The sequence below is a fragment of the Asterias amurensis genome, chromosome 14 (genome assembly GCF_032118995.1).
Source record: "Asterias amurensis chromosome 14, ASM3211899v1".
NCBI classification, from domain to species: domain Eukaryota; kingdom Metazoa; phylum Echinodermata; class Asteroidea; order Forcipulatida; family Asteriidae; genus Asterias; species Asterias amurensis.
The window spans coordinates 13,514,761-13,793,929 of NC_092661.1; the positions used below are offsets into that span (position 1 = coordinate 13,514,761).

Consider the following 279,169-nt stretch of genomic DNA (forward strand, 5'->3'; position numbering starts at 1 on the left):
ATCTTTTTCAATGAAAAATCCTGTTACTAATGAAAAGTTATTTTGTAATTTACCAACAGCTCATGAATGTACCCCTCCCCTTTTGGCACCCCGGTGCATGCAAGCCATCCTGGTGCTTGCGCGAGTGTTCCCCGCCCGCAGGTGTCGACAGGCTGGTTGGTGAGTTGCCCTCTGAATGCACTTGAAGGTGTTTGGCTAATTGTGATGTGTCAACCTTCCCAATACTTGGCGGTCTGGATGAATCAGAGACCCACAGTTGACTGTAACATGGTAAGGATCTTTTGATCTATGATAATTAATTTTCTTTCCACAGAGGAGGATGTATTCATCTTCAACTCCGGGCATTGCACATGGAAGAAATGCCTTCAAGTCTACTCTGAACTCTACATTTCATGATTTGCATCATGGTGTTTTGATCCATGAGAATGGAATATCTACAAATGTACATTTTTGCCAAGTATTTCTGAGATGTTTGCCATACATAGGGATTTTAGTCACAATGTTGAAGCCAGCCAATCATTTTTTGAACGATCACAATCTAAACCACTCTCTGCTTTGTGTTAAAAAAGAAACAAGTTTTGTACGCAACTAATAGTCACTCTTTGAGGAAGCAAATATAAGTCCAAAGTCAATCAAATTAGGAAAATAAGTTCATCAGCACAAACAGTGAACAGCGGCTATAAAAGTAATTAAAGTAAAAAATAAAATTAAAATATAGTGAACGACGCAGACCAAAATAAACTACTTTAAAAAAAATTGAGCTTTGATGATAAAAAAAAATACATCAAATTTTCCCGGCAAAATGTCTGTAGAAGGAAAATCAAATTAAGTATTCAGCAAACAAGTTAACAAAGTATTCTCAAATTAGGATTGAAAAGGTTGCCATTTTACCAATAACACTTAGAAAATTATATTCTAGTTTAAAAATCATTCACTCCTGCTAAAATTCATACTTTCAAGTGAAAAAATGTTCAATCTGCCAAATTGAGGTTTGTTAAAAATTAGATCCTACTCAAATTTAAGAGGCAAATCCAAACTCAATGAAAACGAGCAACATCTAAAATGATGTTTCAAAATTTTGCAACAAACTTGAGTTTGTTTAAAATGATCTCTTACTGAAGAGACAAACATAGCTTCCAGGAACAAAAATATGTCCAAATGATCTTGAAAACAATATGAAATCCAATATCTAGAGATGAAGTCGATCAACGACTTTCAACAAACAAAATTGATGATACATTATGTATTAAAGGATGTAATGAAAGCAAAACTGCATTGAATGTCATTTTCAAATCTAGGCTATTTCACTAATTTCAGCAAGGCAAAAAAAAAAATGATGGAGAACTTAAAGTGAGTTCAATTCTGCACTGCAGTAAAAAAAAACTGTCTCGTTAATAATCACCATGACAATAATCACAGATTGAGAAAGGCACCAGTCTATTGGAGACTTGAGCCTCAATGTGATTCAAAAAAAAAAAATTATCAGAAAAATCAAAGTGGCTTATTTTGGATAATAATCCATTTACAGTGGCTTAGTAGACCATTTTAACTTGTAACTCCAAAGAATAGTCAGTATTTGAGCTGAAATGTAATAATTCAGAAGAAGTATTTTTAAAGTAAAAATACTTGAGATGTACAAATGTATGTGCCAGATCTACATATACAATCATGGTAGTTCCTGGCCAAACTGTAAAATCATGATAGTTCCTGGTCAAATTGCTAAATCATGGTAGTTCCTTGCCACATTGTGAAATAGTGGCTCTTGGCCAAACTGTGGAACTGATCCCAACACCGGGGAAACATGGGGTGCCAAACTCTTTAAACTACTCTTAGAAGGATGGCCTGGGGTGATAAAGGATAGCACCAAACTTTAAACTAGGGCTGCACATTGGACGATGTGGTGGGTCCCTCAGTCTCGACGGTAAAACTGTGGTGTCGACACAGGGGTCCCAGTCCTGTTAGATAGGTCCATGGTAACTTTAATTGAAGTAGGAATTCATGTACTGTAACTATACATCCTCAGCCATGCACTGATAGTCTTCAATCAAAGGCAATACCAAGCATGTTAGGGTTGAATATCAATCAAGGCATTGACCAAGGTCTTAGGGTTTGAAATGGAGACAGGTTGTCTTCAGACCTGTGTGTTTCCATAGAAATGAGAAACACTATGATATTTACTCTGTGCCTGCAATGAATATTTATATACAATTGATTCAGTTCCTGTCAAAATCCCGGAACTTGGTCATTGCAGTGACCACTCAACAAACCAAGATGGCCACTGGTCATGTTATTAAGATAGAGACTCGTGCAGAAAATAGACATGTAGCACGGTGAACATTCAGGAAAATCTTTTGCTGATGACACATGATATGAAATCCCTGAAATATCCCTGATGGGTACAGTGAAGCTATCATGAGGCAGGCAAAGCCCAACTCGATACCCTCATTAGTGGGTTACAAAAATAATGCAGGCACAGTTCACCTAGGTACCCTTACTGGGTTAAGATACATTTCAGTTGCAGTTGAAGTCATACAGACACTACCCTCAATGATACCCATATCCTGGGTAGAGAGGGACTTTATCACTGACTATACTGCTATATCTAGCCCAGTAGCTACTGTCAAGATCTACCTAGGACACAAACTTCACCAAATGAAGCAATGTATCATGAGGCTTTATGTCAAAAGCGTTACGTTTCAGTATATTAGCATCCAGAAGCCTGTACATGAATGTACATGTAAAGACATTTTTCAATGTAACTCCTTAGAATGTAACGGAAAAACCTCATATGCAGGTTTCTTTGTTTGAATGGTCAATGCCTTGATTGAAAATCGCTTATTCTAGGCACCCTTAAATCTTTTTTCAGGCTTGGGGTGTTCAGTATTGACAAGTCTGAACCAATAATACAACCAGCGGTTCTCTCGCTGCTACCAATCAGCCAGTAATGGTTTTGAAGAAACCAGTAACCTTAAAACACTTTTTTTTTTTGTGGCAAATTTAGAGAACGGATAGGAATTTTTAAAAGTACCCACTCATTATACGATTGACCAAAGCAATTAATGCAGTCAATCATACAATTAGTTTAGAAACAGTGTTCATTACCAATCTTGTTGGTAATATTGAACTTTCTTACATAACCCCAAGCCTGGTTTGTCCTTAAACTGATAGTAGGGTTGCACTTTAGTATAATTTCAGTCCTGAAAGTTCTTCACCATTGAATGAGAATTAGTAGACCTTCCCATTTGTCCACAATGAGGTATAATATCGCAGCAATCTGTTCGGTTACATGTAAGGTTTGGGTAACCTTCGAGTTTAAGGAAAATACACATGTATGTGGAGTCTCAGAAATCCACCACTGCCTTCTCTGACCATGATGTGATGCTCTAGGTGACTTCACTCCTGGCTCTAGAGCCGATCAATTATACAAATTGTAAAAGTAGCAATCACATGTAAGTTGTTGCCTTCCAGATGGCATTTATAATGTACAAGCAAATGGTAATGTGATGTTCTAAATACCCCAAACCCTGGATGAACTGACCACAACCAGTCTAGGGAAACAAGCACTGAAGATATAGATCAATATCAGACAGTTTTGCTCATTGGTTAGAACACGACTATCAGTAAAGCACAATATATTCGGGACTTTAAACAATGTGAAGAACTTTCAGGACATTTTCTTACTCAACCTTGCTTGGTATTGCCAAACCTCGTTCCCAACAACTAGTCCAAAATGGACAAGTTGACACATAAACTTCAAGTGTAACTGTCCACTATTACAGCCCACTAGGCAATTTGATTTTAGTGTGCCCTCTATGAACCCACCTACCAAAAATTAGCAAAATCAGTTGGTTTGCCACCAGTAGTTGCTACCTACTAAAGTAAAGTGATTTAGAGATGCCATCACTTGCCCCCTTTTGTGTAATATAATAGACACTCACTAAAGGTACACCCATAACCGCCCCCTACTGGAGAAATAGATGTACATGAAGCACTCACTTTGAGTACCTATTAATTCCCTTCTTCATTTACCTCCAACTTACCCCCCTATTGGGGACAGTTTCTATCGCTACCCCTTGTTGGGCAGTGTGACGTACCACAAATATCCACCAAATAGCCCCCTCCTGGGCAAAGTGATATTATACAGTGTCAACACCAGCCCACATTGATCCACACACTACACCCACCACCAGCCCCTATATGGGCAAATGAATTTATAGGTGACAGAGTGAACCCTAAAAGGGTATTTCTGATTTGCCTCCTTCACCTAAATTGGGTTACCAACAACGCCCTACCACTAGCCCCTATCGGGCAACCAACACCACCTCCCAAAAGCCCCTGTTGGGCAACAAATAACACCACCACTAGCCCATTTTTGTGCAACCAAAGCAACATCACCTACATGTACCAGTAGCCCCTGTAGGGCAGTCTACAATGCACCACTTGCCCCCGTTGGGCAAACATTTGTATGGCAGAGTTTTGCACACTGTACCAACTCTAGTAAACTGTCCCCCCTCCCCCAAAAAAACAAGAAGAAACAAAAACAAAACAATACCATCTGCCCCTATTTGACTAAAGTGATTGATCAGCAAAAGCAATCACTACTATCAATATTCTCGACCACTCCATTAGTTCATGTCATAGTGAGATACTGTGGGATGGATTACCATGGGAACGAGGTAATTAACATTGACCTATCGCCATTCTCAACTAGGCCATATCTAGGACAAATAAGTGATAGCAAGTTGAAAACAAGCAATCTCAGGAAGTAGATGCAAATGAAGCAGTATGTGTACAGCAGGCATTTGATGAACATGTACCTGTTCATAAGAGAACATAAATAAAGAAACACATATTGGATATGTATGAGTTTCATCATGTGTTGTCTACATATACTGCTAGAAAAGTAGTAAGAAAAGAAAATTGCTCATAAGGCCTAATTGTATTTTGGGAGGCCATACAATGAATAATATGAGCACATGACTGAGCATCGTGTTTGGTCTACATGTAGGACAAGTACATCTCATTGTCACTGGGTGCTAAATAAGGCTCATTGTACGTCAAGTATGTACAAGAAGAAGTTTACATACATCTTGTATGAGATGCTATCACTTACCAGTATTGTAGAACAGGTTAATCATACAATGTGCTAAATGCATTGTAATTGGCTATCATAATATGAATGGCGGTAGGTCAAACGTGTTTGATTGAAGACTATCAATAAGCTCCATGTATTTTAGGGCTGTATACACCACTGGTTTAAGTTGAGTAGTGAAACTAAAGTAGGAAACCATATCATCAAATGTTGCAAGAGAATAAGGAAAAACTGTTGCGTCACAGTTGGAAAGAAAAACCTAAGCTGTAAAACTTCAATGGAAAACAACATGCATTCTCAGCCATTAGAACAGGTGTGCAACTTTTGTTAAATCTAAAGAAATGCATTGAAACTAGGAACACCATTCTGTAAAAGTGTCAGAGTAAAAAAGTCTACTGGCCACAAACAATGAGCAAATAGCATTTAAACACAAGTAGGTTCTAACATTGAATTTGATCACTGGATTTTAGGTTCCACTTCATATTGTCGGTGACACTTTGAAAGATTAGTCACACAGACATAAACAAATGTTGAAGGATGATTTTAATCAGTACATTAGAAAGATGATAGTTCACAAAGTTTAATAATAATCTGATAGAAGAGCTGGACAAAATACTGGCTGTGAAAAGAAACTGTAGTGATATTTCAACTCACACTCTATTGTGAGTGTAAGTTCACAGGTGGTAATTTATGCCAAATACTTGGATGTAATTACCCATAGGATTCCAGCTCTGTCACTACTTATTATTTTAAACCAGTGGTGTATACAGTCTATCCAATATCCATGCATACAACTAGCTCTAGGATTAAGGCCTCGCTACTATGATTTTGAATAACAGAGATGTAGGCTCAGACCTTTTTAGGCACAGGTCTTATTAGACTGCCCAATAAACCAAGAAGGTATGTATACCTTACAAAGAAGGTACAAGGAATATTCCATGAGCTGTACATAATAATCATAGGAGGGTAGATACATACATACCATGCTGGGTGATAGTAAATATCGCTCATTTGTTCATCAGTTACACTCATTCTTGGCTCCTTGGTACTAATATGCAGAAGGTCCATCTTGTATGAGGTTTTGTAGTTTAGTAATAGATCAGCAAGGATTTCAAATGATCTGATGTAGGATGCATAGAATTCTGTGACTCTTATCACAGTCTGGGATTAGAAGAAAGATATTAATGTTCCTACATTTATTGACCTATTGGTTACATCTTGGGGTAACAAATACTTTGTAACAGTCAGTGTGAACAACCATTCTGTGGTTGTCTTTTTAAGGTAGACAAAAAGATAGATGGATAGTTGTAGGGCCTACTTTTACTTTTGATCACAACTTCTATAGTAACTGCTGATCAGTTTCAGCCAAAAATCAGATTTTGTAACATTTGCCGGACGAATGCAGTAGACATTTCAACAGTAATTTAGTTTACTAAATGAAGTGAGAATTTGTAACCACAAACATGAACTTAGTTTTTCATTTCATTTCATTTTATAAGCATCACAATTCGTGGCACACAGGCAAAATTAATGTTATTTCCAATAGTTAAATAGCATTAAATAGACATGAACTTAGTTTTTCATTTCATTTCATTTTATAAGCATCACAATTCGTGGCACACAGGCCAAATTAATGTTATTTCCAATAGTTAAATAGCAATAAATAGAACAAACATAGAAATGGAAATAACATCAGGAATTATAGCTACAATAACACAGCAGGCATAGCTACCATACCAGACAGTGTCTACTCTAATACCAGGCATATTAGGCTACACTAAGAGCAGGCCATAGTTGTCCAGCTTGTACAATATGTACAAAATTATAGTTCAAAATGAGCAGTTGTATGCATGTGAGACTCTTGCAGGCCCTGGGAAAGCCCACACTGTTGTTTAAGGATTCACTTCACCAAAGCTGAAGTGAAGAGCCATCTTTATTCTAGTTGCAATCAGTTTGCTCAATAGAATTTTGTTTAGTGTTAAACACTTGTTTGTTTTAACTAAGGTAATTTAAGACTAAAAAGGCAATATGCTTTTAGAATGACCCCTTCACCTCTTTAACTTCAAGTTGAGTTGACAGAGCAGTCAGGAATAGTTTTATTTGGTCAAATAAAACTGCTGTCATCGATGATAAAGTGAAGTAAAATAAACCACTTAGCCATCAATAGTTTAGTTTAAAATTTACCCACTCAGCAGATACACATTTAGTTCTAATAATGTAGATGTAACCTTGAATGCTTTTAAGATGAACTCGTCATTTCTTTCTTTAACTTCAAGTCAAGATGAAATCGCAATCAGAATCAGTTGATTTTGATTGGTCAGTATGAAACTCTCCTTCATTAGTGTAGAGGAATAATATGTTTGATTGATCAGAAAGCACAGTAGATTGAGATGTGAACTCTGGAAAGCTACGGTCCTTTAACATTTCAAGGACCATTTTTAATTTAGACTAGAGAATACAAACTATGAAATAGTTAGGTTATGATTAAGAGCAAACTTATTGGTAGAGTTGGCAGTAAAAACCAAGTAAAAACCATCTTTGAATATTTCCCAGGGCCTGCTTATCATAGGTTTACATGTGAGCTTTGAAAGGTGCATGGCATCATACTTGAGGATGTAAAGTAACAAGTACAGTGCATGAATTCGTAAAAACTTTAATTAATTTTACTGTGGACGTAAAAGATGCAGGACTGGCAAACCCTGTGTCGCCAAAGGCACCATTAGTTTCCCTTGATACTGAGGGGCTGATTTAGAAGGGGCGGGTCCATGATTTCAAAAAGAGGAGGTGAAATTGGCCTGAGGTCCTGTCATGAAGGGGGGGGGAGGGGGTCGGGGGAATTAGGATTTGTCACACAAATGATTGTGTCTTAAATGCACTTCGTATTTAGACTGGTGAGATAAAAAATTTGAATATGGACAAGTTTAAGTACAGTAGTTTAGCACTCAAGGCAACCCCAAACCTCATAGATATAATCATGAAATGAGACGGAAAATTAATAGCTTTAGAAAAAAATTATCAAAATGTTTCAGCAACGTTTTGATGCACAATGCAGCAAGACACCTGTTTGGTAGCATGTGTCATGTCATAGATAGTTTAGTGTTGGTAGTCATCAACGCGCTGTTAACGCGTTGAGATGACTCAAACAGTATTTCCAAGTACTACACAAGACCAAAGAAATCATTGGTTATACTGTAGTCTAATCAATAAGGAAAGCATCATGCATGTTTCAGAAAATAGTACTCAAACTGCTTCGGGTAGGGGCCCTTCTGAATAATCTTAAAAGCTTGTAAGGGATCAACTGTAAGATTGTGTGACAAAATAAATTTATCACCCCCCCCCCCCCCAAACAAAACCAAAACGTTGAAAAAAAAAACAGGCAATTGTAACATAGGAATAGAGGGAATTGACATGACAGGGCCTACTGGCAAAAATGTAGGGACAAAATAGAAGGGAGGTCCAACTCAAAGGGACCTCCCATGGATCCGTCATTATAAATCTTTCCACCACATCGTCAAAAATTGAGCCACAAACCGAGTATGGTGCTAACAAACAGATACCCCGGGTATGCTACTCAAAACAGTGCAAGGAAACCAAAGAAAAAAACTAAAACCCAAGACAACATGTGCTAAGAATGAGTTATGACGTCATATAACATCATTAAGATGCACAAGTAAAACGATGAGACAAAATTTAGTCTACACTTAGATCAAGGTAAACTACAGTTTGTTTTAAGAATAATAAAAAATTAATAATAGTGGCCTCTTAAACAGCGCTCAGGTCCGTCAGGCATGACGCTCATGGCGCTGTACAAGCAAAAGTTATACAAACACAAATACTCCAGTACTTTTTATAAAAAAAGTTAACTAGAGTGTTTACATGTCTTTGCAGTTTGAACTTTGTCTTTGAAGTTCTAACTCATATCCGAACCTAAGCAAATAGACTCTTGTTAGTCAGTTTGAAGTGTAGTAACACCAGAAGTTGTGGATGCTCTACTCGCAAAAAATTTTCAGAAGGGAACCATGTCAGTTTATGGACTTAACTTGTTTAGTGTTTAGTGAAGTACTTTGGACTCATGTGAGAACCTTGCATTGTTTTGAGTAGCAGGAGAGTTTGGCACCCTTGAAAATGAGGAAAAGAAAATTTGTATCGAAGTTACAAGTTAAAATTTAACCAACAGCCACTCGAGTCTAAATGGTGAACAAATAGCCTGCTTGAAATCAGTGAAATAGAGTAAAAAATACACCATCAATTGCATAAAATTAATCAATTTAAATCACTTGGACAATGGAACCTTGTACTCGACACAAAATGCCTCAAATGTAGGATGCAGGAATTACTGCTGTTCAAATCTTTATACTTGACAAAATGTTTCAACTTAAGGTAGAAATGGCAACCAAATCAATTAGAAACTCCACTCCAAATAAAAGCGTAAAAAGCGTCAGAAACTACTCGCTACTCAAATAGAGCTCTCAAAAGGGTTAACAAAGTACAAGTTACATTCAACTTATTGAATTTAATAGTTGATTTGAGATGTACTGGATGTTGACATCCTTGACGATGTGTTTGGTCATATCTGTCTCTCTCTACACTATTAATAGATAGATAGTGGGGCCATTGCGCTCAAATCCTCTTCCAGTTTATTTCAGAAACATCAAAAAGCTTATTCATAAAAACACTTCAAGTGCAATAGTACTTTAAATATAATCACCTCATTGTCTTTTATTTACACACATTAAAAATCAATTCACTGTTTGTGCTGATGAACTTTGACCTAGGCTAAATGCATTAGTTACTCAACAACTTACTTAAATATTATTTACTCGAGTAGGAAATCATTTAAACACTAACGTTGGGTACATCAGCGTCTTGGTTGCTTGTCTTAGCAAATTCTACCTAGATATTTCATCTAAAAAACCAAGGAACACATTAAATAAATGAACACATTAAATAAATGCAGAGAGATGGTTTTTTTAGTGACGTTGGCAAATATGATCAGTGCGGTTGAAACGAAAAGTGACGTTAAATCTTAGCATGGCAAACTATTAAAGAAAACTGGCAAAAATCTGTACATTTGTTTGATATTTTATTTGATAGGATCAAAAACCAGGATGCAAATTATGCAAATGTAAGTTCGGAATAGACATTGAAGGTATTATTTCCATATGTAATGTCAGGAGTCGTAGATAGATACATCTGACTCAGTGTTAAGTTAATTAATTATTATAATTCATTAGATCCTTCCCTTGTTTATGGTCAACAGATGGGGCTTTGGCCACACAGACTAATATATATTGGGGACAATTGAACACTGAGCTAAGTCTATCACTGAATGGTGTTGAAAGAGGCACTCTCTGACATAGTCTGTTGACACCTGTGGGCGGGGAACACTTGTGTGAAAACCAGGGGGGGCTTGCATGCACTGGGGTGCTGTTCATTTTTTTAATAAAGGTCAAAGGTCAAAGGTCAAAGGTCAAATTTAAATTTTTCTATGAATATTCATGAACACATATGAACTGATGTGAATAAATAACAAGAGACATGAACTCTGGTGTATACTTAGTCTTTATTTCAGACTCTGTTGCCCTCTAAGTGGTACTGCCCTCTATGTCCTTACCCTCCCCATATATAAAGTCCCTAGGCCCCCCATAATGCATCTGCTTTCTATTTCAATACAAGTTGCAGCACTATTTTATATGTGGACGTAAAGGGAAGGTACTATTTTTTTAAGGAGCTTAAGTTGTCTAACAAATTTCATAGAAATTGTAACAGTTTCTTTGTGACCTTTTTAACAAATCTCTTTTAGAGATAAAAAACATAAGTTTTTCTTACGTTATAATGCTCAAATAGAGAAAACTTTCGACAAAGTTGTGCGACTCTTTCAGTGATGAAAAACACAAGTTTTTCTTGCGCCAAAATGCTTAAAAAGCATAACAAATTTGGTTGAAGCAATTGAGATGAAAAACACAAGTTTTTCTTGCGTTTTTAAATGATCAAACTGTTTGAAGTTGGTAGAAACTATGCAACTCTTTTAGAGATGAAAACACAAGTTCTTTTGCGCCAAAATGCTCAAAAAGCATAAAAATGTTGGTTGAAACTGTTGGACAACTTTTAGAGAGGAAAAACACAAGTTTTTCTTGCGTTTTAAATGCTCAAACAGTTTGAAGTTTAGTAAAAACTGAGCAACTCTTTTAAAGATGAAAAGCACAAGTTTTTTCTTGCGCCAAAATGCTCAAAAAGCAGAACAAATTTGGTTAAAACTGTTAGACAACTTTTAGAGATGAAAAATCAAGTATATTTTTGTTTGTGAGAAAAGACACATGCTGGTTTTTCATGTGTTACAAAAAGATGTCGTCCAACAACTCTTTGTAGTTTTAGCAGAAAAATGTTTCCTTTAATTCAGGTTAGTGAATTTTGTGACCTTTTTGGTCATAATTTCTAACATTGTACCTTCCCTTGCACTCACCGTTCACATATATAACAGAAGTGTTTTAGACCTTTATCACGCCATCTTGTTGGGCAAAGCAACTTGTTTTTTGTATTAAAAAAAAGTTTTTACAACTGTATTTATAAATGATGCTAAAACTTGGCATTTATTCTTTGTTCAGCTGAGGCGATTTGGCAGTTTCATCATCTGTGTACAAACAGATGGGTGAAAAGCACTGATACTTGCGATTTCACCGAGAGGTAAAAACTCTCTTTTGAGTATATGTGGTTCTGATGGAACCGCTTGACTCAACATTTTGGACACTGGTGATGCCTAGCAACTGAAACAACTGACTGATTGAAATTAAACTGTCAGGTCATTGCTCGAGTGATTTGATTTGGCATTGATTCAATATACGTGTGCATTGATTTGATGCTTCAGAAATGCCTTCTGATTAAAAACTTACTTATCTTTATTGAGGTTGCTTTGCCCTTAAGAAAATAACCTTATTAATTTTGTTGACATGATATTGAACTTTCTGTTCAATGCTAAGGTGATCTGATTTGGCACTGTTTCAGATTACACAGTTTAATTGTGCCGTGTATTTGAAAACAACTTGGCCTCAGAAAGGTTGACTTTATCAACAGCAAGTGCAGTCTCTACATGCCATTGGCAATGCTGCTCTGTCTACCACAATTGTGATTAGAAACGGCCAGTAATTTTGATTTGCCACAGATGTAAGTTTTGATAGCAATATCGCTGTAACAGCACAAGCAACATTTCCATGCTATCGCATAATGTTAATGGTTCTTTCATGACAGATCAACCAAGTGTACTAAAAAAAAACAATAGTAAATACAAGATGGCGTTTGCGTGATAAAGGTCAGTGCTGCAACAAGATTGAAATAGAAAGCAGATGCTTCCCAACACATAACAGACAACAAAATAAACACAGCAGACACATTTTTATTACATTATAAAAACTTTGTACACTGGCACATCATATTAAACTTTGGTACACACACTGTTTCTTTAAAGTTTTTCTTTCTTTCAAATAAAATTCAAATGATATGTGTATTAAAGTCTTTTAAGTAAACTGATTTGAGAATTGTTTTTTATATGCATGCTTTCACAATTTTTGTCTTCAAGTTTTCATCGGTTTTCATCTTTGGACAGTGTGTGTACCTTCAGTTCATATAATAAAACTTATGTTTTTCAGAAAACAAGGTGTTTTAATCAGCTGAACCATTTTCGTAGGGACAGCACATTAGTATTATTTGGTAGGTTTTGACGCAGTCACAGTCAGTGGAGGTTTACAGTGACAGTCAGTGGAGGTTGACAGTGAAGATTGCAAATGCTGCGATCTGAGCTTGTTAATTCTGAAATATCTTAACATTTCAATTAGATGCATCTTTTGAAGAATGCTTTTCATCACTCATTATATTGTAATCAATGAGATGAATTATACAGTACAGTCAAGCTTGAGTACAGTATATAATCAAGTTAGGCACATGTCGATACAAGACAATGCTCATGGTGTTGACGCTTGATTCAAATGTTGCTCTCACATTATCACATCATGATCTGTGGGCATGTACATGTATTTTGCACAGCTATAGTGCTCTGTTGTTTCTTGTAAAACTGTTGGTCATTTTGTCCATAAGTGTTTTGGACTCACGCAACATTCTTTTACTTGAGAGTTGCTCACAACTGCTGTGCTACGCTTGGTATTCAAGTTCATCAATGTTGTCTACCGGATAAGTTCACCACACTATATCTACACAGTGTATCCATGTTAAGGCTCATTATGGTAATATTCTAGTTTAAATATGATGTGCCAGTGTACATTTTCATGATAAAAATTAACATTTCTAAAGTTAAGTTCAAAATTTTAAGCAACTATATATCTAAACCATACAAACTGGGTTCAAATTCAATTTCAGGTCTTTCCTATAGTTTAGGTAAAGCCAAAGTGCAGCACTGTTACATTGGAGTGTATAAAGAGGCTTTAATATTCAGCAGAGAGTATTGCTAGAGCAAGAGGACAAGTTAGCTTAATTGCTCCTTTGGTTGGAACAATGCACTTAACATGTTGAATGTCAAGTTTTGATCATTCTTTATGAATGTGTTGCAAAGGTTGCAAGATTGTATCTGCCCTTGGTTTCGAGATCTGTAAATGTTCACACTCATGTGTGTCTCTGTTAAGTAGGTCATGAATGCTTATTTATTCTTCAAAGCTGGCATATGCTGGTTTTACTGAGGGACTTAGAATAATATACATTTTGGAAACAAACAGTTGGTGCTGCACTTTGGCTTTACAACCAGGCACATGGTGAGAGTGTTATAAGCCTTTACCCCAAACAAGTTTCACAAGTTTGCTATCAAGTTCCTTGTTCATATTCAAGAGAATATGACTGTAATTGTTAAAGATTTTATTTCGCTTTGTATTATAAATTCTGTTTGGCCAGAACAGAAATTACAACAAGATATTACATAAGTCATTGGAGACTGTTGTAGTTTTTGTTAGTTACAACTACATGTAGGTTGTAGTCAACATCTCAGACAGATCAATTGCCGTAATACTTCCTTGATTTTCAGTAAGTGGATATAAATACTTGTGAATTCTTACTAAAAATGTAGCTGGGTTTTAGCATCAACATAACCTTAAAATCTAAGGCCTTTCCTACCATGTGCCTGGCATTATGGAATTGACATTTAATCATTACCCTCTTTGAGGATGAATCAGAACCAACTAACAGCAAATCCATGGCAAAATGGGGATCAGACAACCAGAACTCTGTAAGTGTCAAAACTTGTTGGTGTCACATAATCAACAATGTATAACACTGTTAGATACAAGGCAATCTCAATGGCCGCTGTGGGTAGGTACGAATCCCACCAGAGTAACATGCATGTGATTTTGTTCACAGAACTTGGGAAAGTACTGAGTATACAGTGCTAACACACATCAGGTATATGGGTAAAACCAAAATGAATACTGTTGGATATTCTCAGGGCTTGACAGCTGATAAGCTGGAGAGTCAAATATTGAGAATCAAAATGAGGTACAATTCATTGAACAGTGTTAACTGAAATCACTTTTTTTTAAACTGAGATGTGTAATGAATCTGAGTGTCCCCCAATTGCCATGGATTTGCTCTTTCGTATGAAAAACTCTCACAATGTCTTGTTGTTTCGTGTAGAATAGAGGAGGTCGTTTTGCAGACTTCACTGAAGATCCAGACGAGTGAGATGAGACATCGATGATCAAGGTTTGATCCATCCACAGCTGATCCATCTCATCTATACCAATAGCTCACTGCAAACAATATAAACTAAAAGAGTTAGACTTTCATGTTGATTCAATAAATGAAAGGCAGGGTACAGGATGAGGTCATGAAGGCTATTTTTGTTGTAACAATTCGCTTCAGAAGTTCAGAAACTTCAATCGAATGCCCTTAACTTCTAGTATGAAAGTAGCACAATTATATGTTTCTCAACAATATCCACTATCCACTAGTTATCCACTATCTCTTCTCATAGTTCTGCAAGATTGGTTGCTAAAGTTTTAGTTGTTGGAAATAGTCACTGGTGAAATAAGCGTTTCAACTTCTTTGCATTTCATTGACTCTTTTACCAGCAATCAGGCAAATGTTTCATTCAGGTGATGTAATTATACATGCTTTAGTTTGTTTGAATGTCACAATCCTGTACCCTGCCATGGCCAATTTAAACCGTTGCGATAAATAACTTAATAACTAATTTCTATATAGGCTTAAGTTCTAAAATCATATCAAGCATACATTGACCAGAGTACATGTAATTAATTAAATTGAGGCAAATCCTCAGTGTTTGGAACTTCTAAATACTCCATAAGATAGAGCTTGGGAAGTCGACTTTTTTTAACACATTTGATCATGGAATTTGAAAACAGTTTTGTAGGTATATTCTATTAAATCTTCTAATTGCAGTCTTCCTTTATACGTACATTGTACATGTTTTAGTTTGTTTGAGTATCACATTCCTGTACCCTGCCCTGGTTAATTTGCACCAATGCAATAATTATATCAATACCATAATAACTAGTGCCTCTAGGTTTAAATTCTAAAACCATCAATATTCATTCAGACTGACCAGATTATTTGACCAAAGTATACAATGTAAGACCAAGTGGTTTGAATTTCTAAAAACTCCATCAGATGGACCTTGGGAAAGTTTGGGTCTTGTAGCACCTTTGATCATGTTAGCGAATGCCATTAAATTCATTGATACTATCAGGGTGCAGGGGCTAATTCACCCCTGGAACACCAAAAGAGACTCAAAAATGAGTTTAATATTGCTCCAGGAACACTCGCCGCGAGCAATGACAGTTTATTTTTAGGTTTGTACAATGGTTCTTAATATTTTATATGTGGCTGCGATCGTGATCGCAATCGTTCATAAAAACGTATTGCACGCACATAACTAAATGGTACTCTGTGTAGTAAGTATTAACCGGCCCAACATCGATCGATATCGTCCGCCAGTCATCAATGCACACAACACATAGTGTTATGTGCAATACAATAGAGCGGGTCCAAAGTCCAAACCTAACCAATATTCCGCACGCTGTGATTGGCCAGTATGTAATTACCATATTCATAAGAAGCTTGGCTAGACTCCAACTCAGTAAATGTTCACGAGTCGGCATGTAAAAAATTGCCGTACGATACGGGCACACGCCAGCAGTACTATACACAGCTGTTGATGAAGTAGATGTTGTGGAATAACACAAATATTTCATCGCCAAAGAAGTTCTATAAAACCGATCCTCAAATCAAAATCCATGAAAAAGGTTTTTTAAAGAACAAAGTTTTATAAATGACAGAAGTTAGGGGATAAGATATGGAGCCCCGAAATTAAAAACTTGAAACCATCTAATTGCAGTCTTCCATTATAACATGTTTTGAGTTTAACAATCCTTGGCTAATTTGAACCATTGCAACATATCAATAACAAACACAGGATTCGATGAATTCTAATATCATAATAATAAAGCTGACTAGATTATTTGACAAAGTTGAGGCAATTCTTTGTGTGTGTTTTTATCATCTAAAAAAACTTGAACTGATGGAGTTTGGGAAAGTGGGCAGGAAATGAGGACAGATGGCATCATCAAAACAACAAGCTAAATTTATCTGTATTAAATTCCATTGTAGGCAGATGTGATTTTAAGTTTTTAAACACAAACTGAACAGTTTTTATATTGTGAAAAAAGTGTCTCTATGAAAAAAAGTGGCATACATGTACACATAAGATCAACAATCAGTCACTAGAAAAGAAGACAGAACTGTTTCAGTGGGAGCGAGGAGAAATTCAAGATAATAAAAGGAGAAAGAGGAACTGGCAATCCAAGCTTTGTAATTCTAAAGGATACTAAAGTTGAAATATTAGATTTGGTCTATGATGGAGCTGAAAGGCAAGAAGTGTTCCATCAAAGAAAATTATATTCATTTCCAATGTAGGTGAGTTGAATTCTGTGATTGAAAGTGATAAAAATATTCCCAAAACAAAACTAATATTGTTTCATATTGTGAGGACAAAATAAGTGCCTATAGATGTTTACTGGCATGACTTATCACATACATGTAAGACTTTTCATAAGATGACTCAAGTGGCATGTGATATATCGTGAATAAAATAAATCAATATCGCCCAAGCTTAATACACATTAAGATCAACATTCAAGAAAAAGGAAATTGTTTCAGTGGAGAGAGAAGAAATTCTAGACATTTCAAAATGGAATGGCAATCCAAGTTTTAAGGATACTTAAGTTGGTTATTGGTGTATGGATCTGAAAGGCAAGGAGTGTTCAATAAATGATGTTGATTTCTGTAATTCAAAGTGATAGAATAGATCACATTTTTAGATCAACATTCAGTGATCATGAAAAGGATCATGTTTCAGCGTGACAGAGAGAGGAAATTCAAGATATTTCAAAAGAGACTGGCAATCAAAACTGTGTTATTTTAAGGATACTGAGATAAAATTTGGTCTTTGAAACTGAAAGGCAAAGAGTGTTCCATCAAAGGAAATTATTAAAGTATTTAAAGAAAAACCTGTGAATTATTGCAATGTTTTCTTTTCAATATAAAACAGTTACAAATTTCCCCAAGTGCATTGTTATAAGACCTATCACCATAGTTCTATCATGGATATGACAATCAACATAATGATTCAATTCATTCATTTAAAATTGCATTTCAAATTTGATTTCTTCAGAACCGAGTAATTTGGGGACAAACCAAACCAATCCAAACGAATTACTTCAATTTCAAGAAAATTAACACTTTGTCTATCAATATTCTTATTCAGTCTACCTGTAAATCCAACGTTAGGGCATATAATTCTTAAACATTTCTTTTAAAGGGAATGTACTCCCATAGATGTGATGTGCACAAAGATGCACAAAGATAAATGAGTTTCATTGAAAAAACTCATGTTTCCTGTGGGTTGTGCAGAAAACTGTCATTTTTAAAACTTCAAGCAAATATTTCCCACCATGGTTACAACAGAATTTAAGAAAGTTTAAATCAAGGCTTAAATTGGTGGAATCTGGAGTTGGATTTTGTTTTTATGCACTAAAAGTAGATTCCCTTTAACAGAAAGCAATTTCTTAACACTTTCATGCACCATTTATTTTAGTGATAATTTGATCATATGGACTTATCAATTGTTTGTCCATTATTTGCAATTGCAAACAGCAACCCTCCGATCCTCTCTTTATTCTAAAAACTGTGTGGCCGTGAGATCTACTAATTTCTGAAGAGATTAAAACCTGTCCCTCGCAAACGGTCGGTGCATGAAAGAGTTTTCAAAATTTAACAATAATTTTAATTGCTACCCAGTCACATGCATTCATTATGATTACAATATTTCTGGATGGATGGATGGAACACAATGCAGTCTTTGGTGTGAAGCTGAGCCATTCTTCATTCAATAGTTCTGCTCAAAGTGCTAAATGGGATTCCACTCATAGGAACCATCCATTCCAATTGCAGTCTCACACTCTGACGGGTTGCGGTTATTGAGATAGAAGCTCTGTTAAGCTCAGTTAATAAAGTTTGTTGCGAATCCATCCATTCACAGAATTGAGGATCTCCTCTGCTTGTTATAACAGCTTTTGATCATGTTTGCGAAAACCGTTAAATTCTTTGATATCAACACATTGCAATCTGGAGAGTCTCCTTCGGTAAATGGCCAAAAATTCTCTTGATGTTTCATAACCATTGAATCACAGCATTCAAAGTCTTACTTTCTGAAGGGTTGTTGTTATATTGTAACCATTTCTGTTGATATACTTTGCTGGGAACCAATTCATTTGAAATATTAACAATCTCCTTGTTTTTTAGCAGTTTGCGATGAGGTTAGCAAATGTGTTTCAATTCCTTGCCATCAACAGTTTGCAGCCTGAAGGTTCTCCTTTGGTAATTGATTAAACTTCCCTCAGTAGAAGTGAATATTATTCCTTTCATCCAGCATCAAGTGCAATGTTAGGTAGCTATTAGGTATCCTGTCGCTGATGCCAACAGTTGTTAGCAAGGGATACATAAACCCTCCATGGGTTATATCTTTCTGTGCACCAAACTGATGCGGTCATTGTAAATACTTCAGCATCATTGGCAAGTCTTTCCTGGGTTGGAACAGTTTCAGAGGTTGTGTCAGATTTCTCATTTTTGAACGTGATCCGTGGCCCGTCTGAGTAGTTGCATCCGATAGCAATTTAATGTGTAATCACAGTTGTTAATCTGCCATGAGATTAGTAGTTACGTAGCTCTGTAACCAATCCATCATTATAGTCTTTAACGCTTAGTGATGAGCTTGTCAAGATACCCGTAACCCTGGGTAGGGCCCAACCAGGTGGAACCACCGAGGGAAAGTGGACCTGTAACATTGCGTGGGCAGGAGCGTCAATCCTGAAGTAGCTCCTGCTACCCGCTACCCTTACAAAGTCCCTAAAGTTACATGTGACCGGGATAGCACTAAAAAATCATTAATAATCTGCGTGTTAAATAATTGTCTACATTCTTACAAAGAACCATAATTTGTGCTTGAGATTGTTCATTTGATCTAAAAATCTGTTCAACTGTCTGTCTCTTAGACAAAATATAACATGTATAAGACAAAAAATAAAACTGATATGTAAAACAATTTTGTTGTAAGGGAATCTTAAAGATTTTGTTCAAGTAGAACAAGAGTTGTAAATAAATTTGACCTGAGGACTGTAGTTGAACACTATTTTATCCTGATTTTCAGACACCACTTTGTGGCAAAACTATCTCGACCTTCATTTGCAAAAAATGGTTATTATTACATTTCTAAAAAGTATTTAACTCTTTCAGTGCCAAGGTTGTATACATGTATGATATTATGCTTTATGTACATGTATTTCGAAAGCACCATTATCGTACATGATTGTTCAATCTAATTTTTGTAGCCTTGTTCGAAAAGTGTCTTCAGTCTATCATGTACAGCTCATGATAAACATGTTAATCACTTAAGGGCAGCATCAATCAAGAAATACTATTGACTTTGGGATGTACCAAGGCACTGTTAATTAGCAAGATACATTTTGAGGGCACTGAAAGAGTTGGTAGTAAAAACTTCTTAACTTAGTGGTTTGTCTTTTGTGGCATGTGCAGTACAGTGAAAACAGTTCACTGAGATAACGTTATTAGTTATCTCATTATTCACAAAAATTCTACATTTCATTTATCATTTATTTTCATTTTCCCTTCCCTGAAAAACTGGTTGCAAACCAAGAGGAATGTGTCCGTTGCTCCTTCATTTGAACATCTCCTTTTAATTTTTAAGATCAAGTGTGTTTGGAAAAACAGAAACATTTCTGATTAAGAAAACAATTAATCTATGGAATTTAAGGTGATAGTTATCAAACAATATGCAGTGTGAATCATGCGACGAGATACCACTCTGGATGGAGAAAACTAATCAAGATCTATTAGTAAAAGTAACTGTGCAAAACCTTCATGGGTTTTAGACACACAGACAGACATCGTAGAGCAGTAAGGAGTCAGACTAAATATTCCAATGGCCATCACCACAAGAATCTAAGTCCAATAATACTGATCATCCGTAAGCTTCTCTCCACCCAGAGGTAAAATGGGTACCTGTGAGAGGGCAGAGATGGTTTATGTGAATGCTAAGCTTTGAGCGCGGTAACTCACAGCACCAGCTGTATACACTGTACTCCTCAGGGAGCTAATGAGATGGTTTAAGGAATGAAATATACATGTATAGCCTAGTGACCAGGGGTATAGTGTCAAGTGCTTTGATATGCCCTTCGGGCTGTGATAAAGCACTATATAAAAATGTACTATTATTATTACCATATCTTGTAAATTACTCTGCTTTTTCATGTAGTCTACATGTACTTGAATCTAAGAATGAACTAATTATTTTTATGACCTTCACCACAAAAATCTAAGTCCAGTTAAAGATTTTTCCTCATTACATTTTTGTTTGTAGACTACTTGCAGCCAGGCGTCGTCATATTCTCTGAGCCCAGTTACTGACTACACATGTATTTCATTGAGGATATTATTAGCTCTTTGCCGTAAAGAGTCTTATCCTCATATCTCCTTTAGTAGTTTTCAGTTAGAGGTTACACTCATTACCCTGAAGACCTTTGACACAAGTATCTGAGATCAGTACTGACTATTTCTTATATCTATTCTTGATGTAAACCATAGTTGTATGATAACTATCACCGAAAATAAATTGTTTTCAACTATTATAACTCATAAGGTGTACATTATGTAGATGTATCACATGCTCAGTGATATTAATTATTCACTGATTGTAGCAACCAACTTTCTCATTTTATAATTTATGTTCATTTCGAACTACATAATTATTTCCTGGTAATTTACGTTGAAATATATGATGCTTTTGATTTATGAAATTTGACTTTTGATAAAAATTGAAACAAGTTAAATTGGCTCTTTGAAATTCATAGTGAATCAAAATCCATAATCAAACCATACTACACGTAGTTTTAATTTAGTTAAAGTTGAAATCATGTTAAATTCCCGCCATAATATTCCTTATCAGTTTGTTTACACTGTACTGGACAAGCCACAAAAGAAAAATCTCAAACAGGAAACTTAAACCATGGGTAAACTATTATTTTTTGCATGACAAGATCTGTTTATCCTAAACATTGAAGTTACTGCTAACCACAACTTTCAGAACAAATTGTTTCACTGTATTCAACCAGATTTATATCCTAAACATTGAAGTCATTGCTAACAACAACTTTCAGAATAATTCTCTGAACTGTAATCAACAAGATATGACCTTGATCTTCAAAAACTGTCCGACTTGTTCTAATATTTTTCAGCAAGTTGTCCAATCACTTAAACCATTCAACTGTGATAGTTGTCTTCAGTTCGACAACTAGCTAATTGTATACATGTGTGTACTATATGTATGTAGATGAAACGCAGCAGTCCAGCACATTGGACGCTAGCTCTTACGTTTCTGATCAGCAGTATGGGTTCGAGTCCAGGTCTTGACACTTGTGTCAGTCTTTAAATGTGTACACTTATCTTGTTATCGAAGACCGGCATATTATAGTTCATCGTTTATTTCATCTATGAAAGCGAACATTTAAACTGTCAAAACGGTATAGGAAGGTTTTGGAAGACTTGAAATGAGAAACTTTAATGTTTAATGTTACAACTGTTTCTTCAATTGTTTTCACAGCCTTACCAAAGGTTAAAGTTTCCATTGAGAGACTTAGAAGAATGCCATCACACAAACAATTCAAAGTGGGTGTTATAATAAACACAAGGTAGTGAACAATCAATTGTTTGGAATCACAAACAAAAGATATTTTTACAAAAATGTTAATTACCTGAAGTTGTTTCATATATTGAAAACCGTTTTATTTCTTATTTTTTAGAATTAACAAGACTGTTGTTTCTTTTGGCCAATTAAGGTATTCCATTTGTTTGTGTGTTGACATTCAACAACTATTTATTTAAAGTTACTGAATTAGTTTTAGCACTGACTGGCAGTAAAACAAGCTAGGTCCCAAGTGAAAGTTTTAGTTTATTGTTTTGATCTAATTACTAAATGGAATTGGTATCTGAGGGTATCCCTCAAAAGCCCATTCTGGAAATGTTGTACAATAACAATAATCAATGTTTATGTTGCTTAGTTTCAAATATCACTTCTTGGGGTTGAAGCAAATATTCAGCAACATTACTGCTTAGCTAGAATTCATGGTGATATCAGTTTGTTTGGAATAGTCCATTTTCTGTCAAAGCAATAGCATTGAGGCTCCTCAACGTTTGGTATTGTATTTAAACTACATGAGGTACATACTAAGAATTGACAACTAAAGACATGGTAGAATGATGTTCAGGTTATTAATTAAAATCCTAAACTTTAAAAAAAAAATTGTAAAAAGTTAAAAACAATTTTTTTGGAAGGAGTGTTCATACTTGTATTTTTTCTTAAAACTGATTTTTGTATACTTGTTAACCTTCAGGACATACATGTATCATGGAGGTAGGACATTGCCTGTCTCACTTTCCTTCACAAGAAAGGTAAATGAGATTCAACTGAAAAACATTCATGCAGCCAGTACTGATCACTTGAAATATGAACTTTAAGATTTTGGATAAGAAAACTTTGTTTATTGTATTTTAACAAGCACCCAAACTACCATGTCCTTAGCTTACCTCTAAATACCTAATAGAGGACCAAAGTTAGACTGAATAATGATTTGACTATAGACACATATTAGAATAAATTTAATGTCAACTACACCTGGACATGTAGGAAAGCCTAAAGAAGTAACTCCGAGGATTGGTTCAGTTTGTCTAAACAACAAATAATTTGGGGTCAAATTTGTGCTAAATGTGATAAATCCTTGACCAAGGTAAATGAATAATCAAAGTCATCACTCTGAATATTATTTTGTCCCAAACTTTTTCATTCGGAATTCCATAGACCCTTGATAAATGCTGAGCATGTAACCTTGTTGAGGCATAAAAGATATTACCGTCCCCCTCCCCAGCAACAATTGAAAATTAATTCACTCTTACTTTGTGTTTTCTGTTATATTTTTCCCTAAATAAGGTTCCAAGATAATATTATCTTGAAAAGGTGGTTATTTCCAGCTATTTCGAACAATAATTCTTAAAAAAGGAGACTGCCTTTTGTCCTATTGCAGAGTTTGCTGATTAAAAACAAATTATTATCAGGGCCTGTATTACTGAAATTGAATTATTACATCTGAAGCGGGTGTACGTGAAAGTTACCGTTAAGAAACAATTTGGTGCTGTGGAAATACATGCACTCGATTAACAAGACAATTTGTCTTAGGTGGATGTTTCAGAATATTGGGTAGAGCATTATAGAAACACAGGCGTTGGTGAAGTTAAAGCAAATAACTGCCTCAACAATTTGAAAGATCTACATGTAGAAGGAAGTGAAGAAAAGGTAATATTGAGGAAAAAGTATATCTAGAGTTCCTCAACATTCTAAGAAATTGGAAAGACGAATTCATATCACAGGTTATTGAGTAGAATTAATGTCAAAATTCTCAAAGATCAGGAGAGAAGAAAGTTAAATAGACAAGCATTGCCAATGCCATGGAAACGTGTGTGGTCACAAACAAAGAGTGCAGTGACTTACTTAACAACAATGCTGTTTGTAGCAATACATGTACCTTAGGACATGACTCAATTTTAAAAGGAAGGTGAAGAAAATAGTTTTTGAGACATTGAGTTTAGCAAGTACATTTCTTGAATGAAAGGTTTCATAGATAATTTATGATCTTCAAATCATTCACTCACAGTTGTCTTATGAAAAAACTGTTATCATTTCAGACTACATGTAGGTTTATTTGAATGTTTTGCATCACATGGAGGTATATTATTGTCAGCTGATTCTGATTGTGCAAACAGTAATGATCGAGCGCTGAATATTACTTTCGCTCAAAATGTTTTTGTTTTTTTTCAATACTATATTCAACTTATAACATGAAATTAATGTCATTGTTTATGTTTGTTCAATTTCATTAAGGGGGGGGGACTTAAGTTCCTAACAGAAAAAGAGAAAACAAACAGGTAGAGAAACAGAGAAATGGACAGCTTTGTGTGATCTTATGTATTTCAATGACCTCTGTACTTGGAAGTGGTCAGAGATTTTCTATAACCAATATGAGTTCATAACCAGAACTTCTTGAAATCGAGTAAAACTGATGTTGTTTAACATCTATTATAATGTTGTTGTATTTTCTTTGAACAATTCCCATACTAAAGTTCCAATTAACAGAACACCTACAACCAAAATGAAAACATGTGCGGTCACATAAGAGTGCTAAGACTTGTATTATATAAAATGCTTTAACATAACCCTAGGACATGACTCCCTTCAAAAGAGAAATTTAAAAAAAAATTTCCAGAGAGACTTGAGTTTAATTGCATTTATAGAGACACTTGCATTTTAGCGCTATTCATCATGATCATGGCATTGAAAAGTTTCATAGATAGTTCATGGACACACACATTTCTAATTCCAGAGCATTGAAAAAACATATTTCATGAACTTAAATCTGTTGTATTATCCTCACCCACAGCTGCCTCATATGATTGTTGTTATGTATACCTACAATGTAGCTAAATGATGATTGCTGCAACTAGTAAGCTACATTGCAACAGTGACTGTCAGGTTGTTTAAATGCCACTTTCCTTTCAAAATTTTCTCTTTTGAGGATTGCTCTGCCCTGAACTTAATAGAAAAATAGAAAACTGTCCGATTGAAATCCAAGTACCTGATTACAGCCAATCATGTACATGTGTACTCGACTCTTAGTATCTCGTACAGATACAAAATTAAATCTTTCTAAATGTAAATGGTTTGAAGATACCGAAAATAACACTTTTCATGGACAATTTTAGTACATTCTGAGCAAAAATGTCAAATCCATCCTCAATTCCAATTGAACAAAACCAATATCACATTTTCAACTAGGTCATTTAATATGACAAGGGGTGGTAACATTGTCACACAGACTGGATAGGCAGTTGTTGATTTAAAAGGCATTCCTTAAATTACATAATTTTCACTTTGTTTGGGTGGGGGGGGGGTCGAAATCGCAATCATTAACCAACTTGCCTCAACTTTGATCAATACTAATTCTCACTCAACTGAGTAATTCCCACCAAACTAGTCGGGGGTTCCCCTTAAGTTTTTGATTCACTCACCCACTGGACGAGTCAACCTTAATTTTTGGGAAGCATGAAAGTTTTTTCACTAGCCTATTTGTGACATTGCAACACTTTTGAGGACTAAAAAAAAAGGCCCACAAACAGGTGGAGTTCACATACATTTGTGACAATCATATTCCCTAATTTCTGCCATTTAATAATGTTTTTCATCAATAAAAAATATTTTCAAATACTCCTGATTATAGGATCGGTTGAACATGGAGGTTAGAACTTCTTTTGCAATGAAATGTTGGATTGATCGATCGGTCAACGACGACGACCATTATTCGGACAAAACTGTGCGACGAAAGCAATGTTTTTATGAGTATGTAGTTATAATTTGGCACAAAATTTAACTGGAACAGGGTTGACATTAAACTCCAATTGCATTTTTCAAACCTTGGTAATTTGAGTTGTGTGTTTCCCTACTCGCTGATGCATTGTTGTATGGAACATGGAGGACAGAGCCAGACTACGTACATGTATGTGCATGCGCGTTTCCCCACTCACTTATACATGTACATGTTGTTTTACGGAACATGGAGGAAAAAGCCAGACTAATTATGTGCATGCATGTTTTTATGTTTACAAAAATGAAAGATAGCGATTGTGATTTGATGAGGCCACATTTAAAATCAAGCAAATTTAATATCAAGACTTTTCAAACCATTTTACAAACCTAAAACTAACCTCTCTTTGGGATTTGTCTCGCCCACCGCTATTACTTACAATAATTGGGGACTGGACGACCGCTGATTTTAAACAGTTTTATGTGTGCTTCAGGTTCATGCCACATTTTCGAAGTAATGTTATGATTGATGCTTCCGACCTAGACCATGACTCTAACCAGTAATTAAAACAACAATTTGCTTACTAACCATAAAAGGCATGCATAACATTCAAGATGTTTCTATTAGACTTGATACAACTACATGTATGTAACTCCTTTGATTGAACTTTTAAGCATACATGTACTTAGACCATGACTCCAATCAGTCTATTGAACATTCATCTTCCTTCCAACCATTATAAAGGGTACCATTAATACCAAGGTGTTTCTAGACTTGTAACAACAAACTCCTTTGAATGAAATGAAATGACTGTTTTTCTAATTATATTACAGTATTGTTTGAGTACTGTAAACTACTCTCTAAGAAACTCACCCAATACCAGACTCAAGGTAGAAAGCTGGCTGCAATGTAATCAGGTTATTTGACATAAAATAAAATCAATTTTGATCCTTCCATCCATAGAATTATTTCATATTCTTGGGACTGGACACTTTGATTAATTATTCACTTGGTAACAATCATCAGATAGTTGTTGATAGTTTTTATACAATTGTTGCATGCTGTGAAGGGATCCACGGTGTCTTGTACACCCAAGGGGGCAAATAGCAAACAAACCCTCACAATATGTTACCATGGTTTAACAGTAATATTGTGAGCAATGGCTCCCTCTGAATTAATGTAGTTTTTGAGAAAGGGGTAAGTTCTCACTCAAATAATATGAATTTGAAAACACACAAATTTTGGCATCTGAAAACACACAAATTTGAGCAACAAGGGTGTTTTCTTTCATTATTCTCTTGTATCTTCGATGACAAATTGGGGGGTCAAAAATTCCACAGATTCATGATAATAATGCATTTAATGGAATGCACCAAGTGACAACACTTGACAACATCACCTAGGGTGTACAGTGCCTTTAATGTAGACTCTTCTCATCACATACTGATTATACACTGACGAAGTAAGTCATAATAATTTGGAAATCCTTATCTGATGGTCTTGAATGTAATGCTTAGAAACCTAGATAACTTCTTTGAAAGATTATCAGTGACTGTTTGTTTTAAGGTGTCACCTTTTGGCGACATTTCCAAGAACGCAGTCAAAATCTTTGTGATTAGACAGTTGCACCTTATTCCATCCAAATACTATAAACTCTTATATTTGTTAAGGGTGATTTGACCTTGTAGTACATTTTGTGGTTATCTTTCGTTTGAAAGTCCTTTCGATACCACCAGATGGCTTAGCTTCAGTTCAAAACAGATCCATTTTATACCATTGTTTCTTGTTACACCTTCACTGATTATAAATGTTGGAACAACAAATCCAGACTCACCTATTATCACTCAGGCTGAAGATTAAGGCAATGCAAGCAGCCTTTGATGACATCACACAGGGCCGAAATTTTGATGTGATCATTTATCAGTGTCCTGGTTTTCTGCTCTTTGTTAACAGGAACTGCTCGATAATTGTCCAAAGCTGTCCAGAATCACCAGGCTACTACTGTATGACATCGATGAGTAATGAAGTGCTTCCCTTCAAACAGCTCATCAGGCTCACTGCTAGAATTAATCAAAACGATTACTGATTATATGATTCGTAGAACAAAAAAACGAAAGCATGCTCGATTTAACAGCAAATTTGTTTCTCAAGACACAAGACAAGACAGTTTGCAATGCAAAATGCAACCCCAGGTGTTAAGTCGATATGTTAAAGTAACTCAATGCCCACCTGTTCCCCCAAATTACCCCACCAGCAGCCACAAAACGTCTCTTGAAACGGGCCTGATGAAAATGCATCATAGCCCAAACAAAATTGTTTTTATTGTGCAAGACCAAAACAAGCATTTGCATCAAATTTAAGTGATCGTAGGCGGTAGGCACAAACTCTTAAATTTGACAAGTAACCGGAAGCTGAGGTCAAGTTTTATTCTCGTTTTGTCTTTGTTATTTTGTTGATTTGATTGTACTTTCTTATGTTTTGTTAATTAGTATTACATTTCCAACAACAATATAATTTTCATGGTCACAAAAAAACGCTTAACTAAAGTAATTGACGAAACAAAATCACCCCAAAATAAAACTCCATAGGGACCATGGTCCCAAAAGTTCGGATACGCGCAAGATTTTTGCGAGACTTGCAGTCTATTGCAGTGAGCTGAGTAGGATGTATTTGGGTACCCGCAATAAATTGCTCTGGTGGGAGGTGAATCATGGATTGTTTTATATATTGATGTATGTGAGGTATTTTAAGGAAACTCACCTGTTGAAAAAATTGACATTCATTCACTGTTAACTTGCTGTCTTCAAATGTAGTGGCAATATAAAACTGTGTCCATTCCACTCATCTTGAATTCTCAGTTGTTGAGTTAAATTCTGAGATCAGAGTGCCGGTTCCAGTCTTGCTTATCGTGTCCTTCAGCAGGACACTTAACCCTTTTTGTTTCCGTCAGTTGGGATAATAGCAATAGTTACATCCATGTGCAGTCACAACCCTGCTCAATTTACTCCAACTACAAATGTTACAAGGACAGTTTAATTCTTCAGTAGATGCAGATCTGGCCGGGATGAGTATCCACAAGATATCACATATAAGCATTATCTTTTTAGCCTCCTGACCACGCAGTGATTCCATCTGGAATGACAAGAGAAACAATATACGAGATGATTTGTGTTTTTTACCCATACACCGATGTGTGTTAGCACTGTATACTCAGTACTTTCCCCGAGTCCTGTGAAAAAATGACAGGCATGTTACTCGGGTGGGATTCGAACCCACGTCCCTTGCAATTTTAGAGCAGTGTCTTACCAACTAGACTACCGAGGTAACAAGGTTCTAGATCATGGGTTCATAATATGGCATAAAAACTGTAAGGTTTAATTGCGATTCAGAACCGCAATGCGTTATGGGTATAGACAGATATGGGGCATTTGCTTTCGCGGTGTATGTTGTCATGCACATCAGTATATCTCTTCGTTGGTTCAACAGCGCCCTCTCTTGATATTTTGCTATGCACGATAAACCTTATGAACATGAAGTATATATTTTAGCATTCAATTGATACTATGAGCAGCTGGGTGGGGCACATAATTAAAAAACACCTACAGTAAATAAAAGCAGGCTATTGGGTAGCATTAATCAAGGTTGTCTACTAGTGCTAGTCCATTGTAGGCCTACCAGTATAGTTATCTCTGCATTAATTCATGGATAATAGACACTTTTGCCCACAGCCACTTCAGATCAGAATCAGACACTTTTTGTACACAAACAGTCCCAGATTATGGCATAAAGTACTCTTCAGGCTAGTTAATCATATTCTTTTTTCTTTTTTTTAGAGGGCAAAAAAATCAGTCGCAGGTTTTTTGAGCAACTTTTTCAGCAGATTTTTTAGCAATTTTTAGGCAGATATTTAGACAGATTTTTAAGCAGGTTTCTATGCAGGTGTCTAAGCAAAAAAGAAGAAGCAGAATTTAAGGCAGATTACTTAGCAGATTGCTAAGCAGAATTCTATGGAGGTTTTTGAACAGATTGCTCTGTAAGCAGATATGACTAGAGTGGGATTCGAACCAATGACCTTCGGATTAACGTGCCGGCGCTCTACCAACTGAGCTATCTAGCCCTATATTGGCAGTGTCCCTATTTAGTCAATATCTTTGTTCGTCAGTGGCGGCTATTTCATGTGGAAAATAGCGCCCTCAGTTTGCCAAAGCTGGAGACCTGTGTTCAAACCAAATTAGGGGGAAATCATCACCGGCGTCAAGGGGTCATTAGAATAGATAAGCCAATTTCGACTCTCGGCTGAAAAAGCCTTGCGACCAGGTGCATATTTGAGCTGAGTTATTTATTACTAAATGCAAACTTTGAGAGTAATGGTTATTAACCAGTATCTATGATGTCTATTTGACCATAAAAAGGTAATAGTTGAAATATTGAGATTATCCTTTATTGGCTGTTTAGGCAAAAAACCTTGCTATAAGCAAGGCTATGAAATGAAAAATGTGCTAGATGCGCCCAATATGCACAAAATCGACCGTTATCGCAGCTCTATGAAATTGGGCCCTATGCTTAAACAGAGTGCTTAAGCAGAAATGGGGTTTTAAGGACCCTTTTTGCTTGCTTGCCGCTATAAGCAAGTAAAAGTGCTTAACCAAGGCTGTAAAATGAAAAATTTGCTAGGTTCGCCCGTTAAGCACAAAATCGACCGTTAAGCAGCTCTATGAAATTGGGCCCAGGGGCCAATTTCATAGAGCTGCTTAAGCAAAAAATTTGCTTAAGCACGAAAATAGCATGCTTATTTTACACATGTTACTGGCCAAAATGTCATGCCATATACATTGCTTATGACTAGTATTTAGCTGTTGTTTACTTAGCATAACAATTGAGTGGAGTCTTGGCCGGTAATCTGATTTTACTAAGCAATGAATTTTTTGCTAAAGCAAATTATTTTGCCTTAGCAGATTGCTAAGCAGATTGCTAAACAGATTGCTGGGCAGATTTTCAAGCAGATTGCTTTAGCAGGTTTTTAGCAGATGGACTATGGGTACCTTGCTTGCTTTTGGATGCGCATGTGCACACAAGCACTGATTCGACTCGCAGAAAGGATGATGTGAATTATGGATCTATAAGGCAGATGGGGCCGCGGTGTACTCAGGCACTGTATGTCTAGCCCACATTGTTGAGCTGTTAATGGCTCCGCTTTTAACATCGGTCTCATCACTGTCGACCCATTACCAGCTCAACAGAGCAGGTCGTTGGTTCGAATCCCACTCTAGTCAATTCTTTGTTCAACCCCAAAAATCATTTACAAATTTACCCGGTCAGTTTCCCTTGTGGTTTATATTGATATCTGAAACAAAAAGTCGCTTCCCCTAAAGGTGATCCCCTAGCTGCCGCTTCTGACTGGCACCCCCGAACAAAGATATTGACAAAATAGGGACACCGCCAATATAGGGTTAGATAGCTCAGTATGTAGAGCGCCGGCACTTTAATCCGGAGGTCGTTGGTTCGAATCCCACTCTAGTCAATTCTTTGTTCAACCATGTCAACCCCAAAAATCAACTTATATTTTTCTTAGCAAAAAAATATACACTCTATGGGCTATATAGCCATGGATTACAACAACACGTCAGACCAAAATCGACACAAACTGTGCTTTAATCAAGCTTATCAACTAAAACGTCGTCAGGCGGGTACCATTTATTTTGTATGCGCCATGCTTGCCATTTTACTCACTCATCATTGTCACGCGACTGTCGACCGACTCGAGTCGAGTGGGGCCAACAACACGCGAAATATTTGGCCTTGATAGTCAACATTTACCTGGAAACCTTGGCTCAACTATAGCTAGAGTACATCATGTTTCCAGGTTTAATTGCCAAAATTAACGAACTGTGAAAGGGAATTTATGTTCTTACCTTTGAACTGTGCTGCACAGCCGCCATTTTATTTTACAAAAAAGGGCGTGTTTTAGGGTTGTGTGACGACACTCGAATTGTCAATCTAATTTGCATATCGCGACTCGCCCGATGATACACTGTTTACGGTGATTTTATGTAAATGAATTGGTTGCCATTATGGAGGACGGAAAGTGGACATCTGCTTTTCCGGTATCAGCAATGCAGAAAGGCAGATTTTATGGTTGTTTTACATGAATTTTTCTCCTTTTCTACTTTTCTGCTACCAGAAAAGCAGATTGAACGTTTAGTGAAAATGCTTTTTCAACGTTTCTACTTTTCTGTTACCAGAAAAGCAGGTTTTACCTTTTCTCCTAATGCTAGCGGACGAAAAGCGGCCATTTGCATGTCTGCTACCAGAATAGTAGAAAAGCAGATTTAACGTTTTGTGAAAATGCCATTTTCTATTTCTTTGCTTTTCTGTCACCTGAAAAGCAGATTTTACTCTGGCGGACGAAAAGTGACCATTCGCTTTTCTGATATCAGAATATTAGAAAAGCAGATTTAACGTTTTGTGAAAATTCAATTTTCTATTTCTCTGCTTTTCCTCCACCTGAAAAGCAGATTTTACCCGTGCGGCCGAAAAGTGGCCATCTCCTTTTCTCCTTTCAGATACCGGAAAATCATATCTTACCTAGGCAGGTGGCCGAAAAGTGGCCATTTGCTTTTTTCGTTCAAAGGACCGCCCGTGAATGTTTCAGTTTATTGAACAAGTCCAAACGTGTTTCATTTGACTCGGGAAACTGTATGACTGACCATGGATGGACTGACCGTGTTTTTTGTAAGGAAAGAATCCTTAAAGGAACACGTTGCCTTGGATCGGTCGAGTTGGTCTTTGAAGAGCGTTTGTAACCGTTTTTTATAAAATGCATATGGGTAGAAAGATGTTGTAAAAGTAGAATATAATGATCCACACAAACATGCCTCAAAATTGCATGATTTTCCTTTTACCTCGTCGACTAACACGTCGGCCATTTATGTTGACCCCCATAAATGGCCGACCATGTCAGTTCGCACAGTAGAAGGAAAACCACGCAATTTCGAGGCAAACTTGTGTAGATCATTGTATTCTACTTTTAAAACATCTTTCCAACCATATGCATTTTATAAAAAACGGTTACAAACGCTTTTGTTTTGACCAACTCGTCCGATCCAAGGCAACGTGTTCCTTTAATTGAAGTATATTTTGGATGGTAGCCGTAAAACCTCTCCAGAGTATTTCCTTTGAGATGCCGCACCGCCTGCGCGGTCATCACAAAAGTAGGCCATACTTCTTCCAGTATATCGACTGACTGACGTGATTGGTTCCCCAACACAAACACAAACACAGTTCGGCGTCGTGCATTGTGCGCATTTTATGGTTCACGTTCACTGGCCGTCCTTTGAAAGCGAAAGAGTAAATGGTCACTTTTCGGCCACCTACTGCCTAGGTAAAATTTGGTTTTCCAGTCGGTATCTGAAAGAAGAAAATGAGATGGCCCCTTTTAGAAAACTGCATTTTCACAAAGTGTTTTGCCTGGGTGGATTACTATTTCGCCCGGACGGATTACTATTTCGCCCGGGCGGATTACTATTTCGCTCGGGCAAATAACTATTTCGCCCGGGCGGATTACTTATTCGCCCGGGCGGATTATTATTTAGCCCAGGCGGATTACTATTTCGCCCGGGCGAAATAGTAATCCGCCCGGGCGGATTACTATTTCGCCCGAGCGGATTACTATTTCGCCCGGGCGGATTACTACTTCGCCCGGGCGGATTACGTTACCGTGTGTGAAGGGAAACGCGAAATCATACATGTAGCCCCGTGTAAACAGACCCGGAGATGAGAACATTATGACCCCCCAAAAAATCCGTTTTGATGGAAGATAATGTGCATCTATGAATGTTTTTTTTTTTGGGGGGGGAGGGGGAAACAAGCACAGTAAATAATAAAAAACCGGGACGCACTCAACACGTTCAAAAAGCTAGAGGTTGATTATTTTGGAGTTGATGTTGCACCAACGATGGCTAAAGGTCGGCATTGTTGGATGGAAGCCGCTGTTGGCGATATGTTGGTGACTGATCTTACGCCAACGTTGGTTGCAGGTCGGTAAGCCACTATTGGCGATATGTTAGCCGTCAATTTCGAGTCATTGTTGGTTGTGGGTAGGAAGCCAACATTGGCAACGGTCGGCATTGTTGGATGGAAGCCAGTAGTAGGGACTTTTCGTTTTCGACGATGGATGGTCCTGCGACGGTTGTTAACGTTGTCGTTTTCAGCACAACGAATATTCATCCCAAGTACTGTCGTAGAAATTGAGGGACGACCGTCCTCAAAGCCGACGCATGCGCAGATGACGCCAAATGTCATCTTTACCGTCGCAGAACCATCCGTCGTCGAAAACGAAAAGTCCCTAATGGCGATATGTTGGCGACTGATATTACGCCAACTTAGGCAGCAGGTCGGTGACTTACTGTTGGTATTATGTTGAACGTCGATGTTGAGCCATTGTTGGATTTGGGTCGGAAGCCAACATTGGCAGTAGGTTTGAAGATGATGTTGCATCAACGATGGCTAATGGTCGGCATTGTTGGTCAAAAGCCAATATTGGCGACTGATATTACGCCAACGTTGGATGCAGGTCGGTGACTTACTGTTGGTATTATGTTGGCCGTCGATGTTGAGCTATTGTTGGTTGTGGGTCGGAAGCCAACATTGGCAGTCAGTTTGAAAATAATGTTGCACCAAAGATGGCTAAAGGTCGGCATTGTTGGTTGGAAGTCAACATTGTGATCATGTTGCTAACGTTGCTGGCTTACATTGACGCGACATTGGAGGCCATTAGTGGCCCAACGTCGGTGACCGATGATAGCTTATTTTGTGTTGTGATGTTCGCCATTCTTCACTGTAGAACTGAACCTTTTTTCTAATACCTATAATAACAGACATCCAATAAAAAATCAAATAAAATTCATAAAAAAAGTATCAATCGTCTTGTTCTCTCTGAATTGTCTCGACTACGGACATGACGGAAGCTGTAAGTGGTTTCTAAGCTACAATCCCGGTCATATCATAGACGTCATAGACGCCTGACCAACCAAAACGCAATATGCTAATGAGCGGACACTTATTGCCAGCGGACAGTTTTTGTCATGACACCGGTCATCTCGTTAGGCCCCTTTCAATGTTGGTTTTCATTGTTTCACGGTCCTACCCCTAGTGATGGTTTATTAGTTTTTTCAACTTTGGGTTCAAATTGGACAAAAATGTCTGACTTATTGTGTTTTTCTTAGTGTTCGGCCAAAATTTGAAAGTAGACTGAATCCTTCTGTTTTTCTGAATTTTTGGTTCAATTTGGATAAAAAAGCTGGACTTATCCCCCTCTTGATTGTTTAAAATTGTAGACATTGGACAAAAAAGTTGGCCTAACCCTTGTGTTTTTCTTTAATTCGGCCCACACTGTTGCTGGACTTACCTCTTGTGATTTTTCAATTATGGGTTCAAATTTCACTAAACACTTTCTGCAAATTTTCAATTGAATGAATACATCCAATACAGACAAAAACTATCTTTTCTTTTGGTTTGCAAATGGCTTTCCATAGTTTTCCAAACTCGGGCTGTGACGTGTCAAAAACCATAAAGAACAACTGACTCTTTGCTTTAACCCACGCAGTTAGAGTCGCAAGCTAGATTGGTTCCATGTAGAAGTATGTACACTTGGTTCAGTGAAGCTACGGGGGACTAGACCAAAATTCGGCAGGAACTTCCGGCGGGTAATAATTCATTTTTGTGTATATTAAAGTGTGCACATTTTGTTGGCTGACGATAAATGCATTAATTTGATATTAATTGGGATGGCGTCATGAATGATGCAAAGCTTAATGACTTTTAAGTTAAGTTTACTAAGAAGGAACATTGTGTAAAATGAGATTCAAATTTATTGGGTACATCCTTCCAAAGGATTTCACACACAAAACACAATCTCCCCGTACTCATTGTGTTGTAGCTGAAAATGAAGTTATTGTGTTGTTCTCTCTAAATAAATCATAACACACTTGACTCGAGTAATGTAAGACGGGTCGACCGGACGTTCTAGAAAACCGTAGGGCCTATACATGTACTTCACCGTTGTTAGTACACAAATGCCACATACACCATGCATAACCAAGGGAAGTCGGACCAAGGCCTTCTTACGTGGCGGAACATCAACGTGTAAATAAAATTGTAAGTAATGAATTGAATGGTTATTGGGCATAACTGTTTGCTTTTGCTTCTATCTAAAACAAATTCTAAGTCTAAGCATGGAGGAAGAACTAAATTACTAACTAAGTAGACTCAGTAACTGGGGCGCTGTACTCCTTTTTTCGAAAATTTGACATTCTACATACGTCAAACCTAGTTCGAACTGGAACTGCACGATACACAACAGGACTTGTTGATACCGTTGGGTCAAACAAAGCATATTTGCTTTTCGAGGTATCAATGAGGTTTCTTCATTGATTCGCTGACTAAGTCGAATTAGTTCGACCGAGAATGTCAATACTTCGAAAAAAGGAGTACAGCGCCCCAGTTACTGGGTCTATTAACTAAGGAAGTTTAGTTGCAACTATTCTTCTAACTAAGAAAGTTAGCCTGAGGTCTTTCAACAACAATTACAAAGTGTAGAATCATGGAGCCTCCATTGGAGCATTCTTCCTCTTGGAGGAAACAAGACGTTCTTAACTCTAGGACAGGTGAGGACGGGACGGTCCAGCAGCGGATTGGAGCAAGCCCGAATAAAAACTGCTTACAATTGTGTTAGCTAAATAAATAAGCCTTTTTTTAAATAAATAAAATAAGGAGAATAGACGAGAAATTGTAGATTCGTGGACATGGTGGACAGAATGGATGTACTTGCGGTACGAGCCGACGTAGGCAAGTACATGTATGATGTAGTATAGGGCTCCTACTAGTATAGTATTGATTTGTACGTAGTCACGACTGTACACTTTTTAGAGACTATAAACTATTCCCCCCAAACTTTGTACTTTTTCAAAAATCAAACTATGGTCAAACCATGGAGGTAGAGATACCTCCATGGTCAAACCATAGGATTACTCTATAGATGTACATGTACAGTGTATGGTCAAACGTCAAACCATGGAGGTAGAATTTAATTCTACCTCCATTGAAGGTAAATTCTATCTCCATGGTCATAAAGTACAATGTTTTGTTTTCAATAAAGTTTTTACTAAAACTAAATTAATTATAAAAAAAACAAATTTTAACTTGGAAAGTGTTTTCAGCACATTCCATTGACCATGTTATTTTTCAATTTAGAAAGACAGTAATTTTCAAGTTAAACTATCACTTTAGTTTGTATTGTAACGAATCTGTAAAGTAGATGTTAAATTTGCAAATTTTGCTAAATTTGCAAATTTAACATCTTTTATATTGTTGCGGTACCCGCTGCCAAAACATAGGATTCGAACTGCCTCTAGCTACCGGGGAACCACGGCAGTCTAGTTGGTAAGACACTGCTCTGGAATTGCAAGGGTCGTGGGTTCGAATCCCACCCGAGTAACATGCCTGTGATATTTTTTCACAGGACTCGGGAAAGTACTGAGTATACAGTGCTAGCCCACCTTGCCTGTATGGTTTTAATAGAGGTCGTTCACACGCCGTACTAAAGTTGGTCTAAGTCCACTTAGACCGGTTCGGGTTCAACTTTTGTGCGTGTGAACGCAAATAAAGTTAGACCGGATCGGGTTTAAACCCCAAAACTTAAACCGTCCAGCGAGGCGGTCTAAGTCTAAACCGGTTCGGGTTTATCTTTTAACACTGCGTGTGGACAGAATGACATCCGGTTTTAACTCACAACGGACGACCCATTGTGTGGTTCAATGCACACGCCCGGGACCCGGAGTGCTTGTATACGGTTTCTGTTGCCTCTGATGCTGAAAAGCACCGAGTATTTATATTACTTTCTTGCCGCTTACCGAGTTGGCGAAACCCTCTCGATCGGTGTATGCAGTTTAACACAGGCCCACGCCCATGATTTATTAAATTCTGAAACAAAATTATATTTTCTAAGATTTTTTTGTTGAGTGTCCTATAATAAATTGAAACTGTTTTTCATGCGTATACTACGAGCGCAGCGAAGAAGCATATTTTTTAATGCTTCTCACATGTACAGCGCTGCCATCCCATAGTGATCACTCTCTGATATCCCATAGTTATCCATCACCGATCCCGTGGATGTGCCTTTCTATTGCTGTCACCGTTACTAGCGTGCTGTACTTTCAATCTAGGAGAATGAACTGCAGTGGGCGCGAGGCTGTGTGTAGGAGAAAATTCCCTACACCAGCAATATCACCACGTTGTTGTTGGGAAGTTGGGAAAATACTGCAAAGTACATGTATTTACGTAACTTGCACGTGTGTAGTTGTCACGTTGACCAGCTTTTGAGAGATCGCAACTTCCAATCGATTGAAGTACAAACTAAAAGTATTTAAATCGGAAACAGTGGTATAAAACAAAACACAAAAATGAAAAGTGTTCTGTTTCATGGAATATGGACAATATTTTGGTGAGTTTTCTCGGCGGTTTGTATCAATATTTTGTTTGTTTAAAAAAAAAAAATTCGAGTCGTGTTCATGTTTGTTTTAAGTGCCCGTGTACTCCCAACCGTAAAACTGTTGCTGCGTTCGATTGAGCCATTTGTATCCAATAATTATGCCCTGATGATCATCCATGGCATGGGGCACTCAGTATCTCGGCATACTCGGTGCGTGAATCTGATGAATAAAACCGGATGTTAGAGCATTGGGGTCGCGTCTACTTTGACCTCTTAAAACCGAAGATAAACCGGATCGGGTTTAACTCTGTGCTGTCTGAACGCAAGGGGGTTTTATTTTTACGACCACCCCCCGCTGCTCGTAAAAGTTAGACCGGTTCGGGTCTAAGTTAGTACGCTGTCTGAACATACCCACAGTATTGGTCCTTCACACATATTTGCAGTGTATGGTTTTAATAGTATTGGTCCTTCACACATATTTGCAGCGTATTATCACCAGTGGATGTAGCTCCAAGGTATTTGTGCATACATGTATTGTGTGTATACTTTACAAGTTCTTTCAACAAACAGTTAGGCCTGTATCCCTGTTTTGTTAATCCCTTACATTGTGTGTGTTTAACAGATTTAAGGCTGTGCACAGCCACAAATGGGACCACCATCCATTGGGGGGGGGGGGGGGAAAGCTTTGAAGTGGCAGGATTAGGAAGCAAGAGGTGTATTTAAAGAAAACAAATCTTACAAGTAACAGGTAAGCAGTATAGAGCATCCAGAGCTCTGCAGAGCTGGCTCTAGCCGTACTCGCAACAGTTTTAAATGTAAAAATGTTGCAAACTCATGTCATGTAGGCCTACAAAGAACTTTGTTTGGCAAGTTTCTCAATAAAATACAAACATTTTTGGCATCAAAAACACCTGGCAAAAACACGCAGTCAGTTTACTTTGTAATGACAAATTTTGAACTGTATTTTTTAATTCTTTATAACAGAACAACATGGAAGAAAGCTCTTTGATCAACCAAGCGTGCAGGTGAGATCGTGAGGGTTAGATGTCTGAAATTATTCATGGAAATCTGAAGTTAAACCAAGATGGAGGCAGAAGAGAACTCGTTTATGTCGAGATTGCCGAGACGGAGAGCCGTGCTGGTGACACTTGTCGCCATTGCGGCGACATTAACTCTCTTTTTTGTCAACATGACCGGACAATGGGTAGGCCAGAGTGTCACTCAGCTGGCGAAAGGACCGGGGAGGAACAGAAATCACTTCGGTGCCGCCTTCGATGAAATGAGAACTCATGACAAGAAAAACAACAAGGGAGGTTTAAATTGGCCATCTAAAGACCCGAGGCCGGGTAGTAAAAGTGAGTGCTGCATTTTCTATATTCTTTTAATGCTAACCAGGGCTTAATTTCATAACGCCTGTAGTAAGCACAAACAAACATGCTGAGCACAGAAAAGTATTGCCCAACAGAAACAATGTACCAGCCAAAATTACATTTCGTTTCCATTGCTGTTACTGGTGCCCTACTTGATTTTTGCTTAGCAAAGAAATTGGTCTCGGGATATTTTTCTACTAAACAGAAATTGGGCCCTGCTAACTGGCCAACTGCCCTGCTTTTTGGGGCTGTTTAGCAGAATTTATTGCTCGACAAATTTCTTTGCTTTCAAGATGTCAAGCAAGATTGATTGGGGCACCAGTCTCCACAACCAATGGTAACTTGTTTCTGTGCTTATAAATTTTGTCTGTGCTTCGTAAGTTTTTTTGCTTATACAGACTTTATGAAATGGGGCCCTAGACTCTCCTTTAGGCAAAGCTAGCATACACGCCTGAATTGCGTACAGGTATGCGCAAATGTTGGCCAATACAAATCTCTGTTTTTGCATGAAGGCCGGGTCAGTGATTTGGTTAGAAGGGGACAGGGCAAAACTATGCCGGAACCCATTGTTTAGTAAATTCGGTAGGCCGACGTCGGTTGTCACTGGTGGATGAAACCAGATGATAAAATTTAGGTCCTAATAGTTGAGTTTAAAAGCAAACAGATAAGTGAACCAAGGTGATACTTACATGTACATGTAGACATGTTAAAAACATGTCCACATTACTGACTTCTTATTTCTACCTCCATGGTATAACCATACATGTAACTCCTGGTCCAGGAAACGTTCACAAAAAAAGCAACTGCAACTGTCCTGTGATCATACTTCAAGTTATAAGAAGTTTGCATAATGCATAATGGACAAATTTTCTCAAAATGCTAAACAAATCCACTTATAAACCTATAGAAAAAGCTTCATAATAAAGAACATTATTAGAGATGTTAAAGCCATTGGACCCTTTCGGTAAACAGTGTTGCCCAAGGCCCACACTTTGTGTACCACAACTTCTATATCAAATAACAAACCTGTGAAAATTTAGGCTCAATTGGTCATCGGAGTCGTGAGAAAACAACGGAAAAACCCACCCTTGTTTCCGCGCGTTTTGCCGTGTCATGACATGTGTTTAAAATAAATCCGTAATTCTCGTTAACGAGAATTTATATTGTTTTGCTGTTTTCTCAAAAAGTAAAGCATTTCATGGAATAATATTTCAAGAGAAGTCTTTCACCATTGCCTTCTGTAAACCCTGTAAGTTATTTGTAAATCTGTAAACTTCTATTTTGTTTTCTGAACCGAAAGGGTCCAATGGCTTTAAAGGCAGTGGACACTATTGGTAATTACTCAAAATAATTATTAGCGTTAAACCTTTCTTGGTTACAAGTAATGGGGAGAGGTTGATGGTATAAAACATTGTGAGAAATGGCTCCCTCTGAAGTGCCATAGTTTTCGAGAAAGAAGTAATTTTCCACAAATTTGATTTCGAGACCTCAAGTTTAGAACTTGAGGTCTCGAAATCAGTTATCTAAACGCACACAACTTCGTGTGACAAGGGTATTTTTTCTTTCATTAATATCTCGCAACTTCGATGACCGATTGAGCTCAAATTTTCACAGGTTTGTTATTTTATGCGTATGTTGAGATACACCAACTGTGAAGACTAGTCTTTGGCAATTACCAATAGTGTCCACTGTCTTTAAATTTGCATCGGGGATAAAGAATATTAATTTGGATTTTTACCCATACACCGATGTGTGTTAGAACTGTATACTCAGCGCTGTACATTAGGGCCCATTCATAATAGCCAATATTAAAATATTTCGATTTGTTTTCGAAATTGTTTTGACCAACCCACCCACCTCAAATTTTGATTTTTGAACATTGATTTACTTCACAATATACTCTGTAAACTATTGAACAAAGTAATGCCTCAAATGATGAAGGTTTATCAGGTCAAAGGACTCCAACATCCAGCATCGAGATTTGTTTAACATTGACTATGAATGGCCCCTTAAGAACATTATTATTGATGTCACGTAAAATCTATGAAACCATGTGCAGTGTTTTTTTTGTCTTTTTTAAATATTTATTTTGTTTCTCTAACAACCCAGAATGGCAGCATGATAAGGACCTGTTTTTGGAAGGAGCAGAGAAAAAAGCAAACAATCTCGTTAGTTCAGCGTCATCTTTCATTGGAGACTTCCCAGAGAGTCCAGATACAGGCGCACCAGACTTTGCCACTGCATGGCGCCAGACTATTAAAACAAACTACCATGCTGCTGTGGACAAGACAGGTACCGTGATACAAGGAGCCAAACTAGGTGGCCCGACCAAATTGCCACATTCAGACAAAACGGGTCATATACTTCAGGCCACCATACGGAGTGAAATGAAAAAACTAGCTCAAGAAACGAGCAGTAACCGGACGAGGTCAAAAAGGAATCTTTATGAATGGAATGACAGGGATCGTTTAGCCTACAAAAATCTTCCGCTGCGAAATGAGACGGACACCAACCCATGGGAGGTAAATTGTTTATCTGTTTTTGATTCAATAATAATTCACCAGATACCATTCGGAGTGTTTGTTGGCTCAGTAGACCCCCGCATAAAACGCAAAACACTAGACAGACGCTGAGCTCACGGTCACGTTTTTTAGCACAAAGAACAGCTTATGTTCAATCATTTCCCTCTTTTGACCCCAGTGAGGGCTTTGTAATGAACAACAGTATTACAGGCCTGAGTGTATGTTTATTTTTGAAAGGGCAAGGGCACCAAGGCATTTTATCCTTTGAAAGGGCACCAAGATAATGATATTGTGCCTGGAGGCAATCCCTTTGCTGCCTCCTTGAAGTATCAGGCCTTAGTGTACGTCTTCTACGTGTTGTCTTTATGAAGCAATCATGGAAATGGAAGTGTAAGATACAACATTCATAAATACCTAAGACAGTTTATCCATTCTGATTGGTCAAGAGGGCATCACGTGGGGGTGTTTAAATGGATGGTATAACACCAGAAAAAATGTGTTTAAACATGGGCGTGACATGCAAGCTTGCACGTGCTTATAAGACAGTTTATTCATTCCTATTGGTCGAGAGCAACGGGTGGATCACCTGAGCCACATCAGGTGATACGTGCGATGCGCACGTCAATCTCATTATAATAATAAGTTTTCACCAGAGGGCCTTACCATTTCATAGCTGGAGGGGTGTTTTGTTGAAAGAAATCATTAAACAACTATATTTTTGGGTTTTTTTTTTTTTTTTTTTACTTTTGGACCAAACAATTTTGATGTTTTTTGACCGAACGGTATTATGAATGGGAATTAAAATGTGCTTAGCTGATATTAAATACTCTATTTAAAACCGGTTGCAGTCTGGATGCTTATAATTACTAACAATTTTTTAACGATTATCAAATTGTTTCTTCCAACAGATGAAGAAGGCTATTATTTTCAATCGGGTCGGGAAATGCGGCAGTCGCTCCGTCATTGATCTTATGCGTAAACTATCGTCAACGAATGATTTCAACTTCATCTCCTCTATTGTATACAACGAGACTGATATAGGCCCAGCAAGGCAGGTAAACATGTGCAATAATGGTCTTATTGGGAAATAACAGTTAATATCGATTTTGATTAACCTTATGGCACCTTTCTCAAAACTGGAATGATGGCCAGTGTGACAAAAGATTCTGTCTTCCCAGGAGATTTTTTTTATTTTTGTGTGATAACAAATTCGATACTTTGCCTGTAATCCCAAGATATTTCAAAATTCCTTGTTTTTTTTTCACTGTGCAGAAACATATAGCTACAACTTTGGACCAAGTGAGGACTCCCTATCTCTTCCAAAGACATCTTCACTTCTTCAATTTTTCTCAGTAAGTTATTCACACCAGTTTCAGACAGGTGCTCCTAGCCAAATAGATCATAGCCTGAGCGACTCTAGGTCGACACAAATAAATGTTGGTTTCAGACAGGCGAACGTAACCTAACATTTACATTAGGTTCTGCTCATGACAAGAACGATGTCTGAAAGCAAGGGTCATTGCAACAGTTGATCTTTCGGCTTTCAGCACGTCCAGTCGCTCCTAACTGTTTCAGTTGTTGAACTTTTCATTTACTTTAGATACGGGTTTTGGCAGTTGGAGCACGTTTTATTAATTTCTTTGAATTTTTTTCATGTTGTTCTTGAAAAGGCACAGTAGTTTTCCTGTAAGGGGAACTTCTTTGAAGAGAATTTAAATTTTGCATTGGAACTTTGCAAAGGCCGCCTCAGCAAAAGCACATGGCACCATGGTAATTGCATTAGGTGTCGTTGGTTACTATGAGGCCTGCCACGCTCCTATAATAATATACATGTATTGACCATCGCATCGTAAATGTTGTATTTTAGTTTGTATAGTGTGAGTTTGTCATGTTACAAATGTAGAAAGATAGATAAATGGTTTATTAAAAAACTGTCCTCGCAGCACAATGGCTGAATTACAACAATTTTACATAAATTTTAAAAATTGAAATTAAATAGGAGGCAAATTGGTAATAAAAAATAGAAAAATATGTGGAGTACGATGTAGTTAAGCCATTCCACTAAATTAACACATTGAAAATTGCACATTGAAATTAAATTAAATTTACTCAAAAATGGTGTGATAATAGAACAAAACAGCAGACAAGAATGGAAAATGTATAGACAATCATGCCAAATAGCCCAAACAGCTGGTTGGGAAGTTATCTATTATCATTTGTTAGGCAACCTTATTTCTCATTTAGATTGGTTGCAGTCATGAATTCTATTTCATAGTGTATGTATAGGAATTCATGACCCATTTACGCTTGAGGAAATGGCATGGTCGGCTGGCTGTTGCTATTTGCTTTTACAAAATTGAATAGGTCTTGTGGCCTAATGAAGTTGAATGATTTTATTTGACCAATGCATACTAAACTTGTGAAATTTAATTGCTCTTAACTGTTAAATGTTTATTCAACAAAGCATACATTTTCAAACAAAATTGAATGGACCTAGTGTTGAAATGATGAATTTTTGTTGAAATTGGTCGGGAAAACCTACATTTAGTAAATCTCAAGTCAAACTCAACCTTTTGTTTTTGAACTGGGCAGGTTTGGTGCAAGAGAGCCATTGTACATTAACATCATCAGAGACCCACTGGCACGCATGGTGTCGGCCTACTACTTCAAGAGGTTCGGAGATGGGAAAAGTAACCAGAACTTCAAAGGAACTGAGGAGGAGAAAAACAGAGTAAGGAACGTTTCAAAAAGAATTCTCTAGATTTTGAAATAGTGTTTATAATAAGAATTGGACATGTGAAGGGCGTCACTCTGTCAGAAAGACACGAGAAATTACCTAATAGACACGTAAACGTGCCGTTTGTCAATTAATTCAACCTCCTTCCCATTGAGCGATAGTTGCGCAATCGCCCGCCGTGTACATGTCTTGCCTGGTACGTGGGGGTGTGTGTACGGTTGCCCACTGCTGACTGTTGCATGAGGCTCGTGAATAATGCCAGAGACCGGGCTCCAAAAATATTGTAAAACATTCGTGTAGTTTGACCTCTGACCTCTGTCATTTCCAGTATAGATATGCAGTCACTGTACGTGCATTGTATCTAATGGGAATCACTAGATCTAGCGGCAGCGACGGATAAAGACAGGGGCCCAGTCTAGATTGCAGCAAGAATGATCAGCAAGAATGCTTGGGGTAGGAGGTTGAACACAATTAACCCACGTTCAGTTTTTATGGTTTATAAACCATGATTTGTGCACATTTTCTATGGTTTATAAACCATGATTTGTGGGTGCACATTTTTTTATGGTTTATAAACCATGATTTGTAAACTATATTGTTGCCTCAATTTTCATGGTTTATAAACCATGAATTTTGTGCTTCAGTTTTCATGGTTTACAAACCATGTTTTTACAATGCCTCCGATTTCATATAAACCATGAGTTCCAATTTTCAATTTTCATGGTTTATAAACCATGATTTGTAAACCACGTTTTTCATGCTACGATTTTTATGGTTTATAAACCATGATTTGTAAACCATGATTTTCATGTTTCAATTTTCATGGTTTATAAACCATGTTTTTTAAATGCCTCAATTTTTATGGTTTATAAACCATAATTTTTAAACCATGATTTTCGTGCTCCCATTTTTATGGTTTATAAACCATGATTTTCATGCTTCAATTTTTATGGTTTATAAACCATGTTGTTAAGATGACCCAATTTTCATGGTTTATAAACCATGATTTGTAAACCATGAATTTGATGCTTAATTTTTCTGGTTTATAAACCATGTTTTAAAGATGCGTAAAGTTTCCATGGTTTATGAACCATGATTTACAAATGTTTGTTGCATGTTCATGGTTTGTAAACCATAAACTTACACACATCAAATACTACTGGTATGTAAACCATAAAAAGGATTTGGCAACACTTTCTATGGTTTACATCTAATTGCTATAAACCATGGTAAAAACATGCCTTAAAAGTGCCAAACAATTAATTGACAGACGGCGCCCCACATCTACTAGGCTGAGGATCAATGGAAGAGCTTACCAGAGTTTGATTATTTATAAGGTTTCCTCACAGGCATGACAGGCAGCCTTTGTTGACATGCAGGACTGGAATTTATAAGGTTTCCTCACAGCTCACAGGCAGCTTTTGTTGACATAAGCAGGACTGGAACTTATAAGGTTTCCTCACATCTCACAGGCAGCCTTTGTTGACATTATAAGCAGGACTTAAACTCATCTTTGAGATGGGAAGGCCCTTCGTTTGTAAAATCATGGGAAACAATGAGTGTGCAATAAGGCTAAGGCCACAGAGGCCATTGCCTCTGAGTAATTCCAGGACTGCGCTACTGTCCATCATTTACTTGATTTACTTTTTCTCAATTGATTGTTTCTCAATTCTAAACATGATTGTTTCTGTGACAGATTTTATTTCAGAGCTCTGGAATTTTGCTTTTCTTATTTACAATTCAATCTCTTTCCAAATCTCTTTTTTCCTTTTTCAGATTAACAAAATAACAACATTACTCGCCTTTATTGAGTTTAGATATAACACATTATTGTAATACTTATTTATTTTTTCCTGTTTAAATCTGATTCTCTTTTAGTTTTCCCCTCAGAAAATCAGTTATTGTACCAATTGAAATGTTTATATTTTTTTTTCCATGGGTCAAATATCATAGGAGTACTGTATTTTTGTTTGAAATTTTTGTTTGGTGAACCATTGCTTTATGTGCATTACATAAATATGTGTTTTTCATCATCATCATCATCATGGTAACGTCTGTGCGTGTTCAGCGCATGGGCGTTGGTAAATCATTTTTTATTTTATTTTTCAAAATCTGTTGTATTTGAGTCACCAATCGTAGATTCTGACCAATTTGTTTGTAAAATCTCTTGTAATTTTTGATATTGTTTGACCAATGTTGACTTGCATTCCAAGGATTTTGTTTTTATATACACATATGTACATTATAACAATAACCATTGAAAAATGCATTTTTGTCATTGGTTTGACTGTGCATTTATTTTGATTGCATTCTTGCATTCTAACCAAACTGTATACTGCCCTCTGTTGTTACATTTTATCTCAAAATTTCTTTATCTTAGGCCTACTCCTTATGAATGTTATCTTTGCTAGGACTGTAGTTATATTAATTTTTTTTTTTTTTTACCCAGACACCAATATGTGTTAGCACTGTATACTCAGTACTTTCCCGAGTCCTGTGAAAAAATATCACAGGCATGTTACTCGGGTGACTGTAGTTGAGTGCTTCACTACCATGTAATTATTGTAATTACATTTGTACCATGTGGTCTACATGTTCTTGTATGTAGCTTGTACTGAAGTCAAAACCCCTGTACTCCTAAGAGTCATTTTGTAGTATTCTCATCTGAATTTGGCTTCAACGTAATCAGGCTTAGACTTAAGCCATGCCCTTTCTGCACAGGCTCTCAAAAAACTACAATCTGAGAGTGTTTTTAAAAAGTACCGTGAATACTCCACCATGTAACTCCTTTATACTGCCCTCTCTTGTCGTAGTCTGTCACAGATTGCATCTTACAGTCTCACTTTGAGTGTTCAGCCAGGAGGACACATTATATCATCCCATTCTTCTGTGGGCAGGCAAGGAGATGCAGGTGAGATTCTGATATTTTCAAACCAACATCGTGGTTTAGAGGTTAAGAGCACCAGATTTAAGCTCTGATGTGTCTGATCGGCACAGTGTGGGTTTGAGTCCCCGGTTGTGACACTGATGTCCTTGAGCATCGATTGCTTCGTAAGGCTTCTGGAGGATGATACCCAAGCCCACATCAGTGTTGACTGTAAAGGGGGCTATGGCCCTGGAAAAAAGGGGGCAACGGCCCATGTATAATAATTGATTTGTAGTCCACACCTTGAAGTGGCCTTCAGGCCTTAGTGTGTCTGGCAATTTGCAAAAAAAGAAAATGATACTGACGATGCTCCCTCAATGTCCTATCACAATGATATTATCGTGATATAGTCCTGGCTTAGTTAGCAGCATAATTTGGGTTTGAATCCAGGTCATGACACTTATGCCCTTGAGCAAGGCACTTTCCATAATTGCTTTGTAAAAAGTTGGGAAGGTAGTGCAGTCTGCTCTACTAACCATGCTCCTAGTGGATGATACCCATGCCTACATCCTTACGGACTGTGAATGGGGTAACCCTGTTTTAGCCCCAGGATGGGGTGGCATTGTGTCCCTTGTTGACAGTTGATTTGGTTGACAGCTCAAATCAGTAAAACTAGCCCTGGCGTTGAAGTTACCGCACACAGGCTTGTGAATAGGCAATCTGTCATAATTTTTTTGGTTTTTTTTGTATTGTCCAATCTCTTAATTTTTGTTTTACAAACTTTTCTCCCTTCCTTTTATCCTCTCTTCTTACCTACTTTGCTGATCTTTTCACCTTGCTTTCCCCTTTCTCACCCCCCCCCCTCAACCCTCACCATTTCCTCCATATCTTTTTGCTGGTGCCTTCTCCCCCCTCCTGGTACACACAGATATCCGTCTCAGTGGTCGCTGGACCAAGCCAAAGAGAACGTAGAGCAACATTTTATCGCAGTTGGCGTGCTGGAAGATTTGGAGAACTCATTCAGGGTATTCGAGAAGCTACTGCCGAGATACTTCACTGGGTCGTTGAAACTATTTAAGGAACCAGGTAAGCCGAAAGCAAAAACTTGCGTAGCACCTTTTGTGATACTTTACTTGTAGGCCTATAGTGTGTCAACTGTTCAGTACATGTAAACTAGAAGCCCTGTGCCCAATTTCATGAAGCCTGTTAGCACAAAAACTTGCTTAGCACAGGAAAATCTTGCTTAGCAGAGAAAAGTTACGAGCCAAAATTCCATAAAAGAGCAATCTTGTGACTGGTGCCCCACTTAATATTTGACAGACTCTGATCACAAATGTCATACAAATGATGTCTGATTCAGATTTGACTCGACCAATAATCATGGTTAATTATTAACACTTGAGCCTAAACGGGTTCACTAATATGTGCTTACATGTATGAGGGATGCTATTTAACGTATGAGCTATAAATTCATGGTGACGAGTAATAAATCTCCACTTCTTCTACTGTCCTACATGTAGCACAAAGTGAATTATCACAAAGTTGGTGCAATTCGGGCTTATGCCTGGTGTATACATAACATAAGCAGTCCCACAACTGTGTAACTTGTTTCTGAATTGGCAACCTTGACATTGAAATAAGGAAGCCTGTTCAATATCTTGGATGATTTACCATGTTTACAAGTCTCTTGACTGCACACCGCTGGCAATGCAGAAATTGTAAAGGGGGGCCAAGGGAGCTGAACAAAAAACAAGGTGACCTGTCCTCTATGTGCAAGCGACTTGTTGAACTCTTATCATGTCGTCTTCATATAGAAGTATTCCTGCGCTATTTGGGGAGGCGAATAGGCACAATAGAATGCACTGTTTATTATTATTTATATTGCTCTTAATGAAATCGAGGATGACCTCATTAGTGCACTTAGTCACTGTAGCTTGCAAGCCTGAGGAAAGCTGTAAACAAGGGTGATATGTATGTGAAAAAAGAAACACCTTGGGTTAACCCCTACTCTTTCACAATAAAAGTGTTCTGGTCTCTTTCACATGCACTACGAAGCCTGGTTCAAATGTATATTATATGTACATTATTTAACTTCAGGGCTCAAATTTAAAACTTGACTGCATGCCCGAAGCCAGTACTATGAGTCCGGCAGTCTTGTGTTTGTGTTCAAATGTTGACTTTAATTTTGTTGTTTTTTGAAGAATACTTTACTCACAATAACATGAGATAATTCTTATCTTGTACACGAAATTCTGGGCAAGTAGATATTTTGAGTTAGCCCTGCGATTTTGTGTTTTTTCCCCCAAGCCCTGAATGTCTTTTGACAACAAAAGACAGTGTCTGCTACATGTGGCATCATAATGGCTCCTCTTTGGGCCAGGTTGCCTACTGTACAACACAAACCTCAGTGGGCCTTTGTTTTAATACACTTTCCATAAAACTGTCATATGCAAAATTAGCTCAACGTTGTCCAGTTACAATGCAGATGTTCCAAGAAAAGTTAGGACCATGGTTTTTTGTTTAATTCTCAAGGTGTTCCTTGAGATTGGTCTTATAACTGGCCTTAGGAGAATTCCCGCCTTGTGTGTTTGGTCAAGTCTCTCTTTTTTACACGTAGATGAGTGCCATATTGATCTCTGTTGTTCATTGCGTGGCACCAGCAAACTATAAAGGCACCTGGTTTTTAAGTACAGTCGGCCGTAAGTTCAAATGGCCCCTCGAGTCCTTTACAATACACAGGTTGACTCTAGAAGGCCGTTATCCACTTATACATCTATCAGTGCCTGGTTAATACAAATATATTTACCCAATGGACACATATTTCACTGAACCAATTGTAGTTTGTATCCAAGGGAAGGAGGAGGGAAGGGTCTGTAGGCTCGGGTGATTTATAACCTATGTACCCTTTACAGTACCCTACGTACCCTTTACAGTAGCTGGATTCGAAGGGGAGCACAGTGGTGAATTCCCTGAACCCAAACTACATCTGTGTGTCATTTTCTTTTGATGTTAGCCAGTCCGGCAGGTATAATTCTCACAATTCCTTTGGTGGACAAAGTGTACTCGGGACTTGTATTAATACTAGTCACTAGTCTGCAGGCCCCAGTGATTTTAGCTTCAGGCCAGTAAACTTCTGACTGTACAAGTCCGGCAGTCTTGTGTTCTTGAATAAAAACACCTCACAGCTTTAAACTGATTCGAATACAATTTTTCTTTTTAAGTACAGTTTGAACCATAAGAAGCTTTCAACAAATATTCTTATGAGGCTTTTCCCCCTAAAACAGCTTAAATGTTAAACTGTGTAGATGGTGTTCTGCTCTTTTTGATTTCAATCTTGTGTCAAATTCTCTGTGCTTACAAACCCTGCAGTCTTGTGGGTGCCCCCCCCCCCAAATTCGAGCCTCTTTGCTCTATTTCCATTTCCCTCTATCCTTTGCGTAGCCCCATGCTTGATCAGTCCATGGTGTCCGACCAATTTCATTCATTTCCTTTGCAATAGTTCTTCCCTAATTTGTTTTTGACTTTCCAATTTTCTCTTGTTGTTGTTGTTCTTCTTTCATTTGATCTCTGGGCCAAGGTGAAGTTTGAGGGTAATTAGATTTGTAATTTAGTTACTTCAAGCCACTCGATGGTGTCCTCGCCAAGGACTATTTATTGTAAGTCCCTGCTCGCCTTTTTGCGGTCTGACTGAAGTCGGGGCAGTCACGAATGTCATGAACGATGTGGTTAATGGTTTGTGGGCTGCCACACTGTCACAAAACATGACAAGTTTAAGCTGGGAGCTGTTAATACAAATAAATGTCCTGATTAAGAAGTGACTTAGCGGCGAAATTTGGCTTGTGCGCATGCGTACTCCACGTTACAAGGCTAGCGCAGAAATTCGGCGCTTGCACATAAGCGGGGACTTGTGATCGTAAGCGCAGAATTCGGCGGTAAGCAGAGCCATGAAATTGGGCCCAGGTAACTGTTAAACCAATTGCTCTAAAACTTACATGCTGGTTTGGCCTATTCTAGCCTGCATGTTGCTTCATTCATAAAAGCACAAAGCCACTTAGGCTGTTTTTTTCTTTAAAAAAATGCACCTCTATGAGGAAATTGTAGATTACTAATGGAACATTTCAAAGGGCAAGTAGACCATTGCCTTCATGAAGCATCAGGCCTGCTTTTTGAACCGTCCGAGAAAACATCAAAACATTTGAACACTGCACGTGGGTACGGAGATCTGGAACAAGTTCTACTTTTTTTCCAAACCGAAACAGGATGTTATTTTTAACTTTGCTCCGCCCCAAAAGAATCATGGGACAAAAATTATGAGCCATCAATATCTTTATCATCACCAAAGTAAGCTTTGCATTATTTTTTGTCTTTTTCAAATTACTGAGTGCCGCTTTATCTGATCTTCGGAGTGTCGACTACCACCTCGTAGATAAATCATGGACGCTTTTTGATTAGTCTCATGTATCTCCATTCATCATTGGTGTGTTCTGAAGGTGACAATGTTGGATAAGGGCATCCTGAGCTTGTTAACCGTTTCCATTGATGAGGAAGTACGTACTTGGGTTGAGTGTTACCCCGTCAATGTTAGCCGTCAACCTGAGAGGAAACGTTGTTCGCTGTTATAGTTTAAATGTCAGTAACCCTTACCATGCATACATGCATTGCACCAGCCACACAATGCCATGGCTATGTGTGCTATATATTGTGCACCTACATTGAGAGTGGTTTGCAGTAAAACCATGTGAATTTCTCTTTTAGAGTAAGGTTGGTTGTTCAGAGTTGTTAACTCTCCATGATTCTGCAGAGCTGAAAATAAACCAATCTTTCTATGTTGTGATGAACAAATTTGAAAATCTCCCTGATTGTGGAAAGGCTTCAGGTCTGAAGTCTTTAAATGTTGTTTGAATGAGAAAATACCTCTTTCTCAAAAACTAAGTTACTTCAGAGGGAGTCGTTTATCACAGTGTTTTACACTATCAACAGCTCTCCATTGCTCGTTACCGAGTAAGTTTTTGTGCTAACATCTATTTTGAGTAGTTACCAATAGTGTCCAGTGCTTTTAAGAGTCAAATCAACAGGTGTCTTGTGTTACATGTAGTTTCATTTATTTAATAGAATCCAGTCACCAACGGTCAAGGGGTCCTTTTAGAAGGCAACTGTCATATCATATGGTTCAGGCAACTGTCATGAACATGGCCAATGATTACTAGCTTACCTTAAAGGGAAGGTATACATTTGGAAACTACTCTTAAAATTAATGACAATAACAACCTTTGCCTGCAGCAGCTTTCGAAAGTATAAAGCACTTTGAGAAACACTTCACTTTTGAAGTGATGTCTTTATGTCGAAGGATATTATAAGACGTACCAGCGCGAGTGGAATACTGAAAAATATAGTGCTTCTGCGGCCGAGTTGGATATGGGACGCAGACGCGCTATATTTTTTTGTATTTCACGAGCGCTTCCAGTCTCACTTGCAACGTGCAAAGTTTAAAATTTCAGAGCGTTACTTCACGCGCACAAAGTTTAGAATGTAATTTTTGCACTGTCCGTATACGGAGCGTGACAAAATGACATTTCACAATACGCACTGTGTAATAAAAACAGAGGAAGTAGGATATAAAACAGAGGTCGTAGCATATATGTTTTCATCCCCCTAGTAGTTTGAGCTTCTGATTGGTGGATTAGCGCGTACTGGAAGATAAAAGTTTTTATACCCCAAAACTTGAATCTGAGAAATGTTACTGCAGTATTGTTTATCAGATTGTGTATTCCTTTTACTCCTTTATTCCTTTTAGGGATTACTCTTCCTGCATGGGCATACATGTAACCAGGCCAGATTGTTGGCGATGTCTCAAAAACGGCGATCATCTTTGAAATGAAATGTTTGCATGTTTTATTGTAATGTACATCTACATTTATATAGGATCAAAACAATCAAACGATTCAAAAAACTGAACTTATACTTTGCCTTTAAGGATGACTACATCAAAACTGACCTCTCCACATCACACTGGACTTCACTAATTAGTCCCTTGTTCACCAGTCACAAATCACTAATGGCCCCTCGTTCATGAGATGGAGTAAAAATGTCACGTGTGCAGGGCTTTCTTAAAGGAGTGAGTTGTCATCATTTATACATGTATTGGCAATTCATCCAGTAGTGATTCAGATTAAGACATTTTGCTCAGCTATCCCACCTGTGGATCTGAGCCCCACTGACCTTTCCAGGGACTCTACATCGATGACTTGGATAATTAAAGTCTTGTAGCGTGATTTCCCTATCCAAAAGAATAATCGCGTTCCGTATAAACCCCTCTTTCTTGACAAGGGGGTAAATGTCAAAGAGAATTTGAGGATTCATCACAGCTGTGAGTCTTCCTGATTCAGCATGGTGTTCCTCAGGGATCTAGACTTGGTCCGCATCATTTGTCAAACTGCAACCAGCTCCTGCTGTATTCTCTGTGCCTTAATTCTTGGTATCATTAAACACTTTGCAGGTCTTGTGAAAGTAGCCCACTGGGCTAGTTAACTATTTGTTTTAGTTGCCCCGAGAAGAAGTTTTGGTAGTTTTAACATTATTTTGCTTTTAGCAAGGACGTTGATGTGAGTAAAATACAGTGCCTCAGCACTTCAGTTTAGGGTAAACCAAAATATTATTATTATTGTTGGGGTTGAACAAAGAAAAGCTGAATAGAGCAGGATTTGAACCTGCGACCCCGGATTGGCAGGCCTGTGCTCTACCAACTGAGCTATCTAGTCTTAATGTTAGCAGTCTCCCTACTTTATCCAAATCTTTGTTTGAGGTGCTGGTCGTCAGCAGAACTGTTGTGTAGCAAGGGGTGATTGGTTTCACAAAGAGTAAAAACTTGTTTTATCTTGGCTTAGGACTAGCCTTAAGTGTGTAGTAACCATTAAAGAGTCCTAGGACTATCTTTGTGAAGTCAACACGTGTCATGGCCGAGCGGTTATGAGCACCGGATTCAATCTCTGGTGTTTGATCAGCAGAGTTTGGGTTCGAGTCCCTGTCGTGACACTTGCTACGTAAAATTGGGAAGGTAATGCTTTCTGCTCTACCAGCCAGGTTTCGGATTGATGATACCCAAGCCTACATTTATATGGACTGTAAAGGGGGTAACCCTATTTCAGCCCTACATGTAGGAGTAGGTGGCAACGGCCTCTGGAATAAAATAATTGTAGCCCACACCTTGAAGTGGCCTTCAGGCCTTGTGTGTCTGGCGACTTGCTTTAAAAATGAAATTTAAAAAACTCCAGGGATCACACTTGAGTATTAGATACAACCTGGGAAGCAGCAGCCAAGGGATCACCTTACGTGGATGTGACTTTAAAATGTTATTATGAAATTACTAATTACTGTATCAATTGTTGTTCCTTAAACAGACAAGGACCAAGTGATCAGAAACTCCTCCACGGTGACCAAGAAGAAGGAGAAGCCGTCCCCAGAAGCTGAGGCCGTGATGAAGGGCAGGATGCATTACGAGTACGAGTTCTACTTCTTCGTCAAGGCTCGATTAGAGAAACTCAAGATAAAGTACGGCATTGAGGACGTCAGGTGAAAACTCCCGGTCAGTTGGCCCGTTGGTCATTCGGCCCGCTGGTCACTCCATCAAAATCTGCCAATATCATCCGTTAGTTTGGACCAAATTGTTTTCTTTTATATTGTATTTATAACTGTGATTGGTGCTTCTCTGAAACCACCAACTTGTGTGAATTTGTTAACATTTTATGAAGGTACCTGTTGTGCTTAAAGGTATTAGACTTTTTTTTTTTTTAATTAAAAGGGACTCAAAACAGTATATCTTGACAGGGTATTTCCACGTTCATCTCCGACTTAAATCGGGTGCAACAACAATCAAAATGTTGAATTTGTAAGTTATCAAATGGTATTTTTCAAATGGTACTTTTACAGTTTTTCACAGACATTTTGTTGTAACAATTAGTACTGTTAGTGTTATGAAGTTTAAAATCTGGGTTTTTCCGATTGAAACTCATGTTATGTTTTTTATCGCTGACATTCAATTCTGTTTTTTGTTTGCTTTTGTTTCCATTTTTAAAATATCCGTGAAAGAAAACTTCATAACATGGTGTCCTTATTCGTAACTGGTTCTCTGTAGGTTTCTCTGGATCTCTTTACATATATTTACATATAGTTGCATATATTTGCATATTCTTGCCAAGCTTGACTTTTGGAATAACTTTATAAAAAAATCCATCCTTTTTAATTTATGTAAAAATTATAAACGTAGACGCTTGGAGAACACCTGTCACACTTAACACAGGTGCCAACGTCCCAGTTTTACAATTGATCAGGGCAGTGGGCGGCTGCTCAGTCTGGGCAGGTGGCCACTATTTGGAGGGCTTCATCTAATTGGTTCCGACATCCACCGTGCACAGGTGCCGCTTTGTCCATACTGATGAGAGGTTGGACGGGTCTGCTGGGGGGTAGTGACATGGCCCCCAGTCCGTCGCGATGTCACTTGGGGGCCTTGTACTATCCTTGGGGGTCAACTGAGTCAAAGTCCTGTGATGGGAACAGTTGAAGGTGATTTATCGCTTCTTGGTACCTCTGTCTTGATTTCGTTGTTACCCTCTTAGACAGTACGCCTTCTCTGGTGTCATGTTTTCAGTAGTCCTCCCGAGGCGGATTTCACAAAGAGCTACGTTTGAGTGTAATTGTGTATCCATCTTAACTGCTCAGCAAAGTGTTTTTACAATGCATCTTGATAGGAATTCTAGTCCTTTGTGAAATCAAGGCAAGGTGTCAGTCATGTTTTAGTAGTCTTCCTGATGTCATACTCCATGAGTATGAGGCATGTGGTATTTTACTTTTGTGGTACATTTCCATATAGGTTATTAACCAGCAAACCTCCTAGTGTCAAGTTTCAGTAGCCTGGGGCGTATCATTTGGGGTACCGGTATGGTACAATGTATTTCCATTTAGGCTACTACTAGATGGTCCTCCTGTTGTCATGTTTCAGTAGCCTGGGGCATATCATTTGGGGTACCGGTATGGTACAATGTATTTCCATTTAGGCTACTACTAGATGGTCCTCCTGTTGTCATGTTTCAGAAGTTTGAGGCATACATGTATCATGTGTGGCCTATGTAAGCTACATGTACTAGCCAGCAAGCCTACTGGTGTCATGTTTCAGAAGTTTGAGGCATACATGTATCATGTGTGGCCTATGTAAGCTACATGTACTAGCCAGCAAGCCTACTGGTGTCATGTTTCAGAAGTTTGAGGCATACATGTATCATGTGTGGCCTATGTAAGCTACATGTACTAGCCAGCAAGCCTACTGGTGTCATGTTTCAGAAGTTTGAGGCATACATGTATCATGTGTGGCCTATGTAAGCTACATGTACTAGCCAGCAAGCCTACTGGTGTCATGTTTCAGAAGTTTGAGGCATACATGTATCATGTGTGGCCTATGTAAGCTACATGTACTAGCCAGCAAGCCTACTGGTGTCATGTTTCAGAAGTTTGAGGCATACATGTATCATGTGTGGCCTATGTAAGCTACATGTACTAGCCAGCAAGCCTACTGGTGTCATGTTTCAGAAGTTTGAGGCATACATGTATCATGTGTGGCCTATGTAAGCTACATGTACTAGCCAGCAAGCCTACTGGTGTCATGTTTCAGTAGCCTGAGACATCAGTGGTACATACATGTACATACATGTGTAGACTACAAGACAGCGAGCCTCCTATAGTTTCCACTACTGGAACTTTGTTTCAGTAGTTTTAACTTTGTTTCAGTAGTTAAGTGTATATCATGTGTGGTAATGTACTTGTGTGGTATTCATAATAATAATATAATAAGACTTGTAATGCGCACATATCCACCCTGCTGGGTGTTCAAAACCAAAAACAAAACAAAAGACTACTAGACAGAATCTCCTGGTACATGTATCATGTTTCAGTAGTTTGAGGCAAATCATGTGTGGTATTATACCTGTGTGGTATATTTTCATGAAGGCAGCATACCTCCTGGTGTCATGTTTAAAAAAGTAAAGGCTGATCATGGGCGGTACTTGTTTGACTGGATCGCTGTTGTGGTTTCCTTGAAGCCTCCTACTAGAAAGATAGCCTTTCGCTGGCTTGATCCATTTATCAGAGGCTAATCATTAATGTGAACCTAACTGTAACATTGTTATAATCACCCTAGTAATGTAGCCTCCGGGAAAATTAGTTTTCATGGACCATTAGTCAGAGGCACATCAATGTAAGTCCTACTAGTAAGTCCCTCTTTAATAAGAGGCTGGATATGGGCATTACTGTACCACTGTCTTAGTTTCCTTGCAGCCTGATACTAGATAGGTACGTACAAGAGCCTCCTGGTCTCTTGATCCATAAGTAGAGGCAAACCATGATTGGTATATGTAATATGAGCCTCAGTGTAGTCACTCTTGGATGGTTGGTCACCTCCTACATCATGGTTAGTAGTTAGTTTAGAGGCACATCGTGCTTGGGATCCTCTTTACTGTACCGATGCGTTGGTTGCCTTAGTAGCCTCCTACAAGAGAGATGCTAATCCTGATTTTTCTACCCGCTGTCTTATCCCAGAGTGTTATTTTTCACTTAATCATGAATGGTTCATGAGTCAAGAGCCCCATCATGTTTCCACTGTATCATAGTCAGGATTTCCATGTAGCCTCCTACTAGAGAGGTAGCCTCCTGGGCCCAATTTCATAGAGCTGCTTAAGCACAAAATTCTGTTTAAGCAAAATAAAATAATCCATGCTTAGTAAAATCAGATTACAAAGACTCCACTCAATTGTTATGCTAAGTAAACTGCAACTAAATACCAGTCACCAAGCACTGTATATGTTATGAAATTTTGACTGGTAACATGTGTAAAATAAGCAAGCTATTTTCGTGCTTAACAAATTTTTTGCTTAAGCAGGTCTATGAATTTGGCTTTTGGTGTCCTGATACTTAAGTGAGATACGTGTAGCCCAAATTGCAGCGGGACCAAGCCATGTTAACACAAATTTCCCACCTTCATACATATATTATTTGGCTCACCATCTTTTCAAATGATGGCAACAGTGTACCTTGCCATTAAATAAGTTAATCAGAATAATATTTTTTAATCCAATAACCATCACCAATAACCTCCCCCTTTATACCCCCTCCTGAAATGCACTTTCAGCAACAAAAACTCATGCCATTTGGTGTTACAAATCAATCGTCATGACTATTATCACACCACAGATGGTTCTGCCAGCCACCATCAACTTCTCCCCTTCCTATCTTTGTGGCGCTGCTCAATGTGTGAGTCAATTTCCAATTTTGTTGTAACTCATGTCGTTGCCAATTTGTTTAGAGTCAACTTTTTATTATTTCAGACGATTTTAACTCATGCCTAGAGGGGCAGTTGGTCTTCTGGGAGAGGAATTTGTTTTCATTGAAAACGATTTTTAACTGTGTATTATATACACATTGTTGGAAATATTTAGAAGCTGTAAACTAGGGTAGACTTGAGTTATTGTAGCAGTATATTTTAAGAATTTGTTGTCGGTTATTTTTATCTGAAATGAGGTTTTCTTGATGTCTGGACATTATTTGTTTTATCTACAAAGAAATCTTAAAGTCTGGACATTACTTTGTTATCTTCAAAGGAACTCAGCCATTTATTTCTCACATCTTAATACAAACTGGGGATGTGAATCTGTTAACATTATCCAACATCCTGTCGAGTTATGGCATCTGTCAGGGGCAATATCAGAGGAAAGTTGAGATATATTTCAGCGACAAGTCAGATCCCAAACTTGATAAAAAGGATACAGACACTTTGTGTCTACATGCAGCAAAGTGATAATACCAATGTTGATCTTGTGAAGTGTAATGGTTTAGTTGTGGGTACATTTTTATGCTATTTGTGTGGGAATCTAACCCATGACTCCCGAATTCTAGAGCAGGGCCTGGTTTCACCGCTCTACTTAAAGCCGAAATCAGCACTTGTGATCACCATTTTCCGCTTACTGGGCAAGCAAGAAACTGTGCAAGCGCCATATTTCTGCACTAGCTGTAAAAGCGTGACTCAGAAAGTATATTTGTTATCACACATTGGAGTTAGGGTAAAACCAGACAATGTAGTTGACCCATTATGCAATTTTGATATTATTTATTATGGGTCCACCGTGTTTTTGTTTTGTATAACAATTTGAAAACCAATAGTAGAACGATACTGTTACATGTTTTAATATAACGCTTCTTAAACCTATATACTTTTTATTGCCATTAATTTTAAAAGTGATTCCTAAAGAAATGTCTTCACTTTCCCTTTAAACAATGTTAAAACACTGTTGTTTCCGAGTCCTGCTGGGGATTGGTGGGATTGGAACCCATGACCCTTGCATTCTAAACCCAGATATCCTGATTTCTGACCATTACTTGAACACCAAACATGCTCAGTATTGAGAGGCCTAATCCTGAAGTAGGTACGGGTCCAGGGCCCAATTTCATGGCTCTGCTTACCGTAAGCACAGAATTGTGCTTACGGCAAGCGTATTTCACGCGTTAGCGGCGAATTTTGGCTTCTGCGCGTGTGTACTTCACATTACTGGGTATTCTACGCTTACAAGGCTAGTGCAGAAATTCGGCGCTTGCACGTAGGCGGGGAATCGTGTTCGTAAGCACAGAATTCGGCGGTAAGCAGAGCCATGAAATTGGGCCCAGGTAGGTGGCAGCAGACTTACCAGATAATATCCATTGTTCTTGGTTATGTGCGCAAGCTCAGAACTTAAATGAACAATGGAAATTTACATACTAGTGTGCTACCACCTGGGAAACATTACATTGCATTGTGATAAACAAAATATGACTTCCCTTTTTTTACCTTTACACCGATGTATTATATATAATTTTTTTATGAATAATTATCTACATAACAGAACCTATTGTAAATTGATGTTTGATCAACTTAGTTTTGCATGAGTTGAGTTTGTTCTAATAAAAATGTTTTTAATTTTAATACTTTAGAGATTTGTGGTTTTCTTTTTGTTTGGGTAAACCACCATCCATGAATATCAATGTCATAATAGCGAGCAGTTGATTGGAAGGTGGAAGGGATGGATCAGAGCCATATATTGGGAGAGTTACGACACATTGCGATTAGAAGCCATTTTGTTCCCCATGAACTGCATGGGCGAATACGGGATGCCAGACTAGTCTACCCATTGGGTTGTGCTGCATTTGGAGACATGGTGTCCAGCAACCACGAACCAACGAAAACGAGTCCCTCCATGTCGCAACTCTCTCAATACACAGCTCTGGGATGGATACAGGGAAGGTGCCCCCAAAGGTTGTTGATGTCCATGCCCCTCCCACTTCTTCTTTTCCCCCACTTCAAATCTACACTGAAACAAATGGGGTGTTGAAATTGACACCATGGGTGTTGTCACATATAGATACCTAAGAGAGAATCAAAATAAACATAGGGTGTTTAAAATAAATAAATAACACCAGTGTCATTTTGCTGGCAGAAATAGGTGTTATTTTAACACCCTATGGTGTGAATTATCATTTTTAAAATTCATGCTTTTTTATTTTCCTGTATTTTATAAACATGTATGTTTTTTCTTGGAGGGGTCTGGGAGGGCACATCGCTTTGATGACAGTTTTTAAAACTTTTGCCTTACCCTGGACGGTCCCTGCCAACAAAGAATTATGTCCGAATATTTAAAATAAAAAAGAAATAACTCGTTTGTTTTTGCAGTGCACACTTTTGGGATTAAAGATTACCAGAACAAATAACAAATATATTGCATGTTATAAACTGTTGTTTAGTACAGTTTCAATGTTTTTATGCATATTGTTTCTATTGACACCTTTTAGGTCAGATATCCTTATAAAAGAATTTAATTACACAAACAGTCAAAGACATCGAGAGAGCGCTGAAATGGGCTTGTTTAAGAATAATGTAAATGGAACTTTATATACAGTTTCTATTAGCCAGAAGTTTCCCTATAAAACGTTTTACCCCTTTGTGCCACTCCACTATGATTTTACCCTGGATAGTTTATTATTATATTTGCTTGCCATTTTTACACGCATATTTTGTATTGTCTTATCTCCTTGTCGGATTGTCTTTTTAAACAGAATATTAAACGACATAATTAGAGATTGCTGAAAGGGGTTGGTTTAACAAAAATTCAGATGGAAGCAAGTTTTATTTGGCCAGAAGTGGCCAGAAATACTTAGCTATGGTGTGCCACTTTGTACCCCCCCCCCCCCCCCACCCCTTTAATATTTTACCATAGTTTATGTTATGGATCACGATTGGTTTTAGTGAATGTTGAGAGAGTATGAAATGATTTAGTTCATTTTAGAAGCTCTCTTGCCTTATATGCTGCAGCAATAACTGGTTTTTAATTACCAAGAGAATCAGTTTCCCCGAAAAAATGGTATCGTCTGAAAATGGTGAAATGTTTCAGAAAATGCACTTTCGGTCTTGGCTCAAGAGAGCTCTTACTCAATTAAAACATTAAAAATTGTGACATGTGGTCTCTCTTTGGAAACCCATAAGCTAGAGAAGGATTGAATGAACGTACGTAATTATTTCCCAAGCCAATTTGACAAGCCTTTGTGGGCTGCCAGAAGAGCCGGAAAAAAATCAATCACATCTTCCTCCATGAAGATCAATTATTATATCTCAATCTTCGTAATTTGGCCTGTCACTCTTCTTACGTTTAAATGTCAGAGCCCAGTAACATAGAGCTGCTTTAGCACACTAACAACTCTCTGCTAAGCAGAAATGAGCCGAATACCAATCACAAAGGGTACATGTGACATGGTAGTTTGGATGGTAACCTTATTCTGGTAAGCATAATTTTGTTGTGCTTAGCATCTTCTTGTCTTCTTTGGGCCCAGTCTTGTGAAACTGTGTATGACGTACATGTTGATCCGTTTGATTGATGGTGATAATGCAGTTGCTTTGCTACAAAATTAATACGGGGAAAATAAATTAATTAAACAAGTGACCGATTGACGCATGCGTGGCCCTATGATCGATTATTTAAAAAGGGATAATACTTCATCGTCAGTGTCAGCTGTGGATAAATGGACAGATCAAATAATCAACCTATAATGATCGATCAGAAGAACTTTGTACACAGTTTGCCATATGGGGGGGGGGCACCGAATCTTCGGGGGGGGGGCAGAATCTACTGCCAACCCCTTCAGTTTTGCGAAACTGCGAACTTATTTCCCCCCTCCCCATTATGATGACATTTTCCTTGATCAATGACTTGGATTAACTTCCTGGTGATTCTTTCAGCGACTGCGATCCTCCAATCGATTGCAGCGGTTGACGTCTGGACGTGTGACCTGATAATGAACATGTCAAAACCTCTAAAACCGAACTTTTTCGTTTGTTGATAAATTGAAGGGGGATGTACGGGAAACGGGGGTGCTGTTCTAGTTCGTTTCCATGACATGGGTCACACCACTGTGATAAGTTTAGCAAAACTGTGGACGTGTGACTTGACAATGAACCTGTCAAAACCTATTTACGAACGTTTTCGTGTAATGAATTGAAATGGGGGGGGGGGGTTACGGGAAAAGGGGATGCTGTCCTAGTTAGTTTCCTGACATAGGTCACCCTTTTAGTAAAACTGTTGTTTCAAATCTACTTCCCTTGATGTTGTCGGCCTTTAAGACCTCGTGATGACGTGTCTGTCCAATCTCTGCGTACTACAGGCATTGTCACCTTGTTTGAAAGAATAGAGCGCATTAAAAACAAGATCAAAGCGCTTCACAGAAACCTAGAACCAAAACAGAAGCTAAACAGAAATAGAACCAACTTAAGACCCTGACATCACCTGTACTTGAAACGGGGATTAAACTTAATACCAATTTGATAATTTATTATTTTCCTTGTGAGTAATTCCTTTCTAGCGTGCAGTCACCTTTGCAATTATGCGTCACCATTATTCGGAGTCTGAAATTCGGAGAAAATAATTGGCTTTTCAACTTGAAATGTCAACTGCAACGATGTGTCAAATAGATCCAAGATGTATTCAGAATCTTTCCGATGCTCTCTTTTGCAACCCACTTTTTCTCTAAAGAGCACCGACGTGTAGCACATGTCGACGAATTTTTTGCTTTAGGGCAACGGGTGCACCGAAAAAAAAACATGACTTTGTTTTGCCTCTATGAGTTTTTTTTTACTGGGGTTGGATTGCATGCTATAATACTTTCTTTATATCGGTTACAAGTTTTGTGTGTAATTTCGCCCAAAACAAGTCCTATGAGCCGCTCTTGGTGTGGGGCTACAAGAATAAAATAACTTGGGAGCGGTAGGTGGTAGGAATAAAAGTGATATTTATCTCAAAACAGTATATTGTAGAACGTAGGGAAACATGCACAAGGCATGTAGTTCGAAAGAGATGCAGTACGTGAAATAAACAGTCTGTTTATTTCACGTACTGCATCTCTTGTTAAAAAAAAACCAATTATACTAAATGAAAATGAACCACTTTATACACAAATGACGTGTGCAAGTTTATTTGTGCACTGCTGATGTTAAATACAAAATTCAGCCAGTAGTTTTATTGAGTTGTCAACTGATTTACTGTGCATTACCTTCGTTTAAGGTAAGTTTAATAATAATACTGGAGATTTTCCAATCTTTCATTGGGTACTATCCGGGAGAGAGCTGTACAGAACCTTCGTTATGTCGCGGTGCTAATGAAGGACTTCTGCCAGGTTATGTCCACAGTACCAGGAAGCACCCGATAAAACCATTAGTCCCAGGTGTGCTGAGTTTGAAAACTATCTGTTGTCATTTATACATTTTGCTGTGACGCAAATTCCATGTCCTATTGGTGAAGATGGTCTATATCATTTTTGACACTTGTCCTTGTTTTTGAGCTGCACTTATAGACGATGTGACCTATGTTTACATTCAAACCCCCCTCTGTTGAAAAAAAACACTGTATACGTCATATTTCGCCGGGCAAAACGACACGTAGTCATGGTAGGATTGCTTACACTTTCTAGCTGGCTGCCAAAACACAAAGGTTTTGCCCGGCGGTATGCGCGCGAATCATGCAATGGTTTTCGAGTGACGTCAGTGGTCACATCGTTTATAGAGCAAAATTAAAATGCAACTGTCTACAAGATTATCATGGTGTTTGTTTGTATCTTATAATTTTGTCATTAGTTGGTTGATTTGACTTTAGGATATTTATGTGGGTTCCTACATGTTTTTAACCATTCTGAGTATACGTAAAATATGTATGTAATAACATTTTTAATCAAATTGACTTCACTTATCTAAAAAAGGTTGCCAAAAAGGGGCATCTATATGCCAGGATTGTTGTTGCATGGAACACTTTGACAAGGATTTGATACTAATATGAAAACGTCCCAAACATTACAGAACACATCCAACCATACTGTTATAATATTAAACAGAAATCCATCCTATAGAAAGTACAGTCAAGCATTGTACATACAGGAAAAGTGACGCCACACAACGGATAAAGATGTAAAAGTCTTGTGTCGATTTAGCCGATTGGTGACGTTATCTTAATACCAGGCCGCCCTTTTGGGTGCGGCTTGATAAAACAAACTTTGGCCTTCAGGCCCCCCCCCCCCCTTTTATCAAAGGCCACGCACGTGCACCAACGTTGCCTCGGGCATTTCAAATATTAACGCCGGAGAATGAAATACCCTTTTACATCTTTTGGGCAGGATACACTCTCTATTCGCTCCACATGTGCTGCATTTTCCCCGCAACTGTCCGATTTCCCCCTATTTATGAAGTTCCCTTCATCACTTGTGACACGTGATTCCGTGTCGGGAAAGTCACATAATGCCCCCAGTTAGTGATTCATGCTGTTTTGAAAACTTTTTTCCCCTTCTCTCTAATGGTATGCTATGAATACACTCATGTAACAGGTGTTTGGCTGGCTCATGATTGGTCGTCCGGTTGAATGCATGCGCACTGAGCAGGCTCAAAAAGGGTCATGTGATGTTTTCGGAAACGGTTTATAGCCGGCAGACGGCTGTTTGAGCAACGGAAGCTTTTTACGATCGCGACTTGAGATATTTTGTTATTTAAAAAAAGGTAGGCCTATCTTCTATCCAGACTTCACTGGTGTATAGGCCGTTTAATTTGTTGTATGCAGGGGTGAGAATATACAGATTTTGTTTCCGATTTCAGACTTTTTACTCATGTCAAGTCTGCATGATAAGAATATGATGTTAGTTTGTTCAGATCATAAGTAATTTATGTTCTTTGATTTACTGTCGAGTGCTGCTGAGGATACTGTTCATAAAGATCCTTGAAATATAATAACTCATGTCGTTGTAATTATCAAAAGGTGGTCATTCCACCAGTTCAACATACCCTCTAATTATTGGGATCCTGGTATCAGACCTTTTCGTCAGCACGTGCCTCTCACCCCCTGTGGCTTATAAAGGTAAATGTTCATAACACAGGTTTTTAAAATGTGGCAAAACCAGGGGCACAATTTCATAACGGAACACGTTGCCTTGGATGGGACGAGTTGGCCTTCAAATTAAGCGTTTGAAACCGTTTATTACAGTTATGGAATACATATAATGGTTAGAAAGATATACAAGTACCACTCGACATTGCAAGGTTTTACATACGTTGCGAACTAACACGTCGGCCATTTTATGGAGTCAATATTTTTGACTCCACATTCAAATAATTGACCGACAGTGTTTCCTCGCGACGTATAAGGAAAACCGTGCAATTTCTACTTTTAAAATGGTTTCAAACGCTTTTCATAGACCAACTGGACCGATCCAATGCAACGTGTTCCTTTAATACCAGACTAAGGAGTACCAGCCAATACCAAGTCACATCATGGAGGAAGACTGGTATCTTGCTAATTTTTGCTAAGAAGCACAACATTTGTAAGTTGTATGCTTAAAAGCAGCCTTTTGAAATTGGGCCTTGCATGTTACTTTCCTGTCTAGAAGTCGTACGTGGTTTCTCAGTGTTTCTCCTGTTTTCAGGATTTTCTCAAAATGTTCCGGACCCTTCCAATTTGCTTAAAAGAAGTTGTGTAGTCACCAGAGGGAAAAATAATATATCAAACAGTCCGTATTTTGTATTTCTGGTGACACGGAGTCTGCAAACCTCATGCATTGTAACCACAGAGTCATTAAACCTCCTGATATCTGGTATCTTCCGGATCTAGATTAAGGGGGAACCCTGGACCAAATCACACAGGGCTAGTTCTGTCTCTGTCCCAAGGGGAGAATACACAAACGAGGAACAATTAGTGTGTGACATTTGTACTTGCAGCACCGATGACTTAGCATAAAATGCAGTCAGATTGGCTTTGCATGGTATCTTGCCTTGCCTTCCACCTCTGGAACCCCGGTTCAAATCCCACCGGGGGCACAGCACTATGAGGATTGGGTTCTCAGTCCCTATACCTGACTGCGTGTTTTTGGCCCTGTAATAATTCTCTGGGGTTTTCCTCTCACATCTAGAACTAAAACTTCCTTCCTTGTCTCCATAATGGGTTATTGACTAAAGCGATTAAGTTTGCTTTTCTGTGAGTCCCTGGCTTCACAACCAGAATTAACAAATGAAAACGAAAACAGAATATTACATGGTTAATTTGACTTCATAATGGATAAGAAAATTAAGGTGACTGTGTGTGTTGAGAGGAGTAAATAGAAGTGGCATTTCAGGTAAAAGGTTTACCTTAAAAACGTCCGTGCTATCTAATGCACGCCCCCGAGATCTGCTTTCTCAATATCGATGCTCTAAAAACTCTGACTGACTCGGAAACTGGTCAAAATATGAGATGTTAACTCGAATCCTGTTTGTTTTGACAAATTTATTGGTCAGTGTGACACACATTCCGAGTCACACTGATCCAGAAATTGGTCAGGAGTTTTCAGAGGGCACAATATCTCAGAATATAGTTATGAAAGGACCATGAATTTACAACAATTCCTATTGTAACTTTGGCGTGAGTCTGCACCCAGACTGGGTGTGATAGAAAACCCCATACAAAGGAAACGGAACTTCCTACAACGTGATGAAGAAACATTCGCAGATGGGCGTTAGACTGGGTTCCAATCAGTCGCCCCAATTTTGAAAGTAAAAAAGTGCTCGTATTATGAAATCACACGAGATTGCAGGCATTCCAAAGGGAATCTGTTGTTGCAAATGAAATAAAGATGGCGACCAGATAAGGTATCTGTCTAGGGTAATAAGGAGGAAATCGTGAAATTTATTGCGCAAACAAAATTACGAATGTCAGGTCTAATTTGCGATCCTCGAGAGAGTGACCATAAGGTTGAGTAAACTCTCAAGCCCAGTTTCTAAGAAGCGTTTAGCAACAAATGTTTCCTTACCTACTCATCAATTAGCTTAGCGAAAACTGCTAGGATACCATGGATCGTTTTACAAAGAGTTAGAACTAGGACTAATCCTAAGATTAGGATATATACAAAAAACGTATGGCTAGTCCTAAGCTAGGACGGGAAACTCGTCCCGACTCGAGATGAGACTAGTATTAACTCTTTGTGAAATCCACCCCAGGGCCCGGTTTCATAGAGCTGCTAAAGTCATGGCTAAAGGTAGCTAAGCACAACATTATGCTTACCAAAACAAGGTTACCAGCTAAATCACCATGTTACATGTACAATATGTTACTGGTGTCCTAGCTGCTTGTGTTTGCTTAGCAGAATATTGTTAAGCATCTTTCTCTGCTTAAGCAGCTCTATGAAATTTGGCACAGTTGCTAGCTGATTCTAGTACTGTTAGTGCACATACTCATTGCTGGTAACATTTGCTCTTATAAGTATGATCATGTTGAGCTTATAGTAACTTTTTTTAGATGGGTATTATGATTACAGACTCTTCCTTATTGGGGAAACAGTTATAATTAGTTAAGCCTCAAGCTGTCTGTGTTTACGTATCGTGTTCTGTGTAACCCAGGTTTTATACCATGACCGGTTATTGTTAATTTTAATATTTAAAAGGGGGAAAGGCCTCAAACTACACGCGACTTTTTGGGCCAATAGACTCCCCTGCCCCCCCCCCCGCCCCCCGCTAGTGCATAGGCCTACCCTTTTTCTGAATGAAACCACAATGGGAAAATTCATACGAGAAAACCTATATATAAAAAGTTTTTTTTTTTTTTTTTTTTTTTTTTTTTTACAGATCTAGCATTGAAAAGATTTAATTCAAAGGGAGAAAAACCCGAACTTAATTGACATATTTCGACCAATTTTTCTCAATGCCGGAATGGCGATTTTGTGCAAATGGTATCCAAGTCTGTTATGCTTGTTTAGAAGTAAGGCAATTAAAATTAACATCGAACACAGTATTCGAAATGCCAACCTGTTGTACTACATGCCTTAATTGCTCACGGATACTATGATCTTACTGCACGTCGTCTGATCGTGGTGATGGGGATGTTATGTCTGTTTGGGTTTTTGTGATGCCTCGGGTATGTACAGACCCAGGACGTGATCCACTTTATTTGGTGTTTCATTGATAAAGTTCAACGGTAATTGCCCTTTTGGGTTTTGGGTTCATACGAGGGGATTCTGTATAGTTCAAAAAGAACTTCACTGAGAGTAATTAGGAGCACCTGTTTGGTTTCGGTTTCATGGCAGCGTTTTCAGCAATCTGTACATCATATCACTGTGGCATGTGGTGGCTGGATGAGCGGTCTATGTATTCAGCAGCAGAGTGTGGGTTCGAGCCCCGATTGTAGCACTTGTGTCCTTGAGCAAGATACCACAAATGCTAAACTTACTTCACCATAACCGATGTGTCCTTTGGATGTGAAGCCGTATGGGACATTGTACTAGTTTTTGACGTGTCGTAGCCGTGCGGTCTAGTTCTCTGGACCCAAGCTCTGGTGTTGTCAGCAGCAGTGTGCGGGTTCGATACCCGGTCATGACTCGTGTACCCTTGTGCAAGGCACTCAACAATAATTGCAAGTTCGTAAAAAGTTTGAGGGAATGCATTCTGCTCTATCAGCCTAGCTCATAGTAGATGATACATGCATGCCTACACCCTTGCGGACTTTGAAGGGGGTATAACCCTTTTCAGTCCTAGGAGTGGGCGGGAACCTACCCCTGGTGGCGGTTGATTTGGGGAGTGGGCCCAAATCGGTTTAGTTTAGCCTTTTACTTTAATAGTGGCCTTGTGAGGCCATAGGTGATCTCTCATAAAAAAAACGTTAACAAAAAAACTGCCGAATTCGGGCACGGTTCTTATATGCCTAGGAATGCATGGTCACTCGTCATGCCCCATTAGGAATCCAAATCAAACCACTTGGGCTGCTTCGGGCCTTATACGTAGACATATAAGGCCCGCACCTTTCCCGGTGACCATGGACATGTTCTGTGATGGTCTGAGTACCTGATTGGGGAAATAACTATAATTGGGCAAGCACCATGCTGTCTACATTATTTTGCGTGTCATAATTTTATGACGCCCCACGGGTTTTCCCTGAAAAAGGGACACAGTAATTTATCAAAATAGCTTTCTAATGACGGTGGAGGATTCTGTATTTCGTGTCCAGGGGAAAAGCTTCAAACCAAATGTCGCTTATGGTCAGGGGATCTTTCGATAAACCTAACCATACTGCTTGATGACAAATTGTGGTTCAAAGTTTATTTGGTACAGAATGTTTTGTGACAATGCACGGAAAACTTGGTTCTTTGTTCTCTGACACTTGCTGTGAAGTTTCATATCTGATTCTACATGTGTTTAACAAAAGATGTAGAGCCACGCCTTGTATAAAAATAGGTCCAACCCCTGAAGCCCTCTAGTTGGCATTTTGATACAATGGCGTTATACTTATTGTTGATTATCGCCGAAGTACATAAAGCCCCTACCGTAATTGGGTGTGTCTTGGGCGGCCCAAGTCGTTTATGCTTACTTAAGATGGAGACGCACCCTTGTGACGTTGTCGATTTTATTTATTCGTTGAAACGGGAAGACTTCATTTTGACTCAAGATAAATCTTTCAGGAGTATTTCCTTTTGTAATACAGGAATGATGAGCGATTAGCACAAAATGGTAGTTTACAACGCATACTCTTGGAATAACAGGAGCATTAAGGTCACGCCCAATTGATAATCCTGGCCCAACGCCCCTGGATGACGAAATGCCCCACAATTAATGCGTTGCAATACTTAATGATCGCTCGTATGGGTGCGTCTGACCACAATCCATAGTTGGGAAAGGGCGATAATTGGGCAAGTTCCGAGCCGTCTCCGGGTATCCTAAACTTTTGAGGCTTCCGCGGTGAATGTTTCAAATGCCAGTCTTAATTTAAAAATCTATGACGTTCATGGTTTACTTGGTAATTCTTATTTGGGAACAAGGTGTCTTAATACCAACGGACGTTTGGGTTTATGGGCTGGTCTGTTACCGTTATTGGGTTGTCTTTAAGCATACAAGTATGGCTTTGATTTTTGGTAGTATTTGGCGATTTGGCGCGCATGGTCCCAACCTAGACACCGTGCAGGACACCTGAAATTTTGCAGAAATGCAACCCCCCCCCCAAAAAAAAAAAAAAAAAAATAATAATAATAATAATAATAATAATAATAATAATAATAATAATAATAATAATAATAATAATAATAATAATAATAATAATAATAATAATAATAATAATAATAATAATAATAATAATAATAATAATAATAATAATAATAATAATAATAATAATAATAATAATAATAATAATAATAATAATAATAAATAAATAAATAAATAAATAAATAAATAAATAAATAAATAAATAAATAAATAAATAAATAAATAAATAAATAAATAAATAAATAAATAAATAAATAAATAAATAAATAAATAAATAAATAAATAAATAAATAAATAAATAAATAAATAAATAAATAAATAAATAAATAAATAAATAAATAAATAAATAAATAAATAAATAAATAAATAAATAAATAAATAAATAAATAAATAAATAAATAAATAAATAAATAAATAAATAAATAAATAAATAAATAAATAAATAAATAAATAAATAAATAAATAAATAAATAAATAAATAAATAAATAAATAAATAAATAAATAAATAAATAAATAAATAAATAAATAAATAAATAAATAAATAAATAAATAAATAAATAAATAAATAAATAAATAAATAAATAAATAAATAAATAAATAAATAAATAAATAAATAAATAAATAAATAAATAAATAAATAAATAAATAAATAAATAAATAAATAAATAAATAAATAAATAAATAAATAAATAAATAAATAAATAAATAAATAAATAAATAAATAAATAAATAAATAAATAAATAAATAAATAAATAAATAAATAAATAAATAAATAAATAAATAAATAAATAAATAAATAAATAAATAAATAAATAAATAAATAAATAAATAAATAAATAAATAAATAAATAAATAAATAAATAAATAAATAAATTTTATTGAGGACGTGTGACATAGCTACATCGAGCTCCAGGAAATTGACAGAAATTTCACCTTCTGAACATAAAGAAAATGAAGAGGACACTACTGGAGAGAAAGAAGATAATGAGCCCCAAAACACAGAACCGCCAGCTGAAGATGAAACACACAGCTCCAAAGCAAAGAAAGGAGAAGAAAAGAAAGGTATGGATCAAACAGAGAACACAGAACAGCACCCACCAAAAGAAGCCGCCTCTAAACCTAAGCTATCATTCAAAGAAGTAGTTGCAGGAACAACCAGCAAGAAAACTCCCACAAAACCACAAGGATTTTGGGACGAAGCCATGAACAGCCAAGCAGTTAGAAAGTTGTCGCGGAAAAGGAAATCCACTGAAGCTTCAACAGCATCATCTAAAGTAGCTCGTGATGAGTCAACACCAACAGATATGGAAACTTTGGCAGCCGAAAACCCAGTTGATGAGACACCAGAGAACATGCACGATCAGGAACATACGGATGAAAGATCCGACGATACATATTCGGAAGGATCGATCGACGAGGATAGTGGAAGACTCGTTGATCCAGATTATCACAGTGAAGACCCAGAAGATCTAGGCGGAGAATTCACTCTCTACACACGCGGGGGAGTCCGTCGACGAAGGAAAAAGCGAACATCATGGGAAAGGAAATCAACAACGAATAACTCTCAACAAACAACAAGTAAAACCAGTGACACTGATCAACCGGGTCCATCAAGCTACCCAACTACCAACAAGCCTAGTAAGAACAACGAAAGCCAACCCAAACAACGAGTTCAACAAAGCCAGAAAGGGAGAGGAAGAGGGAAGCCAAAGTAACTTTTACCTTCATTATGGCTGGTGAGATGAAGACATTAATGTACAACATCATCATTGGTATGTTCATATTGTCTATTGCCTCCATAAATGTTAATGGCTTGAGGAATAACCTAAAACGTAATGTGATCTTTGAATTTTTAAGTCGTAACAAGTTTAGCCTAATTTTTCTTCAAGAAACTCACAGTGAAGAAAATGACGAACTCGTTTGGAGTAAAGAGTGGCAAGGAAATATGCATTTTAGTCATGGCAATCGCCAATCCAGGGGGGTTGCTATTCTCACTTCAGAAAAATCTGGTCTCTGCATTGATAATATTTCTAGGGATAAGGAAGGGAGATGGATAAAGGGTCAAACTAAATGGAACAATCTTGACATTCCAGTTGCCTCTGTTTATGCTCCAAACAATTCGTACGATAGGGCTTATTTTTTTGATGACATGTCTGATTGGATAATTAGCGATTCTTCTATTATTGGTGGAGATTTCAATTGTAATATTGATAATGTAAAAATCAAAGATGGCAGTAAAACTATTCTTAAAAATGTCATTAACGAGAAAGATTTATGTGACGTCTGGCGCACTATTCATCCTGATAAAGCAGGATACACACATTACCACAAAGCTAGTAAGCAGGCGACTAGAATTGACTATTTGTTTTTATCGTCCAATCTTCTGAGTAATGTTTTAGACGTGCGTGTTAATCCACATGGTAATTCTGATCACTCTATAGTTTGTATGAAATTACATGATCCCGGTAATGTGCATGGCCAAGGAAGGTGGATATGTAATAATAGTCTTTTAAATGACAATGACTGTAAATATCGCATAGAAACCTTTTTACAATTCTGGACTTCTCAAAAATACAACTACAAGTCTCTGTTGGATTGGTGGGAAAGTGGTAAATTCAGAATAAAAGAAATTCTCCAAGATTACGGCAAAGAAAAAGCGCACCTTCAAAAACAAAAAATTAATGATCTTAAGAAAAAATACAACAGGCTCTTGGAGAATCCAGACTCCAGTGCTGATGCCATTAAAGACATTGAAGCTCAAATAAAAGCCTACGAAATTGAAGAATGGTCCAAGGCAAAAATTAGAGTTCGGAATACCATTAAAGAGGAAGGTGAAAAAGCCTCTAAATTCTTTCTGAATCTTGAAAAACAGCAAGTCCAGAATAGTAAAATTGATAGGTTGGTTAATGCCGAAGGGAAATTTATCGATCAACCTCACTCTATGCTTGATCATGCTAATGATTTTTACTCTGACTTGTATAAAGAGGAAGACATCTCTGATGATCATTTAAATGATATTATCTCTAAAATAAGTAGAAAACAAATTCCTCATGATATTCATTGTAATCTTGAAAAAGCAATTACGGCTGATGAAGTCAAGTTAGCGCTATTTCAAATGAATAAAAATAAGTCTCCTGGCTTAGACGGGCTTACGGTTGAGTTTTATCAGACATTTTGGAACACAATCGCTTCTGATGTCTTAAAAGTCTATAATTGCTGTTTCAAGAATGGTATTTTATGTAGATCAATGAACTCTGCGTTAATTAGACTTATTTATAAAAACAGAGGTGAAAGAACTAATTTAAAAAATTGGCGTCCTATCAGCTTGCTCACTGTCGATTATAAGATCCTATCCAAGGTCATCACTAATAGAATGAAGCTTATTATGCCCCTTCTTGTAGGTGAAGAACAAACTTGTGGAGTTGTAGGAAGAAATATTCATGATAATCTTATGGTTCTGCGAGATACCATTGACTATGTAGAATTAGATAATTCGGAGGCTGCTCTCATAAGTATAGATCAAGAGAAGGCGTTTGACAGAATTAGCTGGAAATATTTGTTCACTGTTTTGACAAAAATGGGAATTCCTTCGAATTTAATTAAATGGATTAAATTATTGTACAGCAATCCCAATTGTAACATTATTGTAAATAATTTTATTGGTTCACCAGTTAAGGTTTCTCGAGGGATTAGGCAAGGATGTCCTTTATCCCCTCTCCTTTATTCTATCTGTGCGGAAGGGTTAGCGAGTTTGGCTAGAACTGATTGTGATTTAAAAGGCATTGTTACCCCGGGAGGTGAAAGTAGTATTAGATTAATTCAACACGCTGATGACATCACTTTCTTTGTTGGTGACAACAAGGAGTTCGTTACTATTAATAACATACTTAGTACCTATTGTAAGGGAAGCGGGTCTAAACTCAATGTAGACAAGTCCAAAGGCATGTGGCTTGGGAAGTGGACGGGTAGAGTCGACAAACCTTGTAACTTCCAATGGTGTGATAAGCTTAAAATCCTTGGGATCATATTTGGGAATGATGTCGTACCAAATGACAACTGGGGTCCGAGAATTACAAAAATCCGTAGTACTTTAGATAAATGGTCTAAACGTAATCTCACCTATCATGGCAAGTCTGTTATTGTAAACATTTTGATTGGGCCATGTATTAATTACCTTGGCAGCGTGTTAACCTGTCCCGAGGAAACCGTGAAAAAGATGAATAGTATGATCTGGAATTTCTTCTGGGATGGTAAAATCGAAAAAATTAAGAGGGCTACCATCATTGGTCCAAAAGACTCGGGTGGAATGGGTCTTGTTGACATTAACTGCAAATTAATGAGCCTCAAATTAAACTGGCTAGCTCGCTACCCCTTATCTCAAGGGAAATGGAAATATTTTTTTGACTATTGGATTAATCAAGCTAGCGCCAATGATCACTTGGGATGGTATATATTTGCCAATCAGAAAAAAGCTTTGAAAACCACGTCCTTTTATATTGATGTGATCAATGCCTTTGATAAAGCAGGAGGTATTATGGATTGTAAACATTCTAGTGTCTTAGAAACAAGAGAAATGCCTTTGTGGAATAATGTTAGCGTCACCAAGGACAACGTCACCTTTGGTAGTACCTTGCTTAAATCTTTCGGTATTAACAGGATAAAACATATTGTGAAACAGGGTAAACTGATCTCTTTTAAAGAAATTGCTGAAATGTGTGCATTACGTAATATTAATGCCGGTAGAATGCTAGGTCGCCTTAAGCATCATGTGGATTACAACCTAGTTGAAGAAAAAAGAGAAGGTCCAGCTACTCCTTTATGTAATTGGTTAGTCATCAAAGATTATAACGGAGAGGAGTCTGCTCCGATGTATTTAACTAAAGCCAAGACCAACTACGGCAACCTGATTAGGAAAAAAAGTGTCGTTCCTAGAGTTCAACCAATTTGGCAAAATATATTCAGTATTAGTCAAGATCTTGATTGGTCTGCGATATGGATCAGCGATTTTAAGAACTACTTAATGGATCCTGATGATAAACAATTTATGTACAAACTTAGACACAGAATTTTACCTACTAAAGATGTTTTGCTTAAAATTGGTATTGTTACAGAAGAATCGTGTCCGCTATGTAATGTAGAAAGAGAAACTCATGAGCATATTTTCATTTACTGTTCACACACGATGGATGCTTGGATTTTTGTAGAAAGATTGCTTAGCAAATATACAGGTAACAAACATTTTTATTTAAACGACTCTAACAGAATTCTTGGATATGCTCTAAAACCGGTTCAGGCCATCGTTGTTGCTAAATTGCTTAGGCTGATCTGGAATATTCGATGCAAAAAGGTGTTTAATAGTTATTCAAGACCAGCAGAAATCGACATCATCTCACAGTTAAAGTTATCTTTGAAATATTTTCTTCGAATGGAAAAGAACAGGTTAAAACCAGAATCATTCGAAAATTGCTATACGAGGAACAATGCTTTGTGTTTCACCACTAAGGACGAAGTCAGTTTTAATTACTAATTGCCTGTTTTATCAAGGGCCAAGTTATTTTCCTTTGTCCCATATGTATTATGTTTTTCTAATTTTTGTTTTTGTTGTTGTCAGTATTGTTTTTTTCCCGAACCACGTGATTCCCGAGTCACGCTAAATTGTAGATATTTGTATATATAATAGAGGTATTCATTTAACTATTTAATTATTTTGTTTATTGTTATTATTATTGTTATTTTCTGAGCTTCTGTTACTTACTGTGCCTGTTATATATTAGAAGTATTTACTGGAGTGTCTTTTGATAGTGTTTTTATTTGATGTATGCCTTTGCTGATGAATGTTGAATAAACGGAGTAATATAACTCCACATCAAGAGAAAAAAAAAAAAAAATAAATAAATAAATAAATAAATAAATAAATAAATAAATAAATAAATAAATAAATAAATAAATAAATAAATAAATAAATAAATAAATAAATAAATAAATAAATAAATAAATAAATAAATAAATAAATAAATAAATAAATAAATAAAATAAAAAGTCAAAATTACGTACAAATTTCCTTTTTAAACCACTCCCCGGCTTATCATGCCCCATGTTGACCATCTCGAATATTTTCTGACCGGTATTGTTTGTTGTGCTGCCTATTATTGATTAATAGTGGTGGGACTGGTAGTTCATTTAAGAAAATATAACATCGTGGAACCAGCATTTCTGGTTGACATAGCAAGCACTCTAATCAAGTTCACCTATGAAACACCTATGGTTTCATTACCACAGATGTATAATTTAAAAAAATAACCGTTTCAATTAGTCACACTTTGAAAAACGTTACTCAATGACAATCAGGTGTCCCCATCATGCCCCACTATGGTTAAAAAGTAACCACACTGTTCGAAGAATGAGACCGCTCCATGAACCTCAAGTTGAAGTTCAAGGGGTGAGGGTCTTTATTGAACTACTCATACGGATTGTTATTAGAGTTATACCAATCTGCCTGCTCGAATCGGAAATACAAACTAAAGCTCAAGTGACATGTGGTAACTCATTAAGCCCCGACGGCCTAGAAAGATCGTCACTAAGGCCGCTTTAAATATACGAATCTTTGCATGTGTTGCATTTAAATGCATGGACACTATTGGAAATTACTCAAAATAATTATTAGCATAAAACCTTTCTTCATTAGTAATGGGGAGAGGTTGGTAGAAACGGCTCCTTCTGAAGTGGAGTAGTTTTTCGAGAAAAAAAATTAATTTTCCACGAATTTGATTTCGAGACTTCAGATTTAGAATTTGAGGTCTCGAAATCAACCATCTGGGATGAAAGCACACAACTGCGTGTTTTTTCTTTCATTATTATCTCGCAACCTCGATGACCGATTTTGCTTTAATTTTCACAGGTTTGGTATTTTATGCATATGTTGAGATACAGCAAATGAAAAGACTGGTTTTTGACAATTACCAATAGTGTCCAGTGTCTTCAAATGTACGAATCTTTGCACGTGTTGCATTTATAGGCATGGACACTATTGGTAATTATTCAAAATAATTGTCAGCATAAAAACTTACTTGGTAACGTGGTAACGAGTAATAGGGAGCTGGTGATATACACGAAACATTGTGAGAAACAGCTCCCTCTGGAGTAACGAAGTTTTTGAAAAGAAGTAATTTCTCAATCCAATAATAAAATACTTCATCTGAAGCCTTTTTAGTATTATGCTTCTGAAAGCACACATTTGTGAAACATGGGTGGATTTCTTTCGATATTCTCTTGCAACTTCGATGACCAATTGAGTGCAAACTTTCAGAGGTTTGTTATTTGATGCATATTTTAGGATACACCTAGCGGTACTGCAGCTGGTCTTTGACAATAACAAAAGTTGTTCAGTGCCTTTAAAATAGACACGCTAGGACTGGACAACGGGAGTGTGACTCACAATGAGGTATTCTTTGCAATGGAAATTTAATTTGCCACCAAGGCTACGTGAACCAATTGTGAAGTGTCACTTGATGTGAAAAAAGCTAGGCCTTAATTTGTTCATATAGATGGGAAAAGTATATGTATAAAGAAGTATAGCAAAATGATTATGCTATTGACTGTATAGTGTTAAAATGCTATAGTTTCGTATACTTTGCTCAAGTTCCGGGTCCCGGTTTGGCTCCGGGATCAGTTCCGGGATCGGCTCCGGGATCTGCTCCGGGCGTTCGGCACGGTGCTCAACACAGGTGCTTTCAGATGCCCAAAAGACGCTTTAGGCAAGGGTAGTCTTTAAATAGTTGAGTGAGAAATTACCTCTTTCTCAAAAAACACGCTACTTTAGAGGGAGCGGTTTCTCGCAATGTTTTATACCGCAACCGCTCTCCATTGCTCATTACCAAGTAAGTTTTTATTCTGACAATTATTAAATAATTACCCATTTAAGTGCATCATGGTCAGATGACTAGGTGTAACCGGAATCCTGTCACACTGATAGGAAACAACATTATGGGGCGAACACCGTATATATGAATATTTCTCTATCTTCTCATAAGATGGCAACTGTTGACTAACTGCCATCTCAATTGGAACGGACTTTATCATCAAATCGCTACCTTCTAAAACAAATTATAAAGGGACCGTCCGTCATTGCCAATTAGTCCTAGTTAATTGCCAATGGTGTGTAATATGCAGTCAGCTTAAATGTCGTTAGTCTTTGCTCGATGCTGTTTTGGGGGGTTGGGAGAGTGCGGGTTAGGTCATTTCAGGAAGTGAAATTGGGAGAAACCCTCGAGGGAAGTTTATGTAGTGAGCTCATGGTTCGTTGGTACTGTTGACCATGGACTGTTTCCCCCCTGAGGTGATGAACCTTTAATCACTGAAAAACTTGAGAGAAATAATGGACATCACACTTACTTGGTAATAAATACTGAAGAGCTTTTGGTAGTATAAACTCTTGCAAGAAACATATTCGTTTGAAGCAGTTTGGCTTTAGAAAAAGGGGGTAATTAAAAAATCCTTAACTGATATTCCAGTAGACCTATTATGTGCGAGGTATGCGAGACTAGGCCTATAACTTATTTGCCGTGAAAACAAAATACATTTTAAATGCCTATTGATCTATTATTCAGTTTTTTTAGCATTTATCTTGCGTTTTGCAGAAGAAGGATAATTAGTAAAAAATTTCAGTTTCCATGTTTCCATGACAAATTGAACCGGAACCTTTGTCCCAGGGGGCCTGACACAATTTCTTGGTGAAATTTAGTCAGATGGGATTTTAACCAGATTCTATGTTATTTTGACCCATTTATTGGTAATATTGACACATATTCCGGGTAATAAGCCTAATCCTGTTCCGGAAATAAATCAGACCCCACGAGACCCGGATCTGTGTCAGTTCTGACCCGGAAGCTGATGTGTATAAAATGGGCAGGAAACTATAATTCGATTAACAAAAAATATTATTTACTATGTGACAAACAATCATGCCGATTTCACTCGTATAGTCATTCATGTTTAGTTTAGTTTCAACTGAAAATAGTGTCATGTTAATTTGTTACCGGTATATGAAACACTTTGAGGGTGCTCCGATGGATCTTAAAGGCAGTGGACACTATTGGTAATTACTCAAAATAAATATTAGCATAAAACCTTTCTTGGTGACGAGTAATGGGGAGAGGTTGATGGTATAAAACATTGTGAGAAACGGCTCTCTCTGAAGTGCCATAGTTTTCGAGAAAGAAATAATTTTTCACAAATTTGATTTCGAGACCTCAAGTTTAGAACTTGAGGTCTCGAAATCAACCATCTAAACGCACACAACTTCGTGTGACAAGGGTGTTTTTTTCCTTCCATTATTATCTCGCAAGTTCAATGACTGATTGAGTTCAAATTTTCACAGGTTTGTAATTTTATGCATATGTTGAGATACACCAACTGTGAAGGCTAGTCTTTGACAATTACCAATAGTGTCCACTGCCTTTAACTTGGCATCACCTAGTTCACTCCTGCTCGGAGGCTTCCCCACAGCCGGAACTACGGTGTGTGTGTGTGGGGGGGGGGGGGGGGGCACAAGGGTGCACCATTTTACCTAAGGGGACATTTCTGCCCCCTCCCTTTACCACCCCACCCCGAAAAGGTAGTTTCCATTTGCATTTCACTCTAACAAGCCCCGTTCAGTGCTCTCCAATTAACTAAACTTGTGTATGCAATTTAAAAAACAAAAAAACATTACAATTATTACACTGAGCTCGTAAAGTTTTAATTTGACTCTGGAAAATTTATTCCCCAGAGTCAAAATAAGTGCAGATTGAGGGCATGTCGATGTTAAGACATTTCTAAGTTGTCACCAGATCTGCCTGTCCCGCATGCATGCGGTATAGGTGTTTCAATACGCTGTCACAAACGAGCGAGCAGTGTTCGAAACGTCAAGACCACACCGGCTCTTCTCAGAGCCAACACTCCCTGAAAAGATATTTACACATGTTTGCACTCGCAAGTTTACTATTGAATTATAGTTTTATCCTAGTTCTGAAACTATCAAACAGTATTAACATTAAAATTTTCTCCTGACGATGACTTATAGAGCAAGCTAGTCGAATCGTTTAGACCTGTCCAATTAAGAACTCACCCCACGGTAGTGAAGTTAATAACGAGAAGTCCCCTCGACCCAAGCAAAAGTATAGAAGTCCCGCCGATTTCCATACCTTCCGCACAGGTAGTAGTTAATAAGCAGGACAGTTCTTTTTCAGAACTGAGAGGAACTCGAATTCCGAAAAATTTACTCCGCGGTAGTAGTAAAAACAACCATCTAATACCCAGCAAATAGATGTGCACATGGTGTTACCGTAAACCAAAAATACAAAATTAAAACACCATTAACAGAAACTTTGATCCGGCAATCGCATGCATTTAATGATATCTTTGAATGATAAGAAAGCATTAAGAATCTTTCATTTGCGACGTCATAACAGCTGAGCTTTTAAGTGCAGTTCCTCAAAAAACATTACCTACACCCAGCAAGTAGATACACATGGCGCTACCGCGAACCAAACATACAACATTAATACACACCAATAACATCAACTTTGATACGGCTATCGCAGGCCTATTAATATTTGAATGGAAATGATTAAAGAAATTGGACACTATTGGTAATTGTCAAAGACCAGTCTTTTTACCTGGTGTATCTCAACATAATGCATAAAATAAAAAACCTGTGAAAATTTGAGCTCAATCGGTCGTCGAAGTTGCGAGATAATAATGAAAGAAAAAAATAACCTTGTCACACGAAGTTGTGTGCTTTCAGATGCTTGATTTCGAGACCTCAACATTCTAAATCTGATGTCTCGAAATCAAATTCGTGAACAAATTACTTGTTTCTCAAAAACTACGTTACTTCAGAGGGAGCCGTTTCTCAAAATGTTTTATACTATCAAACTCTCCCCGTTACTCATTACCAAGTATGTTTTTATGCTAATAATTATTTTGAGTAATTACCAAAAGTGTCCACTACCTTTGAGAAAAGCATTTAAGACTCTTTCATCTGAAGACGTCATTACAGTTGAGCTTTTAAGCGCAGTTCCTTTTGGAAGTGGGCTAATTGAGTTAAAGGAAAGGTCTCGATAAGGGAAGTTAACAACTTAGGTATTTTTCCTTTGGGACATGTACCTATAATCATTGCCAATAGCGTCTGGTATGTACGTGCTAAGGGCTTTTTAAGTTTTAATTCGTACACGTGTTCTTTCTTGATTTTTGAAAGTGACGTCCTTCGGTTTGTTTGGGGAATTCGGAATTAAAAATAATATATAATCCATGAGATTATAAATTAAAATCATATTATTGTTATTACCTCCTATCGTTTACCATTTTGTCCATGTGTCGATGGGGTTTGCGAATTTTTATCCTGGCGTGATTGCCTAGTTCGGATACGATCTCAGTGGAAATATCATAATGGGCGTGACGTATGATGAGTTGTTTGAATCTGTTTTTTTTAAACACGTATAGCCTTTACTTAACGGATACACTTAAAGGTATAACACAGTGCACAATCATGGAGTGCATGTTCGGTCGTAACAGGTTGCATTAAACACAAATGTTTTTCCTATTCGCTGTTTTTGCAGTTTTATTTTCCTATAATGTTGTCGATGGGTTTGTACATTTGTTCACCTGAACTAATTTATATTGGTGCAGCGGCGTCATTGCCTAGTTCAGATAAGATCAAAGTGGAAGTATCATAAATCGCGAAATGGGCGTTGGCGTATGACGATAAGACGTTAAATTAAACACCACCTCCCAACATATCTATTCAATATTCTCTCTCCAAGCGAGACGCGTTGGTTTTCATCTCCAGCTCGCACCTTTGAACGGTTTCCTCTCACTCTTACTCCTCACACCTGTACCGTGTTTGTACCGTGAACACAATGTTGTTGATAATCTTTACCGTACATAAACTGTGTTTACAGCTCCTCGAAACATTTGCGTAGCTTTCTCCTTGTGGGGTTCCTTAGTGCGGGCTGCGTTGACGCAAGCTTGTTTATAAAACCCAGGTGCTATGGTACCGTTATGTGAGAACCCGCTAACATCCGTGAAACGCATAAAGCAGACATACAATACGGAAGTGCCATGTTAATGTACCGCAATGTTGCAAACGTAAACGTGTAAATGTGAGATCAGATTATATGTGAAATAAAACGTAAAACGGATAATGCATAATCAGTTGTAATCGCTTAAACGCTCACTTGGGGGTACTGTTTTCAGTAGGTGTTATTTTCACAAAGTTTTGAAATGGATGTTATAGGTTTCCAATTCTCAAATTAAGAGGCATTGCTTTCTTTTTTTTCTTTTTTAACCACCTCCTTGCATATATATGACTTTCAACCCTTAAGGCTGGCATTTGACAAAAACATCAGCACGTGTGTTCGGTCTCACCTTACAGGTATGGTCATGTGACCTTTACAGCCCTTTCCCGATCCTAATAAAGCTGTCATGATGGGAAGATCACATCTTGAATCATTAAGTTAAAGTCGTACTTCATCTTGCAAGACAATTTACGCCAATTTTATCGAAATAGATGACGTCAGTGTTTACGACAAGGGGTTAAAATCGCAGATGAATTGTGTTTGAGACGTTGTGCCCCAAATGTCGCTAAATAATATTATTTTTATAATAAGTTTTCATTTTAGGTTATTTGTTGTATTATTGAACTTTCAACAACGTGAACTTTGCATCTTTAACAACCATACTTGCGCCAGCAGGAACATCCTATATACCTAGTAATGCAAACAGATGACACGTGGCTGTTAACGGTTCCCCTTAACGGGGAAGGAAAACGGTTTGGACAGTGATGAGCGGTGAATGTGTCAAACTCTCATCCGGAAGTAGCTGTGGGGTCCCAACGGTATAAACAAAACACATCCCATTCAGCAGGCATGAACCGGATTGTGATGCAGTCTTTAAAGACAAATCTAACGACCATTTAACTGGAATTGGTCTATACAAATACACATGACTGTGGCAACTCACGTCTATTGAACTTTAGTCTTGCTGGATGAATTGTACAATAAGAGTTCGGAGTTCAGGATCAGTCATAATCAGGGCATCAATTTTCACCTGCCGTTTTTGCTCTCACGATTTCCCCAATTAATTCGAGAAATATTGCATTAACTTTTGATATCCTGATCTTATATTGCACCTGGATGGAGAAGGAAGATGCGGGGACTGCTCGAGTCAAAAGAAGGGGGTGCCTGCACCGGCTACCTCGGGGGGAACTTGATGGGATTTAAAGGTAGGCTCTGTGTCCTTCCGAAGGTCAGGTAGTTTGGGATTTGCTTAAGTGAGGGTTTCTCGCTATACCCAGAGCAGGTGATGAGCTGTTTACAAACAAACCATTGGCTAAATGTGGCATGCTGTTGTGAAAGGAAGCAAATAAACAAATTAGAAAAAAAGAAAAGAATAAAGAAGTTGTGTGTGTGGGGATGGTTTAGGTTAGGGAATGTTTTTTATTTCTTTTAGATCTTCTTTGAACTGATAGGTTGCTTTTATATTGTCACGTGTGTTGCATTTCCCTCTACGAATGTTTTGCGTACAGGATGACATTATATTACACAAAACCCCTTTAATAGACCTCAATAGAGCAGAGGATCCCTTATCGCTTCAGGTTGATATGCTGAAACGATAATTATTATTTCAAGCTCAATACACAACTTGATTATCTACGCGGTGCAGATGACAAAGTGGGCGGCCGTTGCACTGTATGGAACCGCAGCAAAGCAGTGACCTTGGGTACCGATTTAGCTCTGAACTTCAAGCAAAGTAAACTCAGATAAATGAAATATTGGGGAATCTAACTTAAAAGGGAAGTCATTAGAGGATCTAGGAAGGGGTTCCATTTCCCCTCCTTTTTTTTTTGCTTTGAATGATTAACTGACGTACTGCCTGTACATGGTTTGTATGTATGGTGACTCCCCATCATGGCGTTGTTGTTTCCCCCTCTGATTTCTAACGAGCCCCCAGTGGACGCTTTACTGCCCAAGACTGCCATAAATTTACATGCTTACGTTCACGGGGGCTAACTTAACAAACTTTCGGTTAATGCGACCTGAATCTCTTTGATCTGTCTGACCTTCAACTATAAGATGTTTTGGGTCGTTTTGATCTGACGACAGCAATGGCTTTTTTCTACAGTTCTGTCTGTGGTTGTGTCGTTCCTTAATCCTAACTTGTCTGCGATTGTTTTTGATCGTTCACAGTGACCCAATGCGCAGTGACCCCAGGTTGACTTTTTGAACAGTCAGAGTTGTTAATATCTAGATGACCTGACATATTGACGTCGTCATACGCTGCCATCCTAGAGGTCAAAAGATGATGAAACAATTCCAACGCACGGCTAGGTGTACGGGCGGCTTACAGTCAGGACGATCCAATGAGCATTCTTTTAACCTCCATCCGGGGGCGCCCTTTACTCAATTGACGTCTTGTGCAACAAAGTCTATTGTATTTTAAACTTAAAATTCATTTTAACCTCTGTAAAACATGAATGGATAAACGCAATGGGAGACTCTCAGGACGCTTGGTGGCAGCAGACTTACCAGGTAAAATCCATTGTTCTTGGTAATGTGCGCATGCTCAGAACTACGTAAACAATGGACATTTACCTGGTAAGTCTGCTGCCACCTAGCGCTCAAAGTCTCTCGGTTTTTTTTAATGGCTTCGAATCGATCCTGCCGTGTAACCAAATTCCCTATCCGTGCGTACACCGTGTCTTTAAACATGAGTGTGAGTAACCAACACGGGAAAGCATTTTCTTATAACATGATACAACAAGACCAAACCGGATCGTACGAGACAACTCGTATAAACATGATGGAGTAATGAGAAGGGTATAGAAGGGGGAGTTACAAGACGATGCCTTTGGGCACCAGTAACCTAACCTAAGTCAGAGGAAATCCATGATTCAATTATCTCGTCGTATCCTATCATCACATGACCAAGCAAAATCAGATCCATTAGGTTTCCCATCTGAAGCCTTCCGATTCCGGTGGAACTTTGATTCTGGTGAGGTTTCTTTCCCCCCATATGCCAACGATCTGTTAAAAAAAAAAAAAAAAAAAAATTACTCTAAAAGTTGTCTCATTTCGCCAACGGTTATAAAGAGGGTTCCTTCCTCTCATTTTGTCCATTCCCAACGGATTTCACTTTCGATGATACTCATTGATCACTATTTATCATTTGTTGGTCGTACAGCGTTGATTGTAATCTTTCCTAAAGACCACATCTTAAAATAGGCGTGTGGAAGTCTCGTTGCCGAGCAGTTCAAAGCCCCGGACTCGAGCTATGATTTGTGATCGGCAGAGAGTGTGTTCCCAGTCACAGTAGTGGCACTTGTGCCCTCGACAAGAATGTGCCCTTGTGCCCTTGAGGATTGTGCCCTCTTCTGCCCTTGAGCATTATTGTTTTGTCCTTCGAATGGGACATTAAACCGTAGGACCCGTGTACTAGGATTTGTTCGTGAACGTAAAAAAGAACCCTGAACACTAGCCCTATATAGGACTCTTTCTCTGTAATTTGTCGCCCCAGAAATGGACCCTGATATTCAGGACGTCACTGTAGTATAATACGAAAGTGTAAGGCCGCCAGGGCTACCTGAACACCTACAATCGTGGAAAAGTAAGGGTTTACCCCGGTGCTTTTGGTTCCCATAAGCAAACACCATTGTTTACAGGTTTCCTCATCGTGCAAGCTACTTCCAGTGATTGAGTTCATTTAGGAGGTGTTCTTGATTTACCTGACAGAAAATAAATAATAATATGGAAGACTAGTATTTCGAATTTGAGAGTGGACGTTTTTGTACGAGAGATGCAAGCCTGATGACTGGTATGATTTGGTTTTGTTTATTATACCAAACCAGTTAAAGCTCCTTCGAAATGCTCTTACTGTGCAATTTACAATGCCTAAGAGAAAATATGTATTCATTTGAGATCCATAATTGGGCATCGTGGGGATCCATAATTGGGCATCGTAAGAGATCAATAATTGGGCAACGTATGAAAGGTCTGACGTCATGCCCATCGTACCTGACTTATACATAGCACTACCGGCCTAACGTACAATTGTCTATATTACCAAGTTTTACAGACCACCCGATTCAAAGGTCAAAACACAAAACCAATGTGACTATGTGGATTGGAGCTCGTGATCCCACTGCATTACCGTATAACCCGAGGTTCGTCGAGCAAGTGTTCCCAAGGATTAATGTGGTACGATAGAAATCAGGGTGTGGTCCGTAAGTAGACCCTGACCATACGCTGCCCACAAGAGGAGCAGACCTTGCAAAGGAAACTGATTTTTTTTTAAAGGGGGAATTAATATCCAAGGCGATACAATGAAATACAAACAATGAGACGAGTTTTTCACGAAAATAGTTTATTCACAGACTTCTATATTTCACACTGGTCGCTTAAAGACACTATGGACACTATTGGTAATTGCCCAAGACTAGTCTTTATACTTGGTGTATATCAACATTTGCATAAAATAACAAACCTTTGACAATTTGAGCTCATACGGTCGTCGAAGTTGCGAGATATTAATGAAAGAAAAAAACCTTGCTGCACCATGGTCACACGAAGTTGTGTGCTTATAGATGCTTGATTTCGAGACCTCAAATTCTAAATCTGAGGTCTCGAAATCAAATTCGTGGAAAATTACTTCTTTCTCGAAAACTACGTCACTTCAGTGGGAGCTGTTTCTCACAATGTTTTATACTATCAACCTCTCCCCATTACTCGTAATCAAGAAAGGTTTTATAATAATAATGATTATTATTTTGAGTAATTACCAATAGTGTCCACTGCCTTTAACGACACTTGAATTTGTTTCGTTACTAGTATAACCAAGCATGCATTGCGGACTCCATCGTCATCATTATCAAGCTTGCCATTATTGTTACCGTTATCTATGCGTAATAAACCTGTTAACATACTTCTGCTCAATCGTTTGAAATTATAAAACATTTTCTGAAAATGGTCTATCATGCTTCTCTCAAAGTTTGTCTACCCTCAGCCACTAGCAAGTGTTAAACTATATACAGTAATAAATTACATCAAATTAAACTTCCATAATAGCTACAGATAATGAATGGTACACTATACAATTCTGCCATGTATTGATACGATTGCATTCCGTACAAACTGCGGGTGAGGCTTTCAACAGACTTTTAAAATTATCCAGACAAAATCTTCAAATTTCTAAAGTGATGCTCATGTTATACAGTCAGAAAAACAATGAGATAATTCGTCTGCTTAAGATAAGTTATTGTGTACGTGCAAGATAAGTTATCGTGTACATACACGATAAGTTATCATGTACGTACATAATAAGTTTGGATTTATCGTGTATGTACACAATAAGTTATCGTGTATGTACATGATTTTGTATTGTTTTTGTAGTTTTGTATTGTGTACGTACATAATAAGTTTGCATGTGTCGTGTACGACATTATAAGTTTGTATGTATCGTGTACGTACATGATAAGTTATCGTGTATGTACATGATAAGTTTGGAATTATTGTGTACATACACGATAAGTTTTTAGACAAGTTTGGTTTTCTTGTATACGTACATGATAAGTTATCGTGTACGTACACGGTAAGTTAAGATGTATTGTGTACGTACACAATAAAGTATCGTGTGCGTACACGATAAGTTTAGATTTATCGTGTACGTACATAATAATTTATCGTGTACATACACGATAAATTTAGATTTATCGTATATGTACATTATAATTTATCGTGTATGTACACAATAAGTTTAGATTTATCGTGTACGTACATAATAATTTATCGTGTACGTACAACACGATAAGGGAGGGGGGAAAAATATTCATGTGGCGTCAATACGCTTCCGTAATTACGTATACGACTATAATGGCCTTGTAGTTCTGAGCAGACGAATTGATCTCTAATGCTATTCAAGGACAACCGCAATTATTCTAGTTTGTTTTCATTCATGCATGTATAGAGGATTCTTGTTTGAGATGAAATCGACGTCTTATGTCCATCATCAGGAAAGACTAAACGGCCACGATCTGACATTTCAGACGCTGTTATTTCATTAACCCCCACACCCTCTGTAATCGAGACGCATCTCTCTCTCTTTATCGTGGGCGTCTACACGTCGACGCCCAACAGCAACCAGAACCTTAAGTCCAGATATTAGACTAGAATGGAAACTGTTAATAGATTAAAACCCATGTATTTATGCCATAAATTTAAAATAAACTTATGAGACTCGTCTATGCAGACGACTATGTGAGTCATATATGGATGACATTTTGGGAGAAATTCCCTGGGTACTTTTAATGTCCTGGATTTCAAACTAGGATTTGAAACTTTGCACGGTGGAAGAAAATAACTAAGAGAGGGTTGCGGTATAACACCATGTGAACAACTTTTTTGAGAGTGTTGGTTCTGGAAAGATCCGGTGGTTAACGACTCAACGTTTCGATTAGTGTGCTCATGTCGTCTTCAGGAGATCGTCTTCCATCTATTTAACATGGTGTTACCGCAAACCTCTCTTAATGGTTGTCAAACTGAAACATCTCACAAAAATACAATACTCAAGCCGTGTCCATCTTTGCCTAGTTCTTTGTAGGCACACAATGATAATTAATGTTCTAGTTGCCATTTTTGTCAAGAGGCACCAGACTACCTCAATAACACAGCCTCGATTTGGTTGCATTGACTTAAATAGAAGATAGACAAGATGGCGTTGTGACTGTAATAGGTCCACTAAGCAAAATGGGAGATCTTTGTCAAGCTGTCAGGTAGCAGACTTACCAGGTTAAGTTCTGGGAAAGGTGATCACTCTCAGATCAACGGAAACAATGAGGAAATACCTGATAAATCTGCTGCCACCTAGCGTTCAAAAGTCTCCAATTCAATTTGTTCGTGTTTATGAAATACAAACACGTCACATAAAACTTATTGTCGTATGACGATGCCTTGTGTGTTTTTCAGGATAATTGATGACACAAGATTATCATTGTTTTGACCACCTCTGTTCAATAACTCTTTCTTATTTGTGTGTTTTCTTACAATCATGGTTTCAAATGATGTACGTTCTGGATGTACGTTTCTTATGGAGCACCCTACAGTATTAATAACTCCCCCATATGGAACCCCACCCCCCCCCCCTTTTCATTGTCTCCAAAAGGTACCGGAAAAAGGCACACTTTTTTCATAGGTGGGCGGGGTTCGAGGGAAAAGGCAGTAGCCTACGTAGTGGTTATTGTTGATTTGTTTCGTCTAGTTAAACTTTTTACTTAAAGGCAGTGGACACTTTTGGTAATTGTCAAAGACTAGCCTTCACAGTTGGTGTATCTCAACATAAGCATTAATAACAAACCTGTGCAAATTTGAGCTCAATCGGTCATCGAACTTGCGAGATAATAATGAAAGAAAAAACACCCTTGTCACACGAAGTTGTGTGCGTTTAGATGGTTGATTTCGAGACCTCAAGTTCTAAACTTGAGGTCTCGAAATCAAATTCGTGGAAAATTACTTCTTTCTCCAAAACTATGGCACTTCAGAGGGAGCTGTTTCTCACAATGTTTTATACCACCAACCTCTCCCCATTACTTGTCACCAAGAAAGGTTTTATGCTAATAATTATTTTGAGTAATTACCAATAGTGTACAGTGTCTTTAAGAGTGGTTTAGTTTTCAGATTCAATGTTGTGTAGAGCACCTCATTTCGTATCAGTCCATTTTTTATTGCTCCAAAACAGACGTTGAAATATAAATATACACAGGCTTATAACATACAAATTTATTAAACAATATTGCAACACTGTCTGTTATCTAATGATACAAAAGAAATATCACACACTGATCTTAAAACTATCTACACGGTAACGTTTTTCCAAGATGCAAATGTAAAATACAACAAATTCAAACATTCCTTTTGGATCATTCTTTTGTCATTTTCTGTGTCTATGCACTTATTACCTTTTCCATATATTTTGTACAGGAATGTCCTTATGGAGCATCCTATAGTCTTGGGAATTCCCCTATATGAACCCCCTTTCATTGTCACCATAATGGGTGCGCTCGTTTAGCTTCCCCGGGTCGACCCCTGTCTGCCCCGGTACGTTCGAATAGCTTTGGCGTAATTCCAGGGGCTCACCCGGGTCAGCCCCCAGTGCCCTGCTTGTGGAGTGGGTCACTTGGGGGTGACCCGAGGTGCATGGCGTCACCACGAGAGGGCGAGTGTGATCGTTCGATTAGCTGTTGTCAGGGGCTCACCCGAGTGAGCACTGCGGGGTCGACCCAGGGGAAGCTTATCGAACGCACCCTATGTACCAAAAATATAGGCACATTGTTTTCATAGGTGGGCGGGGCTGGAGGGGAAAGATAGTACGTATAACAATGGTAATTCTTGATTTGTCAAGATTATCTAAATCCCATTGTACAAACAAACAACCAGGGTCCAATTTCATAGTGCTGCTTCAGCAGAAAATACTGCTTGGCAAATATCTTTGCAAAGCAAAAAAATAGTCGGGCACCAGCCACAACAATGCAAACGTAATGTAATTTGGGCTGGTGACCTGTTTCTGCTAAGCAATACTATTCTGTGCTTAGCACAAGTCTTTGTGCTTACAGGCTTTATGAAATTGGGCTTAAATCACCTATTCTTGAGATTGAGCAAAAAAATGGGGCTACGTCGTTAGTCATCTGTCTAGCAACGAGTCAACTGGCCTATGTGTCTCAGCACTTAAGTTGCGTGTTCTATTTATGTCCCCATATGATGTTGTTACACTTGCACCTATACCCTCGTTCTCTAATTGTTTACATCCGCACGAGGAGTCATGCGAGCTTACTGTGAACAGAAAGAGGATGCGACTCGAGTGTCAAAATAGATGTTCTGTGTAGGAGCATCAAGCCTTCAAAACAATCATAGCAAGTAGTTTCTGTGTCCTCAACGTAAATTTAAATAAATAACTTCCCAGGGAGCAACATGGTGACACAAATTGATGTGCGTGCGGGTTCTTTCTGCAAATCGGGCCTCGGTGCGAAGACAAATTTCAAAAAAAACGTAAATATGGACCAGTGGCACTTCACAGTCCGCCATCTCATGGAGTCGAATATTTGGTTCCAAAAAGTAGCGGACCATGTTCTGTCATTAATTCACATAAAACCACATTTTTTGTTTTATAAATGTACGCTGTAAATGAAATGTAATCAGAAAAGTGACTTGTCATACCCTAACTCCAAAAAGCTCGAGGTTTACATTCAACCCGGTCCTGGGTCCTGGGTCCTGACCAGTTTCTGGGTCAGCCGAAATCTGTGTCAAAAATGACCTAGATATGAGTCAAAGTGACGTAAAATCTGAGTTTAACTCATTTTTGTAACCACATTCTTGCACAGTCTGACCCAGAAATGGGTCAAGTTTCAAGCGTGACCCCGAATCCGGGTCAAATCTGACCCATATTATTTTAGAGTGTACGTAAACGCACAGAATAAACAAACAAACCATTGCTTAAAAAATACAAGGCAACCCTTTTGATTGAATAGTTTTTTTGTTTTTTTTTGCACGGGTAATTACCAATAGTGTTCAAAAGCCTGACCCTAATAAACTAAACCATGGTCTTAAAGCGCTTGGCAAACATATGTAATTCAAATTTCCCTTCAAGATACTGCAAGGGAAGTATTTTCATATTTTAATCATTTGAAGGACATGATTTTGGTGCACAGTATTTAAAAAAAAGCAAGTCAGCTGTCACTTCAAATCTGCATCAATTCATTATGACAAACCAAATATAACACACCAGAAGTGGACCTGTCGAAATGACAAAAAAATCGGAATGATTCTTAATCTATACTGAAGGCGGTTCTACATCCGCAATGACCAATTTCTAACCGAACGTGAATTCCATGCACAGAAAGCGAGACTGATGAATGGTGACTGACTGTGAAATCGATAGCCGCATATTATTTTTTAACTTAAATATTCTCTTCGTTTACGTAGACGGCCATGTTATTTACGGTTATGTGCATGGAAGCGGCCATCTTGATTACGGTTACTGGCCTTGAAGCGGCCATCTTGATTACGGTTAATGGCCATCTTGATTACGGTTACTGGCCTTGAAGCGGTCTTCTCGATTACGGTTATTGGCCTTGAGGCGGCCATCTTGTTTGTGGTTATTTTCGTTAAAGCGGCCATCTTGTTTAAGGTTATTTGGGTTGAAGCGGCCATCTTGTTTATGGTTATTGCCGTTGAATCGGCCATCGTGTTTATGGTTATTTGCCTTGAAGCGGCCATCTTGACTATGGTTATTGGCGTTGAAGCGGCCATCTTGTTTATGGTTATTGGCGTTGAAGCAGCCATATTGACGGTATGGTTACTGTGGCGTTGAAGCGGCCATCTTGTTAATGGTTATTTGCATGGACGCGGCCATCTTGAGTACGGTTATTGGCATTAAAGCGGCCATCTCGTGTATGGTTGTTGCTTAAAAGCGGCCATTAAAGGCCTGCGTTAACATGATCATCTTGTGCACGGTTGTTTGCCTAAAAACGTCAATCTCGTTTACGATTATTTGCTTTAACACGACGATCTTTTTTACGGTTGTTGGCATTTGGGCGGCCATCTTGTTTCATCCCATTTGGATCATTGTGAAGTCTGGCACCTTTCTGGGTAATTGCACAATGGTACCCTGGGAAGATGCACAACTTTGATAAAGATCTACAATGACACCACAGTCACTCTGAAACAACCACTGTGTCCGAAGAGGCACCCGGAGGACATGCATTGTGCGGATGTGACAGAACCATCTGGGTCAGACTCAGGGAGTGACCCTGACAAAACTGACACGCATTCTTCATGACCTATTTCTCATTGTGTTTTGTTTCTTTTCTTTTTTCCCCCTCTCGGCACAATTTTCTCCCGGAACTTGCTTCCGGCCCTAAGCTGTGATTCAGGGCTTCCTTACAACCTCATTTAGTAATGTCAGTTTTTATGAAGGACGCAAAACACGAGCGTAAAAGTCTAATATGACAGATCTGTCTGAACCTCATTTCTTAAAACGAAATTTTACACGCACGACTAAATTGTTCATTACTTTCACCGCTTGTGGTACTACCATAGATAGAACTGTTGAACGTTGAGCCTGTTAACATCTTATGGACACACGCTGCCATGTTGTTTCACCATGTTTGCCATAAAACCCTTGCACTGCATAGGCTACCATTTTGAGATAATTATAGTTGACATATACCTCAAAATGGTGTAAATCTGTCTGTACACACTTCGAACCAAACGGTGCACACGTATCCTGTTGTGTCCGCCATTAGCTCAAAATGATTACTTGCTCATAATATGTCAGACAATATTACAACGCGATCCAGTTTACACGTCACGCAAAACTTTCAACCATTGGTACACGTCTTTTTTTCCCTGGGTCAATGGCATTTTTTAGCTTTTGACGTCAGATGCATCTGTATATCGTGACATGCGTTGCATGGCAAGTCTTGCCTTAGGGCTACTACGTAATTTTTAGATTGACCAATACACACAAACTTAGAAAATCCACAAAACATTTTTGTTATGCCCGCATGTTACGTGATATCAGTTTACCCAACACAAGCGTCACGTGGTATTACTGGAACAAGACGAGCAAGTTCAAGTAGAGACCATTTTGTCAACCCCTGGTCAACATTCCATGGTTATGTACGCAGAGTACCAGGCAAAAATCACCCAATGGTCGACTTTGGTTCCTCGCACGAACTTGACTAAAGTTGTTGGTATGCATAATGATAACTTTTTCAAAAGGCCATACAAATATTGCAGAGCCGGTTATATAAATTTATAAATAGCTCTAATATTTTGACGACTGCGATTGCCTGTACGTCAATTCCAACGTGGCCCCTATCTAGTCAAACAAACCGACGCCATAGTCAACCAGTTGCTGGTTAAAATAGTTCCTTCTCTCTAAACTCAATTTGAGGCACCACGACTTTGGTGACTCACTAAAGAGGTTCAAAAATAGCCGTCAAGGACGACGTTGTAATCCTGTGTTTCATGTTTGTGGTTACAACAAATGACATTATAACTTGCGGGCAAAGTATCGAATAACAGCCAGAACACAAAAACAAAGTAATCATGTGGTTTTGCTAAAACTAAATAACCATCGAACTAATAGGTTGACAAGTTGGGTGAACCATTCTAGAATAAGCGCGTGTCTTACATCATAAATAATTGTTAAAGACCAGTATCCGCACTATGTGTGACCCGGCAGATTACTTGAAGTCAAAACACGTGAAAGTATAAGCTTAACCGATCATCGTGGTCGAGAGTAAACAGTGAACAGAAACATCAATTATTTTTACTGATCACGGACTTGAACGATCAAAGTTAAATGCTTCACTTGTTTCTCAACAGCTTTAGAGCAAATCAGGGACAAAATAGATTTTAAAATACGTTTCCATCACGACCATATTGATACCAAGTTAATTGTACATCTGTGAACAGTACATCTGTGAAATTGTATTTCAAAATTGATGGTTTTTTTTAGCAAACACTTTAACTTGTGTATTTTGATCTGGTCGCAGAAAGCCATTGACATTATGTTATGATGTATGTGTTTCCAGAAGATAGCAAACCAACTATTAAAGACAGTGGACACTATTGGTAATTGTCAAAGACTAGTCCTCTCACTTGGTGTATCTCAACATATTCATAAATTAACAAACCTGTGAAAATTTGAGCTAAATTGGTCGTCGAAGTTGCGAGATAATGATGAAAGAAAAAACACCCTTGTCATACGAAGTTGTGTGCGTTTATAGATGGTTGATTTCGATACCTCAAATTCTAAATCTGAGGTCTCGAAATCAAATTCTTGGAAAATTACTTCTTTCTCGAAAACTACGTCACTTCAGAGGGAGCCGTTTCTCACAATGTTTTATACCATCATCCTATCCCCATTACTCGTTACCAAGAAAGGTTTTGTGCTAAAGAATTATTTTGAGTAATTACCAATAGTGTCCACTGCCTTTAAACACAAGTTTTTGAATTTCTTTTACATGATAAATCGATGTTTTGGGAAGTCGTCGTCCAGTTTTCAAACACATCGATAATCTGTGATAACATTTATGGAATTGACATATTTTGAAATAATATTGAAAACACAGAATAACTGTTAATTATGTTAATTTATTATGAGCTGATTTCGATTGTTGCAAATCAAAATAAACAAAATTGACATTTTGGGGATCTGGACAAAAAGTGTTTTCCCTCTGTTAACTGTACTAAATACTGGATTATGGTCGTAAAAATAAATAGTCCTAAAAATTATTTAAAAAAAAACTCACAGAGTTGACTCACTGAAATAAAGAATTGCCTCCTTCATTTACAATGTTTTAACTTGTCAAACAAGGTCTTATTGGCCTTGTTGGGGAACTTAGTGAGTCAACTGCGTGAGCTTTTTGACAATGAAGTTGATGAAGTTATGATACTAAACCATTGTAACGTAAATTTCGTGTCCCGTCTCTTTCCCCCGTTTGGGTTCTGCCTCTCCACTCTCGGAGTTGACAGAAGAGAACACCCAACTACCAGGCACCTTCAGATCTGCCTTGGTGCCCAGAATGGTCTTAATATCAGTCAAACTTTCCGGGCGTGCATAAATCACATCATCAGGCGGTTTATCCGGTAGTGGTTTCGGCGGTAGTTCAGTATTTAAATCTCCTGAAGTGGACCTGTACGTCAGGAGAGTCGGTATTGTCGACTGCTTGCCGAAGGAGGCCGCCGCCAGCGTGAGGTCCTTGTCGCCGCGCACCGTCGCTTTGGTCTGGTTCCGACAGCAGCACTGGCACAGGACGGCGAATGCGATGATGAGGATGATAAGACTCATCCCCGCCTCGCACAGAGCAACGATGATCAGTGGGCTCATCACGAACGGTTTGACTTCCGTGTCTGTGGTCGCCGTTGCGTTCGTGACGGCAATTTCTTTGGTTGTTATAAAATGTGTTGGTGTTGTTGCATTGATGTGACTGCTGAGGGTTACATTTACTGTCGTTGGCGCCAAAGTATGTCCCTGTGATTTGCCAGGAGTGGGGTGGATCACTTGCACAGGCTTGAACGATGGGCGAAGTCTTCCGCTGCTAACCCTCCCTCTCAGCGCGCGCCAGGCCATCTGCCCGATTACAGGTTTCGGTGCCACCCGGTCTCGGTTCCCACCTGCCGTATCATGATGCCGCTGTCCCGGCCCATCAGACCGGCTCTTGTTGTTGCCATCTGTGGGTGAATCCCCCGATGTAAATGGCTGCTCCACCACCCGCATCTCAAGATCCACCACGTACTCGGCAAAGCGACAGGAAACAACTAAGCCATCGTCCTGGGGTGTCACCTGTGAAATGTTTATCTTAATCCCGTCAGAGCTTATGGTGAATCGAGACGGGTTTAGTTCGGAGTTATAGACCCAAGTGGGTCTCAGAGGCGCGGCGGCACCGTGTCCCTGCTTCTCCTGAACCGGGCAGACAAGCTGCCCGTCCGTGCTTGATACCAAACTCACCACAAAACGCGTCCGGTTTTTTACTATGGGGTCGACTATAAATGGTCCCATTGAGCAGCTTCGTGTGGCATGCCCTCCTGGGCTCCTCTCGTCCCTAAATCCAATCAGACATGTTAGTTTACCCGTTTCTAATTCCGGCACGTCCATCCAATGCTTGAGATTGTAGAGTTCCGTATTTTCCGCCGTGCCCTCAATCAGCACCGTTCCATTCCAACTGCGTAATTCTACTCTGGTACTTTGCTGGTTGTTGTGAACCAGGCAGCCAAATGAGGCTTGTTCGCCCTGGCGAGCTGCCTGGGCCATCTGACTCGCCGTGGGCTGGACGCAGCGAACGGACGGCGTCAGGACCTCCACGACGGCGAGTGTCGCCGCACGCGATCGCAACCAACGCCTCTGGTTCAACTCCCAGAACTCCACCACGTAGCAGTGGTACACGCCAGCGTCCTCGGCTTGTACATTGTGGATGAAGAGATTGAAATACAGACCGTTGCCCGACTGGCTGTCGTCTTCTACCGTGATTCGCGTCATCTTATCGGGGTCATTCGTGAGCACCGATCGGCCGCTGGTCTGGAACGTTGTCTCCTTCATCCATGCGACAACTTGGTTCTCAGCCAGAGACGACACCTCGCACTCCAGCCTAGCCGTGCGTCCCGAAAGTACAGTTACGTCCTTTGGCTCCACTAGAAACTGAGGGAGGCTGGAACCCGACTGGGCGATTGAACAGGTGACGAAGCCCGCCAAAAAGCAGCAGACGATATATAAAAAGCACTCCATTGTTGTAATAGTCCAATACTGGCAGATGCTAACTGTCTCTTAAAAGTGTTCATTCCAGTCACACCTGTTCCATGCAAATGCTGGCAAGCGCTTCTCCAAAATCCAAAATCTAACCGTGTGTTTACGAGAATGTGTTGTTATTGTAATGTTACTGGATGGTCCTCACACAATGAGCTCAGACTTCCCACTGCAAACGCGTCTTTTCCAATGGTGACTACAAACTCAACTGACAACGCATGACACCCGAGTATGCCATGTCGAACTACATCACCGCGATAAGCAACGTAGGCGTGGTGGAACGGTTTTAAGAGTGTACATCACATATAGAATAGAGAAGTCTTCAGAGATGAAACTTCCTTGGGATAAGTGAAATCCAGATTCGCATACATAAACTTCCGCTTAGTGAGGGAGAGAGAGAGAGAGAGAGGGACAGAAAAACACTGCACTCCTCTGTATTGACTTGTCTGTGTGTATGTGACGAGTTGCTATGCGAGGTAGGCCCTACTTGACGCACGACCGGACCATCATCTGACAGCACGTGGCTTACCGAGCGCAGTTAGGGGGCTTATGCTCTGCGCCGTCTCACTAAGGAACGAATTGATGAGAAATTTCCCGGTGACTTATAAACTGTTCTTTTCTTTCTAAACTTCTTCTGAGTTGAGGTTCCTCCTATCGAAGCGCCTGAAACGTTCTCAGTTATTATGAGTGACAGGCTCCAGCTAGTAGCGCCCGGCGACTGTTTCATGTACCATACAAGTCGGGCAGTGATGAAAGTATTCATATTTCAGTATGGAGCTTTTCTGTTCATTTGACTGAGTTATAATAACAACCATCATAGTGCCAAAAACTGCCAAAAAAGGACGCGCAATGCGCATTACATATACATCACAGAGTTAAACAAACGGCTAAGAAACCTGCAGATATAAAGTTTTAAAAAAACTTTTAAAAAACACTTATGTAAAGAGAAACAGGAACTTCATAAACCCCAAACATAAAACTGCTACAAACTTTAAAGGCGCACTAAGAAGGAGGAATGTGAGAAAGAACCAACCTGTCAATGAACAATGTTACTAAGGTTGTAAAGACTGAATCCAAAATGAGCGGCTACGGCTCTGGCTGAAGCTCGATTGTCATGTGATCATGCACTGAAGCATTATGAGACTCATATCAACACCCTTAGCAACATAAACAGCCGCAGCCAGCAGTTCAAAAGGCCGCAGTCCATATTTAGAATTAGAATTCGGCTTCGAGATATCAATTATAAAAACAGCAGAGAGAAACTTTCAAACTGACATTCTATACAGCATGTTTTTATATTTACGTGTAACACCGTGATTGGTAATGATTTATACATTGAACAGTTGCCAGGGTTTGTGGCGCCCTTAACCCTCATTATTATTCATGATTTATTCAGGAGTAAGTATGCGGGTGTCAAAAGGTTCGTAGGAACAAACATTTGGCGCCAGGGGGCAAGGTTGGAGGACGTTCCCCCTTCACGCAAGTTTGTCTTTGAAGATCTAAGCATTGTTTTGGAGATATTAGTACCAGACATGCAATTCGTCTTTTTTAATCTGGTACCCTGCCTCCTTGCCCACCCAATCACACGTCCGTGCGGCACCTAAATGTAACCCGAGCCCTAAATGTAGCCTAGGGTTTGGGGCTACATTTAGGTCAGGCTACATTTAGGGCTCGGGCTACACTTAGGTGCCGCACACACGTCACTGAAACAACATCCCAACACTATAGTTTGTATTTTGATTTACCCCAAACTATTCACAACTGTTAAGATAAAATATGAAATCTTAATGGAATTAATGGCGGAATCTTTCATCCGTAGTTAAACCCTTTTCAGTAAGTTCAAGTTTGATAATAATAAAATAGATCACTAAACCAGCATCCTTTGTTAAAAAATACCCAATGTTAATAACGTTATAAAGTAATTGTTCTCACAAACGACAATTTCATCTGTGGGCCGGGAAAGGGAACCAGTAACTAGATCTAATAAATGTACATGTTTGCATCTTTCACCCTTTTCAGTCTATGATTTCACAGAATTCTGGCCATGTTTAAAGGTAAGGTCATATCTTTGTCAATACTCGAAAAATGAATTACCATAAAACGTCGTTGATGAGTAGCATTGCAGCTGTTGATAATATGAAGTATTTTTTTAAAGAATTCCCTAAACATTTTTGCACAAAAAAACTCATTTGAAACTGAGAAACGAAACTTGCATGACGGTTTCGGTTTGTACCCAAGTCTGGATGTTACTTTGACAATCACCTTCCTTTAAAATAGTGTTCTACGCATTCATCAGCGAATAGTGCACATGACCCGTATAGGCTCATCAATTTTAAGTGTGTTCTGAAGAGATACGGTCATCTGATATCAAAAAATAGGCGTTTTTTACAGATGCATAATTACGCTCAGGAAAGCGGAATTTGGCTGAAAATAACTGACTGTTATAGCAGATGGTTTTTTTGTATAGGAATGTATTATGACTCAACGGAGTTTTTTTTATTGATGAATGATTATACAGGCAGTAATGGGGATACCCGAAATGATGTTTCATGAATAGGCTGGTACAGCATTGAACTTTGATTTGAGAGCCGGTGTTGATTAATTTGCAGTTCTGGAATTTTGAAAGAAAAATCAAAAACCTTTTGACCTGATGTACAGTAATGTAATCGATGGCTGGTATAAGCATGATTGTGTGTAAATCTTTTTTTAGTTATATTTGGTTATAAAAAGACCCGGTTGTTGAACCAACATGCACTTCTCATCAAAATTTACATGGTGCTACCGCTAACCTCATCTAATTATTCTACCGACATGCAAAAGAAATCTAACTTATAGAGAGATTCACACATGGAGTTGTATACTTCAAACCTCATCTGATTATATTTAATCAGACAAAGTTTCAAATCCTACTGAAAACTATATTACTACGTCAATGTCACTAAATTCCACATAAAAGTTACAGATGAAAACAGGAAAACAATGTCTTACTGAAAACCGAACTTCCTATCTAGGAAATAGATGAGGACGAATTCACTTGATGTTAGCCCAAGTAATATAAACAATTGTGATGGATTTGATTGGAAAATTCATTTGAAATAAAGAAATTACTTTGAAATCAATATTGATTCTCAGATAATTAACCGTGAACTTGGAATGAACGCGTTGCTGATGAGATGCGTCATATTGTCTAATTTTGTTTTGCTATTTTAACAGTTTGTTTGATTGAATTTGTTTTGTGAGCAAACCGAACAGCTTTGTCTTAACTACTATAAGCATTAGTAACGTACATGTAAATAGCTTTATGAAGTATCCTGTACTGTTCAAGAACTTTACTCCTTTTCGGAAACGAAACGACTTCGCAAGTTCTACTTCTTATTATTATTTAAAGGGAAGTTTCATTATTGGTAATTGTCAAAGACCAGTGTTCTCACTGGTGTATCTCAACATAGGCATAAAATAACAAACCTGTGAAAATTTGGGCTCAATAATTGATCATTGGAGTTGTGAGAAAACGATGAAAGATAGGAATAAAAGATTTCTAGCTGGAAGTCTTTTATTATTTTAGTGAGAAATTACCTCTATTTCAAAATCTATGCTACTTCAGAGGGAGCTGTTTCTCACAATGTTTTATACTATCAACAGTTCTCAAATGCTTGTTACCAAACGTGTACCTTCCCTTTAATTTTAATTTTAAGCCAACTTTAATTAATGTATTCCTCCAATTACTCAAACTACTTCAAGCTATAGGCCATACAAACCAAATAACATTTCAAGTACAGTAATTTAAAGGGGAAAAAGCAGGCTATTGATGGGAGATAAAAACATGTTTCAAGACTCCGTGCATCGGCGGCCATCTTTTGGCGTCACCAAATGGAAACAAACACGTGTGTACGCGCGCTGCGCACGACTCTCAGCCAATGATAGCTCTCCATTGACCTCTGGTAGGATGGGGACTATATTTCGGGCTTGTGACGTCACATGCAAGGGGGTCTCTATTATGAGAGTAGTATTTTAGTCAACCTCGAGTTTGGGTGTGTCACTTCGTGTTACTAATTCATCCCCCGAAAATTTATTGCCCACGATATTGGGGAACGAGGTCAGAAGGGTGAGGGATTTGTGCCAAGGACAATAAGACCTTTGTTCTTTGCCAGTCTTGTGATGGGAAGGGATGTGACAAACAGGAATCGATTGTTTAGCACTGCCTTGGAAGTTTTCGTTAACGTTATATTAAAACAAACCTTTGGAACAAGTACAGTACAGCACAGTACATAATATATCAGTACTAGTGCACATGGAGTGTACACTTTGGTCATAAGAGGTCCGTCTACATAGTTCGAGAAGTGCTAAGTTTGTTTTTGCCCAGATATCATCAAAATCCAGGAATCAACAACAAATTATCTCATGTACACAAATGTACAGACCATTAGTGAAATATGACGTCATCGGAAATTTTTGGATTTGACAAAATTGCACCAGCAGCGAAAGCACTTTTGGTGCTTTTGGTTGGTGCTTTTGGAGTCTTGTTGAGAAACAAACTGGGCTTTGGAACACGATGGTATTTTTGTATTCCTTTATTGTTGGTGTAACTGCGGTATTTTGGGGCCCGTCACCTAATACCAATGGCATTTACCGCAGTTTTAAGATGAGATTAGGGTCATGTAATTTTCCCAACTTTCGTAAGCAATCTATCTTTTGGGACAATGAGTGCATCACAATACTGAATTTTACCTTGTAGCCTCTCTTTAAATAGTGGATCTTTAAGTAGTGGATTTATTTACGCCTTGGGCGAGACGGACAATACTTAAAAGCCATGCTTTATGTAGCACATAGCAAAATTGATGATTGCATAAACAAGACACCGTGCCTTCATTTTATTAACAGCATGTTGCTGTTCATTATAATTATGTTTGTTAATAGAGTAAAACCATTTCTGTATGGAGTGATTATCTATTTCCTGTTTTCTACATAGTTATAAGATTGAAAGTCACATGGGTCCCCCTTTCTCTTTAACGACCCTTTTCCTTGACCCGTGACTTCCAAAAGCAATTTCTAATTAGCTTGCAATCTTCCTTTAATTAGACGCTTTACCAGGTTTGTGTTACCGGTCATTAAGTATGCATTAACTCATTAAGCTCACCTGCTCATTCTATTGGTCAGAGAAGTGGCATGTTAATGAGGTAATACTCGTTACGTCATGCTTAAAGCTGCAGGTATTAAAGTGGTAGTCTGGGATAATCAACGAGGGTTTGGGGGATTTGGACGTCTTTGAAGCAGAATTTTTGCAAGAAGGAATGGCTGGTAAGGTTGCTCTTTTCTCGAAGTCCCTCTCACCGAAGCACTATGTGGATTGGGTTTTCAGTCTCTACTGCGTTGGTTTTCCCTGGAATATATTTCTCTGCATGGGGTTTTCCTCCCACATCTAAAACTGAAACTTCTTCATTGTCTTCTTGTCATTGGTTGACTCTAACAAGAACGTTGAGATAACATACAAATCCAAATGGATGTCAATGATTTGGATGAGGGGTGGAAATGGCGAAAAAATGTCCCTATAGTTACTACATAGATCCAGTTTGGACTTCTGTCAAGAATTGTATCCGTGGAACTTATTTATGGTCACAGACAATGGTCAGATTTGACTCGGATCCGGTCCCGCTAGACCTGAGCCATTTATGGCTGTGTGTTTTATGGCATTCCATGATCCTGTACAATCAATGAGCACACAACAACCACGAACCATCTAAAAAAAAAAATCAAATCGTTTGTGTTACGGTTTTGGTTGTTCCAGTCAAGCTGACTAAAACAACGATAACCAGTTCTCGTCTTGTCTGGGTGCCACACTGGGTTTTGTCTCGTGTTAAATGAAATTGTGTGGAAATTTTGTTGTATTGTTGTATTATGCAAACATTGTTCTAGAGAATGGTATTCCCTATTGAACTTTATCATCAATGAGGTTTCAGGTTGCAACTGTAAATTAATTTTTCCTTTTTTATAATTACACATCCTGTACTTTGACTCCAAAACACAGATGTTAAACAAAATATGAGACCAAATTAGATTAAAACTTGACACTTAGGTTTTCAGGTATAATCACTATGCCATGCTTTCTGTTAGTGCGAAATAAAATAACGTTGACCTGTCATGAATTTATGGAGGTCTAATTAGTTTGACTTCCCCATATACTTTGGGGGAAATCAGTTGCCATTTTCCCTTAAATAAAGTAAACAGTGAACTGATGTTATGCATTTCACCCTGTTCGATGACACACGTGTATTATAGCAAACCAAAGTTTGCAATCGTTCTGTTTATAGACTCTACTTTAAATGTATTTGTGCTAGCTAACACTAATAATTTCGTTCACTCGCAAACTTTGAGCGGACAAAATTATTTTTAGAGTTACACACCGTGGGCCTATAGTTTGTTTGTTTGTTTGTTTGTTTGTTTGATTGTTTGTTTGTTTGTTTGTTTGTTTGTTTGTTTGTTTGTTTAGATGATCTACCCACCAAGGGAACTCGGTAAACTCCCACAAGGGGATATAAACACCAAGCTTGAGAGCACGAAATTATTTCGAGCGCACAAACGGAAGCGTATTGCCGCCACATGAATATTTGTACGTACTATCGTGTACGTACACAATAAATCCAAATTTATTGTGTACGTACACAATAAGTCCAAACAACTTATCGTGTACGTACATGATAAATCCAATCTTACTTATCGTGTACGTACACGAACAACTCGAACTTATCGTGTATGTACACGATAACTTATCGTGTACGTACACAATAACTTATTGTGTACGTACACAATAAATCTAAAATAAAAAAAATTAAGGCTAGTCCTAAGTTAGGACGAGTAATAGGACGAGTAACTCGTCCTAGTTGAGATAAGACTAGGCTTGAAAGCTCAAAGATGTATCTTGCCGAATCGTGCTCTCAAATCTCATAGCTTTAAAGGCGGCTCGTGCTATGAACCAACACAAGATTCAAATCATCTTGAGTTTATTACAGAGTCTTGAGATTTCCTCACAGCCGTTTCCAAGATACGTTTCCTATCACAGGGATTTCCGCTTCACATTCACATAATCTCAATCTAGGATCTTCTCCAAATATGCAAAAAGAGGGTTCCCGGTTTTTCATAAACTAAAGGAACGGTTTGTCATCAGCATAAATAAATAGGGCATACGATTACGGCAAAATGACAGAATTAGGAACTGGATATTAAGAATAGGCAAAGCTACTTGATCATGGATTGTATATTAAAAATCATATTATTCAATCTCTCGTGTGTGATGTTTGATTTCAGTTTTATTAAATGTTTTGAGCAGTGGCGCAAGGAAATGGGGCACAGGGACACGTGAGCACCAATCTACCCCCCCCCCTTAAATTTTACCATACTTTCGGCGTTGGTTTTGAGGGGAAATTGCCTCTTTTTAGGGAGGCCGCGCACGTTCAGTAACTGGATGAGAAAACGGCTTTTCAGTTTTTACCTGTTTTTTGTGGGGTTTTTTTCGATTGTGTACTTACTGCGCGGTCGAAACGGCATGCTAACCTTCTTGTGCTTAACTGCACAAAAATTAAAGGCGTAACAATACAAATCCATTGTGAAAGCGCAATATGGCCGCCTAATTTTCTTGTAAACCTGTGAAATACGTTGGACCCTGGTAGTTGCAAGATTATTTTGTTAAAAGAATTCAGATGGTTTGTTGTCAACAATTCTTTAAAACTGTCACATACTGATCCTTAACGGTAAATAGCCGTCGTGTCTGTCTTGGAAATCAGTTTGTGTCTATATTGCTCGGGCCGGTGTTTCATGACGCATTTCACCATGTGTTTTAATCCTGCAGTCAGTTTGGAACACTTTCCATTCGGTGTACTTTCCCCCAATCGCTGCATTTCCTTAACCTGAAAACCAGGTTTTGTGATCAGAATAGATAAAAAACACCTTTATCTTAAGCCTGTTGAGAGTGGACAATGGGATTAATCGTCCTTTCTAACTCATTAATGCCGCCATTTTTAACGCGAAATTGAACCCGACGTCTGAAAAGACATAATCGTGTTGAATTCCACAAGGATGCCATACCACTGGACCTTCTAATTTCAATCCAAGATGGCACGGGTTAGGGAATTAATAGTATAGAACAGATTCTAAAGTTATACGAATAATCCTGCGAAAGCGAAGGCGAAGCGAATGTCACAAATTCGCAACGAATAATTCGCAGCAGGGCAATCTGACTCTGGGCAACTCACTTGCGAATATTGCTCGTCAAATTTACGTCGAATTCGCATCGCATTCGCATTCGCAGGAAGCATGAACCTGGCTTTAGTCAGTATAGTTTCGTACAACAAAAGTTGTTTTAATACTCTGCTATGTATTTGGTCAAATTATAGTCTCAAACCATATACATTTTTTTTTTGCACGAGATAGGCCTGACCCATTTTGGGGTCAGCCTGACCCACTTTGGGGTCAGGCTGACTCAGAAAGTGGGAAAATGTGGGTATTTTAAGTCGGATTCTTTATTAGTTTAAACCATTCCTGGACAACTTTGAAAATACGTATTTTGCATGAGTGTGACAGTGACTGCTCTAATTCCGAGCCAATAGTTCAGACAATCCATGTTCCGAGAACCCCTTGTTCCGAAAATAAACTGTGATTTATTCGCTCTAGGGTTAGAGTTGGAGCATGATGGGGGCTTATGGATTAGGAAAATACACTAAGGTTGTCACACAGGGCGTCGAATAAGGTGTGTCGAAACATAGGAGTGTAACTGGGCTTAAACAATCATTCACAAAAACCACACGGACCAAACTCGCTTAATTATTGTTTAACCCCAACCTCCGAAGAAAAAAACAAAACACGATCCCTCTTATTATCGCGCAAACGCTATAAATAGCTGTCTGGCTTGCAGTTAGGCTATGATATATCATAACGGATGTTTGCTTCCACGCGAACATTACCGTAGCTATGAAAACATAACTCTTGATTAATTACTCTCCTTTCTTCAATTATATTTTAACTTGATAGCCCAACGCCGCTGGCGCACTCGGCATATGGACGTTTCTGATAACTCTATGCACAAGGGTAAAGAAGTCATGCGACTGGCCGGGAAATAGTGTTACTGTATGTAAAAAATAATGTCAGGGTTGTGGAATACGCCATCTTCGGGCGTAAGTCTGTCCGAGGATAGGGGTTCCCAAGTTTTTGCGGTGGCACATTTGGGGTCGAGGTTCAAATCAACCATTGGGGAAAGGAAAGCATTTCAGTTGCAATGATCTCCCCACCCTCTTAAAAACAGGCTTAAACAAGGAAACAAACATTAATGGCTTAATTTTGTAGTCATCCTTACATGACGTCACAGGCACAAACAGCGCCCTCGGAGAGGTTAAAGGCCGAGAAAGTTGTGCGTTTCGCGTAAAAGCGTCGGATTTTCCATAGGTTGACCTCAGTGGTGGTGGCAGCTTCAAGTACATTGGAATGGTAATTATTTTCGTTCAGTAATGATCATTATCAGTGACTGATGACCATTGTGATTGAGATGATTCGTTTTGATTCTCCTCATCGAGTCATGAGTAATAATGTACTTTGTCCATGAGCCAAAACCGTCCAGTATTTCCATTGGTGTGTGTTTGTTTGTTTGTTTGTTTGTTTGTTTGTTTGTTTGTTTGTTTGTTTGTTTGTTTGTTTGTTTGTTTGTTTGTTTGTTTGTTTGTTTGTTTGTTTGTTTGTTTGTTTGTTTGTTTGTTTGTTTGTTTGTTTGTTTGTTTGTTTGTTTGTTTGTTTGTTTGTTTGTTTGTTTGTTTGTTTGTTTGTTTGTTTGTTTGTTTGTTTGTTTGTTTGTTTGTTTGTTTGTTTGTTTGTTTGTTTGTTTGTTTGTTTGTTTGTTTGTTTGTTTGTTTGTTTGTTTGTTTGTTTGTTTGTTTGTTTGTTTGTTTGTTTGTTTGTTTGTTTGTTTGTTTGTTTGTTTGTTTGTTTGTTTGTTTGTTTGTTTGTTTGTTTGTTTGTTTGTTTGTTTGTTTGTTTGTTTGTTTGTTTGTTTGTTTGTTTGTTTGTTTGTTTGTTTGTTTGTTTGTTTGTTTGTTTGTTTGTTTGTTTGTTTGTTTGTTTGTTTGTTTGTTTGTTTGTTTGTTTGTTTGTTTGTTTGTTTGTTTGTTTGTTTGTTTGTTTGTTTGTTTGTTTGTTTCCTGCATTCTTCTACATGCCAAAAAACGCCAATATCGTGCACCAGAATCCACCTCGTGACGTCACGACCAATATCATTTTATCAGTCTGTGTCTGTCCAACCTGTTTGTTCGTCCGTCTGTTCATGTTCCCGTTAATGTTCTGTTTGTATGCCCGTCAATCATCTCACTATGCCCAGGCGTCTAGAAGATACCTGGCTTATTATAAAGGTTTTGGTCTTGTAAAAGCTGCTTTATTATTTTCTTGTTGTGTATTGTCTACAAAATTAATTTCATGAACTATGGAACATAATGCGAGTTTCGAAATGACTAAACTAAAATCAACAATATTGATGGCTGGTATAGGACAGAATTCGAAGGGAAAAAAAATTTACTTTAAAAAGAAACGGAAAAAACATAGGTTTGTGTGTAACTTTATCTCCTGCAAAAAAACGTCATAAGGGGAAAACATGATTGTTTCCATGTTGTATTCAGTGCAAATTATCATGTCTGCCACCGTATACAGACGGTAGTGAATGAAACATGAATTGTTTGCTGTTTGTAAATTCCTTTATCCGTTGACCACTGAACCGCTAAAATATGATTTTATGCGATCCTTCCTCGTCTGAAAGGAGGCAAATTATCATGATAATTATTAAATTATCATGGTAATTTTGTTGCCTAGGGTGGGTAAAAGAATCAAGATGCAAGCCTATAGTGACTGACTTGTTATGGCAGCTGCAATAGGTCCCTAGATTCAAAATGGCCGCCACGCTTCGCCACATGGATTTTATATACTCTGGTACTTTTTTCCCCGATTTTTCTAGGGTTTTGTTTTCATGCATTCAAATCAAGGGATCAGAGAAGTGGCTATAGCACTGCTGCTCTGAAAAGTCAAAACAAGGGAAGATTATAAAGAAATGTTCAGTTCTAGATCAGAGATGAAAGGCTTTTGATTGTTTGTTTCTTGTTTTAATTATGATCATGAAATAGGGGCCTACTCTTTCTATTAAAAATTGTCTCATCTTCGAAAACGGTATGATAAACCAATCTCATTATCGAAAATCATTCCGGCAAAGAATTTGAAGCAAGTTGAAAGAAACTGTTTTTGAGGAAATAGTAATTCATTTGTGTTGAACAAAGAAAAGCATTTCAACCTGGAATTATTTCGAAATTTACCCAGTCAGTTTCCCTGGATTATTACTTGAGTTGTAAATTAACACTCAAAATGCTGTATGGCTTTGATTTCAGGCCAGACTTTCATGAAAAATGTCTCAATTCGTTGCCAACGTAGAACATCCGCAAGGGTATGGGCTTCTCTCCAAAACTAACAAGTCTCTTTGGGACATGATCTCCGCCCAAAGAACTTTCCTCCGATGGGATCAATATCATATGGAGGAAACCTAAAAATCCACATGTCACTCATCCATTGAAGACATTCGAATGAAATAAAGAAGAATCATACAGCATAATGTTGTCATATTTCTTTGGTAAACATAACCATCCCCCTGTCACGGGATGGCATTTGGGGAACAAGTCAGCGGATACCATACATTTACTACCCCGGCCCCTAGCTCATGTTTAACGGTACATCTCACACACAGGCATCCGCTGCCAATTTCCCCCGAAGACCGGGAGCATCAAACCAGACCATCAATTGCAATGGGTCTCTCTGTTGTTTAGTCTGGTTGCAAGAGGGGGAGCTTGCAAGGTGCTATTTTTCCCGTTGGATGAAGGGCAGAGGAAGAATGTTTTGGGGGGATTTCCTTCCCCGTGGGACCTCACCTGTCTGGTGAATTTATTAATAAAGTAAAAAATAATCAAAATAATAATCATAAGGTGACCTGAATAAATGAAGTGGATTCATCCTTCTATACTTGATGAGTGATATTTCTGTCTGATCGAATCTTCATCCCCCCCCCCGAAAAAAATCTTACTTCGATGTTGTCATTGATTGTCCGATTTCAAGCACAAAGATTCATCATATTGCCTAAGATTACACACTTAAAGGGAAGGTACATATTTGGTAATTACTCAAAACAAATATTAACTTAAAAACTGACTTGGTAACGAGCATTGGAGAGCTGTTGGTAGTATAAAACATTGTGGGAAACGACTCCCTCTGAAGTAACGTAGTTTTTGAGAAAGATGTAAATTCTCACTAAAATAATAAAAGCCTTCTAGCTAGATGTCTTTTATTCCTATCTGAAAGCACACAATTTTGTCCAACAAGTGTGTTTTTTTCTTTCATCATTTTCTCGCAACTTTGATGACCGATTGAGCCCAAATGTTCACAGGTTTGTTATTTTATGCTTATATGTTGGGATACACCAAGTGAGAACATTGGTGTTTGACAATTACCAAACGTGTACAGTGCCTTTAAGGCACCAAGTAAGGTTTTATGCTAATAATTATTTGGAATAATTACTCACTAGTAGTGGGCCCGGACCCATGCCGTAAAGGTTTCACATTTCGCATGCTCACGTTTTAACAGATTTGCCCCCTAAAATTTGTGTAATAGATCCGCACCTGAAGATGATGTTAACCCAAAAGGTTCTACTGCTGCTCACATTTTAAAGGCTTTATGTCCTGTTTCTTCATTCATTGTGCCTCTTTGCCTAAGATTGCACGCTCCATCTTTATTTGCCACCCCCCCCCCCCAAAAAAAAAAAAAAAAAAAATGTATTGTCTGGATCCACCCTTGACGATGCTGGTGATTATTGGAATGAAACGCCGTCTGGGCATCAGAAATAATATGGATACGAAGCTAATTGAGTTGTTTTGGGGTACAACAACCAATATCAACAAATTGCCGTTTTTTAAATTGGTTTATTCGTTCGAATAAGCCGTTCGAGCTTGGAACATACATTTAGTGCAGTATTTACAGAAAACTATTTATTAGCATTATTTTTGTCGTTAAATGTTTGTGCTTTATCGAAAATGGCAAGGGGTATTTTGGGTGTCTACGGCCTCTAATTTCCATGACGCCCATGTTCACACGGTACCGGTGCAGATTCATAGTAGACACACACAAAAGTGTATACATTTTAAATAAAAACAACATTTACATAACCATTGTGCACAAATCTCACGGATGCAGCAGCAGACGTTCGAAGCACATAACGTGACGGATTTGTTGTTGCCTCCTGCTGCCAATTCCCGATGTGTTTTCTTGGATGTTATCCAAAACACGTATTACTAAACAAATTCCCCATGACTCAAGCTTGGTCGGATGTAAATTGTACATGAATGGTCATGATTTATAATTTCCTTTGAGGTTCTTTAATTTCCGAAAACGGGGAGTGTTTATAAATCTTCAGAAAACATCTGAAATAATGTTTATTTTGAGCAACTCTCCATCACTCAAAAAAAAAAAAATGATGGCACGGAGATTGCAACTCTGAGAAGGGTTTTATTTATTTTGCTTATGTCTTACTCGAATATGTTGAACATACCGGTTTGAAATGGATTGTGGTAGGGTCTTAAAGGTAAAACCACAACCAAATGTTAGAGGAATATTTTGTTGTTGGAATCATTCTACTTTGTATTCTACTTTAAGAACATCTTTTGAACCATTTTTAGTTTTGATTTTGGGGGTTGAACAAAGAATTGACTAGAGTGGGATTCGAACAAACTCTTTTTAAAGTGTCCTTTTGCTTAGCTCTTAAGATTGTAATGTGTCCCTGTAATTATTTGAGCCACCGTTATTTTTTCTTATCCTTTTTGGTTAGTTAAAAAAAGTACACCGTTGGTTTTGGACGAATACATTATAATTATTCCTCTTAATCACGCAAAACGTTCAATGTTCAAGGTTTGGTCAAAACCAAGATATTGTGTTTGCTATAAGGGTTTTGTACACACTGCACATTGTACAATTATGTTGAATGCTCGTTAAAGGCACTGGACACTATTGGTAATTGTCAAAGACCAGTCTTCTCACTTGGTGTATCTCAACATACATAAAATAACAATTCGGTGAAAGTTTGAGCTCAATCGGTCGTCGAAGTTGCAAGATAATAATGCAAGAAGAAAACACCCTTGTCACACGAAGTTGTGTACATTTAGATGGTTGATTTCGAGACCTCAGGTTCTAAATCTGAGGTCTCGAAATCAAATTCATGTAAAATTACTTCTTTCTCGAAAACTATGGCACTTCAGAGGGAGCCGTTTCTCACAATGTTTTATACCATCAACCTCTCCCCATATACTCGTCACCAAGAAAGGTTTTATGCAAATAATTATTTTGAGTAATTACCAATAGTGTCCACTGCCTTTAAAAAATGCGCAATGCCTACTGGGCTCGATTTCACAAAGCACTAAGATTCATCTGAAGACGAGTTGTGAATATTGCCATAGTGATTCCTACTGTGATTTCACATTTTGCTTAGCTATTAAGATTGATACACAATCTTACGATCAATCTCAGCTCTTTGTGACTGTCCAGCCCAGCTGGTCGGCCAATTGAAATGGGGGCGAATCAAAGCATTATTGATAGCGATACAGTGCACGACATCAATTCAAATGTAATTCATTTACATTAGAGCAGAGACTCAACTGAACTCGTTTTAACCTTGAATCAAGTTTGGGTCGAATTCGACTGTGGGTGGGGGATCTCAACTCACTCCAGTTCAGCAAAGATGATGAGAGGTAATATATCCACAAGCTCACATCAGCTCAAGTCTTAAAACAAACCATAACAATTGTACTGTACAGTTAATGAACCGACCAACATCAACAACTTCCGGCTTAAAATTGGACCGGATCCCAGGTCCCGTGAGACCAGACCCATTCGGGGCCAAGCTGACTCAGATTATGTGTCAAAATTAACCCGGAAATGGGTCAAACTGTCGCAGCAGAACTTAAGATCGAACGCTAGGTGGCAGCAGACTTATAAGGTAATTTGTTTCCGTCGCGTTGTTCTGAGCATCACGAACCCAACTAAATTACAGTTTGTGTTTTCAACTACTTTCCGGGTCAGCCTGACTCAGAAAAGGGTCAGTCCCCTAGGACCATATTCGGGTCAAATTCCCCGGGAGTTTTTGGAGGAGGTTCGCTTGCTGTTCTGTGTCTCGTTCCAAACAAGCACCGTTGCAAAATGAGGCACTCTTATAGCCGTCTCGACGCATCATCTTCTCTCACCACTGACAGTGCCAAGACATCTATAACAATAATATTGTCACAACATTTACGTAGCCTCTAGTCATTTACCTCGAACAAAACTTCAGTTGCTGGTTTACATAAGCCTGCGGGTTCAAGCCTTCGAGGTTTTTCAGTAGGGCGTGTTTCTGTGTGTTGTCTATGAAGGCCCTTTGGTGAATACGTCATCGCTGCAAGAATGAAGACATCACGACGACAATGATGCCCATGGGGGGTCGCTAGCTGCAAACTATTAAACAGTAATCCCTTTTTTGTTTCAATCTGTTATATCGAAAATGTTCTTACTTTACAAAAAGGAAAAAGGGAATAAATCACCCTGTCATCTATAAAGAGATTCCTCAAACAACAAGGGTGAGGTGAGGCTGTGAAACACGATACGTGCTTTCTTATTTTGAGGAAACGTTTTGTGTTCTGCTGGAGGTTCCGTGACCGCTAGGCTAAAAGTCCCGGAGTGCCCGGAGGGGGCGCTGTGGGGTAGCCCTGGAACCGGGGGTGTTCCTTGACCTGCGCTGACTACCAATGCCTGTTTGATGTCTCGTAAGACATTGAGCAGGTCATGTAGTGTTATGGTATCCATCACAGGTCAGGAATAAATGAAGCTTTAATATGAACAATATAAATTTACACAGGGCTTTGTTTTCAGGTCGATTCAAAAGGTGATTCTAATTTAAGTGACCCGGTCAGTTTGTCAAAGAGATCCCCCCCCCCCCCCCCGTGGACATGGGGTTCTAGTTTAAATTGAAACTGCCTTTTCCTCTCTCCCCCACGTGATGGGGGAAGGATCGTTTATACGTCTTACGAAACTATATACTGATTTCCTCTAAACCTAGCAGACACACGTTTATATTTGGCGAATAGGCAGTATGGCCTATCTTGTCATGAAAGGTCACTAAACAAAACGTCTTATTCTGATAACATAACTTTCGCATTAACTTTTACAAACAGCACCTGCCCATAAATTTGTTTCTAAAAGATCGGACAAGAACGTATCAGGGTGTCCAACTCGTCCTGTATAAAAACGGGTGGTGCTGGGGAGGCAGGTCCCTCGTGCCCCGCCCGCCCGGGGCATACGTGAAGGCTTGAAACTAAAATACATTTCATATGTTTGTGTACACTGTTGAAAGGTCAGTGGTTCTTATAAGCATAAGGTACGAATTAATACTCGAAACACAAAAGTGGTGGAAGGGGGGAGTGACCTTTACGCAACGGAAGGCGCACTGTGACTTTGCTCATGTTGCGGATATCCTGAATTATGGTTCAAGTTGTTCCAAAAGTGGGTGGAGGGTTCCCGAACGACAGATTGATAGTAGCCTTGTCGAAACTACGGCTTGTTTGCTTGGACTATGGATAAGGCTTGCGATACCTGCTTGAAGCGCGGTGCACATAGTGCACGTTTCACAATAACTGATTGGAGCCTGAAGCCGGAGCTCACTGCCTCGACCGTTGGTTTCGAAGGCACGTGATTATGATTCCCTATCGAATGTTGGCTCCGGACGCGTCATTTGTTTTCACTTTGCAAGCTGTAATAATATACCCACATAGTCATGAAAATTCTGCTGTGCATGTTGTAGTCATGGGTCCAGACATTAATTGTATCTCATACAAAAATTCTTGAAGAATGATATTTCTTATGACACAAAAAGGTGCCAAGTGCGGCAAAGACTCAAAATGGGAACTGCACAGTGTTAAAATGTCTGCACTTAGGCGGTTGAAAGTGCATGAGGCTCGATCGTGCTCGGTCGGAAGTAAATTCCTTGGTTTTAAAACTGGCGCCCAAAAGACCACTTCTTGATTTGAGTGAAATTGCCTTCGAGTCATAACGAAATTTAAGGTTTGCTATGCATAATCAGGGCCTAATTTCATCGAGCTGTTTATAAATAAGCACAAGAATAAGCAAACAATATGCTATTCCAAAATAATGTTTCCAGCCAAACTACCATGTCACTAAAAAAATTGTCCAGATTGTGACTGGCATCCTGCCATTTATTGCTAAAAAGCAGCGATTTTTTGAAGCAGTATTTTGTGCTGTGAAATTTGGTCACGGCCTCGGGCAACTGTAATTTCAGACCCGGCCTTTTTGATGAGTGATGTTGACACGTAGTAAAAAAAAAATACACAGCAAAAAAAAAAGGGGGGAAAAAAAACTACGAGATATGCCCTTTGTTTATTAATTTTTTAGTTTGACTGTACGCACTAACAATAGAGAGAGAGAAACCTTAGAGGAAATTGCCTGAAGCAGAATTCCAGAAGGCTCTCTGTTTAACTTTGCTGATTTGTAAAGCAATTTTAAAACTTCCGATGTCGAGCGCCTCTAGACCAAAAGGTCATCACTCTCTCTCAAAAGGTTCAACACAAAAAGTTAATAATATTTTTTAGCGATAACCTTTTTTTTAATTTGATTACGTTTTGTTTGGTGTGTGTTCTTGCATGTCACCGTGTTGCAGTGGTTAGACTGCGGGACTTGCAGTTGCAGGTTGTGTGTTCACATCCTACCAAGCTAACCACTGATTTAAAGGCAGTGGACAGTGGATAAATGATTATCAGCATAAAACCTCACTTTGTAACGAGTAATAGGGAGAGGTTGACAGTATAAAACATTGTGAGAAACGGCTTCCTATGAAGTGCCATAGTTTTCGAGAAAGAAGTAATTTTCCACGAATTCGATTTCGAGACCTCAGATTTAGAACTTGAGGTCTCGAAATTAACCATCTAAACGCACACAACTTCGTGTGACAAAGGTGCTTTCTTCTTTCATTATTATCTCGCAATTTTGATGAACGATTGAGCTCAATTTTTCACTGGTTACTTATTTTATGTTGAGATACACCAACTGTGAAGGCTAGTCTTTGACAATTACCAATAGTGTCCACTGCCTTTAAATCAACGACGTCAAATCCTTCATTCCCGTAAGCCTTTTATCTCAACTGACCCTCAACACTCTAAAAACTCACCGGTCAGAAGTCTGACCCGGAACCGGATCCCTTGTGCCTGGCCCATTTCTTGGTCAATTTGACCCGGAATCTGCGTCAAACTGATCCAGAATTGTGTCAAGACGCAGAGTCTGAGTTTAAATCCCCTTTTTGTAAAACTACTTTCCGTGTCATTTAGCACGAGTCCCAAAGCTGGTTTTGGACCCCAAGTCCGCGGGTCATCTTATCCTACTCGTGAGTTTTTATAGTGAAAGGATTATAAATGTTGGTGCTCTCCCATCCAGTGACGCTGTGTCTGTTGACTTGTGGTGAATTGAAATATGTATTGTATTAATACGATTTCAATTATTGTAACTGTGCTGTACTATTTCCACCGTTGTTATTATAAACATGGTGTTTATGGGAAATTGTTTAACCAAGAGATGTGACCCTTTAAGACCAATTTGGTCTGTATGTGAACGAAAATGTTTTCGAGATTTAGGATATTTTTGCAGATCCTTGGGTAGCAATAACTAGTTTTCGGAAGTCATGAAGTTATAGTGAAAGGATAATAAATGTTGGTGCTCTCCCATCCAGTGACGCTATGTCTGTTGACTTGTGGTGAATTGAAATATGTATTGTATTAATACGATTTCAATTATTGTAACTGTGCTGTACTATTTCCACCGTTGTTATTATAAACATGGTGTTTATGGGAAATTGTTTAACCAAGAGATGTGACCCTTTCAGACCAATTTGGTCTGTATGTGAACGAAAATGTTTTCGAGATTTAGGATATTTTTGCAGATCCTTGGGTAGCAATAACTAGTTTTCGGAAGTCATGTAAGCTTCCTCGTCAGTTGCATGTAAGTTTGATTCAATGAATCGGGTAATCTCTTGTTTACATCTTGAGAAAGATGTAGGGAGCAACCATTATGGTGGGGTTTATGACATAGCCGTGGGTATGTTTGTATTTTTGAATAGATAACCAAGGCATGTACCGTCTGTTGGATAGTATTCAAAGTAGAGCAATCAAATCCTCAAGTGTTTCTTGTAATTCGGGGGCGGGATCGTCAATGTTGCTTTCGGACTCAGTTGTGTCCGGTGGCAGTTTGGCTCTGATGATCTAAAAACTCACCGGTCAGAAGTCTGACCCGGAACCGGATCCCTTGTGCCTGGCCCAATTCTTGGTCAATTTGACCCGGAATCTGCGTCAAACTGATCCAGAATTGGGTCAAGACGCAGAGTCTGAGTTTAAATCCCCTTTTTGTAAAACTACTTTCCGTGTCATTTAGCTCGAGTCCCAAAGCTGGTTTTGGACCCCAAGTCCGCGGGTCATCTTATCCTACTCGTGAGTTTTTATAGTGAAAGGATCATGACCTTTTTTATAAGGGCACACAGTCCAATCATACAGTGCTCATCATTAGACTGCCTGGGGTGCTCAAGATAGTGACTATCCTGGCCTTGGGTATCCTTGATGAACACCGTCTAAGAACGTCTCCAGACACCTCGTGGTACAACGTTTTAATTTTGGAAAACAGTGTGTTGCGGATGTACTATGCTGGCAACGAATTGAGACATTTTTCACGAAACGTATGGCCTGATCACATTTTGACGAAGAACTAAAAGGGAATACTTGGTGCAAATGTTTTTTTTTTTTTTCTAGAAAGGTGCATTTTAAGGCATTGTTATGAAACCGAGACTGAGAGGACAAATTCGACCCCATCTTCGATAAAGGATCCAGTGCACCATGGAACACCAGGGAGCACAGACGATGAGGGCAGCATTGTGGGCTTATATAGGCAGAGCCGTGCTGAGAATCGTTTTATCTTTCTTTTTGTGCCACACGCTGCAGTTATTGAATTATCATCTTCCCTCAATACTGCCCGCCGACAATAGTTACTTGCGGGTAGAAAATACAAAATAAAGCGGCGACACCATTAATTGGATACAACAATTTGTAGATAGGCCACGCCTAGTCCATACCTCTGTAGGCCTTTGTAGTCGAAGCTTAATTTTACCCGCAGGGAAATATTTGGGTGCGGGGGGGGGGGGGGGGGTTATAGCCCGTCCCCATGGGATATTAAACGGAACCAGTCTTGCATTCTGCCTTTAAAGTATCTGTTTTCTTATATGATTCTCAATTAAGTAAGTGAGTTAGCTGCACCTGTAAGCTAGGCCTATCTAAAAAGAAGATGATGAAAAACATCAATGGTCATGGCATGCATCATCGAGTGACCCACTCCCCCCCCCCCCCCACCCTCCCCTTCCTAACACCCCTATATTTTTCGGTAGTTCGACACCAAAAAAATGAGGCTGGTGTTTCTGCCAATCTGTTTTTTTTTTCTCGTAAATTAGTTCTTTGTTTTCAATTAGCTCTCTCTCTCTCTTATTATGTATAGAAAAAAATTCACACTCAAACACCACCGACCTAATGGACTCATGAGGGCGCCTTGACGAAAGACTATTGTGTTTTTTTCCAGCCGTCCGAGTGGTGCAGTGTCAACAATGTCAGAAGCTCTACTTCCTTAGCGCAAAACAGACCCATTTTACAAGGCCCCGTGAACCCAGAACCCCGGGGTCAGACAGCTAGCGGTTCGAAGGAGCTTCCTGTGATTGGTAAAACGGAAATATGAAATCATCTACAGACGAGGAAGGACAGCAAAGCGGCTCAACAAAGAACGATACTGAAAACAACATGGCGGCCACCATAGCTTCATTACAGCGGGAGCACATGGAGTATAGAAACACTTCGAAGGACGAGGCAAAGGGGGAGGGGTGTTCCTCCTCCAGGCCTGGGGTAGCTGAGGCAGGGAGGAGGCCCTCATCGGGTGATATTCCGTACGAGGACTTACCGAAAGCACTTATTGCCACAAATGTACCTGATGCAGTTTTCTTGGATGCACAGAAAAAGGTTAGAAAATATTAAAATATTGATTTTTTATTTTTAGTAAAAAAAAAAACATTTTTTTTTTTGGGGGGGGGGCCAATTTGCTATTTTTTTTTTAGCATTGTTAAATAATGTATTAATAATAATATTTTTAATAAAATAAAGGGAAAGATTGATGTCTCCTGCAACAACCTTGTCACTAATTTTTGATAACTTTCCGTAGGGCGCCACCACCTTTTCACTCATTTTTACAAAAAGGGATATCTCATTGAGGTAAATTAGATACAACATGTACAATATTATTTCATATCGAATGAAAAAGTGGTGGCGCCATACGGAAACTTTTCCCTAATTTTTACCATCTATCTAATCTAAATTAAACTAAATTATTGAAAATAAATTGTTAGGCCTACCATCTAATCTATTTTTTGAGTAAACTAAAAATTATAGAAAATAATTGTTATGGAAAATAATTTTTATTATTATTTCATACATATTCATATCATTAATCATAACAAACAAAAAAATATTGGTAGGATACAAAACTTTTTCCACTCACTGATTGAAGTGCTGACAACAAACCAGTACTGGTATGCTACTTAGTAGGGCATTGTCATTGCAACACAACTGCAACTGGTCGTTCCTCATTTTGTTCAGGGTGACTTTTTTATTTATGATATTTGTTGCACTTTGGTTGTCATGGTTGTGTTTTGGCTAGCACTATTATCAGTGATTTGACGATTGCAAATTACTTAAAACTGGTGGTTGTAATAAATGATTTGCAGTGGAGGCTGCCCATCCTTTGCCAACCGGCTGGTTGACAAAACTTCAGTTGTTGTGATGATGGTTTAATTGATTGATTGTATTGGTTTTTCAGCCTTCCTGTAAAAAGCAAGGTTTTTCAATTCAATAATACATTTATTTCCATACTCTCATAAAGGAATAACAACAGTATGGAGTAAAGCAAAACATATCTCTAAGTAAGAGTAAACATAAATAAATAAATAGAGTACGGGGCCGTTTTGGTACGCATGAGCTTGTAAAAAACAGCGAGACAGTCAAGAAAACAAGACAACCAGACAGACAGACAATACAATTGTACAACAGACAAATGACGTTTTCATCTGGGTACAAATTCATTTAATACCAAAAAAGGGATGTTTAAAAATGTACATATGTACCCCTTGACTCTGAGCCTTTGGCCGTATCTGATTTGGTGGCCATAGCTAAAGCTACACCTGTTGGTAAAAGTAATACCTCAGATGAGTAGGTTTCACGAATTCGGAGACTACTTTGTGGCAGTAAAATAAAAATCAAGACAAGTTCTCAAATAACTTATTCGACACAGCAAAGCACTGTGTTGGTTTTTGCTGCAAACTGATTTCTCACCATGTAATGCCTCAAAAACACAAATTCATTTTATATTCTTTTTAGTTTCAACAATTATTCTTTTTATTCTTTTTAGTTTCAACAATTTGTATTACCACATAATATTTTCCCATCGCCGCAACAATAGCTGTAGCTGTGGCCTCTGATTTGGATTATGGCCTTTTTCCCATTGAATGTATCAATCACCTTGTTAACAATTTGAATCTTACCCTTCCTCAAACCCTGCAGAAATCCTTTGAAGACCTCTTCTGTGCGTTTGGTGAGAACGTCCACTTTGTCTACCTGTCCAGCTTCAGGAGGGTCCGGATCGGCTACGAGACTCCGGAGCAGGTGGTTCGAGCAAGAATAGGAATGCACAAGAAAGAAATATACGGCACAACTCTCAGTTTATACTTCTTACAGGTTTGTGAACAAATGAGGTTAAAAGGGGATGGGGGTGGGGGATTTTGTGGCTTGTTCTGTCTTATTAGTTCATGTGGGTAACAGTGGCAGTAAGCCACTAAATTGCAAGTGCACTTGTGAGTAAGATTTGGGTAATGTTTGGTAAAATTACTTGCTTGTTTGGTTACAAGTTACATGTTGGTGAGGTTTGCAGTAACACCATGTGTGTAAATCTCTTTTGACAATTGTTGGTACTGAGAAGAACCGGTGGTTTTCTGAACCAACTCTACTCAAAACAGATTTACACATTCATGACATGGTACATGTGGGCCTTTCACCGCAAACCTCACCTAATTATACTCCCACCATACAAAGTTTTAAATCCTACTTAGTCAAAAGTTCATTTGAATTCATCAGACTGTAGGGAAAGTTGCTATGTCACATGGTTCGGGGCAAGCCCTGTACAGGAACCCCCAGTTGGGCAAACTGAGATTCCTTGGCTTCTTAAATCTTAACCAGAATAAATGAAATGAAATAAAATAATGTTATCTTGTGTTTCCAACAGCCCGTCAAACTATCCAACAGTTCATCACTGGAGCCGCCCATACCAACCAAGCAGCACCTTCTGTCTCCACCAGCATCACCGCCGGTCGGCTGGGAGCCAAAGCAAGAATCTGAACCAGTCATTGACTACGATGTCCTGGCAGCATTGGCTAGTCTAGCACCAGGTGAGCCTTCCTTTTTATAAGTCTGTAGATTCTTTCCTGAGATCTTGTCTTGCTATTTATTCTACTGACGCAGAGTAGATTTCTGAAATTGGGAGACTACTCCGTGGCAAGTAAATAAATAGCAAGACAGGTTCTTAAAGGAACACGTTGCCTTGGACATGTTGGATCGGACGAGTTGGTCTATGAAAAGCGTTTGAAACCGTTTGTTATGAAATGCATATGGTTAGAAAGATGGTTTAAAAGTAGAATATAATGATCCACACAAGTATCACTCAAAATTGCACGGTTTTCATTTTACGTCGCAAACTAACACGGTCGGCCATTATGGGAGTCAAATAAATGGCCGACCGTGTTTGTCGACGAGGTAAAACAAAAACCATGCAATTTCGAGGCATATTTGTGTAGATCATTGTATTCTACTTTGACAACATCTTTCTAACCATATCGATTTTGTAACAAACGGTTACAGGACGCTTTTCAAAGACCAACTCGTCCGATCCAAGGCAACGTGTTCCTTTAAAGAACAAAATCTACACAGCAAAGTAGATGAAAAAATACAAGGTGTTACTGCAAACTGAATATCTGTACATTGATTGATTGATACCTGACACCATGTACATGTAGTGCTTAAAATCACAGGTCCATTTCACATACTGATAATTTAATGCTTTGTTTTGACAATCTACATAAATGTATTTCGTTTTGTTTATACTATTACAGGTTTAAAAATGTTTTATTTACCACATAATCTTTTCCTTTTATTAATTTCAGGTGCATCAATCAAAGTGTTTATTTGTTGTTGTTTTCAAATTTGACAGTGATTTATTTCACTCTCTTACTATGTTTTATGCTTTCTTTTGGCACTGATAAATGTATTTCTGTGACCCTATATCATAATAGCATTTATTATGGTTGAAAAGTTTGACTGTGTTTTGATCGTTTCCACTGCATTTGTACTTTGATTTCTCCACAGGTTTTGGGAAAGCATTGTACATGTATAATACAGTGTGTTTTATCTCATTACATGTACATTGTATGGCCAAATTAAATTTACTCTGTTTTTTCCTTGCTGCATTAACATGGCTAACCCTTCTGTTGGAAAAAAAAATCAGTTGTGCAGCGAATTGTTATAGGCAATGTGTTCTTGTGTACACAGAGTTGTGGGAACTTACACCCAATGGAACAAAGGTCCACACAACGTTTTTTTATTGTAAAACTGGGTCTCCACAAGGGGATTGTTTAGAGTAAGGGAATAATAGAACGACTGTCGACAATAGCAAGTCCTCACAACTCTGTGTGCAAAAGTATGTGTGCGTTTTCATACTACAACAATTGTTGTAAAAATTACTTTGTATTAACCTTCAGTTAGGTAGTCTGAGTAGGCCTTGTTAACTTTACCTGAGGCTGGGTTTGAATTTCTGTTCTTTCATGTATAGTATGAAATAATTTTATGCTAATTACCATTTATATCTTTTGGTGATTTAAAACTTTAAAAATATGTGTACTTTTTAGTAGTACTGGTTTTTTTTTTAAATGTTGTTTTCAATCTTTCATAATAGGCCTACTGTATGTATCAATGTACACCTAAGTTGTACAAAGAAACTAAATGAACAACACTCTCTTTGCAGCTGTTGTATTAGACAAACTCAAGCACTGTTTATTCATCATTGACACAGCGACTAGGCCTATATAAATAATAAATAAATAAATAATAATGACATAACTGCTATATCAGTTGTTTTCAAACTGTTGTTCATAAAATAGACACAAATAATGTGTATCCATGATTGTGGATTTGCTCAGAACATCTTGTGATCAATCAATATCTGACAGTTGACAACCACCCCCCCCCCCCCCTGGCACCCAAACCTTTGTAATATATCCAGTACATTTCTCTATACCGTTACCACTTCAGGTGAAGCTCATGAACTCCATGCTGCGGACGACAACAAACCCGGAATCTTTGTCCTCCCCTGTGAGGATCCGCCCCCAAAGGGAGCAGCAGCCAGAGGGCCAAAGATGAAAATACAACATACCAGAAGACCAGAGCCAAGTTAATCACTCAAAAAAAATATTCTGAAATAATGTGCGTTTTTAATTTTAACGATAGTAATATTTATTCATTATTTAACTAAATGTTGAATCAGGTATTCACTTATTGTCATATTGGAGAGAGATCCAATGTCTGCCCTGTGTATTTCCCCTGTTTGAGGCACCCTGTAACTTGGTCCGAGGCTAACTGAAGATAATCAGGGGCCAATTTCATAGAGCTGCTAAGCACAAAAATTTGCTTAGCATGAAATTTTTCCGTTGATAAAAACAGGATTACCAACCAAATTTCCACGTGATTTTCAGGATAAGCAAACAACAGCTGAAAACCAGTAACAAGCAATATGTAACATATGAAAACTTGGTTGGTAGTCATGTTTTTAATCAAGGAAGAAATTTCATGCTAAGCAAATTTTTGTGCTTAGCAGCTCTATGAAATTGGGCCCTGAGCACACTGGTTGAAATGTTGAGTTGTCACAACTCTGGTTCTATACTGAACCAATTGTGGTGTTGTCACTTGTGTTGATGCCACGTAGGGGTCATCAGGCCTGGAATTTCATCTTTGATAGGGCAAGGACATCTGAAAGTCTTTGGAAAACTTTTAAAGGGGCACCAAATTCAAGACCGTGGCCTTCTGAAATTCCAGGCCTGGGTCGTGGTATGCAGGGATTGAATTGACCTACATGTATATCACCTTCTGTTAACCCTGATAGATACATGTATACGTATAACTTTGGATTTGTTTTCACTAGTCGTGTGTACTGGGACTATTGTGTAATGTTTTTTATCCTTAAATTGAGAGTGACTGAGCGTACCCACTTTGCTTGTACAGACTCCAGTGTTCATCAGAAGTCTATACGAAGAGCAGTGGCAAACTTCCTTGTAATACAAAGAAGTTTTAAAAGTTAAAATGTACAACAAGTGTATGCTAGCCTCGGAGCCAATAGTGGAAGTCATTCATTTTATGTTACCAGTCCACAGATTGCGTTTTCAGAAACGTATAATGTACTGTTTCTTCTGATGGAAGCACCCAATTGTACCCATTCAGAAGCCGGCAATGTAGTATCCCTTTTGATGGTACCACCCAGTTGTACCCACAAAGAAGCCAGCAATGTAGTACCCCTTCTGATGTTAGTACCCAGTTGTACCCATTTAGAAGCCAGCAATGTATTACTCCTTCTGAGGGTAGCACCCATTTGTACCCATTCAAAAGCTGGCAATGTACATTTGTAGTATCCCCTCTAATGGTAGTACCCAATTTTACGCATTTATAAGCCTGCAAAGTAGTATCCCTCTAAGGTAGTATCCACTCCATCGTTTTAATATATCAAAAGTCTACACATATACATATTGGTAGCACTTGATTCAGAAGGCAGCAGTGTATGTACAAAAAACAACAACAATGATTTAGAAGCCTATGCGCCCATTTGTACGCATCATTCATAAGCCTAAATGTTTGTACCCATTCAGAAGCCTACTATATGCTTCATTTATCTCTTCTGTCTGTAGCACCCATGCCTACCCTTCCAGAATCCTTCAATGTATACAAGATCCCCTCCGATTAGCACCCAGTTGTGTCCCTCAGAAGCTTAAAGGGACACGTTGCCTTGGATCGGACGAGTTGGCAGTATAAATAGCATGTGTAGCCGTTTGTTATAAAATGCATATGGTTGGAAAGATGTTTTAAAAGTAAGAATACAATGATCCACACAAATTTGCCTCGAAATTGCGTGGTTTTCCTTTTGCTTTGCGAACTAACGCGGTCGGCCATTATGGGAGTAAAAAATATGGCCGAACGTGTTAGTAGATGAGGTAAAAGGAAAACCACGCAATTTCGAGGCATATTTGTGTAGATCATTGTATTCTACTTTTAAACATCTTTCCAACCATATGCATTTTATAGCAAACGGTTACAAACGCTTTTCAAAGACCAACTCGACCGGTCCAAGGCAATGTGTTCCCTTAAAACATACCTTTTTTTATGATACATGTAGTACACACTACATGTACCCGATTGCACCCATTTGGAATCCTACAATGCACTATCCCCTCTGATGGTTGCACCCAACTGTACCTTTCAGAAGACTAAAACATTGTATTCTTTCTGATGCTAGCACCCAGTTCAAGTACCCTATCTGAGGCTAACAATGTACAATATGATACATGTACATGTACCTCCAGAAGCCTAAAACATTGTGTACCTTCTGATGATACATTAGCACCCATTTGTACCGTTTAAGAAGCATACAATGTTTTACCTCCTCTGGTGGTAAGACCTGATTGTACCTGCACTGACTGATGTCTACGAATCTGTCTCTCTTCTGGTAATAGCACCCAATTGTACCACTTCAGATTCCTGCAATAACTACCTTCTTGTATCCTAATTGGAGAATCCAACATGCACATAATGCGGTAGCATGGTCTTTTTGTCACAAAATGTTGTCACAAAATGTTTTAAATATATATACTACCTATGTTCTAAGTGATAGTAACTGGTGACCTTAATATGTTTGTTCTCGGGTCATCTAGAAAAAACACCTTTATTTTACCTATTTTACTTTATTTAACTGTCACAGGACAGCAGAACTTTAAAATTAGGCAACCAAAATTTAACATTTCTTGACAATCTTCACTGTGCAAGAATTTTCAAACCTACGGGTTGCAGTGCTAGTCACTTTTGAGGGTTTCAGTGACTGAAAGATACAATCAAGAAATTACTCTAAAACTGATCAAGGACAACAAATATTTTGTGTCACAACTGCAAAATCATGTCCCTGCATTCAAAATATTTTGGCGCGTATTCTTTTGAAAAATTTCACAAATATTTAAAGGGTTTTCTGTGCATACAGGAACCAGTAAGAACTCACTTCCAGTCAGTTTCCGTGGAACTGTCAATTTTACCGTCCAATGTCATTAACAAGTATGATTGTTAATAAGCCATTTTGTAATAAATAAAAAATTGCTTTCTTCAAGCATTGCTATTCAGTCAATTTTGTAAGAAATCCAAAATCTTCTCCATCATCAATCTTTGACTATGTACCATAACACTGGTGAAGTGAGGGTAGGCTTGCTTATTCAAATGCATTTTTTTATTTATTCTTGTTTTGTGTAATGCAAATATTTCTTGTTGAAAATTTTGTTGAGCATGAGTGAGATATTAACTATTGGTGCAAGTTGTCGATCACTTTGTTCGATTAGCAATCGTTCACATGACTTCACATTTACCAACATCCCTTGTTTTTAAAGGGACAGGTAGGTTAAAGGTCACGATTGTTCATTCACTAAAGACTTCTACTTGCAGCACTTTCTGTGAATGAGAATATGATATTGCCATATTTTAGCAAGGGTCCTCGGTTATGTGATCCTTTTTACACTTCACATCATGCTTATTTTAACATGGTCTGAATAATGGAAACAATGTGTGGTGAAGAGGTTTTCAACTTGTGGTTTAAACCCAACGAAGCCTGGTTCTTGATAATTTTACTGAGACAAAGTCGAGGTAAATCATGAAGAACCAGGCCTCGGCGGGTTTAAACCACTAGTTGAAAACCAATTCAACACACTTTGATTCCCATTCATATAATTGTTCAATGATTTCTTTCAACACAACACCCCTCCAGCTATGAAATGGTAGGGCCCTCCGCCGCCCTCGGGTAAACAACTCCTTATAAGGGAATGCTGTGCGCGTATCGCGCGATGTGGCACAACTGTCCCGGCCGTTGCTCTCAACCAGTAGGAATGAAGAAGCTGTCTTATAAGCACAGGTGCAAGCCCGCGTGTTACGCCCATGTTTCAACAGTTTTTACTTGTCATAAACAAAGGTTTATACACACCCACGGGACGCACTCTCCACCAATAGACCTCATGCATTGACGTCATCCAGCCGCCATCTTAGAGGAAAAATGGTGACAAAACAATCGAGACGCACAGATTTGTACGCGCGGCGCATAGTATTGGCCAATAAACAACCTTCTTTTGACCTCTAGGTGAGGGCGCCCTACTGAAATGACGTCATATGCATAAGGTCTATAGGAATAGCGAAACTGTCTTAATAGGTATTTATGAATCTCTGTTAAAAAATAACAAGGGTCATGGTTTATGTTTTAACAAGGATAGCTTTCACACAGCTATTTTTTTTTTACTTCGATGTGATTGTAGTCAAGGTCCCTTGTTAAAAAATTTCTTGTATGAAAGGGCCTATAGTTTTGTATATGATGCTTGTTCTTTTTATCTCAGCCAAATACACATGTTCTTGTGTACTGTCTTTTTCTTTGTCTTAGACAGTTAGATTTCCTGTGATCACTGTTAAAGGCTAGTGTTCATAATCCTAGTCCTAGATGTATGTATATTATGCTCTCACTTATTGCAATTGTCTGCCAAAGCAATCGTCTACTTATACATGTAAGTTGTCCACCGTACTGGCAATTTATTTTATAATTTTGATAAAGAATTTGCAATTTCTGTTTGTTAAATAGATATGAATTGTGATGTAATGTAATGAAAGTAAATGTAAAGCTATTATATGTAAATATTAATAATTTGCGGTAGTTGTCCTTTATTTATCTTTTGGCATGCAGAGGCTCTGTGGTCTGTGGTATTGGACTCAAGTTCTTATAGCTGAATCATGGGAGTGGGGGTTTGATTCCTAGGCATGGCACTTGAATCCTTGAGCGAGACACTTAAAGACACTGGACACTATTGGTAATTGTCAAAGACCAATCTTCTCACTTGGTGGATCTCAACATATGCATAAAACAACAAACCTGTGAAAATTTTAGCTCAATTGGTCGTCGAAGTTGCGAGATAATAATGAAAGAAAAAACACCTTTGTTACATGAAGTCGTGTGCTTTCAGATGTTTGACTTTGAGACCTCACAATGTTTTATACTATCAACAGCTCTCCATTACTTGTAACCAAGTAAGTGTTTATGCAAAAAAATTATTTGATTAATTACCAATAGTGTCCACTGCCTTTAAAACCATAATTGTTTCTCTTAACCAATGTGTATAACTGGGAACCCGTGAGAGCTGAGACAGTATTGTGTTGGACTTTTAAGCAGCTTGTTGGGGTGGTGGTTTTTTTATTCTGTAGAAAAAGAGGAGAACCGGTTTTAGATGGCATTATTTGTGGTGTTGAGGCGAGTGTGTAAGTCCCTGTAGGTTACCCTGCCGTCAACTTCACCAAACTCTTCCTAACTTAGGATTATTCAACTTCACCAAACTCTTCCTAACTTAGGATTATTCAACTTCACCTAACTCTTCCTAACTTAGGATTATTCAACTTCACCAAACTCTTCCTAACTTAGGATTATTCTTAGAACTTGGGACGAGTTCAGTCCCGTATCCGAAAACGTTAGGATGCATTGAACACCATCTAAGTTAGAACGAGTTACTCGTCCCAACTCGCGATAGGATTAATTCTAGCGTTTCGTGTATCGGCTGCTCGAGACTAGAGGGCCTATATAGTCGTATGTTGGCCGAGGCAAAGCCCAGGACTATTGCTCTTCTTGTATGCATTTCATGTGCCAGTGTGTAGAGCCGGTCAAGTTGTACAAGTAACTGTCCTTGTTTCATGGGGTTTTATCCTCTAATCACAAGAAGGGAGTCTTTGAAATAATCTGAATTAACCCCCAGAAATGGCAACTGTCCCTGTCAATGGAAACTGTTTTCCTGTCATGTTGAATGTACATAATATGTCATTCTAAATATCTCCCGTGATTGGTGCACAACATCTCCCTGACTGCGAGAAGCAATTGTTGGCAGCTCTGAACACCTCGAGGTTGGTCGATCCTGGGGTGAATTTCTCAAAGAGGGAAGAATAGTCTTATCTCCTAACTTAGGACTAGGATTTTTATCCCCCGGGCAAAGGGCCATTCTGGACCTACTTTTTTGGTGGTGTAGAGGGTTTGTAAATGGAATAGAACACTTGGATAGTTCAGTGGGGATTCATCGTCTGTGCCCAATTTCGTAGAGCTGCTTTTAGCACAAAAAGTAGCTAAGCTTAACAAAATTATGCTAACCAGGATAAGGTTACCAGCTAAACTACCATATTACATGTACAATTTGTGACCGGTGTCCTGCTCATTTCTGCAGACAATTGTTAAGCTATAGTTTTCTGCTTAACCAGCTCTGTGAAATTGGGCCCAGTCCGAGGGGAGAGCAATGCTCATGTACCTTAGATCTTTCATTGTGATGTGGAGTCTATTCTGAGCTTTTACAGGAGGTGCAAGCTTTGTTCTGGGGTGGGGGGGATTGGGGAGGTCTCATCCTCTTGACCAAGGGTCAGCTATCCAGGGCCTGACTTTATAGAGCTGCTTAAGCAGACAATATTGCTTAATAGTTTTTTGCTTAGCATTTGATGACATTACTATTCTGCAGTTGATGTTGTGCATTTGATTTGATCAGTTTCCAGTAGACGCAGATTGCAGAAAAACCTAAACATGCATCAGGGCCCAATTTCAAAGAGCTGATTAAGCACAAATATAAGCTAAGCAAAACAATTATGCTAACCAGAATAAGGTTACCAGCCAAAATACTATGTCACATGTACAATTAGTGACTGGTATGATGCTCATTCTTGCTAAGCACTGATTTTTTAAACAGTAGTTTCTGCTCGAACACTATAAAATTGGGCCCAGAGAGGACTAACTTTTGAAAAATGTACAATGTAAAGTAGTGTTTAAGAACATTATGACCACAATCTGGAATACTTGTACTGTAATGATGCATATATAAATGCCATTTCCACCTAAGTTGTGTCAAGTGTACAATTTGATATATATTGATTTTTTAATTGTGCTTTTGTCTTGTTGGTAGAGTGGTTGTAAACTTGAAATCTAGTTGAAATCTCAATGTCATAGACCCAAATTCAAAGAGCTGCTAAACAACCGATTTTTTGCTTACCTTACACACACGAAAAGGCATGCTAACCTTCCGATGCTTACTGTATGAAAATTAATGACGTCACAATACAAATCCATGGTGAATGCGCAAGATGGCCGCCTAACTTTCTTGTTACCCTGTGAAATACGTTTACACCTTAGCATTTTTTTCTGCTACAGTAAGCACAACAATTTTTTTACTATTAAGCAGCTCTATGAAACTGGGCCCTGATGATCCCACCCCCTCCTCATTGATTCTGTCTTACAATTGGTTGTTGACTTTCACTGTTGCATTACGCAAGTATAAGACCACCATGCACCACCACAACAGTACCAGCTTATTGGCAAATATTTAAGTTGAGTTCTTAGTAATAAGTATGACAGACAACTCTACTTAAAAAGGAACTGGTATGGACACTATTGGTAATTACTCAAAATAATTATTGGCATAAAACCTTTCTTGGTGACGTGTAATGGGGAGAGGTTGATGGTATATAACATTGTGAGAAACGGCTCCCTCTGAAGTGCCATAGTTTTCAAGAAAGAATTAATTTTCCACGATTTTGATTTCGAGAATTCCGATTTAGAATTTGAGGTCTCGAAATCAAGCATCTGAAAGCACACAACTTCGTGTGACCATGGTGCGACAAGGGTGTTTTTTTCTTTCATTAATATCTCAGAACTTCGACGACCGATTGAGCTCAAATTTTCACAGGTTTGTTATTTTATGCATATGTTGAGATACACCAACTGTGAAGACTAGTCTTTGAACATTATCAATAGTGTCCAGTGTCTTTAAAGCCATTGGACCCTTTCGGTAAACAGTGTTGTCCAAGGCCCACACTTTGTGTACCACAACTTCTATAGCCAATAACAAACCTGTGAAAATATAGGCTCAATCGGTCATCGGAGTCGGGAAAAAACAACGGAAAAACCCACCCTTGTGTCCGCGCGTTTCGCCGTGTCATGACATGTGTTTAACATAAATCCGTAATTCTTGTTAACGAGAATTTATATTGTTTTGCTGTTTTCTCAAAAAGTAATGCATTTCATGGAATAATATTTCAAGAGAAGTCTTTCACCATTGCCTTCTGTAAACCCTGTAAGTTATTTGTAAATCTGTGAACTTTTATTTTTTTTCTGAACCGAAAGGGTCCAATGGCTTTAAAAGTCCTTCTAAAATTTGTGTAAATATTATATACTTTCTTGAATGTTTCCCACTGAACAGCAATTTTGTGCACACCAGTACTTATAATCCACATTCTCTCACAGAGCTCGCGAAAGTAACAAGTATACAGTGCTATTACATGTACACTGTGGGTAAAACACAAATTAATATTCTTTATCTCAATGCAAATTTTCATCTATTAGTTTTACATTATTACCACTTTCAAAGTATGCTGTTTATACTACCAACCATACATCATTGTAGACAATTATCAGTGGATTTGGTGTAATATGCTTTTGGAAAAAAATCATACATCATACAAAAATTTGGTGAAATCGATGGCAGACCCTTTAAACCATAACAGAAGATAAGCCAAAGTTGTGAAAAAAAGGCTCTTTGTCTCATCGATTAAAAAAAATACGAGATGGAGGTCTGATAGAAAAAGTCCCTTCCGTAACCCAGGGTAATGATGTAAATAAAGTGATTACTGTGCAATAGAAATCCAATGATGATAATAACACAGATGTTTAAATGTTTTATGTACAAGTTACATTATGTGATATTTATTATTTATACAGTGTATTTCCAAATAAATTATGTATTCAGACAGACATTATGTGTTAAAATCGATCGTGTGCATTTTTGTCATGCATGTATTTAGTTGTGACTTACAGTGGCAGACAAATGCCTCTTTTGCCGTTATGTAGGCAACCTGGCAATTTAAGTGTTTCAAGGAATATATTTTGCTCTAGAACTTCTGTACAACTTGACCCGTCTCCCATGTAACAGGACATCAGGTTGGCTCGTGGTTTCTTTAGCAGTGCCTTTTCCCTCTGTGGACCCCGGTTCGAATCCCACCTTAGACTGGAGCCTTGCATGTGAAATGGGTTTTCAGCCCCTACCTGGGCCAAATTTCATAAAGCTCTTAAGCAGATAACTTTGCTTAGCAAATATCTTTGCTAAGCAAGAATTGAGTGGAAAACAAGTTGCAGCAATGTAAACTGTTATGGTATTTTTGCTAATAATCTATTTCAGCTAAGCAATATATTTCTGTGCTCAGCAAGTTTTTATTCTTACAGTGCTTTACAAAATGGCCCCTGATTGTGTGGGTTTCACCATTGGGGTTCTCCTCGCAAATCGAAAACTTAAAGGCAGTGGACACTGTTGGTAATTACTCAAAATAATTATTAGCATGAAACCTCACTTGGTAATGAGTAAGGGGAGCTTTTGATAGTATAAAACATTGTGAGAAACGGCTCGCTCTGAAGTGACGTAGTTTTCGAGAAAGAAGCAAATTTCCACGAATTTATCTGAAGTATCTGAAAGCACACAACTTCGTGTGACAAGGGTGTTTTTTCATTAATTATTATCCCGCAACTTCGATGACCAATTGAGCTCAAATTTTCACAAGTTTGTTATTTTATGCATATGTTGAGATGCACCAAGTGAGAAGACTTGTCTTTGGCAAATACCAATTGTGTACACTTTAACATTAATAATAACATCCCAAAATTGTTGAGTTATTTACATGTCATTATGGTCGATGTAGAATAGCGCAGTCAGCATAGTTTAAACCCTGTGACAAATTAAAAATCAAAACTGACACAAGATACAATATAAAAATGAAAACATTTTAATTCATTCATAACGTGGGTTTTCGCTTTTACACATGTACATTACACAGAATGTACACTCATGTATGTTCACAGACAGTGTTCTTTAACATGTTTTTATCGACATGCAACACTGTTTTTGTCTTCTTCTGCATTGTTTAAAACAAAATTTCAGTGAATGCAAAAAATTAATATACCCTTCCCATGCATTGCACATCGCACCTGCGCACTAACACTACTGGTTGACACATGAGGGACTATTGCGTCATGGGCTAATGGTGGCATTACGCGTAAGCATTTGTGCGTCTGCTTTGTGTACAAATTTATGTCGTTTGCCAAATAGTGTTTGTACGCATGTTTGAATGTAATGAGGTTCGTGGAAAAGGCTAAATAGGTTTTAAACTATAACATTTTAGAAAATTGCAACAAAGTTCGTACATTTGATATACAACAAAAAATAATTCATAATTCATTAGTTATTATCCGACCATCAGGAAAGCAGTTGGATCCGGTAAAGCGACCACTGTCCTCTCAGTACCATTTAAAAGCACTGATATGTGTACTGCCCTCGATCAAGTCTAATGTCTTACAAGGCAATCAGTTCTAAGCAGTCTACATGAAATAAGGCAAACAAATAAAGTCAAGTCTGTCTAGAGCCAATATGGCTCATTTGGCCAGTGAGTGTATATCCGGTTTCATTGGCATTTAACAACTGAGAATATCTTTCAATGCTGGACAGGATGCCAGTCCATCTCACCGGTACCCAGTTGTCCTACACCCTAGACCGCTCGGCCATGACACCCATGGCATAGCGTTCGCTGCATGTGTGGGGGGGGGGTGGTCGGCAATTATTTTGAGGATGGGGGGGGGGGCTAGTGCTCCTTTTTACCTCCATGGTCTACCAATAACTTATCTTTGTTCAGGTTTTTAGTTGTGCTTAGATTTTTTGCAAATCTTAAATCTTGACCTTATGTTTTACCCAAATTAGAGTTATGAATCAAAAGGTAACTTCAAAGAACTGGACCCTATTTCATAAAGCTGTTAATCAGAAAACACTGCTGGAAAAATTTCTTTTCTAAGTGAAAATTTAGTGGGCCACCAGTAATGTTCCTTATGGGTAAAGGGAAGATTTCTAGCTACTCGGTACGCCCTGAGCTAAGCTTTGAAGATTCGGTGAAGATGGGCAATAATGGTATTCAGCATTTGAAGTACTACATATTTTAGAACACAATTCACGGATATGCACCATAGTAAAGAAACCGGTTGTTCAAACATGTTAACTGAAGTAATTAGTTACACTGTGTCTATTATTATCATAAACTTACTCTCCTAATTACTCTATGATTTGAATTGCAATACATTTAATACCAACCGTACATTGTAACTCACACTGACGAGTCTACACAACCAAAGAAAAAGGAAAAGTTGTAGGTGACATAAAAAGTGGCATGTTTAATAATACAATGGCTGTGAGAAAAATGTTGCTGTAGAGGAAGTTGTGTTTAGGTCTTAGTACATGTCTGTATCAATAGTTATCTTGCCTGACCATTGATACATTTTACATTTCTTACTTAAAAGCGAAAAACAATTTTGGTGAATTTTCAGAGCAGATGCAAATATCACTTCAATAGATTGAAATTTTGCATCCAGAATAAACAAAATATTATTTGTCTTTCACCCTTCACACTGAAGTGTATTATGCACTGTATACTAACTACTTTCCCCGAGTTGCCTACAACTAAAGTACAAAGTATCCAGTACTTAAAGGGAAGGTACATGTTTGGTAATTACTCAAAACAAATATAATCATAAAACCTTACTTGGTAACGAGTAATGGAGAGCTGTTGATAGTATAAAACATTGTGAGAAACGGCTCCCTCTGGAGTAGCAAAGATTTTGAGAAAGAGGTAATTTCTCACTGAAATAGCCAAAAGTCTTTTTATTCCTACCTGAAAGCACACAAAGTCATTCAACAGGGGTGTTTTTTCTTTCATAATTTTCTCGCAACTTCGATGACCAATGAGCCCAAATTTTCACAGGTTTGTTATTGTATGCTTATGTTAGGATACACCAAGTGAGAAAACTGGTCTTTGACAATTACCAAACGTGTACCTTCCCTTTAATACACTTCAGTGTAAGGGCAATATCCAACCAAATTAAAAGCATTGCAAGAATTTGACCGCTATTTTTGCTCTTGTAGTGTTGCCTTTGTCCAGTCTTGAGCTATTGAGCTTGACCATTGTGTGTCTGGTGTTGTCCGTCAACCTCACAGTGTGTGTTGATAGCATAGAGTTATATATACTGATGTAAGAACTAGAGGACGCACTGGTGATGCTTCTTGCACAAACGCGACGGGACCACAAGGAGACACGCGACGGGACTGCAAGGAGACACGCGTGCACCATTCTGTTTAGCATGTTGAATATGAAACACACGTTGCAGTTTTGCTGTTTTGTCAACTTACAAAATGGCCGCACAAACACACGCCGTGCGATGACTGTTTTGTCAACTTAGAAAATGGCTGCATGCGCGCATGCCGGGTCACGTATATGGGCCAGTGCACCCTCTAGTACTTACACAGTGTATATAACTCTATGGTTGATAGGGCCTGGTCATAAGGCCAGACCTCCTGTCCTTGCTGCCCTCTCCATCATGCCGTAAGGCTCGACGTTCAAGACAGAGTCATCCTTCCTTCTTCAAGATTTCCTAACCCTAGACTTTCCCCATCTTGAGATCATGGATGTGTTTCAAGTTGGTGGCCACAACCAAAAGAAGCCAATTTGTATGTAGAATTTTCACCAGGACTGACTTTTGATTGCAACCACCTGAACACACACCCCTAGTTTGGCTGTCAAACCAGGACTACTTTGTCCTCATAACTTTGCTTCCCGACATCCTCCAGAACTCATTCACTAGTTTTGTCCGATTTTGAACGACTCTTAACAGCTGAAATAGTATGTTTACAAAATATCCAAAGACTTTGGTGTTCTAGCACCATGTTTGGAGTTCTGAATGATTCGGAAAGGAACAATTTTGAGGTTACGATTTATAATCCTGAACAACTGTGCAAGGTTATTATAATTTTGTCAAGACCAAATGCAGCAATTTAAAGTAAACTGTATAAAGACAAACAACCACATTTTAAACAAACTCCTGTCTTTTGTAATAATCTTGCTCCCAGCCTGCTATTGCAACACAACCATACATAGTAAATGATGGCACCAGTCTTTTTGTTTTAAAACAATCTTCATTTTAATTTCAATAGAAGTGAGGGTACCACCACATTGGTGTAGGTAAACCTGTGTATCAAATTAATGTACAGTATTCAAATTAATGTTTTCAATTCAAATGTACAAATCAACATGGTGTTGATTTAGTCCTCGACAATTAATGTTTCCTGTTATTTTCTTTTTCAAAATTGTCAGCACCTATTTTACTGTGGCGATAGTGGTATTTTTTTCAAAAATACTAATAGTACTTCCAGAGTTCTTCCTTTTTGCAACCTTTTTGAAAAGCAGATTATCATGGCCGGTGTGATTTCAAAAAGTCCATAAAATATTTGTTCAACAAAAATCGACAACAATTTATATCAGCGAGGGCATTTCCCTTTAAACGTTTGTGAAAATACATTTATTCTTAATCACCAGAAATTGCATGGGCGCACAAGCTGCAAGAAGAAATACTATTGACGGAATTAGATAAGACTGAGTCTTGTTCCGATAGTGCGCGGTCCAAGACAAACTGTAAGAACTAAATTCAAATATTTTCTCAGAAACGGAATAATTCAAACACAGACATTTAAATTTTTAACTTGTCCATAACACACTCATCTCAACTAACCACCACAACAAAATTTTGACTTTTTGTTGTTTAATACTCAAAAACTACAAAGTTTCCCGAAGGAGAAAAATGATACTACTCAGTGCTAATGGCAACTTTCTCAGTCTTATTATGGATGGATTCAGTGCCATTCTCCTCCACAATATCAGAGTCTTGGGATTCATTTGGTATGGTCAAGAGCCCCACTTCAGTGTCCCCATTATTAGACAGGATTTGAAGGCTCTTAAGTGGGGAAAGTTCGGGGCCTAGTATAAAACCTGTATTATTGACAGGTTCTGGAGAGTTAGTTCCTGGCGAGAGGCTTTGATTAGGGGACTCTGGTGATTGATTATTCGGTGAATGTTTTGTCTGGGACAGAGTTTGGTTATTCGGGCCAGACGGCTCGTCTACGAAGCCGTCGTTTCCGCCCTCATAATCTTCGTCCTCGCTACTACCCGTGTCATAGTCAACAACTGAGAGGCTGCAGTTAGTGGGCAGCTTTTTGGCAGTCACCTTTACCTCCGAGAACTGAGCCAGTAGAGCCCCTTTACCCGCACCCTGGCTCTCAGACACAACCTTCCCAATCCCTGGTTGGTTGTCAACTGTACTTTTGCTAACCTCAAGTGAGCAGGCTATATCATTGTCTTGGTTCTTAGTTGAGATGTCTGGCACCTCTGGGTTTTTAGTTGAGGACTCTTCTGTCCCCTTATTACCTGGAGAGTCTTTATCCCCAAGATCATTACTACCTGAGGACTCTAAAGATGTTTGATCAGTATTTTGGATATTGTCACCTGGGGTAGGATCAACCCCTTGATTTTGAGAGGTCTGACCGTGATCAAGAGTTGTGGCATTTGTACCCTCATTTGACCCATCTGTCAAGGACTCACAAGAAGCAACTGGGCTAGTCAACTCACCGGCAAAATTACTTTGTGTGGTCTCTACCGGGAGCACCTCATTCTCCCTACTTGATGTATCATTCTTACATTTTGGCGAGTCAATTTCCATCTGCTCCTCTTCCGGCTGCTGCTCCGGTTTCTCCCAGCGATCCTGTAGTTCTTGGTTTTCCTTGTGCAAGGCATCTCGCGGCTCTGCACCCGATTCCTGGTGCGACATCATCTCCCCCTCTTGTTGCTGTAGCGGCCGGCGGTGTGTTTCCGATTCCTCGTAGCTGAACGTCCTATCCTGCTCTTTGATGATCTTAGTAGTCCTGTCTGTCTCCTCCTCAGGAGTTCTGCTGGCAATCTCATGCTCTTCCTCGGGGGAGACGTTGGTCTCAGCTGTCCTTTCATCCCGTTGATTGCCTTCCTCAGCTGTCTCCATCTCATCCGGACTCCACGACCGATGGTCCACGTCGTCTGAACCATCGACAATGCCTTCTTTCTCGCCGGCTCCTTGAGTCCTATCCCTTTCTGGAGTCCTTTCTACTTCGGGAGTCTTGTTTCCCACAACCTCAATTTGAGGCGGGCTGGACTGGGCAGGACTTAAGAGAGCGGCAACGATACCTTTTTCTGCAAAAGGTGATTCTGGCTGCTTCATCTGCTGTGCTGCTGCTGGCTGTTGCTGCTGCACTACCTGTTCATGCACCTGGTGTACAGTTGGACCTTGGTCTGTGTTCACAGGCTCGGCCTGTACGACCTTGAGGGAAGCCAAGTCCTCCTTGGCCTCTTTCAGCTGCTGCTGGAGCGCACAGATAGTGCTTTGCATACCCTCCACCTCCTCGTCTAGCTGGATCACAAACTCGTTCAGCTCTGTAACAAAGTAAAGAGATTACAGAAGTTTTAAACTTAGAAGTCAATATGGAAATATAAATGTATTGAACAATACAACTTGATAAGAACGAAGAACAGCCGTTTCTGAAGCATCCTTCAAAATGGCAACTTCCTGTAGCAAAACAAAACAAAAACAACAACAACAAATGAAAGCAATAGTTTCTAAATGTGAAAAATAGATGAATTCTTATTTAGATCCAAACCGGACCTTCTTCAGAGGCATAGACGAGTTGTTGTAGATAAAAACAATGCATTGTCTCCAATCACAATAAAAACCAATAAATTCACTCTGCATTGGTGATCAGGGTTCTCGGACAATCACAAGATGATGAAAATGGGACGTAATGTTTCAAAAATTAATTGAGACATTGTGCTTATTATAGGGTCATTCAGATTAATCCAACTTGTACACATTGGTCATTCTGAATGGCCACTTTAATGTACTTCAGCACCTTTGGTATTAATTTTTTTTGCTAGAAAATTGCAGTAGCTGAGTCCAGAGTCACGACAGTTGCCACATACTCAGGATAGTTATTTGCACACACAAATGGAACATAAAACTCACCATCTTGGCTGGCCTTCAGTTCCTCACTGTACTTTTTCTGTAGTGCCAGCTCAGCTTCCAGCTGTGCGGTACGGCCTGTTGAGACTTGCTTGCCCAGTTCCTGGTTCTCTTGAATCAGGGTGCGGCATTTGGACATCAGACGTTTCCCTGTTTGACTGCAACATGGACAGACAGACACAAGACATTCAAACATGGTGTTATTTGAAAGGCAATTTCAATAAAAAGAAGTCATATTGCAAAGTACATGTACATACTTGACAAGTGTTAGTTTGAAGAACTATATGCAAAACAAATGTGACACTGCAGGGGGACCCATTTAATAAGCAAAGCTTGTAGGCAATGGTCCCTTACGACACATGCATTATTCGTTGATAACTATAACTTTGATAAGTGAACCATGGCGCCTCCATGCTGTATAACGATCATATCGTGTGTGAACATTAGGATTGTGCGCATTGACGACCGCAGTCCAATCATTCCAATCATGCATCACTATATCCTGCACAAGAATTTGTACATGCTCATCGGCCCATCCCAGCAGTCTTGAATGAGATCGGTGGGGACAGACCAACGCTGGCTGAACACAAGAGAATATTCACCAGGACAGGGTTTTCTTCTGAAGACAATCAAAGCATACTGATCGAAACGTTGTGTTGTGAACCGCCAGTTTATTACAGAACGGACACTTCTCAAAAGAGAGTATCTCAAACCTCTCCTAGTTATACTTCCACCGTGCAAAGTTTCAAATCCAACTCAAAAGTGTTCACTGTCAAACTCCAGACCCGACTAACCTGTCCGGAGTGAACTTCCAGGCGGCCATGTCGTCCGTGGCTTGCTGGAGCTTCTTGCTCTTCTCCTCCAGCTGATTCCGCATTCGCTGGAATAAGAGATTGAGGGCGGGGTCCAGGAGAGCTGAGCGGAGCTGGGAAGCTCCGGGGGTGTTCCCTTTGGTGAGCTCGCCGAGTTGGTTCTAGACATCGGAGAGAAAAAAATAACTGTCTTAGACAACATAGGTTATAGGGTTGGTACACCATTTTTAAAGATTTGTGTAAATTACCCCCCCTCCCCCCTCCACACTGTATCTTGTCTGTTAAAAACCTCAGCTGAAATTCCAAGATTATTCAAATATATTGACACCTCAAATTTGAAATATTACGGTGTTCTCTTTATAACTTTGAAGAGAATCATTGGTAAACAAACAAACCAACAAAAAGACACCAGTGATCAACACAAGCAAAACAAGTGATCACAAGAATTGAACTTACAGCGACTTCTTGGAGGTCTTGCTCTTTCCTAGTGAGCTGCATCAGGAGGACCTTCTCCTTCCTGTTGGCTTCAGCTTGTTGTTGCTTCAGACGCTCTTCAAGTTCATTCTGGGGGCCTTCAATGACAAACACAAGCATTTAACTCTACCATCGGCAGATCAGTATTCTCTATCATCTATCCCTTAGAAACGCCGTCACACTCACACAGCGCCCTCAACGAGGTCAAAAGAAAGAGCCATCTTTGGCCGAGAGATGTGCATGGCATGAATGTTTCCATTGTTTGACCCGACGGCCTGATGCAAGGGGTCTATTGGCACTGCAGAATGCCAGCCTGCATACATAATAATGTGATGACCACACTTAAAGGAACACGTTGCCTTGGATCGGTCGAGTTGGTCGTTGAAAAGCATTTGTAACCGTTTTTATAAAATGCATATGGGTAGAAAGATGTTGAAAAAGTAGAATACAATGATCCACACAAACATGCCTCGAAATTGCACGGTTTTCCTTTTACCTCGTCGACTAACACGGCCGGCCATTTATGGGAGTCACAATCGTTTGCACAGTAAAAGGAAAACCACGCACTTTCGAGGCAAACTTGTGTGGATCATTGTATTCTACTTTTAAAATATCTTTCCAACCATATGCATTTTATAAAAAAGGGTCACAAACGTTTTTTATAGACCAACTCGTCCGATCCAAGGCAACGTGTTCCTTTAAGTAGTACATAATTACTGTGAAGTCAACCCATCACTCAATCCTACATGTATCACTCAATCAACAACATTAGTTGATGATTCTGAATGCTTTCTTGATGTACCACAAATTCCTAGTGGTGTCAATGGACTTCAGAATCCCAAACATCGGGTATCAAATGAATTACGCGATAGCCTTTTTGGGCAGCAGTACCATAAAACTTTACAAAACACTTAAACATTGGACAACACAGTTTTATTTAGTTATGAAACAATTCGAGATGCATTGATGCGCCCTCTCTGTTGATACAGCACCATTTCGTTTAACCCCCATCACAAAAAGGTTTTAGTGATGAGAACTACATGTATTTAAATGCGCGTCTTACCACTTGTGCAATTTCCATCCAGTTTGCTCAACAAGGACGCAATGTAGGATTCTTGTTTCTTGTTCTCAGCGATCAATTGCTCCCTCGACGCCTCCAGCAATCCGTCCCCACCAAGACGCATCTGCAATGATTTAATTTTGATACAAACAAAAAAAAGGTCAGATTCAAGGATGATGACTTACTGGCAGGCTAATCGTCCTCTTCACTAAATCATTTTTTTTTGCCCAAATTCCATAGAGCTGCATTTGAGCCTAAAAAGCAGCCCAGCACATCAAACTAAACATAATGCTTTACCAGCATCAAGCTTCCAGACAAAATATCATTTCACATCGTTTGATTTTTGTCAGTGAGCAGTGTGTATGGAAACTTCGAGTTAAAAATTCAAGTTGATGCATTAAATAAAATACAAAATGAATGACGAGAAAGACACCTTTAACTACTCCAATCCGGAATTGAATACAACAATTATCGTGACCGATGCAACTTACAAAAAAATATATTGGACATGAATAGTTGTACAGAGTTTTTCAGCTTTCCATTACCCCCTAAAAGCAATACAAAAAATTACATTGCTTTGCTGAGAAGTTTAAACAATTCTTTTAAAAGAGGAATAAATTTCATTTGAAATAGATATTGAGGTATTTTAATTCACAACAAATTTTAACCCCAAAACATGGACAAATTTATTCTTACCCGTTTGGCTGGAGGATCTTCTTCAGACATTATTCTTCACCTATATTAAAAGAGAAGGGAAAACATGTACTACAAGAACTAAACTTAGTAAAGCGAGTGGTGAATATACCCCCTTTTCACTCATGGTTTGGTCCAGGGTTCAGTTCCTACCCATGGAAAATTTGAACTAGTCCAGGTCAGTGATTTGTGAACATTGCTGTTCCTACATGTAACATTCATGCACATTCTTTCCAACTAGGGTTATTGTTGTCTATGTTGGTCCAGTCAATTTGAACATTACTTTAGAATTCTCTTTTGTTACAACCCAAAGCTTGTTCATTCAGACATTCAGCCCAGTTGTACTATTCTAGCTTGACAATAGTTTAGACGTTTGCAATGAAATTCCAGTAGTTCTTTGTTTCACAGGCCTGTCCAAGGATTGGTGGGCTGACTTTGTGAGTTGGTTATGTTGGGTGTGGCAAAGGCACCTATGATGTGGGTTTTGTGTGGAGGGCTGGCCACTTGTGGTTTGGTGAGCGTGCCGTGAATGGATGGTATTTGTGCTCCACATGGCCAGAAGCAAACAAGAGTACAATGTAAGTCCACTTTCAATCATTTGAGGTATTTTGTTGTACTACCACAACTGTTTCTGTACTCAACTCACAAACTCAGATTTTCAAAAATCATTTCTCTTTCGATTTCCACTTGTAAATGTAGTATTTTTGTCCAGATTGTTCAAGGACCATTGATTATTCTAAGTTAAATCGTTTCATTGTGATATAATCTTTTTAACAAGACGAATATCGATAAGGTCGATTGACAAAAGCCCATGATATGTGACACGCACCTCGTACAACTGAAGACTGATCACTGACTGATGTTTAAAAGAGAGCCAGCGTACTGTAGCCAGGCCTCGTGTCTAGGTCACTTTAGACCCCTGTCTTTTCCAGTTTTAAATTTTGACACCCTGTTGTGTCTGTCCTTTTCCCTTGTAAATGTAAATTGTGTAGTGAATAATTTAGACACTCAGTCTTTAAATTTCCAGCAAATTTGTACTCCTGCATTTCAACCAAATCCTGGCTATGATATGAAACCTTGATTTAATCCAATAACTTTTTAAACACGTACACACAAAAAAACACTAGCTGATGTCACATCTTTCTTGATTATTATTTAAAATATTTGGAAAAGTTTCCGTATGGCGCCACCACTTTTTCACTTGAAATAAAATAATATAGTATCTAATTCTAATTTACCTGATTGATATATCCCTTTTTGTAAAAAAATCTTTTTTGGAAAGTTATCCAAATATTTTTAAGACTAGAGCTGATGTAGTGTAAGTGTAGACAGGGAGGTACAGAGTAACACTCAGAAGGAACTGTGCGCTTCATCATGTTCATTTTTTTTGATTTAACATAATTATTAAATAGGTTAACAGCTTTTATTTAGCCTTTACAAAATGGGCCAGCTAAAGTGAGGAGAATAGATTTTAGAAAATTGAAGCACTCGGAGTGAGTGAGAGTATTTTTCAGAATCCATTTCAATTCATTGTTTCATCTGAATTTCAAATGAAATAACCGTGGCATTCGTCATGTTCATTCAAAATTTGAATCAAATCAATTGAACACAACAAGTGATACACTAGTCACTACAGTCTACACTACTCACTATTTAACTGATCATGTATACAATCAATAGATAGCTGATCAACGACACACGCTCAACTATGCGATAACGACTTTGTCAACACGGTCAAGCAAGCAATCCAGCGCGCACAACAGCACTGCGGATATGGCGGAATACCACCATTTTAATTAAAATGGCCGCCAATTGTATTTTACCGTGGAATTTTCTGCGCACAAAGTGAATCACGTTAATTTATCGCCGTAATTTACAGCTGCAATCGCGGAGAGTAGCACCCACTTTCTCACCCCTGTAACGCCCTGTTTCCCTAAAATGAAAATCTCGTACCTTTTCTTGCACCTCGGTACCTAGAAAATGCGCAAATAAGTGATTATCTAGGGATCTTTTCGTTGTCCATGGCTGCAGAGTAACATGTGCACTTGTATTATGGGGAATAATTATTTACTCCAATAATTCACACAGTATTAATGATGACGCCCTGAATTTAATTGCCACAAGAGGGCGGACTACTCGAGGTCGCCAAACGCTGTTTTAACTAGTCTTGTTTCAAGACGTTACATGGAACGGAACGTGAATTTTACTTCCCACACGTTTAACAAGTAGGCTATAGGCCTACATCATGGAGGTTGGCACTAGTTCTGCAGTGTGATCACATTATATTATTGTTATTGACCCGGATTCCAGAATTTAAGACTTCAATGTTTTTCTCTAAATCAAGTTTCTCTGTAGTAACTGAACGATGCAGATCATTGCTTCAGTGGTCTATCTACTTGATTAAATTTTGAGAAAAGAAAAAAAATAATGTTGCAAACTACAAAATGCAACAAAACCGCTGTATATAAGACAACAACTTTAATCATTTGTCTTGTTTTTGAGCTATTAACGGCTTCATTAAAGAACAATCACAAAACAACCGAGAGACAACAACAACATACACCCCCAAACGATCTATTTAAGATTAGAAGTCGATAAGAAAAACACAAATAAAATCATTAGGATATTTACATATAATCACGTGACATAATCACGGTATTTTTGTTCCATGATGTGATGACACACAGCGTTTATTTCACACTCCAACACAACAGCACTTCAATTTAATTCCCAACAAATCCCAAACAAGTATAATAATAATATAAAAGTATAAAAAATAAGAGGTACAAAGTTGATTTTACTTTTGAAATAAACTCGAGGAAATTATTTGTAAAACGACACGTTGACATACACTTATTATTATAGGTCCTAAACTTTATATATTACGCATGTTTTGTTTTAACTCATCACCCCTCCCTTATACCTTTTACGACTATAAATGCACGTACAGACAACTTTGACCATTAGATGTAGCTGAAAAGCACTTTCACTGTCAATGCGCCCTCGAACAGGCTGGTCCTGGGGAGAGCGCATTATAAGATCAAAAAACTGTTATTATTTCAACAATCCAAACTAGAAACTCACGGTTAGTAAACATGGGCCCCAAAAAGAAACAAATTAATGGAAATAGGCATACTTATACCCAGTCATCCCGATGTGTCTGTACTTGAGTTGGATCGCAGAATTCTTCAGTATAATAATTATCTTTACTCTGTTGCCAGCTAGGTTAAATTTGATAATAAATGTTACGTAAGACCATTAAAATGAATGCAAGTATACATACAGTAGGCTACATTATGGCAGCGCATAATTTTAGAGGCTGACTCATACAACAGGGGATTTCCCTCCTTTGTTGAAAGGCGCGGTAGACTAATATCACATGTCGAAAGGACTCGTCACAGAACACTGTCACCTCAGTCAGCGCAAAGAACGGTCCTCATCATACATATTTTTTCGTGGAAGGTAAGCATTTTTCTTTCTTTGTCTAAACCCAGGTTAATTTGTTGCTCCATGGTTATAGAACGGCAAAAAAAGAAGTGTCATTGTGAAAATCATACTCGGCAAAAACTTGTTCAAAAGGGCCCATGTTCCTAAAATGCAACCTTTTCATGAACAACGACATAATATTGGCCTGTTTTTTTCATTCTGCATTTTGCTCAATCAATTTGAATATCACCATAATTCGTCCAAGTACTTAAATTATGTTGTTTTTATTATAATTCATCTATACGTGTAATTCAGTTAATACTGCCAGTCATGTTTTTTCGTTATTGAATTGAATTGCCTGAATCGAATATGAAGCCTTTTCTCTCATCAAATATCTAGCCTTGCTCAAGGCAGTCGCATTATTCGCTCCGAAAAGACGCCGCTGTAAACCCACCCGTATACCCTGTGCGTGATGCGTGCGATCACACCGCATGACCCAACCGTATACCACTGTCACATCGTACGACTACTTTTCTTATTAATCATAATTATGTCACTTGAACACTGAGGCATACTCACATGACCGGTGATTGCGCAATACAATACGTGACGTACGAGTGGAGGGGGAGGCGTGGAAACTATTCAATTGCACCATTGAAAAGTATTCAACACAGTCCATTGTAAGGACAAAGTTTACAATAATTATTGGGGTTAAACCGAATCATTCATTTTTAAAGAAACTACTAGAAGGTTGATTAAAATTATTCAAAATAGACATATCCAGTCATGATCATTAGAATTGTTACTTTTCTCTGAAAATACGGCCCGACAATAAAACATTTATGTTACAAAAATGACTGAAAGTCTATAAATGCGTGAACGAAAAATAGGTTATAGGCTAATATTATGTTTTACCACGAAATTACACGTTTTTCTAATGGGCTCAACTTGGTTATAATTTTGTTATTTAAAACAGTCAACTTGATTATGTGTGTCTCACAGAAGTTCAATTAATTTCTTACAACTTTTGCTGAAAGATTGTAATAATTTTATAACAAGTTTTTCTCCGAACATAAATTTTGACACAGGTGATGCTGTTTCAAAGCGAAATAAATCCTAAACTTCAACTCTCAAATCTGCCATTGACAAATCGGATCAGTGATTTCAAGGAAATAATCCGGAATTTCGCGAGCGCTTAAAGTTCCGTCATAAAAAAAAATTGACGCAATCACCTGTTTGAGACAGTAAGTTCCCTCTGTGACGCTAGTTTCCAATTTTGAAAACAGTTCATAATTCGTGAATTTTGAGACAAGGATACGAATTTACCATAATTGGTTTGCTTATCCATAATTATAGGCTACTCTTTGTGAATTCATTTCATAAAAGAAAACCGAGTGCGGGTATTGTTTTTAATTCGTCTTCATTATAGGTTTAATCAATGTTGAGGGGCGCACATGGGTCAAGGGTGGGGCGGACCATGGGCGACGCAGTCTAGCGTTATTTTTTGTCATGAAGTAAAGTTATGTTTGAATTTAAGACTGCATACCTTAATTACTTGCTATAAATTGGGTTTAAAATAAGTTGAACAAAACAAATATTATTGCTGAAGTGAACTGGCTCATGGTACAGCCCATAGTTACAATTCACATAGTTTATACACTTATACTCTTATTCAAAATAATTTAGGAACACGTTTATGTTGGCAGCACATCACGGCGAGCTGGAAGAAGTAGATTTCATCAATACACAACCATTGGGAATACCATTGCGGAACCAATATCAACTCCAACTATTCAACGGTAAGTGACCTTTTTGTTATTATTGTCAGAGACCCTTTCTATAGAGTGCTAAAATTCACGCAATCCATGTTGGTTAGCACCAGCGATTGTCTGTTGTATATAATTTCCAATCAGAAATTCAACCTTGCAATTGTGACGAAACAAATTAATAAACTTGGCAACCACACTTGGCTTTTTTACAAAATAATTTGCTATTGCCGACTGAAAACCATAAAAGAATACACGGATGGAAGTGGTTGCTCCAGAAACAAACAAGGTCGCAGGTGGTTAATGAGGACACATAAATAACTTAACAAAGGAGTAAACCATATCATGCCTTTTATATTTCATTTTTCTTTTATTCATTAGTATCATTATACATTTCTGTTAATTTTATTAGTACCGTGAACTTGAGACAATAGTAAGGTTTAATAGTGTTTATTAACAATTTCACAAAAATGATTTATTTTATACATTCCAACAACAAAATAAATAGTGTTTGTTCGATTTACCTTTCTCAAGATTATACAAACCGGGAGATTAAATGTCATTGTGTTTCAGACCATTACACGACAAATTTTCTCAAAATCATGGCACATCAAGTTTTACAAAAACACAGTTCATTGAACAAAATTATATCGTTTGTTGAATTATTCTTTCTCTATCGAAGATTATACAAGACTACACGTCATTGTATTTTAGTACATTCATGAGGGGCCTACACGAAGAAAAAAAAAATTCTCAATCATGGCATAACACAATTCTACCAAAATAATAGTTCACTGAACAAAATTATATTGTTTGTTCAATTATTCCTTCTCTATTCAAGATTATACAAACCGGGTGACTCAACAAATTTTCTCAGAATCATGACATAATAAAGTTGTACAAATAGTTCACTGACCAATCACCGACTAATCATGCTTTGCTTAATTTTCACGCGTGCAACACGCGGTACTTGCGGTATTTGCGGATGCACAGTTGTTTGTTGAAAAACAAAGATGGCCGACTTACAGTGGTGACGTCATATGTGAACTATTTATGGTCAAAGGCACTGGACACGTTTTGTAATTGTCATTACCAGTATATTCTCAATATTGGTGTATTCCCACCATTTGCATAACAAACAAATCTGCGACAAATCTGGCTCAATTGGTCATCAAAGTTGCAAGAAAGCAATGAAAAAAGAAAAAAAAAAAAAACGACCATTGATGCATATAATTGTGTGTTTTCATCAGCAGATGCCGGAGAATAGCCTCAGGTCTGAAGTTCTTCTCAGATCCAAATAATTATTCTAGTGAAAAAATACCTTTCTCAAACTATTATATATAGGCCTAAACCTTTACTTCAGAGGGAGCCGTTTCGTACAATGTTTTATATTTTCAACACTCTCCATTTGTTACCAGGAGGAAGTTGTTAATATGCTAAATAAATATTTTGAGTAATTACCAAACGTGTATAAAACCAATATCCGGTGGTTGTACTTTCCTGCAGTCAGAACAAAACCAATTGTTGATAAAAAGAGGATACATGTCAAATATAATTAGATATGCTTTGTAATATTAGTGGTTACGTAGCAATGAGTATAAAGTATACAAAACATTGCTGGATTTTTTTCCTTCTATTTCAATTGAGGACTAAGTACGAGCCGGCATGTGATAATTTGTTTTACCATAACAAATCAACACACACAATAATATAAGTTAAAGGACTCTTGCATTGATTGTGAAAACAGGACAATCTAACGTTAAGTATATTTGATTGGGTACAGGGCCAAAACAATGTTACCCATCGTTTGCGGTTTTTAGTTTATTTGTCTTTTAAAATAAAATATTAATTAGATTTCAAGAGAACTAAATTGTGAAATTCACGTGAAAATGGCACAACAAAAGTAGTATAAAACGTGTTATTAATTACCCTAGAAGGGATTAAAAAAAGGATAATTACTTAGCGATCTCATGCAATATTTTATCACTTGAAAACATACCATCCCGCAAGACTTACCCAGCACCAGTCTTGTACTTGATCTTGAAGACACTATAGGCTTACATCTTTCTACATAACCACATCACTTCGAATTGAAATGTTCCGCAAAGTGCTTTCTAACGAAAGCTGCTGTATAGGCTTCTAACCAAAAGTTTGTATTGCCATGTTGCCATTTTTAAGAGTGATTGCAAAACGTTCACCTTCCCTAACAATGTTACTGAACGGTCATGATTTGTTTCTATTGGTAAGAACTTTCGAATTAGCAAAATTTCACAACAAATGGGGTATTTTTATACAAAAATATATTCATATTAATATTTATCGCCAAAATATAAAACACTAAGAAACTTGTAATGGACAGTTGATGTGAATGAGTGAATTTGAAGAAAACAACGGGAAAACCCACCAGGGTTGTTTCCGCACGTTTCGCCGTGTCATAACATGTTTTTAAAATAAATCCGTAATTCTCGGTATCGAGAATTGATATTGTTTTACTGTTTTCTCAAAAATTAAAGCATTTCATGGAGTAATGTTTCAAGAGAAGTCTTTCACCACTACCTTCTGTAAACCCTGTAAGTTGTTTGTAAATCTGTGAACTTGTTTTTCTTCTTTCTGTACCGAAAGGGTCCAATGGCTTTAAAAGGAGGCATACCAACTGGTATGCCACCAATTTTACACGTATCTACTCTAAAGTGTACCATGTTGTAAAGTTCATTGCTCCTTTTGTGACAACCTCACATACCTCAAAAGTAGAACACCCTTTTTTATGTTTAAAACTAAACATATGAACACTACAAATTCATTACAATTGGTCTATCATTTTGTATTTCTCTAGTAGATATGCTCAAGATTTCATTAATTTGTATTACGCCTGTTGAGATTTACATTACAATATCTTCAAACTGTTAACTCAAGGCATTTTGGGTGATTTACTCCAGAAGTTAATTACCATACTTGGTAAAAAAGAGAAAAGAGAAAGAGGTGTAGTTTTTCACTTATAAATTTTCAAGTTGATGAAAGGCCAGTATATCATGTCTTTCAACAGCGTAAGACTATAAGAGTGCCATACCTAACTCTAAGCTAATGAGAGGTGTAATGGCAAATGTTTTAATGTCCCCGAGGAATTCGAGGGGATATACCTCAATGTAAGTGGATGAGAGTTGAAAGTCTCTCACGTTTTATTACCCTCTTACTTTTCTTTATGGATTAGAGTACTATACCTCACTCTTATAGTTGATGAGAATTGGCAAAAATGTGCTATCATCCTTACGAGGTATTCAACTGCTGTAACAGCACAGTATTATGTTGATGAGTGACGAAGTGTCTGATGTTCGGTCATCCTGAGAAGTCTTTAAAGGGATAGATTGCTGGACCTCAATCTATGGTGATGTCAGGTAAAGTGGCAAGTGTTTCATCATCATCATCCTCCAACGTCTTTTGAGGGGTTCGAGTGCTATATAAACCTCACTCCAAGGTGATGAGAGTTTAAGCGCCTGATGTTCTTTCATTTTGAGATGTCTCTAAAGAGTTAGAGTGCTGTACTTCTCTCTCAGATGACTCAATGTCAAGTAGCCAGTGTTTTATCATCCTCTGGTCACTCTGGTGTCTTTCAAGGGGTTTAAGTGCTATATACCTCACTCTAAGTTGACGAGAGTTAAAGTGCCTGATGCTCTATTACTTTAAGGGGTTAGAGTGCCATACCCCACTCTAAGATGATTCAAGGTCAAGCAGCAAGTGTTTTATCAACCTCTGGTGTCTTTCAAGGGCCTCAAGTACTAAGGCTTGAGCTTCCACATGGCGCTCGACTTGATGAAGTACTATACTTACTGCAAGTTGATGAGAGGCAAAGTGTCTTGAGGTTCTAATATTTCCAGATGTCTCTAAAGGGTTAGAGTGCTATTCCTAAGTCTTAGATGAGTGTCTTAATATTCTCTGGTGTCTTTCGACGGGTTCGGGTGCTATATACCTCACTCTAAGTTAATGAGAGGTGAGGTGTCTGAGGTTCTAGTATCTACCTCGGATTTAGAATTGACAGACCCATATTGACTTCCTGGCTGACTGTTAATCTCTCCTACGGTGAATATCGGTCCACTTCTAACCCGTGGGCTTCTTGTGGGCTCCTGGGATGGGGATCTTTTGCGAGTTACCTTTAAAGGAAAAAAAGAAAGATGTATACAATAATTTAATCAGAAAGAGAACAGGACCCAATTTCATGGCTCTGCTTACCCCTGAATACTGCGCTTACGATCACGATTCCCCGCTTAAGTGCAAGCGCCGAATTTCTGCGCTAGCCTTGTAAGCATCTGTCATTCACAACCATGTGTGGAAGAGACTGAACTATAAAATAGTATGCAGGTTAAAGGGCACTATTTGTAATTACTCAAAAATATTATTAGCCTAAAACCTTATTTGGTAACTAGTAATGGGCAGCTGCTGATAGTATAAAACATTGTGAGAAACGGCTACCTCTTAAATAAAGTAGTTTGCGAGAAAGAAGTAATGTTTCACGAATTTGATTGCGAGACCTCAGATTTAGAATTTGAGGTCTCGAAATCAAGCATCTGAAAGCACCGTACAACTTTGTGTGACAAGGGTGTTTTTTCGTTCATTATTATCTCACAACTTCGATGACCGATTGAGCTCAAATTTTCACAGGTTTGGTGTTTTATGCATTTATGTTGAGATACAGCAAGTGAGAAGACTGGTCTTTGACAATATTACCAATAGTGTCCAGTGTCTTTAAGCACAACAAAAAAGCAGAACAAGTTAAACTGTCAAACGGAAACAATCTACCTACCCCTGTTTCTATCTGTCCTAAGCCTTGATGGACAGACAGTTGGCGAGCCAACTTTGCCCGAGCTACTCGCACTCGGCGGTGAACATCTACGAACTCGTCTGTCTCATCCACAATCTCTTCTTGGAGGAGCTCCTCTATGATGTCTTCTAGAGTGATGATGCCAATTATCCCCTGCAGAGAAACAATCAGTATTAAAGGAAACTTTCAGTTAATAATAATAACCTGGCATTTATAGAGTGCTTGTTGAAGAGGTTCAAAAGTACTAGGATGAAGAAAAAAAATGAAGAAACAAAATTGCCCAAAATAAAAATTATTTTCAAATATGCTTTCATCTCTATCATCTATTTCCACTCGACTGTTTTTGTTACACCTGTATAACTGTTTATGTTTGTAGTGTTGTCATTTTAGCCTTTGAGAAAGACTCAGCTACGGTAAAAAAAACTTGCAATTATACCATACATTTAGGTCATTTTGGTTGGTAAGCAGTTTGCAACAGAGATACTATTTTTCAAATATTAGACTAACAACTAACATTTTTTTCATGCATGACTTCAAAAATCCCTTTTTAGTTTAGCATGGGTGGGTGTAATTTATGGGCCATTGCAGTCATTGGGTTTTCCCATTCATCAGATAGGCCCAGAAACTGAGTTACACAATGATTCTCAAGAGCCACTGAAATATGAAATATTTCCTGCTGATGTGTACTGACAATGCAGTAAGACATAGAGCAATACAAATAAATTGTGTGAATGTGTGTTTTGAACCCCCCTACATGCATTATGTTTACAATCATTATGTAATACACATAAACAACAAACAAAAACAATACATTGTAAACCATGCCTGATATGTGACATACATGTAGGATGCCCCTTTGCCCCCCCCCCCTAATGTTCATGATCCCATACTTTAACACATTCATTTCCTATTGTACAGAAGTACCCCCCCCCCCTCCATCCCTACCCAATACCCTGGGATGAATTCCTAAGACACCCAGAACACAATGAAGGCACAATAGGGAAGGGAGGGGGGGGGGGGTCGGATTACACAATACATGTACCAACAAAACATGAAGCACCTATAGGTACTATGTAGATTGGGTAGAATGAATGCAGAAAAGCATTATATAAAAAAAATTGTGAAAGGATCTTTCAGTTTCTTTACCCTTAAGAAAGCATTACATACATGAACAATTGCTCATAGGGAAATCCCTATCATATTGTTTGGTGTTTAGGTTGTACTTTCGGTTTGAATCAGTGCCATTTGCCTTTAAAGGCAAAGTATACCCTTAATTTTTGGAACAGTTTGATTGTTTCAATCCTATATTGAAGATGAAGATGTATACAACAAAATATACCGTACATATTTTCCCAAATGGATGAGAAACATCTTAAAGGTTTTATACACGATTGGTAGAGCTGACAAAATGGTCACAGACACTGCCATGTTTTTAGTGATCAACCATTTCTACGTGAAATAAAAAGACTGCTGAAATATGGTCTGAATCCATTTTGTGAGTTGGGAGAGAATAGTGAAACACCATATACAAATTCAGCATTTAGACTCATTGTCCTTTAGTTTGGTTGTAACATCCGAGGAAAAAAACCAAAAATAAATAAAAAAAGGTCCAGTTTTCTTGAAGTATGACTTCTTGAATATGACTTTTTTCAAAAGGAAATTATTTCACACATGAAATGTTCTAGAATGAAATTTATAATCAGTAAGCTTTCAGAGTAAAATTGAACAATGACGTTTTTTTTTATCCTTATCAATACCTTAGACTCTTTAGACATGAATAGCACCATTATTCAAGTGCATTTAGTCTAGCTATTTTGCAATACTCAGGACTTTCCCCGTGAGAAATATGTGATGTCACATTTTGTTTACTATTTTATCTTTATGTATTTTTTTTATGAGAAAGTACCTCGGAGCTCAGAGTGAACTGCAATAATTTCACTAGCCTCCTCATTGTCAAGACATTTGCAGCCAAGGGAAGGCAGAACACAACAGATTGCCGTTGACATTGCTTAAAAATCCCTCCTACCTTCCGCAGTTTTGCCATTGAGTAAATAATTAAACCAGTCAACAGCAGGGTTTGTCTGTACTGTGATGCAATGGTCTGCAGATGTTTTTTCATCAGATGATGTTACATTGAAGGCTGATTATAATGTGGATCTATCAAACATTCTTCAAACTAGTTGGATTATATTGACTGTTTATATTTCATGACAGCATTGGTACCTAAATGTACAGTGACAAACAAGCAGCTCAGCAGAACAAGAGATTTTAACCGATTAAGTACTGACTAGCATTCAAAGAAGATTCAACAAGACGATTGAAATATCTGTACTTGCCCTGCCTTGTGTCGACACAGCACTGTCAACATCTTCTCCGTCTGGTGAACTCTGACCCGAGGGGTCCATCATTGACGAGGACACCGCGGCCATGTGACACTTGCCAGTCTGCATCTCATTGAGTAGATCGTAGAGGGGCATACGGCTGGGCACAGCAGGAAGGCTACGGCCATGCTTCTTGAAGATCTCCTCCACGGTGAGCGTGATGTTTGGGTCCAGCTGGAGTAGCGTCTTGACTAGTAGGATACCGACAATGTTGTCTCTCTCGCCGTCGTAAACCGGTAAGCGGGAGTACGGACCTTTCACTAAAACCTGCGAGGAAATCAAGTTTGTTAGTCTTAGTCTTAGTGGGGTGTCGTCGCCGAGTGGATAAGAGCACCGAACTCAAGCTCCCATACTTCTGTTCAGCAGAGTGCGGGTTCTCATCACGGTCGTGACACTTGTGTCCCTGAGCAAGACAATTAACTATAATTGCTTCTCTCCACCCAAGGGTAAATGGGTACCTGTGAGGGCAGAGATGGTTCTTGTGATTGGTTTAGCCGAGTAGTGCATATATTGCGCACAGGCTGTATACTCCCCATGGAGCTGTGATGGTTTAAGAAATGATTTAAGGGCCAGTGACCAGGGGTAAATAATGTCGGAAGCGCTTCGAGACAGATGTGAAAAGCGCTATATAAAAACGGGTTATTATTATTATTATTAGTTGGTGAATCCCAGGGGTCGATAGTTATAACTAAGGACTAGTCCTAGAGATAATAAAAATGTAAGGCTAGTCCTAACTTAGAAAGAGTAACTCGTCCTAACTCGAGGTAAGATTAGTCCAAATTCTTTTTGAAATCCACCCCTGGAGCCGTTTATTTTCCCATTCGTCTATCAGGTAAATTGAACACTGTGAACGTCACCTTGAGAGTTGAAGTTTTAACGAAAAACACTCAAAGCAGTTAACATTTGTATACTTACATAGGCCTTGAATTTGGTCTAAAAGGGGCACAGCAAATTCTCTCTGGTAAAGGGGCACTTCGTTAAGGAAATAATGTCTACTTTTATTTGACTTTGCAAAGGGCACCACAACAAAAGCACAGGGCACCACGGGTGAACTGGGTGACTCCGAGGACTGCTATCCTCTTACTTACTCTTTGTATACAGTCGGCATCCATCTTGCTTTTGATGTCCAACATGAAAACGCTCTCCAGTGGCATATGCGCATCCTCAACAACCTTGTTGCGCATGCTGAGGGCGCCCTGTATAATCAGTACTTCGTCCAATGTCAATGGTTCTTCGTTTTGGTCTTGTTTCTCTTGGTGTATACTTACTAAAGCTCCAAGCTCTGTAAATCCAATCAATCAATCAATCAGAAGGAATTTACATCTTGATACACTTGTTTGAATAGGAAACATTTGAGGAGTTTCTTGAAAACATGATTAGTGTTAGCAAGCATCCTTGAAGTGGTTAGGGAGAGTGTTCCATTCCTTTGGTCCAAAACAGGAGAGTGAGCGGTCTGCAAGTGACACAGCATGGGTTCTGGTCACGATAAACTGATGGGAAGATGTGGATGATCTAAGCTGTCTGCGTTGTGGTTGTAAAGACATCAATAGCTTTGTTATTGTTTTTATTTGTTTGTGAGAGATTACCTAACGTCACAAGGCCCGACAGCCACTTTAAGGCGAGGACTACACTTATAACTGATTTGGGCTGTGGACCCAAATCAACTGCCAACAAGGGCATGTTGCTCCAATGGGAGCCTGGCTGGTGGGGCAGAATGCATTCCCTTCCCAACTTTTTGTTGAAGGATGGAATAGTTTAGTCATCATTTGAAACTACAGTAGATGATTCATGTATTGAATGGTCAGACAGTAGGAGGGTTGACTGTGTACTGTGTGGATGTGTTTCCTTCAAAACAGCAGTAACTTAAATGGTCAGACAGTGGGAGGGTTAAAAAACTTTACTTTCAGACTAGGTTTGATAAGGTTGCTTTAAATTTAATTAAACAAAATAAAATAATTTTGTTTTTCGTTCCTTATGAACAATGAAGCTCACCTGCTCTTCTGAAGAACGTTCCACTTTCTTTTCCGAGGAGACAATCTAAGACTTTGGAGATTGGCCAAGCCACTGGGAAGAAAAGAACCATCAGCAGGATCACCAATCTATTTATAATATACACAAACAGTAAAACACTTAGACAGAGTACAGTATAATGTGTATTATTTACACAGGCAGTCAGCAGCCCCTATGGTTTGTGCATGATCCAGTTAAGTCCACTGCTTGGAAAGGAATTACATGGAGATAACAGGTGTTAGTTGTCAGATGAAAAGGGATGTGTTATTCTAGCCTAGTTCTTTAATGGAGCTCCCAGATAGGGAAAACCTTAGGACTTACGGTGATAACGTGGCACCAATTGCGAGTCCATAGCGGGTGCAAATTGCCTGAGGGAACACTCTGTATAAGAAGGAAAAAATGAAATAATGAACAACATTATTGTACATTAGATAGGTCTTTCATTTTGTTTTCTGACAACCTTTTTGTATGGGCAGCCTTGAAAATCACAAATTTTACAACTCAGTTGGCACAACGTTGCCCTCGTGTGTTTATATTAAGTCAGTCGATTTGGTTCTCTATGGTCTTGGTTAGTTTATTACCTACATCAGATACATGTACCCAAATGTGGGCACTGGTAAGATTTACCCATTGGAATTATTACCTATGGTCTCGATTAAAATATTAATCCAAACACGGCTTCAAAACACGTCTAACCAATAAATCAACCCTGCATTATTAACAAACCTGTTGTTAGATTTTCTAATTTTACTAAGATCCTCCCCCCTCAACCAAAAGACAACCACACCCCCTTGTAACATGCATTGCACAATGCAAGTTAAATACAATCTACTTAATTGGCATATTTTTTTTATTTTTTTTTTACAGGTTAAAGATTTAAACTTTTGAAGATTTCCTACAAAACAAAGCAAATGCATATCAAAGGTAATTTGAAACAATTTCTCATTTTGTCAACATTACAACCCAAATATTTTGTTTGCATTTTTTGTAGAAAAACAAGTTAATAGTTTAAACAATGTTAGCCCAGATTTTTACTTAAAATATTTTGGGCAAAGACATTCTACATTTACTATGTTTGGGCAAGGCCATTGCATTTTGCAAAGGGCGCTTTCCTTGGAAAATCTTTTTATGTAAGAATATGGAAGCACAAAGTCCAAGACCAAGATCATGTCCAAGACCAGGGCCAAGAGAGGCTGTTGGGCTCTTGAGCCTCGGAGTAGATCCTTGTCACGCCTTGTCTTGGTGGATACTGCACCAACACCCGTTCTTAGGGGTCACCCGGTCAGGGTTGGTTGTGTGCATGGAATTGCCAACCACGCCAGAAACACACCAGGGTGAACCCGTTTTCTTTTAAAATGATAAAGTGTAACTGGGTTCTTTTCAGAACCACCCCAACTCATTAAGAGATTATCATTACATGGTGTTACCGCAAACCCTTCTATATTGTAACTGGATTGTTTTGCATGCATTAGACAACACATACATTTACATGTAGGCTATATGTGGCTTTACATAAGTGGTTAAGTGTCTTGCTTAAAGACAGTGGACACTATTGGTAATTGTCAAAGACCAGCCTTCTCACTTGATGTATCTCAACATATGCATTAAATAACAAACCTGTGAAAATTTGAGCACGATTGGTTGTTGGAGTTGCGAGATAACTATGAAAGAAAAAAACACCCTTGTCGCACGGAGTTGTGTGCTTTCAGATGCTTGATTTCGAGACCTCAAATTCTAAACTTGAGGTCTCGAAATCAAATTCGTGGAAAATTACTTCTTTCTTGAAAACTACGTAATTTCAGAGGGAGCTGTTTCTCAAAATGTTGTATACTATCAACCTCTCCCCATTACTCGTTACCAAATGAGGTTTTATGCTGATAATTATTTTGAGTAATTACCAATAGTGTCCACTGCCTTTAAGAACACGTTTCAAGACCAGGACTCAAACCCACACTCTGCTGTTCAGAACACCAGAGCTTGAGTCCAGTGTTCTTGACCACTCGACCCCAACACACCACTGGCTTAAAACAATGTACCATTGTGTCTACCATTCAGTTTTAATACTCACTCCCCAAAAAGCAGCACAGCAGTGACAGAAACACTAATGGCAATGATAGGGTCAGTCACCCGATCCAAAAAGATGGGCATAGATTCCACGGCCGCTGCGTTGGCAAGTAGCAGCGTGACCAGCAACAGGTGGTGTCGGGACACGATCGGCGTGATGCGCTTGGCGTACTTTTGCTCCTGTGGTTTACCGCCCTCGGCCAGGACGCGTAGACTCAGGATGTCTAAGGACAGGAGACCCATGGTCAGACCAGACATCAGCCCTTGAGGGAAAAAGAACAATGGTTATAAGAGTAGTATGAAACTTCATCATGGGGAAGCATCTGTTTTTTCTCCGGTTCCAATTGATGTAACCCAAACTAAGGCTAGAATGTTAACAGACAAGGCCCTTATTTTATTAAAGGCAGTGGACACTTATTACTCAAAATAATGATCAGCATAAAACCTCACTTGGTAACGAGTAATGGGTAGAGGTTGATAGTATAAAACATTGTGAGAAACGGCTCCCTCTGAAGTGACATAGTTTTCGAAAAATAAGTAATTTTCCACGAATTTGATTTCGAGACCTCAAGTTTAGAATTTGAGGTATCGAAATCAAGCATCTAAACGCACACAAATTTGTGTGACAAGGGTGTTTTTTTCTTTTATAGTTATCTCGCAACTCCGACGACCAATCAAGCTCAAATCTTCACAGGTTTGTTATTTTGCATATGTTGAGATACATCAAGTGAGAAGACTGGTCTTTGACAATTACCAATAGTGTCCACTGTATTTAACTCATAATGAAAATCAGTAGTCATGATTGATATGGGAGACAGGGGACAAGAAAGAATAGGGCGACTGCCAACACTGATTGTACATGTAGCTCAGTTTGTAGAGCACCAATACTTTAATCCGGAGGTGGCAGGTTCAAACCTCGCTCTTACCCCCGATGAGTCACTTTTCCTTGTGTTTACTACATTTACCTGATAAAAGAGTTTTGAATGTGTACTCTTTGGGCTGCGGACTCCGATTAGGCGGGTGGTGACTATGCCAAAGTAAAAGCCGTTAAACAATTTAAAAATTGTGTGGTGCTGAAAACATTCTAACAGCTACAAATTCATTGTGATGCACTACTCCAAACTTCCAATGGGTCATTTTTGCGCGATGTTGACCAACATTCTTCAATTTTATCAGTATTATTCTATAAAGAAATTGCGCGTGTTTTTTTTCAAGTTGGCACAAAATATTTACCAGCAAATAGAACCAGAGCACAATATGTTCCGATGTAGATCCAGAACAATTGGTCGTGAATAGTGAGTGGGGCCTCTGGCTCTTTGAATGTTGTGCCATTGCATATGATGGTCTCTGGGTCCACCAACGTGCAGTTAATGAAGTCTCCTTCAAACATGATATCTCTGTCTGGCTCTGCGAAAAACAATACATTTGTGGTGTAAGAAGCTTTCTATGTGAAAAAAGATGAGAATTGCCTATATGAAACAGTAAACTTGCGAATACATTAAAGGCCAAGTCACACTGCAACGTTAACGAAAACAATAACGATCACGATGCAAAGAGAGCGCATTCTAATGGTTGAAATGCTCCACGCAGAAAAGGCCCACGCTCACTCATTCAACCAATCGATATAATCGAGGGTGTGAATTGTAAGCATTCTCATTATCTGTGTGACCGAAACGCTAGGATTGATCCTATCTGGAGTGGGACGAGTAACTCCTCCTAACTTGGTTTGCATGCTACAGTGCAGGGTTGGGACCCGCCCTACTAGTACATGTAGCCTACATTGTAGGCCCTAAGAATAATCTTAAGTTAGGTGAAAACGACCGCTTGCCTTTATTATAATTATAGATTTATGTAAGCTAGTTATGTTAGGAATGATGTTTAAAACACATTTTTTACAAGTGACAATAAAACATTAATTATTAGGCGCATAGAGGAATCTTTTATTCATAATGCGCCTTATAAATGCTGTTTATAAGGCTCACTATAAATAATATTAGAAAAAGAATCATACTCGACAAATTTCCCCTTTATTTTTTTATGTTAATTGTTTTCAGTTAAATTTAATGTTCCGGATTCCTATCAATCAAACAACAAACGAAGTCAAAATTTGTGGCTGAAGTATGAATACTAAAATAGAATGGATCCTGTATATGACCATGGAGGTTGACCGAGTGAAAAAGTGGTGGCAGGCATGGCAGGATCTGGATATGGAAATCTTTCCAAAAAGTGAAAAGTAACTTTTGTCATAGTTATTACCTGGGGGAAGGTTATTACGTACGTGATTATTTGTAATAGTATGCAAAGCGATCCGGAACTGGTAGTGGTCGTACATGATAGTGATCCGGATTTGGTTATCAACAAAGTTGATTATAAATTAACAACCTGATTGTGATTGTCACTGATTGTGATGCTGAACATGATCGAGTCGAGATGGGTGTTTTTGTAAACTATCAAATTCAGAAATGGTAAAAACAAAAATACTTACGTGTTTAGTGTTAGGTAACTAAATGTTTCAACCAAATCGACGAGTTTTCCTTGTCTTAGCCTTTTTAATTTTACTTTATATAGATAGGCAAGCCAAGGAAGTTGTGTACCTCTGATATCTGGCAGGGTGTAAATGAGGAAGCGCGCCCTCACTTGGCGTAAAACTTTGCGAAAAAAAAATAATGCAGGCTTTTGGCGGTGGGGCCCGCCCCCACCGCCAAAAGCCTGCATGGGGTTGGCGGGCACCAACGAAAGCTGGTAAAGGGACTTACCCAGTTGCGACATCAAAATTTCGAAATCATTTCGTCGTAACTGGGTGTTTTTTGTTTTGTTTCGTTTCAAACAACACTCAGTTTTGGGTAACGGTGTAGAGGCAATACAGCATCTACAGACGTAGAAACAGTGGCACGGTCCTCAAAACAGACCAGATACATCATGATTGGTGAGTTTTTTGTGAGAGATGTGGACTAGATGGCGGCGGGGACGGTGTGGTTTCCCACGTACCGACCTTCGCTCGTCCTCAGCGCCTTGCTTTTCCTGGATAGACTGGCCGCTGGGGCCGAAGTACGTACCCAACCGCCATTGGTGCTGACGTCAATCGTTATGTAAATAACCAAAAATGGGAATGTACTATTTGTCTATTGTATGCATGAGAATGCATTTTAGGGCTGTGGTGCAGTTTTGGTTGAGTGCCAACGAGTGCCAATAATGTTACTTGTACTAGGAAGTAGGAAGAGTGTCAGTCACTGGTGGCCAGTCGTCGTCCCGTGTTCAATTTCAAGGCGTCCCTTAATAAATTATTAATATTTAATCATTTTAATATCGTGGCAATTCAATTCTCTCTATTATTAGTCTATCTAGACTCTGTGCGCGATGTAACAAGTGACAGTCCCTATAAATAAAGTATAACTAGATAACATTTTTGTGACTTTACTTGCCAAGCAAAGAGTCTCCTCTCCTCCCCTTCCTTGACCAAAACTTAGAAACACATAAGGTCCCACACTGGTTAGTTGCACTTGTATTGTAAACAAACAAAGTTTTGGGAAAAGTTTCCGTATGGCGCCACCACTTTTTCATTCGAAATGAAATAATATAGTATCTAATTTACCTCAATGAGATATCCCTTTTTGTAAAAATGAGTGAAAAAGTGGTGGCGCCATACGGAAAGTTATCCAAGTTTTGGTATTTTATAGGCATTTCTACAATTACAAGCAAGGTACACAAATGTTTCAAATTTTTGCCCACCGAAACTGTTTCATCAAACTCTTTTTCAATTCACAATTTATGATGATCAAATCATGTGACTGAACATTCTGCTGAACATTCTGAACAAAAATATACAGTTTAAAAGAAGCCATGATGTGCCTTATATAATTTTCTAACAATCTGGACTCTGGAATTTTGTTGTTGTAACCCTCATGATCATTATGACTATGAATATCAAAATTTAAACATCAGCTTGGTGATTCATATACACGTACACATGTATCACTGTTTATTAATACGCTTTTTGATAAATATATAAATAAGAGTAATAAATTCAACTAGTTGCGATAACGTAACCCTCCTGCCGATGGCCTAGCCAGAGGGGTTACGATTCAACTCACTTTATTACCAATGTGAAAAAAATTAGACAAAACACAACAAGGTAGTGAATGAAGAATTTAAATACTTGTTCTGCCCACAAAAAAAGCTATTGAAATGAGTGTGGGTCAAATGTTGTGTACAATTACATTGCATTCAATTGTAAGACCTAGTGAATACTTCTGGCTACGATACTATTATTCAAAGGCCTGACTGCCTGCCTGGAGGCAAACAATAGTCCATGTATTGTATAGAAAGCCTTAAAGGCAGTGGACACTTTTGGTAATTACCAAAAATAATTATTATCATAAAATCTTTCTTGATTGGGAGAGGTTGATGGTATAAAACACTGTGAGAAACGGCTCCCTCTGAAGTGCCGTAGTTTTCGAGAAAGAAGTAATTTTCCATGAAAAACACACAACTTCGTGTGACAAGGGTGTTTTTTTCTTTCATTATTATCTGGCAAGTTCGATGACCGATTGAGCTCATATTTTCACAGGTTTGTTATTTTATGCATATGTTGAGATACACCGACTGTGAAGGCTTGTCTTTGACAATTACCAATAGTGTCCACTGCCTTTAACAAAAAGGGCGTTTTCATTGCATATATGGTACCTTACACTTGTAGGTTGTAGGGCCCACTTGTTTTCTTTCATTACACTTATTTTTAACAATCAAATAGATTGGTTGGAACACGAATAGATTTGTTACAGTTATCTCTGATGAAAATGCATTTAGGGCAATTCCATGGTCAGTCGCATTACACTTTTCTGTGTCATTTCTTGATGTTGGTGCGTGAGAATTCTTTCCACTAAGTTTATAGACTGAGTGATTTGTACTTGACACCCAAGGCTTTGAAGTGGTGATATTAGAAACGTTGTGGGCTATGTGCTCTGGATGTGATAGCGTTGTAAAAAGCGTCAGGAGGTGCGGTACTAAAAGGACATAGACAAAATACACTAGTCACAAACAAAAGTTTCCTCAAACTAAAAAACTTTCAAAAGTTTTACTATAAGTTTGTTATCCACACAACTCTTTAACAGGATACTTATAAATGGTCATTAACTTGAACTGTTATGTAGGTACATTTTTGTGTACATGTACACATGGCAGAACCATGGTCAGTCACATACCATTTTCCAGTTAATTTAGCCAAGCCTACATGGAGCTCAGGCTGAATTTGGCAAAACTGGGTTCATTCCTTGTCAACAACTAAAATAAATTGATTTTGTATGTTAGCTATAACTTCTATGTGGAAAGAAAGTTGTGTCATAAATTTGATTTTTTTTGGGTGTCATGTCTCTGTTTGCTTGGAATTGCCCGTTTTTTAGCTCATGGTCCAATCTTTGCAACAAATACCAGGTCATCTGGCAATTCGACATTTTAACTTGATCTGATTTGATTTGTGTGCCTACGTACATAATGTACGGTAGTCATATTTATAACAACATCCAATGTTTTTATCTTCTTTCAGAATGTTCTCTTCCTCGACTGCTGCAAGTGTTTCTTATCTATCGTGATGGAAAAGGGAATTCTCTCTGTTGAGGAAGCTACACATTGTGAACCTTCATGCTCACATCTTAATGCTTTAAAATTATTTGTGAATGTGGAACATACATGTACATTTACAGTTGTGTGTACATGTAAGTATTAGGTTTTAAATTTAAGTTCTGTATTTACTTGATTAAACATGTTGTAACAGTGCAGTATTATACCAAAGAGTGTGTGACAATGAATTTGAATGTGATGTAGGGAAACGCAGTCAAACAGTAACAAATAATTTTCATTCATGGGGGGGGGGGGGAGCGAATTTTTTTTTTTCAAGGATGGTAAAGGCCAATAGATTTGCATACGCGCTCCCATTGGCTGCCACGCACTTGATGCTGAATTATTCATCAGTGGGAATTCAGCTATTGCCTTAGTACACAACCACCAAGTGTGTGTGCACCATGTATGCACTGTATATTGCTCTATGGTGGTAACGTATTAACTATGGCTGCAATACATAAGAACACGTAATACACATAATAGTAAGCACATAATTCCCTGCTTCCGCAAGCGTTGATTTTTGCCCTTCCTCTATGATTTTTGCTTACGGCAGGCAACATGGAGGCCACACTGATGATGGAGCCAAGGTTGATGCACTGCCAAAACAGCCGCAGTCAACTGTGAATTATTAAAGTTTGAAATTCAAATCTAGTGTTTTTTTTTGCAAAGTTCAGAGAATTGCTATGACATGAGTGGCTTTCGTTCGCGTACGTAGTGTAGGCCACACATTGTGTATTTTACTTTTAGGCTGGTTATTGCAGCATAGAGGTATGAATTGCAGCCATAATACGTGTGGTATGTACCACCATAGAGCAATATACAGTGCATATGCTCTATGGTACACCATGGGTACACACACACTTCGTGGTTGTGTATTAAGGCATAATAGGATGGTTATTGCAGCATAGAGCTATGAATTGCAGCCATAATACCTGTGGTATGTACCACCATAGAGCAATGTGCTTGGTTGTGCTTACATGCTCTATGCATGCTCTATGGTACACACTCACTTCGTGGTTGTGTATTTAAGGCAATAGCTGAATTCCCACTGATGAATAACTCAGTGTCAAGTGCGTGGCAGCCAATGGGAGCGTGTATGCAAATCTATTGGCCTTTACCATCCTTGAAAAAAAAAAAATTTGCGGGAGGGGGCGGGGGGATGGGCTTGTAATCAAAACATGCATTGGTATTATTCATGTATTTCATCGCCCAACACCACCCCAACCTCAACAGCCAACCTACAGACACCTTAGTGCCACCCCATCGCCCAATACAACCCCAATCCCAACAGCCAATCCACAGACACCTTAGTGCTACCCCATCGCCCAATACCACCCCAACCTCAAAGACCAACCCAGATTCCTACGGCCACTCCATCACCTATATGTCTGACCATTAGGCCTGGGCAAATAATTCGAATATCAGGTTAATGGCGAATAGGTTTTCCTATCCGTAACCGCGAATGCCTTTTTTTTCTTAACCGGATATCCGCAATGGGCACGAATACCTATTTATAAACTGGATAGTCCTGTAATTACAACCAAGTAACTGGATGTTCTTTAATATCCGAATATCCGCGGACGTCGGGCGACAACTGATTGGAATGTTTTGTCTGAATCCTTAAGAAACTTCTATTAAGACAGCATAAAACAGCATAAATTAAGTATTTAACTATGCTCACCTCCGTGAAGAGTTAAAACAATGACATTCTGACGTAATATGTTCAAAGATTACGAAAGTTTTCCTTCACGTAGAGTCAATCACGATGAAAAGAATTAGCAAATCGCCATCTTTAAATTAGATCCGGTTATTTTTATGAATGAACCGAGTGACACTCTCTAAAACCAATATCAATCCGCCCATTTTTTTTTACTAGCGCCCTCTAGCAGCGAAAAAACTATTCGAATCTCCGGTTAATTTCGGATAGTTGGCCAGCGGTAACCGAATACCAAAGTTTAACTATTCGCCCAGCACCATGTACTACTCTGAGTCCCACAACCAAACTCATCCAACCTCCGAGTAACTCCGAATACCACCCAACTGCCTCTCCATTACCCAATCCCAATAAACAATCCAAACTTTCAACACCCTCTTGGTTTTACTCCATCACTCACCACTCACCAACCCCCACAACTAACACGAACCTCCCCAACACAATCCAAATCTCAGTGAATGAATATTTCAATTTTCTTTTTACAGATATCAGGTCGTTTACATCTACATATGATGTTAGAAGTTCGTGGACAAGAATATTAAACTGGCTTGATAATACTGATAGGCAAAGTGGAAAGAGCAGAATTTCCCAAACACTGAGTGAAGGGTTTCCTACAGTGAGAGGAGAGATTCCAACAGTAAGTGAAGAGATTCCAACATGGAGAGAAAAGCAACGGAAATTACCAGAACAATTCGTGTTCTTCTTGGTTAGCCTCCTTTTACGGTTGAGATCTACTGTGCTTGAGAAAGCCCTTAAGCTTTACAATCCAGTGTTACACCGATGCTCAAGTGACATTCACTGTCTCTCGCCATTAGGAAGTTTTTCGTGGATCGACACACTGAACAACTTGTAAAACAAAGTGTAAAAAGTTTTATTTGAATTCGCTTTGTAGATTTAAGAACATCAATGTACACCAATTAACTGCAAGCACATGCCATTTAAATAACGCACATGCATTAAGTAATTTACACGCCTGCTCTTGTATTATTCAAACATTTATAAATATTTTTGTGATTCATCATTGTAAAAACAAAAGTAAATATGTTGTCATATCATGACGAAGTGGACAAAGCCTCTTCAGTATATAATGATGCACGGAAGAAGCTTCAGTGTTTTAAGGACATAACAGCAGAGTCCCTGCAAGTGCGAAAAGAAGAAACAACGAGTCGCCTTCAGAATCTGTTAAAAATGAGTGAAAATGAGGTCATCATCAACAAGGATAATGGTATTATGAATATATCAATAAGTGGAAGCAACAACTCATTGGTAGTGGTCGACAGCAAAGGGGCTAAGAAGCCCCTTTCTAACACGTATGTTACCCCTCCTGGAATGGAACAGGAGGTACTGAGAAGGGCAACCTTCAAAACATGGCCGCACAGCGCCCCTGTGTCTGCTGGAGCACTTGCACGCGCTGGATTCTTCTATAAGGGTTCGGAGGACAAGGTCGAGTGTTTTGCTTGCCGGGGGCAGATCAGGGAGTGGGAGTATGGCGACTCTGCGTTTGGAGAGCACAAGAAGCACTTCCCTAAATGCCCTTTCGTCCGTGATATACACTACAAGAATGTTCCTATTGATGCGTCAAATCCACTGTCGGGTACAACAGAACAGCGGTCACAGGAAAAAGCAGCTGGGCTCTTTAACGCCGGCCAGAGTGAAACCAAGAAGAATCAAACAGGGAAGAAAGCATCTGGGAAGCCATCCAAGGCCGATGGCTTTGAGGAGAATAAGAAAACACACCAAGGAAAGCCGACACGACAACCGACAATGGACTCGGCAGAACATGAAACAAAGCTGACTTTCCGAAGTGAGTACAAGCGTCTTCTGTCTTTTCAAAACTGGCCAAGAGACAGCCCCGTGGTCCCGAGGGACCTGGCAAAGGCTGGCTTCTACTCTTTGGAGAAGGAAGATGTCGTCCAATGTTTTGCCTGCTTCGGGAAGATCAACCGATGGGAACAAGGAGACGATGCTCAAAAAGAGCACGAGAAGCATTACCCAAGCTGCCCGTTTGTGTTGGGGTTTGATGTGAAAAACGAACCCATCTCGGATTTGCAGAGAATCCAAGCAGAATCCATGAACTATCGATTCCCATCAGAATTTGAGCCTGCATTGCAGAGATTTGCTAAGCACATGGAACCAGCCCTTCCTCAGACGGCCAAGGTGAGGAGCAAGTGGGTTGAAGGAGCCTCTGCTAAGGAGCCTGTAGTTCCACAGCCCAAGTTCCCCCTGTACACTGGAGAGAACAAAAGGCTGTCGACATTTGACGTGGGTTGGCCAGGAGTCATAGGAATCACACCGCATAATCTCGCCAGAGCTGGCTTCTTCTACACAGGTAAATACACACCTTGCCGTCAGACTGATTTCGTATTAACAGACGTTTATATTGCGCAATGATACTCAAATGAATACAAATAATAATCAACTCTTTCAGAGCCCGCTTTTTTCTTTGCGTTTTGAACCTGAAATGCCCAGCTTTTTTTTCCCATTTTTTTTCTCCAAAGTAAACACATAAGTGTTTCTTACCAAGAAAAAAAACACAGATCCTGCTGATTTGTGTGGTTCTTTTTTTTGGTATTTCTTTAGTGATGCCCTCTTCTGATAAAATGTATTAAGGGTTGTACAAGTACAATTGATGACACAATGTGTACAAAAAAATTGTATTAAAATGTGCAATCCCATGGGAACAATCTTTTGCGCCTAGACTGTTTCCGACTTTTGAGACGCTCCTTATAAGATTCATCATTGAAAATGAGTCCAAAGTCCCAAGTGTATCGCTCTAAACTTATGAAGTCCTTGCAACGTTCCTGATTGGCTTAAAGTTTTTCTGACTCAAATTATATTTTTGACTATTTTAAACAGTCAAATACAAGCGTGCTATCTAAGCTGACACAATGCCAAAGAAAGTTACATTTTTGCTTTTTGTTAATTTCTTCAATTTGTTGCTGGAAGTATAATCACACATTGTGCAGCGACATCGTTCAAGTGCATATGTAACACCACTTTACATTTTGCAATCTTAACAACAGGTGAGGGCGACAGCACCAAGTGTTTTTACTGCGGTGGTGGCCTGAAGAACTGGGAGTCAACAGACGAACCATGGACAGAACACGCCAAGTGGTTTCCAGCGTGTGCCTGGTTGGTGCAGCAGAGGGGGCAAACATTCGTCACCTATGTCGTACGCAACTTTCCTGTGGATTTTGCTCTTGTTCAAAGGACGCTTGCAAATAAGGTAAGTCATAAAGTGTAAAACCTTGCAGGGTGCTGAAAATGACAGCACACTTCCATTGTGCCTTCCTTCAGAAACATTTTTTGGTGTGTTCAGGGCAAACAATTTTGGCCCTGCTTACCGTAAGCTAAGAATCTGCACTGTTTCTAGTATGAAACATTGTGAGAAATGACTCCCTCTGAAGTAACGTAGTTTTTAAAAAAGAGAAGATTTCTCACTCAAGTATTAGAAACTGAGAAAGACTTCAAGCCTGAAGTCTTTCTTAGGCATCTGAACGCACACAAATTTGTGCAAGGAGGGTGTTTATTTTGGTCATCATTTCCTTGCAACTGCGTTGACCATTAGAACCCAAATGTTCACAGGTTTGTTATTTTATGCAATTATGTTGGGATACGCCAAGTGAAAATTTGGTCTTTGACAAATACCGAACTTGTCTAGGGGTGGCTTTCACGAAACTCTGGGAGTAATCCTATCTCGAGTGAGGACGAGCTACTTACAGTGTAGGATGGGTTCAATGCATCCTAAGTTCTATGAATACAGAACCTAACTCGTCCTATTGTAAGTCCTATGATTAATCCTAAGTTACAAAGAGTTTGGTGAAAATCGACGGCAGTGCCTTTAAGTTCCACTTGATTATCTTCTCATCATGTAGGAGAGACAGGAGGCTAGATCGACGCCCAAACCCAAGACACCAGCCCCTCCAACAGCGGCAGCGGCCCGTCACTTTTCTTCATCTGCCTCTGCACACCAGGAACCGGAGGAGGAAGCAGGGGTACGTTTCAAGCAACCGAGGGTCAACAAGCCGAGCATCAAGAAACAGTCACCTCTTGGTAAGCATTTGGTTTGCTTATGGGATAAAATAAGATCGCCTCGAGTAATAAACTCAGGGCCAAGTTTCATAGTACCAAATTGTTTATATCCAAATTTACATTGGATATCTTTTTTTTTTAAATGTGAGGATACAATATTTAAGAATTTTGAATAATTAGATTTTTTATATATTTTTGTTTGTTATACCAATGTTTTATAAGTATAGTCTTCGTTGGGGCATTGCTCTCATTTACGACTCGTGCAAGACTTGCAGAATCTATTGGGACCTTCATCCTACATCCACTTTTCCCATCTCAGTTAACTTCAGAAGTCTGGTTCACGTTTAAGGCTTCCTTGGTTTTATTACCAGAAAGGTACAACCACAATATCTATGTGCCATGAGATCTAATTTGCTTTTTGTGTTTCATTCACATGAACTAATAGATACAGCAATGAGTGGCCGAGTAACGACTCGTGTTCTTGAAATGGGCTACGACCCTCACTTTGTAAAGAAAGTCGTGAGGCACAGACTGCAGACACTCGGGGTAGAATTCGATACGACAAATGACTTGCTGGAAGCCGTTTGGCAGGCGGAAGAAAGCGGAATGACGTTACCATCTTCGGACGATGAGGAACCAGCCGGAGGAACCGCCGAGAAATTCATGAGTGAGATGCCAGAGAAGAAAAGGCAGAGCGGCCACAGGGAGGAAGAGCTTGAACGACTCTCGGAACAGATGGAAGAAATTCAGATTGGAGCAGGTCCAACGGGGGCCTCACCTGAGAATAGAGGCAGGACGAATAGAGTCTTGGAACGTCAAATGTCTCGTAAGTGCTTGTGTGCAACCTTTTTTTGGTAATCACTCTTAAAATTAAAGGAACACGCTGCATTGGATCGGTTGCGTTGGTCTATAAAAAGAGTTTAAAACCATTTGTTATGAAATATTTCTAACCATACTCATTTTATAATAAACGGTTTTAAACTGTTTTCATAGACCAACTCGCCCAATGATAGGCAACGTGTCCCTTTAATGGCAATAAAAACTCACTTGGTTAGGAGTACAAGAGTTTTCAGACTAGATCAAAACAAAGTGTTTTGGCCTTTCCAATCCTGTAAAATTTAAGGTTTATTGTTTGCAGTTAAATTGAAAGGGTTCTAATGGTTTTCATGTCTTTGTGTTGCTCTTGTAAAAAAAATTGTGACATTGACAAAAAAATGAACTATTATGGAAATTTGGTGCTTTATAAATATCTTTCTATTATTATTATTAATGTGTTTCTTTTTTCCTGTTTTTTTTTTCCTTCACAGCTACACACATCGAAGAAGAAATTGAGAGACTTCGGGATGAGAAGTTGTGCAAAGTATGTATGGATGAAGATGCCAACATGATACTGATGCCCTGCAATCACTTTGTTTTGTGCAGCTCTTGCACAAAATTACTCAATGATTGCCCAATATGCCGGACGCCAATCAGAGAAGTTATAAGGGTTTATAAGTCGTAAGGTGTGGCTGCCTTGGCAGTTACATAAACCTTTAGGGCCAGTTCATACTCGCTGCGAGCACACACCCGACAATGCGGGTCTTGTTTTAACTGGATAATAATTAGTCACTGTTTTCACGAAGAGCCACATATGTCCATTTGCTTGATTGAGATTTACATTTTGCCATGTGCTTCGCTTAAAACTGCAAATTTTGCAAAAATTTGCAGTTTAAAGATAATATACAGAATCCTTACTGCAGGGGTATATTAAGCCCTCTCATATGAATCTGTATTTGTTTAAGCTCTCCATTGACTTACTACACCTTGAAATGTATTTGCTAATTAGCGAATATATTTCAAGACTGCCATAGTAATTATCAAGTATCAAACAGAGGAAAGTGACTTGGTAACAACCTTTTAAATAGTTTGGGTTTGAACAGAGGAAGGGGACCGCACAACATAGGGCTGGATAGCTCAGTTGGTAGAGCGCCGGTGCGTTAATCCGGAGGTCGTTGGTTCAATTCCTGCTCCAGTCAATTTTTTCTTTGTTCAAATGCATAGTAATAAGTAGCAATCTGTCATAATTGGCTTTTTGTGAAACCTTAAAAAAAAGTTTTTTCCCTACATTTTTCTGTTGCAATTTTTAACAATGCATTTCGGGTGCTTGTGGCTCTTCATGAAAAGGCCCAGTCGACGTCCTGTTTCTATCAGAATAACAAACAAAAAATCAGCTAAAGACATGAGGCTCGCTTTGTGAAAATACAAACATGCCATATAATTGACATGTACATGTACATGTATAATAAAGTTACACTTATACCCCCACATGTATTTGACTGTTGTAGTACTAGTAGGAATAAAATAGCATTGATATAGTGCATTGTGAATCACAGACCCCTCGAGGCACTTTACAATTTTAAAAAGCTATAATATTTGCAAAGATTCACTGCAGACAAAAATAACAGGTCAGGTGTATAAACATATTTAAATGTAAAACACAAAAACTAAAGTAAAGAAAAAATGGCTCCACTCAAAACCTGGCCAGAAAAGTAACAAGCTTAGAGTTTTAATTTTTGTTTTTACCCATACACCGATGTTCGTTAGCACTGGAGCAGTGTCTTACCAACTAGAACTACCGAGATTGCCCGGTAGCTAGAGGCAGTACTGAGTATACAGTGCTAACACATCGATGTATGGGTAAAAACCAAAATTAATATTCTTTATCCCCGATGCAAATTTAACATCTATTATATAAGCTTAGAGTTATATACTCAATACACTAGAAAATATAGAGAAATAACATGCTATTGTATTCAAAGAGTTTGTAAAGTGGGTGAAAGTTCTTTTTATCCTCTGGCATATTGGCTTTGACAACACGTTTTGAAGAGCCGATGTTAAAATAAAGCTACACAAACTCATGTATAAATTCTAATCAATGCTCTCTTAACAATTTGGTGCACAGATTAATTTAATTCAATTCAATTCAATTCAATTCACTTTATTTCCAAATCCAGATAAATAAACAAAACAATTAGCAGTGAATAAAGAACTATGTTTTACAAGCAAATGGAATAATGATAATACATGAAGTAATAGTATAATACTACATTTACAAGCAAAGGCAAAATATAAATTACGGAAAACATACGGAGCACAAGGTGATGGAGTTGGAGGGGGCCCATAAAAAGCAAAGCTTGTCAGGTATGGACATGTTCAAAACAAAACAAAAAAGGGCATGTTCAAACGTGTTTTTCTCAAAATATCTCAATAGCACCCTCTGTTGAATACACACCAAACGAAAGTTCAACAATCGCTCCAAACATCCGAATGAGGGGGTACATGTTTATGGGGGTTGTAGTTTTTAAGTTATGACCGATTTGACATGTTTTGGTGGTCGTTGGCGACCGGCTTGTGCACCATAGGGTTTTTTAAGCACAATAGTCAGTTTTCAAAATTATTTGTTCTGGTGAAATTGGTGGATTAGACTGAATTAACTCTTAACTAAATACTATTAATAGTATATCATCATGTATAAAGAGCTTCATACACTTTGTTTGTACGAGTTTCACAAATCTGAAATGTTGTGCCGTCTTGTAAAGATTAAAAGATGCTTGATTTAGGGTTGTTGCTGCTAACCTTCTTCACGGATTAAATTGGTTACATCAAATACGTATTCTAGATTATAAAAAACACACATATTTTATGATTGCTAAGATTTACTTATACTATTTAGGTTATACCCCAGTTGCATAACCAGACATTTTCACGAAGGGGTTGGGGGCAAACAGGAGCACAAAGACCCGTTTGTTGTTGATGTGACACCGCCTCAACCTGGGGTTTCGCCCTTCATAATTAATTAGTTAGGTGGCATTGTGAAGTTGGGATTTTGCATGCTCAACCACACGCTCTTCTCAACCATCCAAAGGTTTTGAATGGTGAATTGTTGAAACATTCACCCACTGCAGGCAGTTAGGGTGACTTAAGTGAATTTGGAGGGATTGAACCTGCATTCATTCCTCTTTGGTTGAGTTGAGAGAAATTGGGGCAGAGTAGGGATCCTACATCAACTCTTGTGGAGGTTGTATGGTTCCTTTAGGGAGTAGTGGTGCTTATTAGATGAGTAGGGTTTTAAATATTGTATACCTCGGGACATTATTTTTCCAAACCGCTTCTTAGTTACTAAGGCCTCCGGCTCCGGGCTTCATTGGATGAATGACAAATTGTACAAATCGATGCAGAGCCCAAGTCGGAGCTAAATGCCCAAGCCTAGGGCCCAATTTCCTAGAGATGCTTACAAGAAAATATTGCTCAGAAATTAGTAGGATACCGGTCACAAATTCTACAAGTGACATGGTATTTTAATTGGCTGGTTACCTTACTCTGGTAAGCATAATTCTGTTTGGCTTAGCTTATACATGTATTTGTGTGCTTTAGCAGCACTATGTAATTCATATTGAGTTGCTTAAGCACAAGAAGGAGCTAAGCACAACCAAATTATGCTTACCGGAATAAGGTTACCAGCCAAAATACTGTGTCATATTCACCATTTCTGATTGGGATCCTGCTAGTTTTTGCTAAGCACAACATTTGTAAGCAAGATTGTCTGCTTAAGCAGCTCTATGAAATTGGGCCCCGGTTTGGGAAGCAAGGTCTTAGTAAAGCTTTAGCCTTCGTGCTGTTGACATTATGTCTTATTCCTCTGCTATAGTAGTGGAGTCCAGATAAGTGCAAAAAAGATAATAGCCAAAACTAATGCTAGATAGCTAAATGTTTCATATTTTTTTCTTTAAACTAATTTGAAATTTTAGGATTATTTGGGATTATTTACCTTTAAGAGTTTAAATTTTCTGTGGACACATAATGCGAAATAGAACCAACCAATGAAATAATTGGGTTTTGGTCATATTATGAGTGTTGTTTTAGATCGGAAAAATTTTGTTGTATTACTTTAAAACGAATGGAAACCAAAATTCACATACTTTGACCTGGACACTGGTTCTTTCTCTTTTTTTTTTTTTTTTTTTTTTTTTTTTTCATAATTGATGATGCAGTTTTGTAAACATTATTCGATAGTTTGTCTTTGGAAGAAAAGGAAGAAGTTACACTTTGTTGCACTAGTTGTATTCGTGCAGGAAAAAAAAATAAAATATTGCTAGAAAATTGAAATTATCTTGTTCAGTGTTTTTCTTTTCAACCCGATTCCCCCTTTTAAGAGTAGATATTACTAAGAACTGAAAAAACAAAACATGTGAACCCTTATAGCAGGATGGAGGTCTGCAGTGCCGCAGATGACCACACTCGCAATCGACCTTTAAACACATTTGGCTGTTTGGGCTGGCTGCCTAGGATCAAGCTGTTTTCGGCCTGCCCACAGGATTGGGCCGTAGAGCCTGCCTAGGTTTGGGTTGCTCAGGATCGAGTTGTTTGGGCCATTCAGGATAAAGTTGTTTGGGCCGTTCAGGATCAAGTTGTTTGGACGGCCCAGGATTGGGCTGTTGGGGGCTGCCCTGGACAAGGCTTTTGGGGCTGCCAAAGATTGGGCTACCCAGGATTGGGAGGCTTTGGCTGAACTGGATTGGGCTGTTGGGGGTGCCTAAGATTGGGCTGTTGAGGGCTGCCCAGGAACGGGCTGCTGGGGGCTGCCCTGGCCAAGGCTGCTGGGGCTGCCCAAGATTGGGCTGTTGGGGCCGCCTAACATAGGGTTGTTGGGGGCTGCCCAGGAATGGGCTGCTGGGGGCTGCCCTGGACAAAGCTGCTTGGGCTGCCCAGGATTGGGCTGTTGTGGCTGCCTTAGATTGGGCTGTTGGGGCCGCCTAAAATTTGGCTGCTGGAGCTGCCCAGGATTAGGCAGTTGGGTCTGCCCAGGATTGGGCTGTTGGGTCCGCCTAACAGGGCTGTTGTGGCTGCCTTAGATTGGGCTGTTGGGGCCGCCTAAAATTTGGCTGCTGGAGCTGCCCAGGATTAGTCAGTTGGGTCTGCCCAGGATTGGGCTGTTTGGGCTGCCCAGGATTTGTATCTCAACAAAAGGTACATGTCCGGTTTAATAGATACTAAATTTAACTTTAGTTGCCTTTACCGTTTACCACTGCTAACCGACAGTATACGTGTCCGTGTTAAAAAATACATACTTAAAAATGCACAAGGTGTGTACATTGTTTAGCTTCATTGTGTTTATTGAAACCTTACGATACAAAATGAGAACAGGAATGTTAAAATGTTAAAATATGTCAGCGCAGCAAGGTCGTACAACTCAATTCTGCAACCAATTTATATCTCGTGTAAAAACTGATGCGTGTTATAATGCCTTATCTCGGCATCTTTTGACTTGGTGCGTACATCCAGGTTATTTTAAGAGAAATATGTCCTTTCTAAAATGCAGGTTTTACAAAAACAATATTGCTATGACCATTTCGCACCAACACAAGGAATTTTGAAATACTGTGAAATTCATACAACAACCGTTTCATAACCAACATAGGACATTTTTTAGTGAAAGAACAAAACATGGTTTATGTCACAGATTTTGTGGCCATTTATATCAAGCTTATTTTGACCACGGTCGGCTATTGAAATAAGAAACTTAGGCCTCAACTTCTCAACTTTGACAGTGTGTCTGATGGAAATATTTCATTGAATGGTTGGCAAACTTTATAATCAGCGAGTCGTTATAATGAAATCATTTTATAGCTGAGATAGACTCTGCTAGGGACGAAAAAACAGGCACTTAACTATTTAAACATTTATACCACAGCTCATTTTGCTCGGTAGGCAGTTTGCAACAGCGAAAATTCTATTCATTTTGTTTTTATTATAGCAGAATTGTCATTTGTCTTTCAATGAAACTGATGCTCACAATTTTAAGATGATAGCGTTGAAATGATCGCATGGAAACAACCACTAACGATGTTTCATAACTTCAACAGCTCTCCAGTGGTTTTTACTAATATTAAGCTTTTATGGTCAGTAACTTGTGACAGAATTTCCAAATGTACACCTCTAGCTTTAAACAAAATACTGCTCCGTTAATTGACTAAACATAAGGTTAATCCTAACCCTTCAGGAAATCTGGCCTAATGGCAGAATGGTTCGTGGTTCGACTTAGCCAGGTAGTTAGGGGAGAGGGTATTTGACGTTATCCCGAATGTTGTTCTCATTCTGTCTTTTCCAGAGCTCCCAGTCTTTCCAATAGCGGAGGGTGAGAGTAGTGCCAGGTGGAGTACAACCAATCGGCTTCCGGGAAGCCGAGGTTGTCCTTGTGGAGCTTGATAAGCGCAGAGCGAAGTTCCGTGGCGCGGCGCAGCGATTTGGCAAACGCATCGGCCTGGAACTCGAAACGTCTACACAGAACGGTCATGCAGAATGATAGTACCTGAGAAGAAGAAAAGAATGATTGGAAACTTTGTTAATTACAAAGTGTTGCTATAAAATCATAGGATTGTTCTATTGCTTTTATTCTGGTTGTGAAGCCAAGGACTCTCAGAGAAGTGAACCTACTCACTGCACTAGGCAAGAAGAACCCAGGGGGAGATAAGACAAGGAAGGAAGTTTTAAGTTTCAGTTGTGGGAAGAAAACCTTGAAAAGCCCTACCGTGCAATCGGAAGCATTCTGAATGATTTTCTCTTTATGTTTTTTTGGTAAACTTAAAAATAGTGAAACAAAAATAATTATTACTTATCATTACTTTGTTTGTGTTTATTAGGCAGAATATGCCTGTTTTTGCAGGCAATTCCTGCAGAACTCTTTCCTCACAATATTTTTTTGGTAATCTTATAATATAACGAAACAAAAACAATATTGGGCGAAATATGCGTGTATCGTCACGCAATTCCTGCGTATCGGTTTGATACGCTAGCTTGCACACAAGGATAATCCTAGCGATATTCCAGCAATAATACAACAGTCTTTAAATGATTGACATTTTACCTCGTTGTATGGTGAGAACACAAACTGAAAGATGATGACAAGACCAATGAGGGTGGGTTGGCTGGCGTAGAAACCAAACGCCTCAAATAGTTCTTTCTTCTCAATCAGAAGACCAAAGAGAAACAGGCACAGGAACAGATTCACCTGAAAACAGAAAAATAATAATAGTGTACTAGGTTTTTAATATCTATATATATCTGAAGAAGACCTGGTTTGGATCGAAAGCTAAGGCCATCTACCCTACTCATTTTATATAGCACTTTATCACACGCCTTGGGGCTCATTCTTTTTGTCCAGCAATGTCTGTAGAGCTACATTTTTGAACTGTGAAACGTATTCCTTTATAGCACCATGTTATGGTTTACAAGGTGCTGCGGTGTAATATGCTGCCAATCAAACAAAGAACACCGGGCAAACCTCGTCTCTTTTTGATAATTGCACTGCATGCATTACACAATACACGGGTTCAAAGGCTTTACGTCCCATCAGCAGGAGGCAGCAATAATGGATAAGTGAACTCGTGAACTCGTGAACTCAGGAACTATGGACTATGTCCCATGTAATGAATGATGCAATTGTGCTTTTAAGTGTCTTGGGTGTCACGACTGGGACTCAAACCCACATTGTTCAGAACACAAGAGTTTGAGCTTGGTGTTGTTATCAACGAGGTCGGGGGGGGGGGGGGGGGGGGTGGCGAGATGGGGATTTGTACCTGACTAATGACAAGATTCTTGAGGTTATGACTCAGCTTCCAGTGGCCGAGTTCATGCGCCAAGACGGCCAAGACTTCCTTGTTGTTACACCCCGTCTTCTTCTTCTTCTTCTCATCCTCCTTGGCCGGCTCTCCAGCCTCGTCTGGCTTCTTTACCTCCTCCTCTGGCTTCTGACTCTCCTTGGGTTGGTCTGGTTCCTCAGAAGTCGGGCTGGCCTCTGCCTCTTTAGCTTTGTCCTGTTGAATATTCATGAGTTTTGGAAATGAGAAGGATTACTCGGTCACTGTGGTTCAGTGGTTAGACTTAAGGTTTTGCAATCACAACATGCACAAGGTTGTGGGTTCGAGTCCTACCAAGCTAACCGCTGATTTAACAACGACTACCTTGAGTATTGTCAAACAGTTTACTGAAGCACAATTTCTTTACTTTTGCAATTTATAATCATAGATGTTAAACCAATGTTCGTATGAGAGAGCTTGGCTGTTGCCAGTTACATGTAGGTGTCTTTATTCCCTAATATGGGAGCTTTGCCAAGTTCCCTTAAAGCCATTGGACCCTTTCGGTACAGAAAAAAAAAAATAAATAATAATTTACAGGGTTTACAAAAGGTAATGGTGAAAGACTTCTCTTGAAATATTAGTCCATGAAATGCTTTACTTTTTGAGAAAACGGTAAAACAATATAAATTCTCGTTAACGAGAATTACGGATTTGTTATAAACACATGTCATGACACGGCGAAACGCGCGAAAACAGGAGTGGGTTTTCCCGTTATTTTCTCCCGACTCCGATGTCCGATTGAGCCTAAATTTCCACAGGATTGTTATGTTATATATAAGTTGTGATACACGAAGTGTGGGACTTGGACAATACTGTTTATCGAAAGGGTCCAATGGCTTTAATGGGAAGATAATCTAAACAAACTTTGTAAATTAACATTCAGCGTACCTCCTCCTTGTTTACAGGGGTGTAGTCCTCCAGTAGAGTGTCAAACAATACGATGCGCTTACTCTTGAAGAAGCCATAGAAATAGGCATTGCTATGTGAAGACCTCTTGGAACCTAAAACAGGTAATAAGCAAGACGGTTAAATCTCAGAAATCAGACATTTGATTGTATATTTAGAATTACAAAAGGACATTTAGAGAATTTGATACCCTCTACCAATAAATCATTGCGGTACCCACTGCTAAAACATAGGATAGGGACTCACCTCTATTGGTGAGACATACGCTCAAGCAATGCCAAAGTTGAGGGTTCGAATCCAACCTGACTGTTTTGCCTGTGGTTTTTGTCACATGACTCACAGGGCTAGCTCGATGGCCTAGTGGTAAGACATCTGCTCAAGCAATGCAAAAGTTGAGGGTTCGAATCCAACCTGACTGTTTTGCCTGTGGTTTTTGTCACATGACTCACAGGGCTAGCTCGGTGGCCTAGTGGTAAGACATCTGCTCAAGCAATGCAAAAGTTGAGGGTTCGAATCCAACCTGACTGTTTTGCCTGTGGTTTTTGTCACATGACTCACAGGGCTAGCTCGGTGGCCTAGTGGTAAGACATCTGCTCAAGCAATGCAAAAGTTGAAGGTTCAAATCCAACCTGACTGTTTTGCCTGTGGTTTTTGTCACATGACTCACAGGGCTAGCTCGGTGGCCTAGTGGTGAGACATACACTCAAGCAATGCAAAAGTTGAGAGTTCGAATCCAACCTGACTGTTTTGCCTGTGGTTTTTGTCACATGACTCACAGGGCTAGCTCGGTGGCCTAGTGGTTAGACATACACTCAAGCAATGCAAAAGTTGAGGGTTCGAATCCAACCTGACTGTTTTGCCTGTGGGTTTTGTCACATGACTCACAGGGCTAGCTCGGTGGCCTAGTGGTGAGACATACACTCAAGCAATGCAAAAGTTGAGGGTTCGAATCCAACCTGACTGTTTTGCCTGTGGTTTTTGTCACATGACTCACAGGGCTAGCTCGGTGGCCTAGTGGTGAGACATACACTCAAGCAATGCAAAAGTTGAGGGTTCGAATCCAACCTGACTGTTTTGCCTGTGGTTTTTGTCACATGACTCACAGGGCTAGCTCGGTGGCCTAGTGGTGAGACATACACTCAAGCAATGCAAAAGTTGAAGGTTCAAATCCAACCTGACTGTTTTGCCTGTGGTTTTTGTCACATGACTCACAGGGCTAGCTCGGTGGCCTAGTGGTGAGACATACACTCAAGCAATGCAAAGGTTGAGGTTTTGAATCCAACCTGACTGTTTTGCCTGTGGTTTTTGTCACATGACTTACAGTGCTAGCTTGGTGGCCTAGTGGTGAGACATCTGCTCAAGCAATGCAAAAGTTGAGGGTTCGAATCCAACCTGACTGTTTTGCCTGTGGTTTTTGTCACATGACTCACAGGGCTAGCTCGGTGGCCTAGTGGTAAGACATCTGCTCAAGCAATGCAAAAGTTGAGGGTTCGAATCCAACCTGACCGTTTTGCCTGTGGTTTTTGTCACATGACTTACAGTGCTAGCTCGGTGGCCTAGTGGTAAGACATCTGCTCAAGCAATGCAAAAGTTGAGGGTTCGAATCCAACCTGACCGTTTTGCCTGTGGTTTTTGTCACATGACTTACAGTGCTAGCTCGGTGGCCTAGTGGTAAGACATCTGCTCAAGCAATGCAAAAGTTGAGGGTTCGAATCCAACCTGACCGTTTTGCCTGTGGTTTTTGTCACATGACTTACAGTGCTAGCTCGGTGGCCTAGTGGTAAGACATCTGCTCAAGCAATGCAAAAGTTGAGGGTTCGAATCCAACCTGACTGTTTTGCCTGTGGTTTTTGTCACATGACTCACAGGGCTAGCTCGGTGGCCTAGTGGTGAGACATACACTCAAGCAATGCAAAAGTTGAGGGTTCGAGGATTCTGCATTTGATTATTGTATCTATAACTTCATAACAGCTGTGGTTTGTTTCACAGAATTCAGGAAAGTACTGAGTATACAGTGTATCATATACATCGGTGTATAAAGTGTAAAAAACCCATTTATAATAACCTTCTACAACGTAGAGCTTGTAGAGCGGAAACGATATACTCTGTGCCAGCTCCTCTATTTTGGTCCTCAGCTCTCCCTCGGGAAGGGGGGTGAACTTATCAAACAGGGGAGCGATGTAGTCCGCATATATTGTGATCATTATCTGAAAGATAAAAGAAACTGGGTTGTGAGTTCTAAATCTTGTTGGGGATATAAAAAAAATTGTTACTGGGTTCTTTTATGCTTGTCACACAACACACAGGACCTACGACCTTATGTCCCATCCAATGGACGAAGCAACTATGCTTGTAAGTGTATTGTTCAATGGCACAATTGCCATGACTGGGACCTGAATGGCCACATCAAGTTTCCTCTGGTAAGGGTCACTTCTATATGGAAAATGCGAATTTGTATTGGAACCTTGCAGAGGGCACCACGGGAAAAACACAGGGCACTATGGCAATTCCTGTGGGTGCCATAAGTTCTTGTTATAAATATTATTTATAAAATGTCATGTCATTTGTTGTCATTGTTGTCCATGTCTGGGTTGTTGTCATTGTTGTCCATGGTCGAGTTGCTATCACTGTTGTAAATGTCCGAGTTGCTGTCTGTGTTTCTTTTGTTGAGTTGATGTCATTGTTGTCCATGTTTGTTGCTGTCATTGTTGTCCATGTCTGGGTTGTTGTCATTATTGTCCATGGTCGAGTTGCTAGCTATCACTGTTGTCAATGTCCGCGTTGCTGTCTTTGTTTCTTTTGCTGAGTTGATGTCATTGTTGTCCATGTTTCTTGCTGTCATTGTTGTCCATGTCTGAGTTGATGTCTTTGTTGTTAAATAATGTCGTATCCACGTATTTTGGATTTTAAAACAATTTAAAATTTTGTCATATTGTTGTACATTTTATACTAAAATATATTAAAATTTTTAACTTTTCTCAATGTTGTAAAAATAAAACTCAATTCAGCCTCCTTAAGGCTGTGAAGCTTTTATTTGTGAAATAAACCAATCAATAATAAATGTCCTCTCTATTTAAAAAAAGTTTGCGTCCTGCCTTGTCTTGCTTACCAAGGACACGGCAAAAGCGAAAGCCCAGGCGTAGATGAAGAAATACTGTCCACCCATCTGGATGATGTAGAGAAGGCCAGCTGTGATTGGGGCCATCAGGGCTTGGGAGACCAGGAACATCTTAATCTGGTCCTTGACGAAGAATCCTACTGTCTGCAGGTACAGAACAACGAATCAATTTTAGTTCAGTATCCACAAAATTGAGTATGCCTTTAACCAGAGACCAATTTCATGGCTTTGTTTACATGTAGCAAATGGTCTGTCAAGTGTATTTCACGAGTAAGCAGACAAACTTTGCCTGTGCGCATTTACAAGAACGGCACCAGCTATTGGCGAGTTGTATAACAGTGGTTCGGCATGAGTAGGTACACACATTCAAACCGGGTAGCTTTAACAAAAGAGGACAATAGGGTCAACGGTTCAGGAAAGGTCTACAGTTGGAAAACGTGTACAAAACCAATGGGAGCTGTTGCCAAAAGTATAAACAAAAGAGGGACAATAGGGGGTCCATGGTTGCAGGCGTATACACACTTGTATGCAGGGGTGAGCGTGGTAATGTTTCTAGTAATGTCTTGCTCCTAGACTTCACCTGTTTGTTGAAACCATGTTTCTCCTCCAGGACAAAGGTGCTGTACAACGTCCATGGGAGACCGACAAAAGTACCATACACAGAGGCAAGCAGCAAGAAGGCTAAAGACTGGACGATCTAAAGAAAAATAAATAAATTCACAAATTAGAAATGCCAACCAAAACACATACAACAGTTGATACTTCGTTGAGAAGAATTCTGACATTTTGATGTCAAAGACAGTAATTAATGGGAAAGTCTAGATATTTGGAAGTCACTCTTAAAATTGATGGAAATATTATTACAAGCTTTTGGTTAGAAGCCTAAAGCAGTTTTCGATTGAGAAACATTTCACCTCTAAGTATAATGTAGTAAATGTAAAAAGATAAGTTACTTTGAATCTGAGAAGTGTTACTGTCAGTAACGTTTCTCAGGAGTTATTCTTCCTACGTGGACTTAATCGCTCTGGATTTTTTGAGACAATGTCTCAAAAACATGACCACCTTTCAAAATTAAATATTCACACATTAGTTTTGTTGTAAAGATCTTTTATATAGGATTAAAACAATCAAATGGTTCTAAAAACCAAAGGTATACTTTGCCTTTAAACCGTTTCCCTAAATAGAACTTACTTGATATTCTGGGCCATAGCTGAAGTATCCAAGAACGTTTCCAGCTACTCCCCACATGTATGGAATACCCCCAAAGAGCAGAATGGCCTGCAGAGGAATATGAAACAAGTTTAGAGATACACACTCAGTCAAATAGATTACAAACCTATGCTCTGACATCCGAATGGTCCAACACCCCTATTTTCCTAATCCTAATCCTAGCGAATAAATCATTACATGGGGTTTTCAGGTTTGGAAGTTCATCTTTGAAATTTGCTTTTTTAGCAAAGGGTACTTCCATTTTAATATCTTGAAGTTTATGTGAACCTGTTGAAGGCGCATGCACCAAGGCAAAGACCAATGCCAAGGCAAAAGTGACCAGCCGTCGATTTCACCAAACTCTTCCTAACTTAGGATTAATCTTTGGACTTGGGACGAGTTCAATTCCGTATCCATAGACATTATTACATATTGAACCCATCCTAAGTTAGGCAAGTTACTCGTCCTAACTCGAGATAGGATTGATCCTAGCGTTTCGCGAAATCGGCTGCAGGGCCTCCATGTAATAACAGGCCTGGGTCTTCGGAACAAAAGACTTTCGAAATACAGGGGTGTAAGAATATAGAGCATGCAGTCACTCATATGTTTTACTGCTTCTGCAGCTAGAAACAACTGTTGTTGTACACCGCTGGCGAGGCCTTGTCTTCTATTCTATTTCTTTAAGGAGATTTAAAGTTTAATAGAAAACTCAGTGATGACTCACAGAAGATTCCAGCTGTGAAAAGACTCCATGCCAGAAGCCAAAGGAGCTCTTGTCAAGCTGGTAGACACGAGCCTTCTCAAATGTCTCATGGTCGAGGGTGTCACGCAATGGGGCTGGAACCTGCTTGGTGTTTCGATACACTTGCCTCTGGAAATGGGATTGAAAAGAGAAAATGCTTTTAAATATGATCCAGTCTTGACTTTGATGAACAACCGTTTGCTGTTCCAACTTTTGGGCCTTTGCTTTTAGTCTAAAATAATTTGCTAAAATGACAACAGAACTGATGTCTGAAATTATGTTTTTGGATTGACTGGATGAGCTACATGTACACGTAGTCCTATATTTGTATAAATTACAGTTTGACGATTGTACCACCAACCAGTGTTTTTAAAGACCATCGAATGAAAATGATGATGATGAACTGCAACTTGTGCAAGCAGGTGAACAATCTTAAACTACGTTTGTATAATAATTAAAGTAATAAATATATAACGGCATACGTAATTAGTATTACATAATAAGAATCTGCTACGTGTAACTAATTTGCAAACTCTCGGAGTCTGGCTATGCAGCTACGAGTAGTTCAGTAGGTGTGACGTAAAACTACTCGTGAGTGAGATAGGTTGGGGCATTGGGCATGTTGGGGTTAGGTATCAGGGAGGAAATGGAGGTTGGGAAGACCACATTGCTGTTCTGGGCTGGGGAGGAGGTCAAAGGGCAAGAGGACAGAGGAGAGGGGAGCCGGAGGAGGAGCCGGAATGAAGGAGGGGTTTGATCATCCTGAAGTTCTACGGCATACGCATCACATTTGAATCTATTGATGGATACTCTTCCTTATTTAAAATAGGTTCATTGGAAGAGATTTTCCTTTTGATAAAGGGAAAGAAACAATCTTTCAACACATTTGAAAACCATCTGACAGTGGGAAAGGGCGCCACCAATCAGTTAACTTTTATACACAATCTTGCTTCATCATCATTCTGATTCATAAAAAATGGAGGGAAAGTGGTGCCATATTGCACGTTTTTCATCTGTATGGTTTTCACTCACCTGTCTGAACGATAAGTACGATTCCCATAGGTACACCACCCAGAAGAAAATGAAGATCGCCTGAAAGATCGTCTTAGGATCAACAGCATAGACCTCTTCAACAGTGACTTCCATCTCATCCGTGTCAACAAAACGAACCTCACTTTTATTGAAAGAAAGGGGTGCTACTTTCAGACGATTGAGGGCGCGCCAACAAACGTTGCATTTTTTTTCGCTGGTACTAACAGGCCACATCCTTCAATGAGTGTACAAAAAGAAGTTTTGTGCGCGCACCAGCTGAAGAAAAAAGATGTCAGCCCACATACGACAGCAAAATAGTTTAGACTTAGGATAGGAAAACGTGTGAAATTGCTTTTTAATGTAAAGTCATATTTTGTATTGTAATTGAAATTATATATTGGATAGTACACACTCAGCAGTGTGTTTAACTATATTGTGTGTAGGAAGACTGTAGGGGGAATGGCGAGCAAACAGAAACAACGCACGAAAGGCAACAAACGGGTACGTACGTTTTTCTTTTCTTTTTCGGACACCCATCATATCTGGAAAGTGGACACAATCATAATGTGTGTACTGTAAGTGATGGTAAGTGTAAGGCTGTTGGAAGACCCCCCCCCCCCCCCCCCACGTACCCAGGCCCAAGCACCCCCCCCCCCCCAGTGCCTTGCGAAAGGGATAAGTGTCTGCATCCTGCCACCACTTTATTTTCGTTCGTTTTGAAAGTGAAATAAAATATATCTCTTTTTTTTAACTCAACTTGAACTAGCAAAAGTTTGAACTTTGAAGTCGAACTTTAGAGACATTCCTTTTTGTAAAAATAACTGAAAAAGTGGAGGCAAGAGCATAAAGGGGATAACTTTTCCGTAGGGCGTTACCACTTTTTCACTCATTTTTTACAAAAAGAGATATCTCATTGACGTAAATTAGATACTAATTAATATTATTGTATATCAAATGAAAAAGTGGTGTCACCATACAGAAACTTGTTCGGATACGGATTGTTTTCAAATTATTGAATGCGTTTAGTTTGTGCATATTTATTGTGAAATATATTATATATAATCACTCTTTGAAAACTGTTTTATTTTATTCAGCGACAACGCACTAATATGCGTCCAATATTTTTACCTGTACTAAAATATACTATTTGAAAAACTACATGTATTAGGAGGCATAATGCAAAGTCAACTCCAAAATATTAAAATGAACACTACAGTTACATAACTTTTGCTGGTCAGGGGTCTGTGTCAAATTAACATGCCTCCCAGAACTCTCACAAATTTTTAAAACAAATTTCCCAAATTGTTCCTTTCATCACCAGCCATCCAGTAGTGGGCGTGCAGCAGAGCTCCTGGCACGAGATGGAAGTAGTGGAGCAACAGCGTCTGGATTCATCGGCTTCGGAACAATGTCAGGTGACCTTGGCTACGTACCTGCTGCCCAATCATTGAGTCTGGAATCGGATCAGGACTCCACGTTAGAATCCGACTTCCGTATGGCCCTGAGGAAGCTGACCAAGAGAGATGTTGTTACCAAACTCAAGGTAGGAGATGTGGTCAAATATTAATTATAAATTAATAATAATAATAATCAGTTTTTATATAGTGCTTTATACACCCAAAGGGCGTCTCAAAGCGCTTAAACATACAGTATTTCCTAGAATGTACGTGGGACTACGTTTGAGTTATGAGATCTACTCCTTGCACTATGCAATGGTTTACAAGTTGCTGGGTATGTTGCCAATCCAGCCAGGAACACCAGGGTGAACCCCTTCTCTTTTCGATAAGTGCACTGGGTTCTAACACGAAAACCTTGTAGATAAATAAAACAACTTAAAATATTGCACAAGCTGAATTACTTGTGCAATTATTTTAAGTTGTTTTATTTATCTACAAGGTTTACTTTTTATTTATTTATTTATTTCCTTTTATTGTTTATCCTTTCCTTATCGTTATTTCTACTTATTTATTTTAAATTTATTTTGTATTATTATAATATATTTATTATTTGCTATTGGTTGTATAATTTTCTGTTTTTTAATGCTTTGTGTACTACATGTATATTATGTTAAATCTATATTAATTTTATTGTGTACCCCAGCTGTGGGGCAACAGATCTATGGATCATAGTATGTATTTGCTTTTGTTGTCCCTTGCCCATCTCGGGGTATATTGTCAATGTATTATGTTTTGTACTGTTATGGCAAATAAAATATTAATAATAGTAATAATAATAATGTACCAAGAGAGATGTGGTTACAAAACTCAAGGTATTTAAAACTTTGCATGGTGGAAGCATTTAACTAAGAGAGGTTTGTGATAACACCATGTGAATATCTCTTTTGAGTAGTGTTGGTTCTGAACAGAACCAGTGCTTAACGACGCAACGATATTCACATGGTGTTATCTCAAAACCTCTCACTCAGGGTAGGAGATGTGGTCAATTGTGAAATATATTTTTGCTTCCATTATCCTGTTCATAAGTGTGAAGTAATTCCTGTGGAAGCTTTGCCCTCTTCACACAAATTGGCTCCGCTGCAGGCCTGTAATCTTAATTTTTTTAAGGGCACCGAGGCATTGACCAGGGGGCATGGAATCAATTGCCTTTCTTGCCTCCCGCTGATTACCACAAGCCCATAGTTATTACAATCTATAGGGCCTATTTGGTAATGAAATCAAGGATACCTTATAAGTAAACAGAGGCAACAGCAACCTCGCTACCATGGGCAGCGCGCCGTATCACCCGCTAGCTCTGCGTACGTCTCTAACCCCTGGGAGGGAAACTCCGATCCATGTCTTTGATTGGCTATCATAAACGCGCAAAATTTGAAAAGCCGTGCGTTTCCAAAAAGCTCTTTTCGCCGAACTGTGTGCGTATAAAGATGTGCGTATTAAAGATGTACATTCGATCACCCCTTGGAACGGGGTTGAGGTAACAGGGCAGCAAAGCAACAGCTGTAATGGTCTCTGTGTAATTCCCCCCTCTCTACAGCGCAGTTCATCAAATTATTATTATTTTGTTTTCAGGCCATACAGGAGTTTGGTACTTTGTGCAAGGAGAAGGACGCTGATGCAGTTAAAGGCACTCTACCTCACTGGCCAAGGATCTACAGCAGACTAGCAACAGTAAGTTCAGTTCTTCTGCAGCTTAGTGTTATGGGTTCATTAGATTGAGACTCAAAGGAAAGAGGCAATGACTACTTGACTTGTTTAAGAACTCTTTGGGTCATGTTCAGTCTTAGTAATGCTTTGTATACATGAGCTGTGTTATACACTGACAATAAAGGGCGCTATATAAGATGATTGGTTTACCATCAACACTTAGGACATTTCACTGTGGGGCTCAAATATAGGGGGGAAATCCTCAAGACTGATTTTGAGTAGATCCCTAACCCTAGGCGAGCCCCTTGTCTCATAGTAAACTGCACTTGGTTCTTTTATGCATAACACAACACACGGGACCAGTGGGATCATGTCCCATCCAAAAGGATGATACAATAATGGATAAGTGTCTTGCTAAAGTGTCTTGCTAAAGTGTCATGACCAGTACTCGAATCCACACACTGCTGACCAGATGCCTCCATATGTTCAGTTTGATTATATATATCAAATAATAAACCAACAGGAAAACTGACTGGGTAACTAAAAAAAACAGATTTTTCTTTGTTTAATACCAAATCATTTAAAATAAATATTGAAAAACTTCATTACAGTTAAAAGCAGCCCTTACAAGTCCTGTAAGAAACTCTCATGTAGGGCAACAAGAATCCAGCAATAGTTATAAAGTTTTCCACCCTTATTTCGGCTTTTTCAGGATCACGACAAGAGAGTTCGTGAGGCCACACAGCAAGCATTCGAGCAGCTCATCCTTCGAGTTCGTCGTAACTTAGCACCCCAGCTTCGTGCCCTGATGGGCTGTTGGCTACTCTCTCAGTGCGATACGTACGCCCCCGCTGCTCTGTCTGCGAGGGCAGCCTTTCAGAGCGCCTTTCCGCAGGGCAAGCAGGGAGAAGCTGTCGCCTTCTGCAAGACGGAGGTCCTGAGGGTAAGGAATCTCACAAGAGCTGCCAGCTCTCCCTGATTTTATAGAAAGAATCCCTGACAATGAAACAATTTTTCCATGACCTGATGAACAATTTTTACAATCTCCCCTGAGTGTGGAAAAAATTTTCCATCTTATTTTGAATGTTGATCTAAATATCTTCCTGATAGATGCACAAACTCTCCCTGATTGCAAGATGCAGATGTCGGCCCCTCTGAATAACATGAATATCAATAAGTAAACCCTCTAAATATCAATCATGTAAGTGTGCTTCCTGAGATAACCAACTCATATCTCACTATGTCATTTTACCGAGACTTACATGTAGTATTGGTGAAATCTTCTTCATGGTAAAATTATCAAGGAGCAGGCATCGGCCTGTTTAATCCACAATTTTCAACCTCCTCACATACTTTGATTCCCTTAGTTAATCTATCATCACTCCCTCCAGTCGACCAACATACCTTTATTTCAATTTATTTGTAGTACTTGGAAGATAACCTTTTTAAGGAGACACAAGCTTCTTTAAGTGATCCACGGTAAGTTGAAATGTTCAAATGTCTTGAATTCTGATGTCGTTTTGAGCTTTAAAAACTACTGCCATATAGCCCAATCCAGAAAAATTCTAAAATCTGTTTCTCCAGTGGTTATCAGAAGGTGGAAGTACCATCTTTTCAACATACATCCTAAACTTTTGAGATCGGAGGTTTTCAGCCTTTTTTTTGTCAGCAAAACACATGTTGATGATCCGACACTTCAGGCACTTGACTTGGGCAAGCTGGGGTATTTCGAGCCCTGACATAAATTATTTCCCAAAATGACTTTGACCATGAAATGCTTCCCAGGTCCTTCACACCGGAGGAGCAAGAGGAGAGGTATACCCGCTTGCTGACCTGTTCCCTCTTAGCTCTTGGAGAGTTTGCGACATTGCTTCCAGAGAAGGAACTGCCCTCTGTCCAGGACATGCTGTCGTCCATCGTAGCAGAGGCAAAGTTTTGGAAACTTGCCAAGAACAAATCACCACAGGTAATTTGTGGAAATGGAAATGGAAATTTTCATCTGGCGACTTACACCTGTTATCTCCGTGTGATTAATTTTACAAATGGTAGACTTATTGAATTATGCACAAACCATTAGGGCTGTTGACTGCTCTTGGCGAATGACCCAAGTAATTCAATGTTTGACAAACCAGTGTACAATTCATTTAATTTTTTGTTGTTGAGAATCTCTATTTTAAGGTTTATTTTTAAGCCTTGTTTTTTTCTCCCACAGCTGAGGAATGCCATGTACTCAGTCCTCGGTAGCCTGATCCAAAATACGCCCTCTATAGCCGAAGGTGAACTAGCCCGAGTTTCTACTACCTTGCTAGGGAGTCTTGATGAATCAGACCCCCTAGCTGTACAGTGTCTTTGGGAGTCGGTGCTGTTCGTCATTTCAACATTTCCAGTAAGTTTGATTCATTCTGTTTTTATACAGCTCCCAGTATCATTTGCAAGTGAGTTGGATGCTATTGAATGGTCAGACAGTATAAGGGTTGACTAGGATTATGGACAGTATGATATCATGTTTCAGGCTGGCATAGTTTATCCATCCTTCGAAAAGAAAGTGAATGATATTGAAGGGTCAAATAGTGGGAGGGTTAACTCTGTACTGTGTAGATACAACCACCACATGATATCATTTATTGTAGACTGCTATAGTTTATTTAGCATTCAAAACTTCAATGGATTATATTTAAATGGTCATACAGTAGGATGGCTTTAATGTGTATCTTTGCCCCATCGCATATTAAAGCAACAAACATGTAATAATTATAACTTATTGAACTTATATTGCGCTCTGTCCAGGACCAGCCTGTTCGAGAGCGCATAACAAAAACACAATTCCAGTAAAAAAATTAACATTATGAAAATTAATCCATCCGAAAACAGTCAAATGCGTAAATTACAGCAAAAAAAACATTAAAAAAAGTACAGATTACATGTATGTAAGTATTCATGATTCCTAGATTGTTTGAGTTCTTGTGAGACTTGTAGGGTCAGTACAGAATTTTGGAATCGGCGGCTACAGCTGTGGCTATGCCTGTCGCTAACTGGCTAAGGGGTGATGCTAAGGGCCCACTAAACTTCAACACACCATGACTTGGAAAGTTAGCCATAGTCTTTATAGCTGTAGCTGCCAATTCAAACATTGCCTTATATTGTCTCACGTCTTGTGAACTACAGAATTGTTGGACGCATGTTAACATGAGGAAAGCCGTCCTTCCTAAGCTGTGGGTAATGCTGAGAAATGGAGGCTCTGGAAGTGCTACTGTTATATACCCTAATCTGCTACCTCTACTCAGTCATATACCAGCTGAGGTCATCGGAACGGGAGTCGAATTCTATCAGGAACTCTTTGGCAACCTCAAAGAAGGGTGAGCAGACATCAGAATTTTCCATGATGTAACTTACTGACTTCCATTCTCGAAAACTTTGCATTCCATTTTTAACCGGTGTTATCTTATAAAATGTTTTTTGATAACAACGGTGCTTATTCACAGTATAAATCATAATAAATTGACACAACTTCCCATTTGCCTTCAGCTTGGTGACCTTTGTTACACACTGAAACCGAGTGTGTGCGAGGGTTTAATATATATTCATGTTGCATCAGGAATAAAGAATACTAAGTACTTTCTTGAATTCTGTGTCCTCGGGTAATTACCAAGTATTCGTAAATACCTCAGACAGTTTCGCTCTCTTATTGGTGGAGAGCACGTCATGTGTGTGTTAAAACCTTTGTTTATGACCAGTAAAAACATGGGCGTGACACGTGAGCTTGCACCTGTTCTTATAAGACAGTTTCTTCATTCCTATTGGTCGAGAGCAACAGCTGAAACAGTTGTGCCACATCACGCGATACGCGCGACGCATTTCCTTATAAGGCTTTGTTTACCCGAGGGCGGCGGAGAGCTTTACCATTACATAGCTAGAGGGGTGTTGTGTTGAAAGAAATTGTTGAACAATTATAATTTTTGCATTTATTTTACTTTTTGACTAAAAACTGTTGATGTTTTTGACCAAATAGGTATTAATGAATGGGAATTAAAGTGTGTTGAATCAGTTTTCAACTAGTGGTTTAAACCCGCCGAGGCCTGGTTCTTGATAATTTACCTTGACTTCGTCTCGGTAAAATGATCAAGAACTAGGCCTCGTTGGGATTAAACGACTAGTTGAAAACCTCTTCACCACACATTGATTCCCTTATTCAGTGCTTTTCATCAGTGTAAACAAACAATATCCAAGATAAATGTTTGGTTTTTAATAAAGGTTGGGATCACCATCAGCGAGGCACAGTTCCAGTGAATACGGTGCTTTGGTTAAGGCATACATGGAGTGTTTAAGATATGCCATTTCTCAGACCATCATCGAGGGCGCTGTTACCGATAGTCAGACTGTGCAGAACTACCTCATACAGGATCAGGTACATTAGGTTGATCAACCCTCTTTGAAACGTAAACCAGGCCTGGAATTACACAGAGAGAACCCTGCACTGCCATACTTTGGATAAAAGTTTAGAGTAAATTTAGAAATCCAACACTTATTTTAAAGCCAATATACACTTTCGGAACAGAAAACAAAATAAATGTTCACAGATTTACAAATAACTTACAGGGTTTACAGAAGGTAACAGTGAAAGACTTCTCTTGAAATATTATTCCATGAAATGCTTTACTTTTTGAGAATACGTTAAAACAATATCAATTCTCGCTATCGAGAACTCTCGTTCTCGAGAATTACAGATTTTTTTTAAACAAATGTCATGACAAGGCGAAACATGTGGAAACAAAGGTGGGTTTCTCCCAACTCCGATGAATGCTTGAGCCTAAACTTTCACAGGTTTGTTATTTTATATATAAGTTGTGATACACGAAATGTGGGCCTTACGACAATACTGTTACCGAAAGTGTCCAATGGCCTTAAGCCAGATGGAAATATTTGTATAAATGCATGTTTTTTATTTCTCCACTCAAAGCTGATGCTGTTCATTGTTCAATCAATAACTGAAGAAGGAACTCATCTCGCATCGACCTCACTGTTCGTCCAGACCTCCAAGCTACTTTCACATCTTCGTAAGCAGCTCAGCACAAAGACCTCCTCAGCTCGACATATCCTGGAACTTTTCTGGGCAAGTCTCGGAAGTGTCTGCAGCGAGCACGTCTCTCTGGCTGATGCTGATGCAACGTCCTGTAGATCTCTTGAGAAGATCTCCATGCTACTTACACAACTCGTGTCGCAAGAGAAGCTACAGAAGGCCAAAATGACCAAGAAGTTAAGCGTGTCTTTCTCCGTTGACGAAGGCAGCGGCCAGTGTCTACCGGTAGAGCAAAAGTCCAAATCAGCTCAGCGACCAACTTCAGCAGATCATCCGGAGTTAATGAATCTGGTGAGGAGTCTTGTTAGGAGTAGCTGTTCAGCTGCACAAGGCGGTTCAATTGTACATCTAAGATTTATGGAAAGGATATTTGACACTTTCCAGCAACCAGAGGTGTTTGCAGAGCTTCTTGAATTGCCGGAAAACAAAGATGATGTCGAGCCCCAGACACTGGAAGGAGTGAATGTTGTTGAGACAAAATTAACTCCAGAGATGGATATCTGCAAACCGGAAACAGAGAGTGATCAGTCGTATGAAGGCGAATCTTCAAAATTGGTGTCAGAAGCGGGAACAGTTCTCCTGAGGTGTTTCAGACAGATTTTGTTGCCTTGGGTCCAGTCGGCGGAAACTTCTTCATCTGAGTCTAAGAACGATACTGTGTATCATGTTACTAATATCGTTGAGACAACTCTCCGTTGCTGTGAGGATGACATGTCCAAGAGAACAATGCTAGATGAGTTGTGTAAAGGGACAAGAAGGCCACAGACGTTGCATCACCTGATCAAAAAGGTGAGAATTACATTGGAATAAATCTACCCAGCAAAGTAGATCAACACACATGGTGTAACTGCAAACTGAATATACAACTAAATATTAATACAACAATGTTCGTACACAACCTTAGTACCTCATTTTGAAGTTGTTGTTTCCTTACTAAGAATTTTTGTCAACTTCAGTTCCATAATTCTTCGCACTATTTTGAGTAGAAACAACTACTTTACTGTCCTTGTGGACCAGCTGACCTTTTGCCTTGCTCATCACTGTTTTTCACTTGCATTTAGTGATCGCTATTAAATGTTGAAGTCTGAAATATAATACATAATAATTTTTGTTCTCGATAAATTCTTCAGATACTAAACACGTCCCATGACCCAGCCATCACTACCTGGCTGAAGTCGCCCATCTTTGGTGAGAAGCTCCTGGAGCTGTCTGACCAGCTCTGCTCTCAAGCTCTTGATGGCAAGACAGACGGCTCATCATCCCAGAGCTGGGGCCTGATCAACTTAGGACTCTCTGTCCAGCACGATGAAGGTACGTGGATGTAAAAGATGCACAAATTTTGGGTTTGAGCTGTGAGTGACACCAACGTTTCGCTACGTTCAATGTGGCTATGCAAGTTAAGCTTTTTCACAAACTAGCAAATTTCTGTATACAGGCTTGGAACTTCAACTATATGAGAGGGCAAGGCCATATTCATTTTGCAAAGGGCACTTCCATTTGAAACCCTTAAGTCTTTAGAAAACATTTGAAGGGGCACCAAGGTCAATATCAGGGGCAACAGAGGCCGTGGCCTACGTGTTATTCTTGGCCTGTCATTATGCATGAGTTTGTTCACAGCATTCTGTTTGCACACTTCTTTTTCCTCGTTTTCACTGAGTGGCGAATGTGTTTAGGAATTAATAACACCATAAAAATAGTTGACAGATTGCAGAAAACATATTGGTGGTTCTGTTTGACTGAAGAAGTCAAACTTTGGTTATTTTGGTTGTAAATTTTCAACTAAAAAAAGTTGGGCAGTGATCAAACAGCAGTTTGTAAAATAGTTCAACTTCAAACCTGAATTTCTTCAAAAAGGGAGTTCGGGCCATGCTGCGATTTGCCTATGTGAAAATGGTGACGATACATAGGTCGATGTGGCTGGCTGCCAAGAGATGCCATTTCATGCCTGTGTCTCAACCACCTTGTAGTCATGTCTTCTGCATGGAGTTTCTCAGTATGCGAGTAAGGATGACTAGCCTCCAGAATGATTATTAAACTTTTTATTAAACAGAACCAGCGGTTCATGCCAGCTATGCTGAAAAGATCCTGGGCAAGTTCACGGCTACCTTACTTAGGTCAAAGGTCAAGGTGGAGGGCAACGAGCAGAGGGTTCACAACTGCATCAGTTTTATCTGTGACGTCGCGACCAATTTCTTCAGTGTGGTCAAGGTAGAGCTCAATTTTGTTTTAAATGGTTTTATTTTTATTTGAGAGTGTTAATGTAAAGTCTTTTGACCATACAACTGGTTGTGATCGTATCATTATTACATCAGAAAGAAACAAGTCTGTGCTACTGAATCTTCTTTGGTGCAAGTAAATTGTGCTTTGCAGATAGCGGTGAAATAAGAAAACATGTGCCATAACATGTGCCATGTTACAAGCCTTACATGCAAAACATGGTGTGTGCGCACACAAGCAGGCAAATTTCAATAGAAGGGCAGTTTACTCTTAAAAAAAAACTGATCATAAGTTACTAGGTTTCTAGGTTAAATACACATGTGTTCAAAACATCAGTTATGAATCACTTGTTTTCACTCACTGCTGAAGTTTATGTAATGTTTTTATTCTCTGGGTGTATTTTTTGTGTAAATCCGCAACTATTTTAAAAGTAGTAATTTAATGTACATTGTATTGTAATTTTTAAATTGTAAACTTTGTAGCAATTTTGACCCTGGAATACATACACATTGTAATAATAATAATAATAACAATGTCAAACTTGGTTGTATTTTGTGTAGGGGTGTCTGCTGATTACGTCAGCCGAGGACCTCCTGCTTGCACTCTTCCAACTTGGCTCAAAAGAGGCTACACAGTTTCCAGGTATTTATCTTTTAAATTGTTTCAATTTGGAATTAAGCTGTTACCAGGGCCCAATTTTATAAAGCTGTTAAACAGAAAATACTGCTTAGCAAATTTCTTTGCTAAAAAAAAGTTTAGTGGGGCACAGTTGCAGGTATGTAAACTTTGTTGATTTGTTTGCTGGTAACCAGTTTCTCTTAAGCAAGATTTTTTTGTGCTTAGCAAGTTTGTATGCTTACAGGACGGCTTTATGAAATTGGGCCCTGTTTATCTAAACGTGCTGTTGTGTTGTTTTTAAATAGATCCATTTGAGAAATATTTAAAGTGTCGATGGATTTTTTTCTCTCGCCTTCATTGACACAGAAGGGCTGCAGCAGAAAGTCCTATCAGCCTGGACGATAGGGGCGGAGTCACTGATCAAACAGACTGGGGGTTTCCTGAAGGATGAAGGTTTCCTATGCAAGGCTGCGGCGTGGATAAAGAACTGCCTTGCCCAAGGTCCACACACCATACACAGGTACTGTACATGTATGTAATTGCTACTGTTAAAGGCAGTGGAAACTATTGGTAATTAGTCAAAATAATCATTGGCATAAAATCTTACTTGGTAACGAGTAATTGGGAGAGGTTGATAGTATAAAACATTGTGAGAAACGGCTCCCTCTGCAGTGACATACATGAAGTTTTTGAGAAAGAAGTAATTTTCCACGAATTTGATTTCGAGACCTCAGATTTAGAATTTGAGGTCTCGAAATCAAGCATCTGAAAGCACACAACTTCGTGTGACAATGGTGTTTTTTCTTTCATTATTATCTCGCAACACCGACGACCGATTGACATGATTGAGCTCAAATTTTCACAGGTTTGTTATTTTATGTATATGTTGAGATACACCAAGTGAGAAGACTGGTCTTTTACCAAAGGTGTCCAGTGCCTTTAAAGAGGGGCTCCAAGGTCAAGTTCAGTATTGTAAGTGATCCACTAATTTTCCAATAGAAAAAGCCTCCAACTAAAGGTTAAAGCATTGAAAAATGTCACTGTTAATAATAATGGTCATGTCCAACTTTTGTCAAAATCAAAATCTGTTCGGCAACGTCACATAATTCCAAGTATCTGTATTGCTTGCTGCACTATTGTAACTGAATGCGCACTATGCTTGCGCACGACTGACACATGGGATTTGCGTCCTCATTGGTATAGAGAGAAAAAGTATATCTTGGCATGGAGTTAAACAACTAGTTTTTAATGATTCATCCTGCATATGAACCAGAGCTTTTGTCCAAAAGTACAGGTCTGGAAAAATTCTAGTGTTGTTACTTTCGATTGATTGATTGCTTTTTTGTTGCAGTATTAATTTGTTAGCCAAGCCAGCCGTAACACTCTGTGACATCATATTAAGAAGCCTGCCGACAATCATGGACCCAGATGCCCCTGGTACGGATGATGAAGACACACCGGGCTCTGATTCTGACTCCCCAAGTATTGCCGAGAGCTTCCTTAACCTTCTGGTTCCCACCGAGACAGAATGGAACCAAAGCCTCAATATGCCAAACCAGGTTTGTTTAACCCCAAAGAATTAAAATCCTTGCTTTTAAAGGCACTGGACATTAGTGGTAATTACTCAAAACGATTGATAGCATAAAAACTTACTTGGTAGCAAGCAATCGAGAGCTGTTGGTAGTATAAAACATTATGAAAAACGATTCCCTCTGAAGTAACATAGTTTTCGAGAAAGAAGTGATTTTCCACTAAAATATTTGAATTTCATTTCGAGACCTCTGATTTAGATTTTGAGGTCCCGAAATCAAGCATCTGAAAACACACAACTTCGTGTGAAAGGGTATTTTTTCTTTCCATATTATCTCGCAAAGTCGACGACCAATTGAGTTCAAATTTTTTACAGGTTTGTTATTTCGTGCATATGTTGAGATACACCAAATGAGAAGACTGGTCTTTGACAATTACTAAAGGTGTCCAGTGTCTTTAAAACAGAGTGGAACAAAAACATCCCTTTGTTGTCGGTCTTCCTATTTGTAAAGATCTTGGTTCGGAGTTGAATTTTAATTTTAATTTTACAAATTTCGTGACTCGAAGGTCAAATACAGGGTCATTACAATAGTTAAAAATAGATATGACATATACAATTTTTAAACGCCACACCTAAATATCAAAAATAAAAGCTATAAAAAGTAGAAGCCATATAAATGTTAACTGCTGTATAGCCAGGGATCACACCCAAGTTTACATTTTGACCTGGACAGCCAGGGGATCACCAACTTATTTTTATTGGTCTTTCACAGTGGATGGCATCACTGTTTCTAGACGAGACCTTAACCTTCACTGCTCTTCCAGAGCTGACCCAAGTTGACCCCATCGTCATGCCGACTGGTCTGGTCCAATCTGCATTCGTGGCTGCTCTTCTCAGACGTCCGGAAAGGGTCAACGAAGGAGAACTGAAAGAAGTGACGGACACAGAGGGCGGAGCCGGCGTCAATCAGGAGGAGTCTGCAGGGTGCTTTGCTTTGGCACCGTTGCCATGGAGATATGATGTCATAGCTCCACTGCTTGCAAGGATGCTGTATAGTTTACAGTGGTGTAAAGGAACTATGGGATTGAATGCAGTGACAAGACAGGTTGGTTTGCATTGGGTTTTGAAAGCAAAAGAGATAATAATGTATTTTTTCAGATAAGTGGCTATGGCTGCTGATGCACTTTGCTCACTGAGTCGTCATGCGTTTAAAACACAGGCTTCCAGTGGCAATCAACTTAAATTTGACTCTTCTGCTAAATCCAGGTTTAACAAGCTCCAACAACCCTTATTTTTTCTGCGTAAGCTTATCTCTTTTAATGTTGATCGTGCAGTTTTACAATTATTTTACAAATCTGTTGTCCAAAGTATTTTGACTTTCTATTTGATTTGTGTGTATGGGAGTAGAGGGCTCAATATAAGGTTTAATTGGGTAGAGTAGTCAAACATGCCAACAAAATTATCGGTATTCAGCAGGTTGTACCGGATGATTTATACAAACCACTCCTTTTAAATAAAATCAAATGTTTTAGTTCCGCCAGCTCTCACCCACTTCACTTGAAATTCCAGAAAAGCCTTAGAAGCAATCATTTTTGTTCAAAGAGCCATCAAAACCCAGAGGTGTGGCAGCTCATTTGTTCCGGCTGCCATTCAATTATATAATGGCCGGCTTGAACGGTGAGTTGTTGTATCATTTTGGATCTAATTGCCTTTGTTGTTGTTGCATTTTTACTTTTGTTGTTGTTTAGTGTTCTTTTTCCGTATATGTCATTTTATCTATCTGTCATGTCTGTGGTTCACTTTTTACATGTATCTCTGTATTTAGGCCCACTATTTTTCTTCGGTAAGGTTTAATCCATTTTTAATGTTGTACCTTTTTACTGGTGACTGTGTTTTTATGTGAGCAATAAGGCCAAAGGAATTTCCCTCGCACGGACAATAAAGTTTTATTGTATTGTATTGTATTGTTTTGTAGATTCCAGTTGAGAGTCTCCTTGTAGCGGCACCGTCCTACTGTTCTCAGGTTGCCATGGCGATCGATTCAACACTGGAAAGCTTGTGGAAAAGCCTGACCGGCGAGAACTGGAAGGCGTTGGTGAAAGACACTTTAGAAATGTGAGTAGTGTAGAATTTCAGTCATTCAATTTTAGTCATTCCAAATAACTGAACAAAAAATAAAGAAGGCATACTTCATGTGATCTGTTTACTTGTTTTATAAGGAAAATTCTGCTTAAAGCCATTGGACACTTTCGGTACAGAAAAAAAATTAAAAGTTCACAGATTTACAAATAACTTACAGGGTTTACAGAATGTAATGGTGAAAGACTTCTCTTGAAATATTATTCCATGAAATACTTTACTTTTTGAGAAAACATTAAAACAATATCAATATCAATTCTCGAATAACGAGAATTACGGATTTATTTTAAACACATGTCATGACACGGCGAAACGTGGGTAAACATGGGTGGGTTTACCCGTTATTTTCTCCCGACTCCGATGACCGATTGATCCTAAATTTTTACAGGTTTGTTATTTTATATAGAAGTTGTGATACACGAAGTGTGAGCCTTGGACAATACTGTTTACCGAAAGTGTCCAATGGCTTTAACACTAAAAATGTCCTTTCCCTCCGAGTAGGTCTTTGGTAGATGGGCGCCTATGGTCCTCTTCATTAACTTATCTACTTAGCTGCCATTCAAGACATCAAGGCAAACATCAGGAACTAGACGTGTTACAGATTGCTCAGGGAATGGACAGGTAACTTTTAATGAGAGCCTCCAAGTTTAAATATGGATATGTGATCTGCTAATTTAATAGGAAATTGCAAGTCACTTACCTCTTGCTAAAGCGGTGTAAAATGCCATTGCACTTGGTACCCTTTAAAATCCAAAAACGTTTGATGATGGCTTTTGTAAAATTAGTTGTCTGTATTTCTTTGTACAGAGAATTTCAAGTTTATTCCTGTACTTTGAAGATATTCAATGGACCCTTCCCATGAAATATGCTAATTACATTCACGCATGCGTACAGACCGTGTTGGTTGGCAAACACCATAGAGTTGTGCACTAAGCAGACGCGCAACCGCGTGTGCGTCACGCACCCATTAGTCGTGTACAAAACAGCGCGATTTTCCCTCATTTTGCCAACCAAAACATATTTTAACCATAACCAATTTACATATTTCATGAGAAGGGTCTATTGAAACTGCATTGATTTATACTTTTCACTGGTGCACGCCAAGTTTCAAATTTCGCTCTTGTGTCCTTGAGAGATATTTTTTAATGATTCTGCAGATGTGACATTAAGCCATAGGTCCTGATACTATCATTGGTAGGGCAAACATAAAAGAACCCAGAACAGTTTTCTTGGCTCACATAGCAGGCACCCATAGGTTTCCTTAGGCTTGCGAGCCTAGGTTTGTTTAACATAATTATAAAATAAAAAAGTTCTCAATGTTTCACTTTCACAGATTCTCTGTGCTGTGGTTATCTGCTATACATACCCTGGAGGCTGTCATACCTTACCTCAGCAAGGAGCAGACGTTGCAGCTGTTGGAGATAAACACAGCCAAGCTAATGTCAGCCAAGGAAGAAATGTTGGTACATGTTGATGGTATGTAGTCAACTGTTCAAAACTTGAAAATACCCTGAATTCTGAACACCAGTTTTGTCCTGACGCACTCCTGACTCCAGAGATCATAAGAATAAACTATAAATAATAGTATTAAGCTTGTGAGTACAACCGTGTAATGATTCTCTTTTGGGGGGGTGTTTGCTCTGAAAAGAGCCGTTTTGGTCTTGACTTTTTGAACAGTATACTCTGCTCCTCTTCAGGAGACGTTTATTCTGTATCCTTTACACCACGCACGCGTTACTCGCCCTAACTCAAGATAAGATGAGTTCTAACTATTTGTGAAATTGACCCCCTGTGCCTTTAAATACTAACAGGTGGATAATTATTTCCAGGTGGTCTTGGTAGCATGTCCGTAGTGACGGCCATCCTCAGGCATCCTGATACATTTGACAGCGTCAATCACTCCAGTATGATGGCTGGGTGTATCAATCAACTCATGCAATGGAGACAGGATTATGTAGACTCATTCCTCTTTGGCTGGTAAGAATCTTTAAAAGATTTCCTCCTTGAAAAAAAAAAAGAAAAAAAAACTTTTTTCCTTTAGAGGCATTGCATGGTGAGGTATCAATATATATTTTGTTTGTGGTAACACCATTTGTATGTCTACTTGCCAGGTAGAGTTTGTTCATTTGAGAAATTCTCTTGGTTTATATTCTACTGCCACAAAGTAGATTTTCGGAATTCGGGAGACTTCTCAGTTCTGAAAAGAACTGTCCTACTTTTTAACAACTACTTGGGCGAAAGGTAGAAAATCGGCCGGGACTACTATATAGCTTAAGTGGATTGAGGGGACTTCTCGTTATTGTCGTGGGGGAGAAGAGTTTAACCGTGGTATTTCTGGTTCATCAGCAAGCACCCATGTTTACAGGTTTCCCTAGGCTTTTGAGCTACAGTGGTTAAGCTCACTTATGAGACATTCTTGAATTCATTACTAGAAAATTTATAACAATATAATCAAAGTTTTGCATTGACCAATCTCACTGCATGCAGTGCACTTGCGGGCACCTATCCTGTCTGCCACTTTAGGAGTCAAGAAATGAACGTTTCTTTATGGTGTTTCTGTTTGCAGTGACATCAATGAAGCGGTTGTCTTGGATGATGTATTCCTAAACATTAAGATGATGCAGCTGATGAGGCTGGCTATTGAGAAGTTACCCACAGCCCTGAGCGAGCAACACTGGGACTTTTTGCTGTGCTCGATTGTAGCTTGGATTCAGGTGAGATTACAGTAGTGGCCTGATGTGTAAAGCCAACAATGCCTTGTCACGTGGACTATACAGCTTACTTGTGGAATATGCTTAATGTAAGCGCAGTTTTCCTTGCCTTTGTAACGCCATAAGAGCCATGTAATTGAGCCCCATAAAGCTGTTATGCTAAGCAGAAAAAGAGTGTAATCTTGATGAAATTTTGGCTGGTAACCAGGTTCTGCTAAGCAATACTTTTCAGTGCTTAGCCAGGTTTTATTTGCTTACAGACTTTATGACATTTGGCCCAGGTCTGATTGAGAATTGAAATAGCACTGTAATCCCACGCTGTTGTATTGCTGATTAAAGTCCCAGTGTAGGGACTGTTGGCTTGGTGATTTACCTCCAGGGCCCTATCAGAGAGCTGCTTACGCGGACAATATTGCTTAACGAATTTCTGCTAAGCAAAAATGAGGCAGGATACCAGTCATACATAGTACAAGTAACATGATATTTTGGCTGGTAACCTAATTTCGGTAAGCATAATTATTTGGTGCTTAGCTACCTTTTGTTAAGTTTAGCCCTGACTTTGAAGTGGCCTTGTGATGTTAAGCGATATCTCGAAATGTTATCTTTATTTTACTTGTCTTTATTACAGACTTGTAGTCAGAGTATCAAATTTGCCCAACCATCACCCCTGGTTGCCACCTTCTACTGTGTAACCTTTGACCTCTTGACCTCTGCTGCGACCTTACTTGGCAATCGTTCCGGCAGTGTGACGTTGCCATCCAACCTGTACACAGAGTGGAGAGAGTTCTACAGTGATGGCATCTTCTTGCTGATGTTGCCCATGTTTGTTACTATTGTGGGTGAGTGATTTGTTTGTATATGGTTTGGGGTTAGCTTAATAAAAAAGTGGCTTCTTCCTGCAAGGTATTGTGGAGCTACTTTCTGATGTATTGACCCCTTGCACGCGCATCACGTGCGGCGACCAATGCCACGCTCACCATGTTGGTGGGCAGTTAGGTTTATGTGTATTAACGCCGCGTCGCCTAAAATGCACACTTTACTGCATAACGCGCAGCATAGAGTTATATATGAAAACGCACATTGAAATTGCTCACCAGTATGGCGCATTCAAGATTTTTCTGCTGATGACGTCAGGTGAAATTGGTCAATAAGACCTATTGCTTTTTATAGCTCTATCAAACCAGGAGCACCGTGGCAAAGCCCTTCTCTCAGATATAAGTGTACTGGGTTCTTTTACATACATTAAACATTGCACTGGACCTTCGACTTAACATTCCCTCCTTAGAGTGAATCAAGTGTCTTCCTTATGGACACAAGTGTCAAGACTGGGACTCAAACCCAAACTCTGCTGAGATTGTTTCATATTAAATGCTTTTTAAATAATGCTGCTATGTGCAGAATTCTGTGCTTATGGCTAAAACAAAACTATGCGGCTTGCAGGGGAATGTAAGCGCGGAAAACCGTGTGGTAAGCAGCGTTATGAAATTGGGCCCAGATAATCTCTGATCAGTCATGTTGGCTCATTGGTTTCTCACCATGCCTTTCACCTTATGTAAGCTTGGGCGATACCACGGTATTATCGAATATTGCGATACTAAATTGGAAACGGTTTCGATATCGGATCGATTTGGTTTTAATCAAAATATATGTATCGCGACATCGATTAAGTAGTGCAATATCGTGATGTATTTCCTAGCTGAGACATCTTGCACCCCATAGGTTTGGAGTAAAACCAGAAGAATAGGTCATTAGAACACCTCTCTTATGCTATGACTGTCTCTTCTACAACTTTCACGGGGAGTTTGAAGACTGACGATGTCAAATTTAATTAATCGGGATTATATCGAATATCGCGATATATTGTCGGCGATATATCGTGATTAAAATCAATCGATATCGCCCAAGCTTAACCTTATGTGATATTTGACATTAGGATGCTTTGCCAACTGTCAAATTCAGATTCAGATGTTTCATTCTGACTTGATATTCTTTTTCTATTCAGAGAGGACAGACTTGAACGAACTGACAGTCTATAGTCATTGTCTACTCCAGTCTGCCGCAGATGCCGTCGTCAGCATGCCAGCCGAACAGGTGAAGAAACACACGCTAACATCCAAGGCTTTAGCGTCTGGAGCGAAGGCTAAGTCAAGGGTCAAGGGTCAGGCTAGCGCTGATCCCAACGCGGCTGAGGGCAAGATGCAGATCTTGCTGGAGCGACTGTGTCCAATGTTGATCAAGACGGATAGATCGGCTAAACTGGCTGCCTTTCAGCTCCTAGAAAAGTAAGTCAGTGGCCAAGTCAAATTCTTTCAACCTGAAAATTCAACAGCCTTTCGCTACACCGTGTGGGGATGTTAAAAAAAGGGTCTGTAAAAGTGAGTATTTAGACATGACCTGTTGTCACACAGAAACCCTGTTGTTTTGTAATGCATATTCAGTAGCCGACATGAATATTGATGAGCTGATATGAATATTGATGACCTGTAAACCGGAGTACGAACAATGTATTACATTAAACCAACACCTGATCCAGCAATGCCGTGGCTGATTGAAGCTGAGCAGGTAATGACAATAGGTAGCAGTGCTTGAAGAATGGTTTAGTTTGGGTTTACTTTTTATAAACAAATGGACTGGCAATGAGGTCACTAGTGCACTTCTGAGGACACCGCATGACTGTTAGTGTGAGTGACAAGAAGAGGCAATAGTACAAAAAGATGGAACAAAAATGCACGCTGATTGATGAAGGTTTATGAAATGGTGTGAATAACGAGTGCAGCGTGACCTCCTATCAAATGACAAGGATCTATACTTGGTTGTCAATGTTAACATTGGTTGATAATCTTGTTTAAATAGAGTGATGGATGAAATTGCCAGAGCAGATGAAGAGCATCTTAAAGACAATGACGATAAAGACAAGAGGGAGGAGGAATCATCAATGTAAGAGCCTTATGTCTTGTAGTAATTTGTGGTTGATTAATTTATAATGTATAAACTCCATATACATTATGTTCAGATGGCTTCACACGTCATATTTCAGACTGTGTTCTTTCAATATGTGGCTTTAACATAGGGAGTGAAATCTAAGCCAGAGCAGTAGGAGCTGGTGGTAGTGCCTAACATTTGATTAACCCTCAATCTCACAAACTCTCAAAACTCTCCTAATAATGTTGTCTGATTTCGAAGGACTGAGAACTGTAGGCCCAAGTAACAATTGCTTTTCAATATTTTTATGTTCATTGACCATCAAGTAGAGGGTAGTGGAGATTTGAGGGTTGCATGTGGGCAAGTGGGCCTAGGGAGTACATGCTAAATCAATATTTTACATTCATTTTCAAAAAGAGTTTGTACATTTTGTTTATACTTTGGTTGATGCTTGTCTTTTTTCCTCAAACAGTCCTCCCCCAGAGCAGCTGAAGAACATCCTTGACTCTGCTTCAGCCTTCATGGAAGCAATCCTCACTGACGTCCAAGTGGGTGAATGCTTAACACTGGATCCTAGTAGCACCGGGTACTATCAGAGCATGTCTAGTGTCTTGACTTACCTGCTGGTATGGAGACTATACCTGAAGATATTCAAGTCTGCTTCTGCTGAGGTAAGGAGGAGGGTCACAGGGTTGGCTCTCGTGACGTGTTGTGGCTGAGGTGAAAGAGCGCCGCACTATTAAGCTCTGGTGCTTCTGAACAGCAGGTTGTGGGCTTGTGTTTCAGTCATGACACTTGTGTCACTGAGCAATACATGTATACTTTACCATATTTGATTTGTCCTTCGGACAGTTTTATAGACCTTTTTGTTGTTGTAAACAAACCGAGCTGGTTGGCTTGGACAGAAACATTTTAGCAAAACATTCAACAGTGTGACCAAATTCAAAATTTGTACAAACTTCCAACAAAACAAAACACATCCAATGATCGGTTGCCTTGTTTCCACCAAATTCAACACTATTTTTGAATATTTGTGAAATATCATTACAAACTATAAACTATCTGTTTTTGCTTTGCATTGATGGCTTCCCGTAGTTTTCTAACAGAAAAATCAAACTGCAATTAAATGTTTTATTGACAGAGTTTCTGAAATTTGTTTACCTTGTTCTCGATGCAAGTCCAGTATGAATATTCAATTTACCACCTAATTTTTTAGTGAACCGATTCACCTTTGACCGACATATAGGCCACAGCTGTTTACAAATGACCCCTCACCTACACTGTGAACAAGCCTTGTTGACCTCATTCACCTTTGACCTCTTTTTTGCAGGTCAGAGCCGAGTACGCAAACTACCTTCGCCTGACTGGCGGGGTACCAACCCTGATGATGAACCTGTTCAGGTTGATGCCTGACCCACCGGTAACCAGTCTTGTAGTGGACCAGAGTGTGAAGGGAAGTGCACCTCGGAGTATGTTTGGTACTACACCAGTAATGAAGGCTAAAGGTAACATGTATAACACTGTAGGCTGATGACTTGTAATGCTTGTGGCCAGACTTACATGTACATTTACTTTCATCTAATACATTGGAACTCGTTAACTCACTATAAGGAAGTTCAGACTTTTTTTGTCTGCCTGGTGAAGAATCGTGACTGTTATGTTCTTATAAATATAAATAAATCATGCTTGATATACTTCTTTAGTGCTGGGTAAACTTCCTAGAAGCTCCTACAATCTATATCTCAAGGGTTATGATTTAACATAACTCCTAAAATTTGGATCCTATTTCATATCTTTTTTTGTCAGCAATGACTCTCCCTCACAAAGCTCTGTGTTTCAGTCACTCTGTAAACATTCCTTTGTTATATACGCTTGGGAAAGTCCTATTCTTTGTGTGCACGCTTGGACGCCCAAATATAGTGTCAAAACCCTGCCTGATGTGGATCTCTTTTGTTTTCAGGTCCACACTTCATATGTCACTTGTTTACATTTTAAGGCCACTTCAAGGTGTGGGTTACAATAAACACTTTTTCCAGAGGCCATTGCCACCTAATACTGTGGCTTTAGCAGGGTTAATCCCTTTGCAATCCATACGGATGTCGGCTCAGGTATCATTCATCAGAAACTTTTTTTTAAATTGTTATATTTCTTTGTAGATATTTTCCCCAGCCAAGAGGAGATCCACCACCAGGCCTGTGCTTTATATTCCACTGCCTTGGAAGATCTACCGGCCATGGTCCGTCAGTGGTGGACCAGCCAGGATAAAAAGATTGCTCCCATTGTTGACAGGTAAAACTCATTATCAAATTAAGTAGAAATTTCTAGAGTTTCTTAAATAAGCACAACAAATTTATGCCTACCAAAATAGGGTTACCAGCCATAATACCATGTCAAATGTTCCATCATTGATCGTTATAATGTACCTCGGTAACAAATTGTGAAGTTTGATTGGTCAAGAACAGGTGATGCAGATGATACAAAGACACATGTTCCATGGCTCCATAGCGCAGAGGGTAACATGAGTTTTGTTAACCGGTGTACATTACCTTGATCTTTGATTTCCAGTGCTTTGTACGAGGGAGCAACTGTTCATCTGCTTATTAAACTATGCATGCTTAGTCTTAATAATGTTTGAAGATGACAACATATTTTCAAGAAGAGGAATAATAGTGTTTCTAAGGTATAACAAAACATTAGTTGCATGCTGCGACGGGGGTCCATGTTTGAAAAAGCAAACAATACATTTTAACTGTATAATGCAATCTGCTTCTGTCAGGTTTACCACAAAGTATGCAAGCCCTCTTCTCTGCACCCAAGAGGTTCAGGATGTCCAGACCGCCACTCAGACCTTTGAGAATATGACCGTCAAGGCGCGCTCAGCAACGCGCGAGGTTATCGCGACGTACACGATGCAGGATCTCTCCATGGATCTGACGGTGCGAATCCCGGCCAATCATCCACTCGGGATTATCACCGTGGACAGCGAGAAGAAAGTCGGGGTCGGAACGACCCAGTGGCGGAACTGGACGCTACAGCTGTCAACGTTTCTTCGGAATCAGGTGCGATTTTTAAAGATTCTAAACTTTTGTGTTTCCAACAGCATAATATTTTCTGACGTCATTACATTTTTATAACAAAAGGGCAATTATGAATGGGAATGAAAGATTAATGGCTCCGTCTTGAAAGGCTGTTTAAACCTTCTAGGGTTGGTCCTTCATGTATATCCCGGGGCCACAACCCTGCCGGTTTAAAATGGCGATTTCAGACCTTTATCCTACTTTTTTTTATTCCTTATTAAATACCTCACCATGTAATACTTCAAATACAGAATGGAAGTATCATGGATGGCCTGACGTTGTGGAAACGGAACGTGGACAAACGCTTTGAAGGTGTGGAAGATTGTATGATTTGTTTCTCTGTCATCCATGGTTCCAATTGCTCCCTCCCTAAGCTACAATGTAAAACCTGTAAGAAACGCTACCACTCAGCATGTCTGGTAAGTTGGATCAACTATAATAATATATAACAATAATTTATTTTTAATATAGCGTCTTACATAAAAAATCTCAAAACGCTGTACAGTATTCTTACATATTATAAACCTTCAGCTAAAAAGAGTAAGCAAAATACAGCAAAATTACATTGTACAATAAGAACGACAAAAACAAACACTGACATACACCAGTACGAGACAATCAATAATACTATACCACAGAAAAGGCAATGAAAAATAATATTCTAAAAATTCAAATATAATGTCTTTTAAAAAGAAATGTTTTATAATAATTTTAATTTATAGTAAAGGGCCCTCTTTCAATCATGTACATTACTGGAAAAACTCCATTAAAGAAGAATAAAACTTGGAAATTATTCATCCTTCTCACCAATAGTATGTGTTTATTTACATTGAATTACTTGGGTCAAAATCAGGCAGCCGTTTCTCACAATATTTTATACTATTAACGGCTCTCCATTGCTCATTATCGTGCAAGTTTTTAAGCTTACAACTATTTTGAGTAGTTGCCAATAGTACAGTACCTTTAAAGAATTTCTGAGTCTTGGGTAACCTCGGAAACTATTAATAGTTTTTAATATTTAGGTGTGTTTTCATTGAATTTCTTGGGTCATTAAACTTAATGGATGAGCAGTTAATTTGCCTAGGGCATTCAGCAGCCCTTCTGGTTTGTGCATGACTCAACTAAGTCCACTGTTTGGAAAAGGAAGTACATGGAGATACCAGGTGTGAGTTGTCAGACAAAAAGAATGTGTCTTTTTAACCTCTTCCTTTAAAGGCAGGGGACACTATTGGTAATAACTCAAAATAATTATTAGCATAAAACCTTTCTTGGTGACGAGTAATGTGGAGAGGTTGATGGTATAAAATATTGTGAGAAACGGCTCCCTCTGAAGTGCCATAGTTTTCGAGAAAGAAGTAATTTTCCTCGAATTTGATTTCGAGACCTCAGATTTAGAACTTGAGGTCTCAAAATCAACCATCTAAACGCACACAACTCAGTGTGACAAGGGTGTTTTTTACTTTCATTATTATCTCGCTAGTTCAATGACCGATTGAGCTCAAATTTTCACGGGTTTGTTATTTTATGTATATGTTTAGATACACCAACTGTTAAGGCTAGTCTTTGACTGTTACCAATAGTGTCCACTACCTTTAATGGAGCATTCCTGTAATAATTGCTTTTCTATACACTTCTTATTGCAGTACAAGTGGTTCAGTACAAGTAACCAGTCTACATGTCCACTCTGCCGGAGTCCATTCTAGCCGCAGTGACGTCTTGATGCTGACCATTAACCTGACTACTCATGGTAACATTATCATGCAAGTTGACCGACCACTGGACGTCATTCCACTGCTCGGAGCTGTGTATAGTGGCACATTTAAATGTACATGACTGTGCAAATCAATCGCCTTCTGTCTCAGTAACATTTTCCAGTGAGTTGATCGACATTTGGAAACCATTGAATATGGTTTTTTCTTTTGAAAAAACTTGCGTCAATGGAACCCTGACTTGACCAAGGAAAGGTAACAGATTCTCTTTTTAAGCTGGGAGATTTGATGTTTTCGTTTGAGAAAATATGGTTAGGCACTCACCGTTATTCACGGAACCTTGGCCGGATGAGCCAAGACAAAGGCAAGACAACAAAGATTCCTGTAATGTTCCAGAACCTCGGCTGTGGGTTACGGGCAATAATCAACCAAGGTATGCTGGAATCTAGGATCGCTCAGACTAACCTTCCTTCGAGCAGAATACAGTTAGTGGCAGACTGTCCATTCATGTATACATGTGCCACATTTGAGCAACAACAGGATAAAGGTCTGTAATCAGGGATTGCTCATAACTACCTACAGAAAAGGGACTTTACAAGGCATGATTGCCAGTCCCTGGTGTCCCTGTTTGTACGGGTAAATTTAAGCGTAGCATGGTACATGTAGCTGCCTGCATGCGCGCACTACTTAATAAAATGTGCAGCTACTGTAGATACCCGTCAGCCGTCCAGGTTCCCAACAAAAAATTAAGGGTGCTCTGTAGCTGTTACAGTTGAACTAATAATAATAATAATAATAACGGAAACTTATGTAGCGCCAAAGTCCGCCTTAAAAGACGCTCAAAAAAATCTTCCACAGTAGGAAAAAAAAATTGCCAGATATACTCAGCAACCGATGTGAAGTCGTTATCAGTGGGAGATTTTGGAACGCTAGGTGTTAGCAGAGTCACCAGGTTAATGTTCATTGTATTAGTATAGTTCTAAACATGTATGTTCATTTACAACATGTACAAGAAACAATGGGTTTACCTGGTAAGTCTGCTGCCACCTTGTTTGCCCAAAAGTCTTCCATCGAAGCAGACATGTACATGAGCTAAAAATTATTTAATTTTTACCTGTCACGTCTTGATTTAACGTGCTTATATAAATTGCCTGCATGTAAACTTTACCTCATTACCTTGTAAATTTTTAAAATACCATTCATTTAATATTTTACAGCAAAATCTCTCCGTTGTTAATTTCAAAATTATCATCAGGTAATTCCTTTTTCTCATGCTACATTGACCTCAGGGACCGACCATAGGGTGTGAAGAACACTTTGTACTACTTTTTGAAAGTTGTCATTTGTAATTGCAAATTTGCACCAGGGTCCAATTTCATTAAGCTTTTAAGCAAAACATTTTGCTAAGCATAAACATTTTTTTGCTTAGCAGAAACAGGTGATCCACCTATGCTACATCAAAATTACATTGAGTGTACCCAAGTCTTTTTTTCGCTCAGCAAAGAAATTCCCTCAGCAAAGAAATTCCCTCAGCAGTGTTCTCTGTGAAACAGCTTTATGAAAGAGGGCCCTGATCATATGCAATATCATATCTGATATGACACCAAGTAGTATTTTGAAAACCCATGTTTATTATTATTATTATGTTGGTCGGAGTCGCAAACAGATGTTGTGAATTTTTATGATTAATTATTAATGTATGTAAATGTTCATACGTACTTATCTTTAATGTGGGAATGACACATCTGTTACTTACTCTTGATCATGAGAACATTTATGGGCATTAAATATGTCAATAGGCTTACCGCTGTGTGTTATTAAAAAATTGATAATCTCATTGCATCAGATAAGCTTGTAATCTGTTTCAACGAACAGGTTTTGTTGACCAAGGCCCAATTACGTAAAGCCTGTAAGCACAAAAATTTGCTTAGCACGAAATTTCTTCCTTGATAAAAACAAGATTACCAACCAAACTTGAATTAGTTGCATATTGCTTGGTACTGGTATTCAGCTGTTGTTTGCTTAAGGCCGTGTCCGAAACGACGACTTCGGCTACAGCTACGTCTAGATCAGCGCGTCTACCAGTGTTGAAGAATAGGCAGACGCGCGCGATCTAGCCCTAGCTGTAGCCGAAGTCGCCGTTTCGGACACGGCCTAATCCTGAAAATCATGTGGAAGTTTTGGTTGGTAAGCCTGTTGATATTTTCGTTTTTACAGGCTTTATGAAATTGTCCTCAGTACTTTTACTTGCTCATAGAAGTTCAACTTGTGTAAGCTGGGGGTGAACCCTTCTAGTGAATTTGTAAATGGATGTGCAATGTATAGACTCAATAATCAATGTAGGAAAATCTCTTCAAAGGCAGAAAGGATACAATAAAATGAAATAAATCTCTATCACACGACTCTTGATTGTTTTACCGTAATTTTCAGATTATAAACCGTGGTTTATGCGTTGATTTTGATATTTTTTTGAACTCCTGCGGTTTATTCTCCGGGCAGCTTGTAGGCCGACATATAAATATTTAAGCGAAAAAACAACATTTTTTAAACATGTTAAAAGAAAGATCGTTTGTAAAATATTCTATATATTTTTTTTTTCTTCTTAAACACGAACAAACACCTGCCTGTGTGATGACAAAATCCTGTTGAAAATCCCACCACAATTCTACACGTATAAAGAAATCCTACTCTTTGATCTTCTTCTCTAGTCTTGAGGATGTTGTTCCTAAAACATTGGTGATATCTAAACTCCAGGGTTACCAAAAGGTAGAAATACCATCATTTCAACAAACCTCAAATTTTGATATTTTTTTCCAGCAATTACATGTATTCTCAACTCTGTTTAAATAATTCTAGGTTTACTCTGTTAAGAATGTTTTTTGTGGTACAGTGTATAATGGTTTGTTATATAGACATGATCTTCTTCCTACTGAAGTCTGATTTCTGGTTTGTTTGCCCTTAAAAATATCAGACAGTGTGTGATTTACATGTATATAGCCTGAAGAAAAGTCTAAAAAAGCCTCCACAATGTACACATAAATGTAGATTACATGTAGGGCTTTTGCTTGATAAAATTGTTTTACTTTCTTTCTTACAATCGTGCCATGGCACAATTTCAAAGAGCTGCTCAAGATGAACATTATTGCAGGACAGTGTTCTGCTTAGCAGAAATGCGCAGAGTACCAGTCACAAATTGTACTTGTGACATGGTGTTTTGGCTGGTAACCTTACTCTGGTAAGCATAATTTTGTTGTGTTTAGCTAGTTTCGTGCTTAACGACAGTGGACACTATTGGTAATTGTCAAGGACCAGTCTATATGCATCAAATAACAAACCTGTGAAAATTTGAGCTCAATGGGTTGTCAAAGTTGCAAGATAATAGTGGAAGAAAAAAACACCCTTATCACACAAAGTTAAATGCTTTCAGATGCTTGATTTCAGGGCCTCAAAATTTAATTCTGAGGTCTTGAAATCAAATACATGGAAAATTACTTCTTTCTTGAAAACTATGGCACTTCAGAGGGGAGAGGTTGATTGTATACAACATTTTGAGAAACGGCTTCCTCTGAAGTGGCAAAGTTTTTGAGAAAGAAGTAATTTTCCATGAATTTGATTTTGAGACCTCAGATTTAGAATTTGAGGTTTCAAAATCAACCATCTAAACGCACACAACTTCGTGTGACGAGGGTGTTTTTCTTTCTTTCATTATTATCTCACAACTTTGATGACCGATTGAGCTCAAATTTTCACAGGTTTGTTATTTTATGCATATGTTGAGATACACCAACTGTGAAGGCTAGTCTTTGACAATTACCAATAGTGTCCACTGCCTTTAAAACTGTTAAAAACATATAATCTGATTGTGTAATTAGGAGTATTAATGTTATTTGCATGCCCGATGACTCAAGAGAAAGTGGTATTAAAAACTAATCACCTATAATACCCACTTTACTTACTTAAGATATAATCTCCAGTGCATTGCATATAGAAGCTGACTTGGTGATGCAATTGCATTTTTAACACTTGCTCCACAAAAGAGGCATCACAAAGTCTCTACTGAATCGAAAGTGGAGACAGCACATCCACTGGTGTTCTTTTTAGAGTTTAAGTTTATCAAGGTATGGTATAGCAACAAGTGAAATTATATATATGTGGTGTGCGGTATAACACCATGTGTGTGTGTCTACTCTGCCAGGTAGAGTTTGTTCTTTAGAGAACAGTCTTACTCTATATTCTACTACTGTAGAGTAGATTTTGCTGGTGAAAAACAAGTGAAATTGCAGTGCAGGTAGCCTTGGCTGTAGAATCTAAATCCAACAGTTTGTTAAAGGCAGTGGACACAATTGGTAATTACTCAAAATAGTTATCATCATGAAACTTTTCTTGAATACGATTAATGAGGGGGAGGTTGATAGTATAAAACATTGTGAGAAACAGCTCCCTCTGAAGTGGCGTATAGTTTTCGAGAAAGAAGTAATTTTCCACGAATTTGATTTCGAGACAATGGCTAAAGTATAAAACAAGTTAAAAAACCACTGTTTTTTTCTCTCTTGTTTCACAGATTGAGTCCGTCACCACACAACGTGAAAATGGCAGCAACACTTAACCTTCCAGTTTTGCTCGCACTAGCAGCTTTCAGCAGTCTCCTTGCCAATGCCGAGCTAAACACCATCGTCTTCACCCCAACGCAAGAAGGCACTCAAGCCTGCCTGATAATCATACCTGGTGCGGAGATCTCCGGTGGCCGGTACAAGCCGTTAGCCGAAGCCATACAGGCCTCATCACCTCTGCAGCTATGGATTGGAATAACCTCTGGGTACCGGAGGGACACCCCCAACCCCTTTGAGCTGACGACTGCCATTGATCTTGCTCTGTCTGATCTGAGAGCTGCTGGGATGGGCATCTTTGTGCCGGTGTTTATGGCAGGACATTCTCTGGGAGGTAGGTTTCGTTGTTTTGTTTTCTTTTTTGTTTTGTTAATAAGCTAGCATGGGTGCGTTTTATTTGTATTAGCCAATAACTAACTTACCATTGATTGATCACTGGCCATTGACCCAAACAGTTGTTGGTTACAGTCGCAAAAGTGCATGGATGTCCACTTGATCGAAAGCTAGAGCCATGATTCCAAAAATGTACAATTTTTAAAGATGAATAGCAACTTTTTACTATCTATTTTTGATCGAACAAAGAAATAATGACTAGAGTGAGATTTAAATCTGTGATCCCCACATTAAAGGAACAATTTGCCTTGGATCTGTCGAGCTGGTCTTTGAAAAGCGTTTGTAACCGTCTGTTATAAAATGCATATGATTAGAAAGATATTTTACAAATAGAATATAATGATCCACATAAGGATTACTCGAAATTGAGTGGTTTTTTTTACCTCGTCGACAAACACAGTTGGCCATTTATCAGAGTCGAATTTTTGACTCCCATAAATGGCTGACCATGTTAGTTCGCAAAGTAAAAGGAAAACCAAGCGATTTTCGATGCAAATTTGTGTGGATCATTGTATTCTACTTTTAAATCATCTTTCTAACCATATGCATTTTATAACAAATGGTTACAAACACTTTTCAAAGACCAACTTGACCAATCCAAGGCAACACGTTCATTTAACACGGCGGAGCTCTAAATTATGTAAAACATCCCTAGTCGGTTTCACGTGTGGTCTTGATTCCATCGAGCCAATTTACTTGAGACGAGCGTGTATCTGTATCTTCTTTCAGCGTCTTTATCATAAGCCATATTGAGATATGGTGGACACACTCGTATGACACTATTAGGTTTGGGTAAATTTGTCTGTGTAACCCAAATCAAACATTGCCCTCATATGGTGTCCACCATACCCTGATACCTCAAAAAGGCTAATGTTCTTGATTGGCCTCCCTATTGGTCATACAAATTACTCAAAATACTTATTAACATAGAACCTTACTTGGTAACAAGTAATGAGAAGCTGTTGATAGTTTACAAAATTGTGAGAAACGGCTCCCTCTGAAGTAACGTAGTTTTCAAAAAAGAACTTTGATTTTGAATCCACGAATTTGATTTCGTGACCTCAGATTAGATTTTGAGGTCTTGAAATTAAGCACAGGTTTGTTATTTTATGCATTTGTTGAGATACACCAAGTGAGAAGACTGGTCTTTGACAATTACCAATAGTGTCAAGTGTCTTTAATACTTGATAAAACAAAAGCTACAAACAGCATATTATTTCTTTGTCTAGGCGTATTTGGACAGGATTATGCGGCAAGCAATGCTAATCGAGTGGCTGGAATTCTCTTATGGGGCTCTTACCTTACCGGTGCTAATCGAGACCTGGCTTCATACCCTGTACCTGTGGCCCATATATCAGGTGAACTGGATGGCTTGACACGCGTCACAAGGTTCATTGATACTTACAGGTATGTCTGCGATGTATTTTAAAGAGAAAAAAAATAATACACAACGGAAAAGCCCCATTTAAAGATTTGTTCATGTTTCGCTAAACAACTCTGAAAGTATCCATCTTTTTCACTGAGTGGTTATGTTTACGTTGAATTACTTACACATGTACATGTAGGTGATATACCGGTAGAAAAGTTTGCAGTTACACCAAGTAATGACTATCTCTAATGAGTTGAGGGTGGTTCTGAAAAGAACCGTTGGTTTCAACTCGACGTTTCGATCAGTATGCTCTGATCGTCTTCTGGAGAAAGCAGAAGGTAGGTGACTGTACATGTACGTGATTAAACTTAATGTTTGAGCGGTTAATCTGACTGGGGCAGTGAGCAACCCTCCTGGTTTGTGCATGAACCAATTATATAATAGATGTTAAATTTGCATCTGGGATAAAGAATATTAATTGGGTTTTTTTCACCCATACACCGATGTGTGTTAGCACTGTATTCTCAGTACTTTCCCAAGTCCTGTGAAAAAATATCACAGGCATATTACTGGGGTGGGATTTGAACCCACGACCCTTGCAATTCTAGAGCAGTGTCTTACCAACTAGACTACCGAGATTGTCCGGTAGATAGAGGCAGTTCGAACCTTATGTTTTGGCAGCGGGTACCGCAACGATATATAAAAGATGTTAAATTTGCATTGGGGATAAAGAATATTAACCTATGGAACGACTTAATAAATGATCCAATTAAGTCCATTGTTTGGAAGAGGAACTACATGGAGATACCAGGTGTGAGTTGCCAGATAAAAAGGAAGTGTTATTTTAGCCCCTTTCTGTAATTGAGCTTTCCTGTTATAATGACACTAATACCTGTGGGATACCTTTTTGATGATACTCATACTTGTACTCGGCTAGCAAAATACTTGTTCTTGATGTCCATACTCAATACTACTCTGAAAGCGTATTCTGACTCCATTATGGTTAAATTACTACTTCTCATTTCACTTCCTTTACATGCAATGCAAGGAGTAGAAGAATGTAGCTCTTGGACACATCAATTTGAAGTTCTAGACCAGTGTTAGTGTTAGAAATTTACCTCATAAACAGCGACAAAGTCTCCCCACAACTGTTTTGTAACTTTTACATTTCAGTGAAATGGAAGCATTAGAGAAGACCACACCAGGATCAAACCTTCGCAAACCGGTCATCATTCTGGAAGGGCTCAACCACGGCCAGTTTGCGTCTGGAGACATGCCCCCGAACGTAGTGACCAATGACATTAAGTCCAATCTGACCTTTGCTGAGGCGCATGATTTGATTGGTCGAGCATCTAGTGACTTCATCACGATTACTTTGGAGGCGGAGCTCAATGCTACGGGGAGGGTGTTGAAGGCTGTTGAGGATACTGGGATATTTCTTGAGCCGGTGATGAAAGCAAAGACTGTGGAAGCTGACGGAAGCTGGGTTTCTCGAGGTCAGGTAAGAAATATCAGAGTTAGTTTTTTGTTTTTTTTAGGGAATTGATTTAGTGCTGTTGGTTATACCCTTCACTGATGTGTGTATAGCATCGAATTGAGTTTAATAGTATTTTAGTTTAACTGTTTGTTTTTGGACCCCTGCACTAACTGCATGTAAGAAAAGTTTTCAAGAAAACAGTGGACCTTGTTTGCCAGTTTGCACTGCATTGTGGCTAAAACAAAAGAAATGTTTTCCGAACAATAACTCAAGAATGCGACTAATCTCAGCGGGGCATTTGTGTTTGTCAATACACCATTCTAGTTCTCATTTGTTTTCTTACAAGTGACTCACACATTTCAATCTATATCGTGAGAGACACCATTAAAAGCAATACCCTGGAATTTTGTTGTAATAAAAATTTTAAAAATTAAGTCGGTGTCTAGTCGAGTTTGAGTCACGAGTCACCAGAGACTAGTTCCAGTCTGAGTATGAGTCTTTTGCCAGTGGGCGTGAGCCGAGAGGTTAAGTTCACTCACCTGGACTCTCGCTTTGGTGCTTTTGATCAGTGGGGTGTGGGTTCGAGTCCTGGTCTTGACACCTGTAGCCTTAGCAAGACACATAACCAAAATTGCTTCGTCTATCGGATGGACTGTAAAGCCTTAGGTCTAGTGTGTTGTGTAATGCACGTAAAAGAACCCAGTTACATTTGTTGCTACGAGAAGGGGCTGCTGAGTGCTGCACTTTCTTGAAATAAAATCACAGTCACTAATCTTTTTTAAATTTAATTTGATTTGTTCTAGGAAGCAATCATCAACGTGCCATCAGATCTAGCTAAACGCCTCGTCGTCAAATGTGACCCCTACACCAATCAGCGTGACTTTGCACAATCCAAACCCTCTGTCACCAAGGAATCCACAGGGATCGTAACGACAAAAGCCAAATCAAAAGCCAACGCTCCAAGGAACCTTGGGGATGTTTCACTGACTCCAAACTCTGCGTTTGAGATCGCAGCTAAGATGAAGAGACAGGAAGCCGTGAATGAGATACTCGGAGGACCTCGGTATAATGACACAGTCACCTGTAAAGAGATCAACATGGTACGTGTAATCACACTTAGGGCCTTGTCGCATGAGGCAACTTTTACAGGCAACTTGGAGGCAACCAATTCAGTGGATGCTACAGGAACACTTTGGTAGCATTTAAGCAATTTTTCAATAAAGTCCCCAGAATTTTATTTAATACTTTAGACTCAAACAGAACCCCCCCCCCCCACTAAAATATTACATTTAAGAATCCAGACAAGAGAACGTTTGGAGAAAATCTCCACGACAGACAAAAACAAAAACGGAAAAGACAGACGCTAAACGAAGTTTTGATAAAAAGGCAAATTAAATAAATGGAGTAGGGGTTAAAAGCTAAAATGTAAAATAAAATGTGAATGGATTCTCTTCTTGGAGACTGCCTGGAACTGGTTGCCTGTAAACTGCTTCGTCTGACATGACCATTATAGAGGCTATCTCAGCTGTAAAGAGATCATCATGGTACGTGTAATAACCCCTTAATCCCTTTCCACACTACTCTATTTCTCTGGGGTTGCCCCCGGGGAAGAAAAAGCTCTCTCATCCTGTCACTTCGCTCTAATACTAAACTGGAATCATTCCAGAACTGCCTAAATTCCTACTCTTTTGAGAGCAGTTTCCCACAGACTGCTCTTTCGTCACACACGTACAGTCTATTTTTGTTTATAAACTGATTTCTTAAGCGCATTGAGAGCTCCTTTGCTCCTGAAATTCGCTATGTAAGAACGTTTCGCAAAAACAATAAAAAGGAAGGTTTTGTCTAAAAATCTTACTCTAGGGTTTAGTTTTAACATTTTATTCCCCTAACACTTGACCTTAGATGGCACTGAAGTGGGCCGAGGGTGAAGCATCCTCTGCAGCACTGAGTCGCTACGCAACCCAAGGGAGGCAGATGAAGTTCAATTCAGACATTGCTACTTTTACTGGTTCTAGCTGGCTTGATGAGAAGCTACGTCTGACCTACAATACAAATGGTGATGTTGTGGTAAGTACCTGCTTTATTCGCTTGAGTCTTACTAATAAGTAAAAATGTCCTTAATGTTTTGAGTCCCTTTTTTGACACTTTTTCCAGAAACATCTTAGTGAAAACAGTTTCAAAGGGAACAAAGTTTTTAAAAAGCCGATTATGCCCTATATGTAATTGGTAGAGGCTTCAAAAATCAAAATAAAGTAAATGAAATCATGAAGGACTGCATGGTTAATTAATCAGACTTGTATTAAATGAAGGCCTAGAACTTTACCATGTAAATGATAAAGTTCAAACATTGAGCCCCACTATAGTGGCAAACTGTTAGATGTATGCACTGTCATGGTGCTCATTCACGTCGGAAGGCAGCGCGATGATTGACGATCTGCACCGGGCGCGAACATGGTGTAAATGACTCTGATTTTCTGGTTTCAGACGGAAAATATTACATTCCTATATATAAATAAAACAAGAGCAGCTTGGGTCAGCAGCAAGACCCATGTTTCACAAATCATTTCCCAGCCATCCCTCTCCATTTCAGCCATCCATTTCACAAAACTCTTCCTAACTTAAGACCAAGGACGAGTTAAGTTAGGACGAGTTTCTCGTCCTAACTCGAGATAAGACGAGTCCTAACTCTTTGTGAAATCAACGGCTGGAATTGTAGACCAAGTCCAAATAGAACATCTTCTTCTACTTTATGTTTCAGGTAACATCAGTCTCCTTACTAACATCCGTCAGCTTCCCCTTCCAGAGCATTGCTGGCATGCAGTATTGCAAGCTGTTGTCTCCGTATCGCGCCTTGGAATGGATCTATGTGGACAGTCTGCGCCCATACTAACTCCTAGGTGACTATGAGCCAAATTAATTGATGATTTATCGATCAAGAATCTTCATACTAAGCTTAAAAAGGAAATCATAGTTTTGCACTTTGGTTGTCTTTTTGTGGTAGCAGGGTTCTGGGTTTTTTTGTGCCAGGAGTGTCATCCGTAACAGACAGGGTGCACTGGAAATTTTCAATATATTATTAATATTGTTAAAATACCAAGTCTTCTCACTTCTGTTGCCTAAAGGAGATTTGCGAGTGTTTTCAAATTCACCTCATATTGGTTCTTGTCTTTTGCAATAATTTCCAGTCCTGTTAATACTGTATTATTAGTATTACGTTGAAGCAGAAAATATTGCTTAACACATTTATTCTCCAATCTATATTATGAGAAGAAACACTTTATGTCTCAAGACATTTTTCTTTGTCATGATATTTCTTCTAAGCAAGATATGACTGAGACTTACATATGTACTCGTGGAATCTATAACAACAATAAGCTTCTGTAAATCTGTGCAGCATTTATTAAATACTTTGATTGTAATAGTGATCTCAACCTACTAATAATAATAAAAAATACAAACTTGTTAGAAATGGTCAAGGTGTACTTTTATAAAAGACTATACCTGATGAAGAGTGGATTCCTGAATACAACATACATGAAGTGGGAACATGTTTACACGCGTCACAAAATGATCACTTTCCCTCATAAAGGCAGATTTATTTTTATCATTAGGGAATGTTTTACCTACAAACTTTATGTAGTAGATGTTAATTTGGGCATCGGGGATAAAGATGTTGCTTGTTTTTTGCCCCTACATTAATGTGTTTAAAGCACAGTATACTCAGTACTGTGAAAAAAAGTCCACAGGCACGTAGCTCGGGTGGGATTCGAACCAATGACCTTTGCCATGCTAAGGCAGATGTCTTACCACTAGGCCACTGAGCTAGCCCGGTGGTTGGAGGCAGTTTGAATCTTACCGATGTAAAGGCAAAACCCTCAAAAATTAACTGTGTTTGTAAATAAACATGTTATATATCTATGAATACAACTTACAATATTTTGTTGGATAAATACAATCTGTTAAAAAATATACAAACAGAACTTAACTTTTGTTAGTACAAAATTGAAAAAAAAAAATCATAGAAAGTGGTAGTATAACCAGACAGATTGTGGATAAAACAAACGAAACAAAATCATTTTTTTAAACATCATTGCTATGTTTGAGTAAACTTATCTTAGAAACAAAATAACAAGGATATCCTAATTTATTGACACAATTGCTTAAAAAAAGAAACTACATCATTGGTAGTTTTTACTTTTGTTGGCAAAATGTGGATCAAAAGTGGATGAAACCAAATAAGCTGATTTGTAAAAACAAACTTAGATTACAAAAATTGTTGGAAAATTGAAAAGCATACTTTTAGGACCTACATGTACGTACATGACCTATGGACACTGCTTGTAAAGCAATGTGCTGACATTGTACATGTACCACTGGGGTGTTGCAACCAAACAGGTCCGGGCAGGGTTTTAAAAGCAGTGGACACTATTGGTAATTTCTCAAAATAATTATTAGCATAAAACCTTACTTGGTGACGAGTAATGGGGAGAGGTCGATGGTATAAAACATTGTGAGAACTGGCTCCCTCTGAAGTGACATAGTTTTCGAGAAAGAAGTCATTTCCACGAATTTGATTTCGTGACCTCAGATTTAGAAATGCACACAACTTTGTGTGACAAGGGTGTTTTTCTTTCATTATCTCACAACCTTGAATACTAATTGAGCTAAAATTTTCACCGATTTGTTATTTTATGCATATGTTGGGATACACCAACTGTGAAGAGTAGTCTTTGACAATTACCAATAGTGTCCAGTGTCTTTAAGAAATGAAATAGAAGACCCAATGACCGCGATGTTATTGTTCACAATGGGCCATGAGCGTAAAAACTGGTGGATTACTGATGCTTTATATCCAGTATTAAAAAGTATTACAACATTAATCATAGTCGTAGTAATGAAGGTTATAATGCGATTACATAAAATTATTCAAAACATTACCCGAAAAAAAGTTAGTACCAAAAATAACAAAATTTACCATTTGATACCCATTCAAATGGTTTGGAATATTTAGAGATGATTTGGACTTGCTTTGTGTGAGCAACGCTTACAAACAATAGTTGTGAACTCAAACTACCTTGCAACAGCAAAAGCAACAACAACAAAACAGGTCTGATTGCCAAGTTATATTTATCCTTGGAAGCTCATGCTTTTGTGTTTCTGTCTAACGTCCATGTGAGAAAGGACCTTTGGCACCGAATATACCTCCTTGGCCCAATATCAAAGTACAAACTATTGCTCAATAATTTCCTGCTTAGCAGAACTGAGCAGGAAACCCGTCATAAAAGGTACACCAGACATGGCACTTTGGCTGGTAACCTTATTTTGGTCCGCATAATTTAGTTGTGCTTAGCTGAAACTTTGTGCTTAAGCACCAAAAGTAGCTAAGCACAAAAAAGGTTTGCTTACCAGAATAAGGTTATCAGTCAAACTACCTTGTCACATGGTATCCTGCTTATTTCTGCTTAGCAGAATATTGTTCAGTAATATTTTCTATGAAATTGGGCACTGAATACAACTGATTAACCTACTATTTGTGCCATTTCCAGTGACCACAAGTTTTTAAAAACCGTTGAACTTTACAGTTTATCTATGGTGGCACATGGTGTGTTTTGTTGAGATGCGTTTACCAGAATTAGGTGGGTTTAACTGGTTGGAGAAACGAATTAATCTATGGCTAGTCCAGTAGGTGTGATGATTATTTGGCTTCCTGAGAAAGGTCTTTAAGATCTACACAACGTTGAGGAGGTGTAGAGCTAAGGAAATGTTGCAGCCAATCAGAGTGAAGAGTGCGAGATACCCATAGGCCCCATTCAAACGCTTTGCTGGATCTATAAAAGAATAATAAGAGGAACAAACAATCAATGAGGTCTTTCAGACACACTACTAAAGTACCTGAACTCTTGGTTCAACCTGCTGGGTTTAACTCATTGTTCAACCAAATTGAGTTAAACTCATGGTTCTCCAAGACAGAATCAGGTTTATCCCCGAAAAGTTAGACCGTCGAGCTGGAGAATGTACCTTTTGACACTACACGTGTGGACAGAATAAAAATGACATAATACACCCCCCTCCTAAAGTTGAACCATTTATGGTTTAACTTTAATCTGCTGTCTGAACACAGCCAGGTAAGTTAAACACTGTTTTATGACTAGCACTCAACACTTATTTGTATGCTATTCAAGCTGTTGGCTTTTCTAGAATTACCTAAACTCCTTAGAAGTATGCAGCCCCAGGAATAAAAATCAGTAATTCTTATTAGAATACTTTTTAAGACCAAGCAAATGTTGACAACTTTTGTTGCTCATTTATAAAACTTTGTTGATTGATTTTGGTAGGGACATGTTTACAACTCGAAAAGTAATTGGTTACAAATAAGCAATTCTGGTTATTTACCTCCAGTGTAGTAACCCAGTGCATACGAGATGCGACTGACGACCCATACGACTCCACAAATGGCCGAGATACGCTAGTTTGGGATGGAAGAAAAAACAAACTAATGTCACTTCATTGTTTTTGTGCCCATAAATTTCTGAATATTTTCAATTTCATTCCAGTACCAATCGTCCATCTAAAACGCTGTCAGAGTTGAGAAAGGACATGCACAACAAAACTTGTGACTTAAAAAAACATCCGACAGTTTTGTTGATACTGTATGTACATGTTTGACTGAAACTCGGTATATGATCTCTGAATTATGTACAATTTTCACAGATCTCGGTGGGAATTAATGTACTCTTCCGAAAACCAACAATGTGTTTTGATTTGAATAAAGGAACACGTTGCCTTGGATCAGTCGAGTTGGTCTTTGAAAAGCGTATGTAACCGTCTTTTAAAAAATACATGGTTAGAAAGGTGTTTAAAAAGTAGAAAGCAATGATCCAAACACACCTGCCTTGAAATTGCGTGGTTTTCCTTTTACTTTGCGAACTAACACGGTCGGCCATTTATGGAAGTCAAAATTTGACTCCCATAAATGGCCGACCGTGTTTGTCGACGAGGTAAAAGGAAAACCACGCAATTTCGAGTGATACTTGTGTGGATCATATTCTACTTTTAAAATATCTTTCTAATCATTCTATAACAATACGCTTTTCAAAGACCAACTCGACCGATCCAAGGCAACGTATTCCTTTAAACTTTAGCTTTATAAACAATTACTCCACTGTTGACTGTTCTGAAGGTCAATGTAGGATCAATTGGAACCTGCCTGATTAAATTTCCATCCGGAGGGAAACTCAAGGTAACTCCAGCGGAAAGCAGCAGGGACATCCTAGTTGCATAGTGCAATGCAAATTCAAGTTTTACACTTGTTTCATATACATGTATCAAGTTTTGGATTGTTTTAAAACAGAACTCGACCAGAAAAGCTGAAGACATCAAACTGAAATTACAGGATGTTTTCGAGTGAGGCTTCCGGATACGCCATTGCAATAAAGCTGTTATGAGCTGCATGGGGGATCTGAGACGAGCAAATGGTCAACTTGTTGACGTTTCGATCAGTATGGTCCGACTGTCTTCAGGGGAAGGGATGTCCTCCTGAAGACAATCAGAACATCCTGATCACAACGTCAGGTTGTTGAACAAACTGGTCCTACTCAGAGCCACCTTAACTCATAGGAAACTTATGATGTCTCCGCAAACCTCACTTGATTGTATCTTCACTATGCAAAGTTTCACATTCTACTTACTGGATGTTGAAGACCACCAAGGAGCAATAAGACAAGGAAGAACTGCAAAACTTCCAATCTGAGAACAAGAAATAATGAATGTCAGAGCAATTAATACAATCATTAGATACACAACGGTATTGATATACCCACGCATACATCCTTACGGACTGTGAAGGGGGGGGGGACTCCCTGTTTCAGCCCAGGAGGATTTGGCAAGTTGATTTTAGATTGATACATGTAGCCTAAATTGGTTAAGTGTAGCCCTCACATTGAAGTGGTCATCAAGCGGCCTTGTGATGTTATTGTTAGGCGACCTCTCATTACAAAAAAACTAACAATATTAATCTCAGCTCTTAAACCCCCCCCTCCTCACCTCCTTAGGTGTAAGAGACATGACCAAGGACTACAACTATATGGGCTCTGATCTTATCACTTGAAATGAAGAATTCAGTTTGAGAAGCAAATTTTCAAAACTAAGTCAATTTCTAAAAGAATTGAACAAATTTGAACTTACGTATTTTGATGAGCTCTCTGGATGCAGTTGAAGATTGGATCCTTATCACTGTACATGTCCGGATACTGAAAAAGGAAAAACATTTTTTTTATTGATTTTGAACTTGGGCTATTACAGCATCCCTACATCATCCCTACACAAACCATGAAAACACCTGATTTTAAAAGCATTTTTTTTCTTCAATACTTTTTGGAATGCTGTGTATCACTTGAATATTGATCAAAGCATCAACAAAAATAAAAAAGAACTTTGCTTGAATTAAGAAAAATCACTATAAGAGTGGTATTGGATTGGAACCAACGACCCATGCAGGCGCTCTACCAACTGAGCCATCTAGCACTACGTTGGCGGTCTCCTTAAAATGTTTGTCAATATATTTGATGAGGAGTGCCATTCAAAAGCAAAAAAATGAAAAGGGTAAATTACTTTATGAATCGGTACACTGTAGAACCAAAGAGATCTCATTCAATTTTTTTTTTTTATCAGTGGTCTTGTGTTGGCCTGGGTGGGTTATTGGTTAACTTGTTCATAATGAACGGACATTACATCATTGGTTTTGGGGTAGATTGTTTCCCACTATAAATAGGGTAGCTTATTTCATTAAATAAGGTGATTCTGTTTTAGGTCACGTTTTGTCAAGGATTTTGTGCATTGTTTAAATTATGAGTTCTCCATTATGGTAATTGAAGACGATATTTGAGACAAAAATATTTATAATCAACAAGCTTTCCTTTCAGATTGAAATCAGTTTTTTTTCTCTACGGTAACCACAAATCCTGAACTTTGTGTTTAAGTTTAAAAACAAAACTGATAAAAAATTAGGTAAAACATTTTTCTTGATACACTTTTCAAACTTAAAACTGTATGCAAACAAGTTTTGGGAAAGTTTCTGTATCCTGCCACCACTTTTCCATAATTTTGTTTATGAAATAAAAAGTAAGTATATTTTCTCATCACTAAGATATTCTTATTTCAAAAGTGGGTGGTGGCAGGATACAGAAAGCTTTCCACCAGGGCCCAACTTCGTCGAGACGAAAGGCACAAAAGTAAGCACAAACAAACTTGCTAAGCACAGAAAAGTGTTGATAACCAGAATTATGTTACCAGCCATAATTGCATTAAGTTAACACTGTGTTGTCACTGGTGCACCACTCAATTTTTGCTTAGCAAAGAAATTTGTCAAGCAACTTTATTAAATTGGATATTTTGCCATCGATTTAAATGCACAATAGTACTTGGGCATTATTTAGTCAACTTTCCGAATTGTGCTTATCAAAAAATTATAGCCCAGTCATACCTAACCTATACTCCTAGAACTATGAGGTTAGTTCGGCTATCGTTCGTGGAGACAATAGCCGAACGAACCTCATAGGAGCAAGTCACACCCTGAAAGAGAGGGTCCATGTGTTTAGCGCTTATCGCAACCATGCAACCGATGCTAAAAAGTGCATGAAAATGCAAAGTCATGCTCACCTTCACGCCGTACTTCTTGCGCGCACCGCCGACTTTGAAGCCCATCCAGCTGACGACAACCCAACTGAACAGCACTGCGAGTACAACATACCCGTACTCTTGGGGCAAAATCTCAGTTATTGCCGCCATCTTTTAATTAAGACAATAGTTGATTGTAAAACAAGAACTTGACAATTGAGACGCGGTGTGAGTCTCTGATCTGCTTTGGTTCCGACGCACCTGTTCTCGACCTTTGACCTAACGGTGTGCGATATCGCAATTGACCGGAGGTATAGAGCGCCAAAAGGGGGGAAAATGTGTGGTAAGTGAATTTCATTAGATATTGTTATTATTGGGTGTTTTCTGGGAATTATTGGTTTGTGAATATTAATGTTCATCATCTTGAAGTAATAACGGGTTATTTGGAGCCTTGCCCCTTAATGAGATAGAAAACAAATCCCAAAAAGAATTTATGGCTGGATGCATTATCCCTCTATTTGTTCTTTTTTGTATGGCCCCCTACCGAGTGGCCTTCAGCCGTGTAAGTTGGGTATTCTTGTCCTTCTCCAACCAGCAACCACACATTCGATAATAAAACATATTTTGTTTACACCAACAACACATTCGAAAAGGAGAACATTTTTTTAACCAACCACACATTTGCGAAAAAAACTTATTGGACACCAAATACACATTCGAAAATAAAAATATCTGTTGACACCAACCACATCGATAATAACAAGATTTTTTGACACCAACCACACGTTCGAAAATAACAATATTTTTTTGACACAACCACTCATTCGTAAATAACAATATTTTTGCGACCAACCACATATTCAAAATTTAAAAAAATTGGACACCAAGCACACAATCGAAATTTTTTTGTGACACCAACAAACTATTTGAAAATAAAATATGTTTGACACCATGCCACACATTCGAAAATAAAAAGATTTTTGACACCAACCACACATTCGAAACTAAAAACAACTTTGGACAGCAACCACACATTCAAAAATAAAAATATTTTTCACACCAACCACACATTCGAAAATAAAAATATTTTTTACACCAACCACAGATTCGAAAATGATTTTTTTTTTTGACAACCAAACGTTCATAATGTTCATTTAACGTTATCTTATTAACCAAAAGTAAACCAACCATTATCACCATAAACAAACGTTGATTAAACGTTATTTTATCAACCAGATATTAACTAACCATAAGAACTAACAACGAACATTGATTAAACGTTATTTTATTAACCAAAAGTGAACCAACCATTAATACCAAAAACAAACGTTGTCTAAACGTTATTTTATCAACCAGATATTAACCAACCATAAGAACCAACAACGAACACTGATTAAACGTTATTTTATTAACCCAAAAGGAACCAACCATTAATACCAAAAACAAACGTTGATTAAACGTTATTTTATCAACCAGATGTCAACCAACCATAAGAACCAACAACGAACATTGATTAAACGTTATTTTATTAACCAAAAACAAACGTTGATTAAAGGTTATTTCATCAACCAGATATTAACCAACCGTAAGAACCAAAAACGAACATTGATTAAACGTTATTTTATTAACCAAAAACAAACGTTGATTAAAGGTTATTTTATCAACCAGATATTAACCAACCATAAGAACCAACAACGAACATTGATTAAACGTTATTTTATTAACCAAAAACAAACGTCGATTAAAGGTTGTTTTATCAACCATATATTAACCAACCATGAGAACCAACAACAAAACTCCCTGCTTATCCTCGGAATACACTTGACGTGAGCGCGGAATCACTGCTCGAAGTGTTCGCTGCACAGCGCTGAAAAAGACGGACGTCTATCGCTCTTGTGAGTCTGACTTTCGCGGCCCACAACCGCCCATACTTGGGATCTGCAGGAAACAAAGTCTGCCTCGATTTACGTCACAAACGGGGTAGGCGGAGTCAGCACCCCAAACAACTTTTCTATTTTGTTAACATATAAATCGTGACAAACAATTACCAAAACAATTATTTTATTGTTCATAAGCATATACTCTTATGTTTGAAAGAAAAACAAAACATATTTCCAGGTATCATTAAAGTCACCTGGAAGTGGTTTTTTGTCAAAATAAAGCTTTTGTCACTAAAATATGTGTTTTGATGAGTGGAATTATGAATAAACAATTAACTAAGGTTTAACAAATTAGTTTCTTAACAAAAGGGGTAGGCGGAGACACTCCCCACACGACTTTATTTAATTTGTTTAACATATAAATCGTTAAAAACAATTACTCACAAAATTATTTTATTGTTCAGGAACATATACTCTAATGTTTGAAGAAGAAAAAAAATATATAACCTTCCTTTAACCTTCCCTTTAACGGGAAGTCTAGTCTGTCTTGTGTATCCGTTTTCTGTCTTCTGTGTATATAGTACTTTCTGTTGTTTGTCTGCCATAGGTTAAAAAAAGCCTCTGCCTTACCTTAACCCAATTGTTGTCGTAATTTCAGCTTCTTTAAAAATATCTTTAACTGTCTAAATCATTGTGAACTTTTGTTCATATCCTTAGTTTCATATTTTAATCTAAGTGACAAACTTTGTTAAAATGTGTAACCGTAGGGCAGAAATAAAATTAAATGCGTAAATGAAATGACTTTAATGTCTAATTATCGATGCTCTTAAGGCTCCTACTAGTGAAGTACCAGACTACGATTGACATGACAATTTTTAAATAACCGTTAAAATGCAAAGTTCCCGCCGCTCCCCTGCGACCACCCTCCCACTGCGGGCACTCCGTATCAATATCTCCACCAACTCCATCGACAACTTGCTTGAAGTTCCAATTATTGGCCTCGAACGCAACCGATAGATAATTCACTTCGTCGGGTGTGAAGACACCGTTCTGATCCATCTTCAGGAGGACGAAGAACTCTTGGTCTAAAGGTAACTCCGTGTGATGGCAAGACGTTAACTCTCCTGCTTCTGTGATGTTGATTATTGGAGGCAGATCTCCACCTTTAAAGACGCAGATTACGTCCATAGTTGCGGTGTATGCCTGTAACATGAAATAATGTTCATCATTAGAACTCTGGTTTTTTCCCTCGTTTTTTTCTTCTAAATCTTCATTCAATCAAATTGGAAATAAGACCGAAATTAGTTCTCATCCTCATAGCTTGCTTAGCCATTGACGGTTGACTGTTCAAAAAATAATATTTCATTTCATAGTTTTGGAGTAGTTTGGAAAAAAAGGTCAATTCGAATTGAATCAAATTGAATTGAATTGACAGTTTTGTGAAAAGGGCTCAAATGGAACGTGCCTAAAATATTGGTGGGCAATCGAATATTGACCAAATAATATTCTCATTCCTCATTTCTTTAAAGCCATTGGACTTAGACACTTTCGGTAAACAGTATTGTCCAAGGCCCACACTTCGTGTATCACAACTTCTATATAAAATAACAAACCTGTGAAAGTTAAGGCTCAATCGGTCATCGGAGTCGGGAGAAAATAACGAGAATGAAACCCACCCTTGTTTCCGCACGTTTCGCCGTGTCATGACATGTGTTTAAAATAAATCCGTAATTCCCGATATCGAGAATTGATATTGTTTTAAATTTTTCTCAAATAGTAAAGCATTTCATGGAATAACATTTCAAGAGAAGTCTTTCACCATTACCTTCTGTAAACCCTGTAAGTTAATTGTAAATCTGTGAACTTTTATTTTATTTTTTCTGTACCGAAATTGTCCAATGGCTTGAAGAAGTTACTTGAGTGGCTTGAGTTACTTTTTTAACTGGGAGCCAACAAAACAGCCCCACTAAACAGGTTCTTCAAAACCACAATTCATCACCTACCGTATCAACTGGTTCGTCAAGCATCGGGTAATGCGCAGTAACATAACCATAGACAGCAATGTTCGCCTCTTGTGTCTGCTGTGCTACTGTCATCTCCTCCCAGTTGGGTACTGAACAAGCTTGAACAGAGTAGCTACCGGCTATTAACAGGAGAAGGGCGACACGTTGGGAGTGCGTCATGTTGCTATCCTTGCCTGATGGTTGAAATCATTTGGTACAACTAAGTATAGGTTTTCCCGGCCAATTTCAGCAAAAGATCATTTTATTTCATTAACATGCGTCTAAATGCATTTAGTTTTTATAAATTAAACGCATTCAATTTCTAGATTTCATAGAAAAACCTACGGAAAAAAATTAGATATGTACGAAAGCCCATCAGTGCCCTCTTTATTTTCGAATGAAGTTATTTTCTACTTTCGATAAATGCATTGGAAATATAAATAGCTGCATTGAAAACATAAACAGCTGCTCGGGAAAAAATGAAGCTAGCTACACTGAAAATAAAAATGCATGAACACGCCAAATTAAACAAGTGCAGAAGCAAAAAAGTTACTAAAAATAGACTGCGCGTCCTATACGGCCTTTGTGAAACAGGGTAATTTAACTACCATGCCTGTATTCGATGCTGGTCTATGGCCTGCAACCATATATAGCTATATAAAATTTATATATATGTACATAACAGCTCTATGCCTGCGACCCACACTTGGTTTCGTAAAGTTCCTAAAAATAAAACTAATTGCTTTGGAAAATATAATTAGCTGCATTGTAAATAAAAAATAACTGCAATCAAAAACACAATAATGGCACGCGGGCTTTCGTCATAGATAAGAGCTGGGCCCAATTTCATGACTCGATCTGCTAACCTAATTCTGCGCTTACGATCACGTCCATACGTGCAAGCGCCGCAATTCTGCACTAGCCTTGTAAGCGTAGACTGCATGCTTAGCGTTGCCAGTACGCACGTGCAGAAGCCAAAATTCGCCGCTAACCCGTGAAATACGCTTGCCGTAAGCACAGAATTCCCTGCTTCCGTAAGCACCGATTCTGTGCTGACGGTAAGCAGAGCCATGAAATTGAGCCCAGGAGATTCCACGTTCGTCCTGGAAAAAAACCGTCACCCACCGGGGTAGACCCAGGGCAGCTAAACGAACGCACCCTATGTACAAACATTTTCTGATAGCGCCCTCTTTTGAATCCTCCTCCTCACCCCATGTTAACTTCCCAGGAAAAGTTTCCGTATGGCGCCACCACTTTTTCATTCGAAATAAAATAAAAATAATATCTAATTTACCTGATTGTTATATCCCTTTTGTAAAAACTAGTGAAAAAGTGGTGGCGCCATACGAAAAGTTATCCAAATACATTACCAAATGCAACGACTGGTTAAAGCAAGAGTTGCGTTCTTTTACGGATCGGTTTTCACCCTATAGTGTAGCGGCGCTGGAAGTCGTTAAATCTCGTTGGATGTAGGCACTGGTATAATTATGATCGACATGTAGACCAGATTGTACGTGACGTGAGGGAATGGCCCCAAGTGGTACCATTGTGCTGTTGTACTTGATTCTGATCTATTCGTGAATAGACATTTTCCATTGTGGATAAACAAGCTAAGCTGATTGGTATGGACCGCCGATTGCCGTAAAAAAAAGAAAGAAAAAAAAACACTCAGTCGTATAGAGCCATCGCACAATACGGTAAACAGTATTGTCAAAAGGCCCACACTTCGTGTATCACAACTTATATATAAAATAACAAACCTGTGAAAATTGAGGCTTTTGGGAAAACCCATAACACCCTTGTTTCCGCACGTTTCGCCGTGTCATGACATGTGTTTAAAGGAAAACGTTGCCCGTTGGATCGATCGAGTTGGTCTTTGGAAAGCGTTTGTAACCGTTTGTTATAAAATCCATATGATTAGAAAGATGTTTTAATAGTACATAAAATAGACCCACACAAATTTGCCTCGAAATTGCGTGGTTTTCCTTTTACTTTGCGAACGAACACGGTCGGCCATATGGGAGTCAAAATCTTGAATCCATAAAAAAATGGCCGACCGTGTAAGTCGATGAGGTAAAAGGAAAACCACGCAATTTTGAGTGATACTTGTGTGGATCATTATATTCTACTTTTAAAATATCTTTCCAACCATATGCATTTTATAACAAACGGTTACAAACGCTTTTCGAAGACCACCGATCCAAGGCAACGTGTTCCTTTAAAATAAACCCGTTATTCTCGATATCGAGAATTGATAATTGTTTTAATGTTTTCTCAAAAAGTAAAGCATTTCATGGAATAATATTTCAAGGGAAGTCTTTCACCATTACCTTCTGTAAACCCTGTGAGTTATTTGTAAATCTGTGAACTTTTAATGTTTGTTCTGTTCAGAGAGTGTCCAGTGGCTTTAAAGGCAGTGGACACTATTGGTAATTACTCAAAATAATTATCATCATAAAACCTTAATTGGTGACGAGTAATGGAGAGAGGTTGATGGTATAAAACATTGTGAGAAACTGCTCCCTCTGAAGTGACATGGTTTTCGAGAAAGAAGTAACTTTCCACGAATTTGATTTTGAGACCTCAAGTTTAGAACTTGAGGTCTCGAAATCAAGCATCTGAACGCACACAACTTCGTGTGATAATGGTGTTTTTTTTTATTTCATTATTATCTCGCAACTTCGACGACCGATTGAGCTCAAATTTTCACAGGTTTGTTATTTTATGCATCTGTTGAGATACACCAACTGTGAAGACTATTATTTTGAATGTGCAACATGGTTAATCTTTTGTTGCTTCGCAGTTTTGGCTCCCGATAGTTACCAAACCTTGTGACATTAAAGACTCGAGCTGTGAATGCTTTCGGCCAAATGAATCGATAAATTACCGAATTCAACATCATTCTGCAAACTTCCATTTACACATCCCATGTTCTGCTGCTTTGTTTTCAACAAATCCATTTAATTGTGTAACACTATTTTACTGTATAGCTACTGTTTTCGCTTTGCATTTATGGCTTTTCCAAAGTTTTCCAACCTTGGTTGGCAAAAACGTGGGCTTTGACGTTGCAATTGAATTGTATAAAAATGTCTTCATAGTAAATAAATAACGAGTCGGTAAAACGATCGAGCAGAGGCAAAAAGCGGATCATGACCATTATTATGTCTATGATGTCCTCCATTAACAAGATAAATATTTGCCAAAGAGGGTGCGATAGATTTCACGGGAAAACTTAGATCGGAGACAAATTCATGACCTGAAAAACGTTCCTATATACCGCAGGACATTCTGCCCCCACCCGCACACCCGCCCAGTACGGCAAACTGTATACATATTATGCCATTAGCTGTGGTACCATGTAGTACAAAACTCTTTTAATAGCACCCTCCTTTTATTTGAATAGTTTTCCTTAACCCTACTTAATTAACCATAATGGGGGACAGCCTGAACATGATCTGACTTCATCACACCTTGCGAGTTAAGACAGGGGCCCAGTCTAAATGGGGATAGCCTTGAGTTTGGGTGAGATAGTCGACCATTGGTTGATTTTGCCTGGTATCCAGGATGTATTAAATGCAGTGGTTGACAAATGGTCGCCACCCGAAATCACTGGTTCCGCATGATGGAACCAAATGATTATAATGAATGCTGGAACCGAACGTTGGAACTGCATGTTGTGAGTGAATCATACAATTTTCAACCGGAAAAAAATGGAACTACAATGAAGCCGCTACGAAACCGCAATATTATGAAACCCCCCATGATTAAAAAATAATGTATTTTCAATCCCCTTGAAAAATAAAATAAAACAAAAGCTACCTAGAAACAATTAACACTTGCTAGATTTTCTGTCTGCCAAGCTCAGTAATCTATTGTATAGTACCTTTAGCTGAATTACTTGTGCAATATTTTAAGTTGTTTTATTTATCTACAAGTTTACTTTTTATTTATTTATTTATTTCCTTTTATTGTTTATCCTTACCTTATCGTTATTTCTACTTATTTGTTTTAAATTTATTTTGTATTCTTATTATATATTTATCATTTGCTATTGGTTTGTATAATTATCTGTTTTTTGTAATGCTTTGTGTACTCTATGTATATTATGTTAAATCTATATTAATTTTATTGTGTACCCCAGATGTGGGGCAACAGATCTACAGATCATAGTATGTATTTGCTTTTGTTGTCCCTTGCCCATCTCGGGGTATTTTAATCAATGTATTATGTTTTGTACTGTTATGGCAAATAAAATAATAATAGTAATAATAATAATAATTGGTAATCTAAATCACAATCAAGAGTTGTATGAATTAATGAGAACACAAAAGAGGGTTCAAACAAGTCATTAAAAGTTTCAAATTTGCAGGGGTAACAATTTTATGTAGGAAACTTCTACTTATTACTACATAAATTGACCAGGGCCCAATTTCATAGAGCTCTTAAAGACGCTGGACACTATTGGTAACTGTCAAAGACTAGTCTTAACAGTTGGTGTATCTCAACATATGCATACAATAACAAACCTGTGAAAATTTGAGCTCAATCGGTCGTCGAAGTTGCGAGATACAAATGAAAGAAAAAACACCCTTGTAACGAAGTTGTGTGCTTTCATGCTTGATTTCGAGACCTCAAATTCTAAATCTGAGGTCTCGAAATCAAATTCGTGGAAAATTAGAAACGTTATTAAGCGCGGTATAAATTTGTATTATTGCTATTATTATGAATACTTCAGAGGGAGCCGTTTCTCACAATGTTTCATACATCAATCTCTCCCCCATTACTCGTTACCAAGAAAGGTTTATGCTAATAATTATTGTGAGTAATCACCAATAGTGTCCACTGCCTTTATAGCACAACAATTTTCTTAGCATGAAATTTCTTCCTTGAAGAACAGGATTAAGACCAAATTTCCATTTATTGCATATTGCTTGTTACTGGTATTCAGCTATCAATTGCTTATCCTGAAAATCACGTGAAGTTTGGTTGGTAATCCTGTTTTTGTCAAGGAAGAAATTTCATGCTAAGCAAATGTTTGTGTTTAAGAGCTCTATGAAATTGGGCCCAGTTCTTTATTTTGGCCGGAGCAGACGATAATGTCTTGCAGCATGTAAATTATAGAAATGTCGTCACGCAACACGTGAACACGCCTGCGCCTTGGGCCTAGGTGTTTTTACAAGATGGCGTCATCATGCATTAATTAAAAAGGTGAGAATTCTTTTTGTAAACACAAATTTATTGATAATTATCAGTCAATACCACTTGGAGAGATATTAAAATTAATTGTTTTGTATTCGAGATGAACCTAGTCCATGTTTTGGCGGTCCAAGTTGGCTGTCAAAATCAAAAACTTGCTGTTTGAAAAACGATCCGCGCAAGCATACATGGCATATTCAATATTCAATTCACTTTATTTCCAAATCCAAACAAACAAAAACAACAATTATTTTAGACAACAGCGCGCTATGGATGTTGTTGGTAAATGTCGATAAAACTGAAAAGGCGGGTGAGCCCTAAGTGGATGACACACTTTTTGAAAATCTTCCGAATCCTGCGACGACTTTTTCACTAATTTTTACAAAAAGGATATATCAATCAGGTAAATTAGATTAGTTATTATAATCTATATTATTTTATTTCGAATGAAAAAGTGGTGGCGCCATACAGAAACTTTTCCCAGGTTACCCTTGTGATGAGGAGGATGCTGGTGATTTTAGTATTTTTTTGCTCAAGTTCTATTGGGATAATTGAGTGATGGTGTGTGGGTGGGTAGAGGGGTGCTGGCAGTTGTTTTTTGGCAAATGAGAGGGGGGAGGGGTTTAAACATTAAATACACTGTGGTGCTGGACAATAGTGTAAGTGGGACTCAGTATTTTTCTCCCCAACTGGTATATGATGTTTAGTGATAAGATATTGAGTGTTAATGTATTTTTTTTACCCCTTAGCCCCCCCCCCCCTGCCCCCAGGTGTCGGTTTTTAAAGCCAAATAACATGAGAAGGGGTACAACTCTTATTTCCTTTTTTGACACTTTGTAATGTAGTTGGAGAAAGAAGTAATTTTCCACGCATTTTGTTTCAAGACCTCAGATTTAGAATTTGAGGTCTCGACATCAAGCATAAGAAAGCACACAACTTTGTGTGACAAGGGTGTTTTTTTTCTTTCATTATTTCTTGCAAATTCGACGACCGATTGAGCTCAAATTTTCACAGGTTTATTATTTTATGCATATAATATTTTTTATAAATTAATTATAAAAACAATAAAAATATGTTGAGAAACACCAACTTGAAGGCTAGTCTTTGACAATTACCATTAGTGTCCAGTGTCTTTAACACACTATAGGTGTCCATGGGTGGGTTTGATTGTGCAAAGACAGATTAACCCAAACCAAGAGCCTCGGAATATGTTTTAAAATGGCTTATCACAATCCCTTTTTCTCTCTTTCACTCCGTATTTGAGACAATCTTTTTATCCCCTGTTCTAGGCCTTATACATCTCACGCCTTGTCATTGAGACAAAGTTACTGTCACTGTATTTTAAAAATATAGTTTGTCTTTTTTGGTACACACTAAAGTTCACTCTCACCTCTCAGATTCACTTTTGATCTGTTGGACCAAAGGCATTCTTACACACCTCTCCTCCTGGTTATGCTTAGTTCAGTTTCAAATTTACAAACTTGATAACTCTTCTTTGGTTCTCAACATGGAATGCTTACCTCCTCCAAACCATCAGAGAAAAATATACATCTTACCTGCTATAACAGATGTTAAATTTGCATATTTTTTTTTACCTACCCATTTAGCGATGTGCGTTAGCACTGTACACTCAGTACTTTCCCTGAGTCCTGTGAAAAAATATCACAGGCATGTTACTCGGGTGGGATTCAAACCCACGACCCTTGCAATTGTAGAGCAGTGTTAAGGACACTGGAAACTATTAGTAATTGACAATTTTTTTTTACCCATACATCAATGTGTGTTAGCACTGTATACTCGGTACTTAATTTCCCGAGTCCTGTGAAAAAAACATAGGATTCAAACTGCCTCTAGCTACGGGGGAACCTTGGTAGTCTAGTTGGTAAGACACTGCTCTAGAATTGCAAGGGTCGTGGGTTTGAATCCCACCTGAGTAATATGCCTGTGGTTTTCTTTTTCAAAACTCGGGAAAGTACTGAGTATACAGTGCTAACACACTGGTGTTATGGGTAAAAAAAAAAAGTAATAATCTTATTTACCTGCTGTTGCTCTGACCTTCCGTTGTTTCCATTTGTTTACGCCTCCCCCTCCCCCCCTCAAATGCTGCAAGTTTCAGTTGAATGACATATATTATTTCCAGTTCATGCCAGTGTGAACCCATTATCTAGAATATTGTTTCTCTTGTCATTTCAGATGGAATCACTGTGTGGTGGTCGGGAGGCTACAAAGATCACATGGACCTGTGAATGCTCTTGGACCTGGATACCACAGGCCAAACTGCATCTGCTGAAATACTGCTCAACACTTCTTGCTACATTTGCAGTTTGAGTCAATTAAGCAGGGTTGTCAGTCACTGGACGCTTTACACAAACCATTGAACCTATGGAGGACAGAGCAATAATGGTTAGGTGTCTTGCTGAAGGACACAAGGAGCAAGATCGGGACCCGAACCCGCACTCTGCTGATCTCAGAGCCTGAGCCAACAACTGAGAACTCAAGATTACCCAAAGTTTATACTAAGAGTTCATGGCTGGGAATGCTGTCAACAGGTGAGTTTTCCTTAAAATATCTTCTCTACCTCAATGTACCAATCCATTATGCCTTACCTACCAGAGCAATGGCTGTTTCAGCATTGCCCTAGTGCATGCACTTTGCTCTGCCAAAGAGGCAGCAGTTCCAATGCCAGTCAACTCTGCCGCCCCCACCCCTCCAGCAAAGTCGTCCACTATAAAGTCGCCCACTACAAAGTAACCCCACTAGCAAAGTCGACCACTCACTTACAAAGTCGCCCCCACAAAGTCAACCCCAAGACAATATTATGGTCCTGATCTAAAATGCTACAAATGAATTTTTTCCTAAATACATTAGATTGAGTCAAACTTTGTCATCTATGGTGAGTTTTCTGTTACAGGCAGTGGACACTATTGGTAATTACTCAAAATAATTATTAGCATAAAACCTTACTTGGTGACGAGTAATGAGGAGAGGTTGATAATATAAAAAATTGTGAGAAACGGCTCCCTCTGAAGTGACATAGTTTTCGAAAAAGAAGTAATTTTCCACGAATTTGATTTTGAGACCTCAGATTTAGAACTTGAGGTCCCGAAATCAACCATCTAAAAGCACACAACTTTGTGTGACAAGGGTGTTTTTTCTCTTTCATTATTATCTCGCACCTTCGATGACCAATTGAGTTCAAATTTTCATAGGTTTGTTATTTTATGTTTATGTTGAGATACACCTAAAGAGGACTGGTCTTTGACAATTACCAATAGTGTCCAGTGTCTTTAAGTCACATTTGTTTTAATAAGTATCTGTTTTTATCCTTTTGGATTGCAGTGCCTGTTGATGAGCCATTGGAGGAGACTGAGCCTCTTCACCATACTCATCAATGTCATCGTAGCCTGGATATTCTACAACAGCTCTGGACGATGGTTGCTCAGTTCATGTGAACAAGGGTTGAGTTGAAATGAACAGGAAACCAGGACAGTGAGCAATGTCGGCACCAGACTGAACACTCTGTATGATGTCATCAAAGACCTTGTGCCTAAATGTCAATAGGTGAGTTTACATTGTTTAGTTTTCTTCACAGTGATAAACAATTCTAGAAGTCAAGTTTGATAAGCTTACAATTTCATTTGATATTTGAACGATGTCCATTTAAAGCCATTATACACTTTCGGTAAACAGTATTGTCCAAGTCCCACAGTTGTGTATCACAACTTATACATAAAATAACAAACCTGTGAAAATTTAGGCTCAATCGGTCATCGGAGTCGGGAGAAAATAATGGGAAAACCCACTCTTGTTTCCGCACGTTTCGCCGTGTCATGACATGTGTTTTAAAAAAATCCGTAATTCTCGCTATCGAGAATTGATATTGTTTTAATGTTTTCTCAAAAAGTAAAGCATTTCATGGAATAATATTTCAAGAGAAGTCTTTCACCATTACCTTCTGTAAACCCTGTAAGTTATTTGTAAATCTGTGAACTTTTTTTCTTCTTTTCTGTACCGAAAGTGTATAATGGCTTTAATCCAAGTACAAGTTCAGATCACCATAACACAATTCAATGTTAAGGGTGTTCGGTATGATAAAGTATTGCTTTTGAAACCCAAACACATTCTTGCATTCTCGGAAACCAACTAGGGGTGCAACCTTTGATTGGTCACTGACAACCTGGAAACTTTGTTAAGCGTTTTAAGAGAATGGTTTGAAGATTCTAAGTGCTACAATCCACACAAACCAAAAATGCTACCAAGCATATTATCTCTTGATCTAATGCATACTTTTTGTATTTCATGTTTGGTGTTTTGCTCATATCATACAGTGATAATATCAAAATCAGCCTACAACTGTGAAATGTACTGATCTTTCAATGGCAATTTAGTCCATCTCTGAAAGAGAGGATCAAAATGTGTTCTATTTTATGTCAAATAACTTGATTATTATTGCAGCCATCTTGCTACCATAATGGGTGAGTTTATTTACAAGTTAGAGTATACATTGTCCAGTATTATAGTGAACAAAGTATTATCAGTTGAAATATTGTACGTGCAGTTCATTCAAAAGCAGTGTCTATTTTAGTAAATACCACGTTGACGCCGCATTCCTTAATCATGCAGTTGATAGGCACAATAATGTAACTATACTGATTTGAAAGAGGGTCTAAATAAGTTTTGAGTCTGCTGCTAAGTTACACAAGTCATAGCATTTCTTAGGAAAAAAACAACAAAGTTGAAGCTCAGTATACATGGAATAATTCAATGGGAAAGTCCTAATACTATTATTGATCCATGTTGAGGCAGACCATTTAATGTTATGCAATATTTAAAAAAAGATAAATCATTGGGTTGTTGTATCTCAAAAAAACCTAAAATTAAAAACTACTGCTTTTGCGACATATGTAACCAGTACTGAGCCCACTGAAAATCCAGTGAGTTTGGTATGGATTTTGTTTCATTGGAGTTGAGGATGGATTTAATGTTTTGCTCCACATGTTCCAAGTCTTACTCAATAGAATTTAATTTTGTTCAAGACATAAAATACATAGTGAGGTAATTTTGTAAAATGGTCAACTAAAAATACACAAGATATACTTCTTGACAAATATTTACTGGCCCTCACACTTAAACGACTGGCCTTGGATCTGTGGTCTTGTGTATAACTTGAGCCCTGAATTATTTGTGTCTTTATAAATTCTGGGTGTCATCATAAACATCAACATTTTCCACAAGTTTCAGGTGATAAAATATTGAAGTTTCGAATGACACTTATTATCAAAAGGACAATTTCACCAAATTACAGTTTTCAATTTTTATGAACAGCTACATATTTTCGTTGGTTTATACACGACGTGCTGCACACAGACCTCGTTCGCACCGTTATCACGAAGATACACTTGTATCATCAGATTTTAATGATTAGAATAACATCAGATTTACATGATTTAAGATCTTCGCTTTTATACTTGATAAAGTATAAACTGAAAACAGTGTCTGCAAACAAAGGTTTCAAAAATAGTTTAACCCTTTCAGGCACAATTTATTTTAGTGATAATTTGATCATAACATGGACACATAAAATACCTTACTTATTTTTAGCAAAAGGCGAACACCCCCCACCCGAACAATTATTTTTCCAAAGGGATTTTAACCTTTCCCGAGCGACCGGCTAGGCGGCTACAATTTAAAACTGTAGAGGATGGTATACTTCTTTGCTAGCTCAGGGCTGTATAATCACCAGGAGCTAAGAAACATTAAAGGAATGTCATGAGTCCAACCTAATGTAAATGTTATGTTAAGTATGCCTGTCTGAAACCAAACTTTATTTGGGATGACCTAGCGACACTCCTCATCTATTTGGTTAGGCACGACTCTGGCACGCCTGTCTGAAACGGGTGTCAGAGCATCTTTTTCAAGTTCTGGTATTTAATTTATAAGAGTGTGGGTTCAAATCCCAATCATGGCACTTGTGTCCTTGAGCAAGATGCTCGGCTATAATTGTTTCTCTTCACCCAGGGGTATATATGGGTATCTGTGAGGGTAAAGGTTGGTGTTGTGTATGAACAAAACTCTACCCAATAAGGCAGCTCAGGGCTGAATAATCCCCAGGAAGCTGAGAAACATTAAAGGATTGTTATTGGCCAATACTATATAAAGCGCGTTGATACGTTACTATGAAAGGCTCTACATAAGATTTAGTTAGTATTATTGTTATTGTTTTGTAAAAACCAATTACCATGTTTTTGATTTGGTAGAGATAGGTCAAAATCTTGACACCACATGTTGTCTTCTATCTATCATCATTCTGACCCTCTGTAGTGGTAAACTCATCAGTGGCATTTCTCAGACCACTTGTCCAACTGAGTTCATTTGTATAAACCAGTGATACAAATCACCTGATGCTGTCCCTTCTGACCCCAGCTACAGACCCGTGTTCTCTCTGGATCTTCTTTCTCATATTGGTCTGGCTGGAACTCAAGTCCCTATTGTCTTATTATAAAAAACTTCTGCAATGTTATTACTTTTTTTGTAAGTATAAGTTCTTTCCAACCACCTTATCTAAAAGAGATCTGGCCTCTAAATAACCCATGGCACCCACCCCAAATGCCATGGTACCCTGTGCCTTTGCTGCTGGGCCCTCTGCAAGGTTCCAATACAAACTTACAGTTTCCCCATAGAAGTGCCCCTTACTAGAGGAAAAATGCCCCTTACTAGAGGGAAAATGCGGTGCCCCTTCCAGATCAGAGTTCAAGACTTGAGAGACAGTTTATCATGGATTTAAAATGACACAGCTGTTGATCTATCTGACACAAATGTGGGTCCATTCAAGCAGTTGAAAAAATAGTCAAGTGATGTAGAACAACAAACAGAAAATTTTGCATCATTCTTAGAGTAATTATCATGATCAAGTCGTCAGTGAATGATTGTAAGACAAATATTTTAGAACTTCTACATCTCATAGAATGGTGAGGCACTACTTTGCCCTCAACCGTCACCACCACCAAAACTTCTTCTTTCTAGATCGCATAGAATGGTGAGGCATACTTTGCCTTCAACCGTCACCACCACCCTTTCTAGTCATTCTAGATCTCATAGAATGGTGAAGCACTACTTTGCCCTCAATCGCCACCACCACCAATACTTATTCTTGCTAAGTCTCATAGAATGGTGAGGCACTACTTTGCCCTCCGCCGTCACCACCACCCTTCCTAGTCCTTCTAGATCTCATAGAATGGTGAGGCACTACTTTGCCCTTAACCGTCACCACCACCCTCCCTAGTCATTCTAGATCTCATAGAATGGTGAGGCACTACTTTGCCCTCAACCGTCACCACCACCCTTCCTAGTCCTTCTAGATCTCATAGAATGGTGAGGCACTACTTTGCCATCAACCGTCACCACCACCCTTCATAGTCCTTCTAGATCTCATAGAATGGTGAGGCACTACTTTGCCCTCAACCGCCACCACCACCTTTCCTAGTCCTTCTAGATCTCATAGAATGGTGAGGCAGTACTCTGCCCTCAACCGTCACCACCACTCTTCCTAGTCCTTTTACACCTCATTGAATGGTGAGGAACTACTTTGCCCTGAACCGTCACCACCACAAATACTTATTCTTGCTAAAAAACTCATAGAATGGTGAGGCACTACTTTGCCCTCAATCGTCACCACCACCCTTCCTAGTCCTTCTAGATCTTTTAGAATGGTGAGGCACTTCTTTGCCCTCAACCGTCACTACCACCCTCCCTTGTCCTTCTAGATCTCATAGAATGGTGAGGCACTACTTTGCCTTCAATTATCACCGCCACCCTTCCTAGTCCTTCTAGATCTTATAGAATGGTGAGGCACTACTCTGCCCTCAACCGTCACCACCACCCTCCCTAGTCCTTCTAGATCTCATTGAATGGTGAGGCATTATAGTGCCATCAACCGTCACCATCACCAATACTTCTTCATTAGATCTCACAGAATCTTGAGGCACATTACAAGTCTACTCCAACCTTCACACCTGTCTCCATACCCATAATGCCAATAGCTGTACATGTACATGTAGACTCTGTACAGATTCTTATTTCCTGCGGATGGAATTAAAGGAAGAAAACTTGCTCTGTATGACAAACAATGAAAGCTTTTTCTTAAAAATTCACACACACAAAATAAAATGAAAGCTATAGAATATTTTTTAAAAGGTAGCTTCTTTCAGAAACTATTGCTCTAAAAAAGTCTGGATGCAATAAATATTTTAATATTTAAACGGCTGCTCTTATCCTTAAATTTGATCTTGAAATTATGTTGAAAAAACAAATACACATGGTATTATTGACAAACTTTTTTTTAAATTTTTTTTTTACATCTTATTCAAAAGTTCTCTATAGCTTTCAGCAATTACAGTCAACCTTATTTTGAGCATAATATGCTTCATTAAAAAAAAAAGTTTATGTTTCTTCATGATAAAATTTGGCCAAACATCAGCTTAACTCGGAGTAAGTTCTGGTATCACAAACTGAACCAATCTTAAGAATTACATTTTCATTTATACATGTATATACATGGATACCACTATTTTTAAAATGATGTAATGTGTCTAGTCAATAATTTATTCAGTCTAACTGTGTTCCTGTAATATTTATTTGGGATTATGTTAAGGACATGGTAGATAGAATGCGCTATCTTAAACTTAAACCCGAGTATGGGTAAATAAACAATGGTTCTTATCAAAACTGATTTAAATTTGAAAGATGCCAAAAAAAGGCTGAAAATAGCGGTATTCATTTTAATCTTGTTTTCCTTGGAAATTGGCATAACACGGACACAGAACACAAGTTGTAATCAGTAAGTGTCCTTTTGAACACTCATTTCAACTTTAGCTTTTTAGTTCTTTTTCTTACATTTTTTTCAAAGCTAGAGAATTGGAAGGAATAGTCTCTTCCTAAAGCCATTGACATACCATGTCTTTAGTATATTTATCAAATTGTTATTTATTGTTCATGTAGTTTCATATGGTTTCATTACCGTACCAAGAACTCAGAAGCCACATGGCTATAGTAATTTGTCAGAATGTCTCCTCCAGTTAATTTTGTTTGCAAAATCTACTGGAATCATACTGATTTCGCCATAAATTTCAGTAATCACTCATTGATACTGGCTGCAATTTAACAAGAATGCTAGCATGCCATAAAAAGTTTCTGAGTTGTTTACATTTATAACAAAAAGTTAATGTAACCAGAAAGTTTAATTTATGAGGGGGGTGGGGGGGGGGGGGGTAGGGGGCTTAGGGCTTACCAAAGTATTACTTCATTCTTATTTTTTTCTCGGGTTGGGGGATGCAACTCTACTGATACTTAATAATTATGCCCTTATTCAGGAAACAGTTCAAAATAGTTTAAAACAAAACGATTAATACCAGCATTACTTAAATTAAATTCAATGCATTAAACCTCCACCTGGGAAAAAATAACTAAGACAGTAAAACTTGGAATTAAAGGCATTGGTCACTATTGGTAGTTAGCATAAAAACTTACTTGGTATTGAGCAAAGCAGGGTGGTTGATAGCACCCTGGTTGATAGTATAAAACATTGAAGTAACGTGGTTTTTGAAAAAGAAGTAATTTCTCACTAAAACATTTGAATTGAATTCGAGACCTCAGCTGAGGTTTCAAATTCTTGTACGACAAGGGTGTTTTTTTCTTCCAGTATTCTCTCGTAACTGTGATGACCAATTGAGCTTAAGTTTTGACAGGTTTGTTATTATATGCATAAGTTGAAATACACTAAGTGAGAGATGGTCTTTGACAATTACCAGAGGTGTTCAGTGCCTTTAAAATGAATAGATCAATAGTTTGTGAATTTCAACACATAAACAAATCAAGGACCTTAAAGCTAAAATGAAACAGTGTTGACTTCCTTCTGAAGAAACACTGTTGTCAATTTTTATGAACATTTGAAAGGTTTGACTCAAACAACAGTTTTGGGTCATTTTTGGGGGTGCTAAGCCTGCAGACAAACAATAGTTGTATTTCCAAACAAGATTCTCCTTTAAGTTGTGTTTGTTATGACATAATTTGATTTGTTTATGTGATGGCATTCGTCTTATAGTCTCTAAAAGGAAATGTACACTTTGGGAAATTTCAATTTCACAACAAGTGAAGAAACAGCTTATCAATGCTGATCAAAACGCCCCTTTTTGACTTTTCAAAATAAATCCCTTGTTTTAAATTATAAATACAATATACCACTTTGCATGCATCTGCCCAGTGCACACATGTATAGCAAGTTCTGTGTGCAGCTATCTTGCAGTTAATTGTTTGGTTGGAAATTGTATTGGGAAAATGATACAAAAAGTTGGATGATTTACAAGTCATGTTAAAGCACTATCCGTTCAATGCAGTCAAGTGAGTTACTCTAAAAGTTGGGGTTAGGAATAATTTCAATGTTTAGGATAAAATGATCTTGTCATGTACGAACTGGTAGTTTACCCAAAGTGTACGTTTCCTGTAAGTCAAGTGAGTTTTTCTAAAAGTTGGGGTTAGGAATAACTTCAATGTTTAGGATAAACAGATCTTGTCAAACACACAAACTGATAGTTTACCCAAAGTGGAAGTTTCATAATAGTAAAGTGAGTTACTCTAAAAGTTGGGATTAGGAATAACTTCAATGTTTAGGATAAACAGATCTTGGCATACACAAACTGATAGTTTACCCAAAGTGTAAGTTTTCTGTTTTTTTTCTTTCATGGCATGATTAGTACAGTGTAAGCAAACTGTTGTTAACTATTCATTATGAGCAAAAAGCAGTCTTTGAAACTTTAACCCATGATGTAGTTCTCCTGTAGTTTGTATAAAAAAAGTTCCTTTGCTACAACATTGCAATTTTGATATGACAGAACTGTGATTTTTTATCAACACATGGCGTTGTAAGCACAAACAAAACATAAACTTAGTTTCTTTCTATCAATGGTTATCAGATGGTGATTGTGAAGGAGATAATTAGGCGAGTTGGTAGACTGCTTATGACATTAGTGTGCATAATGCGCAAGACGTAAGGCGTGGTCAACAGCTGGATTTGTTATCTTGCGGCGAGGGTCGTCAGAAAAATTAGTCCACTTGTCTGTGAATAGACAAAATAAAAAAGGAGGTACATGTATAAAGAGTACTGTAGTACTGTAGACTCATGGATGAAAATAGTTCAGATTGTGAAGAGGATTTACTTTGTGTGCCAGTAACTGGGTTAGGATTCTTGTGGTGAAGGTCATAAGAATGTTTAATCCAACTTCTGGCTGCAAGTTGTCTATACAAAAAATTATAACGGCTTAGATTCTGCTGACTAGAAAAGGTGTAAAAGGAGATAAATTTATAGTGTGGAAACAAACTGGACTTAGATTCTTTGGTGGTGGCCATATGAATAATTGGTCCGACCTGCTTCACTATACGTCTAAGACCCAATAATTGCACAGCAATTATTCAGCCTTTGCTTGACTGTTTGATAACCAATGCCTTAAGTGTTTGTACAGCAAATGGTTTCTAACCAGACTCACTACAGAAATTCCAAATAGACTTGATTATAGAATTTGAGTTTTGTTGAAGGAGAGCGGCACTTGAAGGTGCAATGCTCACATAATACCTCTTTTCTCAGACAAGTTTATCAGGAATGGGGTGAGATAGGATAATTTGAATGTGTAGGGAATACAAAATGTCTAATTTAGTTAACTCAACTAACTGTTTCCATTGTACTGTACATGCCATGAAAAATCATCAAATTTAGTTTTAAGTTTTGTAGTATAAAATATTTATAAATTTCCAGTATTTTGGTAAAAAACTTCAAATTGAAAAGAATTCTGCTAAAACACAATTCCAAATTCTCAAAAAGATAATACTATTATAATTCAAATTCTTAAGTGGAATGTAGAAAGTTAACCCGCAGATTCCTAAATATTCTTTTAGTGCTATCCTGGTCACATGCTGCTTTAGGGACTTTGTAAGGGTAGCGGGTAGCAGGAGCTACTTCAGGATTGACGCTCCTGCCCACGCAATGTTACAGGTCCACTTTCCCTCGGTGGTTCCACCTGGTTGGGCCCTACCCGGGGTTAAGGGTAAATTGAGAAACTCATGAGAAACTCATGGCAATAAAGACTTCATTGCTGAACTAATTGAAAGGCAGATAAACATTTCCAAAAACAAGGAACACAGACAGCTTGGAGAATATGGATCATCATTTAACCATTATCTGCTTCGACTACTCAGATTGGACATGGCTCAACTTCAAACCAGAAAACTGACACTACCGCCAAAATAGTCAGATTCTGACAAGAACTTCATCAGTTTGTCAAAGTAAGGAAGTGTTCCACCCCAGGAAAGGCTTGCCAATGATGCTGCAACTGATGCAGGGAAAGATATAAACCCATGGAGGATGTATTTATCCATTGCTAACAGCCGATTGTTACAACATATTCATCAGTCCTGTCCTGCACCCAATCTAAGAACTGTTACCTGAAGAAACTTTTAACCAGAAGAATGGTAAACTGCAACTTGATGATTTCATGGAGTGTTTAACCAACAACCAAAAGAGACAAGAATGTGTTAGACAAAAGGGTTTACACTTGGCTCTATCAACAGAACTGTAACATGAAATAGTATCAAAGAGTGGAGTCACATCAACTATAACATCCTCATAAATGTCTTCGAAATACTGAGTAGGCTTCTACAAAAACTTCAAATGGATGGAATCACAACAAACATTGCCAACAAAACCAATAACCACAGCCCTTCAGATCATGAGACTGGATGATTTCATGGAGTGGATTAGTTGTCAACAAAATGAATAGAACTGAAATGTAAATGGAGGATTGTTCCACTTCACATCAGAGACTGCTTTCCATCAAGATATATTCCTAAAATAATATTGTAAAAAGTTATTTAATGCATGTGACCAGCTGGCTGTTTCAGTTTGTTTTAAATTTCCCTTAATATTTAACTGGTTTAATGGTTTAATCTATAAATATTTCTTTTTAAAAGGGGAAGTGTGTTAAACACCTATGTTCAAACTGTAAAAAATATTAATAATGCTAATAATGGAGTGATGTACAAATGTAAATTGCATTATTGTCCATAAGCTGCTCAAAGCAAAAGAAAATTGTTTTAAGCCAAGCAGTAATGAAAACATTTATATTTTTTTTCTACAGTCATCATGAGAACTTATTGGTATTTATAAATGCTACACGCTTCCAAATGGAAATTTCCAATAAAAAAACTTCTGGACTAACCTCGCAAGATTACGGGTCAATACACCCACCCTGTTTAATTTGTACTTCCCCCCTTCAAAGAAAAGAGAAATAACTAGACATTTAAATGGACCCTTATATTGGATTTACAGGTAGACTGAATAATTGTGGTGACAGACAAAGCACATGTTTTTTGTGGATTTCAAAATTAATAATACTTTTGTCATTCATGGTTGAGGGAATTCATTTGTATTGGTTCGGTTTGTCTATAAACTACTGATTCAGAAACACTTTATTTAAAAAGGAAATCTAAATTAGTACAAATTAGAGTTGTACTAAGAGTATTTAGATTAAATATTCATTCAGAATATTGATGCATTTAGGATAATCTACAAGTAGCCTAAGTAATATTTTCTTGAAAAAAATACAATGCCCCACAGTTCAAGAAACAACATCAACAAACATTGCATTCACATACTGTTGTTTTCAAATCATAATTTCTGTTAATTTCCTGTGGTGATACATTTCTTGCCCTTTATCTTTGTAGATTACACCCTGTAATCCACTTTCATTTCTTAAAACATTACCTGGATTTGATTTCCTGCCTCTTTTTAAATGTCCTGGTTTTCTTCTTATCTCCCAAATTGAAAGGTTTCTTTCTTTTTCTTCTGAACTCACTGACCTATTGATCATATTTAATTTCCAGTTACACGTATTTTTCGAGTCACTGAGCTTTGATCACGTGTGGATGCTACATTGTAAATTGTATTGAGCTTTGATCATAACAATAAATAATAATAACTATAAAGAGAATATCACTGTAACCGTATCAATGCGCTGTACATTAGTGCCCTGGTCATTTGGCCAATACCAACCCTTTAATCTTTTTCAGCTCCCTGGGGAGATATACAGCCCTGGGCTGCCCTATGGCGCTAGTGGCTTTTTTTATATACAATATCAACCTCTACCCTCGCAGGTACCCATTTATACCCCTGGGTGAAGAGAAGCAATTCTAGAAAAGCATCTTACTCAAGGATGCAAGTGCCTTGACCGGGACTCGAACCCACACTCTGATAACTTAACCACCAGAACCTGAATTTGATGCTCTAAACCACTCGGCCATTACGACCTAATCATGTTGTTATCAAAGGGCTGAACAGACCCCTAGTGCAGCCAAATATATGTTTGAACAAAACTGCATTTGAAGTTAAGCAATTTTTCTTTCAATTACTAGATGATAGAGTATTCGCTATTAATCCTTGAAATTTTTAACAATTTAGGAGAGTAGAGATCCTAAATCATATAAATCTGTCTTCAATTTGGTCCAAAATAGTTAAATTAATTAGTAATTGTTTAATGAACAAAATTGTCCCTTTGTGAAAACTGTACAAAATCTAGTCTGTGTGAATCGCGTTGCGCATAAATGTTTTGACTGTTCGTGAAAACACAAAAGCCGCAGCACCCAATTTTCGCCCTGTCATAAAACGTTTTAAGTTTTTGGCACTTTGTGAAAACCCAAAAGCCAAAGGTTTCATGTTTGGCGATATGCCAGCCGTGACTTCAGTGCAGGCGCGTGACAAACAAGTTTTAGCTCTTCATGAAACGCAATTCCAGGTTTAATTCTTTTTCATCAACTTTGCTTTTTGCTACACAAATTTTAGGTCTATAACTTTGTAAATTGTTGGATACCGTCATCTAAATCCAAACCACCCAAGTCAAGTATTGTTATTGATTGTTTTTTTTTTTTTTTTGCACTTTCGTGAAATTGTTGACAATTTGGATGTCACTGAGCTTTGATCATGTGTAGATGCCAGTTTGATTATTTTTTTATTTTATTAAAAAACATTTGATAACAATAAAATTTATGTCCAAATTACAATACAAAACAATTGTATAAAGATATAAAACTATTGAACTTTGGAAAACTTATTGGTCAGCACATTTTGAGCAAGTTTGTTAATCCTATCCATCCTTTATTCCAACCCCTCAGCTCCTTCAGATTGAGTTTTCTAGAAGATCCAAACAAAACATAATGAACTGACTCAACTTGGTCAAGGGTTGAATAATCTGGACAATGTATGCTTGTTATAATGTTAGAATTTAGACTTGCATAGATAGGGACTTTCGGGACGCTTGGTGGCAGCAGACTTACCAGGTAAAGTCCATTGTTCTCAGTAATGTGCGCATGCTCATAACTGCGTAAACAATGGAAATTTACCTGGGAAGTCTGCTGCCACCTAGCGTTCAAAAGTCTCCTATTGTCTGATATTTAATGTAATATGGATAACAGACCCGATTGGAATTACATGTTTGATAGGGCATAGCCATTTTGATTTTGAAAAAAAAAAATGACAGTGCACCAAAGTCAAGTCCAGGGGCCATTGCCTCTGTGGCCGCCTTGGAAAATTGTTGATTCGAATCGCCAAAGGCAGGGTACAGGACATTTTTATTCATCAATTAGATTTTAATCAATACAGTCTAAATCATTTAAATCGATATCATCTGATTGCTGGAAGTACATCTTGAAAACAATGATACATGTTATGTCAAATACCTCAAATTTTGATGTAAATGTAAAGGTTGATCATTTGTGTCACCACTGACCATTTCCTTTAACAAAAACAGAAACTATTGCTGGTGATGATTGTGTAAAAAAAAACAATCTGTTTTTTAAGTGTTGCATGACACTTGTATACTCTGCTCTCCAGGCAGTAGATGTTAACTTTTTTAAAGTTCATTGTTTTAAAAGAGCAAAATGACATCTATAAAAAGAACCGACGCGACTTCATCCTGTACCCTGCCTTTCAAACTTTGATCAACAGGAAAATCTAATTCAATTACTTTATTTTGTTTGCAGCAGTGAGCTTGTGGTGTAGAGGAGATGGATGTGGATGGAATAATTCTTGATGTGTCAACTCACTTGCCTGGATCTTCAGTAAGGTCTGCAACACAGCCTCCTCTAGTCTACCCTAAAACATCAAGGCGATGGGAACTTGATGCAGAATGGTAGTAAAGATAACGCAAATCCATGTCAATGGGAGGAGACTTTGTGCCCTCTTTGCACAACTTGAAATACTGTCATGTTAAGCTCTGTGCAATGATATTTCCTTGTACAACACAATTTGGTTCTTGATTCAATCACAGTCACACTTATAGACAGCAACGCTTGAACCACAATTTTCCGGCAAGGAACATTATTGTCTACATTCTCAATGTCTCTCATGTACTCTCATTGACATGGATTTGCTTAGAGCTATTTCTGATTCGAAACGAGGGGTATTTATGTCAAACAAAATGCCAGGCACATGGCAGAAAAGGCCTTTGGGTATATAGTAGAATGGTTTGCCTAAGTTCAGATGCACTGTTGTAAACATCAGAAGAACCTTCCTGAGAACAACAAAACTTTCTTTCAACTGAAAATAAGTTTGTTTGAGACATTTACTAAAGTGTTTGATAATATCATCTTATAAGAAATTGCAAAATCTCTAGTGACAATTGCATTTATCTTGTAATTTCTGTTCTGGCCAAACAGAAGTTATAGGTCTGTACAAAATAGTTTTCCTTGTTGGTATTGCATCAGTGTATAGCAGAACAATAGGCATCTGAACAACCAACATTTTAAAGTTGATAGGTTGTAACTGTGAACTTGGTGAACAAAGGCTTCAATAAGTTTCTCCATGTGCCTGGTTATAAAGCCAAAGCGCAGCACTCACTTCTACATTTCTCGCAAAGAAAACGTTTTCAGTTTAAGACAAATCCAATAGGAAACTGTTGAAGAAACACAGTATTGTGAACATCTGCATGTTTGAATTTCATAGGTACATGTAGGAGTAACCCTTTAACAAGTGCAAAACAGACTGAATGATGGATCATGAATGATGGAAATTTGTCCTCACATAAAAAAAAATGCTCTAAACTGTTTCGATGCACTTTCAAAACACTTTCTCAGAAATGCAGCAGACATGATTTAATTAGAATATATGACTCTGTCAGTTGTCCAACTCTATATGGTAAAATTTAGTTCAAATAGCTCTCTTTTTCATAGTAAGGATGCTGCGCTTTGGCTTTATATGAAAAACAAATTATCAAAATATGTGTAGGGATTCTTAAGATTGATGCATTATGAATAATAGTTTGCATGATTGAATAGTGAATATTACTTAAGCAATAATGTTATTGTTTGATATTGAAATGTACACTGGCACATCATATGTAGGCTGATGATCTATAATTTAATGTATCCTTGTAAACTGTTGAATATGTAAAGATGCAGTCTAGTATAGCAACAACTCAATGAGCTTTCAGACACCCTGGATCACAATAATTCCCAAGCACACTGCAGTTGGGAATGATTTCTTTGCATTGTGCATTTATACTGCCCACAGAGCATGAACCGTGTCAGAGCAAAACAAGCTTAAGAGTATGGAGTCAAAGTTGAATTTTTTTTCCCAAATCACAAGCAACACTGATAGAGCACTACTTATCTGTGCAAAGTGTATGATGACCAAGGTCAAAGTGCATCAAAGGACTGAGACACTCTGAGCCACAAATAAGCCTCAATCAGGACTTGTGCTAAGCTAAGTGCTTACAAGCAGCCATAATAAAGTCCTGCTATCAAACTCTCTTCTCTAAAGAGTTTTATGCATTCTTTAAAAGATGCAAGATCCCTCCGATTGAAGAATTATAAAGATGACACAGGATAACGCAGATTGCTGCAATTTCACTGCAATACTTCCATATTTACTGCAATGTTTTTCATTCCTGTCGTTGGGCTAAGTCAATGATGACACTGACATAAATGGGTTTTAAAAATTGAAGGGACACACACTTCCAAAACTTCAGCTTTAGTACTTGTAACAAAAATCACTTGTTGCATAAAACAAATTGTTACAAAACACTATGAAAACTGTTTACGCCAAACAGCATTGAAAGATCAGTCTGGTACCTGGACTTGAACACATGCAGAGTATCTCACTAACTAATTAACTTACTAGTTAAAAATTAATTGTGGAACCAATGGTAGTGTGTGTGCCTTTAGCCACGAGGAATATGATGTGCCAGTGTACATAATGTTGATGATTTATTAAAAAAGAATCTATTGTTGTGTTTATTTTGTTGTCTGTTATGTGTTGGGAAGCATCTGCTTTCTATTTCAATCTTGTTGCAGCACTGGACCTTTATCACGCAAACGCCATCTTGTTTTTAGTATCACTTTTTTTTTTTCAATTCAGCTAAGGTAACCAAGGCTAGAAAACAGAGTTTATTCATTTGTCATAACGTTGTGTGATAGCATTACACATATTGCTTGTGCTGTTACAGCGATATTGCTATCAAAACTGGTATCTGTGGCCATTATTTCTAATCACAAATGTGATGGGCAGAGCAGCATTGCCATTGGCATGTACACTGCTCTTGCTGTTGACGAAGTCAACTTTTCAGAGGCCAAGTTGTTGTTCAAATGCAAGGCACAATTGAACGTTGTAATCTGTTTGTATAAAGATGATGAAACATCGCCACATCAGATCACCTGAACATTGAACGGAAAGTTCAATATCATATCAAAAAAATTATGTTTTCAAGGGCAAAGCAACATCAATAAAGATACGTAAAGTCTCAAGCAGATAATAAAACTATGTAAAACCAAGTCACCTGACCAATGACCTGACAGGTTAACATCGGATCATTAATGAAGCAACTTCAATCAGACAGTTGTTTTAATTATGTGGCAACGGACACAGCATACTGTTCAAAATGTCGAGTCAACCGTTTCCGTTTGAACTACACATGCTCAAAAGAGAGATTTTTACCACTTGGTGATCTTGCAAGTATCCTTACTTATCACCAATGTCACCTGTTTGTACACGGATGATAAACCTGCTAATTTAATCAAATCACATGAGCAAATGCAAAGTTTTAATTTCCACTTATTAGTATGCATATTTTTACAAAAACAAGTTGCTTTGCCCAACAAGATGGCGTGATAAAGGTCTGAAACACTTCTTAGTTTATGTGTGGACTGGTAAGTTCAAGGGAAGGTACAATGTTAGCAAACTACGACCAAAAAGGTCACAAAAATCAGTAATATTAATAAAAGGAAACATTTTTCTGCTAAAACTACAAAGAGTTGTTGGACGACAACTTTTTGTAGCACATGAAAAACCAGCATGTGTCTTTTCTCACAAAAACAAAAAAATACTTGTTTTTCATCTCTAAAAGTGTCTAACAGTTTCAACCAAATTTGTTATGCTTATTGAGCATTTTCTGGCGCAAGAAAAGCTTGTGCTTTTCATCTCTAAACGACTTGCAGTTTCTACCAAACTCCAAACTGTTTGAGTATTTAATACGCAAGAAAAACTTGCATTTTTTTCATCTCTAAAAATTGTCCAACAGATTCAACCAAATTTATGATGCTTTCTGAGCATTCCAACGCAAGAAAAACTTGTGTTTTTCATCTCTAAAAGTTGTCCAACTGTTTCAACCAAATTTGTTATGCTTTTCAAGCATTTCGGCACAAGAAAAACTTGTGTTTTCATCTCTAAAAGAGTTGCACAATTTCTACCAAACTTCAAACTCTTTTAACGTTTAAAGCGCAAGTGTATTTCATCACGAAAGAGTCGAACAACTTCTACCAAAGTTTTCTCTATTTGAGCATTATAACATAAGAAAAACTTATGTTTTTTATCTCTAAAATAAATTTGTTACAAAGGTCGCAAAGAAACTGTTATAATTTCTATGAAATTTGTTAGACAACTTAAGCTCCTTAAAAAATAGTACCTTCCCTTTACATCCACATTTAAAATAGTGCTGCAACTTGTATTGAAATAGAAAGCAGCATTATGGGGGGGGGGGGCTAGGGACTTTGTATATGGGGAGGGTAAGGACATAGAGGGCAGTACCACTTAGAGGGCAACAGAGTCTGAAATAAAGACTAAGTATACACCAGAGTTCATGTCTCTTGTTAATTTATTCACACCAGTTCATATGTGTTCATGAATATTCATAGAAAAATTTAAATTTGACCTTTGACCTTTGACCTTTATTAAAAAAATGAACAGCACCCCAGTGCATGCAAGCCCCCCCTGGTTTTCACACAAGTGTTCCCCGCCCACAGGTGTCAACAGACTATGTCAGAGAGTGCCCTCTTTCAACACCATTCATTCAGTGATAGACTTAGCTCAGTGTTCAATTGTCCCCAATATATATTAGTCTGTGTGGCCAAAGCCCCATCTGTTGACCATAACAAGGGAAGGATCTAATGAACTATTATAATTAATTAACTTAACACTGAGTTAGATGTATCTATCTCCGACTCCTGACATTACATATGGAAATAATACCCTCAATGTCTATTCCGAACTTACATTTGCATAATTTGCATCCTGGTTTTTGATCCTATCAAATAAAATATCAAACAAATGTACTTATTTTTGCAAGTTTTCTTTAATAGTTTGCCAAGTTTGGAATAAAAGGTCACTTTAGTTTCAACCGCACTGATCATGTTTGCCAACGCCACACAAAGAAACCCTATCTCTGCCATTTTTAAGTGTATTGCTTAGCATGCTTCAAAACAAATAGCAATTTATTTTGTTAAGACAAGACGTCTAGGCTGTCCTACCGAGCACTGTTAATTTTAGTGTTAAATTTATTTTGGAGGAAATATACCGAGTAAGTTGTTGAGTACCTAATGCATTTAGCCTTGGCTCAAGTTCATCAGCACAAACAGTGAATTTATTTTAAAGTGTGTACAAAATTATTTGATTTCATTGGAAAGTACTGCTGCGCCTAAGACATTTTTACAAATAAGTTTTGTTAAGTTTCTATTTGGAAGATGATATTATTGAGTGCGTTGGCGCCACTCTATCTATTAAACTATCGAAAAGTTAAAGGTAGCTTTTTATTTCTTGTTTAACGCTTTTAAGAACTCCAGTTTTTCAGTGATGAGTAGTTTCTGATGCGTTTTAAATTTTGGTGGAGTTTCTAATTGATTTGGTTGCCATTTCTAATTGCATGTTAAAACATTTTGTCAAGTATAAAGATTTGAACAGCAGTAATTCCTGCACTCTAATTTTGAGGCATTTTGTATTGAATAAAAGGTTCCAAAGTCCAAATGATTTAAATTTATTTATTTGACGTTATTATGGTGCATATTTAATTCTATGTCACTGATTTCAAGCAGGTATTTTTTATATATTTTGTTCACCTATTAAACTTAAGTGGCGTTTGGTTAATTTTTAACTTGTAACTTCCATAAAACTTTTTTTTTTTTCCAGTTTCCAGGGTGCCAAACTCTCCTGCTACTCAAAACAATGCAAGTTTTGTATGAGTCCAAAGTATTTCACTATTAACCCAGTCAAGTCAGTAGTTATGATCTTCCATAACTTTACTTGATACTACACTTCAAACTGACTAACAAGTGTTCATTTTCTTAGGTTCGGAAATGAGTTAAAAATTTTACCTACATGTAGGCAAGTGCCAACTGCAAAGACGTATGTTAAAGAATTTTTGTCCTTGTTAATTTTTTGAAGCACTAACTTGTAATCCTGTACTTTTCAAATATTTGTACATGACAGCGATTTTTTAATTTCGCTTGATCTTAGTGTAGACTAAATTCTGTCGTTACTTTTTCTTGTGTGCATCTTGAAAGCCTAATGTAATAAACTTATTCTTTAGCAAACAGATGTGTTTAATTGGGTTTTAGTTTTTCTTTGGTTTCCTTGCACTGTTTTAAGTAGCATAATTTCTCTTTAACATGGTCCTGGGGTGTCTGTTAGCACCACACTCGGTTTTAGGCTCATTTTTTGACAATGTGGTGGAAAAATTTAATGTGACGGATCCATGGGAGGTCCCTTCATTTTGAGTTTGACCTCCCTTATTTTTTATTCCCCTCCCTTTTGCCGGAAAGCCCTGTCATATCCGTTTCTTCTTTTCCTACGTTACAAATGCCTCTTGTACTTTGGTACATTTTCTATCGTTTTTTTTTTTTTTTTTGTGGGGGGGGGGGCAAGATATACATATATTTTGTCACACAATCTACAGTTGATCCCTTAAAAGTTTTTAAAGATTATTCAGAAGGGCCCCTACCCGAAGCAGTTTGAGTACTATTTTCTGAAAAATGCATGATGCTTTCCTTATTGATTAGACTACAGTGTAACCAATTATTTCATTGGTCATGTGTAGTATTTGAAAATGCTGTCTGGGTCATCTCAACGCGTTTACATCGTCATGATGACTATCAAACCTAAACAATTTTTTAAAATTTAAGACACTTGCTACAAAACAGGCGTCTCGCTGAAATGTGCATCAGAATTTTGCTGACAAATTATAATGATTACAAACAAAAGATAGTCCCTTTCAGTCTCACTTGGTGAATTTGTCTTTCAAGTCTTGTAATTTCCTTAAGAGTTCACTTCTACTACACTGAATTTCTACATCTTTGAATTTTGATCTCACCAGTCTAAAATGCAAAGTGCATTTTAGACACAATCCTATGTGTGACAAACCCCAAATCCCCCCCCCCCCCCCTCATGACAGGACCTCCGGCCTATTTCAACCCCTATTTTTTAGATCATGGATCCGCCCCTTCTAAATCAGCCCCTCAGTATCAAGGGAAACTATGGTGCCTTTGGTGACACAGGGTTTGCCAGTCCTGCATCTTTTATGTCCATGGTAAAATTAATTGAAGTTTTTACAATTCATGCACTGTACAACATTACATTACATCCTCATGTATGATACCATGCACCTTTTAAAGCTCACATGTAAACCTATGATAAGCAGGCCCGGGGAAATATTCTAAGATGGTTTTTACTGTTTTCTTACTGTCGACTCTACCAATCAGCTTGCTCTTAATCATAACCTAACTATTTCATAGTTTGTGTTCTCTAGTCTAAATGTAAAATGGTCCTTGAATTGTTGAAGGATTGTAACTTTTTATTTAGTTTGTTCCAGTAGGTCGCATCTAAATCTACTATGCTTTCTGATCAATCAAACATATTACTCCTCTACACTAAAAGAGGAGATGTTTATATCGACCAATCAATATCAACTTGAGGTTTAAAGAAATGAAGAGGTCATCCAAACAGCATTCAAGGTTACACCTAAGAAATAAGAATTAAATGTGTATCTCCTGAGTGGGCGGGCAGTTTTAAACTAAACTACTAAAATGACTAAGATGTTTATTGTACTTCACTTTATCATCAATGACAGCAGTTTTAATTCAACTTTTCATTAGAACTATTCCTGACTACTTAAGTTGAAGTTGAAGAGGGGTCAGTCTCAAAGCATATATCTCAATCTTGTATACTTTCTTTAATCTTAAATTACCCTAAAGGTTAGAAACTAACCAAGTTTTTTTTACGAGTGTTTAGCACTAAACAAAATTCTGCTGAGCAAACTGATTGCAACTAGAATAGAGATGGCTCTTCACTTCAGCTTTGGTGAAGTGAATCCTTAAACAGTGTGGGCTTTCCCAGGGCCTGCAAGAGTCTCATGCATACAACTGTTCATTTTTAATTACATTTGTACATCTTGTACAAACTAAACAACTATGGCCTGCTCTTAGTGTAGCCTAATATGCCTGGTATTAGAGTAGATACTGTCTGGCAGGGTAGCCTAATATGCCTGGTGTTAGAGTAGATACAGTCTGGCAGGGTAGCTATGCCTATTGTTGCTATAATTCCTGATGTTATTTTCTTAATGGCTGTTCTATTTATTGCTATTTAATGATTGTTAATCACATCCAATTTGGCCTGTGGACCTCAGAATGCGATGCTTAAAAAATGAAGTGAAAAACTAAAGTTCATGTCTGTGGTTACAATTGCTCACCTCATTTAATAAAATGACTGTTGAAACATCTTCTGTATTCGCCGTCAAATGTGACAAAATCTTATTTTTTGCTGAAACTGGTCAGAAGTTACTACAGAAGTTATGATCAAAAATACATGTAGGCCCTACATCTATCCACCTATCTTGTTGTCTACCTTAGAAAGACAACCACAGAATGGTTGTTCACACTGACTGTTCGTTATGGAGTATTTTTTACCCCAAGATGTTATCCATATAGGTCAATGTAGAAACATTAATCTCTTTCTTCCTATCCATGACTGTGATTAGAATATGTGAATTCTATGCCTCCTACATCAGATCATTTGAAGCTCTTGCTGATCTATTCCTAAATTACAAAACCTCATACTAGATGGACCTTCTGCATTTTAGTACCAAGGAGCCAATCACGAATGTAACTGATGAAGCGGTATTTACTATCATCCAGTACAATGCATGGTACCTACACTCCTATGATTATTGTGTATAGCTCTTAGAATATCTCTACTTGATGTATTAGGCAATCTGAAAAAAGACCTGTAGCTACAAATATCTGAGCCTTAATGTTAACGTGAGTAGCAAGGCCTTATAGTCCTAGAGCTAGTTGTATGCATGGATATTGGATAGGCTGTATACACCACTGGTTTAAAATAATAAGTAGTGACAGAGCTGGAATCCTATGGGTAATTACATCCAAACATTTGGCATAAATTACCACCTATGAACTTTAATTACACTCAAAATAGAGTTTGAGTTAAACTATCCTTCAAGTTTGTTTTATACCTCCAGATTTTTTTCTTCAGCTCTCTTAGAAACTTTGTGATTTTACTTTTACTTCACAGATTCAAATCATCCTTCAACATTTTTTTATGTCTTTCTGACCTATCTTTCAAAGTGTCACCCACAATATGAAGTGCAACACAAGACACAGTGATCATCAAGTTCAATGTTAAAACTGACTTGTATTGGCCAGTAGACTAGTTTACTCTGACACTTTTACAGATTGGTGTCTACATTGACCTGGGTCTTAGTAAGTTTAAAAGATGTAAACCTGTTCTAATTGATGAGAATGCATGTCCATTGAAGTTTTACAGCTTAGGTTTTTCTTTTCAACTATGACGCAACAGTTTTTCCTTATTCTCTTGCAACATTTGATGATATGGTTTCCTAATTTAGTTTCACTACTCAACTTAAACCAGTGGTGTATACAGCCTTAAAAATTACATGGAGCTTATCGATAGTCTTCAATCAAACACTATTGACCTATCGCCATTCATATTATGATAGCCAATAGCAATGTATAGCACATTGTATGATCAACCTGATCTACAATACTGGTAAGTGACAACCTGTTTCATGTATGTCATTATTCAGGTACGTACTTGACGTACAATACATGTATGCCTCATTTAGCACCCAGACACAATGAGATGTACTTGTTCTACACCATGCTCAGTGATATGTGCAGTATGTGCTCATATTAATCACTGTATGGTCATCCAAAATGAGCAATTTTCCTTTCATACTATTTTTCTACTAGTATACATGTACACAACACATGATGGTACATATCCAATATGTAGTTCTTTAAAGGCAGTGGACACTATTGGTAATTTTCAAAGACTAGCCTTCACAGTTGGTGTATCTCCACATATGCATAAAATAACAAACCTGTGAAAATTTGAGCTCAATCGGTCATCGAACTTGCAAGATAATAATGAAAGAAAAAACACCCTTATCACACGAAGTTGTGTGCATTTAGATGGTTGATTTCGAGACCTCAAGTTCTAAATCTGAGGTCTCAAAATCAAATTCATGGAAAATTGCTTCTTTCTCAAAAACTATGGCACTTCAGAGGGAGCCGTTTCTCACAATGTTTTATACCATCAACCTCTCCCCATTACTCATCATCAAGAAAGGTTTTATGGTAATAATTATTTAGAGTAATTACCAATAGTGTCCACTGCTTTTAATCATGTTACTTTGCTCAACATTTTCTGACAAGTTGCATCTACATTCTCTAATGAACATGTACATCAAATGCCAGACAGATGTACACGCAATGCTTCATTTGCATCTACTTCCTTTAAGAGTGCCTGTTTTACCTTGCTATCTCACTTATGTTTGCCCTAGATATGGCAGAGTTGAGAATGGCGATAGGTCAGTTTTAATCACCTTGTTCCCATGATAATCCATCCCAGAGTGAATGGCTTTTGCGGATCAATCACTTTACAAATATAGGGGCAGAAAGTGTTGGAGGGAGGGGAGGGCGAATTTACTAGATTTGACAAAGTGTGTACAATTACAAAGATAGTCTTACAGAAAAGCCAGACAACTCTTCTGCCCAAAAGTAGGGGCTAGTTGTAGCTTGTTGGTTGCCCAACTATGACTACTTGTAAGTTAGTTCGTTTACCCAACTTGGTCTAAAGAGTGTTGTTGTTGGTTTGCCTAGTGGCAGGTTGTGGATTACCGTTGCCCAACAGGGGCTAGTAGAAGATGTGGTTGGTTAGACCGATAGAGGCTAGTTGCAAGTGTGGTTGGTTGCCCAACAGGGGCTAAAGGAGGGATATCAGATTAGCGTTGCCCAAAAGGGGCTAGTAGAAGATGTGGTTGGTTAGACCGATAGAGGCTAGTTGCAAGTGTGGTTGGTTGCCCAACAGGGGCTAAAGGTGATTAAAGGAGGGATATCAGATTACCGTTGCCAACAGGGGCTAGTAGAAGATGTGGTTGGTTAGACCGATAGAGGCTAGTGGCAAGTGTGGTTGGTTGCCCAACAGGGGCTAAAGGTGATTAAAGGAGGGATATCAGATTACCGTTGCCCAACAGGGGCTAGTAGAAGATGTGGTTGGTTAGCCCGATAGAGGCTAGTGGCAAGTGTGGTTGGTTGCCCAACAGGGGCTATAAAGATGTGTGAATGAGGGATATCAGATTACTGTTGCCCAACAGGGGCTAGTAGAAGATGTGGTTAGTTAGACCGATAGAGGCTAGTGGCAAGTGTGGTTGGTTGCCCAACAGGGGCTATAAAGGTGATTAAAGGAGGGAAATCAGATACCTTTTAGGCATCTCTAAATCATTTTGCCTACAGCAGCTACTGGTGATAGCAGAGTGTAAACCAACTAATTTTTGCTCAATTTGGGCTTTGGAGGGTTATGGCGTGCAAACTAAAATCAAATTGCCTAATGGGATGTAATACTGGCCAGTTACAATTGAAGTTTAAATAACAACTTGTCCATTTTGGACTAGTTGTTGGGAACAAGGTTGGGCAATACCAAGCAAGGTTGAGTAAGACATTGTCCTGAAAGTTCTTCAAATGACTTGGTTCACCTAGACTGGTTGTGAGTAGCTTATCCTTGGTCTTTAGTTATTCAGGACATCACATTACCAATTGCTTCTACACTGTAAGTGCCAACTGGAAGGCAACAACTTACATGCAGTTGTTACTGAGACATTTCGGAGAAATGTTCAGTGGCTCTAGCTAGTGCCACGAGTGAAGTCACTTTGACCATCACATCATGATGGAGGTAGGTGGATTTCTTAGACGACACTTTCTCTTTCTACTCAAAGGTTACCTCAACGTAAGAATAACTCAATTATTCTATCCCATTCTGCAATATAGAAAGGCTTGCTCACTCTCATTCAATTGTGAAGAACTTCCAGGACTATAATTTTACAAGGTACACACAACTATTAAGTTAAGGTCAATCCAGGCTTGGGGTAAAGTAAGAAAGTTGAATATTACCAACAACGTTGGTAATAACCACTGTTTCTAAACCGATACCCCAAGCCTGAGTTAAACGTTTAAAGCTACCAAGAATTAACAAAATTCAATCAAGGCATTGACCATTCAAATAAAGAAACCTCTGCATGAGGTTTTTCTGTTGCACTTTAAGGACATCAAAGTGTCTCCATGTGTACATTCATGTACAGGTTTACTGGGTGTTAAGATGTTGACACTTAATGCTTTGGGCATAAAGTCTCATGATACATTCCTTCATTTTGTGAAGTTTGTGTCCTAGTTCTCTTGGTAGATCAGACAGTAGCTACTGGGCTAGATAAAGTCTCTCTCTACCCAGGATATGGGTATCATTGAGGGTAGTGTCTGTATGACTAAAATCTGCAACTGCATTAACCCAGAAGGGTATCTAGGTGAACTGTGCCTGCTTTTTCAAGAATCTCCAGCAAAAGGTTGGTCTAAATATATGTCCATTGTCTGCAACAATATGTATCGTAATCACATGACCTGTGGCCATCTTGGTTTTGTAGCGGTCAACTGCAAACACCGTGTTCAGCAGGTATTTTGACAGCAATTGCCATGTTTCTTCTTGGGGAAAACTTGTATGTTCAAAGTAGAGATCATTTAAGACTGGATCAATTTTAGATCATTGCAGGCACAGAGTAAATAGTGTTTCTTATTTCTAAATGGGGACACACAGGTCTGAAGACAACCTGTCTCCATTTCAAACCCTAAGACCTTGGTCAATGCCTTGATTGATATTCAACCCTAACATGCTTGGTATTGCCTTTGATTGAAGACTATCAGTGTATGGCTGAGGATGTATAGTTACAGTACATGAATTCCTACTTCAATTAAAGTTACCATGGACCTATCTAACAGGACTGGGACCCCTGTGTCGACACCACAGTTTTACCGTCGATGCTGAGGGACCCACCACATTGCCCATGTGCAGCCCTAGTTTATAGTATGGTGCTTTTCCTTTTGCACCCCAGGCTATTATTTTTAGAGCAGTTTAAAGAGTTTGGCACCCCATGTTTTCCCAGTGTTGGGATCTGTTCCAGAGTTTGAGCAAGAACTATCATGAGTTAACGGTCTGGCCAGGAACTACCATGACAGGAGCTACCATGATTATTCAGATCTGGCACAAAAATCTCAAATTTTGGCAAGTACTTTAGTATTTTCATGTTTAAAATACTCTTTAGACTTGTTTTTGTTTCAGCTCAATAACTAACATCTTTGGAGTTACAAGTTAAAAACGTAAGCAGTGCATTGACATGCAGGGTAGAATCAAACTCATTTTAAGTTCTCCATCTTTGATGTTTCGGTTTTTTGGGCCTGCTTTGAGAGTGAAATAGATTTTGAACTACATGTACCTTTAGTGCAGTTCTCTTTTGATTTTTCAAACAACTTGTATCAACACTTTTTTCTGTTGAAAGAAATTGGTTTGCTTCATATCAAGATACTGATGAGTATCCAGTTGGATTTTAAGATTCTTTTTTACATCATTTGGACTTTTTCTTTTACAGAACCTAGATTTATCTCTTCAGTAACAGATAGTTTGAACAAACTGTAGTTTGTTGCAAAAAAATTCAAACATCAGTTCAGATGTTACTCATTTTTATTGAGTATGGTTTTCCTCTAGTTTTTAATTTCTAACAAACTGCAAATTGGCAGATTGTATATTTTTTATTTGATAGTGTGATTTTTAGTGTTAAAAGAGGGCACAATATTTTAGCTAGATGGTGAAATGGCAACTTTTTCAATTCTAATTTAACAATTCTTTGCATCTTGTTTGTTTACTAACTCCACTTTTGTTATTTTGTTTTCCTTCGTAAAACATGTTGCTATATTATAATTTTTCTTTTCACCAAACAACATTTGTGAAAAAAGTTCATTCATTCCACTTCAATTATACTTATACATGTATATTTTTTTTATTTGCCAGAGTACAAATAAGGTTAGTTTTACTTCCGTTATTTTCAGATTATCTTAGAGAATTTAACGTACTGTTGTAAAGGTTTTTATCTGTTGGTTAATTTTATTTCATTTTCATTGATTGGAAAAGCCGTTGTTCATTGTTTGTGCTGATGAATTTGTTCTTCTAATTTGATCGACTATTATTTTGCTCTTTTTGTACAATTTTCCTTGAAACTACAAACCTTAATTTTTTTTAACGCAAGGCAGAGAGTGGTTTAGATAGCGACCGTTCAACAAATGATTGGTTGGTTTAGACATTGTGACCAAAAACCCTATGTATGGCAAACATCTCAGAAATACTTGAAAAAGTGTACATTTGTAGATATTCCATTTTCATGGATCAAAACACCATGATGCAAATCATGAAATGTAGAGTTCAGAGTAGACTTGAAGGCATTTCTTCCATATACAATGCCCGGAGTTGAAGATGGACACATCCTCCTCTGTGGAAAGAAAATTAATCATCATAGTTCAAAGGATCCTTACCATGTTGAAGTCAACTGTGGGTCTCTGATTCATCCAGACCGCCAAGTATTGGGAAGGTTGACACATCACAAACAGCCAAACACCTTCAAGTGCATTCAGAGGACAACTCACCAACCAGCCTGTCGACACCTGCGGGCGGGGAACACTCGTGCAAGCACCAGGATGGCTTGCATGCACCGGGGTGCCAAAAGGGGAGGGGTACATTCATGAGCTGTTGGTAAATTACAAAATAACCTTTCATTAGTAACAGAATTGTTCATTGAAAAAGGCGGGCAAAAAAAAGGTGAAATTTTTCATTTTGAAATGTAAAAGGAAGATCCAGAATTTAGATTTCAGCTTTTGGAGACAATTTGTCAATGCTGCTAACAATTCAGATTTAGGTGTACAAGATTGGTTTTAACAGTGTTGTAATGAGTTAACTTTTTTGATAAGTACATGAAATGCAACGCAAGTTTTGAAAATTAAGATTTTTGGCTCGATTTTGAATGCTTTTGGTAAAATATAAAAAAAGTAAAAAATTTACACCAGCAACATAATATTTTACAATTAAAAGATGTCGACTGATTAAAAAAAAATCGGAAAAATTAAAAGGAAGGTCCAGAATTAAGAGTCAGCTTTTGCAGACAATTTGTCCATGCTGCTGAAAACAATTGAGTGACTTTCTTGTTTTTGTCTTTTTGAAAGTGGTTGTAAAAATGGGAAGAAAATCAAGGACATAAAACCAGTTAAGGTAGTGGGGACAACAATTCCATCAGCTATGCCAGCCAATGTGTTGTACCATTAAATGTTTGACGGTTTTGAGTTCAGAAGTAGTAACAACCAATCTTGTACCCATCTTACCAACAGACCTTATAGAATAACCCTCCACTCTCTAACTTACTTATAAAATAAACTTTAATTGTTTAAAAAGACCAGCCTCTCACAAAAACCCTTTGAAATGTTTTGATTTCACAAGAGATTTGAACTAGATTAAAAATGTAGTTTGTTTAAACCACATTGCTCTAAAAAGCTGAATCCAATGGATTTTTATTCGCCCTTGCTTATTGGTTTTGGGCAGAGTGTTTGAATACTCTTTTATCATACAGTGTACTTTGTTTTCTTCTGTGGTCAAATATTCATAATCTTTAGTGGTAAAACAATCATTGACATTGCTTTTTGATTTTGTATTTTTGATTTAAAAAAGTTTGGGTTTCTGTGAGAAGCTGCTCCTCGAATAATTTAGAACTGCAAGTACTATTACTAAAATTACCCTCTGTTCATGCATGAATTCTTATGAGCTACTAGTAAACTGATTAAGACCACACATAACAAGGTTATTTAAAAAGTAACTCCTGCACTATACTATGCAATTCCAAGTTATAAATATTAACAATAGTTGATTTCATGTGAAAATAATACACTGAGCTTGAAAAACTTCATTTTAACATGAACTTTCTTCCCATTAGGTAAGATTTAAGTCTTGGCATGGAACATGAAGTAAAAAGTGAGTAAATTTATGGCTATCACTAAAATGAATTATTTCTCTTGTTTGTCGTTTGTTTAAAAAAATATATATAAATACGTATAATGGAGAGTTTATAATATACTGTACATATAAAAAAAATCCTAATTTAAGGCTTATTTAGTACTCCTGATGTTTTCTGAGAGATACATGTACGTGTACTGTTGCCAATCTAGTCAGTGACACTTTCTGTTTAAGTCCTATCTCATAGTTTAAGCCCCTATCCTATTTAGCATTCTTTGTGGATTATGTAGACCCTATTTTGTAATAGCTATTCGGGTTTTAGTCCTACACGTTTTCCATTTTTAGTACCACTGTTTGGTTCTACATGTAGGGCTACCTGTTACAACATTATTATAATTCCTACTCGTTAGAATCCTATTTCTTTCAGAACTTTTTTTCAGGAATAGAATATTAAAAATTAGTAGGCCCTCGTACTATCATTTCTCCTAGTTCAAGCCCCTTTTACTACACTACGTGTACTTTGGAATCCTGTATGTTCATGCATGAACAGATGACTACACTTAATGCTACAGTTTTACTTACAGGCACCAAGACACTATTGGTTATTACTAAAAATAAGTGTTGGCACGAAAATTTAATTTGCAATGTGCAATAGTGAGCTGTTGATAGTATAAAACATTATGAGAACTGGCTGAAGTAAGTTTTTGAGAAAGAGGTAATTTCTCACTCAAATAATAAAAGACTTCAGCTGAAGCTTTTTTTTATGCCTCTGAAAGAACACAACAAGGGTGTTATTTCTTTCATAATTCTCTTGCAAATTTGATGACCAATCTGAGTCCCAAATTTCACAGGTTTGTGCTTAATTGTATGCATACACATGTATGTTGGGATACACCAAGTGAGAATATTTGTCTTTGAAAATTACCAATAGTGCCCAGTGCCTTTAAATACTTATTTGGCAAAGATATCGTCACCATTTCCACAAAGAGCACTTTGGCCCCTTAAGCAAACGTTCATAATTGGAGAAAACTGCACTTGATTTTTTTTAAACCATTGGTTTGGAGACTGTCAGATACTTTATCTTTGATTATTTGACAAATGGAAGTGAACATTTAAAAATTGTTCCTGTTTTTTTATAGAACTTATCTGATTATCTCGATAAGACTGTCTCTTCAAGATAACTGAACAAACATCGCTGTTTTACAAAGCTGTGAAAATTGGGGTATGAAATTTGATGGCTTAAAACAGCTTCGGGGAACAAATCATTCAATCTGTAAAAACAATCTGTTCTTCAAATTTGTCTAATCTTGAAAACGATGACGATCTTTAAACTGTTTAATTTAAGAATTCCCCTGTCTTTTTAAAAGCATTTTTACATTTTAAACATTAAAATTAATTCATCGTTTTTTAAATATACTATACAAACGCTCTGGTCCTTGTATGGTGATCACATTGAGGTTCCATAGAGTGCACAGTCAAAGTGGGTTCAAACATGTCTCTAGCCTTGCTTCAGAACTGATGTACCCTTGTTGTCTCAACTGCATCTCAAGTGTTCAAAGAGTCTTCAGGATTTTTGTCTCTAATTTAGGCTTTGAGATGTACAATGTAGGTAGTGTTAGAGCTGCATCTCAAAGCCAACAGTGAGTTTTGGTTTAATTCAAGTCCACATTGTCTACAGAGTCATTGCTGCAATGTCGGTCTCCTCCAGCTTGGCGTAGAATCTTGCACCATGGGTTGATAGTGTCTCAAAGCTCAGAGATGCATTAGAGCTGCACCTCAAAGCCAACGGTGAGTTTGGGTTTAATTCAAGTCCACATTGTCCACAGAGTCTTTGCTGCAATGCCGGTCTCCTCCAGCTTGGCGTAGAATCTTGCACCGTGGGTTGATGGCGTTTCACTGTTCAGAGATGTAGCATTAAAGCTGCATCTCAAAGCCAACAGTGAGTTTGGGTTTAATTCAAGTTGAAATTGTTCAAAGTCATTGCTGCAGTATAGGTCTCCTCCAGCTTGGCGTAGAATCTTGCACCGTGAGTTGATGACGTTTCACTCGTCAGAAAATTCTTGCAGAATCAACGTTAGTCTCCTCAAGCAGCGCATCTTTCTTGACTACTTGATCCTGCAATTAAAACACAAGAAAACACGTAAGTTAGCAGTTCCACAAGTGGTAGATAAAATAGATGTTAAATTGCATCGGAGATAAAGAATATCATTTTGGTTGAACCCACTGTACACTGAAGTGTGTTAGCACTGTATTCTCAGTACTTTCCCCCGAGTTCTGTAAAACAAAACATGGGCATACTCTGGTGTGATTGGAACCCCTGACCCTGCAAATCTAGAGCAGTGTCATACCAACAAGAACACCAAGATTGCCTGGTAGCTACAGGCAGTTTGAATCCAACGTGTTTTTTTTTTTACACGCGAGTAATGCATTTGACGTGCTACCACTCTGAACCAGGCACGGCTTTTCAAAAAGTGGGACTTCCACATGTACAAGGCCGGCACAGTGCAGTGCCAAGAAGCCTTAAATATGTTCTTTAGGGGAAGCGGGGAGCGGGGGCTCCAGACCCTTTGCACTTGACTTCACCCTTAATATAACTTTTACTATTGCCATCCTATTTTTCATGCAATTATTTTTGCAAATAAAATGGGCTAAAAAATAATATGGGCTGGGAATTAAATGACATTATAGATATATTGAAAAAGCTCATGTCTACTTAATTAGTGAAACGCAATGACATCCTTTCCCGGCAAACTTATCGTTGGAGGTACAATTGTGCCAGTAGATTCCCCCCGAAAGAGAAATTTAGGGCCAATATTATGTCCAAAATCATCCACTCACAACTTCTGCCTGTCGAGTCTACGCTTGTGGAGGCAACTTTGGTAATTGTCAAAGACCATTCTTCTCACTTGATGTATCTCAACATATGCATAAAATAATTGGTCGTCGAAGTTGCAAGACAACAATGGAAGAACAAAAACCCTTGTCACATGAAGTTGCGTGATTTCAGAAGCTTGATTTCGAGACCTCGCGCATGAGGTCTCAAAATCAGTCAAATACTTTACTGAGAAATTACTTCTTTCTCAAAAACTACGTTACTTCAGAGGGAGCAGTTTCTCACAATGTTTTATACTATCAACAGCTCTCCAATGCTCGTTACCAAGTAAGTTTTTATGCCAACAATTACTTTGAGTAATTACCAATAGTGCCCAGTGCCTTTAAGTAATTGTTTGAATAGTGAAGGGCGTTGTAGACCTACCTCAGAGTGGGTTATCTTGTGTGTTTCATCCATTCCAACTGGCAACTTGGGAGTCAGTAGCTACAAGTCAATCCTTTCCTTTTGGAAGCAAAGAGTGGCGATCCTGTTTAGATTGCATCTACATTCATCCCTTGAGTCCGTCCTTTCTGTAATGATCGTCTGATGTTTTTTTTACAACATGTTTGGCAACATGATGTTTTACCACATCTGAACAAAGAGAATCAAAATAATTGTTCTGTTACACTTACACAGCTTTTAAATGTATTGTTAAAAGATTAGATTAAGGTGTTTATAAAACCGCACCACCCGGTGGCTTCCAGCCTTGTTGTACTGCACTGAGCCCAAAAGGGCCAATAATTAACACAATCAACATCTAAGTCATTTCTTCAAAGTGTTATTGATAACAAAGGATATCGACGAATGCCTTTTGTCCCCATCCTTTTTCCACTATGTTCTTTTTTATGTCATATGAAAACATTTTAGCTGTTTTTGGCCACTCCACTGTGCATAAAGCGTGTGGGTGTGCACGGATTGACATTGGGTAGGTCAGTCGGTTCTTGAGCGTGGGCACGCGCGCACGCACAAACAGCAGTGCTATGTATATTAAAGCTTTAATAGTTTATATTGGTGTTTAAAAGTCCAGAACTGAATCTCATCCAATCAGCAAACAGTTTACGACACTTGAAAATATATTGATTTTGAGTGCAAGTATCATTTGAACTGATAAAATCGACAGACGGATGGCGCTGTTTCACTTCTCCAAATAAAGCAAAAAGCAACAAATTACAATAGGTAGCACATGCATTGTTAAAAATGCATCTGGTCTGTTTTTAAATCACCTAAGTCCAGTCTAAAGTCACAATTAAATTGCCCTTAAATGGAAGAAAAAACAGTCTTATCACACAAAGTTGTGTGCTTACAGTACGGGTGCATAGACTTTTTACCGGACATTCTTACCAGTCTGATGCTGAGGCAATATTTATTTTTAAAACAGTTTCGCGCGGTGTGAATATTGTCATTGTGTTCAGCGTGAAAAGGCCCCCATAGGCTGATCATGGCTGATACTTTTTTTCCGATACGGATAATAGTTTATTTTATTAATTATTTTTTTACTTTATTGTTTTCAACTGAAACACCCATAGAAATTACGAACATTTTATTTACGTTTTTGAAAAGTAAAATAAGTATCTTTTATTTTCCAAATTTGTAGGTACATTTTACTCTATGATTTATCAAAAACAATTACGAGCAAATTAGTTTTTTTTTTGGAGATCGCTCGCACATGATTTGCATATGGCACATCAAGCTGCATCAGACAATATGATTGAATGCTAAACGGACTGAATGTCTGACTAATGAAACAAATCCCATCACAGCAAAAAACTTTTAAAATGTTAAAACGTTAACTCGCCTTCAACTCCTCCAATATCCAGGAGGCATAAAATATTCCAGCTCAAATAGAATTTTTATAAATTTCAGGTTGCATTTTGGTTACAAATATCAAGTTTTTTTTCTTGCCAAAAAAAAAAAAAAATTCTAAGCGTGCAGCAAAATCGTCTGCCGCCGTCTTACTTTTTCACAGTGCATCTTGTACATGTGCGGACAACAGGGGGCGCTTTCCTGCGAGCGTATATTTTTTTTCTTGGGACGGTTAGCATGCGCTATTTTATGGTAAAAAGTGGCCTCATTTGTCCTGGCACAAGACGTCAATGCTCGGTATCGCATAGTTCTGCGCTTTGTGTAAATTGCTCACCGACTATTATCCATCTGCTTAGTGTTTGGTTAACTCAGGTTGACAGCGATTTGGCTGCAAATTGTAGGCCGCCAGTGATCAGTGCAAGAAAGTGTTTTCACGGAAGTTAGTGCACGACGTGGAATCGGAACACATTATTTCAACTTTCTTTTCACAAAATATTAAAGGCACCTGGAAATAGGATTTTTTTTTCTTTTAAACATAAGAGTATATGTTTATTAACAATAAAACAATTTTTTGAGTAATTGTTTGTCACGATTTATATGTTAAAAAAATTAATTAAGTGACTGGGGGGTTGACTCCGCCTACCCCTTTTGTGACGTAGGAAAAGGAAGACTTTGCCTCGATCAAACATAGACCCCCCCTCGATGCGTAGATAAACACAAATGTAAAAGTACATGTAATTCGAAGACGTGAGTTTGTACACTGCGAAAAAGGTTTTTTTCTGGCATTTTTCCGGCAATGCCGACCAGGTGTATTGCTGCTGGATGCAGCAAAACAACTAAAGATGGGGTCAGTCTTCATCTGTTTCCTGCAGATCCCAAGTATAGGCGGTTGTGGGCTGCGAAAGTCAGATTAACTAGAGCAAAGTGGTCCGGTCCGACGTCTTTTTCAGCACTGCAGCGAACACTTGGAGCCGTCGTGCTTCGAATCCTGGATACACAACTCATTTGACATGACGAGAAGAGCCATTCTTAAACACGACGCCGTCCCAACAATTTTTCTAGCTAGTGGGAAGTCGAAGAAGGTATCTGAAAGACGTGACGAACTCAGAGGAGCATTTGCTAAACGTGAAAAAATTCGGGTAAGTTTGAACTTCGAGGGTATGTTTTTAGCTTTTGCCAAGTGACACGATTTTTTGTTGGTACCGCATGCGATTCACCGTGCGTGCAGGTCCTATGTGACCGTCCGCCCATTATACAGCAGCCATAGTGCGTGCGTGCAGTCTGCTCCGTGGCCGTATTTCTATAATAATACGTAGGCAGACCCACATCTTACAACTCATTTGGTCACTAAAAAGTCGCATAGTTAAATAAAAATAGCAGCAATAGCTTTTGTAAAAACCACTAGGCGTTCAACATGTTCAAGTTTCAATGTACGTATGTGTGTAAAATCGTGTCTAAATTTGTTTTGATGTGCCATGTTCCCAGACGTAATGTACGGGGGCCCGACTACAAATTTTCTCTCGAAATATCGCGCCTTGAAATACGTCACGAATAGCGCCCTCTTGGGTTGGGGCCTACTCGTAAATTTGTATATACAATCAAAACTAAGATTTTTAAACCTTAGTTAATTTTTTATTCACATTCCTCTCATAAAAACACATATTTTAGTGACAAAAGCTTTATTTAAAAAAAATACCTCTTCCAGGTGACTTTAACACTAAAGTAGCGAGTCCACCGATCCGCCCCTTTTGGGTATTTGTATCTGTCACACGTAAAAAAGGGCAAACTTCATCGATGAAAAAGTGCTACATACACGGCGCTTTAGTTGCTCCAAATTACCTTATGTTGTTCAGGATCATGAGTTGTGATCATTTATTGTTTTGTTTTTCAACTTACGTGCACTTAAGATGAGAAAATTTGCGATTAACTTTCACCTTTCAGACAACCACCGCTAACGTGGGCGCATCCATTTTGTATTTTTTTCACGTGACGATGTGTTCTCGTTTTCGCCTTAATATCTCGTGAGAGGATGGTGACACAATATTTATATTTCACACAAATGTTGTAGAGAAATAAGCGTTCCCTATCGTGAGAAAGTTGTAAACATTTAGGCTTTCAAAAGGTAAGAAAATTTGCCTCAAACTTTGTATTGTTTGTAAAATTTGTTCCAGATTGGTGTCAGGTTCATTTCATTTCGTTGATTACTGAAAATCTAAAACCAAATAAAGTCCAATAGGGGTATCATCATATGTGTTAGGGTCACCGCTACAAAATGAGTCCTTAAAATTTGTTGTAAACGCTGGCGCATTTTAGCGCAAGCCCATCTTTTGGAGGCAGGTCCAGACTCCATTTTTATCATTTTGAGTTTTCCATTTTCTGTTCTACTATTTGTCGTCAAGCCGCCGTCAACACAACCACTACGCAGATGGCAGTATTTGATTAGTCTTGGCAGAAGACGTCAGTGAGCAAATTTACAGGAAGCGATGTACATAAGTGTCGGTTTATAGTCGGTCGCGCGATGGAAATCGTGACGCGCAATCATAAAAAGACACAGTTTTTAGGCCTCAGTCTTAGGATCGCGCGCAAGTTTTCCCTCGCGCGACCATCGCGCGACCGACTATATGATTAACACAACCTCGTCCCCGGGATGTGTCGAGCGGTTGCTAGAAGGGTGCTTGTCAAGATGGTTTAAAAAGTAAACTATGAGGACGAGGTTGATATTCACGGTAACGATCATTAACGTCTTGAGCTAAGACTATTCCATGTGCAGGAAAGCGCCCTCTGTTGTCCATCCTGTGCAAGTTAAGTGAAAAGCAAGATGTCGGCCGACGGCTTTGCTGATTGAGATTTTTCGCGAGGGAAAAACTCAATTATAGAACTGAAATGTAACCTCAAACTTATGAAAATTCTCTGAAGCAAATATTTTCAGTTCACTGCCTCTTTTGTGGATTTTAAATTAATATTGGAGGAGTAAACGGCAAGTTGACAGTAAGAGCTTAGTTGACAGCACCAAGCGAATTGACGGCAGGTTGACGGCAAGTATTACAGCCCCTCCATTTTGAACTGCATGTTAGCGATTACGCCATGGTTACGTGGTTAAACTTTAAAATTAAATTTTGTTGCTGGTCCCACAGAACATCCTCAACGGAGAAACAGTAATTAAACTTGAAGCACATCGTCAATTATTATTTTTTAATTTTTTTATAGTGTTTTATCATGGTTTTATTATCAAGGGAACAAAAAAGGACACAAAACAAACAAAATTACTCAAAAGTGACATCAGATTAACACTCATGACTCATGTTTAAAATTTATTTATTTATTTATTTTGAAACTTATCGTGCAGGAATGGATCGACCAATTTTGTTGTCAAGTGCTTTGTCCCTGGTTTTAACAAATATTGAAATTAATAAATTTGAATTACATGAAAACCCCCCCCCAAAAAAAAAAAAAAAACTTTAAACGAGCATAACTTTGTGAATAATGAACCTATGGCAGTATTTTTTTTTACTATCAACTTACAAATAGGACAAGCTTTCCATTGATACCAATTGTGTGTATGTGCGCTAAAAAAAAATTGATTCAAACATATGACAGACACCCTCCCCTCAAAAAGCAATGTTTAAACGAGCATAACTTTGTGAATAATGAACCTATGGCAATAATTTTTTTACTATTACATTACTCATGGGACAAGCTTTCCATTGATATCAATTTTGTGTAAGTGCTCTGGAAAAACCTCAAAAGTGCCGGACTCCCTAACTAAAGGAGAAAATTCAAAATTTTTAAATAATGCGAACTTTGAGTTTCAACTACAAGGAACATGTGAGTAATAGTTCAGACTTCCGAGTTACGTAGAAATATTTTTAACAGATTTTTGAAAAATTTTCGCAATGGTACAGGACCTTTATACCCTGGACTCCGTGGCGTTGCCTGCAACGGAGGAGTCCAACCTGGCTGGGCTACTAATTTACCTCAACTCAATGTTACTGTGAGATATCCCTTTTTGTTAAAATGAGTGAAAAAGTGGAGGCGCCATCTGAAAGTTATCGGATAACTTTCCGTATGGCGCCACCACTTTTTCATTCATTTTTACAAAAAGGGATATTTCATTGAGGTAAATTAGATACTATATTATTT

The 279,169-nt window shown here is 38.4% G+C and overlaps 11 protein-coding genes, 1 long non-coding RNA gene and 2 other non-coding genes across 22 annotated transcripts; 6 read left to right on the forward strand and 8 right to left on the reverse strand.

The window, feature by feature from the left end:
* Positions 1-27,726: 27,726 nt before the first annotated feature.
* Positions 27,727-32,025, reverse strand: LOC139947596 (uncharacterized). Of its 2 annotated transcripts, none has more exons than XR_011787371.1 (3): positions 32,001-32,025; positions 28,849-29,220; positions 27,727-28,145 (listed from the first exon to the last, which is right to left on the reverse strand). It is a non-coding gene; the product is annotated as an uncharacterized lncRNA (long non-coding RNA). The 2 variants fall into 2 exon arrangements; XR_011787372.1 differs by having other exon boundaries at positions 27,727-28,148.
* Positions 29,340-29,413, reverse strand: Trnaf-aaa (transfer RNA phenylalanine (anticodon AAA)). The gene has a single exon. It is a non-coding gene; the product is annotated as a tRNA-Phe (tRNA).
* Positions 32,026-35,723: 3,698 nt separating the features above from the next.
* LOC139946946 (uronyl 2-sulfotransferase-like) lies at positions 35,724-61,147 on the forward strand. 3 transcript variants are annotated; one of them, XR_011787299.1, is made up of 10 exons: positions 35,801-36,243; positions 39,560-39,930; positions 42,055-42,467; positions 43,376-43,522; positions 43,740-43,819; positions 45,060-45,198; positions 48,018-48,115; positions 48,999-49,156; positions 55,468-57,028; positions 57,121-61,147. XR_011787299.1 is itself a non-coding variant. In XM_071944735.1 (9 exons), the coding sequence occupies exons 2-9, from the start codon at positions 39,660-39,662 to the stop codon at positions 55,641-55,643; spliced, it is 1,482 nt and encodes a 493-aa protein (XP_071800836.1). In that variant the 5' UTR covers positions 35,724-35,792; positions 39,560-39,659; the 3' UTR covers positions 55,644-61,147. The 3 variants fall into 3 exon arrangements, 2 of the variants coding, with proteins under 2 accessions (XP_071800836.1, XP_071800835.1); XM_071944735.1 differs by lacking the exon at positions 35,801-36,243 and adding an exon at positions 35,724-35,792 and having other exon boundaries at positions 55,468-61,147; XM_071944734.1 differs by having other exon boundaries at positions 55,468-61,147.
* A 33,901-nt stretch (positions 61,148-95,048) lies between these two features.
* LOC139947153 (uncharacterized) lies at positions 95,049-99,551 on the reverse strand. Its single transcript, XM_071945012.1, has one exon. The coding sequence runs from the start codon at positions 98,975-98,977 to the stop codon at positions 97,148-97,150; it is 1,830 nt and encodes a 609-aa protein (XP_071801113.1). The 5' UTR covers positions 98,978-99,551; the 3' UTR covers positions 95,049-97,147.
* A 20,156-nt stretch (positions 99,552-119,707) lies between these two features.
* LOC139946959 (calcipressin-1-like) lies at positions 119,708-126,479 on the forward strand. The gene is made up of 4 exons (XM_071944749.1): positions 119,708-120,129; positions 121,723-121,896; positions 122,441-122,603; positions 124,519-126,479. Exons 1-4 carry the CDS (start codon positions 119,848-119,850, stop codon positions 124,659-124,661), a joined length of 762 nt encoding a protein of 253 aa, XP_071800850.1. The 5' UTR covers positions 119,708-119,847; the 3' UTR covers positions 124,662-126,479.
* A 7,832-nt stretch (positions 126,480-134,311) lies between these two features.
* LOC139947191 (uncharacterized) lies at positions 134,312-145,548 on the reverse strand. Its single transcript, XM_071945058.1, has 7 exons — positions 145,457-145,548; positions 143,507-143,546; positions 142,814-142,934; positions 141,733-141,848; positions 141,259-141,437; positions 140,468-140,622; positions 134,312-139,881 (listed from the first exon to the last, which is right to left on the reverse strand). Exons 2-7 carry the CDS (start codon positions 143,534-143,536, stop codon positions 138,230-138,232), a joined length of 2,253 nt encoding a protein of 750 aa, XP_071801159.1. The 5' UTR covers positions 143,537-143,546; positions 145,457-145,548; the 3' UTR covers positions 134,312-138,229.
* A 3,100-nt stretch (positions 145,549-148,648) lies between these two features.
* On the forward strand, positions 148,649-176,470 carry LOC139946709 (E3 ubiquitin-protein ligase XIAP-like). 3 transcript variants are annotated; one of them, XM_071944361.1, is made up of 8 exons: positions 148,649-148,728; positions 158,767-158,823; positions 165,506-165,674; positions 167,779-169,622; positions 170,317-170,519; positions 171,169-171,346; positions 171,771-172,151; positions 172,633-176,470. In XM_071944361.1, exons 4-8 carry the CDS (start codon positions 168,335-168,337, stop codon positions 172,824-172,826), a joined length of 2,244 nt encoding a protein of 747 aa, XP_071800462.1. In that variant the 5' UTR covers positions 148,649-148,728; positions 158,767-158,823; positions 165,506-165,674; positions 167,779-168,334; the 3' UTR covers positions 172,827-176,470. The 3 variants fall into 3 exon arrangements, with proteins under 3 accessions (XP_071800462.1, XP_071800461.1, XP_071800463.1); XM_071944360.1 differs by lacking the exons at positions 148,649-148,728; positions 158,767-158,823 and adding an exon at positions 162,760-162,889; XM_071944362.1 differs by lacking the exons at positions 148,649-148,728; positions 158,767-158,823 and adding an exon at positions 162,975-163,052.
* LOC139946711 (uncharacterized) lies at positions 149,045-162,806 on the reverse strand. 2 transcript variants are annotated; one of them, XM_071944364.1, is made up of 9 exons: positions 162,720-162,806; positions 161,197-161,370; positions 159,968-160,226; positions 158,221-158,280; positions 157,882-157,988; positions 156,978-157,171; positions 155,845-156,156; positions 153,491-153,661; positions 149,045-152,840 (listed from the first exon to the last, which is right to left on the reverse strand). In XM_071944364.1, the coding sequence occupies exons 1-9, from the start codon at positions 162,730-162,732 to the stop codon at positions 152,661-152,663; spliced, it is 1,470 nt and encodes a 489-aa protein (XP_071800465.1). In that variant the 5' UTR covers positions 162,733-162,806; the 3' UTR covers positions 149,045-152,660. The 2 variants fall into 2 exon arrangements, with proteins under 2 accessions (XP_071800465.1, XP_071800466.1); XM_071944365.1 differs by lacking the exon at positions 162,720-162,806 and adding an exon at positions 162,449-162,565.
* On the forward strand, positions 173,268-173,340 carry Trnan-guu (transfer RNA asparagine (anticodon GUU)). Its single transcript has one exon. It is a non-coding gene; the product is annotated as a tRNA-Asn (tRNA).
* A 982-nt stretch (positions 176,471-177,452) lies between the features above and the next one.
* LOC139946710 (CAAX prenyl protease 1 homolog) lies at positions 177,453-187,256 on the reverse strand. Its single transcript, XM_071944363.1, has 10 exons — positions 187,008-187,256; positions 185,958-186,104; positions 185,216-185,302; positions 184,605-184,721; positions 184,016-184,168; positions 182,972-183,113; positions 180,889-181,001; positions 179,941-180,177; positions 179,229-179,372; positions 177,453-178,673 (listed from the first exon to the last, which is right to left on the reverse strand). The coding sequence occupies exons 1-10, from the start codon at positions 187,239-187,241 to the stop codon at positions 178,455-178,457; spliced, it is 1,593 nt and encodes a 530-aa protein (XP_071800464.1). The 5' UTR covers positions 187,242-187,256; the 3' UTR covers positions 177,453-178,454.
* Positions 187,257-187,296: 40 nt separating this feature from the next.
* LOC139946708 (E3 ubiquitin-protein ligase listerin-like) lies at positions 187,297-214,501 on the forward strand. Of its 2 annotated transcripts, none has more exons than XM_071944358.1 (30): positions 187,297-187,508; positions 188,329-188,550; positions 190,034-190,132; positions 190,821-191,051; positions 191,535-191,587; positions 191,894-192,074; positions 192,321-192,494; positions 193,274-193,464; positions 194,360-194,513; positions 195,066-195,974; positions 196,316-196,496; positions 197,236-197,393; positions 197,963-198,044; positions 198,387-198,540; positions 199,372-199,579; positions 200,324-200,656; positions 201,527-201,666; positions 202,192-202,311; positions 203,024-203,166; positions 203,520-203,667; positions 204,257-204,404; positions 205,030-205,240; positions 206,404-206,683; positions 207,255-207,338; positions 207,796-207,994; positions 208,654-208,828; positions 209,480-209,612; positions 210,100-210,382; positions 210,652-210,819; positions 212,044-214,501. In XM_071944358.1, the coding sequence occupies exons 1-30, from the start codon at positions 187,467-187,469 to the stop codon at positions 212,101-212,103; spliced, it is 5,664 nt and encodes a 1,887-aa protein (XP_071800459.1). In that variant the 5' UTR covers positions 187,297-187,466; the 3' UTR covers positions 212,104-214,501. The 2 variants fall into 2 exon arrangements, with proteins under 2 accessions (XP_071800459.1, XP_071800460.1); XM_071944359.1 differs by having other exon boundaries at positions 198,390-198,540.
* Positions 214,502-216,093: 1,592 nt separating this feature from the next.
* On the forward strand, positions 216,094-223,413 carry LOC139947160 (uncharacterized). Of its 2 annotated transcripts, none has more exons than XM_071945021.1 (7): positions 216,094-216,227; positions 216,671-217,050; positions 218,339-218,516; positions 219,652-219,979; positions 220,759-221,055; positions 221,858-222,022; positions 222,714-223,413. In XM_071945021.1, exons 2-7 carry the CDS (start codon positions 216,699-216,701, stop codon positions 222,843-222,845), a joined length of 1,452 nt encoding a protein of 483 aa, XP_071801122.1. In that variant the 5' UTR covers positions 216,094-216,227; positions 216,671-216,698; the 3' UTR covers positions 222,846-223,413. The 2 variants fall into 2 exon arrangements, with proteins under 2 accessions (XP_071801122.1, XP_071801123.1); XM_071945022.1 differs by lacking the exon at positions 216,094-216,227 and adding an exon at positions 216,372-216,455.
* On the reverse strand, positions 223,332-229,832 carry LOC139947163 (glutathione S-transferase 3, mitochondrial-like). Its single transcript, XM_071945024.1, has 5 exons — positions 229,613-229,832; positions 228,140-228,204; positions 227,644-227,701; positions 226,349-226,421; positions 223,332-225,783 (listed from the first exon to the last, which is right to left on the reverse strand). The coding sequence occupies exons 1-5, from the start codon at positions 229,739-229,741 to the stop codon at positions 225,683-225,685; spliced, it is 426 nt and encodes a 141-aa protein (XP_071801125.1). The 5' UTR covers positions 229,742-229,832; the 3' UTR covers positions 223,332-225,682.
* A 1,339-nt stretch (positions 229,833-231,171) lies between these two features.
* LOC139947162 (uncharacterized) lies at positions 231,172-234,968 on the reverse strand. Its single transcript, XM_071945023.1, has 3 exons — positions 234,824-234,968; positions 233,454-233,647; positions 231,172-232,653 (listed from the first exon to the last, which is right to left on the reverse strand). Exons 2-3 carry the CDS (start codon positions 233,631-233,633, stop codon positions 232,261-232,263), a joined length of 573 nt encoding a protein of 190 aa, XP_071801124.1. The 5' UTR covers positions 233,634-233,647; positions 234,824-234,968; the 3' UTR covers positions 231,172-232,260.
* Positions 234,969-279,169: the final 44,201 nt, after the last annotated feature.

Excerpts from the sequence above, each read along its gene's own strand:
- LOC139946946 (XM_071944735.1), top strand. The coding sequence starts at position 39,660 with ATGGAGGCAGAAGAGAACTCGTTTATGTCGAGATTGCCGAGACGGAGA. Across the intron at positions 39,931-42,054 it reads CCCGAGGCCGGGTAGTAAAA|AATGGCAGCATGATAAGGAC; the intron begins GTGAGTGCTGCA and ends CTAACAACCCAG. Across the intron at positions 43,523-43,739 it reads ATATAGGCCCAGCAAGGCAG|AAACATATAGCTACAACTTT; the intron begins GTAAACATGTGC and ends TTCACTGTGCAG.
- LOC139947153 (XM_071945012.1), bottom strand. The coding sequence starts at position 98,977 with ATGGAGTGCTTTTTATATATCGTCTGCTGCTTTTTGGCGGGCTTCGTC.
- LOC139946959 (XM_071944749.1), top strand. The coding sequence starts at position 119,848 with ATGAAATCATCTACAGACGAGGAAGGACAGCAAAGCGGCTCAACAAAG. Across the intron at positions 121,897-122,440 it reads TCAGTTTATACTTCTTACAG|CCCGTCAAACTATCCAACAG; the intron begins GTTTGTGAACAA and ends TGTTTCCAACAG. Across the intron at positions 122,604-124,518 it reads ATTGGCTAGTCTAGCACCAG|GTGAAGCTCATGAACTCCAT; the intron begins GTGAGCCTTCCT and ends TTACCACTTCAG.
- LOC139947191 (XM_071945058.1), bottom strand. The coding sequence starts at position 143,536 with ATGTCTGAAGAAGATCCTCCAGCCAAACGG. Across the intron at positions 141,438-141,732 it reads AAGACCTCCAAGAAGTCGCT|AACCAACTCGGCGAGCTCAC; the intron begins GTAAGTTCAATT and ends TCCGATGTCTAG. Across the intron at positions 140,623-141,258 it reads TGGAAGTTCACTCCGGACAG|TCAAACAGGGAAACGTCTGA; the intron begins GTTAGTCGGGTC and ends TCCATGTTGCAG.
- LOC139946711 (XM_071944364.1), bottom strand. Across the intron at positions 153,662-155,844 it reads CTGTGTCGACACAAGGCAGG|GGGATAATTGGCATCATCAC; the intron begins GCAAGTACAGAT and ends GTTTCTCTGCAG. Across the intron at positions 152,841-153,490 it reads TAGGACAGATAGAAACAGGG|GTAACTCGCAAAAGATCCCC; the intron begins GTAGGTAGATTG and ends TTTCCTTTAAAG.
- LOC139946709 (XM_071944361.1), top strand. The coding sequence starts at position 168,335 with ATGTTGTCATATCATGACGAAGTGGACAAAGCCTCTTCAGTATATAAT. Across the intron at positions 169,623-170,316 it reads AGCTGGCTTCTTCTACACAG|GTGAGGGCGACAGCACCAAG; the intron begins GTAAATACACAC and ends TCTTAACAACAG. Across the intron at positions 170,520-171,168 it reads AAAGGACGCTTGCAAATAAG|GAGAGACAGGAGGCTAGATC; the intron begins GTAAGTCATAAA and ends CTCATCATGTAG.
- LOC139946710 (XM_071944363.1), bottom strand. The coding sequence starts at position 187,241 with ATGTGGCCTGTTAGTACCAGCGAAAAAAAATGCAACGTTTGTTGGCGC. Across the intron at positions 184,722-185,215 it reads GCTATGGCCCAGAATATCAA|ATCGTCCAGTCTTTAGCCTT; the intron begins GTAAGTTCTATT and ends ATTTTTCTTTAG. Across the intron at positions 178,674-179,228 it reads TGTTCTCACCATACAACGAG|GTACTATCATTCTGCATGAC; the intron begins GTAAAATGTCAA and ends TCTTCTTCTCAG.
- LOC139946708 (XM_071944358.1), top strand. The coding sequence starts at position 187,467 with ATGGCGAGCAAACAGAAACAACGCACGAAAGGCAACAAACGG. Across the intron at positions 187,509-188,328 it reads GCACGAAAGGCAACAAACGG|CCATCCAGTAGTGGGCGTGC; the intron begins GTACGTACGTTT and ends TTTCATCACCAG. Across the intron at positions 201,667-202,191 it reads GTGAAAGACACTTTAGAAAT|GTCTTTGGTAGATGGGCGCC; the intron begins GTGAGTAGTGTA and ends CCCTCCGAGTAG.
- LOC139947160 (XM_071945021.1), top strand. The coding sequence starts at position 216,699 with ATGGCAGCAACACTTAACCTTCCAGTTTTGCTCGCACTAGCAGCTTTC. Across the intron at positions 218,517-219,651 it reads AGGTTCATTGATACTTACAG|TGAAATGGAAGCATTAGAGA; the intron begins GTATGTCTGCGA and ends TTTACATTTCAG. Across the intron at positions 221,056-221,857 it reads CCTGTAAAGAGATCAACATG|ATGGCACTGAAGTGGGCCGA; the intron begins GTACGTGTAATC and ends ACTTGACCTTAG.
- LOC139947163 (XM_071945024.1), bottom strand. The coding sequence starts at position 229,741 with ATGGCGGCAATAACTGAGATTTTGCCCCAAGAGTACGGGTATGTTGTA. Across the intron at positions 228,205-229,612 it reads GCAAGAAGTACGGCGTGAAG|TATCCGGACATGTACAGTGA; the intron begins GTGAGCATGACT and ends TTCCTTTTTCAG. Across the intron at positions 225,784-226,348 it reads ACTGGGTTACTACACTGGAG|ATCCAGCAAAGCGTTTGAAT; the intron begins GTAAATAACCAG and ends ATTCTTTTATAG.
- LOC139947162 (XM_071945023.1), bottom strand. The coding sequence starts at position 233,633 with ATGACGCACTCCCAACGTGTCGCCCTTCTCCTGTTAATAGCCGGTAGC. Across the intron at positions 232,654-233,453 it reads TTGACGAACCAGTTGATACG|GCATACACCGCAACTATGGA; the intron begins GTAGGTGATGAA and ends TTCATGTTACAG.